Below are 252,402 nucleotides of genomic sequence, written 5' to 3' on the forward strand. Positions count from 1 at the left end.
TGTGTTTGGGGGTCGGGGGGGACGGAATCTCACTCTGTTGCCCAGGCTCGAGTGCAGTGGCGATGTCTGCTTACTGCAGCCTCTGCCTCCCAGGTTCAAGCAATTCTTCTGCCTCAGCCTCCCGAGTAGCTGGGACCACAGGCACATGTCACCATGCCCAGCTAATTTTTGTATTTTTAGTAGAGACGGGGTTTCACCATATTGCCAGGCTGGTCTCGAACTCCTGACCTCGTGACCCGCCCTCCTCAACCTCCCAAAGTGCTGATATTACAGGCATGAGCCACCATGCCTCGCTGACGATGGGTTTTTCTAAAAATCCAATCATGTCGTCTGCAGATAGAGACAATCTGACTTCCTCTCTTCCTATTTGAATACCATTTATTTCTTTCTCTTGCCCGATTGTCCTGCAGAACTTCCAATACTATGTTGAATAAGAGTGGTGAGACAGAGCATACTTTTCTTGTGCCAGTTTTCAAAGGGAATGCTTCCAGCTTTTGCCCATTCAGTGTCATATTGGCTGTGTGTTTGTCATAAATAGGTCCTATTATTTTGAGATACGTTTTGTCAATACTTAGGTATTGAGTGTTTTTAGCATTTATTGAGTATACTAATAGGTCCTATTATTTTGAGATACGTTTTATCAATACTTAGGTATTGAGTGTTTTTACGTTTATTGATTTACATATGTTGAACCAGCCTTACATTCCAGAGATTAAGCTGACTTGATCATGGTGGATAAGCTTTTTGATGTGCTACTGGATTCGGTTTGCCAGTATTTTATTGAGGATTTTCACATTGATGTTCATCAGGGATATTGGCCTGAAATTTTCTTTTTATGTTGTGTCTCTGCCAGGTTTTGGTATCTGGATGATGCTGGCCTCATAAAATGAGTTAGGGAGGAGTCCCTTTTTTTCTATTGTTTGGAATATTTTCAGAAGGAATGGTACCAGCTCCTCTTTGTACCTCTGGTAGAATTCGGCTGTGAATCTGTCTAGTCCTGGGCTTTTTTTGGTTGGTAGGCTATTAATTACTGCCTCAATCTCATAACATGTTATTGGTCTATTCAGGGATTCGACTTCTTCCTGATTTAGTCTTGGGAGGGTGTATATGTCCAGGAATTTATCCATTTCTTCTAGATTTTCCAGTTTGTTTGCGTAGAGACGTTTATAGTATTCTCTGATGGTACTTCGTATTTCTGTGGGGTCGGCGGTGATATCCCCTTTATCATTTTTTATTGTGTCTATTTGATTCTTCTCTCTTTTCTTCTTTATTAGTCTGGCTAGTGGGCTATTTATTTTGTTAATCTTTTCAAAAAACAGCTCCTGGATTCATGGATTTTTTTTGAAGGGTTTTTTCTGTCTCTATCTCCTTCAGTTCTGCTCTGATCTTAGTTATTTCTTGTCTTCTGCTAGCTTTTGAATTTGTTTGCTTTTGTTTCTCTAGTTCTTTTAATTGTGATGTTAGGGTGTTGATTTTAGATCTTTCCTGCTTTCTCCTGTGGGCATTTAGTGCTGTATGTTTCCCTCTAAACACTGCTTTAGCTGTGTCCCAGAAATTCTGGTATGCTGTGTCTTTGTTCTCATTGGTTTCAAATAACTTATTTCTGCCTTAACTTTTTTATTTACCCAGTAGTCATTCAGAAGCAGGTTGTTCAGTTTCCACGTACTTGTGCAGTTTTGAGTGAGTTTCTTAATCCCAAGTTCTATTTTGATTGCACTGTGGTCTGAGAGACAGTTTGTTATTATTTCTGTTCTTTTGCATTTGCTGAGGAGTGCTTTACTTCCAATTATGTGGTCAATTTTAGAATAAGTGCTATGTGGTGCTGAGAAGAATGTACATTCTGTTAATTTGGGGTGGGGAGTTCTGTGGATGTCTATGAGGTCCACTTGGTCCAGAGCTGAATGCAATTCCTGAATATCTTTGTTAATTTTCTGTCTTGTTGCTCTGTCTAATATTGACAGTGGGGTGTTAAAGTCTCCCACTATTATTATGTGCACGTCTAAGTCTCTTTGTAGGTCTCTAAGAACTTGCTTTATGAATCTGGGTACTTCTGTATTGGATATATATTTAGGATAGTTAGCGCTTCTTGTTGCATTGATCCCTTTATCATTTTGTAATGCCCTTGTCTTTTTTGATCTTTGTTGGTTTAAAGTCTGTTTTATCAGAGACTAGGATTGCAACCCCTGCCTTTGTTTTCTTTCCGTTTGTTTGGTAAATATTCCTCCATCCCTTTATTTTGAGCCTAAGTGTGTCTTTGCATGTGAGATGGGTCTCCCAAACACAGCACACCAATGGATCTTGACTCTATCTAATTTGCCAGTCTGTGTCTTTTAATTGGGGCATTTCACTCATTTACATTTAAGGTTAATATTATTATGTGTTAATTTGATCCTGTCATATGATGCTAGCTGATTTTTTTGCCCGTTTGTTGATGCAGTTTCTTCATAGTGTCAATGATCTTTACATTTTGGTATGTTTTTGCAGTGGCTGGTACTGGTTTTTCCTTTCCATATTTAGTGCTTCCTTCAGGAGCTCTTGTAAGGCAGGCCTGGTGGTGACAAAATCCCTCAGTATTTGCTTGTCTGTAAAGGATTTTATTTCTCCTTCACTTATGAAACTTAGTTTGGTTGGATATGAAATGCTGGGTTGAACATTCTTTTCTTTAAGAATGTTGAATATTGGACTCCATTCTCTTCTGGCATGTAGGGGTTCTGCTGAGAGATCCACTGTTAGTCTGATGGGCTTCCCTTTGTAGGTAATCCAACCTTTCTCTCTGACTGCCCTTAACATTTTTTCCTTCATTTCAACCTCGGTGAATTTGACGATTATGTGTCTTGGGGTTACTCTTCCTGAGGAATATCTTTGTGGTGTTCTCTGTATTTCCTGAATCTGAACATTGACCTGCTTTACTAGGTTGGGGAAGTTCTCCCAGATAATATCCTGAAGAGGGTTTTCCAACTTGGTTCCATTCTCCCCGTCACTTTCAGGTACACCAGTCAAACGTAGATTTGGTCTTTTCACATAGTCCCATGTTTCTTGGTGTCTCTGTTCATTCCTTTTCATTCTTTTTTTCTCTAATTTTGCCTTCATGCTTTATGTCATTAAGTTGATATTCAGTCTTTGATATCCTTTCTTCCACTGGATTGACTCAGCTATCAATACTGGTGTATGCTTTACAAAGTTCTCATGCTGTGTTTTTCTGCTCCATCAGGTCATTTATGTACTTCTCCAAACTGGCTATTCTCGTTAGCAGTTCCTGTAACCCTTTATCGAGGTTCTTAGCTTCCTTGCATTGGGTTAGAACATGCTCCTTTAGCTCTGAGGAGTTTGTTATTACCCACCTTCTGAAGCCTACTTCCGTCAATTCATCAAACTCATTCTCCATCCAGTTTTGGTCCCTTGCTGGCGAGGAGTTGTGATCCTTTGGAGGAGAAGAGGCATTCTGGTTTTTGGAATTTTCAGTCTTTTGTGCCAGTTTTTCCTCATCTTCGTGGATTTATCTACCTTTGGTCTTTGAGGTGACCTTCAAATGGGGTTTTTGTGTGGGCATCCTTTTTGTTGATGTTGATGCTATTGCATTCTTTTTGTTAGTTTTCCTTCTAACAGTCGGTCCCCTCTTTTGCAGGCCTGCTGGAGTTTGCTGAAGGTTCACTCCAGACCCTATTTTCCTGGGTATCACCAGTGGAGGCTGCAGAACAGCAAAGATTGCTTTGCCTGCTCCTTCCTTTGGAGGCTTCATCCCAGAGGGGCACCCGCCAGATACCAGCTGGAGCTCTCCTGTATGAGGTGTCTGTTGACCCCTCCTGGGAGGTTTCTCCCTGTCGGGAGGCACAGGGGTCAGGGACCCACTAGAGGAGGCAGTCTGTCCCTTAGCAGAGTTCAAGTGCTGTGCTGGGAGATCCACTGCTCTCTTCAGAGCCAGCAGGCAGGGACATTTAAATCTGCTGAAGCTGCGCCCACAGTTGTCCTTTCCCCCAGGTGCTCTGTCCCAGGGAAATGGGAATTTCATCTATAAGCCCCTGACTGGGGCTGCTGCCTTTCTTTCAGAGATGCCCTGTCCAGAGAGGAGGAATCTAGAGAGGCAGTCTGGCTACAGCCACTTTGCCACACTGTAGTGGCTTCGTCACCCAGTTTGAACTTCCTGGCAGCTTTGTTTATACTGTGAGGGGAAAACCGCCTACTCAAGCCTCATTAATGGTGGATATCCCTTCCCTCACCAAGCTCAAGCATCCCAGGTCAACTTCAGACTGCTGTGCTGGCAGCAAGAATTTCAAGCTAGTGGATCTTAGCTTGTAGGGCTCCATGAGGGTGGGATCCACTGAGCTAGACTACTTGGCTTCCCGGCTTCAGCCCCCTTTCAGGTGAATGAACAGTTCTGTCTCGCTGGCATTCCAGGTGCCACTGGGGTAAGAAAAAGAACTCCTGCAGCTAGCTCAGTGTCTGCCCAAACAGCCGTCCACTTTTGTGCTTGAAACTCAGGACCCTGGTGGTGTAGGCACCCAAGGGAATCTCCTGGTCTGTGGGTTGTGAAGACCATGGGAAAAGCATAGTTTCTGGGCTGGAGTGCACCATTTCTCATGAAACAGTCCCTCATGGCTTCCCTTGACTAGGGGAGGGAGTTCCCCAACCCCTTGCACTTCCCAGGTGAGGCAATGCCCCACCCAGCTTCTGCTCGCCCTCCATGGGCTGCATCCACTGTCTAACCAGTCCCAGTGAGATGAACCAGGTACCTGGCTGTTAGAAGGAAGTGCACAAATCACCTGCCTTTCTGCATTGGTCTTGCTGGGAGCTGCAGACCAGAATTGTTCCTATTCAGTCATCTTCCCAGCCCCCCTCCTATTATATAATTTTTATGCCTTTTCATCCTCACAGCTTAGTTCTCACTTATAAATGAGAGCATACAATATTTGCTTTTCCATTCCTGAGCTAACTTCACTTAAAACAATGGCCTCCAACTCCATCCAAGTAACAGCAAAGGCCATTATTTTGTTTTGTTTTATGGCTGAGTAGTATTCTATCATGTGTATATACCACATTTTCTTTATCGACTTGTTGGATGATGGGCATTTAGGCTGGTTTCATATTTTTGCAGTTGTGACTCATGCAGCTATAGTCATGCATGTGCATGTGTCCTTTTCATATAATGATTTCTTTTCCTTTGGGTAGATACCCAGTAGTGGGATTGCTGGATCAAATGGTAGTTCTATTTTTAGTTCTTTTTTTTTCCAAACAGAGTCTTGCTCTGTCGCCCAGACTGGAGTGCTGTGGCATGATCTCAGCTCACTGCAAGCTCTGCCTCCCGGGTTCATGCCATTCTCCTGCCTCAGTCTCCCGAGTAGCTGGGACTACAGGCACCCGCCACCTCGCCCGGCTAATTTTTTGTTTTTGTATTTTTATTAGAGATGGGGTTTCACTGTGTTAGCCAGGATGGTCTCGATCTCCTGACCTTGTGATCCACCTGCCTCAGCCTCCCAAGGTACGGAGATTACAGAAGTGAGCCACTGCGCCCAGTCCTACTTTTTGCTCCTTTTTTTTTTTTTCTTTTTGAGACAGAGTCTTGCTCTGTCTCCCAGGCTGGAGTGCAGCGGCACAATCTCGGCTCACTGCAAGCTCCACTTCCTGGGTTCACACCATTCTCCTGCCTCAGCCTCCCAAGTAGCTGGGACTACAGATGCACACCACCACACTTGGCTAATTTTTTATATTTTTAGTAGAGATGGTGTTTCACCATGGAGCCAGGATGGTCTCAGTCTCCTGACCTCGTGATCTGCCCGCCTTGGCCTCCCAAAGTGCTGGGATTACAGTCGTGAGCCACCACACCCGGCCAACTTTTAGTTCTTTAAGGAATCTCCACACTGTTTTCTGTAGTGGTTGTACGAGTTTACATTCCCACCAGCAGTGTAAAAGTGTTCCCTTTTCACCACATTCATGCCAATATTTATTTAGTTTTTAGTTATGGCCATTCTTGCAGGAGTGAGGTGTTATCTCATTGTGGTTTTCATTTGCATTTCTCTGATAATTCGTGATGTTGAGCATTTTTTCACGTTTGTTGGCTGTTTGTACATCTTCTGAGATATTGTCTATTCATGTCCTTTGCCCTCTTTTTGATAGGATTGCTTTATTCTTGCTGATTTGTTTCAGTTTCTTGTAGATTCTGGATATTAGTCCTTTGGCAGAAGTGTAACTTGCAAAGATTTTTTCCCACTCTGTGAGTTGTCTGTTTACTCTGCTGATTATTATCATTATTATTTTGCCGAGCAGAAACTTTTTAGTTTAATTAGGTCCCAGCTATTTATCTTTGTTTTTGTTGCACTTGCTTTTGGGTTCTTGGTCATAAATTCTTTGCCTAAGCCAATGTCTAGAAGAGTTTTTCCAATGTTATCTTCCAGAATTTTTATGATTTCAGGTCTTAGATTTAAGTCTTTGATCATTTTGAGTTAATTTTTGTATAAGGTGAGAGATGAGGGTCCCATTTCATTCTTCTACATGTGGTTTGCCAATTATCCCAGCACCATTTATTGTCCTTTCCCCATTTTATGTTTTTGTCTGTTTTGTCGAAGATCAGTTGGCTATAAGTATTTGACTTTATTTCTGGGTTCTCTATTCTGTTCCATTGGTCTACCTGCCCATTTGTATACCAGTACCACATTGTTTTGGTAACTATAGCCTTGTAATATAGTTTGAAGCTGGGTAATGTGCTGCCTCCAGATTTGTTCTTTTTGGTTACTGTTGCTTTGGCTATGTGAGCACTTTTTGGTTCCATATGAATTTTAGGATTGTTTTTTCTAGTTCCATGAAGAATGATGATGGTACTTTGATAGAAATTGCATTGAATCTCTAGATTGCTTTTGGCAGTATGGTCATTTTTACAATATTGATTCTAACCATATATGAACATGGGATGTGTTTCCATTTGTTTGTGTCATCTATGATTTCTTTCAGCAGTGTTTTGTAGTTTTCTTTGCAGAGATCTTTCATGTCCTTGGTTAGGTCTCTTCCTATTTTATTTTTTTGCAGCTGTTGTAAAGGTGATTGGGTTCTTAATTTGATTCTCAGCTTAGTCATTCTTGGTATATAGCAGTGCTACTGATATGTGTACACTGATTTTGTATCCTGAAACTTAATTCATTTATTAGATCTAGGACCTTTTTGGATGAGTCATTAGGGTTTGTTTGTTTGTTTGTTTGTTTTTTGACAGAGTCTCACTCTGTTGTCAGATTAGAGTGCAGTGGGATGATCTCGGCTCACTGTAACCTCTGCCTGCTGGGTTCCCGTGATTCTCTTGCCTCAGCCTTCCAAGTAACTGGGACTATAGATGTGTGCCACCATGCCCAGCTAATTTTTGTATTTTTAGTAGAGATGGAGTTTCACCATGTTGGCCAGGATGGTCTCAATCTCTTGACCTCATGATCCGCCCACCTTGACCTCCCAAAGTGCTGGGATTACAGGTGTGAGCCACTGCACCTGGCCATGCTGTCTTTTCATAGTCAATCCTTCCTTTCACCTTTAACCCCTGTCAACCACTCTCCAGGAAAAAGTTTTGCCTTTTCAAGAGTGTCATGTAACTGGTATTCAAGAATATGTAGCTTTTTTGGTATACCGTCATTCAGTATAATGAAATTGAGATCCATTTATATTGTTTGTGCACTGTTAGTTCATTATTTTTCATTGTTGCATAGTATTCTATTGTATGGACAAAGCACAGTTTGTTTATCCATTCATCAACTGAAGGTCATCTGGACTATTTCCAGTGTGAGGCAATTATGAATAAAGTTGCTGTAAACATTTACATACAAGTTTTTGCATGAATGTACACTTTCATTTCTCCAGAGTAGTTACATAGGCATGGGATTCCTAAGTCATATGGTAAGTATATGTCTATCTTTATTGGGTATCTCCCAAATTTTTTTCCAAAGAGGCTGTGCCATGCTCCATTCTCACCAGCAATAAATGAGATTTCCAAGTGCTTTGCATCCTCACTATTACTTGGAATTTTCAGGTTTCTTTTTACATTATTTAAGCTGTTCAATATAGGTGTATATTGGTATCTAATTATAATTTCAATTTGCATTTTGCTAAGGATTAATGATATTGAGCATCTTGTTATATGATTATCTGACATCCATATATCTTCTCTGGGGAAATGTCTGTTTAGATCCTTTGCTTATTTTTCTTTAATTGAGCTGTTTGTTTTCTTTTTTTTTTTTTTTTTTTTTTTGAGACGGAGTCTGGCTCTGTCCCCCAGGCTGGAGTGCAGTGGCCGGATCTCAGCTCACTGCAAGCTCCGCCTCCCAGGTTTACGCTATTCTCCTGCCTCAGCCTCCCGAGTAGCTGGGACTACAGGCGCCCGCCACCTCGCCCGGCTAGTTTTTTGTATTTTTTTTTTTAGTAGAGACGGGGTTTCACCGTGTTAGCCAGGATGGTCTCGATCTCCTGACCTCGTGATCCACCCGTCTCGGCCTCCCAAAGTGCTGGGATTACAGGCTTGAGCCACCGCGCCCGGCCTGTTTTCATATTATTGAAAATTTTTAATGTTTTCTGAATACAAGGCCTTTATCAGATACATGATTTACAAATTTTTTTTCTAGTCTATGGCTTGTCCTTTCATTCTTGTCTTTTGGAGAACAAATAATTTTAGTTTTGATGAAGTTCAACTTATTAGTTTTTTGTTTGTTTGTGTACTTCTGTGAATCATGCTTCTGGTGTCTAAGAACTCTGCTTAACTCATATTCACAAAAATTCTCCTATAAGCTCATGTCTATAATCCCAGAACTTTGAGAGGCTGAGGCGGGAGGATCACTTGAGCCCAGGGGTTTGAGACCAGCCTGGGCAACATGTGAGACCTTGTCTCTCTAAAAAAAAAAAAACATTAAAAATGAGCTGAGCATGATGGTGTGCACCTGTGGTCCCGCCTACTTGGGAGGCTCAGGTGGGAGGATTGCTTGAGCCGGGAGGCCAAGGCTTCAGTGAGCCGTGACTGCACCATTGCACCAGCCTGGGTGACAGAGCAAGTCTCTGTCTCAAAAAAAAATTAAGTTATGCTATGTTTTATTCTGGACACTTTAGAGTTTTTTGTTTCATATTTAACTGTATGATGCATTTCTAACTAATTTTTGTATAAAGTGTAAGGTATGAGTTGAGGTGTATTTTTTAGGGAAACGGCATGAACAGGTGATTGTTTCAGCATTATTTGTTGAACACACTGTGTCTTCTTGACTTTTGCCAAAAATCTGTCACCCACATGAAATAGATATGAAAGTCTATTTGCTGTCATTATGGCCAGATTTACATGATTTGTATTATGTAAAAACTTCAGGTTTGTTATATGAATCATTATATGGTCTGTCTTAGTGAATATTCTATGAACACTTAAAAGAATTCCAAGTCTTCTCTATCTTTGTCAATTTTCTGCCCACTTGTTCTACTGATCACTAAGAGGCTGTATTTCTTGGTGGTGGTGTTTAAGTAGTTGCTGTGGGGGTTACAATATGCATACCTTTCACAGTCTACTTAGAGCTAATATTTTGCCACCTCACATAAAATATAGAGGCCTTTCAACCACAATGGCCCCTTTTTCTCTCCCCTCTTTATGTTATAGTTGTTGTTTGTACTGCATTGAATACCCCAACAGACAATATTCTAATTTTTGTTTTCAACTATCACATGTATTTTAAAGAACTTAAGAAAAAGTAGTCTATTTTGTTTACCAAATATTGCCATTTTTGTGTTCTTGAAATTCCCAGGCTCTCCCAGGTGTCATTTCCCTGCTGTTTGCAGAACTTAGAACTACAGCATGTCTTTTAGACTCTACATTTAGAGTACATCTGATGGTGACAAACTGTTAGTTTTCCTTCACCTAAGAATGCCATTATGTTGTCTGCATTTATAAAGAATATTTTCCTTTGCTGGTTGTAGAATTCAGGTTTGGCCATTCTTTTCTCTGTGTCCTTCAATTATGTTGCTTCACTGTCTTCTTACTTTTTATGGTTTTCTGGTAACAAACCAACAGTCATTTGAATCATCATTTTGAGGGTTTTTTCTTCATATGCTTATTCTTAATAATTGTACTGAGTTTGTTGATTTTATTACTATTTCTAAGAACCAAATTTCGCCTTGTTGATCTATTCATGTTTTCCTCCTTTCTTATACATTTTAAACTGACTATTTTTTCTTATTCCAGAATTTTTCCCTTGATGGTTTAGAAGATGTACACCTTATTTCTGACAACATCATGGAAAATGAGGACATTTGGTTGTTTTTCTTCCCCAGATCTACAATTGACTCATTGTGTCATATCAAGGAAATCTTGTAATCTCTCTAAGCCTGAATTCCTCAAATGGGACTAAAACCAGTTTCTATCCCTAATATCAGAAGGCTTTGTGAAGGTAATTAAGAAGCCAAACATGCTTTGTAAAGTGTAAAGTGAGAGACAGTTTCATACTATCATCATCATTATGGTGACTATAGTTATTAGTGGGACACTATTTGAACCAGGACTTGTTTTTAAGGATATTAAGAAGCATTAAAGGAGGCTGGGTGCAGTGGCTCATGTGTGTAATTCCAGCACTTTGGGAGACTGAGGCAGGCAGATCACTTGAGGTCAGGAGTTCAAGAGCAGCTTGGCCAACATGGCAAAACCCTGTCTCTACTAAATATACAAAAATTAGCTGGGGGTGGTGGTGCACTCCTGTAATCCCAGCTACTCAGGAGGCTGAGGCACGAGAATCACTTGAACATGGGAGGCAGAGGTTGCAGTGAGCCCAGACTGTGTCACTACACTCCAGCCTGGGCCACAGAGCAAGACTCCATCTCAAAAAAGAAAAAGAAGGAGAGGGGGAGGTTGAAGGGGAAAAAAATAATCAGCTGTTCAAGTAAATTCAGGAAAGGCAGATCAGGGTTAAACAAAGTTTCTTTACCTCAGTAATTCTCAGAATTTTTTAATATTCCAAAGCACATTTAAGTTTTTCATTAGAGAATATAATATATAGCTTGTTTCCAAACTTACTTGTCAATGCAACATTTTTTAATCCAAAACATCTCGAAGGATTAGGAATGAGAAATGATAAATTGGGGACTTCTATCTAAGCTAGACAAATTAAAGTCATAAGACATGGTAGACTTTTACACCAAAACTGGAAAAGAAAAGAATTTGCCAGGTCTAGATGCAAGCCGGTTGCTGGCAATGTTTTCCAGCTTTAAAGCAATATAATTCATTATTATTCAACAGAGACTAGGATGACAATGACTCCACAGGTAAGTCGCTCCTCTTGCAATAAGTATTATAGTGCTTTTGAAGTCTGCTTTTACCCTCCCCAGCACAAAATTCAAATTATGTTTTTCATGTTTTTTGTCATCACAGTATCTACCAGAATACCGGGGCAAGCATCCAAAATGTGACTCACTGATGGTGTTCTGCAATGCGTGCGTCTGTGTGTCCACTGCGACAGGCACCAGTACATGTATCTGCAAATACACTCTGACTTGTGAATGATAACTTAAAGTTTGTTGACTAAAAATGACATTTCTTGCTATGAAGGAGTTCTTACCTACACTGTGATTTTAGACTATCTCATTCTGCTCACTAAAAACTGGTGGAATAAAACAGAAAGAGCTGCCTTCTTTATGAGTTAGTGGAACCACAGAATACTATATTCCAGTACTTTCATTATAGAAATGAGTACACTGAAGCCCAGGATGATGGAGTAAGTTAAGATCACAAGGGTTCTTTGTGTTACCACAAAGGTGACCACCCAGGAAAGCAGATAACTGTGTCCTGCTTTGCCTGGAGAGACTCTCCCAAGTTGCCCCAGTCTGTCCAACTTTAAATTTGACTCTGAACTCCTCGCTGACTTGGATTCTAGGATTTCATTGGGAAGGTTACATCCTAGACACCAGCTAATTCTTTCTTCCTACCGCCAAAAGAGAAGCGTCTTAAGAGGCAGCAAAACAATTCAGCAATCTTTAGAAAAAACTGAAGCCAGCTCATCCCTTCAGGTCTTAAACACCACTTGGAACCAAAGCCCGCACCAGCCCAAGGGCACCCCATCCAACCTCACATCCATCCTTGTCACCCAGTGTCACTTATCCTTCTCACAGATTCTCATCTCCATACTACCCAGGAATTTCTTCACCTTATCTTCTTCCCATCAAACATATCCCATTCATTTGGAAAACATTTACCAAACCTCTATTCTGTGCCAAGCACCCGGTTGGAAGCTGGAGATACCAAGATAGCATCTCTTCACTCAGGGAACTAACGGTCTGGTGAGAGAGAATATAAAAAGATCATTCCTTTAAAGGGTGTTAAGTGGAGTACTAAAGGTGGAGAAGATTAAGACTAAGCTTTTCCCTCAAACCCAGACCAGTAGAGTTAAGATGTTGAACATTGAGCCCTCAGCATTCCTCTCACCTGTTTCCTCCTTGCCATCCCTTCATGCATCACCTACCTTTTCCCCTGCATCCTTTTTCATCTTTGCCAACCTAACATTCACTCTTCTAGCAAAACTATTTTCTTTAAAAAAAAAAAAAAAAGTGAAATCGGCTGGGTGCAGCGGTTCATGCCTGTAACCCCAGCACTTTAGGAGGCTGAAGTGGGTAGATCACTTGAGGTCAGGAATTTGAGATCAGCCTAGTGAAACCCCGTCTCTACTAAAAATACAAAATTAGCCAGGCATGGTAGCGCATGCCTGTAATCCCAGCTACTTGGGAGGCTGAGGCAGGAGAATCGCCTAAACCCGTGAGGCAGTGGTTGCAGTGGGCTGAGATCATGCCACTGCACTATAGCCTGGGCAACAAGGGCGAAACTCCATGAAAAGAAAGGAAAGAGACAGAGAGAGAGAGAGAGAGAGAGAGAGAGAAAGAAAGAAAGACAAAGGAAAGAAAGAAAAAAAGAAAGAGAAAGAAAAGGAAAGAAAAGAAAGGAAAGAAAGAAGGAGAAAGAAAGAAAAAAGAAAGAAAGAAAGAAAGAAAGAAAGAAAGAAAGAAAGAAAGAAAGAAAGAAAGAAAGAAAGAAAGAAAGAAAGAAAAGAAAAGAAAAGAAAAGAAAGAAAAGAAAAGAAAAGAAAAAAGAAAAGAAAAGGAAAGGAAAGAAAGAAAGGCAGGCAGAAAGAAAGAAAGAAAGAAAGAAAGAAAGAAAGAAAGAAAGAAAGAAAGAAAGAAAGAAAGAAAGAAAAGAGAGAGAGAGAAAGAGAGAAAGAGAGAAAGAGAGAAAGAAAAGGAAAGAAAGAAATCAGCCTGTCTGGAACATAGCAGACAGAGAATAAATTTTTTTTTAATAAATAATGTCACTCCTGTGCTTAACACCATTCAGTAAATTCCTAACTCATACAGAGATGCTTGCAATATTTTTCCACTGATTTATCACTAATGAGGAGGGAAATGAAAACAAATACACCCCTGAAGGTATTACTCTGTAAAATGTCCAAATCTAAGATGTGCATGCAGCTCAATAACACTTTATATTTGCAAAAACACATGTGCTCACCTCCCAGATCAAATATAAGACATTTTCATCAGCCTAGAAGGCTTTCTCATGCCCCTTCTCATGTCAGTCCTCCTGCTCAGAGATAACCACTACTCCATCTTTAATCACTACACATAAGTGTCACCTTTCTTGATCTTCATACATTCAATGGAATCATACAGTAAATACTGCTATTGACTTGAGTATTACTATTTTGTATCCAGGTAGCTTTGCTGGAGCATCTCAGATGAAAATGCCCACCCACAACTCCAAGATACCAGTGGCCACTTTCAGGGATCCATATTCCATATTGATTTCTTTGTTTTTACCAAAACCTATTTCCTACAGATATCAATTAGAAGGTGTCAGAAAAACAATTTTCACTAAAGGAAAGGAAAAACAGATAATATATATCATGAAAAATATCATCCTCATTAATACCTATGACTTTATATTTGTATGAACATTAATTATGTTTGCTGATCGACTAATCAGATAATGTCACCTTCATTCAAGAAAATAAATTTTTAATAGTGGGACATTAGAGCCAAAGAAAAACTTGTAATGAAGACATTTAAACAAGAGGAAAATCTCAAGAAGGAATGGAAGCAAAAGTAGCATTAATTGAGGGGTTATTATGGTCTAGTCATGAATTTGAAGATGAATACGCCACACTGTAGCTCTAAATTGGTATTATCTTTCTGGAAAACTATTTTCCAATGTGTATCAAAAGGCTTATATAAAAGTGCTTTGTTTTGTTTTGAGACGGAGTTTCACTCTCATTGCCCAGGCTGCAGTGCAATGGCGTGACCTTAGCTCACCGCAACCCCTACCTCCCAGGTTCAAACAATTCTCCTGCCTCAGCCTCCTGAGTAGCTGGGATTACAGGCATGCACCACCATGCCCAGCTAATTTTGTATTTTTAGTAAAGATGGGGTTTCTCTATGTTGGTCAGGCTGGTCTCGAACTCCCGACCTCAGGTGACCCGCCTGCCTCAGCCTCCCAAAGTGCTGGGATTACAGGAGTGAGCCACTGCACCCGGCCAACTTATAGAAAAGGTTTATGTTTTTGTTCTGATAATTTCGTTTCTATGAACTTACCCTAAAGAAAATTTGAAACACAAATAAAATTATAATGAAAGATCCCCAAACATGAGGGGATAATTAAGTAAATTATAGTAACTGTATATGGTTGAATATTACAGGAGCTTTAAAAATATGTTCTTGGCTGGGTGCGGTCACAGGAGAATCGCTTTAACCTGGGAGGTGGAGGTTGTGGTGAGCTGAGATCGCACCATTGCACTCCAGCCTGGGCAACAAGAGCGAAACTCTGTCTCAAAAAAGAAAAGAAAGAAATATTTAATGACAAAATAAGTACTCAAAATATGAAGTTAAGTTTTAAAAAGAACAGGCTACAAAGCTATAGCTATGGGGTGATATAAATTATGTATGTATGTACGTATATTTGAGTATAGCTACTAACATATGTATTAATACACACACATACACACACACACACTCATTTACATTTCTCCACCCTTCAACTAAAAGTGAGTATTTGAGAACACCCTTTGTCAATAATGCATCTATTTCTTCATCGCTGCAGCTTGCTAGGCAACAGATAATGTTAATTTAGACTTTTCGCTATTAATAACCATTATTTTGCAAATCTTTGATTCAATATTAATGAGAACATAGGGGGGAAGTATTCATACTCTGCTGGTGGGTGGAAAAATTTCTTTTTTTTTTGAGATGGGGTTTTGCTCTTGTTGCCCAGGCTGGAGGGCAGTGGTGCAATCTCTGCTCACTGCAACCTCTGCCTTCCGGTTTCAAGTGATTCTCCTGCCTCAGCCCCCGGAGTAGCTGGGATTACAGGCGCCGGCCACCACGCCGGCTAATTTTTTTGTATTTTTAGTGGAGAGGGGGTTTCACCGTGTTAGCCAGGCTGGTCTTGAACTCCTGAGCTCGTGATCTGCCTGCCTCAGCCTCCCAAAGTGCTGGGATTACAGGCGTGAGCCACCGTGCCCGGCTAGTGAATGGCAACATTTCTATAGCTACTTTCAGGGGCAATTTGATAGGCCTTGGGACAAGCAATCCCAATTTTCAGGATCTGTCTTAGAGAAACAATTTGCATATGTGCCCACGTCCATATACACACATTACAGCATTGTTCGTCATTTGTAAAAAAAAGAATGTCTGTGCTCATCAACCAGGAAGTGGATAATATGATGTATTCATACCAGAAAATATTATATAGCAATAAAAAATAATGAAAGTTTGAAAGACTGACATAGGAAGATTTTAAACATATTTTTGAATGAAATATAAGGGGGGAATAATATGTAGAGTATTATATTATTTTTCCAAAAGTGAAAGAGAAAGTATTATTACACATAACCCTATGTTATAAGTGTTATGATGAAAATGCACAGAAGAAAAAGTGCCCTTGAATAAACTTTAGGAAATGATTTTTTTTTTTTTTAAAAAAGATACCCAACATATTGATAATGTGGTTACGTTTGGAGGAGACACTGAGTTTGACGGGAACATGGTCAAACGGGATTTTTGACGGGAACATGGTCAAACGGGATTTTAACATTCTTAATACTTTCATTTTTTTCAAAAATAATGTATATTAATTTGGAACTATATATTAATTTGGAAATAAACTTTTTTAAAAATTCAAATTGCTTTCTGAATGCACTAAGTTCTGCTTTAAAGACTATATGGTATTTTTTAAAAAATCAAGACCAAGTACTTCACATAATAAATAGATAGTATGCCCACAAGGCTGTCTATTTCTGAATTACCTAAATTTACAGTTAGTTTAACTACTGACCAACTTAGCCTTATTATGTTAATTTCATGAGTAAGGAAATTAAGTTTCAAACAGATCAGAGTGTTCAAGTGAAAAAATATTTGCATTTACTCAGTCAATTTTTACTGTTTAAACCGTTTGGAATCTAGTGGATCAGAGTGTTGCTTTCCGTTGCAACAGACTTCATCACATCAGAAATCGTACTCGTTTTCATCCTTTTAAGGAAGTTCAGACCCAGGAAAATTTCCATAGTACCTTAATGAAGAAGATAGGTAGGTCATAAATAACTGAAATACTATACCCAATCTTACAATTTCTTCCCTTCATTTTAATAAGTATTAACTATCGTTAACTATCATATGCTTTTCCCTCATAAATATGGTCTTTTGCAGTGAAAGTATTATTAATAATTCATAGGCTGGGCATGGTGGCTCACACCTGTAATCCTAGCACTTTGGGAGGCCACAGTGGGCAGATCACAAGGTCAGGAGATCAAGACCATCCTGGCCAACATGGTGAAACCCCGTCTCTATTAGAAATACAAAAATTAGCTGGGTGTTGTGGCACCCTCCTGTAATCCCAGCTACTCGGGAGGCTGAGGCAGGAGAATCGCTTGAACCTGGGAGGCCAAAGTTGCAGTGAGCCGCAATCACGCCATTGCACTCCAGTCTGGCAATAGAGGGAGACTCCGTCTCAAAAATAATAATAATAATAATAATTCATAAAGAAGCATGAATGAATACTTGTATTTTCCTTTTGGCCAATAGTTAAAGGGATTTCTAACAGGATATTATTCTAGAAACACCATCTATTTCACTTCATATTTTTGTATGAAATCATTATAATTCTGAGGAAAAAGTGAAGAGAGAAGGTGATATTTGGTAATAAGATAAAATGTTCTGGAACTAGAAGTTTTACGGCTTTCTTTTTTTTTTTTTTTTTTTTAACAGTCTCGCTGTGTCCCCCAGGCTGGAGTGCAGTGGCCTGATCTCGGCTCACTGCAACCTTCGCATCCTGGGTTCAAGCGATTCTTGTGCCTCAGCCTCCCAAGTAGCTGAGATTACAGGCACCCACCACCACACCTGGCTAATTTTTGTATTTTTAGTAGAGACAGGGCTTCACCATGTTGGGCAGGCTGGTCTTGAACTCCTGACCTCAGGCGATCCACCCACCTTGGCCTCCCAAAGGGTTGAGATTACAGGCGTGAGCCACCGTGCCCAGTCATATGGTGAATTTTTTATAAAGACAGGTACCTTATTTTTCCTCCTTCACAAAATAAACTTATTTATATTGTTTTAATGAAATTAATAAAAGTTAACCAGTCCTTTCCCTTTTTAAAATAGCTGACATAAATGCATAACTTTATTGCTTCCCCAGAAAAGATTTAACAGTGGGACGTGTCTTTCCTTTCATCTCCTTTTTGCCTTGGAAATCAGAATGAGAAGGATTGTCTTTGCTGGTGTTATCTTATTCTGCCTCTTAGGTGGTAAGTCGTTAGGAAAGCATAAGTTAAAAGAAAAGAAAATGATTAAGAAATTGTAGAAATGCCATATGACTAAGTAGAGAGTGACCTTAAATAAGGGAATCTGAAAAGTACTGCAGTAGAAGCCACCTTCTCTTGCTCTTTCCTCTAAACGTACTCTTGGTAACCACCTTCTGACTCTAACAGACTCGGCCTGCTAACCTCTGGGTTCAATCTCTGGGCGCTTATAACATGGCCTGAGTAAGCACTCGATTAATAATAAGAGCTCACATTTATTGAGCACTTATATATTCAGGTTCTGTTCTAAACATTTCATTAGTATTATTAATAATTCATTTAATTCTCATGCTCTTTAAGTTAGGTGCTGTTATTTCTCATTTTATAGGTGAGGAAATTGAGCTGAGAGGTGGTGGACCACATACTGCTATTAATATCACTAAGCTAGAACTAACCAAACTGGTCCAGAAGCCCTTATAAGCAGGGCAAAGTAAGTGAATTAATCATAACAAAAGAAGCGTAGATAGGGGCCTGCTAGCACTTTCCCTTTTATAAGTGCTCTTTTCCACCAATTCTCACATTCCTCCATATAGAAAGGAACCACATAAGGAAATAACAGGGAGTTTTCAAATTCCTTTTAGAGACTTCTTAAGGCCATTGAAATTAGGTAGATGTTCATAATGGTAACATCTCCAGACATGTGCAAGCGCCATCATGGGAATTTTCCCTCCATGAGGTGGTGAGATGGTAATGAACACAGATGCTGTACGTGGCGCCCAGAAGTTAACAGAGCAGTCTCTTAGAGTGAGAGGGTGGCAGAGGAAGGAGGAAGATAGGGTGGCTTCTACACCAGCGCTTTACAAATTTAACGTGCATACAAGTCACCTGGGATCTTGTTAAAATGAGTCTGATGCAGTAGGTCCGAGGTGAGGCCTGAGATTCTGCATTTCCAACAAGCTCTCAAGTGATGCTGATGCTGTTGTCTGGAGACCACACCAGTAGGAAGAATCTACAGGGCATCCCAGAAATAAATGCAATTCAAATATGACTTATGATGGTTCCACACTTACAGTTTTTCAACTTTATGATGGTGCAAAAGTGATATGCAGTCAATAGAAATCATACTTCAAGTGCCTATACAATCATTCCGCTTTTCACTTTCAGTACAGTATTCAATAAATTACATGAGATATTCAACACTTTATTATAAAATAGGATTTTTATGCAGTGATTTTGCCCAAGTGTGTACTAATTTAAGTGGCATGTTTAAGGTGGGCTGTGACATTTGGCAGGTTAGGTGTATTAAATGCATTTTTGACAAGATATTTTCAAGGCCAGGCATGGTGGCTCACGCCTGTAATCCCAGCACTTTGGGAGGCCAAGGCAGGTGGATCACGAGGTCAGGAGATCAAGACTATTCTGGCTAACACAATGAAACCCCATATCTACTAAAAATACAAAAAATTTTAAAAAGCCAGGCATTGTGGCAGGCGCCTGTAGTCCCAGCTACTCAGGAGGCTGAGGCAGGAGAATGGTGTGAACCCGGCAGGCGGAGCTTGCAGTGAACCAAGATCACATCAATGCACTCCAGCCTGAGCGACAGTGTGAGACTCCGTCTCAAAAAAAAAAAAAAAAGATATTTTCAAGTGTATCTGGATATAACTCCATCATAAGGGGAAGAGCATGTGTATTGAGACTTGGAGACTTGATATCAAATACTGGGGTCACCAACTCACATTCATAAATTTTCTGGCCACCTAATATAAATGAGGGAAGCCAGCTAGCTAAAGAGGAAAGGCTCTTCTAAGGAAGGGCAGCTGCAGATGTTTGCTGCCACAGAGAAAGCAGAGCCCAAGATTGCCAAATCTCCTGATTCTTCAGGAGAAGCCAGAAACTCAGATTCTTAGGTGAACTCTCCCGATTTTTAAATGTTGACAACTAACACAATTTTTGAAAACTCTATGCAAGTTAAACACACCACATCTGGAACAAAAGACCACCAGTCTCTGGCCTCTGCTTCCCACACTACTGTCATTACTAAATACAGTGCACAATAGAGTTCTGATTACCCCTTGCAGAGAGGGCAGCAAGAAATTCAAATTGTACAGCTTAGGTCTCTGCTGCATTTGAAGTCCTCTTACTGTTCTCCTATAAAGAATGTGGAAGGAAGCATATGTATAGATGAAAAATCATAAGAAAACATCTTGTGTCTTGGGCGTCATGAGAAAATAATTCAGGGGTTGCATTAATTTTGCTGGACACAAGAAAGAGGTATGGGCAAAAGAAGAAAATTCAGCATAAAGAGAAATTTTGTTGTTGGTACTTACCTGGTTTGCAGGACTGCCCATGAAGTAAGGGGTGGTTATTTTAAAGGATCACATCATCATGATTTATATGTTTAAATATATGTATATATGAATTATAGGCCGGGTGCAGTGGCTCATGTCTGTAATCTCAACACTTTGGGAGGGCCAAGGGGAGTGGATCACCTGAGGTCAGGAGTTCAAGACCAGCCTGGCCAACACGGTGAAACCCCATCTCTACTAAAAAATACAAAAATTAGCCAGGAATGGTGGCATGTGCCTGTAATCCTAGCTACTCAGGAGGTTGAGACAGGAGAATCTCTTGAACCCATGAGGCAGAGGTTTCAGAGAGCAGAAATTGCGCCACTGTAGTCCAGCCTGGGCAACAGAGTGAGGCTCCATCTCCTCCCCACCACCCCCCCCAATATATATATACACACACATACACATATATATGAATTATAGTATGCATTTAAATAATTATGTATATAATCTTTCTCAGCTAATAAAGTAATAAAGAGAATAGCACACTTCAGAATTAAACACTTAAGGAAATAATTCATTTTACATTTAACCTGAAGCATTAAACTTAGTTGCCAAATTAGAATATATTATGTAGTAGATATGTTAATAAAATCAACAGTAAATGTTCAAACCAAAAGAGACTGGAAGAAAGAAAATGGGATCCAGGAACACATTTGTAAGTAAGCAGAAAACCGAACAATGACAGTAAAAAGGCCTAGAAGTTAAGGCATCATCTTCAGCCATAGTGAAGCATGTCAGGGTCAAGGTTTCAGGAAGGAGAAGGCTATGGTTGTTGGGTATTGAATCAGAAAGAGAGACAGTCTGAGAGGAAGGGAGAGAAACTGCAACAGATCTCACCCAGGAAAACAGTCCAGGGGCCTTGGGCAAGAAGGACACTGATCCGATATCACATGAGCTCTCCGCCTCAGGGGACCTCTTGCACCAAAGGTCTGAGTAACCTGATGAGTATCTAAGGGCAAGTTGTGAGATTGAGTGATCATACATTCAGGAGGAAAACTTACTCCCAGATGACCTGAAGAAACAGCAAGCCTAGTATTCCAGGCAGGCAATTGATCCTGATCTAAGAGCCAAGACGTCCAGTATGAAGAGGGTGACCAGAAAGTTTGGGATATGCAAAAGGTAGGGAGCTCCAAGGAGGTAGTGTGCTTGCTGAGAACAGGGACTTAGATTCCAACAGACTATTTTTCACTCTCTCTCCCACTTACCCAAGCCTCAGTTTTCTTTTATGTGAAATGCAGACATCTGGCCGGGCGCGGTGGCTCAAGCCTGTAATCCCAGCACTTTGGGAGGCCGAGACGGGCGGATCACGAGGTCAGGAGATCGAGACCATCCTGGCTAACACGGTGAAACCCCGTCTCTACCAAAAAAAAAAAAAAAATACAAAAAACTAGCCCGGCGAGGTGGCGGGTGCCTGTAGTCCCAGCTACTCCGGAGGCTGAGGCAGGAGAATGGCATAAACCTGGGAGGTGGAGCTTGCAGTGAGCTGAGATCCGGCCACTGCACTCCAGCCCGGGCGACAGAGCAAGACTCCGTCTCAAAAAAAAAAAAAAAAAAAAAAAAAAAGAAATGCAGACATCTGTAATACCTACCTGAAATGTATACTTTGGGAAATAATTGGGTTTATGAATGTAAATGGCTTAGTAGAGTCCTTGTTATGTATAAGCTCCATTCTTTAAAAATATTTGTTGATTGGCCAGGCGCAGTGGCTCACGCCTGTAATCCCAGAACTTTGGGAGGCCGAGGCGGGTGGATCAGATCTGAGGTCGGGAGTTCAAGACCAGCCTGACCAACATGGAGAAACCCCATCTCTACTAAAAATACAAAATTAGCTGGGCATGGTGGTGCATGCCTGTAATCTTAGCCACTGCGGAGGCTGAGGCAGGAGAATTGTTTGAACCCGGGAGGCAGAGGTTGCGGTGAGTCAAGATCATGCCATTACACTCCAGCCTGGGCAACAAGAGCAAAACTCTGTTTCAAAAAAAAAAAAAATGTTGATTGATCATTGATTTTGAATGGAAAGTCTGTCATGCTTAGTGGCAGAACCAATGTGAAATTTCCCAAGTGTCTTTAGATGAGGTTGAGCCTGGGGAAAATCATCAACAAAGGTTAATTAGCCTCATTGGCCAGACTGTTTTCTATTAAAAATGTTCTCCTGTATCTCCCAACATGGCAGAGGGAGATATAAAACACATAGCAGAAAACATCTGGTAAATCCTTCTTTGGGGCCATCAGTGAACAGGAGTGACATGGCAGTGGTCATTATATAGTGGAAGATGGAAACTGTGAGCACTCAGAGAAATTCTGGCTCAATTTCAAAAGAGTCTTTTAACAGTCTGAGCTGTTTTTAATGATGATCAGTTCTCTATCACTGGCCAAAGCTCCCTGCTTCTGAAAGAAAGATCCCTAAGGCCAGGCGCAGTGGCTCACGCCTGTAATCCTAACACTTTGGGAGGCTGAGGTGGGTGGATTGCCTGAGCTCAGGAGTTCGAGACCAGCCTGGGCAGCACAGTGAAACCCCATTTCTACTAAAATACAAAAAATTAGCTGGGCATGGTGGCAGGCGCCTGTAGTCCCAGCTACTTGGGAGGCTGAGGCAGGAGAATTGCTTGAACCGGAGAGGCAGAGGTTGCAGTGAGACGAATGAGATCGCACCACTGCACTCCAGCCTGGGCAAAAGAGAGAGACTCTGTCTCTAAAAAGAAGAAAGATCCCTGAATTGGAAGAATCATAGATTCACAAGCATTGGTCTAGATGTTGAGAGCTAAATCATAGCCCCTCAGCTATTTCTGCATATCTAAAATACAAATTATCAAGCGCCACCTTTCATAGATTCTAATTCAGGTTTTTGGGGGCTCTGGGAATCTGTGTGTTTATTTAATCTGCTTAAATAAATCTGATGCACAGTAGAATTTGGAAAACAATCTTCTAGATAATGTCTTCCAACCTTACCAATATTGACCAGTTCAAGAATCTCTGGGCTGTTTCTGCATAAACAAAATGAATAACATTTTCGAGCCACTGAGTTGAGTATGGAAGATAACCAATATGTGAACATTAATGAAGCGATAAATATTCATGAAGAACCGACTATATATAATGTGCTACCTTAGGCACTGAAATTAAGCCTTAACAGTGAATATGTAGCTGTAATTAAGTTTTCTGGTAAAATAAATTTGGTGTGATTTAATTAAGCACTGAGGAACTGAATGAATTTTAACCAGCTGAGTTGTTTAGACCACGTGGGCTCCTGTCTGATTACCACAGTTCAAGGTGCTTCCAATTCATAAATATAGCCTATGCTTCGAAATTTCCCTCATTAAATTCTCAAAATAAAAAATAATTTTAGCCTGGTGTGGTGGTGTTATGCCCAGACCGTTTATTCCCCGAAGAAGACCACCAGAGTCCAGAGTCAAAGCCAAGCGGCAAGGATCTTTAAGGCAAGTTCGAACTTGGTCCCTCCGTTCTACAACATACAAGAGGGCCCTGAATGATGCATGTGCCCGCTTTTTATAGCCCGATGCATACAGGATATGTAAGGTTACAGAGGTACAAAGGAATTCTTTTGGTTGCAGCATCACAACTGGTAATTGGTGAATATTTTAAGTTATACAATTAACAGTTTTCTATTTGTTCCCGCACATTTAGTAAAACTACAAACGGTTGTGACCTTATCAGGGGCTCTCTAGGTGGTGTTTCTGAGATGTGTGGGGGGGGGGGGATGTGTTTGTGTTGGGCTCAGGAAGTTGGGACAAAATAGAGGAATGTGTTTGACCTGGGCCTAGGACTAAGATATGTGGCAGACACCGGTAATCAGAACAGAACAGAGCAGGACAGAGACTTTCACAACGTTTGTCCTTACAATGTCTGGAGTCTATAGATAACCTAATCGGTTAGGTCCGGGGTCGATCTTTAACTAGGCTCAGGGCGCCGCCCGGGCTGTCAGGGCGCCTCCCAGGCTGTTTGCCTGTGGACTTCATTTCTGCCTTTTAGTTTTTTCATTTGATCTCTTTCATTCCTCCCTTTCTCAGGTACATCTGGAGCCAATCTTGGGTCTTATAAGTCTGATTCAGTTTCAGCGTTTACAGGTTGGTATTGGGCTCTGAGGACCATGAGCTGTATGGTGTCAAACCTTTCCCTGACAAACCGCAAAATTCTGTTAATCACACAAGGTCCTACGGTAAACAGAAATAGTAGACTTAGTAGGGGTCCAAGGAAGGGGGCTAACAGAGAAAACATATAGGAATTCCACCATTGATTTGCAGCTGAGGCAAACTGCTGTTTTCTCATTTCTATGCTTAACTTACGTAACTGTTGGACCTGGTTCTCTACAAGCCCTGATTCATTTACGTAGAAGCAACAGTCTTCTTTCAGAAACATACATGTACCACCTTTTTTAGCAGTGAGTAGGTCTAGGGCCCTCCAGTTCTGCAAGGTCACCTGAGCTAGGGATGTGAGCTGTCGCTGAAGGGAGGCAAGGGACTCAGCTGACTCCTCCATAGCCACGGCAAATTGTTGGTACAATTTGTTGCTTTCTATGAGGGTGTGACCTAGGGCTCCCCCTGCCAGTCCGGCCGCAATGAGGGATGATGTGAGGGAGATTCCCGCAATGAGGGGGAGAAATATGGCTTGTATAGGTCTCGGTCTAGGGGCTAAGTGAATAGCAGCACTAGTCCAGTTACCGGTGTACCCCAGGAACTCGCCAGCAGTTAGTAGAGCCAACCGGGGAACTAATGTGACAGGAAGGCACAGTAGGTTGGTAACAGAGGGACCAGGTAGATTCTTAGATAATGTTCCATTACACCAAAAGAATATGCCCGGCGGGGCTCGTAGGGTGGTTCTAGGGGGTGTTACAGTGATGTTGCAGAGGCTGGAGTTAGTGCCCGAAAAACAGTAGGGAAACTTTTCCTGACTGGGGTTTAGGTACAGTGGCACATTAAGAATGGGGGCGTTCGTGAGATTCTGAAAGTCCCTAGTTTGGGTGGAGGATTCCCACAGCAGAGGGACAGCGGTTAGTGGTGGATGCCCTAGGGTGGCACACAGAAAGCAGCCAGACAAGCCGTGGAGTCCTGTAAGGTTAGCAAGTTCTAATCCTTCTTGTAATAATTCTAACCAGGAGAAAGGGCGTAATTCTTGTGTTAGTCTGTCTTCCTGTCGCTGGATATCCCCATGGACCAGGGGCCTTACTTGAACTAGGCCACGCCACAGATAGAGGTGACTGCTAGGCCACGTGGAGGAGGAGGAATAGTATACAGCCCCATGTTGAGGTGTGGTCCAGCGGGAGTTCCAGGGGTCCTTAACTAGCCAAGTGTAGATGCCGCCTCTACCCTGCTGGTAGAAGTTCCACCCGGATTGCTCATTCCACCCTCTGACTGAGTGCATTTTACAGTAACTGTAGGGGCAGCCTGCGTTTTGGTGCCACCAATAGTGTTTACAATTGTACTCAGTCAGATCAAACTCAAAGCATATTATTGGTACCACTGGTTTGGCTATCTGAAAACCAGTAAAATTCAGCAAAATTGGGGCACTGCACCCTGAGGAGGGGCAGTCAGCACTGGCCAATAATTTCCCAGGCTTATGAGGTTGCCCAGGGTGGGTTCGATTTTCATAAAGCCAGAACCTCCAGACAAAGGGATTAGAAACTGGTTTTGTGTTTGCCCCAGCGGCCACTGGGGTGACTAACATTACGGTTAGACTACCTAGCTGCATGTTTGCAGTGAGCTATGCTGCCGGTGCAGGGTGAGTTTTAAGGGGTTGTTCTTAGCTTTGTCCACAGTCCACATGGTCGGTGCTTCAGTCGCTGCCGTGATGGGTCCGAGAAGGTCGGAGGCTGGGTCCACCAGTTTGACGTGGGTGTAGTGGATCCACGACGCAATGCCTTCTACCTTCAGGGCGGTGGGTGTGGTTAGGAGTACTTGGAGTGGTCCCTTCCACCTGGGCTCCAAGGTCTCTTGCCGGTGTCGCTTAACCAGGACCCAGTCTCCCGGCTGGTACGGATGGGGTGTCGGTGGAGGACCGGTCTCATATAGTTCCTTCAGCTTGGGCCAGATTTCCTGATGAATTTTCTGCAAGGCGTGTAGGGAAAACAAGAGTTCAGAGACATTTTCTGTTTCAGATTTTAGCAGATCATCTTTTAGGCTGGGAACCAGGGGTGGGGGGTCTGCCATACATGATTTCATAAGGGGTAAGGCCCAGTCTGTAAGGGGTATTGCGGGCCCGGAACAGAGCGTAAGGGAGAAGGACCACCCAATTAGCGCCAGTCTCCATAGTCAATTTGGTTAAGGTCTCCTTTAAGGTCCGATTCATCCTCTCTACCTGTCCTGAACTCTGGGGCCTGTAAGCGCAATGTAATTTCCAATTAGCCCCAAGAATGGAAGCCAAATCCTGACTTACCTTAGCAACGAAGGCCGGCCCATTATCTGACCCTATCTGGATGGGAAAGCCATACCTGGGGAGGATGTCTTCCAGAATTTACTTTGCTACAACCTGAGCGGTTTCTCTTTTGGTTGGAAATGCTTCAGTTCACCCTGAAAAGGTATCTACAAAGACAAGTAAGTACCGATACCCGTATTTTCCTGGCTTTACCTCAGTGAAATCTACTTCCCAGTAGATACCGGGCCTGGTTCCCCTGAGCCTTGTTCCTGCAGCAGCCTGGGATTGGGGATAGGCGTTGCTAAGCTGGCAGACTTTGCAACTCGTCACGATGCTGCTGGCCGTCTCCGCTATGCGTCTGATCTTGAGTTTGGAGCGTCTGATCAGGTCTATCATCCGCCGGGCACCCAGATGGGTGGTTCGGTGGATGTGTTCTAACACTTGCTGTCCTAATTTTTCTGGTAGGATAATTTGGTCATTAGTATCAGTCCACCACCCATTCTGGATCTGTTTCAGGGGAAGTTTGTCGATCCACTGGAGATCTTGTTCTGAATAATCAGGGTGATATGGCAGGTCCCGGGGGCCCGGATCAGGGAGCTGGAGTGCAAGGAGTTGACTGGGAGCCTTTGCCACACTCCTTGCAGTTTGGTCTGCCAGAAAGTTGCCTTGAGCAATTGGAGTGGTTGGCTTCTGGTGCCCTGGGCAATGTACAATAGCCAATTTTTCTGGTTTCCATAGGGCTGTTAGCAGGGCTAGGATCTCTTGCTTATTTTTTATCTCTTTTCCTTCAGCCGTTAGCAACCCTCGCTTCCTGTAAATGGCCCCATGTATGTGTGCTGTAGCGAAAGCGTATTGGCTGTCTCTGTATACTGTCAGTTTCCTCCCTGCCCCTAAGGTAAGAGCTTGGGTGACCGCTATCAGTTCGGCCCTCTGGGCCGATGTCCCCGGGGGCAGGGGTTCCGCCCAGATTACCTCAGTCTCTGAAGTCACTGCCGCTCCAGCATACCTCTGGCCTTGGTGTATGAAGCTGCTCCCATCGGTGAACCAAACGAGGTCAGCGTCAGGAAGTGGGCGGTCCTGCAGGTCCTCTCGAACCCCGTGCACCTGGGCTAATATCTCGGTGCAATTATGGAGCGGGGCGTCCAGGTCTGGGTTGGGCAGTAGCGTGGCAGGGTTTAAGGTTGTTGGGGCAGGAAAGTTATTCTGAGGGGATTTAATAGTAGTCCTTGGTAGTGGGTGAGCCGGGCATTGCTTATCCATCGGTTAGGCGGCTGTTTGAGTACACCTTCGATGGCATGTGGGGTAACGACCCGTAATTCTTGTCCCAAGACAAGTTTATCAGCATCTTGTACCATCAGGGCCGTGGCTGCGATCATTCAGAGGCAAGGGGGCCTCCCGGCAGCCACTGGGTCTAATTTCTTTGACAGGTATGCAACTGGCCTCCGCCAGGGGCCTAAGTTCTGAGTCAGTACCGCCTTGGCAACACCCTTACTCTCATCCACGTATAAGTGGAAGGGCTTAGTGACGTCAGGTAGTCCCAGCGCAGGCGCAGAGAGTAGGGCGGTTTTAATCTGTTGGAAAGCCGACTCAGCTTCTTCTGTCCAATTAAATGGCTGCTGTCCCCGTGTTGCCTGATATAAGGGTTTAGCCAGCTCTGCGAACCCAGGTATCCACAGTCTACAAAATCCCGCCGACCCCAGGAATTCCCTTACTTGTTGGGTGGATTGTGGCCTGGGGATCTGCAGAACAGTCTGCTTCTGGGCGTCTGTTAACCAGCGCTGCCCTCCTTTTAGCAGGTACTCCAGATATGTTACTTCTGGTTTACAGATTTGAGCTTTCTTTGCCGAGGCCCAGTAGCCTAGACTCCCTAGAGCTTGTAAGAGACCCTTGGTCCCTTGGAGGCAAGCTTCTCGGGTCTCGGCAGCAATCAGGAGGTCATCAACATACTGTAGTAAGGTTATTTCAGGGTGTTTGTGTCGGTACTCACCCAGGTCTTCATGAAGGGCCTCATCGAACAGGGTAGGAGAGTTTTTGAATCCCTGCGGCAGTCTGGTCCATGTCAGTTGGCCGCTTATGCCCCTTTCAGGGTCAGTCCACTCGAAGGCGAAAAGCTTTTGGCTCTGAGGGGCTAAAGGCAAACTGAAGAAGGCATCCTTCAAATCTAAAACAGTGTACCATTGGTGTTTAGGGTTTAGAGTACTCAGGAGGGTATACGGGTTAGGCACAGTTGGATATATGTCCATAACCCTCTTATTGACTTCTCTTAAGTCTTGCACAGGTCTATACTCCCTGCTATTAGGTTTCCGTACCGGCGACAAGGGAGTATTCCAGGGTGAGTGACAGGGCCGAAGGACCCCTTGGTCGAGGAGCCGACGGATGTGGGGCATAATTCCTTCTTTGGCCTCTAGGGGCATCGGGTATTGACGTACCCGAACGGGGTCTGTCCCAGGCTTGAGTTCGACAAACAAGGCAGGACGGTGTTTTGCTAGTCCTAAGCCTCCCGTTTCTGCCCAGGCTCCTGGATATTGTTGAAGCCAGGTTGCTATGTCCTGGTCAGGGGCCGCTTGCTCCTGGTGGAGCCAGTACTCATCTTCTAAGGTTGTGGTCAGGATGGGCACAGGCTGATTTTGGGAATCGGTCACGATGGGCCCCTCAGGGAGGAAATGGATCTGTGCTCCCATTTTAGTTAGCAGGTCTCTCCCTAGTAGGGGACAGGGGCTTTCAGGGATAACCAGGAAAGAGTGGGTTACATTCTTGGCTCCGAGATTTACTGTTCTTTGTGTCATCCAGGGGTACTTCTTAATTCCTGTGGTCCCTTGTACCCACGAGGACTTGGAGGATAATTTTCCATCAGTTCCAACTAGGACTGAGTGCTGTGCTCCCGTATCAACCAAGAACTGAACTGGGGATCCCTCCACTTGTAAAGTTACCCTGGGTTCGGGGAGGGGGACCGAACCCCGTCTTCCCTAGTCCTCGTTTTGAGTGACTAGTAGGGGTGTAGACCTAGGGGGTCCCCGTCCTTGTTGTTTCTTTTTGTGGCAGTCTCTTGCCCAGTGGCCAGCTTTTTTACAGTAGGCACATTGGTCTTTGTTCAGGTTGTTATATCTGGGGGACCGCTTAGGTTGGGTGTTCTCTGGCTGTAGATGCTCTTTTTGTACAACCACTGCCAGGACCTTGGTCATTTTTTCCTCTGGAGTATCTCTATTATTGTAAACCTGCTGGGCTATCTGAAGAAGGTCCTGAAGCTGTTTTCCCTCTAAGTCTTCTAATTTCTGGAGCTTCTTTTTAATATCTGGGGCTGCCTGATTTACAAAAGACATCACAACAGCTGCCTGACTTCCTGGGGCCTCTGGGTCTATGGGGGTATACTGCCTAAAAGCCTCCATTAATCTTTCTAAGTAGCTAGCCGGGCTTTCTGTCTTTCCCTGCAGAACAGAGTATACTTTAGCCAAATTGGTGGGCTTGCGAGCAGCTGCCCGGAGACCTGCCATTAGAGTCTGGCGATAAAGGTGTAGCCGTCCCTTACCTTCTGCCGTATTGTAATCCCATGCCGGTCTGGTCAGAGGAAAAGTCGCATTTATGAGGTCGGGGTTGGCAGTCGGTTGACCGTCGTCCCCCGGAACCAGCTTTCTAGCTTCTACCTGTATTCTTTCTTGCTCCTCCGTTGTGAACAGATTTGGAGGAGCTGCTGACAATCATCCCAAGTGGGCTGGTGCGTGAACATGACACTATCCAGTAAGGCCATTAAATCTTTGGGGTTGTCTGCAAACCGAGCACTCTGAGTCTTCCAATTATATAGATCACTGGTGGAGAATGGCCAGTACTGGAGCCTAGGACTTCCCGTGTCATCTGGGGGTCCTATTTCCTGAAGGGGTAACGCCACTGTGGAGTCAGGCGGCTGGGGGGGGTAACCCACAAAGTACGCCCTCGCGTCCGCCCTGCCGGCCCTCCAGAGTTACTTTCACTTTCAGCGGGTTCGGGCGCGCCGGCTGCTTCCCGTTCGCCTGCTCCCTCCTGCGGTTCCACCTGGGGGGCTGGGACCTGGGGGCCGGAGGGGTATGGAGGGTGTTCTGTGGACAGAAGGTCCTCGCTGTCAGGTAGAACAGGATGGGGGGCAGTCGGTTGCTTGGATTTTAGCGGCCGAGCAACCAGTGCCTTACAGGGTTCAGAGGCTAATTGGAAAGGGGACAGCCAAGGGGGTGGGTACTCAGCTAAGTCCTGCCATACGAGGATATATGGGATATGATCCGGGTGACCGCACGCCCAGGCTGGAAAACCTTGGACTTTACTCTAGTGATGACAGGAAGACAGAATGTCCCTTCGGGTGGCCATCCTACATTAAGGGCGGGCCATTAGGAGCGGCACAGAGTAATTAGCTTTCCCTTCCTAATGGCCATACCGAGATCATGGCCCCTTGCCCTAACATCCTGAAAATTATTTATAAGGAGAGATAGGGGTGTGCTCTGGATATTACCCATTCTGTAATGGTCTGTAGTCCTTTCCTGCAAAAGAATATGGGTTAAAATTCCCGCCAAGGAAAACTGGAGTATCAATAATATCTAGTCGCAAGCGCGCTCCGGAAGCCCGGGTCAGAATCAGTTCAAACAATTCAGATAGGGATCTAAATCAGACGAGAGCCAGGGGACGTTTCCCACCGGTCTCCGCTGGCTGTCCTATAGCGCGTCCGTCAGGACTTATGCCAGCTTTCAGCTTCAGTTACAGACCTCGCGAGTCACAGATTCAGAAAGGAGTCAGACGGGCTAACAGCCTCAGATTCAGAGCGGACTCAGAGAGCCGCGGATTCAGACAGGCTAACAGCCTCAGATTCAGAGCGGACTCAGAGAGCCGCGGATTCAGACAGGCTAACAGCCTCAGATTCAGAGCGGACTCAGAGAGCCGCGGATTCAGACAGGCTAACAGCCTCAGATTCAGAGCGGACTCAGAGAGCCGCGGATTCAGACAGGCTAACAGCCTCAGATTCAGAGTGTACTCAGAGAGCTGCAGATTCAGACAGGCTAACAGCCTCAGATTCAGAACGGACTCAGAGAGCCGCAAATTCAGAACGGACACAGACAGACAAACAGAGACGAGCCTCAGATTCAGAACAGACACAGACAGACAAACAGAGACGAGCCTCAGATTCAGAACGGACACAGACAGACAAACAGAGACAAGCCGCAGATTCAGAACGGACACAGACAGACAAACAGAGACGAGCCTCAGATTCAGAACGGACACAGACAGACAAACAGAGACGAGCCTCAGATTCAGAACGGACACAGACAGACAAACAGAGATGAGCCTCAGATTCAGAACGGACACAGACAGACAAACAGAGACGAGCCTCAGATTCAGAACGGACACAGACAGACAAACAGAGACGAGCCTCAGATTCAGAACGGACACAGACAGACAAACAGAGACGAGCCGCAGATTCAGAACGGACACAGACAGACAAACAGAGACGAGCTGCAGACTCAGAGAGCTGCAGATTCAGAACGGACACAGACAGACAAACAGAGACGAGCCGGCTCACCTATTAGCAGATCGATCCTAGTAGATCCGTTGACCGGGGGTCTGGTGGGCTTGAGGGAATCCCGGACGAGCCCCCAGATGTTATGCCCAGACCGTTTATTCCCTGAAGAAGACCACCAGAGTCCAGAGTCAAAGCCAAGCGGCAAGGATCTTTAAGGCAAGTTCGAACTTGGTCCCTCCGTTCTACAACATACAAGAGGGCCCTGAATGATGCATGTGCCCGCTTTTTATAGCCCGATGCATACAGGATATGTAAGGTTACAGAGGTACAAAGGAATTCTTTTGGTTGCAGCATCACAACTGGTAATTGGTTAATATTTTAAGTTATACAATTAACAGTTTTCTATTTGTTCCCGCACATTTAGTAAAACTACAAACGGTTGTGACCTTATCAGGGGCTCTCTAGGTGGTGTTTCTGAGATGTGTGTGGGGGGGATGTGTTTGTGTTGGGCTCAGGAAGTTGGGACAAAATAGAGGAATGTGTTTGACCTGGGCCCAGGGCTAAGATATGTGGCAGACACCGGTAATCAGAACAGAACAGAGCAGGACAGAGACTTTCACAACGTTTGTCCTTACAATGTGTGGAGTCTATAGATAACCTAATCGGTTAGGTCCGGGGTCGATCTTTAACTAGGCTCAGGGCGCCGCCCGGGCTGTCAGGGCGCCGCCCGGGCTGTTTGCCTGTGGACTTCATTTCTGCCTTTTAGTTTTTTCATTTGATCTCTTTCAGTGGCTCACATCTGTAATCCCAGCACTTTGGGAGTCCGAGGTGGGTAGGTTTGAGACCAGCCTGACCAATATGGTGAAACCCCGTCTCTACTGAAAATACAAAAAATTAGCCGGGCGTGGTGGCATGCGCCTGTAATCCCAGCTACTTGGGAGGTTGAGGCAGGAGAATCGCTTGAACCCGGGAGGTGGAGGTTGCAGTGAGCTGAGATCACGCCGTTTCTCTCTAGCCTGGGCAACAAGAGTGAAATTCCATCTCAAAATAATAATAATAACAATAATAATAATAATTTACGTAAGGTTTTAGAATTTTTAAAGTATTGCTTACTTCCTGGGCACAATGGCCTACACCTGTAATCCCAGCACTTTGGAAGGCCGAAGCAGAGGGACCAGCCTGGGCAACATAGCGAAACCCCGTCTCCCCACTAAACATACAAAAAGCTGGACATGGTGGGTGTGTGCCTGTAGTCCCAGTTACCTGAGAGGCTGAAGTGGGAGGATCACTCACTTGAGCCCGGGAAGCGGAGGTTGCAGTGAGCCGAGATTGTGCCACTGCACTCCAGCTTGGGTAACAGGAGTACAACCCTGTCTCAAAAAAAAAAAAAAAAAAAAAAAAAAAAAATATATATATATATATATACACACACACACACACACATATATACACACACACACACATATATATATAAAGTCAAAAATCATTACTTTATTGTTTTGATCTCTCTTCCTTCCTCTTTTTCTCTCTCATATCTATCACTACTTTCTCCTTATTTTTCTGCCCCTGTACTTGGAGGTGTTGGAGGTTTGATTTGCAGAGCATGCAATCTTGCAGTCCCCTTCCATGGATGTCTTTTAGACTTGGGAACCTGCCAGACAAAACCTGCTCAGTACTGTAAAAAAGTGGTCTACATTAAAGGTAAGTTTTGATACTTTAAAATTTTTAATTAAAATAAGTACAGGAAAACGCTTATCACAACAAACTTTCATATGCCAGATGCTACACTAAGGGCTTTACCAGGGCTACATACACCAACAAAACAATGAAAAGAGCTGGATGGATCTTGTCACTATCCCCATTTTAAAGATGAGAAATCTGACACACGAACGATTAAGTAATTTGCACGGTTACACAGCTAATGAGTCTTATAGACAAGATTCAAATGTAAGTACTTTGACTCTAGAGCACACATTCCTAATAATCTACATACTGTCTCATTCACACCACTCACGTCCTCACAAAAAAGTAAAACACAATTTTCAGAGCCCTTTTAAACTTTGGTCCTGTGCACCAGTTGCATGCCCATGAAGCTGGCCTTCTCCAAAACATAAAAATCCAAATAATGAAACATCAGAAGAAAATACTGGGAAAAATTTTAAGTTTGAAAGAAAGGAGGTTAGCTAGGTATGGTAGTGCATACCTGTAACAGTCCCAGCTACTGGGGAGGCTAGGTGGGAGGATCACCTGAGCCCAGGACTTTGAGGCCACAGTGAGCTGTGATCACGCCACAGAACTCTAGCCTGAACAATGGAGTGAGACCATGTCTTGAAAAAAAAAAAAAAGAGAGAGAGAGAGAGAGAAAAGAAAGAAAGAAAGAGAGAGAGAGAGCGAGAAAGGAAGGAAGGGAGGGAGGGAGGCTCTTTAACATCCAAAATCCAGACCCGGCACAGTGACTCATGCCTATAATCCTAGCACTTTAGAAGGCAGAGGTGGGTGGACTGCTTGACCTCAGGAGTTCAAGACCAACCTGGGCAACATGGAGAAGCCTTGTCTCTACAAAAAAAAATACAAAAATTAGTCGGGCATGGTGGCTCGCACCTGTATTCCTGGTTACTCAGTATGGAGGCTGAGGCAGGAAACTTGCTTGAGCCCAGGAGGCAGAGGTTGCAGTGAGCCAAGATTGAACCACTGCACTCCAGCCTGGGTGAAAGAATAAGACACTGTCAAAAAAAGAAAAAAAAAATCCTAAACCCCAAAGTTGTAAAGGAAATAATGAATACATTTGAATATATGAATATTTTAACATTTATAAAATGTGTGATAATTCCAAAATGTAAAAGATAAGGAATGAACTGGGTGAAAATATAACAGATAACAGGGAAAAGATATTAATATTTATCCAGAATAAAAAACTTCAAAAACAATTTTAAAAAGCCCAACAATCAAGAGTAAATACCTTATTAAAGGAAGTATGAAGGCAATTCTCAGAAGAATAAATATAAGTAACCTACAAATATAAAAGCCTGCTCAACCTTGTTAGTAAAAATCAAGGAAATGCAAATTATGAAAACAATATAATATTTTTAACCCATCAGATTGGTAAAAAATATGAAAGTTTTATTATATCAGGAGTTAGTGACAGTATGGGGAAATGGGAATGCTCATGCATTTTCAATGACAGCTTAGATTGGTTCAGCATCTTTTTAGACAATTTGTGAATTTCCATTAAAATTTTAAATAAACACAGCCTTCGACAAAGCAATTCTATTTCTTGGTATCTACTGCAGAAAAATATTTACATTTAACACATGTATCAAAGTTATCATTGCAGCATTACGTTTAATAGTAAAGTAATATAAATGACCTAAATGGGCTAGATGCGGTGGCTCATGCCTGTAATCCCAGCACTTTGTGAGGCCGAGGCGAGCAGATCACCTAAAGTGGGGAGTTCGAGACCAGTCTGACCAACATGGAGAAATCCCATCTCTACTAAAAATACAAAATTAGCCAGGTGTGGTGGCTGTAATCCCAGCTATCCGGGGAGCTTAGGCAGGAGAATCGCTTGAACCTGGGAGGCAGAGGTTGCGGTGAGCCAAGATGGTGCCATTGCACTCCAGCCTGGGCAAAAAAAGTGAACGCCATCTGAAAAAAAAAAAAAAGAAAGAAAGAAATGACCTAAATGTTCATCTATAGGGAACTATTCATTAAACTGTGTTATATGCAGGCCATTGAGTGCTATGCAACACTCAGAATGAATTAGATCCCTTTGTTAATGTTAATGCAGGATCTCTAAAACATATTGAGTGGGAAAAAATTCAGTTGCCAATAAGTACGGTCAGTATACCACTGATCAATAAAAATCCACAAAACAATTTTTCTGTGGAATTGGAAGGAAAAAACAAAAATTAGAGGCGATCAAAGTTAGTTTGGAGAGAGGATAAGAATCATGGGGTCACATTGCAAGGTGTTTTGGTATTAAGAGGCTTACTTGAGTTCTGTTCAGTCTTTCTAGTCTAGGTCCCCTCTCTAAGGTCAGTTCTCCTGTCTGCTAGTCACAACCTGTTCTTCAATGGGAAAGATATCCAGACCCCCTGGGCCCATGAGATGTTGGCTCTTCTCTTCCTGAATGTGGCCAGAGTCTTCCAGCCAGACGGACACCAGAATTAGGATTAAAATATTCTATGTATAAGAAAGAGCCTGGAAGCTTATTCAACAAAATATTAACAATAGTTCTTGATAGGTCGAAGGCCTGGAATGACTACAATGTTGGGAAGAGCAGTTTCCTAATTTGGAAATTTTGCCACTTACATTGATGCAAAACAAACAACTGAACTTCATGCTTTTGATAGTTTTATCAATAGGGTTTCTCAACTTTTGCACTATTGACATTTTGGGCAGATGAATTCTTTGCAACGGTACTGTAGGATGTACAGCAGCATCGTAGCTTCTACCCACTAGATGCCAAGAGCACCTGCAACCCCACCCTGCTGCCCCTACCAGTTCTGATGATAACAATGTCTCTGGGTATTACCTGATGTCCTGGGAAAGGGAGAGCAAAATCATCCCCAGTTGAGAAACCACTGTTGTGTCCAAGTTTCCAATCATGACATTTTGCTTTGGGGAATTGCTCCTTTTGTCCTCCTACCTACAACTGAAGCTGGGGTGGTAGACTTACAGGATGTTACTGTCACTTATTTTGTACTTGTGTGCATTTTTTGTATTTTCTACAGTGAGCATGCATTACTTCTTTAATCGGGGAAGGAATTAAGTGAGGTTATACATACGCCTCCATTTCTGAGAGGCACTTAACACATCTAAAGGATGCTTCTGTACATTCAGCCCTTTGAAAAACTCACGACCTGGGTAAAACTGAGGGATGATTATCAGGAAGCTTCAAAACAGCTAGCACTCCAGAAATTCTACATAGTCAATGGCAATTGTGTGGCTTTTATAATCTGAGTTTGAAAGCTTTTTTGTTTTACGGTTTCAAAGCTTGTGTATGCAACGTACCCAACTACAATAGTCTAAGTGTGAGCTCTTAAAGGTAAAATAATGAAATGAACCATTCTTAATGGTGGACATGCTAGATTCGTATCTTGATAAAACTAAAGTTTTTGCCTAGTATTCTTTTTAACCTATTAGTTATCTGCAGCATCTGAGGTCACATAGGTTGCACCTCCCAAGAAATTTCCTTACCTCTTTTCTCTCCGTCAGGTGGCATTGAATGGTATTCAGTTAAAGGCTGCACAAAGAACATAACAGAGTGCTTCGAGAGAACTAACAAACTGCATGAACTTGTATCTACTCACTGCTGCCATCGTCCTTTGTGTAATTTCTGAGTCAGTGGCCCATATCTAAAATGCTTGGCAGATCAATCAGTCTCGAAGCCTGACCTGGCTATCACAAAATGATGGCTACTGTCAATTAGCCCACTTCAGAAACCTCAGACCCTTGTAGGTGGAAGGAGTTTTGGTCTGAAATTGACTTTGGTTTTCAGTATCCCCACCACCTCCAACTCATCTGAGAAATATCCCTTTCAACACCATTTCTCTCCTCTCCTCCTTCTGCTTAATTTACCTTCCTACCAAGGCTACAAAGAAGCGAAAATGTTAGTGATTCTCCAAGTCAAACTATGCGCACGTCACCTCTAACTACTTTTATTTCCTCAAATAAAATCCTACAAAATATGGTTACAAATGTTTCACAACAAGGCAAGTGACCTGAGAATATTCCTTTGGTTTCCAAAGCAAACTGCCTTGCTCCTTTGGGGTGGTTTACGGTATAGAAGAAACTGATTTAACATATACTATAGGAAAAAGAAAAAAAATAAGCCATCAATCAGCAAACCGGGCCTGTGGGGAAAGGATGAACCCAAACAGGAAAAGGCTGAGGCAGGTGGTAGGGCTGGCCCTTATTTCTTCCATCTCCCTCAGAGTTTATCCAAATTTTTTTTTTTTTTTTTTTTTTTTTTTGAGACGGAGTCTCGCTCTATCGCCCAGGCTGGAGTGCAGTGGCTGGATCTCGGCTCACCGCAAGCTCCGCCTCCCAGGCTCCCGCCGTTCTCCAGCCTCAGCCTCCAGAGTAGCTGGGACTACAGGCGCCGCCACCTCGCCCGGCTAGTGTTTTTGTATTTTTTTTAGTAGAGACGGGGTTTCACCGGGTTAGTCAGGATGGTCTCGATCTCCTGACCTCGTGATCCAGCCGTCTCAGCCTCCCAAAGTGCTGGGATTACAGGCTTGAGCCACCGCGCCCGGCCGAGTTTATCCAAATTTTGAATTTTCCACACCTTAACCATGCCTAAATGCTTTGGCTTGTTCAATTTGGCAGATGAAGCAGTTCAAGGTCAGCAAAGCAGTAAGTTCCCAACCACAGGGAATTTAAAAGGAGTAGGGACGTGCTTTGAACCACATTTCACATTTTGCGATCATTACATCTTCTATTACAATGCCCTACTTTGGCAGCAGGAAGAGTACTGCATTTTAAAATTTGATTTAAAACTGTCTTTCTCTGTATTTTCAGAAGTTTGAAAATTCAAAAAATAAATAATAAACGTCAATAAAATCTTGTCTGTCTTTTTCTCGGGACTTAGGACCACATTCACATAGTGAGCCCTCAACAAATGCTTCTCTGTAAACTTGGAACAAAAACAAGCGTTTTGTTTTAAGTCCAAGAAAGCTAGATTTTTTTCCCTTCAGGCCTGTTTCAACTATATTCCTTAGACCATATCTCTGAAACTAAGAGGAAAAAAGTCTCCATCCTGAGACTGAAATCCTGTTCCCCTTATTCTGTCATATTTTGCCATAGCCACATTGATGAAGAGTGGATACCTTAGATCAGTGAATTTCATGAAAATTTAACTTTTTTTCTCTTGGGTTTTTTATTTCATCTTATTTTATTTTTTGAGATTGGGTCTTGCTCTGTCACCCAAGCTGGAGTGTAATGGTGCGATCACAGCTCACTGCAGCCTCAAGCTCTCAAGGCTCAAGTGATCCTCCCACCTCAGCCTCCCGAGTAGCTGGGACTACAGGTGTGCACAACCATGCCCCCACTAATTTTTGTATTTTTTGTAGAGATAGGGTTTCATCATGTTGTTCAGGCTGGTCTTAAACTCCTGGTCTCAAGCAATCCACCCACCTCGGCCTCCCAAAGTGCTGGGGTCACAGGCATGAGCTACCGTGCAGGCTTTAGTTATTTTTTTTTTTTTTAATGTTACCTTATTTACTCAATATCACGGTGGTGGGGAATGACAAGATCACATACTCCATCACGAACTCCAGAGTGCTTCCCAAGCCTAATTCACAATCCAGGTGATGTGATGAGAGGAGAACTAGGGAGCAGGTGCTACCCTTTTGGGTCACTAAGTATTATAGCTGCTAACCTCGGCAAGTCCCGCCAGCCTCTCAGCACCTCATTGTTGGATCACACCATCTCTTACATTTCCTCAAATTCTAACATTTTATGACTCAACATCAAGTAAGACCTTTTTCTTGTTTTCTTATATTAAAAATAAGACTTAATGCTGAACACAGCCCCTGAGATAGGTCCTCATTAAATGACCATTGTGCACCTGTTACCAAAACACCATGTTTGGTCCGGGTCCTGCTGCTGGCCACACAGAAAGCCAATCACTGAGACGAGTATTGCCAAGGAAGAAGGCTTTACCAGGGTGCTTCAGCTGAGGAGATGGGAGCTCAGTCTCAAACCCATCTCCCTGACCCACTAAAACGAAAGGTTTACATAGCAGGGAAGAAATGTAACGATGTGTAAGAAAACAGGAACTAGGGAGGGGCAAATAAGCAGTCATGATGAATGAAGGGTCTGGCATCTCATTGTCAGGACCCTGGTGATGTGGTGAGTTTCAGTTCTTTGATACCCTTTTTCAGAGGTCTGAAGGTCCTTTCCTGAGGAAGGAACTCAGATAAAACAAATGTTTCAAACTTTAAGACCAGAAGGGTCGCCCGGGCATGGGGGCTTATGCCTGTAATCCCAGCACTTTGGGAGGCTGAGGCAGGCGGATCACGAGGTCAGGAGAGCGAGACCTTCCTGGCTAACACAGTGAAACCCTGTCTCTACTAAAAACACAAAAAAATTAGCCAGGCGTGGTGGCGTGCACCTGTGGTCCCAGCTACTCGGGAGGCTGAGGCAGGAGAATGGCCTGAACCCAGGAGGTGGAGCTTGCAGTGAGCCGAGATTGCGCCACTGCATTCCAGCCTCCGCGACAGAGTGAGACTCCATCTCAAATAAATAAATAAATAATAAATAAAAACCAGAAGGGTCAATTTTTGTGTTTATCAAAAAGAACAGTCCATGGGACTATTGAGTCAGTTTCACACCCAGCTCTGTATAATCTATGAAAAACAGAGGAGAAATGCCAGCCACCAGAGCAGTGACAATCACAGAAGCAGTTTACCCGCCTGCCAGTTTGACCCAGCAGTCACCATGGAAACAAAAATAACTGACAACTTTGGTATGGTGGACTGAATGATGGTCCCCCAAAGGTGTCCACATTCTAGTCCCCGGAGCCTGACAAAAGGAAGTTTGTGGATGTACTTAAGGATTTGAGATTAGGTAATTATCCTGGCTTATTTGGGTAGGCCCAACATAATCACAAGGATGGAAGAGAGCCCAAGAAAGAGGAGATGTGTTTATGGAGGCAGCGGTCACAGATTTGAAGGTGCTATGCTGCTGACTTTGAAGAGGCGGTGGGGGGATCACAGCCGAGGAATTTGGGCAGCCTCTAGAAGCTGGAAAAGGCAAGGAAGCGCAGTTTCCTGAGAGTTTCCAGTGGGAATGCAGCCCTGCTGACACATTTCAGATTTCTGACCTCCAGCACCGTAAGCTAATGACTTTGCTTTCTTTAGACATGGTCATTTGTTACTGCAGCCTCGGGAAATGGCTTGGTCATGCAGTGGGTGGTGTGGCATTTCTCCTCCCGCAAAGTGAACACAGGCCATACTGGCTTTCTGTGGGATCTAATTTCATGAGAGGCACCTTGGTGTCATATAGTCTTCCTTTCATTCTCACAAACTCTCAGTCATGATTTCCCTCGAAACACACAGATGGCCTACAGACGTGCGCTCACATCTTTCCAGCTGACACCTCCCACTCAAGCCCCTATCCATTCAAGATTTATTTAGCTAACAAGTTTATTTTTTTCAAGTCCTTCACACCCAAAGACAACGTGATATGAGATTAGCCTGAATGTGATCTATTTATAAGACATCAGCCCGAAGGGCCTGTGGATCCAGGAACCTCCCTTGATCCTCTGAATACTAGGTTGGCTTCCTTGTTGATTACATTTTTCCTGCAACTGAAATAGAAATGTCAGTGGTTAATGCCTCCTAATTCATTTAAATGTCTCTGCAGTCAATACATTAGGGGCATCTGGAGGATGTGGCAGGGAAGAGACTGAAATGATTCTATTAGCAAAGGAGAGATGTAACATTTGCCTGCGAGCACTCAGTTACGTCTTCTGAAGTTCCAAGCAGCACACTTTTTACAACTGAGATGGCCATTACCGGCTATCCCACTGTACTAATAAGGAATCTGAAGCTTCCAGAGCTGACAGGTGACCGAGAGCAACTTGCAGTCATCCTCACTCCTCCACAAATGCCAGCCTTTGAGAGAACCACATGGGGGGCCAAGAAGCTGAGTGTCTGGGATGCTGCTACTCTGACTCTTCAGTGTATGTTTCAGGCCTCTGAGAAATGAGACACAGGGGCTTTGAAAGGATGCACAGGAGGCCAGGCGCAGTGGTTCACGACTGTAATCCCAGCACTTTGGGAGGCCAAGGCGGGTGGATCACCTGAGGTCAGGAGTTCTAGACCAGCCTGACCAACATGGTGAAACCCCATCTCCATTAAAAATACAAAAATTAGCCACGTGTGGTGGCACATGCCTGTGATTCCAGCTACTTGAGAGGCTGAGGCAGAAGAATTGCTTGAATCTAGGAGGTGGAGGTTGCAGTGAGCTGAGATTATGCCACTGCACTCCAGCCTGGGCAACAGGAGTGAAACTCTATCTCAAAAATAAAAAATAAAGGAAGTACAAGAGCTAAGAAATAGAAGAAAGCAGGGTTAGCAGCAGAACGTATCCGAGTAACATGGCACCAAACTATGTTCCCAGCAGCAAATCTGTACGGGTCTGCAGCAACCTCAGTTCTTGCCTCCTCAGAAGAACTTGCCTCCTCAGAAGAATTCGACGGGTTCATAAGGCAGAAGGAGAGATCAAAACAAGTTTTAGAGCAGGAGTGAAAGCTTATGAAAAGGTTTTAGGGCAGGCTGGGTGCATCAGCTCACGCCTGTAATCCCAGCACTCTGAGAGGCAGAGGTGGGTGGATGACTTGAGGCCAGGAGTTCAAGACCAGCCTGGCCAACATGGCAAAACTCTGTCTCTATTAAAAATTAAAAAGTTAGCTGGGTGCAGTGGCATACACCTGTAGTCCCAGCTACTTGGGAGTTTGAGGCATGAGAATTGCTTGAGCCTGGGAGGCAGAGGTTGCAATGAGCTCAGATCATACCACTGCACTCCAGCCTGGGCAACAGAGTGAGACTCTGTCTCAAAAAAAAAAAAAAAAAAGAGAGAGAGAGAAAAAAAGTTTTAGGGTAGGAATGAAAAGAAGTAAAGTACACTTGGAAAAGGGCCAAGAAGGCAACTTGAGAGATTAAATGCACGGTTTGACCTTTAACTTGGGGTTTTATATGTTGGCATACTTCCGGGGTCTTGCATTACTTCTCCCGTTATTCTTCCCTCGGGGTGAGCTGTGTGCATGCGCAGTGGTCAGGGGTCTGCTACACTTGCAAGGGGCCACATGCACAGTACTGGAGTTTGCACATGCGCACTTGAGGCCTTCGTCCCTTACCAGTCAAATGCTCCTAGAGGAAGATCACATGCCAGTTAAACTTCACCATTTTGCCTCTTAGTGCACATGCCAGAGCCCACTCACCCAACTCCTGAGATCTCATCAGGAAGCTAATCACCAGTTTCAGGTTTTACCAGTTTCAGGTTTTTCTATCTACTGGAGGAATGCCGTTCCCTGGTGCCAGGTGCAACCAATTAGTACTTTAGCGCAACAGTTAACAACCACCTGATCATCACCTGATGGTCACCTGGCATTCCTGGTAGGAGGTGGGGGAGCCCTCTCCTGCCCTGCTCATGTCTGCCTGACTACCTACTGTAATAATAGGATGGTTGATGATTGACCCCAGAGCTCCACAAACGATTCTGTGTCTAAGTGAGGACTCTGGACAGAAAGAAATATTCAGTTAGATAATCATGGCAAAAAGTCTGAAAAGCTGAAGGTTGCAAGCTAAGTAAACAGAGAGCCATCTTTTCTTGATTTTCTGCAGTGAAGGACTTCATATGCTAATATCTTTATGGCTAAAAGTGCTAGCTGATGTATGATGACGGCAACATAGTAAAACAGCCCCATCTTTGAGGAGATGTGGGGCCATCCCAGGACGGACTGTTTAAAGTCCTCCCCTCTGTCTCTGCCAGCGGCTGCTCCATGGGCTGCAAATCCTAGAAGTGGAGGCATTGGCGGTGGCTGTACCTGTTGATGGACACATATTATCTCGCACATTTCACTGACCCATGCAGATCAGCGCCTGTAAGTCATGCTGTGTCTTCCTTTGGCTGAACCTCAAATCCTAATTCTCCAATTACCAGAACAAATACAAAAAGGCAGGTCTAGGCCGGGCAAGGCAGCTCACACCTGTAATCCCAACACTTTGGGAGGTTGAGGCAGGCAGATCAGGAGGTCACGAGTTTGTGACCAGCCTGGCCAATAAGATGAAACCCCGTCTCTCTTTAAAATACAAAAATTAGTCAGTGTGGTGGCGAGCCCCTATAGTCCCAGCTACTTGGGAGGCTGAGGCAGAAGAATCACTTGAACCTAGGAGGCGGAGGTGGCAGTGAGCCAAGATCACACCACTGCACTCCCGCCTGGGTGACAGGTGAGACTCTATCTCAAAAAAAAAAAAAAAAAAAAAAAAGGCAGGTCTATCTCCTGTCCTACATGTAACTTCCTGGTGTGAGTGTATTTTCCACCTTCCTTCCCCCCACACACTGAATGAAGTTAATAGATCAGCCACCAGAAAGAACAGTGTACAATGGAGTGTCCAGCTGTAACCAGCAATTTCAGTGCCAGGGCAAGCATAAAACATGGCCATCAAATTGACTTTGTGATTCGTGTCTCAGCTTGCATATGGGTGCTATTGATAATCCTTTCCATCTGGTAACTTCCTATTTTAACTAGTTATTCTCAAGTACTAGCTGTTAAAATTTAGTGATACTGTATGTTTGTGCTATTGAATTAGTTGCATGATCATTTTAAAAACTGGCCACACTGAGACCATCCTGGCCGACATGGTGAAACCCCATCTCTACTAAAATACAAAAATTAGCTGGTATGGTAGCGTGCACCTGAAATCCTAGCAACTGGGGGGGCTGAGGCAGGAGAATTGCTTGAGCCTGGGAGGTGGAGGTTGCAGTGAGCTGAGATTGTGCCTCTGTACTCCAGCCCGGGCGACAGAGCTAGACTCTGTCTCAAAAAAAAGAAAAGAAAAGAAAAAAAGAAAAAGAAAAAAAACTGGCACACTGTAAATTTCGGAGCTCCAGTTACAGCTCTGATTATGGAGAGAGAAGAGAGAGAAAGAAGTAGGCAATGATGGGAAAAATTTGAAGCACATAGGAGTCATTCATTCAATGAATATTTATTGAGCAGTTCTTACATGTCAGGTACTATGGAGGTGAGGAGGATACAATAGTGAACAATTTAGATGTTCACGAAGTAAGCTTCTGGTGTGGGGAGCAAGACCACAAAAGGTGGCGTTTTGTAATATGATAAAATAAATCTGTGCCATGAATAAGTACGGGGAGTCCATGGGGCTCAAAAGAGAGAATAGGAAGAAAAGACTAAAAGGACTAAGAAGCTGGTAAAACTATTTAAAAGGGGGGTGGCTCACACCTGTAATCCCAACACTTTGGGAGGCCGAGGCAGGTGGAACACTTGAGGTCAGGAGTTCAATACCAGCCTGACCAAATGGTAAAACTTCGTCTCTACTAAAAATACAAAACTTAGCTAAGCATGGTGGTGCATGCCTGTAATCCCAACTACTCAAGAGGTTGAGGCAGGAGAATCGCTTGAACCCGGAAGGTGGGGGTTGCAGTGAGCTGAGCTGGTGCCACTGCACTCCAGCCTGGGCAACAAAAGTGAAACTCCATCTCAAAAAAAAAAAAAAAAAAAAAAAAGAGAGGTACCTATCCCCATGTTGTCATAAAAGGCTCTCAAGGAGGTAGCTAAGCCAATATCTGAAAGAAATTAACCAGAAGAGTTGGGAGGTTGCAGGGAAAAGGTTTTCTGATGTGTCAACTTGACTAGGCCACAATATCCAGGTATCTGGTCAAACATTATTCTAGATGTCTCTGTGAAGATATTTTTTAGATGAGATTAACATTTAAATGAGTAGACTTTGAGTAAAGCCAATTACCCACCATAACGTGGGAGACCTCATTCAGTTGAAAGCCTTAAGAGAAAAATGACTGACCTCCCTGAGGAAGAAGAAATTCTGCCAGCTGACTGCCTTCAGACTCAAACTGAAGTGCTTATATGCATCTCCAACCCGCCTGCCTACCCTGCAGACTTTGGACTTCCCATCCTCCACAATCATGTGAGCCAAGTCCTTAGAATAAATATCTCTCCCTCTCTCTATATATGCACATACGTCTATTGGTCCTATCTCCCTGGAGAACCCTGATTAATACAGCTTCTAAATAGAGAGGTCCACGTACGCCAGGGCCTTTGAGGTACTAGAGAATCGTGGCACGTCTGGTGACCAGATGGAGAGACCAAAACCATGCTGAGCTGAAAAAGAAAATTCATATTGCCTGAGCAAGCTGCGTTTCTGTTGCTTGAGACAGAAGGTCCAACCAAACTAAGACAGAACCTCCCTGAAAGGTTTGAAAAGGGCAGCAGACAAACAGCTCTGTGTTTTCAAAAGATCACATGGGCTTCAGCTTGGAAAATAATTGGAACTGGAGACAAAGGGAGCATTTAGACTTTTGCAGCAAGCCAGGTGAGAAATAATGGCCTGCGCTAGAGAAGTGTCAGTGAGCATCAGAAAGTAAGAAACACTGCTTGCACTTCGTATGTACAAGAACCCTGCTAGGTAGCAGCGAGACAGCAGTGAACATGTCCTTGCTCTCAGAGACCTTACAGTGGAAGAATGAGACAAGAAACCATAAATCGCCTAATTTCAGAAAGCGAATGTTATGGAAATAAAATTAAGTGGGTTAGGGTGACGGTGGGTGTCTGTTTGAGACAGGTGGGCAGAGCAAGGTGTCTCTGAGTAGAAACCTGAAAGGGGTGGGAGGATCAGTCAAGCACCACATGCAAGGTGAGCACAGCAGGCAGCAGGGACCTCAGTGTTCTCTTTGGACATCCTGAGGGTGCAGCACCAATTAGACGCTCATATGAAGATGGCTAATGTGTGACAGGATATGCAAGTTTGAAGCCCAGGGGAGAGATCCGGCTGGAGAGAGAAACATTTGAGAGCCATCAGCAAATTTATGCTTGAAAATGCCTTTAAACTCAATGAGACCACCTAAGGAATGAATGCAGAAGGAAAGAGGGATTAGGACTAAGTCCTGGGGTCCTAAGAAATTAAGGGGTACAACAGAAAAGGATCGTGGTAGCCTCTGCATTGGGGAGGTCCACTGAATACAGGCTGGAGGACATGTTGAAAGATGGTTCCCACAGCATCTGCCACAGCAGCTGAAGTGGTTGGTAAGAAAAGGTGCCTGGAAGTGAGGCCGAGGAACAAAGTCCGGCTGGTTGGATTTTAGTCCCTGTGGAACTGACGCTAGGCATTTGGGCATATGGGTTTGAAGCTCAACAGGGAAATCCCGGCTTGAGATCGATTCAGGCATCTGTAATATAGGTGTAAAAAATGAGGTCAGTATGAAGAGTGAGAAAAAAGAAGAGATCATGGCAGAACTTTTAGAGGGACATACATTAAAGGGAGTGGGTAGAAAATGAGAAAGAAATCTGTGAAGGATCAATTCCAGATGACTGCAAAAAAAAAAAAAAAAAAAAAGAACATATTTTGAGATGCAGCAAATGCAAAGATACTATGCATCAACCCTGAGACTATGTTGAAGAAAGTCTGTGTCATGAGAACAGAGGCATTGGAGCAAAGACAGAAAAAAAGACCAAGGCTAGCAGTTTAATTCCACCGTTTATTAACTGTGTGACCCTGAACACATTACCCAACTTTTTAAACTTTAATTTTCTTACTTGCAAAACATGGTCAACAGTATCTATGTCACTGAGCCTTGCAGAGTATCTGGTATATGACCAGTATTCATCACCTCATTCTCTTCCTTCTTCCTCTTGGCTTTAACGTTTGAATCATGCAAACAGGATAGGACACGAGAAGCAGCAATACTAAAAGTGGGAGTCTCCAGGGAAAATGAGGCTCTTGCAGTTAGAAAAGGCTATATTGGCTGGGCATGACGGTTCGTGCCTGTAATCCCAGCACTTTGGGAGGCCGAGGTGGGAGGATCACGAGGTCAGGAGATCGAGACCATCCTGGCTAACATGGTGAAACCCCGTCTCTACTAAAAATACAAAAAATTAGCTGGGCCTGGTGGCAGGCGCCTGTAGTCCCAGCTACTCGGGAGGCTGAGGCAGGAGAATGGTGTGAACCTGGGAGGCGGAGCTTGCAGTGAGCTGAGATTGCGCCACTGCACTCCAGCCTGGGTGACAGAGCGAGACTCTGTCTCAAGAAAAAAAAAATAAAAAAATAAAGAAGAGGCTATACTGTGTCGGTAGAACTAGTGTGGCCCTTCAAGAAGGGCAGGACTCAGGTCTGTGTCTCGCAAGCATTCAGAGCCATTAGACCAGTCAGTGAAGCTTAATAAAATGCAAGTTTTCAACACCCACCCCCATGTCGTCATGAGTCTGGGCAGAGGGCCAGGTGATTCTGCTAAAAGTAATGCTCAGACCGCACGTGGAAGAGACGCTAATATAGATACATGAAAAAAAGGAAAGAGTGCACCACCAAGAGTGCAGCGTGTTCTTGGGGTGAGATGTAGGAATGTACACGAATTTATGATCTAAGTAGAGGGTTCATGTGAAAAATCACAGGATGTAAATGAGAACAATGAGGCCCAATTAAAAAAACTCTGGAATTGTGGGTAAGAATGAGAAAGCAGTGAGTGTACACACGGGTTTGGTTTTCAAGATCTCCATTTCATTTTATGACTAGGAAGAGTCACAGAAGAAAACGCCATGGAGAAAGAGAGAAGCGGATAGATGTACTGGAAGGAGAATGAAAGACAGACCATGGAAAGGAGCAGAGGAACACCTAGGAAAATGCCTTGCCACCAAAGAGCCATGTGACCTTGGGCAAGGACCAAATGTCACTCCCTTCCCTTCCACCGTCTGCAAAAGACAGACTTGGTTAATATTCCCTGAGATCCTTGCAGGCACCCGCTTCCCATGGTTCTCAATAGTGAGAGTTGGGGAATATAGGGGAAGTTGTCCATGAACTTGAATAGGAAAAAAAAAAAATACTATTCCTTTATTTTCACTCATCTGTAACTGAAATTTAGCTTTCCTTCCATAATGAACAAAAGCAGCAAGTCATAAAAACATGAGAAGTACCTGTGACTTTGTTACCAAAAAAATAGCAATAAGTTTGTTTTATCACAGTTGTGCAGATACCTCCAAATATCATTTAAGCTCACCAACATTTGAAAGCTACAGTAGTTATTATAGACAACACTTTATCTTATTTAACACATTATTTAAGAAGCACATGTATTATAGCTTTTAAAAATATTTTATATTCCTTTGTAATCATATACATACTATTTTATGTATAGGATTATTATTACAGTGGGAGTCTTTAGAATGAAGGTTCAAAAATACAGGGGACATTGTCCATTTTATTGCTTAGGTCCAATACAGCATAGACTATGTAGAAATATGATTGGACAAAAATGGAATGATCTAATGCTGATATACTGAGTAAGGCCTGTCTGTCTAGATTCTTCTTGGCTTCTCTGTGCAGTATTCTTTTCTTCTGGATATGGTGCAGGATCGTCTCTGAAATGGGGGTCTTATGACCAAGAGTCAAACAAGATAAGCCAAATAATTTCTTTACAGCCAGTTTTTATACAGAAAGGCAGAGGGGGAAATTAGAGTAATATTTTTAGGTTTTATGACTAGCTTTAGGGAAAAGGAGTTCTGGTTTCACACAACCCAGGGGTCCCCAACGCCAGGGTTACTGACCGGTACTGGTCCGTGGCCTGTTAGGAACCGGGTCACACAGCAGGAGGTGAGCATGGGTGAGCAGGCATTAGTGCCTGAGCTCTACCTCTTGTCAGATCAGCAGTGGCATTAGATTGTCACAGGAGCCTGACTCTACTGTGAACTGCACATGGGAGGGATCTAGGTTGCGTGTTCCTTGTGAGAATCTGCATAATGCCTGATGGTCTGAGATGGAACAGTTTCATCCTGAAGCCATCCCCACCTCACTCTGTCGGAAAATTGTCTTCCATGAAACTGGTCCCGGTCCCTAGTGCTGAAAAGATTGGGGACCGCTGCTGTAACCCATGTTGGGGAGGAGGGATGCTGGTTTCCGTGGCTGGCCTCAGGAGAGACTGTGACTGAGAGAGAGGAGGGCAGGAGAGTGTCAGAGAAAAACTTCTGCTTCTGAGGTCTCCATTTTGGGGTATTATCTTCTGAGCCCCAACACATGTGATCCTTCCACATGATTTCTAACACGGCAGTTTCAAGGAAGCCTGGCTCCTCGCATGGTAGCTCCGGGTTTTAAAGTGAGGGTCCTGAGAGAGAGGAAGCTGTAACAGAAACAGCACCATCTTTATGACTGAGTCTTGAAAGTCATACATGTCACTTTCACTGTGCTGTTAGCTGAGGCAGTCAGGAAGTCCTGCCCAGGTTCACAGGGAGAGTACCTAGACTCTACCGCTTGTCGGGGAAGTACTAAGCTTCTGCGGAAACATAGGACCCAAAATGTGTTTAGGGCCATTTCTATGAAATACAGTCCACTACAGGGTCATCTACGGGTCAGATGGTCCCAGGCATAACCGAGGTTAACTCCTTCTGGATGCTCAGCCTACCCTGAATTTCACTCACAGCTCATCCTCGTCACCCATTCTCGTTCTCGTCCTGCCTGCAGGCACATCCAGCTGTTCCCCAGCTTATTTATATTGTGTTTTGATCTTGAGCCTTTGAAACGTTCTGCTACAATGATCCAATCTCCATCTCCAGCTCACACTCTCTATTTCTCCTTCTGGTAGAACCAAAGTGGGCCTGTTTGGATCTCACCAGCGCATCCCATATTCTAGCTGTCTGAATTACATTTACCTGAACAACTGGCCCTCCCTGCTGAGAACGCGGCTAACCTCTAGATCTCCGGCCCCAGGCTTCCCCTAAGGCCTTCAGCACGTCCTTTGCCTTCTCGCCGCGATTCTTTGAGTGCCTCTGCCATCTGGTGGTCAACCATGGTAACGGCACTCTAGAGTCCAAGCTCTTTTCCTGGACCTATCAGGCCAAGATGTTCTACTTACTGTCTCTTTAAATCCTGTAATCCCAGCACTTTGGGAGGCTGAGGCGGGAGAATAGCTTGAGCCCAGGAGTTTGACACCAGCCTGGGCAACATAGCGAGATCCCATCTCTACCAAAAAAAGATAATTTAGCTGGGCATGGTGGTGAGCGCCTGTAGTCCTAGCTACTCAATAACAGGGCCTCTGAAGGAGGTTTGCAGTCTGACGGAGGAGGACAAAGTGTAAAATGTAGGATAAAAAATAAGGAGTGAAGATGAGGGAAGATGATCCCTGAGGCCTCGTAAATTCACCTGACCCAGTAGGTTACATAGCTCTTAAGTTCAAAAAACAAGTGGGAATTGTGTTTGCACTGTTGAGGACCACAGCTGGATTCTGTCCTAACCACCCAGCTGACTAGCTTGGCAAGTTACCTAACTTCTCTCATCGACATTGTTGTGATTGTAATATTTACTCATGTAATTGTTCTGAAATTAAATAAAATGCCTTATGGAAGGCCAGACGCGTTGGCTCACGCCTGTAATCCCAACACTTTGGGAGACCAAAGCAGGCGGATCACTTGAGGTCAGGAGTTGGAGACCAGCCTGGCCAACATGGTGAAACCCCGTGACTACTAAAAATAAAATAAGCGGGGCGCGGTGGTTCACGCCTGTAGTCCCAGCACTTTGGGAGGCCGAGGCAGGCGGATCACGAGGTCAGGAGATCGAGATCATCCTGGCTAACACGGTGAAACCCTATCTCTACTAAAAATACAAAAAAAAAAAAAAAATAGCCGGGCGTGGTGGCACATGCCTGTAGTCCCAGCTACTCGTGAGGCTGAGGCAGGAGAATGGCATGAACCTGGGAGGCAGAGCTTGCAGTGAGCCAAGATCGCGCCACTGCGCTCCACACTCCAGCCTGGGCGACAGAGTGAGACTCTGCCTCAAAAAAAAAAAAAATTAAATAGCCAGGCGCGGCTCACGCCTGTAATCCCAGCACTTTGGGAGGCCGAGACGGGCGGATCACGAGGTCAGGAGATCGAGACCATCTGGCTAACACGGTGAAACCCCGTGTCTACTAAAATACAAAAAAAATTAGCCGGGCGTGGTGGGGGCGCCTGTAGTCCCAGCTACTCAGGAGGCTGAGGCAGGAGAATGGCGTGAACCCGGGAGGCGGAGCTTGCAGTGAGCCGAGATCGCGCCACTGCACTCCAGTCCAGCCTGGGCAACAGAGCGAGACTCCGTCTCAAAAAATAAATAAATAAATAATAAATAATAAATAATAAAAACATTAGCCAAGCGTGGTGGTGCATGCTTGTAATCCTGGCTAGTTGGGAGGCTGAGTTGGGAGGATTGCTTGAACCTGGGAGGTGGAGGTTGCAGTGAGCCGAGATTATGCCACTGTACTCCAGCCTGGGCAACAGAGTGAGACTCTATGAGACTATCTAAAAAAAAAAAAAGAAAGAAAAAACCTTATGGGAAACACCTAACCCAGGAACTCGTTTCTCGTGAGGGCTTGCTGTCTGGTTCACAAATGTTGGCTTCTTACTGCGTCCTCACATCTCACATGATAGAAAGGGCTAGCTAGTTCTCTGGGGTCTCTTTTATAAAGGCACCAATCCCCTTCATTACCTAATCACTTCCCAAAGGCCCCACCTTCTCATACCATGACCTTGGAGGTTAGATTTTAACATGTGAATTTTGAGGAGACACAAACACCTAGACTATAGCAATCCACATGTCACCAATCTTCTAATATTGCTAGTTTCACACCCCTGGTCAACAAACCATGCCATCCTCCCCTAGCTGGAATTCTATGCATATCTGTATCTCAGGCCACTTCTTCCATACAAAGTGAACAACCAAGTGTACCGGTTGCAGCTCTGTCCACTGAGAGGATTTCCCCTACACTCTGTCCTTAAGGTCAATACCGAATGAGACTATAATGTGGCAACTGTCCATTTTCTCCTTCCCTTCATATCCTAAGCCAAACCATCTGTGCACCTGATGCAAGAGTTTTCCTCTTCCACCACTGGATCATCCAGAAGCTGTTGTAAGGCCATGTGTGTGAACTGAGGCAAGAGGCATTAGTGCCACCAAAGTGACTTACCCTCTGGAGCTGCTTGGGCCTGATCCTTACGAACCATTTTTCATCATACAACAAATTACGAAAGTTCCTTATGATTCTGTGGTTATGATGATGCCCCATCCATGATGAGCATCTCATTCTCATTGCCACTTGACATCCTATAGTCAGATACTCAGTCTCTACAATGGCACAATAGCCCTCATCGAGCTTCTTTTCCTATAGTGCGTGGTTTTCTGCTTCAGAAGGCACGACTATATCCAGAACACTGTGGATCTCTGCTCTGCCTCTCCTATTGGAGCTTGTCGGACACTGAGCAGCATCCTTTCCACTATGGGTACCTCTAGCACCATTGGGCCTGCTGGGTCATCCAGCACAAGATTCAGGGCAGACTGCAACACAACTCTAACCTGCTAATAAAGTCCTTTCTTGCACGGGTCTCCACTCAAAATTGGCTGTATCTGAAATCCAAAGATGCTCAACAGCCACTAATCCTCTTTGTGGTGGAGGGTACACAATGCTTTTATTTCTTTCTCTCCTTAAAGTGGGTGTCCCAGCATATCTCTAACAATTGGGCCCCTAATAACTTCACCAATATGGCAGCCCCCTGAATCTTTTTCATTTTATCTTGGACCCCATATGTCTAAATAGAGCATCCACAGTCTTCGCTACTTTCTGTTCCCCCAGGTCTAATTAATGTAATATCAATGAGGTAACAGACCATCATGATATGCTGCAAAATGTCAAGATGATCAAAGATCATGAGACGATTTTATTTCAGAAATCAGGATGCTTAATACAACCTTGATCCAATTCAGTGAAGGTGCATCACTATACTTCCCACATTAACGTGAACTCTTTTGATCACCTTTACTGACAGAATCGGGAGGGCGGGGACGTATTCTCCAGGTTAATAACCAAATACCGAGTACCAGACCTGTTACAGTAAAGATGCCACATATAGTGGAACAGCTATAATTGAGGCCATTTGTATAAATCCAAGGTAGTCCACCTTTATTGCTACAGCCGATTTGGTTTTTACAGGGGTCGTGCGATTGAATTGAACAGGGATATGATGGCTCTCCTTTCAACTTTGCAGCTGAAATCCTGTATCCAACAGCCCTGGACAGGGTTCATATAGAAACTTCCCCAGCATGTAGTTGTATCTGGGGGGAGAATTAGAGGACCACATATTGTATATACTTGCTGGAGAGCTGCAGAGTACTCCCTCCAAGGACCCATGGTCCCTTCTAAGACTTTGGGTCTGAGAATTACTCGAATATGAAAATGGGGATAGAGAGAATTTAGAGTGGTAACTAACATCAGTCTTTCTCTCATCATTTTTTTTTTTTTTTTCTGGCTATAATTCAAGCATCACCTACTTGGCTACCCATCTGCCTCACCTCTAAGAACACCAAGCTCTGTGAACCACCATTATAGGCTCTTTCAGGTCAAGGTGCTCTACTTGACACTCCACTCTTACTGTTAATTATGATAATTATGTCTCCATGCATCTGATGCTAAAGCACTGCCACTGGTCTCTGTCATTCTGAAATCTTACTGTTCCCACTGACACCAGAAAAGAGATCAGTTTTGCAATACCACGTAAGATTATCAGCCCCAACCTACAGAGGACAGACACCCCTGAGCTTTCAATGATTCTGGTGCCTCTCACCAGCACATTCCTTCTCTCTTTGATAAAAAGAGTACCCCTGGGCCCGCTTTGAAAACCTAGTTGGCAATAAATAGTCTTATGCAATAAATCCATTCTATCACACCCTCCTCTCTGAGCCTACTAACCCTCTCCTCTGTACATCTCCACCTCCTTTGCTGAAGGTCATCATCATGTTCAAGCTTCAAGGAGCCATCCCAGCAGCACATTGGACCAGCTTCATGTTTCCTTGCTAGAAATTTAATCCTGAATCATGAAAGAGCATTCCAGTATTATTTCGTTCTACCCTAATTGGCTTTATATTTGGCTCTTCCACCCTCCCCCAAGTCAGTACTCTCAACACCATTCCTGCACATGCTCCGCTGGTTTCAGGCAGTACATATTTTGCATGCCAAGTTCTGCAGTTATTTTGGTGAATACCTATTTCTACCATAGCAGATATTAAACCTTCCTTTTTGAGTTATGCTGAGACCTGACCCTAGTTATTGGTCTGGAGGCAATGAGCTGGAGGGTGGGCATGATCTGGAGGGTGTCAGATCTCAAGAACAACCATTATCTTTCATTTTATTTATTTTTAATTTTTTTTTAGACAGGGTCTCCCTGTGTTGCCCAGACTGGAGCACAGTGGTGCAATCATGGCTTACTGCAGCCTCAACCTCCTGGCAAGTGATCCTCCCACCTCAGCCTCCCAAGTAGCTGGGACTAGAAGCATGCACCAGCATGCCCAGCGATTTTTTTTTTTTTTTTTTTTTTTTTTTTTTAGTACAGAGGAGAACTAGCTATGGTGCCCAGGCTGGTCTCAAACTCCTGAGCTCAAGCAATCCTCCTGCCTCAGCCTCCCAAAGTGCTGCGATTGCAAGCTTGAGCCACCTCACCAGCCTTTAACCATCATCTTTTGACACAACCACTTCAGGTGAGGTCTTTCTTGGTCTTTAGGCAAAAGGAGGCTATTCCCTTTCAGTAAGAACTGTTGGTTCTGCCAACAAAGAGGGGTCAAAGGAATATAGCAAAAAGTTCAAGGTTCTCAGACACATTCTTGCAAATTTTTTCAAGCCGGCACCTTAATACAGAAGACGAGTGGGGGCTACGCATTCACTTGTTCTTGCAGCCCGGCCACCTTATTGTTAATTCCTAGGCCTGATCCGTAGCCCAGGCTGTCCCACAGCTGCAAGAAACAAGATTCTCTTTATATGCTTCCAGGGACGCTGTCTGGCTTCTATAGATTCCCTTAAGTTAATAGTTGGCTGACCTGGCCAGGCACGGTGACTCACGCCTGTAATCCCAGCACTTTGGGAGGCCGAGATGGACAGATCACTCGAGGTCAGGAGTTGGAGACCAGCCTGGTCAACATGGTGAAACCCCATCTCTACTAAAAATGCAAAAATTAGCCAGGCATGGTGGCTGGTGCCTGTACTCCCAGATACTCAAGAGGTTGAGGCAAGAGAATCGCTTGAACCTGGGAGGCTGAGGCTGCAGCGAACCGAGGTTGCAGCGAGCCGAGATCACACCACTGCACTCCAGTCTGGGTGACAGAGCAAGAGTCCATCTCAATAGAAAAAAAAAAAAAAAAAAAAAAAAGGAGTGAGTCAGGCCAGTCATGGTGGCTCACACCTGTAATCCCAGCACCTTGGGAGGCCGAGGTAGGCAGATTACTTGAGGTTAGGAGTTTGAGACCAGCCTGACCAATATGGTGAAACCTCGTCTCTACTAAAACTACAAAAATTAGCTGGGCTTGGTGTCATGCACTTGTAATCCCAGCTACAAGTGCTGAGGCTTGAGAATTGCTTGAACTTGGGAGGCAGAAGTTGCAGTGAGCTGAGATTGTACCACCGCACTCCAGCCTGGGTGACAGCGGGAGTCTCTGTCTCAAAGAAAAAAAAAAAAAGTGCATCAGCAAGATCGCTCCTACCTCCTATCTCGATTCCTCTGGCACCTCTTGAAAAGGGTACAAAATGCCTCCTAGAATTGTCCATCTAGGGAGTGGGTGGCCAGAGCATTTGGTTGAGGACTCTCTCTTAGGGCCATTAACTCCCCTCACTTGCTAGCTACATTTGGCAAAGTCACTTTTCAATATTAATTAATAATCTACAGAAATAGTAAAAACTCATGAGTCTTCAGCCCCTTGAACATAAGTCCTTTCTTTAACCCAAAAGACCTACATAATCGTATGCTTATAGATAATATTCATGAAGGTTTTAAGTTTTGTCGTCTTTACTTATGGCCACATGACCTGTTAACTACACGGATTCAGTAAAATAGACCTTTTTAAAGTTTCTCTTCAGTTCTTTTCATAAGACTGAAAAGCCCCAGAAAAACAGCAGTAGAAACGTTGAGTGAATATTTCACAAGATTAAAGATACATAACAATTTCACTAAGATTTCAATAGGTCTTTTATTCTTTAACCTTATTGTCTAAAATGTCAATTATCTTGGCACTAAACTTGAGATTTCAGAATGCTGTTTCTATATGAATTTCATGGTTATTAAATGCTACAGTAAAAATCCAACACGAGCATGCAGTAGTCACTATAAACACTCCCTTCAACACACAATTATAACTGATAATATATTTGGAAGGATTTGACTGTCAGAAAACAGTTATGGGCCAGACATGGTGGCTCACATGTGTAATCCCAGAACTTTGGGAGGCAGAAGTGAGCGGAGTAGTTGAGGTCAGGAGTTTGAGACCAGCCTGGCCAACATGGTGAAACCCCATCTCTCCTAAAAATGCAAAAATTGGCCAGGCATGGTGGTGGGTGCCTGTAATCTCAGCTATTCAGGAGGCTGAGGCAGGGAGGCAGAAGTTGCAGTGAGCCAAGATCACGCCACTGCACTCCAGCCTGGGCAACAGGAACAAGACGGTGTCTCAAATTTAAAAAAAGAAAAGAAAAGGATAAAAGGAAAACAACCATAAGAACGATTTAAGACTAATGAGAAATGTGATGGTATTCATAGAAGAAAGAGGTGAAGCATTTGTATACATACATGATCATGAAATTCTCTCGGTCAGAAACCAAAGTCACTCTATGCCTGCCTTGAGGTCTTTATGAAAGGCAAGAAGGATTAAATGCATCAAATCATTGGGAAAATATGAAAAACACAAGACTAGCTGGCTAACAGGTTTGATGCTATGGGTACAGGACAAGTTCCCCCTGAGGTAAATTCATACCCCTTCCCAGTTCTCTAGTGGTTGCCACTATATCCGTCTCTTCTTTGTGGAGAAAATTGTAGCTTTAGACTTTTGAAACCGCATCTTTGGCCATGACTCTCTGGAAGGATCCTGCCCCTTAAATGCTATAACTCTCCTCTTGGCAAGACTCCAGGGCTGCTTTTTTTTTTTCAATTCAAACATTTTAGTGAATTGATAACAAGAACACCTAAGATGCTGTTGACCTTAGGTTTGGGCATTTCACTTCGGGTTGGTAAAAAGCCTGCTATTTTGTCCAATTTAACAGACAGTGTCTTCTTTTATTTATGTATTTATGTATGTATGTATGTATTTATTTATTTGTTGAGATGGAATTTCGCTCTTGTTGCCCAGACTGGAGTGCAATGGCGCCATCTCGGCTCACGGCAACCTCCACCTCCCGGGTTAAAGCGATTCTCCTGCCTCAGCCTCCCTATAGCTGGGATTGCAGGAATGCGCCACCATACCCAGCTAATTTTTATTTTTAGTATCAACTAAAAACATGGTTTCTCCATGTTGGTCAGGCTAGTCTCGAACTCCCAACCTCAGGTGATCTGCCTGCCTCAGCCTCCCAAGTGGTGGGATTACAGGTGTGAGCCACCACACCCGGCCCAGACAGTATCTTCTTGAAGGCCCTAAGAGGTGGCAGAATGTAAAGCAAAGAGCATGAATTTGACCACTGGGCACATCTGGATTGGATTCCCAGTTCACTGAGCAGCCTTGGGCAGTTTTTTGTTTTTGTTTTTGTTTTGAGACGGAGTCTCGCTCAGTCGCCCAGGCTGGAATGCAGTGGCTCAATCTCCCCTCACTGCAAGCTCTGCCTCTCCGGTTCACACCATTCTCCTGCCTCAGCCTCCTAAGTAGCTGGGACTACAGGCACCCACTACCACGTCTGGCTAATTTTTTGTATTTTTAGTAAAGACGGTGTTTCACTCTGTTAGCCAGGATGGTCTCGATCTCCTGACCTCGTGATCTGCCTGCCTCAGCCTCCCAAAGTGCTGGGATTACAGGCATGTGCCACTGCACCTGGCCTCCTTGGGGAAGATGTTTATACTCTCTGAAGAGTATAAATTCTATTAGCTACCGTATGAGGAGGCTAATGATGGGCACATTGTCTGGCTGGGTCATAAATAATTTGTATAGCACTCCTGTACATGATCCACTCAATAAATAGCAGCCTATTATGTGGTTGAAAGTGTGTGCTCTAGAGTTCTTGCTAACTTACTGGTTGTATAATCTTTGGCAAATGATTAACCTATCTAAATCTCAGTTTCCTTATCTGTAAAGCTGGAATAATGACAATACCTTCCAGCTGTAAGTACATTGACCTCTTTCTATTCATCAAATGTACCAAGCTTATTTCTATCTCAGGAACTTTGTTCTTTGCTCTACCTATAATGCTCTCTTAAAGATGGCTTTGTTTGTTTATTGGTTTGGCTGGTTAGTTGGTTGGTTGGCTGGTTTGTAAAACATTTAGAACAGTGCCTGGCACATAGTAAGCTCTCCATAAGTTTGAGCTATTGCAATGGTTACTATTATCCCTTAACCCCCAAAGCTAGCTGAATTCCTGCTGCATATACAGATCCACTAGGAAATCTATTTCTCCAGGACACACCCACATGCACACTCCAACTCTATCATGCACTTAGAATATTTACAAATAAAATAACACATCCATCTTTCATTCTTACCATGAATCTTACTTTGCTATGGGCTGGTACAGAGGAAAAAAAAATACCTTGGTACTTTGAAGATCCAGCTTTCAGACTCTGCTCAGTCTAGGTGACCCTTGAATCCATCACATAAATGTTCAGGATCTTCTTTTCTTTGTCTCTAAGTACTAATTACCCCACTATTAGTTTAGAGGATCAAATAAGTAATATAATTTTTATAAATTATATAAATTTTATAAATATTGGGTCACTCACCTGTTCAATGGCTCTCCTTTATCCTTGGAATAAAATCTCAGCTCCTTATCATGGCCTTGGCCTGAGGGACCTCACCCACCTATTCCTTCCCACTCCCTCCACTGTAAGCACATTGGCATCTTTCTATTCCTTAAACTCACAGAGTTTACTCACAGCCCAGGAATTTCCTCTTGCATTTTCTTCTAACTGTAATAGTCTTCCTCTGGATGGTTTCAAAATTGTCTGGTTGGTTGGTTGGATGGGTGGATGGCTGTTTGGGTGGGTGAATGGTTTGTTGGTTGGCTGGTTGGTTGGGCAGGTGGGTGAGTGGTTGGTTGGTTGGGTGGGTGGGTGGGTGGTTGGCTGATTGGTTGGTTGAGTGGGTGGTTAGCTGGTTCGGTAGGTGGTTGGATGGTTGGCTGGTTGGCTCGATGGGTGGGTGGATGAGTGGGTAGCTGGTTGGTTGGTTGGGTGGGTGGGTGAATGTGTGGGTGGTTGATTGGCTTGTTGGGTGGGTGGGTGGGTCGGTGAGTGTTTGGCTGGGTGGGCAAGTGATTGGCTGGTTGGTTGATCGGTTGGTTGGCTGGGTGGGTGGGTGGTTGGTTTGCCTTGTGTACTCAGGTATCTGGTCAAATACCCATCCTCAGAGAAGCTTCCCTTGCCTGCCTGGTTAAGTGGTGTCATCCTCAGTTGCTTCCATCACATAGTCCTCTTCTATTTTCCTCACTGTACTTATCAACATCTGAAATTATTTTGTTTACTTATTTTTTTAAAACAATTCACTCTGAGGGCAGGGACCATGTCTGTCTGCTGGTTTACTGCTCTTTTCCCAGTGTCCAGACAGTGCCTGGCCTATGGGCCTCACTAAATATTTGCGCTTCAGTGTACTTTTTTGGTAATAAATGTGTTTACATAAGGAGGCAGGTATCCTGAAGGATGTATTACAGGGACTGGCTGTGGCCAAGAGAGGAGAGCAGCTCTGCAAGTTACAGAGGCCTTCCTTTAAGGGATGCCTGGAAGGAAGCATCACTTTAGATAAAAATGTTACCAGAAAGGAGTCCCCATCCAGACCCCAAAAGAGGGTTCTTGGACGTCACTCAAGAAAGAACTTGGGGTGAGATCATAGAGTGAAGTGTAAGCAACTTTATTAAGAAAGTAAAGGAATAAAAGAATGCCTACTCCATAGGCAGAGCAGAGACATGGGCTACTCAACTGAGTATACTTGTAGTTCTTTCTTGATTATATGCTAAACAAGGGGTAGATTGTTCATGAGTTTGCCGGGAAAGGGGCAATCAGTTCCCAGAACTAAGGGCTACTCCACCTTTTAGACCACATAGGGTCACTTTTTGACATTGCCGTGGCTTTCGTAAACTGTCATGGTGCTGGTGGGAGTGTCGTTTAGCATGCTAATGCATTATAATTAGTGTATAATGAGCAGTGAGAATGACCAGAAGTCGCTTTCGTTGCCATCTTGATTTTAGTGGGTTTTGGTCGGTTTCTTTACTGCATCCTGTTTTATCAGCAGGGTCTTTGTGACCTGTATCTTATGATACCAGTCCTGCTCACTTCCTATCCCATCCTGGACTAAGAATGTCTGACCTCCTGGGAATTCAGCCCAGTCCGTCTCAGCCTTATTTTATCCAGCCCCTATTCAAGATGGAGTCACTCTGGTTTGAACACCTCTGACAAATCAGGTGAATGGCTGGGTATGGAAAAGTTCTCTCATGAAGAGAAGAGCTGTGAACCTCAAAACGAGGAAGAGAGCTCCTCATAGCACCCATAAAGAGACAGCAATTACTGGAGAGAGAAACCAGACCCAGGGGAAACCACGTGGAAGACATCAAGTATAGATTCAAAGAAGGAACAAAAAGGTATTGCAAATTGGATTTGACATTGTTAACACTGTTAACCTACCAGGGGATTTGCTGTGGGAAGGGTCTGCCCTGCCCCTGCAGGAAAAGGGTTTGTCTGCTTTTTATCACTTGACTTTTAATCAACTTTATTATTATTGTTAAATTTTCTACAGATAAGGCAGCTTCTATTGCCTGTATCTAGGGATCACCCCTCTTCCCCATTCCATTTTCTTAGACCACTCAATTGGAAACAAAATATTCCCTGGCATGTTTTTATCAACAGATTCACTCTCACCCGGACCTCACTCCTGATTCTTGATATGTCCATAAAGCCCCTGGGTATTGGATCCTGCCACTGTAAGAAGTGCCATTAGTGAGACCGTGGCTTGGTTCTTACAAAATTACTCTGAAAAGGCAACAATATAGGGAGCTGTTTGGTATGTAGAACCCTTTGAGAAGCAAGTCCTTCCCAGAATGTGTTACTCACTTTATTGACTTTTTGGGGAATGGTGTTGATGGTGTTATTTAATGATGACACTCGCTTTCACCCCCAAAGTCATCTACAAACTTGATTCATTTTCAGATACTGCAGTAGTGGCACAGATGAAAATATTTAAAGGGGTAAGAGAATCTGCTTTCAACTCGATCCTGCTTCCTAGATATGGTAATTGACTCACCTGTTTTGGGCCACTCACACCTGTGTTTGGTTCCTTCTTTTATGGAAGCTGTGTCCAGAAAGCACAGCTTGATCCAGGATCAATTCCACTCAATGGTTTCTGCATATTGGCTCCTCTGTTGCTCTTCCTAGCCTCCGGACTTTTGCACTTCCTCTTCCTTCCTTTTGTCTGAGACAGGCTCTTCCCAAATCTTTAAATGACTGCTCCTTCTCATCATCCAGGGCTTGCCTCAAATGTTATCTCCTAAACAGATTATCTCACTGGAAAGTAAATTCTCTGAGAGGAGAGACTTTGCCTATTCATCCGCTCTATCATCCTGCTCCTAGAACAATGCCTGACCTATAGTAGCTGCTCAATAAATATTAATTTATTCATTGACTGGCATATGAGTTCAGGTTTCTTGCTTGTCTGTTTAGATTGCATTTCTGTTTTGTCAAGATCTCTAATATCCATACACTTTATCAATAGTCTATTTAGCTTCAAGTTAAGAGCATTGACTTTGGCGTCTACCTGACCTACATTTTATTTTTTATTTATTTATTTATTTTGGAAATAGAGTCTCACTGTGTCACCCAGGTTGGAGTGCAATGGTGCGATCTCAGCTCACTGCAACCTCCACTCCCAGGTTGAAGTGATTCTCCTGCCTCAGCCTCCTGAGTAGCTGGGATTACAGTCACACACCACCATGCCCAGCTAATTTTTGTGTTTTTAGTAGATATGAGATTTCACCATATTGGCCGGGATGGTCTCAATCTCCTGACCTTGTGATCTGCCAGGCTTGGCCTCCCAAAGTGCTGGTATTACAGGCGTGAGCCACCATGCCTGGCCTAGACCTACATTGTAATATTGGCTTTTTCCAGGTATGGTGGCATGACTATACTCCCAGCTGTTTGGGAGGCTGAGGAGGGAGGATTGCTTGATCCTAAGAGTTCAAGACCAGCCTGGGCAACCTAGTGAAACCTTGTCTTTGACATTTTAGCTATATAACCTTGGGCAGGCTGGGCGCGGTGGCTTACACCTATAATCCCAGCACTTTGGGAGGCCGAGGTGAGTGGATCATGAGGTCAGGAGATCGAGACCATCCTGGCTAACACGGTGAAACTCCGTCCCTACTAAAAAAAAAAAAAAAAAAAAAAATACATGCCGGGCGCGGTGCCTCAAGCCTGTAATCCCAGCACTTTGGGAGGCCGAGACAGGTGGATCATGAGGTCAGGAGATCGAGACCATCCTGGCTAACATGGTGAAACCCCGTCTCTACTAAAAATACAAAAACTAGCCAGCCGGGCGAGGTGGCGGGCGCCTGTAGTCCCAGCTACTCGGGAGGCTGAGGCAAGAGAATGGCATAAACCCGGGAGGCGGAGCTTGCAGTGAGCTGAGATCTGGCCACTGCACTCCAGTCCGGGTGACAGAGCGAGACTCCACCTCAAAAAAAAAAAAAAAAATTAGCTGGCTGCGGTGGTGGGCACCTGTAGTCCCAGCTACTCGGGAGGCTGAGGCAGGAGAATGGAGTGAACCTGGGAGGTGGAGCTTGCAGTGAGCCAAGATCGTGCCACTGCACTCCAGCGTGGGTGACAGAGCAAGACTCTGTCTCAAAAATAAAATAAAATAAATAAATAAATAACCTTGGGCAAATTATGTAACCCCTCTGTGCCTCCATTTCCTTATTCTAAATTTTTACAAATAACAATACCTTCTCCATAAACTGATTTAAGAATTAAATAAAATACAATATGTAAAAAGCTTAGCGCAAGGTTTGGCACTAAGATCTCAACCAATACAACTGATTGATGTTATAGATAAATGTCATTATTATTTGTGCCACTTTTTATCATGTGTGCACTTTGCCCTAGAAACAGTGTGACTTAATGAATTTGCCAGCTGATGACTCTGTTCGACCAAGTGCTCATTCTGTACAGTTCACTCCCATGTGTTTATTAAGCAGCCACTATGAGTAAATCTTAAAGGATGGGTGGGATTTTGAGAGGCTAGAGGACATGTAAGGACATCTTACACTGAAAGGAACTGCACAAAGGAAGACAGAGTTAGAAAGTTCCAAGAACAGCAAATAGTTCAACATAGCTAGACCACGCGTAATATTCACCCACTTACTCTTTTTTTTTTTTTTTTTTTTTTTTTTTTTTTTTTAGGTGGAGTCTCGCTCTGTCACCCAGGCTGGAGTGCAGTGGCGCGATCTTGGCTCACCGCAAGCTCCGCCTCCCATGTTCACACCATTCTCCTGCCTCAGCCTCCCGAGTAGCTGGGACCACAGGTGCCCGCCACCATGCCTGGCTAATTTTTCGGATTTTCAGTAGAGATGGGGTTTCAGGTGTTAGCCAGGATGGTCTTGATCTCCTGACCTCGTGATCCATCCACCTCAGCCTCCCAAGATGCTGGGATTACAGGCGTGAGCCACCACGCCCGGCCCACTTACTCATTTTTAAAACATTTTCCAACTAGCTATGCTTAACAGGCACTGTGCTAAATGCTGGGATAAGCAGGAATAGAATGTGGTGCCTGCCCTTAAGGAGCTTGGTTTAGAGGAGAGACACAGTTGTCAACACTGTGTGGGCTGCCGCTGTTGCATGAGCTATGCTACATGAACACAAAAGCAAGCAAGCAGCATTTTTCCATGTAGGGAGGAAGAGAGAGACAGCTGAGAATGAGGGTTGGACCCATTGCAGAGGCCTTAAAGACTAGGCTGAGATGACTGTTTAATGAAGAACCAGTAAAATGGTTTTGAATAGGAGAATGAGATGAACACCTGAACTGGAAAAAGTAAACAGTAAGTATTTATTTTAGAACACACCCATATTCAACCATGCTGAGAGCCTGGACTATGATAAAGAAAACAAGGCCAGGTACGGTGGCTCAAGCCTATAATCCCAGCAATTTGAGAGGCTGAGCTGGGTGGATCATTTGAGATCACGAGTTCAAGACCAGCCTGGTCAACATGGTGAAACCCCATCTCTACTAAAAATACAAAAATTTGCTGGGAGGCTGAGGCAGGAGAATCGCTTGAACTCGGGAGGTGTAGGTTGCTGTGAGCCAAGATCACACCACCGCACTCTAGCCTGGTGACACAGCGAGGCCCTGTCTCAAAAAAAAAAAAAAAAAGAAAAGAAAAAAAGAAAGAAAACCCCAGCGATATCCTTTAATTAAATCAAGTCAGGATCTCCAAAGTTGACCACCATAGAAGTCTCTTTGCATGAGAAGGGACAACTGGACTTGGAAACCTGGACTCTTGCTCCTTTCTCTGGATGCGGCTGCTTTTCCATGGTTGCTGTGAACATGTGGCCTCCAGAGGGCGCTGTCCCCTGCAGCTTTTCAGATCAAGCTGTGGTTTTTAACCCTGAGCAGCGTCGGAACTCCCTGGATGGCTTTCATCATAGGGTCCCACACCAGAGTTCCTGCTCAGTAGATGTGGGTGACACATAGGAACCTGCATTACTCCCGAGTCCCCAGGGACATGCCGCTGCTGGCCCTGAGACCACATTGTAAGAACCCTGCTCCCAAGGATCTAAGGCCCTTCTTTATGTCTTCAGAAACCGGGCCAGAACTTTAAAAGGAAAACTTACTGAAAACAAATATATATATATTTGGAAAAACACACAGACAACAGAGCTAGACCCAATCATATAATATTGCTTATTCTTTTTGCCTCTGAGCTCTGAGAATCGCCTGAGCTCTGTTTTTCTGATTGAGAATTGGCCTCTCTTCCCCAGTTCCCTGCTTCAGGGCAGATGAATACCCCTCATGAATAGCATAAGAGGTTTTATCCACTGGCCTTCACAGGAACAAAGTCAGTGAGAGCATTACACAGAATACAACACAAGAACTGTGTAATGGGAATGAGGAACAAACATATAACATAGCAGAAAGCTTTTATTTCCCTAACAGTTGATATAGTTTGGTTGCTGGCCCCACCCTCATCTCACGTTGAAATGTAATCTCCGGTGTTGGAGGCGGGACCTGGTGGGAGGTGACTGGATCACGGGGGGGGTGGATTTCTCAGAAAAGTTTAGCACCATCCTCTTGGTGCCATCCTCATCATAGTGATTTCTCACAAGATCTGGCTGTTTAAAAATGAGGCATCTCTCTCTCGCGCTCGCTCCTGTTCTCACCAGGCAATGTGCCTGCTCCCACTTTGCCTTCTGCCATGATTGGAAGCTTCTAGAGGCCTCCCCAGAAGCAGATGCCACTATGCTTCCTGTACAGCCTGCAGACCATGAGTCAGTTATACCTCTTTTCTTATAAATTACCCAGTTTCTTTATAGCAGTGCAAGAAGGGCCGAATACAACAATGTTTCATTTATTTTGTAGCACTCACCAATTCCTAGAGCAGAGTTTGTACCTGATGAGTGCCTAATAAATGTCTAAAGTGAATTGAATTATAAGATGCAACCTTTCTTCATGCATAGAAACATGACCTACTTTATTGATGTTACTCATTTGTTCCCATCTACCTATATTTATCTGATGAACTTTGAATCATTTATTTTAACATTACTACAGCTTCCCAGATAGCACACCCATTCATTCTTTCTTATTTATTTTCTTTTCTTTTTTTTTCTTTTTTTTTTGAGATGAAGTTTCGCTCTTGTCCCCCAGGCTGGGGTGCAATGGCACAATCTCGGCTCACTGCAACATCCACCTCTCAGGTTCAAGTGATTCTCCTGCCTCCGCCTCCCGAGTGCTGGGATTACAGGCATGCGCCACTACACCCGTCTAATTTTTGTATTTTTAGTAGAGATGGGGTTTCAACATGTTGGCCATGCTGGTCTTGAACTCCTGATCCCAAGTAATCCACCCACCTTGGCCTCCCAAAGTTTGCAAACAGCTACTAAATTTTAATTTTTTTCTAATGTCTTTGTTTTTGTTTCTCTTACCTGGCCTAGGAACGAGGAAATATTTTCAATGGTTTTATTCTTGGATGAGAATCCCAAGGCCACATTCTATTAGACTCAGCCTCTGAATGGTCTTTTAAACACAAACATGGCTGCATGAAGTTCATGTCACAAATCTGATGTCATGAAAGAGAAATTTAGTTCATTAGTCACCTGGGGTGGATAAGACAGGTAGACACTGCATAATAATCCATGAGTGACTGAGGCTAAAAGTAATCCTCTTCAGAACTAGGTCAAGCAGTTTATCTAGGGTTTGGATGGTGAGTCAGCCTGGAGAGGCTTGGACTTCTAGGATGAGGAACTTGTGAAGGGTGTGTGTGTATTTGTGTTTGTGTAGCTTGGTTAAAAGTGATTCATCTTTCTGGAAGAGCCTCTGTCTCTATCTCTCTTTGTCTTTTTCTCGTTTTTCTCTCATGCTCTCTTCATCTCATTCTCACACATTTGCTCTTGTTCTCACACTTTCTAGAACAACTCATTCTCTCTCTCAGGCCTGCTTTGACTCCTGTTCTTCCTGGCACCCCTTCTTAAGAACTAGTGCAAGGCTTTAAAGAAATACCTGAAACTGGATAATTTATAAAGAGAAGAGGTTTAATTGACTCATGGTTCCACAGGCTGTGCAGGAAGCATAGCTGGGGAGGCCTCAGGAAACTTACAATCATGGCAGAAGGTGAAGGGGAAGCAGGCACATCTTCACATGGCTAAAGTAGGAGGAAGAGAGAGCACCACTGCACTCCAGCCTGGGCAAGAACGAGACTCTGTCTCAAAAAAAAAGAAAAAGAAAAAAACATCAAAAAAATTAAAATTAAAGACTAAAATAAAAAATAAAAATAAACAAATACAAATGTCATTGGATCCCTGTAATACTTTAGTGAGAAAATGGGTTTCATTTTATGTATAAAGAAACTGAAGTTAAGATGAGGTAGATGATACACCTATAATCACACAACAGGAACCTGTAACTAGATAGAGCCCAGTCCTTCTAACTTACAGCCTAGTATGCTTACAAGTACATATGGACAAACTGTTGACCTTCATAAAACTTAAGACATATAATCATACTATCCAAAATCCCCCCAGAAGGTTACATCTAAATTTATATTCACCTATAGAAAACAGTCTTATTGTTGAAAAAAAAAAAAAAGAGTGCTTGGATTTTCTCCCTACAAAGACGATAACATGTGAAGGTGAAAGAAAGATGACACTCAATAACTAAACGTTTAGTTCAAAAACAATTAGCCAAAGCAAGTACTTTTTATACTATAACTTCTCAATCTTTCTTTATAGGATGTTTTATTGGCTTTGAATCAAGAAGAGTTAGACATTTGTGGAAATCTATGAGTAGAAAAAATAGAGGTGGGTGTGCACGCACCCACACACCCTCAGAGGAAAACCAGTATAATGCAAGAAACAGAATAAAATATACATCTTATTTTATTCTGTTTTATTTTATTCTGTTCTCTTTTATTCAGTTATTTTGTAAGTAACTCTCACTACTTTTAGCAAGACACAAGATATTCCACCCATAAAAAGTAAACAGGATGCTATAAAAAAAAAGAAGACATTGAGAAAAATGAAAAGTTCTTTTTTTTTTTTTTTTTGAGACGGAGTCTCGCTCTATCGCCCAGGCTGGAGTGCAGTGGCCAGATCTCAGCTCACTGCAAGCTCCGCCTCCCGGGTTTACGCCATTCTCCTGCCTCAGCCTCCCGAGTAGCTGGGACTACAGGCGCCCGCCACCTCGCCCGGCTAGTTTTTTGTATTTTTTAGTAGAGACGGGGTTTCACGGTGTTAGCCAGGATGGTCTCGATCTCCTGACCTCGTGATCCACCCGTCTCGGCCTCCCAAAGTGCTGGGATTACAGGCTTGAGCCACCGCGCCCGGCCAAAATGAAAAGTTCTTAAAAACACAAAGTATGACTAACAAAATTTAAAATTCAATAGAAGAGTTGGACAATGAAAATTGAGTAAGCCTTCCAGAAGGTAAAACTATAAAAGACAAAGAGATAAAAATAAAAGGACAAGAGACTTAGAGGAGAAATCAAAGCAATTCTGGAAAAAGTAAACAGATAAGTTAAAAGGAATCAAATCATCAAAGAACTAATACCCCCCAACAAAAAGCAATCCAGAAAACAAGAATGTAAGTCTCCACTTGGAAGGAGGTCACCAACGGTCCAATTTAAACAAATGAAAATACATTTTAGAGAAACAAAGTAAATAAAAGATTCTGAAGTCGCTTTCAGAAAGGAAAAACAGGTCACACACAAAGGGTGGGAGAATCAAAAGGACATTTAATGCTCAACAGCAACACTGAGAGGTGTTAGGACGATTACTTCAAAATATTGAAGGAACCATGCCTGCCAAATCTTTATCAAGTTATAAATCAAGTGTGAAGATTAAATAAGGACATTTATAGACATGCACGGGCTCTAAAAATTTACCTCATGTGCCCTTAAGAAACCACTGAAGAATATGCTTCAACAAAATAAAGGAATTATAACAAACAACAACAACAACAACAATAACAACAAAACAAAAAAAAAAAAAAAAAAAAAAAAAAAAAACAGAAAAAACCCAAGGCAGCAGGAGATACAGAAAACAGAACCTACACTGGGCAGCAGCGAAGGGAAATCTCAGAATTGAGCAATGCGCTCCAGGCCGACTCAGTCCTGGAATGGAGCAAGAGGATGGAACACAATGATTAATCTAGAACGATATACTCAGTAAAACTCTTCTCTTTTTCAGAGAAACAAAGACTAAAATTTTTTGTCATCAAAATAACCTCTCTAAACAAACATTGAAAGACAGTCCTGAAGATGGAAAATAATCATAAAAGATAGGAGATTGAGTGAGGGTGGTGAGGAGTGAGCTCACACACTGGTGTTAAATAAGTGCAAACATATAGAGACTGGCTGTATATATCAGTAATAAGTCTGACTTTAGGGAAAAAAAAGAGAAGAAGATAGAGCTAAAACCCTGACAATAATAATGTGCAAGACGGCCGGGCGCAGTGGCTCACACCTGTAATCCCAGCAATTTGGGAGGCCAAGGCGGGTGGATCACCTGAGGTCTGGAGTTCGAGACTAGCTGACCAACATGGTGAAAACCCATCTCTACTAAAAGTACAAAAAATTAGCCGGGCGTGGTGGCACACTTCTGTAATCCCAGCTACTTGGGAGGCTGAGGTAGGAGAGTCACTGGAACCCGCGAGGCGGAGGTTGCAGTGAGCTGAGATCGTGCCACTGCACTCTAGCCTGGGCAACAAGAGTGAAACTCTGTCTCAAAATAAATAAACAAATAAATAAAGTGCAAGACAAATGGAGATATTCCAAGGTCCTTGAATTTAGGTGGAAGAGAGTAGAGATATTGAATAACTTAGATAAGTATTAAGTACACATATAAGCTTTTTTTTTTTTTTTTTTTGAGACAGAGTCTTGTTCTGTCACCCAGGCTGGAGTGCAGTGGCGCGATCTCGGCTCACTGCAAGCTCCGCTTCCCGGGTTCATACCATTCTCCTGCCTCGGCCTCCCAAGCTGCTGCGACTACAGGCACCACCACGCCCGGCTAATTTTTTTGTGTTTTTAGTACAGACGGGGTTTCACCGTGTTAGCCAGGCTGGTCTCCATCTCCTGACCTTGTGATCTGCCCGCCTCGGCCCCCCAAAGTGCTGGTATCACAGGCGTGAGCTACCGCACCCAGCCACATATTAAGCTTTTAAGGGTTAAAAGGAAATAACTGAACCTTCATGCTGTATTTGAAATAAGAACTGTACTGAAGAGTAACCAAAGAACCCTAGCCAAAAGGAAAGCTATTCCTTATCGAAGAATTCCAGCTAATGCATGCAGAAGAAATAAAGAATTAGAAAGTCCCCAGTTTGTTCCCTCCTAATGAAGAAAAATGAGTGCAGCAAGGATTACCAAAAGATGCTAAACCCATTATAGGTGAAAAGTTGATGAACATTTCATGTTTACAAAGTAACAAAGTAAGGCCAGGTGCGGTGGCTCACGCTTGTAATCCCAACACTTTGGAAGGCTGAGGTGGGTGGATCACCTGAGGTCGGGAGTTCAAAACTAGTCTGGCTAACATGGTGAGTCCTCATCTCTACTAAAAATACAAAAAATTAGCTGGGCATGGTGGTGTGCGCTTGTAATCCCAGCTACTTGGGAGGCTGAGGCAGGAGAATGGCTTGAAACTGGGAGGCAGAGGTTGCAGTGAGCCAAGATCACACCATTGCACTCCAGCCTGGGTGACAAGAGCAAAACTCCATCTCAAAAAAAAATACAGCGAGTTTGGCATTGAGTCTGGAACTTTGTACACCAACACCCACATGGCCGCTGATAGGAATGACCTGTGGAGCTTTACAAAAATACTGATTCCTGGGTTCCAGGTCGAAAGACTCCTGACCTCAGGTGATCCGCCCACTTCAACCTCCCAAAGTGCTGGGATTACAGGCATGAGCCACCATGCCTGGCCCAGAAACTTCTACTTCTAACTAAAAATAAGTGAATAAATTGGATTCTCTTTTTTTTTTTTTTTTTTTTTTTTTTTGAGATGGAGTCTCACTCTGTCGCCAGGCTGGGATGCAGTGGTGCAATCTCATCTCACTGCAACCTCCACCTCATGGGTTCAAGCGATTCTCCTGCCTCAGCCTCCCGAGTAGCTGGGACGGCTAATATTTTGTATTTTTAGTAGAGATGGGGTTTCACCATGTCAGCCAGGATGATCTTGATCTCCTAACTTTGTGATCTACCCGCCTCAGCTTCCCAAAGTGCTGGGATTACAGGCGTGTGCCACCGCACCCAGCCCTCTCTCTTTTTTTAAGGCAGGAAAGCATGATCAATTCACTTAACTCTATTTCAAAGATAATGAAAAGTAAATCAACATCATAGCATAGAAAACAGCTCTGGTGAGATGAGACAACAATAGGCTTAAGCTCCTATGAGTTCTCTTTGACATGTTTAATGAGACACCCTGGGTTAGGGATCCATTTCTCCCAGTGACTTGAGGTTAATGGTTCTCTGCCATGTACACCATTATTACTTTACTATATATTTGCCACAGTTCCTGCTATTCAGTTTCCAAAAGCATCATGGTATGTCTTTGAGACTTCATCCATTCTTTCCATTTCACATTTACTGAGGGCCCATTATATGCCAGACACTATGCCAGGCACTCAGGGTGCAGTGGGGGCCTGAACAAACTCACTTCCTGCCCTTGTGGAGCCTATAGCCTAGTTCATAAGAAGGTCAGTGAGATCCTTAAGAAAATTACATGTTTTTACAAATTTTATAAAAAGAAAAAAACAGGATGGCAAATTGTAGAGTTTCTGGGAAAGGACACTTCAGATAAAGTGGTCAGGGATGATTGCCAAGACAAGCTCAGTCAGTGAGACCCTAACCCAGCGGCGCTAGAGGAATTAAAGACACACACACAGAAATATAGAGGTGTGAAGTGGGAAATCAGGGGTGTCACAGCCTTCAGAGATGAGAGCCCGGAACAGAGATTTACCCATGTATTTACTAACAGCAAACCAGTAATTAGCATTGTTTCTATAGATATTAAATTAACTAAAAGTATCCCTTATGGGAAACAAAGGGTTGGGAGGAACTAAAGGGATAGGTTGGGCTAGGTAACTGCAGCAGGAGCATGTCCTTAAGGCACAGATCCTGTATGCTATTGTTTGTGGCTTAAGAATGCCTTTAAGCAGTTTTCCGCCCTGGGTGGGCCAGGTGTTCCTTGCCCTCCTTCCGGTAAACCCACAACCTTCCAGCATGGGCGTTTAGAAAACCAGAATCCTCCCTGCCTCAAATTTTGGGGCAACAAGAACTGGTGCATGAATCCTGACTGGAAGATTTTGGGAGTGAGTCTTGTTGGAGGGGGTAAGCATAAAACACGACAGTGGAGCACCCCATGCTTCTCCAGACAGAGGCTCACAAATTTGAATTATTTTCACACACCCTTGAAAGAAAGTTAATCATCTTCTCCTTAATACATTTTAATTTAAGTATAACATAGAAAAGTGCACAAATCGTAAGAGTATGTCTTCATGGATTATCACAAAATAAACATCCTATATAACAACTACTCTAGATCAAGAACATAAGCATTATCCCAGAAGCACCTGCCATGTCCTTCCTATTTCTCCAAAGATCATCACTATCCCCATTTCTTCTTTTTCCTTTTTTTTTTTTTTTTTTTTTTGAGGCAGAGTCTTGCTCTGTCACCCACACTGGAGTGCAGTGGCGTGATCTACGCTCACTGCAACCTCCGCCTCCCAGGTTCAAGCGATTCTCCTGCCTCAATCTCCCGAGTAGCTGGGACTACAGGTGCCAGCCACCACGCCCGGCTAATTTTTGTATATTTAGTAGAAACGTGGTTTTGCCGTTTTGGTCAGGCTGGTCTCAAACTCTTGATCCACCCCCCTTGGCCTCCCAAAGTGCTGGGATTACAGGTGTGAGCCACCACATCTGGCCTTATCCCCACTTCTTTTTTTTTTTTTTTTTTTTTGAGACAGAGTCTTGCTCAGTCGCCCAGTCTGGAGTGCAGTGGCGGATCTCGGCTCACTGCAAGCTCCACCTCCCGGGTTCCCGCCATTCTCCTGCCTCAGCCTCCCAAGTAGCTGGGACTACAGGCGCCCGCCACCTCACCCGGCTAATTTTTTGCATTTTTTAGTAGAGACGGGGTTTCACTGTGTTAGCCAGGATGGTCTCGATCTCCTGACCTCGTGATCCGCCCGCCTCGGCGTCCCAAAGTGCTGGGATTACAGGCGTGAGCCACTGCGCCCGGCCTTATCCCCACTTCTGATAACAGATTAGTTGTGCCTGTTTGTGAAGAGTTTGTAAATATAATTATTCAGCAGATAAGTTTGTATCTGCTTTCTTTCATTCAACATGTTCCTTCAGATTCATCCATGTTTTCAAATAGCAGTAGTATACACATTTTCATTGCTATATAATATTCTACTGTATGAATTGTGAAAGGAAAATAAATCTCAGGACCCCCAAATTACTAAGCCAAAGGAAAAGTCAAGCTGGGATCTATGTGAGGCAAACCTGACTCCAATTTTATTACTAAATAAGATAGCTACAAAGATAAAAAGCTACATACTTCCCTCACAATTTTCCCACATGGAAATTCCTTGTGGACAAAGGGCAGACAGAACTCAGTCATCCCTCTGAGGTTCACCTAAGACAAACGCATATCTGATTGCTTCCTCTGCCCTATTGTTTATGTTAAAATGCAGATTCACTGAGCCAGATTAAGTTGTGTATTTGACATGGAAGGGGGCAGGGAAGTGCTGGGAGGAGAAGGGCAGGTCCCTGGTGATGGCTCCACCCCCAGGCCTGTGCCCATGGACCTAGACGAGGACAGGCACCCCTGCCTCTGTGACCAAATGTTGCATTTCCCAAGACTGCCCTGGTCTGCCACGCCCCCATCCTGCACGTATGAAAACCCCCGAGACCCTAGCGGGCATGCACACAAACAGCTGGATGTCGAAAGGAACACACCGGTGTAAAAGCACATGGACAGATGCTGGCAAGCCGGCAGGCCATCGACCTGTGGAATGATGCAGAGTTTGGCCGGAGTGGTCAGAGCAGAGCCGGGGCTGCTGAGTGGCCTGACTCCAGGGGAAAACCACCTTCCCACTCTATCACCTTCCGGCTCTCCCATCTGCTGAGAGCTACTTCCACTCAATAAAACCTTGCACTCACTCTCCAAGCCCATATGTGATCCAATTCTTCCAGTACATCAAGGAAAGAAACCCTCAGATGCAGAAAGCCCTCTGCCCTTGCGATAAGGCAGGGGGTCTAATTGAACTGACTAACACAACCCACCTACAGACAGCTAAACTAAAAGAACACCCTGTAACACGCCCTCTGGGGCCTCAGGAGCTATAAACATTCACTCCTAGACACTGCTGTGGGGTTGGAGCCCCACAACCTGCCTTTCTGCCTGCTCCCCTTAGGGGTTTGAACAGTCATGCACCGAAGAAGCAAGCCACACTCCCATCGCATGCCCTGTGAGGGGGATAAGGGAAATTTTCCCATTTCATGTTCAATGGAAAGCTGATCAAGGACTCAAAAGAATGCAATGTTTTGTCTCTTATCTACTTATGACCTGGAAGCTCTGGCTTCAGGTTGTCCCACCTTACCAAATTGAACCAATGTACATTACACATATTGACTGATGTCTCATGTCTCCCTAAAATGTATAAAAGCAAGCTGTACCCCAACCACCTTGGGCACATGTCATCAGAACCTTGAGGCAGTGTCATGGGTGTGTCCTTAACCTTGGCAAAATAAACTTTCTAAATTGATTGTGACCTGTGTCAGATATCCTTTGGTTTACAGAATATATCACATTTATGATTTTTTAAATTTTGACAGACATTTGGATTGTTTCCAGTTTGGAGATGTTGTGAATGGTTGTGGTATAAACATTCTTGTACTGTCTTTTCTTTTGGTGTATATTTCTGTGTCTATTTCATACTCAGGAGTAGAATTCTACATATATGCAGAATGTGGTGTTCAGCTTTAGAAGACACTGCCATACATATCTGCAAAGTGGATACAAATAGTTTATACTCCTATCGGCAATGGATGAGAGTTCTACCTGCTATACATTCACATCAGTTCTTCTCCTTCTCCTCCTTCTTCTTCTGCTTTTGAGACAGAGTCTTGCTGTTGCCCAGACTGGAGTGCAGTGGTGCGGTCTCAGCTCACTGCAATCTCTACCTCCCGGGTTCAAGCAATTCTCATGCCTCACCCTCCCGAGTAGCTGAGATTACAGGTGCCTGCCACCATGTGTAGTTAATTTTTGGATTTTTAGGAGAGTTGGGATTTCACCATGTTGGCCAGGCAGCTCTGAAACTCCTAACCTCAAGGGATCTGCCTGCCTCAGCTTCCCAAAGTGCTGGGATTACAGGCATGGGCCACCAGGCCCAGCCGCACCAATACTTTATATTGATGTCTGTTTAATTTTAGCTATACCAGTGGACTGTCATTGTAGTTTTAATCATAAATTTCCCTGAAGATTAATGAGCATCTTTTCATATATTATTGATATTTCAACATTCTCTTTTGTGGATTGACTGTTCAAGTCTTTTGCCCATTTTTATGTTGGTGAGCTATCTTTATTAAGCTTTTTATGTGTTCCTTTTTATATTCAGATATAGGCATTGCAAATATCTTGTGACTTGCCTTTTACTCTCTTAGTGATGTCTTAGGATTAACAGAATTTTTAAATTTATTTTAGTCCAATTTATCAAACTTTTCCTTAATATTAGTGATTTTTGTGTCCTACTTAATAAATCTTTGCCCCCATTCACATACCTCTCTCAATAACTTTTAGGAAAAGCAGGCCAAAAACCAGTAAGAATAAAGAGTATTTGAGCAACACTATTAACAAACTTGAGCTAGTTGAGATCTTTAACATAAGAAAATGTATCCATCTCAGCCAATAAATAACCAGTGTTATGTTTAATGAGAAAACACTAGAAACACTCCTGCTATACTCAGGAAAAAGACAAATATGCTCATTATCATTATTTGTATTAAACATAGTATCAGAGATATTATCCAACAGATTTGGTGAAAAAAACACATAAAAGAAAGAAAAAGACATAGTATTTGCTAGGTGCAAATGGATATGGTTCTATGCTAGAAAATACAAAGCAATCAACTGAAAAATACTGTAAATAAAAATTAAATTATGCAAGGTGATATAGTATGAAGTAATATACAAAATAAATAGCTTTCACTTAACCAACAATCAGACACGATGGAAGAAAACTCCTCAATTTTAATAGGAAAAAAAGAAAACCTAGGAATAAACCTAATAAGTAATAATACCAGGTCTGTAGGAAGATAATATCTTAAAACATTACTGAAGGGCATAAAGGAAGACTTGAGCAAATGAAAGACATACAGCGTTCTTAAATTGGAAGATAACATCAAAAGTGTTAATTTTCTCCCAAGGGAATTTATAAATTTAATGTCCTCCTTGTCCAACGAAGAGGGTTGTTTTTTTCTGGGCAGGGGCTGGAGGGTGAGGACTAGATAAATCCTTCAGTGTATGCTTACAAAATGATAGAAAAGCTTTTTAAAAAGAAGAGCAGGCCGGGCTCAATGGCTTATGCCTGTAATACCAGCTCTTTGGGAGGCCGAGGCAGGTAGATCACCTGAGGTCAGGAGCTCCAGACGAGCCTGGCCAACATGGCGAAACCCTATCTCTACCAAAAATACAAAAAATTAGTTGGGTGTGGTGGCTGGTGCCCGTAGTCCCAGATACTCGGGAGGCTGAGGCAGGAGAATTGTTTGAAACTGAGAGGCAGAGGTTGCAGAGAGCCAAGATCACACCACTGCACTCCAGCCTGGGTAACAGAGTGAGACTCTGTCTAAAAAAAAAAAAAAAAAGGAAGAGCAGTAAGCAGGGACTAACTGTAAGAGATATTGAAGCATACTAAAAAGCTTCAGTAATTAAAACAGTATAACAGATAGACCTGCAGAAGAGATTAGAAAGTTTATAAATAGATATAAATATATGTAAATTTTTATGGCAGCAAGTGATGCATCTCAAATCCGGGAGCAGAGTAATGATTATTCAATAAACAGTGTTAGAATAACTAGTTAATGTCTGGAGAAAAATTAAGTTGGAACCATTTCTTACATCTTACTCCAAGAAAATATCAAGTGGATCAATGATTTAAATGTAAAATATGAAGGCATACAACTTCTAAAAAGAAAACCTATAGAAATTCAGAAATTCTTTTATAACTTTAAAGTGAAGACCTTACTAGTTATGTTTCATAGCCATTAAAAATGGCTAATTGCTGAAATAAACAAGAAAAGAAATAACAAAAACCAAAAAAATAGCTAACTGCTAAATTCCAATACATAAATACAAACAAAGGAAAGCTTCTTCATGAGGTGGAGTGGGAGACATTGTAAGCCAAGTCAAAAAAAATCAGTGACCCTCTGGAAAAATCTTGGCAATGAATATCACAAAAGAACAGTTTATCTCCCCCAATATTTAAAGGGCTCCTAGAAATTGTGGATGGAAAAAGTCAGACTTTGTAAAATATTCAGGGAGATTTATTCTGAGCCAAATATGGGTGACCAATGGCTCGTGACTCAGCCTTCAGGAGCTCCTGAGTGCATGTACCTCAGGTGGTTGGTGTACAACTTGCTTTTAGGCATTTTAGGGAGACATGAGACACCAATCAATACATGGATGATGTACATTGGCTCAGCCCGAAAAGGCAGGACAGCCGGAACAGGGGCTTCCAAGTTATAGGCACATTCAAACATTTTCTGATTGGCAATTGTTTTTAAGGGTTTATTTTCAACAGAAAGGAATGTCTGGGTCATAAGGGGTTGTGAAGGCCAGGGTTTTATCATGTAAATGAAGCATCCAGGTGGCAGGTTTTACAGGGAATAGATTATAAATATTTCTTTCTTTTTCTTTTTTGTGAGACAGGGTCTTTCTCCATTGCCAAGGCTGGAGTGTAGTGGCGTGGTCACAGCTTACTGAAGTCTCAACCCCCTAGGACTCAAGCGATCCTCCCACCTCAGCCTCCCAAGTAGCTGACCTAACAGGCACGTGCCACCATGACTGGCTAATTTTTGTGTTTTTTGTAGAGCCGGGATCTCACCATGTTGCCCAGGCTGATCTGGAACTCCTGAGCAATCTGCCTACCTCTACCTCCCAGAGTGCTGAGATTACAGGTGTGAGCCACTGCACCCAGCCTTGTAAATGTTTCTTATCAGATTTAAAGAATTTGTTCTATCAGTAATTCCTAAAGGAATTATACCCAAAAGGGTCTAATCAGGCATGTCTGGCTCCCCCTTCTTATCATGGCCTGAACTAGTTTTTTGGATTAACTTTGGAATGCCCTTGGCTGAGAGAAGGGGTGCATTCAGATGGCTGGTGGGCCTTAGAATTTTATTTTTTGTTTACAAAATCAGAAATAGAAATACCAACAAACCTGTAGAAAAATGGGCAAATATGAAGACTGTTCACAGAAAAGGAAGTAGAAATAACTGCAAATTTATGAAGAGTTGCTTAGCCTTACTCATTATAAAATAATTGCAATTAAAACTAAACTAAGATACTATTTTCCCTTGTATTAGATTGGCAAAAATGCAAAACAGTAATAATAAATTCTGCTGACAAAGCTATGGGAAGACAGGCACTTTTCACACATTGTTGGTAGGAGTTTAAATAAATACGACCCCAGTGGAGGGCCACTTGTCCCTATCAAAATTATGAATGCAAATCCCTTTAACTCGGCAATCCCATTTCTGAGAATTTGTTGTGCATCCACAAGTGTATACTCTTAAAATGACATGTGTATACAAGACTATTCATTGTATTAACGTGACAGCAAAAGATTGGACACAACATCAATAATGGACGAGGATCTTGTTCTGTTTCCCAGACTGGAGTGCAGTGGCATGATTAGGGCTTACTGCAGCCTTGATCTCTTGGGCTCAATTGATCCTCCTGCCTCAGCCTCCTGAGTAACAGACTACAGGCATGCACCACTATGCCCAGCTAATTTTTGTGGGTTTTTTTGTATAGATGGGGTTTCTCCATGTTGCCCAGGCTAGTCTCAAACTCCTGAGCTCAAAGGATCCACTCACCTTGGCCTCCCAAAATGCTGGGATTACACGTATCTGCCACTGTGACTGGCCAAATGGGGAATTATTCTTGAAGCAATTTGAAAATGTCAGGCCGGGCACGGTGGCTCACGCCTGTAATCTCAGCACTTTGGAAGGCTGAGGCGGGCAGATCACGAGGTTGGGAGTTCGAGACCAGCTTGGCCAACATGGTGAAACTGGTCTCTACTAAAAATACAAAAATTAGCCAGGCGTGGTGGCACGTGGCACGTGCCTGTAGTTCCAGCTACTTGGGAGGCTGAGGCAGAAGAACTACGTGAACCCAGGAGGCGGAGGTAGCAGTGAGCCGAGATCGCGCCACTGTACTCCAGCCTGGGTGACAGAGTGAGACTCCATCTCAAAAAAAAAAAAAAAAAAAAAAAAAAAAAAAAAAAAAAAAAAAAAAGAAGGAAGGAAGGGAGGGAGGGAGGGAGGGAGGGAGGGAGGGAGGGAGGCAGGGAGGGAAAGAAAGAAAGAGAAAGAAAGTCTGAGACATAGTGAGTGGGGTAAAAAAGCATGTTGCAGGAAAGCGTGTGAAATATCGTACTTTGTGTACATCAGAAGGAAAAGAATAATAATCTATTGCCTATGTAAGCAATTTTTAAAAATATTTTAGAAGGATGTTGTGCTGGATATTCTTTTTTTTGAGACGGAGTCTCGCTGTGTCGCCCAGGCTGGAGCGCAGTGGAGCGATCTTGGCTCACTGCAAGCTCCGCCTCCCGGGTTCACGCCATTCTCCTGCCTCAACCTCCAAGTAGCTGGGACTACAGGCGCCCGCCACCACGCCCAGCTAAATTTTGTGTTTTTAGTAGAGATGGGGTTTCACCGTGTTAGCCAGGATGGTCTCGCTGACCTCGTGATCCGCCCACCTCGGCCTCCCATAGCGTTGGGATTACAGGCGTGAGCCACCGTGCCCGGCCTGTGCTGGATATTCTTAATGTTTTTTCCTTTAGCTCAAACCTTCAACTTTCCGTTTCCCTCTTCCCCAGCAGGCTGAGTGCTATGCTTCAGGGATGCCCTCTCAGCCTGGGCTGGATTGGGAAGATGGGAGGTAAAGTAGGTGGCCGAACACGGGAAAGTGTGATCAGTGGTATTCATTTGGCAAGTTTTACCTCGATAGGTCAGCTGCAAGCTGGCAGTGACTGTTTTTCTGTTTTGCTTCATTTTGTTTGAGACAGAGTCTCACTCTGTCGCCCAGGCTGGAGTGCAGTGCTGCAATCTCGGTCACTACAACCTCCACCTCCCACGATCAAGAGGTAAGTGAGTACCTGGGACTACAGGTGTGCACCACCATGCCTGGCTAATTTTTGTATTTTTAGTAGACATAGAGTTTCATCATGTTGGCCAGGCTGATCTCAAACTTCTGACCTCAGGTGATCTGCCCTCCTGGGGCTCCCAAAGTCCTGGGATTACAGGTGTGAGCCACAGCCTGCAGTAGCTTTTTCTCTACTTACAGCCATAGCTACTGCTGGGTAACACTCTCCTAAAACTGTCTAGTTCTAACAACTGCTCCCTCCTCTTTCCCCTTGAGCCTTAGCAACCATACATTTTCCCCACAGCCCTGCTTTTGCTAGCCCTTATATGCTTAATCATCTTTGTTGCTTTTCCTTAACTATACACAAAACGTTATAAATAGTCACTCTATTAACATTTTTCTCAGCTGCCCCATTTGAGTTTGCCATCTCTTTCCTGCTGGGTCTTTGACTGATTCAGCTGTTGAGCTGATGGAATGCAGAAAAAAAAGGAGATTTTTTTCATTGTGTATTGCTTTACACTTTTTCGTTTCTGAATCCTGTGAATCTATTGCATACTCTAAAATTTTAACAACATGTTTTTATTAACTTTTCTTCCCTTTTTTGTTGAGACAGACTCTTGCTCTGTCACCCAGGCTGGAGTGCAGTAGCGCAATCTTGGCTCACTGCAACCTCCACCTCCTGGGTTCAAGTGATTCTCCTGCCTCAGCCTCCCAAGTAGCTGGGATTACAGGTGTGTGCCACCATGCCCGGCTAATTTTTTGTATTTTTAGTGGAGACAGTGTTTCACCATGTTGGCCAGGCTGGTCTCGAACTCCTGACTTGGTGATCTGCCCACCTTGGCCTCCCAAAGTGCTGGGATTATAGGCGTGAGCCACCGCACCCAACCCTTATAAACTTTTCACTTTGAAAATAATCAGATTCATGGGGAATTGCAAAAAATGGTAGAGACAAGTCCCCTGTAGCCTTCAGTCTTCCTCAGTGGTTACATCTTATGTAACTTTAGCACAAGATCCAAATCAGAAAGAAAGAAAGAAAAAGTATGATGTGTGTGCATCATATGTATGCAAGAAAATGTATGATGTGTGCACATATAGTCCTATGCCACTTTATGATATGTGTAGATTCATGTAAATCCACTGAAGTTAGTATACAAAACTATCCCATCACCACAAAGACCTCCCTTGTGCTATTCCTTTACAGTCACACCCACCCCCTCACCCTCACCATCCTTAACTCCTGGCAATCCCTAATTTGTTTTCCATATCTATGATTTTGTCATTTCAAGAATGTTATATCAATGGCATTATATAGTATGTGGCCTTTTGAGATTGGCTTTTTCCCACATAACACAATGCCCTTGAGATCCATGTTGTTGCAGTATCAACAGTCTGTTCCTTTTTATTACTGAGTAATATTCCATAGCATCAATGTACAACAATTGGTTTAACCATTCACATATCAAGAGTCATTTGAAGGCTGAGTGTGGTGGCTCACACTTCTAATCCCAATACTTTGGGAGGCTGAGGTGGAAGGATCTCTAGAGCTCAAGAGTGTGAGACCAACCAGCCTGGACAACATAGTGAGACCATGTCTCTACAACAACAACAACAAAAACCCGGCATGCTGGCACATGCCTGTAGTCCCAGCTACTTGGAAGGCTGAGGTGAGAGGATTGCTTGACCCCGAGAGGTTGAGGCTGCAGTGAGCTGTGATTGTGCCACTATACTGCAGCCTGGGCAACACAGTGAGATCCTCTCTCTCAAAAAAAAAAAAAAAAAAAGGCATTTGGGTTGTTTGCAGTTTAGGGCTATTAGAAATAAAACTTCTATGAACGTTCCTGTGCAGATTTTTGTGTGGACATGAATTTTTATTTCTCTGGGGTAAATGCCCAGAAGTATGACTATAGGTCATATGTTAAGGGTGTGTTTCGTTCTTTAAGAAACTGTCAAAGTATTTTCCAGAGAGGCTGCATCATTTGATATTGCCACCAGAAATGTATGAAAAATTAAGTCGTCACCATTTGGTATTGTCACTATTTTCTATTTTAGCTGTTATAATAGATGTGTAGTGATATCTCATTGTGGTTTTCATTTGCAGTTTCCTACTGGGTAATGATGTAGAACATCTTTTCATGTGTTTATTTGCCAGTTATATATCCTCTTGGCTCACTGAAGTTCAAGCGATTCTCCTGCCTTACCCCATCCCGAGTAGCTGGGATTACAGGTGCCCGCCATCACACCTGGCTAATTTCTGTATTCTTAGTAGAGACGGGGTTTCACCATGTTGGCCAAGCTGGTCTCGAACTACTGACCTCAGGTGATCTGCCTGCCTCAGCCTCCCAAAGTGCTGGGATTACAGGCATGAGCCACCGCGCCCGGCCCACAATTGTATTTTACAACTGCATAGTTATAAAGATGGATCTGATCCAGATTGTATTCATTTTATATATTGATTATTATTACTGCACTCATTTTTTCTTCTTTTGAGATAAATTAGAATTTAAACATTTTTATGGGCTCCTGAAAGTATCCTGGGTCCTAGACACTGAACCTACTCTGCCTAATGGATAAGTCACCCCTGTTCCTCCACCAGTCTCACTATTCACTGAGATCTACAGTCTGTGGAACAAAGTCCTAACTTTCTATCCTGAAAAACAGAAAATTCATTGCCTTTGAAACCTGACTGCCACTTGCCTTATAAGTCTTACTGACTCTCCTTTCCAAAAGGATGCTTTTCCTCTGTTGGGCTGGCCTGACTCCTGTTTCTTCAACACAGTTGTTCCTGCTACTCTTATTAGAGTTGCTTCTCTCCTTTTGGAATCTCCTTTCCCAAATTCTTACATCTGTCATATGGGGCCTAGTTCAATTTCTGGCGAGAGAGAGACGCGCACATGCACACACAGAGAGAGACAGAACCATGCAGGCAGAACACATGAAGTAGATTTAAATAAGGCTAAATCCCCACTTGGTCTTGAACTAGTTACTTTTCCTCTCTGAACTAAAGTTTTCTCATTTTTAAATTTCTCATTTCTGTTTCATTTATCTTGAGGAAATGACTAGGAGTAGAATGACTGGGCCATATGGTAGATGAATGTTTAAGTTTTCAAAGTGTTTTCCAAAGTGGTTGTCCTATTTTACATCCCCATGAGCAACGTATGAACATTTAGTAACTACTCATTGCTGCCAACGCTTGACATGGTCAGTCTTTTTAGTTTTAGCCATGCTAGGATATTTAATATATGTATGTGTACATATATGTATTAATATATTGCAAGGTTCATGGGTCAGTTACTTTGAACACAAAATACATTTCTCCTAGAAACATTGCCCTGCAACTGACACACCAACCAAAGGCAAGTGGTTACCCACAGCTGAATTAGTGCTTATATTAATTGATATTTTAACAGATTTTAAAATAGAATTTCTAAGCCTGAGACTCCTAAGCCCCAAGCTGCAACTTTAGGACTTCTGAATCTAAGTACCACAGCCCCTGAGCTATTATGATTCCCTCTAAGCCCTGGTCTGGTTGATAGAGGAAAAGATAAGGAGAGAAAGCTAGGCTTATTAATTACTTTTTTTTTTTTTGAGATGGGGTCTCACTCTGTCACCCAGGCTGGAGTGTAGTGACTCCATCACTGCTCACTGCAAACTCTGCCTCTCAGGCTCAAGCAATTCTCCCACCTCAGTCTCCTGAGTAGCTGGGTACACCACCACACCTGGCTAGTTTTTTACATTTTTAATTTTTTAAAATTTTTTGTAGAGAGGGGTCTCACTATATTGCCCAGACCAGTCTGGAACTCCTGGGCTCAGGTGATCCACCTGCCTCACTCTCCCAAAATGCTGGAATTACAGGCATGAGCCACTGCACCCAGCCCTTATTTGCTTTTAAAAAATTAATGACTTTCATGTTTTACACAAATGTCCACATAATGTATCTATAAGGAATCTAATAAGCAGATGGCCCACTCAAATTGGGTAATTTGAAAATTTTAAGTAAATACACAATTTAGAAGGTCAGACTAGGGTACAGGGAACTCATAAGAGATAGGACAATACCCCAAGCCTAGTCCTGCCTAGGCCTAAAGGAGAGAGGGAGAGAGTGGTTTCTAGTGATTACTAGAAGCCAGAAACTTAGACAATTGTGTGGAGAGGGCCTTCAGTTGAGGGGCACTACCAGCCTGCAGCAACCTTTAATGCAGGGAAACAAGGGAATAAATCCTCCAACCTCTCCTTCCTCCAGTTCCCTGTGGATGCTTCCCAAAGACCAAACCCTTAGGAAATCAGAAATCATAGAAGGCGGTTTGCTGTGGCCCCTCAATGTCAACTTCCTTGGGAATAGCACAGGGGGAGAAGGGGACAGTGTATCTGCAAGGCCAAAAGGAAGCTTTCAGTACAATCTCTCCTCTTTTCCCTTAAGCATCCACTCCTGTCCTCCAAGTGAAAAATTCATGTCCCCAACACAAGACATATGCAAAGGCTCACCAGTAATTGTATCATCTTCTGGCGATGTCAATTCAGTCTCTCTTTTTTTTTTTTTCAAGATAGAGTCTCACTCCTGTTGCCCAGGCTAGAGTACAGTGATGCGAACATAGCTCACTGCAGCCTTGATCTCCCAGACTCAAGTGATCTTCCTACCTCCGCCTCCTGAGTAGCTGGGACCACAGATGCATGCCACCATACCCGGCTAATTTTTTGGTATTTTTTCATAGAGACAGGGTTTCACCATGTTGCTCAGACTGGTCTTAAACTCCTGGGCTCAAGTGATCCACCTGCCTCAGCCTCCCAAAGTGCTGGGATCACAGGCATGAGCCACCGTGCCCAGTCTCTGCTTTCCTCTACCCCTGTTTCGTGTTTTCTGTCAAAACTCAGCTGGTTGGGATTCTTTATCTTGTGGGGTAGCTCTAACGTTGATACCTGGTGAGTCTGAGATCTTAGTGGTCTTGTTTTGTTGGATGGCCCTGTTTTCTACTGAGTAAGACTATTAGGTAAGCGAGGACTAAAGAGATGCCCCTGTGAATCCTCTGCATTCCAGCTGTGGTTCTCTTTTCCCTTATTGTGAAGTAACAACCTAATTTCTTCTGGTATCAGGATCAGTCACCGTGGCCAATAGGATAGCTCTCTTCTCTGCCTGTTTGCTCAGAGGCATGAGAAGCCTAAAATGGTCAGGGCTACCAAGTAATTGGAATCATTACCATATTTCCTGGTGGAGGAACTTCTACAAGTTCTAGCACCTTCAAATCCTTTGAACTCAGGATAGTGGGGAAAGGAAGCAAAATCTTAAAAGGACTGTTCGGTACAGCTGCGAGAGGGTACTCCCACATTCACCTCTTGTTTACTATACATTCTGGCTCCGGGGAAGAGGGCCTTTTATGTTCACTGATGATTTAAAGCATATACTGCAACTGCAACCCAGGCCGGGCACAGTGGCTCACACCTGTAATCCCAGCACTTCGGGAGGCCAAGGTGGGTGGATCACCTGAGGTCAGGAGATTCAGATTCAGATTCATCCTGGCTAACCCAGCGAAAACCCGTCTCTACTAAAAATACAAAAAACTAGCTGGGCTTGGTGGCACACGCCTGTAGTCCCAGCTACTCGGGAGGCTGAGACAGGAGAATCGCTTAAACCCGAGAGGCAGAGGTTGCAGTGAGCCAAGATTGCACCACTGCACTCCAACCTGGGTGACAGAGCGAGACTCCGTCTAAAAGGAAAAGCAAAACAAAACACAGTAACCCAAACTTACAGAGTTGGTTCCATTGATTGAATCTACAGTAGTCTAGACATTCTACCCTTTATCAAGCCAGGTTATTCTAGGTAATGGGGCACATGTCAGATCAATGAATTCCATGAGTGCAAACCGATTTCTTTACTTTCCTTGCTACAACATGAGTCCCTTGATTACAGACAGTGTTGTGTAAGATATGGTGGCTACAAATCAGGAATTCTCTAAGTCCAAAGACAGTGATTCTGGCAGAAGTGCTGGAAGCAAGGAAGAGAAATCAGTATTCAGAGTATGTGTCGGATCTTGTGGGGGACAAACCACTGTTCCCTCCATGATGAAAGAATCCCAGTGTAATCGGTGTATCGCCCGATGGCTGGCTGGTGACCCTGGGAATGGTATCGTATCCGAGGCTCAGGTTTGGTCTTTCCTGTGGGCAGGTGAGGCACTCAGCAGTGATGGCAACAACATGAGGGGAAGTCTATATCGCTGAGTTCATGGCTGGCTCTATCCCTGCCACTGTGGCCACTTTGTGCATAGGCTCATTGGGAAAGCACTGGAGTGGCTGGAGAAAGAGATTACCCGACATTCACAGGACAGGTTATTTTGTCCACCATCTGTTCTGAAACATCCCTTCTCATGCTTTTCTCCCAAGCCTTCACAACACCAATTTTCCTCAGTGTTTTCCCCAAGTCCCTAACAATCTGGTAAATCTACTTCCTACTGTTTATAAATCATTTGAGATCTGAGCCATCTCTTCTTTCACACAAAGTGGACAATCAGAAGTACCAAAGTTCTGCCCATTGGGAGGATTTCTGTTTGCTGTGGTTTTCACAGCCATCCCTGAATGAATCTGTGCTACAGAAGCCAGCATACCTGGAAGACCTATCAGTAAACTAGACCCATTTTCCTCCATCAAGGGGTCACAGAAATCTTCCCCTGGGGCCATGTGTATGAGGTGAGGAGGGCAGTGAAGCAGAGGACCAGGCAATGCAGGAGGCCAGGCCATTTGCTTGTGCAGTTTGCTTCACTCATGTAGGTTCAGGAGCCAAGTACACTGCACAAGCAGGTTGATTGCATGTATCCCGTTTCCATGGGAAATGTAATAAAAGAAAAACTTCGGCCGGGCGCGGTGGCTCAAGCCTGTAATCCCAGCACTTTGGGAGGCCGAGACGGGCGGATCACGAGGTCAGGAGATCGAGACCATCCTGGCTAACACGGTGAAACCCCGTCTCTACTAAATGCAAAAAACTAGCTGGGCGAGGTGGCGGGCGCCTGTAGTCCCAGCTACTCCGGAGGCTGAGGCAGGAGAATGGCGTAAACCCGGGAGGCGGAGCTTGCAGTGAGCTGAGATCCGGCCACTGCACTCCAGCCCGGGCGACAGAGCAAGACTCCGTCTCAAAAAAAAAAAAAAAAAAAAAAGAAAAACTTCAGCCAAATTCAATTTAAAGAAGTTTTATTGAGCAATGAACAACTGGCGAATCGGGCAACCCCCAGAATCACAGCAGATTCACAGAGACTCCAGCGCAGCCACGTGGTGGAAGAAGATTTATAGACAAACAAAGGGAAATGACGTACAGAAATCAGCAGTGAGGGACAGAAACAGCTGGATTGGTTACAGGTTGGCGTTTGCCTTATTTGAACACAATTTGAACACTTAGCAGTCTATGAGTGGTTGAAGTATGGCTGCTGGGATTGGCCAAGACTCAGTTATTATTACAGGCACATACTCTTAAGTTAGGTTTTCAGTTTTGTCTGACTATTAAGCTAGGTTACAGTTCATCCACAAGGACTCAAATATAGAAGTACGGAGTCCTTCTCAGGCCATATTTAGTTTGCTTTAACAAATGGAATGCTGCTGCACATATAAACAGTTTTATGGTTCAGAGGATATTGCCATGCATGGTGGGTAGTCTGGGTCACACAAATATAGGGCAGCCCATGATAAGGCTTTCAGGCTCTACCAGGGTGCAGGAACAAGCCAGAGCCACCTTCCAGTGGTAATAATCACCAGCAGGTCATGAGTTTCCTATTGAGGATTGCCAGAGGCTCTATAAGACACCTCTGTTGGTCAAAGGTATTTTGAGTATCATTGAGTCTGTGGGGTCAGAAGGCTCAAGTGACAGGACAGCTGGCACCACAGCCTGGATCTGCCTCAGAACCCTTTCATGCTCTGTATCCCACTCCAAACTGTCAGCTTCGCAGCTTCCTAGGTGATGGGTTCAAGCAGTAGGCACAAATGTGGCTTGTTGCTTCCGAAATCTAAAGAAGCCCCACAAATGTTGTGCCGCTTTGTGGTGATCAGTGCAAAGCAGGGCAAGTTACTTCTCACTCTTAGAAAGTGAGAGATGTACCCCAGGCTATTGCACCCCTCAAAACATTAGACATACAGCAGGTTCCTGAATGTTCATGGACTCTATCTCCTATCCTCTGGCATGAATGTGACTTACTAAGACATCTAGGGTACTCGCTACTTCCTGTTCCCCAGTTTCAGTTAGCGTTATGTCATCATTGTAAAAGATGACAGTGACACGATGTAGAGTATCAAGTTGATTACAGGCCCTTTGGACTGTTTTATAACAGAGACCAGGAGAGTTCATGTGGGCTGGAGGCAACTAAGTAAAGGTATAATGTTGCCCTGCCTTGAAAATGTGAACTTCTTCTGATTTTTGTTAATTATGAGAATGGGGGGAAAGGAATATGCCAGGTCAATGACTGCAAATGGACACTAGGGCCGTATTGATTTGTTCCAGTAAAGATACCGCATCCAGATCATTGTTATGTTTGCCGTCACCATCTGTTAAAGTTTGCAGTGATATCCAATCATTTTCCATAACCTGTCTGACTCTTACACTGACCGAACAGGTAAGTTGAATGAGCATGTGATAGGGATCAAAGCAGTGCATCTTTAAGAGTTCGATGGTGGCACCAACCTCTGCCATTCCCCTAAGGATAGGCAATTGCTTTCAGCTTACTATCGTGAAGGAGGGTGGTGATGTGGTTCTAGGGTCTTGACTTGGCCCTTTCTACCATAGTAACTTTCACTCCATAAATCAGGTAACAAATATGGGCATCCGCCTATGACTAAGCATATCTAGCCCCACTGTATATTTTAAGGCTGGGAAATAACCACAATGTGGATCCAAGGTCCTACTGGACCAATGGTAGGATGAACCTGGGTCCAGACCCCAACAGTTTTCTGAATGGTGGACCCCACTGGCATTTTTCAGGTCTCCTAGGATAAATGTCAGTTCAGAGCAAGTATCTAGTAACTCCTGAGAGGGTGTGTTATTTCTCTTTGCTCTATGTATAGTTTCTTAAGTAAATGGCAGTAGGTTCTTCCAGGGAAGAGGAGATGGATCATTCATGATAAACAACTATGCCTCTACTATAACATCCGTCCTCAAAGGATCCAACCTTTTTCTCTGTGGATGGGCTTTGGCTTAGATCTGGGACCTAAGAGGCCAGGATTTCTCATTAGATAGATCTGAGGTTTTCCCAGTATAGCCCCAATTTTTTCACCTGTATATATCAAGAAGAACTTCAGTAGTGACCACATATTTCATTTCAAGAGATCCTATGATCATTTAGTTATTGCCACAGATGCCTGTGGGCCAAAAATCTCTAATTACCTCTGTCTCTGTGGCTTACTGTAGCCAGCATACTCAACTGTCTTTGACAGTTAAACGCTGCCATTTGGCTTCAAGCCTCTGGGATCCCATATTTCCACGAAATCAGAAAAACCAGTCCTTTTGCAATTTTCCCCAAGGTTATCTCTGGCCTCTCAAGGACAGTCATCACCTTTTCAAGCAGGTTGGTATCTTCCCACTGATGCACTTCCTGCTGCTTTGGTGACAAGCAGGTGAGAGAGTGGCTGATTAGTTGTTTGTAATAGAGAAGCACTGCTCTTTGGTATGCCAGGGAAGTTCCAGCATTTTGACCTAATTAACGATAGGCCATAAGCAGGTCATGAAACTGACTCAAACAAGAGTGTGCATCAGAATCCCCTGGACAGCTTGTCAAAACACAGATTCCCGCGCCCTACCCTGTAAGTCTCTGATTCGGGAGATCTTGGCTGGGTTCTGAGAATTTGCATTTCTGAGTTCCCAGATGATGCCAACACTTGTTTGGGAACACAGTTTGGAAGCCTCTGTTTGATATTTCAATCTCATTATATCAGAGGCCTAGAGAAGTTTTTCTCAATCTTTAATATGCACACAAGTCACCTGGGAGGCTTGTAAAATACAGAGTTTTGCTTCAGTAGGTCTGGGGTGGATTCTGAGATTCCAGGATTCTATTCATCTCCCAGGTGATGCCGCTGCTGCTGATCCACAGACCACACTGAGTATCGAGGCTCGAGGCCATGAGTTCAAGCTCAATTAGCCAAGCTAGCAGACCATTAATGTTCACTCCTGAGTGGCCTATGCAGTACATTAAATTCCAACCCATCTCTGTGGGTGCGGCTCAGTAAAGCCATATATTTTATTTCCTGTGTCTAACATCCTTAGGATTCACTACCCCATAAGGGCTCCCCAGGCTCCTGACAATACAGTTTGGTACAATCCTGATCTAAACTTCTTTCTGGGTACAGGCTATCACTACTCACTTCAGGACTTGTAATTCCTTTCAGTAAAGGCCTAGTAGTAAAGAGGGGCAGGTGTTGGGTGGAGGGAGGTCCTGAGGGGCACTGGCTCAGCTTGTGTGACAACTGCCCCAGGTGCAGGTATTGGAAGAATTCTGATGTAGGTAAGAACTGCTTCTCTCAAACAGTGGAGGCAGAGCTCCCTCCCATAGCTAGGGAAGTCCAAGGGAGTCAGGAGTTTCAAAATTCTGTTTTACCCACATTGATCCAACCCGTTTTAAGCTCCACTCCTCTACCAGTGCCCTCACCTTGGCAGAAAAGGCCTAGTGAAGTTGTTGTGCAACCCAATTAAATGTTGTTACAATGCTCAGCATTAGGATCTGGACGTGGCCCACAGCGTCATCTGCTCTGTGAGAATAGGAGACACTTCATCCTTCAAAAGCTGCCACCCAGGTTTTCTGATTATCCACTTACAATCTCAACTGCAAACTCGCAGTTTCATTTTTCCTTTATTCTTCACATACTTTCTTGCACTGTCCAAAGAAGCCAGGTGGTCCCATGGTCTATGTAATCATTACTAATCACCATAATGTCAGTGCCACAGTACTTGATCTCCCAATGCCTTGTCCTCTTCCTGCTCTTCATTTCATGCCCACACAGTGATAATGTGAATAACCGTGATGCTGCCCTATGGCAGGGGTTATCTGTGTCGCATTTACTACTGGCGAGGAAGTAAACGGGCTATCCAAACCAAGATTCCCAATCTGAGTCTTTCTCCTGGGGCACCTGTAGTAGCAATTTCTGTGTCAGTCAAGATCCCAGAAAGAGGCTGGGTGCGGTGGCTCACACCTATAATCCCAGCACTCTGGGAGGCCGAGATGGGTGGATCACAAGGTCAGGAGTTCAAGACCAGCCTGGCTAAGATGGTGAAACCCCGTCTCTACTAAAAATACAAAAATTAGCCAGGCATGGTGGCAGGTGCCTGTAATCCCAGCTACTTGGGAGGCTGAGGTAGGAGAATTGCTTGAACCAGGGAGTCAGAGGTTGCAGTGAGCTGAGATCACGCCACTGCACTCCAGCCTGGTGACACAGCGAGACTCCATCTCAAAAAAAAAAAAAAAAAAAAAGAAAGAAAGAAGAAAAAGAAAAAAAAAAATTCCAGAAAGAAATAGATGACATACTCCAATCGGATAGCTTAAAGAGAGTTTAATAAAGGCACTATTTACAAGGATATGAGTAGGGCATAGGGAATTCACTAAGCGTGGTATAATTACCCCGGGGCTAGTAATAGCATGGCACCATTACCACCCAGCATTAATGTTAAAATAGAGATCATAAGATTGATAGAACAGACTCTTTGTGGCAATAAAATACCAAATTACAAACAGGATCTAGGCTATGCCAGGCAAGAGTTAAGTCATGCACTCCTACACTTAAAGGATCAACTGTGCTCTCACTGCCACAAGGGTTTTCTTTTTCTCTAGCAGCTAAACAAATGCTAGTCTTGAGATAAGCAATTGTAAAAAAAAGTTGCAGCTCACGCAACCCTGACTAACTGAACCCCTGTTGCACCAGCCACAACTATAGCCTTGATTGGACAAGAGACTGGTTTCAATAACTTTCCCCTGGTAAGAACACCGATTATGGACTGGTTCCGGCTGGTTTACAGAGGTTGTGCATTTGTGTGCATTCATGTCCTGAAAAGACCTGATGTACAGGACCTAATTTTTAAATGTTATGTATGTATAGGGCCTAACATTTAAATGTTAAGTCTCTACCCTAAAGTGAACATGGGTTGTACATAACCTACGTGTTTGTTCAATATGCATGCGTCAGGACTACTTTCATGAATATTTATAATCGTCCTGTAGCCTGTTGAACATGTATGTTTAGCCAACCCATTCATCATAAAGCTCTTACCCCAATTCCTCCTCCTTCGAAGTGCCTATCTCTGGTCTTGCCTGGAGGCTGTGCTTCCCAGCCTGCAGGATGCCACCTTGAAAGCTATAACTCCTTATAAGAAATAAAGTCTCCTCACCTTTCCAAACTTGTAGATTTGAGATTTTTTTTAAAGTTAACAGGTGGCATGTGCCTGTAGTCTCAGCTACTCGTGGAGGCTGAGGTGGGAGGATCCCTTGAGCCCACAAATTAGGAGTTTGAGTCCAGCCTGGGCAACATAGCAAAACCCCATCTCTTAAAAAAGTTTTTTAATCTCAAAACAACAACAAAAACTGCCCTATATGTTCTACCCAACTCCAACAGAATGACATCAAAGTAACTGGAACATAATGGCACAGAGTACAGCATTTCAAAAGACAGTATCAGGTAAAACTGACAGCATTTAATACAGTCCGAATTGAACAAAGATTTCTGCTCTCTTTGAATGATTTCATAGGTAGACATCGGCCAGTCCAGCCTGTGCTTTTGATGAACAGTGCTTAAGATGTGCTCCCTTAAGTGAGGTCATCCAGCCTGTGGCTTTAAAGTGATAGCTGAGTGATGGATGGTAATTTCCCATCTATTATGATAAGACTCCCTTTCCAAAGGATTTTTCTGCATTCTGCTAAGTGGCTCTGGTTTTCATTTCCCTAACACATTTTTCTTCCCTGAATGCCTTTCTAATATGCCTTGTTTAAATAGTCAGTGGCTTATTGCAATTTGCAGGGACTTGTTTCTGCCTGCTACAGAATGATTTTTTTTTAAAATGTCACCTTGATTTGTTAGGACGCATTTGACCTCCTGTCACTGACAGGAGAAGGGGTGAGGTCTTTTTCTGCAGATAGTAAAGAGCAGGCAGTTTTATTTCTTAGATCCTATTACAAGATTTGAGGAGTAAGGAAGAGATAGCAGATGGTTTTAAAGAGATTCAATCACCCACGGGTATTGCTGCAGAATGTGGGTCCTGCCAGCATGCAAATATTCAAAACAAACTAAACGTTTAAATAAATAGAGACCATGCCATTACCTTCTCAATTTGGGATCATAGACATTGATACATACATTTTAACTTAATATCAACATGAAATCAAAGTGCTATGTTCATCTTTTAGTGACCACAGATGGTACAAATACCAAGGTAGATGGCATATATACCAAGCGATAGTGGGCTGGGGTACTGGTCACTCTACCTGAGGATTACATTTTATTTTTTTGTAAATCTTTATTACTAACGAGTAACACATATACAGTAAAGTGTGCAAATTTAAGAGTATAGCTCAGTGTATATATATATGTGCAGTGTGTGTATATGTAAATAACTATTATCAGATCAAGAAGTAGAACATTTGTAGCACTCTGGAAGGCTCCCTTGTGCTCTCTTCTAAGTATCACCACCCTACCCTCAAGGGTAATCACTGTCCTGACCTCAATCACCATAGACTAGTTTTACCTGTGTTTGATTTTCACTTAAAGGAATGATACAATATTATTTCTTTTGTGTACACTTCTTTTTGGTTCATTATGTTGTGAGATTCAGCCATGTTATAATGTGCATCACTTGTTTATTTCTTTTTATTGCTAAAGAGTATTTTATTGTAAATATATATCACAATTCTTTATTCTTTCTGTCATTTGTGGGCATTTAATTTATTTGAGTAAGTGTAACAGGCTGCAAATGAATATTTAGCAAATTGCACTCAGATTAAAAGAACAAAATAATCTCTTATCAGAAGTTAAGAAATACATTTTCCTCCTCCTCATCCACATCCAAAGACAGTTTTGAAAATGCCTTTTCTTCTCTATTATAGCAACACCTAGTGGCTTGAGAAGGCCAGGTCTAGAGGTATGCATTTACAACTGGGAAACACTGACTTTTAGTTTTGAAGAGCTCAGATAGCACCTAGACGTCCGCTATAACCACGTAACAATGGACCCCACCTGAAACCCTTTAAGTCAGAATCTTTGGCGGAAGAGGCCAGGATTGGTAGGTAATAAAAGTTGCCCAGATGATTTTAATGTGTAGCCAAGGCTAAGAACTACCTATCTAGACCAGTGGTTTGCAAACTTTTATCAAATAATCAGAATCGCGTTTCAAACACAGATTGCTGGGCCCCACCCACAGAGTATGTTTCAGTAGATCTAGGGCAGAGCCCAAGAATTTGCATTTCTAACAAGTTTCCCAGGTAATGCTGATGCTGTTAGTCCAGAAACCACATGATAAGAACCACCAATCTAGACTAAGTCTGTTATTTAACGCAAGAAAAAAACTGCAGGCCAGACAGTTGAAGCAATTTGCTAGAGTCATGGAGTTAGATAGTGACAAAGTTATAATTAGAACATAGGCTTCACAATTACTTTCCTCTCATCAGATATACGCAGGCTTGGATACTGCTGAATGTTATGCCATTTGAAGTTATGTAAAAAGATCACTCACCCACAACAAAAATGTAAAACAAATAGATGTTTGGAGAGGTGGGTGAGGTAACTTTTCCATAAATGTATTTGCAAAAACATAAGCATCCTGAGAAAGTGGAAGCAGAGCACATACATTAGGACCAGCACTTGATAAGGACAAGAGGGATGGGAAACAGGCTGTGGAGTTCCTTTCGGCAGCCTGAATGTTAATCCCTGCTTAGGAAAGGGTGCATCTGTTTTCATCATGCCTCTCTCTCCTCCTCTCCTCCAGTGACCTCCTAAAGGCAGAGCTGCTGCAACCTGCCTGGCCCATGTGGTGGCAAGTCACCCAGTCAGGAGACACTCTGGCCAGTAGTTTATCTCTTTCTTCCACGTCCCTCCCATAACACAAGATGTACTGTGTTGCTGTATTTTCCCATGACTCCTAAATCTCACTCACACTTGCCCCTTACAATAAGATTTTCCCAAATATGGCTGGCTTGTCCCCAGCAGTTGTGGCTCACATCTGCCATTTAGACAGCCCTGTGCCTGAGTCTGTAGCGCAACAGCTGTGTGGCTGGGTGTGAGCCTGTCCTCCTAGCTATGCTAGGCATGCTGTAATGACACAATAAACTGGCAGCTTGGACCTTTGCCTGCTGAGCCATTTTAGCCTGCCTTAGTGGCTCTCTGAACTGTATCAGGGTGTCACATGGCAGGAGAGCTTTGCCCGGGGAGCTGGGTAATCTGTATTTTAAATACATGTTACAGGTGATTCTAAAGTACACTTCTGGGAAGTGTGGACATTTTCAGCTCAGGATTTAGGAAGGAACTGATTTATTCTACCAATGGGAAAAGAAAAGAGAGAAAGGAAACTGCATCAACTGGAGATTGCAGGTGCAGGGCATTGTTATGCAAGATATTTAAAAATTGTTTTCTGCAGGAAAAAAACTGATGAAGATTAATTTTTGAATAAGGACATATGCAAAGACTTAAGGACTGTCTGCTATGGAATAAAAGGCAGCCAGTCTAGTGGTGGACAAGAGCAACTTGAGGAGGGAAAACCCCAAACAGAACAAAACAAAGAGGGTCTAGAATATACTAAAACAACCTCTGCAACTACAGTCCTTACATCAACATTTTCTTAGGAAAAATCAGACTAATACCAGAATTCACATTTCGGCTTTGATGGTTTGCTGTATAAACAGTTTTCATCATTAAAGGAAGGTCTAGTTATTATTTGGTTTCTTTCACGAAGTCCCTGATTGAATTGCCTCCTCCTTCCAGCATGTTTATTTATTTACATACACAGAGAGACACAAGTACAGATATACATATATCCTATTACCGGCATCTCACGTTCACTTAAAGATGATGAAAGCCATTTCAATCACAATCTCAGGGGATGCCACTTCCCTTACCTCCCCTGTCACGTTGGACATACCCACAATAGACCCAATACAGAAGAAAACAAAAATTCTTAAAAGTTCATACTGACTTACCTATTGAGGCAATGTACCAGACTACATGCTCTTTACATGCCTTCCAATTCTAAAAATCTATAAGCAATCACAACTGCACACACAACGGGTGCTCTATAGTTTTTGTAAATGATGTAGTACGTGTCCAGACGTGGCAGCAGACAGTCTTTCAGGCTTCAGGAGTCCAAACCTCTGTCAATACCAGGATTGTTATCCACACTGTTAGTTTCTTAATGTGAAGGATATCTTAAAATTGATGTATAACACATTACAGACTGCAAGAAAATATTTCCAAATTATAACTGATAAAGGACTTGTATCTAAAATATATATAAAAGACTCATAACTCAATAGTAAGAAAACAACCCAATTTTTAAAATGGGTGACACATCTGAACAGACATTTCACCAATGAAGATATAGGATTGGCTGATAAACACATGAAAAGATGTTCAGTCGCCCGGGCATGGTGGCTCACGCCTGTAAGCCCAGCACTGTGGGAGGCTGAGGCGGACGGATCACGAGGTCAGTAGATGGAGACCATCCTGGCCAACATGGTGAAAACCCGTTTCTATGAAAAATACAAAAATTAGCTGGGCATGGTGGTGTGTGTCTGTAATCCCAGCTACTTGGGAGGCTGAGGCAGGAGAATCACTTGAACCTGGGAGGCAGAGGTTGCATCGAGCTGAAACGGCATCACTGCACTCCAGCCTGGGCGACAGAGCAAGACTCCATCTCAAAAAAAAAAAAAAAAAAAATTCTCAGTCAACATTATGAGTCATTAGAAATATATAAATTAGGCCAGGCGTGATGGCTCACACCTGTAATTCCAGCACTTCAGTAGGTTGAGGTGGGCGGATCACGAGGAGTTTGACACTGGCCTAGCCAACATAGTGAACTCCCGTCTCTACTAAAAATACAAAGATTAGCTGGGCATGGTGGTGTGTGCCTGTAATCCCAGCTACTCGAGAAGCTGAGGCAGGAGAATTACTTGACCCAGGGAGGCAGAGGTTATGGTGAGCCAAGATCCTGCCACTGCACTCCAGCCTGGGCAACAGAGTGAGACTCCATCTCAAAAAAAAAAAAAAAAAAAGAAAGAAAAGAAAAGAAATATACAAATTAAAACCACAGTGAGACTTCACACACACTAGAATGACAATAATGAAAATGCACTGACAATTACAAGTGTTGGTGAGGATCTGGAGCCGCCTCAGTGTGGAGTCCTCACAAAGCTCCAGGACTGTAAAAGGGTGCAGACATTACCATAAGTTTGGTAGTTCCTTAAAAACTAAATATGAATTTACCACACAATCCAGCAATCTAATCTCCCTGTTAGGTATATATCTCCAAGAAAAATGAAAACATATGTCCACACAAAGACTTTGCATGCAAATATTCACAACAGTATCATTCATAATAGCCCAAAGTGGAAACAATCCAAATTTGAAGGGGTAAACAAAATTAATATGTCCATACAATGGAATACTATTCAGAAAAAAAAAAAGATGAACTATCGGTACATGTTTTAACATGGCTCTGCTTTAGAAATGTCACGTAAGGTGAATGGAGCTAGACTCAAAGACTACATTTTTATGATGTCATTTATATGAAAGGTTCATAAGAGGCAATTTTATGGACACACAAAGATTAAGTTGCTTGGGGCTGGGGAGTGGGAATGGGGAGTGGCTACAAATGAGCATGAGGGATCATTTTGGGATGATGGAAATGTTCTAAAACTGGATTGTGATGATAAATGCACAATGCTTGTATATTTACCAAACCATTAAATTATACACTTAAAGTTGGTGAGTCTCATGCATGTAAATTATGCCTCAATAAAGCATTTTAAAAATATAGAGACAATTATCACTATGAAAAAAGCTTTCATACAATTTAACTGACTTTACAGCACAATGAAAGCTGGTATTTTTATCAGTAATTCCCAACCATTTCCAGGCCAAGAATCCCTTTTTAACAGCAAAAAAATCACAGCCCCACGATAGTTAAATTGAACCTTAAGCATAAATTGAAGAAATACATAATTTCAGGAATACCGTGATAATTTTAATTGAATTTGGACTTAACTAATCACATCTACTACATACAAAATAGTATATAAATAGCAAGATATAGTAATCCGTCTACCAACAATGTTAAGTGCAGATACAGATTCACCAGCTCCTCCATACAGGTGGGGTCTCACTTAAGGGACAGTGATCCCTGAGTTGAAACTCCTTCTAAAGTTTCCATCTCCTTAATGCAGCAGTGAACCAAGAAAAGCAAAATTGCTGCTTTAAGTTCAATTCCATAATGTTTTTACTCATCTCTGCAATTAGTTTACAGCTGGGAAGAACATGATTTATTTTTCGGACTAGAAGCATGTCCCCTGTGTGGGCAAAATTTACTTGACAAGTGGATCATAGAAAAAGAGGATGCTGTATGACTGGAAAAATATACAAAGGTCGACTGGTTAGATGCTGGTCCAAACATACTATGGAGCTGTTTTGTGGATTCCTGATTTGTCTCTAATCTATCCCTTAGGGCCCATTTCAGTTGTACCTGCTTGTGTAACCACACAGCTACAATGTAAACTTTGTATCAAATGTTAATGACCCTGCAGAGACAGCCTGGCTCCTCACCGTGGCTTGCTTGCTCTGCGATTTTCAATTTCTGTAGATGTCCTCTCACATTTTCGGACAGTAGTATAGCATCATCAAGCATTTCCAGCATTACCAGTTGAGGATTTCCCATACATAAATCAATTAATAGAATCTGAAATGTACTATTTCCATGGCCAAGAAAGGGATTCCAAAATTGTTTCCAAATTATTTATGAAACACTTGTTTGTTTCAGTAAGTCTTGTTTTTGTCACTGTCCACTGGCAGCCACTCACACTGCACCTGCCTCGTGTCAGCTGGCAGCCACAAGTGTTGCAGAGACGAGAAACATAGGAGAAACTTATTTTTAAACAGTGTGTAACTGTTCAGTTACATTTCTAAATAGTAAGCTCAGAATGTTTTTGGGTGAAGTATATAATATACTATTCTCCCTGTGTTTCCAGATTACTCATTAGATGTTTTTCCAGAGTCACAATTGGACCTATTGCCTTAAATTTAGAGTACTTTGCCAGAAAACATATTGAGTGCAGTATACTGTTTGGAAGTGTAAATAACATAGTTTTAAAAATCATTTTATTTTATGTTTCCTGACTTTGCGGACATGTTGTAATATCCTCTGCTAAGGGATGTCAGTTTTGTCCTGTTCTAGACCATCTTTTCTAACCTCAGCTGGTCACAGCAATTTCCCCAGAGCCAATTCATTTCCTGTTTCAGTTATTTAGGTCATTGTTCCCATGTTATGATTTTTCTTCATAATGACAAAAGAAATAAATAACTCTTACAGAGTAAAGAAAAAATATAGGCCAGGTGCAATGGCTCACACCTGTAATCCCAGCACTTTGGAAGGCAGAGGTGGGCGGATCACTTGCAGTCAGAAGTTCGAGACCAGCCTGGCCAACATGGTGAAACCTCATCTCTACTAAAAATACAAAAATTAGCTGGGCATGGTGGCGCACGCCTGTGATCCTAGCTACTCTGAAGGCTGAGTCAGAAGAATTGCTTGAACCCGGGAGGTGGAGGTTACAGTGAGCTGAGATTATGCCACTGCACTCCAGCCTGGGTGACAGAGTGAGACTCCATCTCAAAAAAAAAAAAAAAAAAAAGAAAAAGAAAAAGAAAAAATTCGTCACAAATAAATTTGTAACTATATTAAACAATTACGTAAAAATAAAAAGTGGAATATACAAGATGATACTGAATTATGCTAAAAATTTATTTGTAATTTAAAATGCAAATTTAGAATTTAAATAAAAGTTCAGTGTAATGGAATATGTTTTTCTAATTCACTTTCCATTTTTAGTGCAATTTTGTAATTTTAAAATATCAATTTTTTGATCACTTGTTTTACTCCAGTTCCTTGTTGGTGTCTGTGATATCAATTACAGTTAGCAATGGTTATAGTTTTGACAAAGAAACAATGGACAGCTTATAAAGTTGTTACTGTCAATATTTTTTCTAAAGCTTGCTACTGCACTCACACGTTTATGGGTGGTATTATTTAAGGGTCTATAACTCAACAAGTATTAAACACTGTGAATAGCAAGCCTGACTTTCCTGTATAAATGTTTTCATTGGAGGGGTTTGCTTCTGCTCTTTCAGTGTAATAGGAATTCTATCTCCAGGTTTTTTTCTTTTACTTCCATCCAAGAGTTTCAAGTTTACCTGATTCCTACACCCACAAAACCCCCTAGGATGATTTGAAAGGAATGTCTCAACCAAAAAGTATCAAGAAATGTTTATAAACATCATGAAGAGAGTACCTACTCTGTTTTCTACATATTTAATACTCACAATAACTTTACACTGTAGAAATTACAGCCCTCATTTTTCAAAGAAAGGCATACACAACATAACTTAATGAAGGTAAAGAAATGAGCCCGGGGTCACAGCGGTGAGATTCAGATCATTCTGCCTCAGAATGGTTTTATCTACTACTCTTGCTAAAGTCAAGATTTATGTTGTTTCATTTTAAGGCATGGATTTTACAACAATACATTACTAATTTATTTTTAAAAGTGTTATTACTTTTTAATTGAGGTAAAACTGACATACAACTAAATAAACCATTTTTTTTTTCCTTGAGACGGAGTCTCGCTCTGTCGCCAGGCTGGAGTGCCGTGGGGCAATCTTGGCTCCCTGCAACCTCCGCCTCCTGGGTTCAAGCAATTCTCTTGCCTCAGCCTCCTGAGTAGCTGGGACTACAGGCATGTGCCACCATGCCCAGCTAATTTTTATATTTTTAATAGAGACACGGTTTCGTCATGTTGGCCAGGAAGGTCTAGATCTCTTGACCTCATGATCTGCCCGCCTTGGCCTCCCAAAGTGCTGGGATTACAGGCCTGAGCCACCACGCCCAGCCAAAATAAACAAATTTTAAGTGCTGAATTTTATATTTCTGTACCTGTGTAGCCACTACCTGGATCAAGACACAGATTATTCCAGCATTCCAGAAGTTTCTCCTTATATGCATTCCCAGTCAATATCACTTCCCCAAAGATAACCACTATTCTGATGTCTATCACCGTAAGTTCCTTAAAACAATTTCTGAACTTTGCATAAAGGGGCCCATAAAGTATTTTTAAAAATGTTAGTTACAACTTATGTTGAATTCAAAGACATTTGATTTACTTTAAAAATGAAAAACAGTGACCGGGCGCGGTGGCTCATGCCTGTCATCTCAGAACTTTGGGAGGCTGAGGCAGGCAGATCACCTAAGGTCAGGAGTTTGAGGCCAGCCTGGCCAACGTTGCAAAACTCTGTCTCTACTAAAAAACACAAAAATTAGCTGGGCATGGTGGCAGGTGCCTGTAATCCCAGCTGCTTGGGAGGCTGAGGCCGGAGAATCTCTTGAACCTGGGAGGCAGAGATTTCAGTGAGCCGAGATCACATCACTGCACTCCAGCCTGGGTGACAGAGTGAGACTCCGTCTCAAAAAATATAAAAGTTCATTTAAAATAGTTAAATGATTTACATATAAATGTTTAACATTAAAATTTAATCCATATACTTCAAATTAACATTGCTAGAGGTTACAGAACTGTCTAAACCAAGTTTCGATGAAATATTGTACCACTTAGTCAACTTCTGAGCACTTAGATCCTATTTGTGTTTTTACAACCAATATATTTTTAAACCCTCCTTATTAATACCAATTAACTACCAACTATAAACAACATTCTATGATAACGCAAAGAACGCATTTCCTTTGTAAGGAAGCTATTTTTAGATTATGAACTTTTCTTAATTTTTAAGGTTATATAGAAATAAAAGATGCAACTGCATATGTAATTGTGGTTTAATTCCTTGAAAAGACTACTTCCTTAAGAAGTCTTATGTATGAGATTTGGGAAGGTATGATTTTTTTTCAGTAGGTATAATGATTGACAAAATTGTGGGACTCACTAGCATAGATGAGGAAGTAGTTCCAACATACCCCCATATGCCATCAGTGTAGCCAGTAAAAATTGTGGAAAATGGTCCTGTAACATTCAGTACTGGTGACAAATCTGAATAATACGAGAGAAAAAAATTCTATGCCACAATTACAGGGTAATCATTCAATACAGGACTAATGTTACGAGGAAAGGAGAAGACCTAGGAAGAGGAGTAAAAGGAAGGGACAAAGATGTGTTAAAAGTTAATATTGTTGTAAATTTCACTTAAGAAAAAAGCTTAGGATCATGGAATATTTATAACTTTGCATAAATGTGACATCTACCAGTTTCAATTTTACATTATAAAAGTATAATATGTATAAGATGTATCTTATATAAGATTTAGGTCTTACATCTATAATCTTGTATACATGGTGTATCAATTCTTCTTTTGCAGAATGTAATCAAACATTCTGCATAAGCCTTGATAAGCCTTCATTACTAATGAATCATTTTTTGATACACTGATCTTTCTCTTTTTGCCATAGCATGTAAGTGCTATAAGATAGGATTAAAAAACTTGCTGAGGTATCAGCTGGGAATGCATTTGGCTGAAAGTAACAGAATTTCTAAGTAGCAACAGCTTATGCATTAAATGCCTAATTAGACATGTAATTAACATTTTTTTTTACAACAAAAGAAACTTTATTTAAAAACTTTTTTTTTTTTTTAACAGACACGGGTGCTTGAAAAAGCTCTAGACATGTAATTATCTTACAAGAATTCCAGAGGTGGGTGAGTCCAGGGCTTGTCAGTTCAGCAGCTTCACAATGTCAGGGCTCTGGATCACTGTCTCTGCAGCTCATTTGGTGTTCCTATGATGGTTGCAAGCTCTACACATCATGTTTCCTCACAATCATAATTCAGGTAGAAACAGCCTGTTAGATAAGTGCTTTCTTCTTGTCAGTGAGGTAAGTCTTTCCCAGATGGCCTCAGCAGATTCCCCTCATATGCTGGCTACTCCTAGTTGCAAGAGAGGCTGTGAAAGAGAAAATGTGACAACGGGGGTACTATCTTCTAGTACGTAGAGAAGTAAATAGGCATGGGAATGGCTTTTTGCCATGTGTAGCTAATTGTATTTGTTACAGCTGATGATCAGAATCACCTGAGGAGTTGGAAAAAAAAATCCTGGGCTATATTCCAGACTAAATGAACCACAATATCCCAGGAATAAGAATTTTCTTAAAAGCTCCTCATATAAGTTTTATGATAAGAGCTTTGGAACTTCTATAATAAAGCACTGTAATATTTGAGAATATGTGAACGCAGTCTTCATATCCTCCTGCCAGATATCAGGGTGCAGCAAATCAATGCATTACATTAAAGTGATTCATTTCATTAGAAAAAAACAAAGCCTTCATCTTATTTCTGTATGTCGAGTTATGATACAAACAGCTTTCGGACTAGAAGGGTTGATTCCTAAAAACATATGCAAAGGAACAAAATATAATAAAGTCTGCTTAAAAAACAAAATCTTTCTTAGCACTAAGGAATGAAATGCAGCCATTAATATATGTCACTAGGTGATGCTCTTTGTTAAATTTTTTTCCTGGTGAAGTCATCTGAGGAATTGGCATTCATTCACATGGGAAAGAATTTATAGTAATTCCAATAAGACTTTAATTGACTCCTTAATCAGAAAAGTTAAATAGTCCAGAAAATAAGTTTATATGCAAAAAAGGAAAGCCACACTAATTTACGGGCAGAAAAATTTTTCTTTTTTTTAAGACAGAGTTTCACTCTTGTTCCCCAGCCTGGAGTGCAATGGCGCCATCTCGGCTCACCACAACCTCCGCCTCGTGGGTTCAAGTGATTCTCCTGCCTCAGCCTCTGGACTAGCTGGGATTACAGGGATGTGCCAGCACGCCCGGCTAATTTTGTATTTTTAGTAGAGACGGGGGGTTTTCCATGTTGGTCAGGCTGGTCTTGAACTCCTGACCTCAGGTGATCCGCCCACCTTGGCCTCCAAAAGTGCTGAGACTACAAGCGTGAGCCAACGCGCCCAGCGGGACAGAATATTTCTTTCAGTTGGGCTATATGTTTAGAATACTGAGACTTTCAAATTGTGAAGGCAGTATTTCTATCCATTTTTGTCTCCACTTTCTTTTTTTTTTGTGACAGAGTCTTGCTCTTGTCACCCAGGCTGGAGTGCAATGATCAGATCTCAGCTCACTGCAACCTTTGCTTATTGGGTTCAAGCGATTCTCCTGCCTCAGCCTCCCGAGTAGCTGGGATTGCAGGCACCCGCTGCCACGCCTGACTAGTTTTTGTACTTTTAGTAGACATGGGGTTTCACCATGTTGGGCAGGTTGGTCTCAAACTCCTGACCTCAGATGATCTGCCTGCATTGGCCTCCCAAAGTGCTGGGATTACAGGTGTGAGCCAACTCACCCAGCCTCCACTTTCTTTAATGTCTTGGTAAGATTTTATATTTTTGTTGACAAGAGTTCTTCAATAATTTTTGATCTATTCCCAGGTAATATTTTCTGATGTCACTGAAACGTTATCTATGTCTGCACTTTATGCTGAAATATTTTTAAGCAAATTAGTATTACATCCTTAAGTATTTCAGTATGGTTTTCTAAAATAACATTCCACTTAAATTATTCCCTAATATCATCTATTGTCAAATGTGAAATAGCCAATAAACACAAAGAGGGGCTCAAGCTTATTTGTAATTAGAAATACAAATTATTAAGACAAAGAGATACTATTGCACACAAAAAATTCTGATACCAAGTGTTAGAAAGGATGCAGAGCACTGAAATTCTAATCCATTACTACAAACAAGGGGATAAAATCTCTCTGGAGAAGTTTTGTTTTACATAGTAAAAATGAAGATGCATAGACCCGATTCCCTCTACCACTGCTAGACATATATTTAACAGAAATGCACAGGTCTACCAAGAGACACATATAACAATGTTCATGCTAGTATGTTGTAACAGGAAAATTTTGAGATAACTCAAATGTCTCTCAACATGAGAAAAAACAAACTATGGGACAGATGCGGAGGCTCATGCCTGTAATCCCAGCACTTTGGGAGGCCAAGGCAGGTGGATCACTTGAGGCCAGGAGTTCAAGACCACCTGGCCAACATGGTGAAACCTTGTGCAAAATTAGCCAGGCGTGGTGGTGCAGGCCTGCAGTCCCTGCTACTAGGGAGGCTAGGGCAGGAGAATCTCTTGAACCTGGGAGGTGGAGGCTGCAGTGAGCCGAGATCACGCCACTGCACTCTACCTGGGACACAGAGTGAGATTCCGTCTCAAAAAGAAGAAAAAAAAAGTAAAATAAAAAATAAAATATATGGACTGGTGTGGTGGCTCATGCCTGTAATCCCAGCACTTTGGGAGGCCAAGGCAGGTGGATCACCTGAGGTCAGGAGTTCGAGACCAGCCTGGCCAACATAGTGAAACTCTGTCTCTGCTAGAATACAAAAATCAGCTGGGCGTGGTGGTGGGCACCTGTAATTTCAGCTACGTGGGAGGCTGAGGCAGGAGAATCACTTGAACCCAGGAGGCGGAGGTGGCAGTGAGCCAAAATCACCCCATTGCACTTCAGCCTGTGCGACAAGAGCAAAACTCTTGTCTCAAAAAAAAAACTTAATTAAATAAATAAAATTTAAAAAAAATAAAAAATATATAATAAAAAATTAAAAGACAGAAAACAGTTAAAAAAAAAAAAAAAAAAAAAACAGACCAAGCTAATTTATATTGTTTAGGAGTACAAAGATGGATAGTAAAAAAATTAAGACAATAATGATCAAAATTCAGAAGAATAGTACCAACTTTGGGAAGAAAGATGAACCTTTGCTGAGGGAGAGGCTTGCTGGGGTATCCTGATGCTGGCAGTTTCCTCACCTAGGTGTGTAAATGCATGAGCTTTCCTCTATAATTATTATAAAAAATGCATAAATTTATTATAAAGTATATAAATTATATGCACTTTTTCTGTATGTACATTTCACAAGAGAAAAAACGTCCAAATGTAATGAGATATATAAAAATACAAAGAAGAGGGCCACGTGCGGTGGCTCATGCCTGTAATCCCAGCACTTTGGGAGGCCGAGGCGGGCGCATCACAAGGTCAGGAGATCGAGACCATCCTGGCTAACATGGTGAAACCCCGTCTCTACTAAAAATATAAAAAATTAGCCAGGCGTGGTGGCGGGCACTTGTAGTCCCAGCTACTCGGGAGACTGAGGCAGGAGAATGGCGTGAGCCCGGGAGGCAGAGCTTGCAGTGAGCTGAGATTGTGCCACTGCACTCCAGCCTGGGCAACAGTGAGACTCCATCTCAAAAAAAAAAAAAAAAAAAAATTACAAAGAAGAGTTGCTATACGCTTGTTAAACATTATTTTGAAAAAACTGCTTTTGCTTTATAACACTTAAACATAAGTGACGGCTTTTGCTATGAATCAATTATTTGAGATCATTTATCAAAAGGCACTTACTGAGGACCAATTTTTGAGGCAATATAATGTCATCTTATTTTTACATGAGCTAGTTCTTACACAACCATCAATTCTGAATCTTGTTTAGTTTGGTATTAAGTAATATACACAATTTACATTGTTCATGTATGAAATTTGTCTATTTTTCCATAGCTTCTTCTGATTTCCTCATTAGGATTTCACAGTATCTTTTGGAAAATACTCAAAGCCAAAAGGTGGTCAGAATTTCACATTCTTAAATTTATTTATTTTTTTTTTTTGAGACAGAGTCTCGCTCTGTCACCCAGGCTGGAGTGTAGCCCGTCTTGGCCTCCCAAAGTGCTGGGATTACAGGCGTGAGCCACTGTGCCCAGCCGACTTTTAATACAGTGATATTAATTCATTTGAAGGTCTCCTCCTGTGTCTTCTAAATCAATATCAAAATCTAAATCATCATCACTTTCTTCATTTCTTCTGCAGCTTCTTCTATGGTTGGAACTTAGATTATTTTCAATATGTTCTATTTTTTCTGTTTCTTTATTCAACCTAAAGATGAAAGAAAAAGTTTCTATTTATTTCCCAGGCTTTCATTATTTAACCATGTAGATTGAAAAGACTTTTACCACTACATTTCTTGATTAACAAGAACCTAATGAAGTAAGTATAAAGAAAAAGATCCAACCAGGAGTGGTGGCTCATGCCTGTAATCCCAGCACTTTGGGAGGCCGAGGCAGGAGGATCACCTGAGGTCAGGGGGTCGAAACCAGCCTGGCCAACGTGGCGAAACCCCATCTCTACTAAAAATACAAAATTAGCTGGGCGTGGTGGTACAAGCCTGTAATCCCAAGTACTTGGGAGGCTGAGGCAGGAAAATCGCTTGAACTTGGGAGGCGGAGGTTGCAGTGAGCCGAGATCGTGCCATTGCACTCCAGCCTGGACAACAGCAGCGAAACTCTGTCTCAAAAAAAAAAAATCCTTGAACACTAACTCGAAATCCAACCAATTATAACACTATTGTCACTAAAGTAGGCTCAAAAAAATTAGTACATGATGTCTATTAAAAGAAAAGTTAAATAATGCGTAATTCTTTTTATAATAAATATGAATTTCACAAATAAATATTGTTTTCTTAAAAATATAAAGTTTCACTTTTATTGTAATGATAGAAAAATAATTTTAGAAGTCTATATAAGTTTGACCATGCAACTTAAGTCTAAGAGTTATGGACCATCTCTTAAAAGAAATTCATGTATCAATCACTAAGAGTAAACTTCAAACATAAAAGGAAACACTCACGGAATAACAATGTCTTCTTTCTTTCCACATTTTGCACAAACTTCAAGTTCACAGGCACATGGTCTACACATTATGTGATAAGAATCCTTCACTGTCTTTTGTAAACATTTAACACTAAAATAAAAAATAAAATGTTAATTTATTTGTATTTATTTCAGACTTATTTGGTAAAATAAGAGGATGTGTCTAAATGTATAGTTAAAAAGTCTAACAAGACTGGGTGTGGTGGCTCATGCCTGTAATCCCGGCACTTTGGGAGGCCGAGGCAGGCAGATCATGAGGTCAGGAGTTTGAGACCAACCTGGCCAACATGGCGAAACCCCGTCTCTACTAAAAATACAAAAAATTAGCTGGGCATGGTGGCTCATGCCTATAATCCCAGCTACTCGGGAGGCTGAGGCAGGAGAATTGCTTGAACCCTGCACGTGGAGGTTGAAGGAGTCGAGTTCACGCCACTGCACTCCAACCTGGGTGACAGAGTGAGACACTGTTTCAGAAAAAAACAAAAAACAAAAAACAAAAAACAACAGCCTAACAATCAAAACTCCTAGATTTCAACTTCAGGTGTTTATCTTATGTTACTCTAAATTAATTATATCGCATCTCTAGATAACAGTTTACAGCTGCAGAATAAAACCGCTGGATTTTTTTTTAAGTGTCATTAAAAATGTGTTAAAACAAGATCAATATACAAAACTCAACTGTACTTCTATATACTACCAATAAACAATCTACAAAAGAATAAAGGAATAAATTCAATAAAAGAAGTGCAAGACCAATACACTGAAAATTACAAAACATCACTGAAAGAAACTAAAGACCTAACTATATGAAAAGACATCCCATATTTTATATGAAAAGACTTAATGTTGTAGGCCAGGAGCAGTGCTCAGGCCTGTAATCCCACCAGTTTGGGAGGCCGAGGTGGGCGGATCACCTGAGATCAGGAGTTCGAGACCAGCCTGGCCAACATGATGAAACCCCATCTCTACTAAAAATACAAAACTTAGCTGAGTGTGGTGGCGTGCCTGGGAGATGGGCCACTGCACTTCAGCCTGGGCAACAGAGTGAGACTCCATCTCAAAAAAAAAAGAGACTTAACATTGAGAATATTGAGAAGATAGCAATACTCCCCAAACTGATCTATAGATTTAGCGAACTCACTATTAAAATTCCAGCTGGCTCTTTTGCAGAAATTGACAAGCTAATCCTAACGTTCGTACAGAAATTCTAGGGACCCAGAATAGCCAAAACAATCTTGAAAAGGAACAATAAAATGGGAAGATTCACATGTATTGATTTCAAAACACACTACAAACCTACAGTAACCCAGACTGTGCAGTACTGACATAAGAATAGATGTATATAGGTCATCAGAATAGAATTGGGAGTCTAAAGGCAAAATAGTGGAAATATATTATGGATTTATAGAATATGTAAAAGTAAAATGGAGGACAACAATAACACGAAATTGCCAGGGAGGAACTGGAAGTATATTATTATAAGGATTCTGAGGTACTTATTCTGTATGAACAGTATCAACCAAAATGACAACTTTAGAACACTCTACACAACAAGAGCAACGCATTGTCTTCAAGTATACATGGAACATTCTCTAAGACAGACCATATTCTGGGTCATAAAACCAACCTCAACATATTTTAAAAAAGAAAAAACTGGCTGGGTGCAGTGGCTCACGCCAATAATCCCAGCACTGTGGGAGGCCGAGGCGGGTGGATCACCTGAGGTCAGGAGTTCGAGACTAGCCTGGCCAACATGGTGAAACCCTGTCTCTACTAATAATACAAAAAAATTAGCTGGTCATGGTGGTGCATGCCTGTAATCTCAGCTACTTGAGAGGCTGAGGCAGGAGAATCACTTGAACCCAGGAGACAGAGGTTGCTGTGAGCTGAGATGGTGCCATTGCACTCCAGCCTGGGCGACAAGAGTGAAACTCTGTATCAAAAAAAAAAAAACAGAAAAAACCCTGAAAAGTATACAAAGTATATATCATCTTGCCACAGTTAAATTAACGAAAAATCAATAACAGAAGATATCTAGAAAATGCTCAAATATTTAGAAAATAAACAAAACACTTCTAAATACCCACAGATCAAAGAGGAATTCACACACACAAAAAGAAAATATTTTGATTGACTGACAATGAAAATACAACATCAAAATTTACAAAATGGAGATGAAGACGCCCTTGGGAAATTTATTTGAATACATGGGATTACAAATTATATTAAACAAAAAAGTTATGTAAACTTTTACCTTTAGAAAATAGAATAGTAAATTAAACTCAAAGCAAAAAAAGGGGTGCTATAATAAGAACAGAAATCAATGATACTGACAACAGAAAAATAAAACCAATGCAGCCAAAAGCAAGCTCTTTGAAAAGAGCAATATAATTCATAAACACATACACTGATCAGGATAGAAAGAGAGAACATAAATTACTAACATCAGGAATAAAAGATGGTACAGCACTATAGATCTAACAGACATTGAAAGAATAATAATAAGAGGCTGGGTGCAGAGGCTCATGCTGGTACTCCCAGCACTTTGGGAGGCTGAGGCAGGTGGATCACTTGAAGCCAGGAGATTGAGACCAGCCCAGCCAACATAGTGAAACCACATCTCTACTAAAAATACAAAAAATTAGCTGGGCATGGTGGTGTAATCCCAGCTACTTGAGAGGCTGAGATAGGAGAATCACTTGAATCTGGGAGGCAGAGGTTGCAGTGAGCCAAGATTTCACCACTGCACTCCATCCAGCCTGGGTGTTAAATACAGTGAGTTCTAAGTCTCTCTTCAAAGAATCAATATGTCAATATGTTCAGTTCTTTGTTCTCCATGTTAAAGTTTAACTTCCTCGTTCTCTTCGTCTTCTTGCCCCTAGTTTCAGTAAACGATCTTCCCACCAGTTCTAATCAGTAGTTCACATCTGTTCCCCTAGTCACCTGCTCTGACCCGAGTCACCTTTAGTCACTTGTTCCATAACCATCTTTCCTACTGAAACTGCTCACCCCGCCACTCTGGCTCATACCCCTGCTCTCTTTAAAATAGCCAGTCGGAATTAGCTTAGACTGTGTGGTCCAACCCTAGCCAATAGGGGAATGACACAGTAGTAGAGGCTACCTGCGTCAGGGATGAGAACCCCTTCCCCTCCTTTGTTCAGGTGTGCTCTTGCCACTGCTCCATCCATGAAACGCACGCTTTTGTAGAAGTAAAATTGCCTTGCTGAGAAAATTTATGTCTGAGTGCTATTTCTTTTGTGGCACTGAAAACTTATTTCTAACAAATGACAAAGCAAGACTCTGTCTCAAAAAACAAAGAATAATGAGAAAATTTTAGTATTAACTCTATGCATATAGACCCAACAACTCTGTAGAAATAGCCAAATTTTTGCAAAGAAAGAATATCAAAATTCACTGAAGAAGAAATAGATAAATACTCCTCTATTTATTAAAGAAAAATTTAATCATAACTCTAAAAATACTCTATTTTTTTGGGAAAACTCCAGGCCCAAATGACTTTACTGGTAAATTCTATCAAATATTTAAGAAATAATACTGATCATACACAAATCCTTAAAACAAATAGGAATAAATATTTTTCAACTCATTTGATAAGGCTCTAATATCAAGACGAAAAAAAGCAAACAAGAAAACGACAGATGAGTATTTCTAATGAACAAAGATGTAAAAATCCATGACAAAATGTTAGCAAATCAAATCCAGCAATACATAAAAATCTTGCCGCACACTTGCTCACTCTCTCGCATGCTCATTCTCTTGCATGCTCTCTCTCTCTCTCTCTCTCTCTCTCTCTCTCTCTCTCTATATATATATATATATGCACCAAGTGGATTTATCCTGGGAATACAAGGCTGATTCAATATATTCAAAGGCAATAAATATAATTCACTAAAGCAATGTTCTAAGAAAAACCATAAGATGATGTTAATAGATGTGAAGAAAGCGCCACAAAAATTTAACATCTGTTTATAATAACAACTCTTAGTAAACTATAAACTGAAGGAAACATTCTCAACCTAAAAACAGATAACTACAAAGAACTTACAGCTAATTTCATACTTAATGATGAAAGACTGAATACCGTCCCCATAAGATCAGAAACTGGGCAAGAATATCTGCTCTCACCACTCCTTTTCAGCATCATATTGGAGGTCCTAGGCAGTGCAATAGCAGCCAAAAGAAAAAAAAAAAGAAAAAAAAGAAAGGTCATAGAGATGGGAAAGAAGAAATAAGTGTCTTTATTTAGAAGAAAAAATTATTGTCTATATAGAAAACACCAATGAATCTATTTTTTAAAAGGTACTGGACATAAACAGTGAGTTTAATAAAATCACAATATATAGGGTCAGTAAACAAACATAAACTGTATTTTTATGTTTCTAGCAATCACTAATTACTTTTTATAAGAAAAAGCAAAGAAATTATAACAGCCAAAAGAGTTATGAAAATGGCCGGGCGCGGTGGCTCAAGCCTGTAATCCCAGCACTTTGGGAGGCCCAGACGGGCGGATCACGAGGTCAGGAGATCGAGACCATCCTGGCTAATACGGTGAAACCCCGTCTCTACTAAAAAAAAAAAAAAATACAAAAAACTAGCCGGGCGAGGTGGCGGGCGCCTGTAGTCCCAGCTACTCGGAGGCTGAGGCAGGAGAATGGCATAAACCCGGGAGGCGGAGCTTGCAGTGAGCTGAGAACCAGCCACTGCACTCCAGCCCGGGCGACAGAGCAAGACTCCGTCTCAAAAAAAAAAAAAAAAAAAAAGAGTTATGAAAATGAAAAATGAGGTTGCAGAATTCTCACTACGTGATTTCAAAACTTATCACAAGGTAGTGATCAAGGTAGTATAGTACTGGTGAAAGGACAGACACACAGATCAATGGAATAAAGACCAGAAATAGACCCACATACATATATGACCAACTGATTTTCAAGATAGTAGAAAGGTAACTGAATAGAGAAAAGACAGTCTTTTCAACAAACAATGTTGGAAAAACTGACTATCCCTAAAATTAACAAGAAATAGAACATAAATTCATATATAAAATCAAGAATTATACAGCTTCTAGAAGAAAACATAGGAAGAACTATTTGTGACCCTCAGCTAGGCAAAGATATCTTATCTACAACAACAAAACAATGATCTAGAAAGAATGATTTGTTAGATGGACACTCATCAGAATAAAAAATGTCTCCTCTTCAAAACACACTCTTAATAGAATGAAAAAAACAAGCCAGAGGTTGGCACAACTTATTAAGTATTTTGAAACATCTTAAAAAACATTTATAAATTCTCCAGTCACTACTGGGTATTTTCTCTTGTAAGATTCATGGTGAAAAAAAACAAAATATTTCACCCCAAAATATGCTTCTTTGGTACATTTTGGGATGGCTATTTAGAGGGCCTGCAAACACAAACAGCCAGCAAAGCTGTCTTTTGTGAGGATGATTTGCATCTGCAGAGGAAATAAAGTGAAGTAAACAACAGATATAAACAGGCTTCCTCTGAAGCCCGCCCTTGTCTGGATCTAGGAAAGATCAACTCAGCTCTAAAACTTTACAGGTCTGACAGAAACATTTACCAGAGGCCCTGTGAGGCTACTACCTCTGAAGTTTCATCTGCATAACAAGGCTGCCTTGCCCAGGTTTCTCCTCTCCCCCACTCATAACTGTCTTTCCACAATATCCTGCTTTGCCAAAATCTGAGCCCCCCACTCTTTCTGTAATCTCAAGATAAAACAAAAGTGTTAACCACCTTGCCTTTGAGTTTTTTTTAATACTCATGACTCCTGTGCACATGTATGCACACAATAAAATTTGTATGCCCTTTTCCCTTGTTAATTTATGTATTATGTTTGTTTTATAGATTTAAATTACCAAACTTTCAGGGGAAAAATTCAAACCTCCCTGCAATGGTAAGGATACATTTTAAATTCGCCTAAATATAAATTTTTCCAAATTTCCCTGAAAAATGGCTATATTGCATTTTATGAGTTCATTGCTAAGAAAACTTCAGAAATGTCAAAATAATGATAGTTTTGCCTTCTTTTCGTTTCTTTGTGCAATACACATGTTAAAAGAAAAACTTCAGGCGAATTACATTTAAAGGAGTTTAATTGAGCAATATATGATTCACGAATCAGGCAGCCCCCAGAATCACAGCAGATTCAGAGAGACTCCAGGCATGCCTCATGGTCAGAACAAATTTATAGAAAAAAAAGTAAAGTGCAGTACAGAAATAGGAAGGGAGGTACAGAAACAGCTGGGATTGGTTACAGGTTAGCATTTGCCTTATTTGAACACAGTTTGAACATTCAGCAGTGTATGAATAGTTGAAGTATGGCTGCTGGGATTGGCCAAGACTCAGCTATTGTTACAGGCGTCTACTCCTAAGTTAGGCTTTCAATCTTGTCTACCTATTAAATTAGGTTGCAGTTAATCCACAATGACTCAAATATAGAAATAGGCAGTCCTTATCAGGCTATCTTTAGTTCACTTTAACAAACACAATTCCCAGAAACAATCACTCAAACAAATCACTCAAACAAATCTGACCATAAATATACCACAACTAATCATTTTAGTGGAAACTATGGTCAAATAAAAACACAGGTCACCACTGTTTACATGTTTCCTAATAAAGGAGACAATACACTTCTTAAAAATATTACTATTGGGTGGGCACAGTGGTTCATGCCTGTAATCCCAGCACCTTGGGAGGACCAGGCAGAAGAATTGCTTGAGCCCAGGAATTAGAGAACAGCCTTGGCAACATAGACAGACCCCATCTATACAAAAAACAAAAATTAGCCAGGCGTGGGCGTGCACACCACCTACGAGAGTGTAGGAGTTCCAGCTACTCAGAGGCTGAGGTGGGAGGTTCACTTTAGCACTGGCAATACAACAGTAGGAAAAGGACACCAGTTTGGGAAACTGGAGACCTTGATTCTAGCCCACCCTTGACATGTCCTTGTCATGCTGAGAGACAGGACTAGCTGGATTTCCTAGGCCAACTAAGAATCTCTAAGCCTAGCTGGGATGGGGCTTGCAACTTAGCTCACAGCCAACCAATCAGGTAGGAAAGGGAGGTCACTAAAATGCTAATTAGGCAAAAACAGGAGGTAAAGAAATAGCCAATCATCTATCGCCTGAGAGCACACTGGGAGGGACAATGATCAGGATATAAACCCAGGCATTCGAGCTGGCAACCGCTACCCTCTTTGGGTCCCCTCCCTTTGTATGGGAGCTCTGTTTTCACTCTATTAAATCTTGCAACTGCACTCTCTTCTGGTCTGTGTTTCTTATGGCTTGAGCTGAGCTTTTGCTCGTTGTCCACCACTGCTGTTTGCCGCTGTCGCAGACCCGCCACTGACTTCCATCCCTCCGGATCCGGCAGAGCATCCGCTGTGCTCCTGATCCAGCGAGGCGCCCAGTGCCACTCCCGATTGGGCTAAAGGCTTGCCATTGTTCCTGCACGGCTAAGTGCCTGGGTTCCTCCTAATCGAGCTCAACACTAGTCACCGGGTTCCATGGTTCTTTTCCATGACCCACAGCTTCTAAAAGAGCTGTAACACTCACTGCATGGCCCAAGATTCCATTCCTTGGAATCCGTGAGGCCAAGAACCCCAGGTCAGAGAACACAAGACTTGCCACCATCTTGGAAGTGGCCCGCCACCATCGTGGGAGCTCTGGGAGCAAGGATCCCCCCATAACAATGTAATTGCTGAAAGTCACTTTAACTTCTCTGAGTCTCATTTTTTATAATGGGTACTAAAAGTCCTGGCAGCTTAGCATGAACAAAACAGTAGCATCAAATTATACTAGTAATTACTGTATCATCCCTTCCACAATCCCAGTTAAAAAACAAAAAACCCTTAAGATTTTTTTAAGACACTGTTGTCATAGTAACACAACTTTTTTTTTTTTTTAGATGGAGTTTCACTTTTGTCCCCCATGCTGGAGTGCAATGGCGAGATCTCGGCTCACTGCAACCTCCACTTCCCGGGTTCAAGCGATTCTCGTGCCTCAGCCTCCTGAGCAGCTGGGATTATAGCCATGCACCACTACACCCAGTTAATTTTTGTATTTGTAATAGAGACAGGGTTTCACCACGTTGGCCAGGCTGGTCTCGAACTCCTGACCTCAAGTGATCCGCCTGCCTTGGCCTCCCAAAGTGCTAGGATTACAAGCGTGAGCCACTGCGCCCGGCCAGTAACACAACTTTTTATATTGTATGATTAAACATATCAACATCTGGAAAATCTGTTTGAAGGAAGTAAAATTTATCCTCTACCTTCTTAGGGTTTCCCTTTGGGAGTGACATAAAATAGATTATTACTTGCTAGAAATAAAAGACTTTACATGATTACAACTCTTCTGGCACTGCCTTCATTTCCTGGTTATTACGCTTTAACCTTTAACATAATTCAGTTGCTGCTGTACTCTCATGTATGTGATGACGAGGTACTTTCGTAAACAGTGAGGCACAGTACTCCACCCTTGGTGTACAAAACAGAAACACAACATTGCTGAAGTTACGTAAAGTCTTATTTTCCTGCAATGGCTCTAAGTAATCTGTACTCAACATAGCAAGATCATAAAACTTTACTATGGGATTACATGATATGCTACTTAGAGAATGCTTTTAAGGAAACATTATCCCCAAATTTTAAGTACCTCGAGTATAAGAAGTTATTACACAATTCACTTCCTTGTGTCCCTAGATTACAAGTTTGAAAGTAAATGAAGAGGTATACAAAGTATACTACCTTGTCAATGCAGTAGACAAGTAGATTACAATACTTCTTAATTTTACTTTTTGAGACAGAGTCTCACTCTGTTGCCCAGGCTGGAGTACAGTAGTACAATCACAGCTCATTGAAGCCTCAACTTCCCAGCCTTAAGCAATCCTCACACCTCGGCCTCCAGAATAGCTGGAACTATAGGAGCAGTCACCACGTCCAGCTATTTTTTTCTATTTTTTGTAGTGACAGGGTCTCACTATGCTGCCGAAGTTGGTCTAGCACTTTTGGGCTCAAGGCATCCTCTAGCCTTGGCCTCCCAAAGTACTGGGTTTACAGCCAATAATTCATAACGGGTACAAAATATTTACCTCTGACCAAGTGTAGTTTAGGAAAAATAAAAAATAAAAATTATGCAATACTTTAGGGCAGCCAATTTTAAATCAAAGCATGAACTGGAGTCTTCGTGAACTGGAGAGGCATTGATGGAAGTAATAAACGCTCTCTACTGCTTTCACCTTTAAAGACAGTAAGACCATGGTTGTGGGCAACAATAAAGCCACAGTTTACAGTTATTTTATACTATAATGTGATACAAAGAACTATCAATGACTAAAACTCCACTCTAGGACATTTTAATACTCTTGGAATGTGGTGACACAAATTTTTTTTTTTTTTGGAGGCGGAGTCTCACTTTGTTGCCCAGGCTGGAGTGCAGTGACACAATCTCAGCTCACCATAACCTCCGCCTCCCAGGTTCAAGCGATTCTCCTGCCTCAGCCTCCTGAGTAGCTGGGACTACAGGCACATGCCACCATGCCCAGCTAATTTTTGTATTTTTACTAGAGATGGGGTTTCACTATGTTGACCAGACTGGTCTCGAGCTTCTGACCTCGTGATCTGCCCGCCTCAGCCTCCCAAAGTGCTGGGATTACAGGCGTGAGCCACTGCACATGGCCGTGGTGACACAATTTTCAAATCACTAATTAACCTTCAGAGCCTCAGTGTATTATAAGAAATGCTGGAGGCCAGGCGTGGTGACTCACACCAGTAATCCCAGCACTTTGGGAGGCCGAGGCAGGCGGATCACCTGAGGTCAGGAGTTTGAGACCAGCCTGACCAACATGGAGAAATACCATCTCTACTGAAAATACACAAATAGCCGGGCGTGGTGGTACATGCCTGTAATCTCAGCTACTTGGGAGGCTGAGGCAGGAGAATCACTGGATCCTGGGAGGCAGAAGTTGTGGTGAGGCAAGATTGCGCCACCGCACTCCAGCTTGGGCAACAAAAGAAAAATTCCGTCTGAAAAAATAAATAAATAAAAAATGCTGAAACTGAAAAACAGCCGATGTGTATTGCCACACTGGTAAACATGAAGGAACAGATAGATATGTAGAATATGGTCGGGTGTGGTGGCTGGCGCTTGTATCCCAGCACTTTGTGGCAGATCACTTGAGGTCAGGAGTCGAGACCAGCCTGGCCAACATGATGAAACCCCATCTCTACTAAAAACACAAAAATTAGCCAGGCATGGTGGCAGGCGCCTGAAATCCCAGCTACTCGGGAGGCTGAGGCAGAGGTTGCAGTCAGCCAAGATCACGCCACTGCCCTCCAGCCTGGGTAACAGAGAGAGCCTCTGTCTCAAAAAACAAAAACAAACAAAAACGACCTATAAAACGTAACTGTTTACTTTTGTTTGATAAAAGAACAAAAATAATAACCCAGTTTTTAAAAACTAGAAATCCAGACCCTAAGCCAACTTTCCTAGTTTTCTTTCCATTTCATGTATATTCAAAATAGACCAAAACCTCCTTTTGATAGGCAACTTTGATTACTGTTCATGGATCACCGAAAGTTATGCAATGAGAAAAAAAAAAGTAACAAGAGCAAATGAATGAAGAAATGATAATTTATGTGGAACCAAAAAACAGGACATATAAAGACTGCCCAGGATTATTTGTGTTGTCTATGAAAGTCAAAGGGATTCTTGTTGATTTTCCCTCCATTCCCTGGTCCCTCCTCACAGGGTTTCCTATAAACATTATTCATTCCACTCTTCTACCTTTAAGTCTTTTCTAGACCTGTTTCTCTTGGTTTCACTTTATTCTTCTGCAGTCTTACCTTGTGTCCTCTGCATCTCTTTCTCCTTTTACTCACACCTAGCACTTTTTGCAACCTGCCGAGTTATCTGTGGAGTCTCTGTCTCCAAACAGATGGTAAATTCCTGGGTGTCACAGATTCATTTGCTGTCTTCTTTTGACATACAACACAGTGTCTTGTATATTGAGGATGCCATTTAAAATAATTGTAAATTGAACCATTTCCTATCTGTCGTCTTTAACAATTTTGTTTTTGCTCAGAAATTAAGAGCTCTGTTTGGAATAGTATTCCCCAATATAACCATGGCCTCTTCCTAGAGACAATTTTGTTCTTAATACAACTAGTGAATTACAGTAAATTATCTTTCACATCCCGTCCAGCTTCTTGGTTCTTGCAGGTTACAGCAGACCTGGTTACACGAGACAAGGTGTTCTAACAGGTATTATCTTCATTCTATAAAGGAAAACTCTACTTAGTTAGGGAACTGACATTAAAATAAAAGCCGGAAATAAGATTATGAAACTTTAAAAAATCTAGATGCTAGTTTTGAATATACTGTTTACTAGCTGTGTACAGGGTAAGACACCTAAGTTTTCTAAGGCCACCTCCTTATCTGTTCTTGTTACCTCTACAGGGTTGTTACTAGAATCCAACATATGTGAGAGGTTTGAAAATGTTAAATTTGGCCAGGCATGGTGGCTCACACCTGTAATCCTAGCACTTTGGGAGGCCGAGGCAGGCGGATCATCTGAGGTTGGGAGTTTGAGACCAGCTTGACCAACAGGGAGAATCCCTGTCTCTACTAAAAATACAAAATTAGCTGGGCATGGTGGTGCATGCCTGTAATCCCAGCTACTCGGGAGGCTGAGGCAGGAGAATCATTTGAACCTGGGAGGCGGAGGTTGCAGTGAGCCGAGATCACGCCAGTGCACTCCAGCCTGGGCAATAAGAGTGAAACTCTGTCCCAAAAAAGAAAACAAAAAACAAAAAAAGAAGAAGAAAATGTTAAATTTAAAATAAATATCTTATTTGTCTACTCTGAACTCAAATTCTGGGGTTAAAATATACAATATGTATGATGTGGCAGCCATTGGCTTTTGGCCCCTTAAATTTTTGTTAAAAATAATTGACAAGAGGTGGATTGACTAATAGGAGAAAAGGCTATAAATTTACTTAATGTGCATACACAGGAGCCTTCAGAATGAAGATCCAACTTCTCAATAGTTACAGAAACTTATATACCATCTTGAGGTTACAGAAAGAATGGGGGCTTAGATTCTGGTAAAACTGAGCAGGGAAGAGGTTTGGCCATCAAAGGTGGCCTGGTTATGTAGAGGAGCCTCCCTCAGAGAGACTTTTAAAGGTGTCCTGCTCTCAATCTCTCCTGGATCTGGGGAAAGAAAGAGAAAGGGGAGGGGGCATGACTGTATTAATGGAGATTTCATACAGATACAAATTTTCCTCACTTAAGACAGATTTGCAAGGCCACTTCTGTCAGGATGGTAAAGTGGCAGTCATTTCAAAATACGTCAAATAAATATATTTTGAGGGTAAAATATTTTAATTACTGGCCAGGCATGGTGGCTCACGCCTGTGATCTCAGCACTTTGGGAGGCCGAGGCGGGCAGATCACCTGAGGTCAAGAGTTCGAGACCAGCCTGTCCAACATGTAGAAACCTCTTCTCTACTAAAAATACAAAATTAGCCAGGCGTGTTGGCACATGCCTGCAATCCCAGCTACTCAGGAGGCGGAGGCGGGAGAATGGCTTGAACCCGGGAGGCAGAGGGTGCGGTGAGCAGAGATCGTGCCATTGCACTCCAGACTGGGCAACAAGAGTGAAACTCTGTCTCAAAAAATAAAATATATATATATACACACACACACATATATATATATATATATAAATATATACACACACACACATATATACACACATATATATACACACACGTATTTTAATTACCTTCAATGACCTCCTTAGACAGGCCAGCTTGAACTATTTGGAATCTTTTCCTTTCCTTTTACCCTATATCCCCAAACCACACCAGCCTCCTGAACATTCTCTGAAGAATTCCAGCAATAATACTCAAAATTCCCATCAATAGAATATGATTTCTAGTTTTAAGGGATTTCTTAAGTGTTCTGGTTTCAACCTTTTACACTTAAAATTCCACTAGCAAGGATACATCATTCAGACCTTAAATAGTACAAAGACTGCACTTCCAAAATACCAGTAAAGGTTCTATAATACCGAAGCTACTTCTACATCCCAATTCTTACCAATAACTATTTTACTGATCTAAGACATATTCTCTGCAATGCCATTCCTAATCCTTATTTGTGGAAGTGATGCTGTATCATGACTCATAGTGGGAAAAACATACACAACTGCAGGGGTTTTCTCAGCTACTTATAGTAGATATTTACCATGTTTATGAGGAATGGGGAGGAAGGAGAGAGAAAAGACCTGAACTACAAGTATTTACTACTTTTTAATTGTGCTTGGGTTCTGGAAAATGGCATTTGTTTTTTGACTATCTCCATCTTAATAACCTCTGCCATCACAAACTTACCTGATTTTTTAAATGAACTACACATAGGTACACACACATCTAAAGAGAGGAACAGGCTAACAATGAAGGTTTAATCATTTAATATATCTTTCTCCTGTTGTATTTCAGAACTAATTTTCCTTCCTAATTTATTATGTTCTTTGCAGCAGTAAGTAATCAGTTTTTCACTGGGTAATATGATATTTAATAATTACTTATTTCAAAGAAATTGATTGAGATTTCACCTGGAGTTTGTTACAAAATTTAACTCAATGCTTAAAAATACAAATTCTTCTCTTAGCCAATAAATCTTTAAAATGTAATGAATACAACTGATATGAACTTCATCTTCTATTTCCACCTAGTCTGATACCCTAAATTAATAACAAAAATAATGGGTGAAATTTGGGGCAGGATGTGAAGGGGCTTGATAATCTATCAATTGGATAAATAATCACATTGCTAGGTTAGTTTAAGTGGTAAACATAAAACTATAGAAAGTCAGTCTTGGCCGGTGCTGTAGCTCATGACCATAATCCCAGCACTTTGGGAGGCCAAGGTGGGCAAAGGTCAGGAGTTCGAGACCAGCTTGGCCAACATGGTGAAAACCCATCTCTACTTTAAAAAAAAAAAAAGTCAGTCTTCAGGGAATAAACACACAAACACTCAATTTTAACCAAGACCTTTTATATTCTATATTGTTTCTCCTTGTCATATATTCTATCATGAAGGCACTCAACTTTGTTCATTTCTCTTTAGCTATTTCTCTTTAGAAAATATCACCAAGTCAAAGACTTCTCTGGCTATGACCCTAGTCTAGACTAAGAATCCCTTATCTAAAATATTTGGGATGAGAAATGTTCAGACTTTTTTTTTTTCCTCCAGGTTTTGGAATATTTGCTAATGCTAATACTTAAGCATCCCAAATCCAAAAATCTGAAGTCTGAAACGCTCCTATGAGCATATCCTTCGAGCATTATGTTGGCACTCAAAAAGTTTCAGATTTTAGGACATTTTGGATTTGGAATTTGGGAAGTTCAAACTGTATTATAAAATATAAAGTTTTTGTGGGCCAGGTGCAGTGGCTCACACCTGTAATTCCAGTACTTTGGGAGGCCGAGGCGGGCAGATCACCTGAGGTTGGGAGTTTGAGACCTGCCTGACCAACATGGAGAAACTCCGTCTCTACTAAAAATACAAAATTAGCTGGGCATGGTGGTGCATGCCTGTAATCCCACCTAGTCCAGAGGCTGAGGCAGGAGAATCTGGGAGGTGGAGGTTGTGGCGAGCCAAGATCGCTCCATTACACTCCAGCCTGGGCAACAACAGCCAAATTCCGTCTCAAAAAAAAAAAAAAAAAGCTTTTGTGTTCCCCTTCCTATTACCAATTGTGATACCCAATGCTTATTAGCATGTAAACAGTTGTTTTATTAGAAAATTCTACAATAAGGCATATAATGTTCAGATATCCTGAAATAAACATATTCTTTAAAGAAGAAAAAACATGCAAAAATTCTTTCATAGTAATGCATTAAAATAAATCCATTTACTTTTCCTTTTCATTGACTACAAATTTATTTATTTGTAAAATAAATGGATTTGTATCCATTTATTTTTCCTTTTCGTTGACTACAAACATATCAAAATGGAGGCAAGTCAAAGTGTTTAAAACATATGGACTATAAAAATTAGTCATTTAAATCATGGATCTCCATTCAGATGCCACAAATTCAGATTACATGGAGATCAAGGGCTCAGTTTGTACCGATCACTGCATATAGCATACATTATTCCTCAGGTACCTCCTAGTGAGTGGTGTGCTCAGCTTCTAAGCACTGAGAACAAGTACAGCTTGGACGGCTACAGACGGAATCTACTGATAAATTAAATTTGGCCTAAAGCTGCCTGGGTACATATTTTAAGTTTGGCCTAAAGGTTTCTCTCTATATACTGAACTGTAAGATAACTTGATGTGTAAACTGTAACCTACTACTGTAACAGTAACCAAGTCCCAGCCAATCACAGTCAGCCAACTTTTCAAAGTAGGTTCAAATAAGGCAAATGCCAAGCTGTAACCAATCCAGCTGTTTATGTACTTCAGTTTTCTGTAAGGTCACTTTCCTTTTTCTGTCCCAAAACGTTATTGAAGCACGGGGAAGCCCTGAGAGTTGCTCTGAAACTACTCTGGTTCTGGGGGCTGCCTGATTCTTCAATCATTCTTTGCGCAATTAAACTCTGTTAAATCTAATTTGTCTAAAGTTGTTTTTTTTTTTTTTAACATAACCTATCTAAATTGTGATTACAACTAGTTTAAGGAGACTCTGATTTCCTTGAGTGCTTGCTCAATGAACAAATATAAGTAATGAATGCCAATTGATAGACACATACAATAATACAATGCCAAGAACTGAGTGCAAGAAACTATCATGAATTTAACCATAAACTGGCCAATATATCTCTCTGTTCACTAATTTATTTTCATTGAAAAATGAGGACAGTGATACTCTATTAAGCAACATTTTAGGGGTATAGAAATTCTTCCCTTTAAAAATAGAGGCTAAAAACAGGAAAGGGGTTGGTTAATAAAATACTATCTTTAATGTCTTGGTTTGGCTAATTTAGTTACAAGAAAGCTAGGCAGCAAGCACATGGTTAGGAAGGCAGCCTTATTGTGGCATAACTATCAGAGGTGTATGAACCAGAGCAACTCCATCTTGAATAGGAGCTGGGTAAAATGAGGCTGAGACCTACTGGGCTGCATTCCCAGATGGTTATTAAGGCATTCTAAGTCACAGAATAAGATAGGAGATTAGCACAAAGTAGAGGTCATAAAGACCTTGCTGATAAAACAGGTTGCAGTAAAGAAGTTGGCTAAAACCCACCAAAACCAAGATGGCCACTAGAATGTCCTCTGGTTATCCTCACTGCTACACTCCCACCAGCACCATCATAGTTTACAAACGCCATGGCAATGTCGAGAAGCTACCCTACATGGTCTAAAAAGGAGAGACATGAATAATCCACCCCTTGTTTAGCATATCAAAAAATAACCATAAAAATGGGCAACCAGCAGCCCTCAGCGCTGCTCTGTCTATGGAGTAGCCATTCTTTTATTCTTCTACTTTCTTCATAAACTTGCTTTCACTAGATCCAAGAACCCTCTCTTGGGGTCTGGATTGGGACCCCTGTCCTGTAACATAACCTATTTGGCAACATTTCAGCCCCCCCATCTCATTTTCTACCAAACAGCAACACCTTTTTCCTACGGTCTAGAGGACCCATCCCCCTGACCAACCAACCCCCTCAGCCAACTCTCACATTACAGTAGACATGTAAAAGCAGAACTTCTCTGGTGACAAAGCTCTCTCAGCCTCCTGCTACTGGAGTCCCACCCATCACCACTGGAGCCCAGACTCAACTTATGTAAAATATGCTTTTTTTTTCTTTTTTTTTTTTTTGAGCTAGGGTCTTGCTCTGTTACCCAGGCCAGAGTGCAGTGGTGTGATCATAGCTCACTGCAGCCTTGACTGCCCAGGCTCAAGTGATCTTTCAGCCTCAGTGTCCTGCCTCAGCCTCCCCAGCAGCTAGGACTACAGGTGCACGTCAGCATGCCTGGCTAATTTTTAAAATTATTTATAGAGATGAGGTCTCGCTATGTTGCTCAGGCTAGTTTCAAACTCCTAGAATCAAGTGATCTTCCTGCCTTAGCTTCCCAAAGTGCTGGGATTACAGGTGTGAGCAACTGTGCCCGCCTCCCTCCTCCACTTTTTTTAAAATCACTGGTTTAGTCAACTCTGAACCCACAGAGGTATTTGAGTAGAGGTGAGTTGAGATGCAAAAGAGAGAGGAGAATTTACTTATTCAATGCAATGGAGTATGAATACGTAAGGGGTACACTTGGGCCATCAGTGGGAACAAAAGTTGAGAGGCAATAAATCTGGAGGGGTTAAATACCTGGATGTGAGGGCCAGAAGAGTGACTCTGTTCAATTAAAATATTTAATGAAAAGGAAAGTTTTTTAAGGAATAAAGCATCCTCATGACATGAAACTCTCAGGCCAGACATCTCTAGAGTAATGCTGGTTCCAAAGCAGGTTATACTAGCTCTTTCCTCTTTCACTTGAAATATTTTTATGATAAAATCTACTTTCAATGAACATTTATCACACAGCAAGTAAGGTCTGGGCTCCCTTCTCCCCATTTAGGGCAGTTCTGTTTTAGCCTGTTGTATTTATGGGACTCCTGGGTAAGTGTTTTATTAAATAATTTGACAGCTGAAAAGTTTGAAAACCACTGAACTAAGATACAGGATGTTTTAGTGCCTTGGTTTTGTGGGTATCTATCTATTCGGTAGAGAGCAAGGCTTCTCAACCAAGACACTCTTGACATGTTGAGCTGGATATTTCTCTATTGCGGTGGGCTGTCCTGTGAACTGTGGGATGTTTAGCAGCATACCTGGCCTCTTTACACTATGTGTCAGTAGCACCCTTCCTGGGGGACAAACTCCATCCTCAAGCCACCTCCTTATTTGAGAACCACTGAATGTAAAGAATTCACAGGTCCAGTTCCAAACTCAGACCCCAATCTGTTTGAGGACTGTGCTGTTTTATACCAGCTTCTCTTTCCTTTTCTACTGCTATGGCAAGGTTAAACATGGGCTAACGTTATAATGCTGGTGATTTTTTTTTTTTAATAGGTAGAAAAGAAAAGAAGCAGGCTTGAGATTCTCACATAAATGGGGGTATTTGCCTACCACATTTCTAAATTAATAGGAGAAAAGTCTGCTTGGTTACCCGAAATAAAAGTCAAAAAAAGGGTTCTAAGTACCAGCATAGGCATTTCAGGGCCTGAAAGCAAAATCTATTTGTCTTTCCACAGGTGTATGTATTAAAAAATAAAAGCAGGCTGGGCTGGGTGCAGTGGCTCATGCCTGTAATCCCAGTACTTTGGGAGGCCTGAGGTGGGCGGATCACGAGGTCACGAGATCCAGACCATCCTGGCTAACACGGTGAAACCCTGTCTCTACTAAAAACACAAAAAAATTCAGCCAGGTGTGGTGGCAAGCGCTTGTAGTCCCAGCTACTCGGGAGGCTGAAGCAGGAGAAAGGTGTGAACCCAGGAAGCAGAGTTTGCAGCGAGCTGAGATCGTGCCACTGCACTCCAGCCTGGGTGACAGAGCAAGATTCCATCTCAAAAAATAAAAAAATAAAAAATAAAAGCAGGGTGGTCCTCAGCAGGATATGTGACACTCAACAGCAGACAATATCCATAAACAAGATAGGTGACATTTGTAAAAATTAATGAAGCATTAGGTCCAGGTGAAGAGGAGAAAAGGACTTTTTGAATTGAATAATACAATGCTGAGAAATCACTGAGAGAAAAGGAAAACAAGGTTTTGGAATCCAATCAATTTGCATTTGAATCTTACCTCCATCTGCTTTACTTTTGTCTTGGGTAAGAAGTATAATCCTTCTGAGCCCAGAATAAAGAAAAGAAATAATTTCATCTGGCCCTGCACTGCTTGAGGAAATGGACAAAATCTTTTAAACATTTATATTTCTAGTACCTGGAAAAATGTATAAATGTCTATAATGACTTTTAAATATAAAAATATCAAGATTCCTTCCTTAAGATGTATACAAATTATTTATTTTTAGATTTATTTTTTTCATAGGTATTACTGACTAGGATTGTTTTATATTTATAAGATCTCTTGTTTCTCCAATAATTCAGCTCCATATCGAGATTATTTACAGTGTTCATGAGTGACCTGGGATTGACCAGGAACGGTAACGAACAGTTTTCATTTATTTTGGGGGTCTTTTTCAAAAGTAAAAAACAAGGCACTTGAAAAATAAAACTTTATACAAAAAGATTTAGACTTTTCCTGAGCCCTAGTTCTTACATGTATGAATAATCTTAAAGTCTGAACCCTTTTATTCAGGTCTAACAATACTTATGCCATTCTGTGTCAAGGGAGATGTTGACAGCACATTGCAGCCCTCCCCCAGGGAGCAGTAGGTACTGGCCTTAAGAAATGGGTGGGGGGGATCCTGGTACAGATTGTGCTGACTTCTAATCAAGGGTGGCGGCTGGTCTTGGTGCTTTTATCTTTAGGAGCTTATCACTTTATTTCTATAAAGACCTAAAGCTTTGAGTAGTCAGAGATATTTATCTCATTACGTCAAAGGACAGTACCAGTGTCACACTGTTTATATATTGCTGATAAGTGAGATGCGTTTTATCCCCTGTCTTTCATAGCCATCATCCTATCCTCCTCCAGTACATACATAATTTTCAATTCCTCTCTTCCAACTTAAGTTAGGACATCTATTCTTTTCTAAAAAGACTCTGGAGGTGGTCCAGGATTGTATTCAGTAACTGAGGGAAAATTCCATAAAGAACATGTTTATAAAAATACTGCAGCATGTCACCTTACTGAAAAAAGAAAAAGAGAAACATGAAATATTCTGTCAGCTACAAATGCAGTATAATTTTTGTTTCACATGGTTGAAACAGGTAAGTTTGAAGAGTTTAGATGTCAAACTCTTTTTCTTTGATTTAACTTTTGGCATCGGATCCCATGAACAAATGGAAATTTGCTAATTAACGTGTGGTTTTTGGTGATTCACAAGATAAATAAATGGGAGAATAAGTTTTAATTTTCCCAATAGCCAGGATATTATTACTTCTAAAAGAAATGTCACTTACAAAAAGCCCCACCATACCCTATATTTTATGTTGTGCAGAACTTTTCTTTATCTACATCATTTAGTTACATAATTTGTGGCAACAGACACATGAAACAATATTCAACATTTTAACTGATGGAAATACTCAGCATGCCAGAAAAATAAATCTTTATACAAAAGATATATCCAAGGCCAGACGTGGTGGCTCATGCCTGTAACTCCAGCACTTTGGGAAGCTGAGGCGGGAGGATCACGAGGTCAGGAGTTTGAGATCCGCCTGGCCAACATAGTGAAACTGTCTCTACTAAAAATACAAAAATTAGCCGGGCACAGTGGCACGTGCATGCCTGTAGTCCCAGCTACCCTGGAGGCTGAGGCAGGAGAATCGCTTGAACCTAGGAGGCGGAGGCTGCAGTAAGCCGAGACCACACCATTGCATTCCAGCCTGGGCAACAGAGTAAGACTCTGTCTCAAAAAAACAAAAACAAAGACAAAGACAAAAGATATATCCAGGCCGGGTGCGGTGGCTCAAGCCTGTAATCCCAGCACTTTGGGAGGCCAAGACGGGCGGATCATGAGGTCAGGAGATCGAGACCATCCTGGCTAACACGGTGAAACCCCATCTCTACTAAAAAATACAAAAAACTAGCCGGGCGAGGTGGCGGGCACCTGTAGTCCCAGCTACTCGGGAGGCTGAGGCAGGAGAATGGCGTAAACCCAGGAGGCGGAGCTTGCAGTGAGCTGAGATCCGGCCACTGCACTCCAGCCTGGGTGACAGAGTGAGACTCTGTCTCAAAAAAAAAAAAAAAAGATATATCCAGTAAAATTCATATACAAACCCTAACAAATGACAAATTTAATTCATAAGTAATTAGCTTGAACACAACATTAAACATTTTAAAACAAGTAATGCTACCATCAACATCAGCAATGGATTCAAATCCCTTACGATGTTGGCCAAGTCTTAATACACAGAGAAAGTAAAGTGAATGAATATAAGTGAGTTTTACTTTCTATGACACTCTCAATCCTGGATTGGAGTTTGAAAGCTAGAATTTCCAATATGTGTAATGTGCCATGTGTTCAGGACCATCTGGAATATATGCCAGGCAAGTAACGCCCTAAGTAATATGTTCAGACTGATGGGATTCAGAACATACTACCCCAAAATATGGTGCCTTGGCATATTTAGTATTTTGAGCTGAAGAAATGTGACAAATAGCAAATGTAGGAAGGACTCTCTGATCCGCCCCTGAAGTAGGCCATAAGACCCTAATATGAGAGGTGCGCTTCCTATACCTAGAGGAAAGGACCATGCTTATCTTTAAAAATGGAGGAACAGTAAGAGGAATCTGAATGAACAAGCCCTGCTGTTTAGTTTACTACGCTTAGCTCATACCCCTTTGTTTTTGTTCCCTATCACATTTTCCCCATGATTTTCCACTCCTCATCAAACCTAGCATAAAAACACACAGGTTTACCCATTTCTTTGGGTCTTTGTTTTCTTATGAAGGCTTTGGTGTCACAAAAAGCTTACATTAAATAAATCTGTATATTTTTCTCTTGTTAATCTGGTTTTTGTTACAAAGCCAAGGGTGAGAACTTAGACTGGTAGAAGGAAAGGACCTTTTTCCTCCTCTACAAGATCTTGTTTTAATGTTGTGAGAAAAAAACAAAATACTTAAGTTCAGAAGTTCTCCAGCAAACTATAGCATCTGGAAAATTTACAATAACTGATGTGATCTTTTACACACTGACACATTCAAAATGAAGATAAACATATAGGATTTAGCACATATTAAAGGTAAGGGATTTAAATACTAATGATGGATAAGGCAGGAATGTTCATTTCCTTTGTTACACAGCGTTAATCTATTAAAATGCTATGACTACATAAATGTTTATTGCCTACACTTCAAATTCTTTTAGGAAACAACACTATAAAGAGAAAATGGAGATGGATGATGAAATCTTAAAATACCATTATAGGGATAAAAACTTGTTGAAAATATTCAGAAAGCTACAAATCTTGTATGAGGCCTATTAACTAAAACTACATGATTTATTTTGCAATCAACATCTAATTACTCTAGCAGAGAACACAATTAATTCATTCATGGAAGTCTAAAATTGGGTAATGCAAATAGTTGCCAAATTTCCTTACTGCTAATTTGGGCCACTAAGCATAAAACTCATCAGACTTGTTTAAAAGTGTTTTCTTTTGGGAGGAAATGCTAGAGAACAGGAAGAAAAGTCTAAAAGGAGCAAGAAGCTGGTAAAACTATTTAAAAGGGTGGGGTTGCTCACGCCTGTAATCCCAGCACTTTCGGAGGCTGAGGTGGGTGGATCACTTGAGGTCAGGAGTTCGAGACCGGCCTGGCCAGCACGGTGAAATCTTGTCTCTATCAAAAAACAAAAATTAGCCGGGCATGGTGGCACGTACCTGTAGTCCCAGCTACTCAGGAGGCTGAGGTAGGAGAATTGCTTGAACCTGGGAGGCGGAGGTTGCAGTGATCTAAGATTATGTCACTGCACTCCAGCCTAGGTGACAGTGAGACCCTATCTCAAAATAAATAAATAAATAAATAAATAAATAAATAAATAAATAAAAGGGGGGTCAACTATATCTGTAATAAATACTAGACTGCTCCAAAACGGGGTACAGAAAAAAAATCTAAAAAGCTTAAGTTAGTTTATCCTTCCTTGACACTTTTGCCTCTCAGTGTTTAAATATTTTGAAATAAACAAATTATTTTATATCTTGAGTTTTAGATTTGCAAAAGGCTGATGTAATTTTTTAGTAGATATGAACAAAGGTCATATTATATCTATTATTTAGACTGATTTTCTAAATTGTAAGCAAAATTTTTTCCCATAAAGGAAGGAGGAATGCATTCAAAGAAGATGCAACTATTGAATAGTCAGAAAAATACGGCAACAGTGAGCAAACATAGTCCAAATAGCTACTATGCAGATTACCAAATTAAATCTTATAATGTAAAAGGAACAATACTAATTTTTATTTAAGATAATCACTTTGCTCTTTCATGCAGCAATTACTCTCCAATATTGTCCTTACACAGCTGACCTGAAGGATGTCAGGGAGCTGTAGAGGATGTACGGAAGGCTGAATTACACAAGAGTTAAGGCCGGGCGTGGTGGCTCATGCCTATAATCCCAGCACTTTGGGAGGCCTAGGCGGGTGGATCACCTGAGGTCAGGAGTTTGAGGCCAGCCTGGCCAACATGGCGAAATCCCCGCCTCTACTAAAAATACAAAAAAATTAGCCAGGCGTGGTGGCGGGCGCCTGTAATGCCAGCTACTCATGAGGCTGAGGCAGGGGAATCGCTTAAACCCGGGAGGCGGAGGTTGCAGTGAGCTGAAATTACACCAGTGCAGTCCAGCCTGGGTGACAAGAGCAAAACTCCATCTCAAAAAAGAAAAAGAAGAAGAAAAAATAAAGGAGTTAGGGATGGAAGGATCAGAAACAAAATCTACTATCTTTTCATTTAGACCTCTGTCTTTTCATTTAGACCTCTATTCCCAAATAAATAATATTAGAAGTTATCAATCTAGTGATTCACTTATAATATTTAACCTCAGCCATTTCTGTAATCTTCATGAGTTGAATTAAAAGGTCTAAAGGTCTGATCTGTTTTAAGAACTGATAATCTATGGTGCATAGTATTACCTTATCAGTGGGAGACAGAATTGTAGAAAACAAATACTCTCTTCTCAGCCCTAACCCACCTTTCATGAATAAAGTTCTATAAAAATGATGCATATTTATGAAAGAATGGGGCAGGAAATGAATTTACTTTTTAAATCTGTCTGCCTTCACAAACCAAGATTCTGCACACAAGATGAAATTCTACAGGGGAGAATGGAATTTTTTCTGTATTTACTTTAACATTTGGACACAATTTTCAAAATCAGGAAATGAAACAATAAACTATGATACACATACAACGAAGTAAGGTAATGAAGAATCTTAACTCACCATTTTTTAGGTTTTGTTAATGGTTTGTATTTGCTGTATTTTACACGCCACTCAAGAACTTCTTTACAGTGCTGACATACTCCATCATGACGTTTTGCATTAATTTTCTTAAAAACAAACAGAAAGACAAATTGAGAATTTCACATGTGAGCCAGCATTGTAAATCCCACAAGAGTATATGAGATGTTAAGTTTTAAAATATAACTGAACCTTAATCTGCATAACAATTTATGATATGTATTTTTATGTATATTACTCAATTTGTTATTTTTTTTTTTTACAAAGGCAATGGTTCTTTTTTTTTTTTTGAGACAGTCTCACTCTGTCGCCCAGGCTGAAATGCAGTGGCACAATTTTGGCTCACTGCAACCTCCACCTCCCGGGGCTCAAGCGATTCTCCTGCCTCAGCCTCCTGAGTAGCTAGGATTACAGGCACGCGCCACCATGCCCAGCTAATTTTTTTGTATTTTGGTAGAGACAGGCTTTCACCATGTTGCCCAGGGTGGTTTTGAACTCCTGAGCTCAAATGATACACCCGTCTCGGCCTCACAAAGTGCTCGGATTACAGGCATGAGTCACTGGGCCCGGCCCTCATCTAGAAAATTTTTAACTTTCCCATTGATTCTGATGTATACATGTGTCAAAACTCAAACTGCACAGTTAAGATATGTGTATTACATAGTATGTAAGTTATATTTCAATACAAACATAATAATAAAAAAGAAAAGCTTGCTCATATTTGAAGACTATCATTTCAACAATTCAAATCCTCCTGGTGAGTTGGAATTAAACTGAGAAATTGGGCTGTCCTGAATTGACAGTTTGTTGAAGAGAACAGAGACTGAAATTTGAGGAAGGGGTGCCAGGGAGAAGCAGCTGGAAGCAAAAAGGCATTTCATTTTTCAATTTTATCCTTTTGAATTCTCATGTTAAAAAAGTTTTAGAAAAGCTCCCCCTACTAACTTGGTTTCTTCAAACTTAAAAAATAGGTATTCGTATGTGAATATCTGTGGTAGAGAAAGGGCTTTATAAGTTAAAGTTTTTTATTATAATTTTCTTTTCAAAATGTGTTGGGAAAGAAGGATGATAGGAAAAATTTAAATGTGTCATGTATCTTCTCTAATAGTTTTATACTTTTGTAACATACTCATTTGATTCAGGACACAGACTATATATTTTCACTGAGTACTCAGAATTCTCTAGTTTGCTTTGGCTGTGGAAGCTTGGTCTTTGCCTATTGTTGGAATAATGAACAGAAGACATTTAAAATTTTCTTTGCTTCTTTTGTTTTCTTTTTAAATTTCTCAGGGGGAGAAAGAAATACATCCCAAGTATGCAGAGTCTTTGGGAGGCTATTAGATATTAAGTTAAAAGCACAATGTTTAGATCAGATGATCTGAAAGAAACAATTTTTGAATAGCGCTTGATATGCTTGAAAGTTCTAAACAAGATGATAAAATATTTGATAAAACATTTATTCAATGAGAAAATATTTCAGGAATATTGTGAAAAACCATAAATTAAGCTGTGAATAGATTTCATTTTATTTAATTTTTCTCTTTCTTCAAGGAATCTTCACCATCAGGAAGTGTGAATATATTGTTTAACTTTGTCATGAGAAATACATTCTGTTACTTAAGAATTGTGTATGGGTGCGTTCTTTCCTTCTGGACATAGATGGAGAGTCCCAGGTCCGCATGCTACTATATTCCGTCCTTACTCTGGGCCCCTAACTGTTGCCAGAAGGAAGGGAATCTGTACCTACACACCAAACTCTTCATCCTCTCAACCTTTGTACTTACTAATAGTTATCATGGACAAAGCTAGCTAAGAAACGCAGAATCAAAGTTCACATGCATCATTTGTCTACTCTGTTGTCTAGAACATCTTACTAAGCATTACTTATATTTCCTTAAGTGATTGACTTTGAACGATGACTTCAATATGAATGTGATATTATACTTTCTAATTGGAATATTCTTAGAACACAGAACATTTCATTACCTGCAATTTTATTACATATAACATATTCTGCTTGTTAACTAGGAAGCATTCTTTGGTTCCTTGTTTGTTTCTGTATCCAATTTCTGACCAGTTCATCTTGATTTACAAAGCTGTGCACAGTTTGGAAACTGGTTTCTTTAGGGTGGATCAACAGTAGAACAAAACAAGTCTTTGTGGGAACTTGTCCTGTGAGTGATGTGTGAAGCAGTATAAACAGATATGCTGTGCAGGGTTCACATGACTAACAGGCACTACTATCAAATTAAACTTGATTTTTATGTGTTAAGAAATTAATGAGAGTAAGAAAGAGAAACAATAGTATTTTTCACTTAAAAATAGGCACAGAAGAAAGAAAAGTGTATACCTGTTTTACCATACTTTGCCAAAATAGAAGTGAATTCCAGAGATGAGAGCAAAGAAAGTTAATCCTAGTTTTAGGAATCCTTCTGCCTGGGGGAAAGGAAATGACAATCTTACCTTATTCACCTTTATATTTACAATTAACCCTATTTTGGCAATTACTTTTAGTATATTCCTCATGGTAGAAGATCATAGGTAATTAAGGTTAAAATTGAAGTCTGTCCAAATATAAAATCAAACGTTTTATAAATACAAAAGCTTATAAAGGTCATTTAGTTTGTTCAACAAGGTACTTTCCAGATTTTTGAAGAAAAAACAAATCTTCAGTGGAACAGTCCACTGAACTTAGGAAACAGTGAAAGAAGAAACCCTTACTCATCAAATGAATACTTTTCAAAGTTAGAATAAACTTAAGGAACATCAAAAAGCATGCCTACTTAATATATACATAATGTCTTAAAAACGTGTTAGCCATCATTCCTACAACTTTTTTTTTTTGAGACAGAGTCTTGCTCTGTTGCCCAGACTGGTGTGCAGTGAGGCGATCTCAGCTCACTGCAACCTCCACCTCCTGGGTTCAAGCAATCCTCTTGTCTCAGCCTCCTGAGTAGCTGGGATTACAGGCGTGCACCAGCATGCCAGCTAATTTTTGCATTTTTAGTAGAGATGGGGTTTTGCCCTTTAGCCAGGCTGGTCTCAAACTTCTGGCCTCAACTGATCCGCTTGCCTTGGCCTCCCAAAGTGCTGGGATTATAGGCGTGAGCCACTGCACCTGGCCCATACAACATATATTTTAGAGTAAGCGTTGTTATTGCTGCTTTCAGCATTCTATTTGTTGTCAAACAATACATCTTTAACACAGTAATGCCATACAGAAATTGGGTGAGAAAGGGCCGGGTGCGTTGGCTCACACGTGTAATCCCAGCACTTTGGGAGGCCAAGGCAGGCAGATGACCTGAGGTCGGGAGTTCAAGAGCAACCTGACCAACATGGAGAAACCCTGTCTCTACTAAAAATACAAAATTAGCAGGGGTGGTGGCGCATGCCTGTAATCCCATCTACTTGGGAGGCTGAGGCAGGAGAATCTTGTGAACCTGGGATTTGGAGGTTGCAGTGAACTGAGATCGTGCCATTGCACTGCAGCCTGGGCAATAAGAGTGAAACTCCATCTCAAAAAAAAGAAAAAGAAAAAAAAAAAGAAGCTGGGCGAGAAAGGAATTCAACTCCTAAGAAGGTAGCAGGAGCAAATTGCAAATATTATATCTGTACCAATATGCTGATGCTGAAAAATATTTTATAAAATATAAAGTATCATTTAACAGAAGGAAGATACTATGGTAGGTGAAAAGAAATTTGAATACCATTCAAAAGCAACTAAAATAATTTTCCTTAGGTTTTTTTTGTACATAATTCTTTCGGAATTTCCAAAGGTAAAACAAAGGCCTATTTATTCCTTTTAATTGAAAACAAAAAAACAAAAACATAATTAAAAAAGTGAAATTCTCAAAGAAAAATTCCAATGCCAATTCCAATGCTAAAAATCTATTTCCATAAACTGGCTTTGTTCTTTTCCCTGCAGTATTTTTCCTCTAAAATAAGGTATTTTATGCTACTACTGCTACACTGTTACTCCAGAAATAGAAACTTTTATGTCTTATTTAATCATATTTAAAAGTATGTACTTTGAAATTTGCTAGAAATAGTCCCTTATACTACATTTGGCTAGAGGATAAAAGATCCCTGGATTTGCGGGCAAAAACTCATGTGACTAATAACAATAACGTGAAAATCTGACTTTTAGGCTGTGAGTTCCTTCCTTCCTCCCTCCCTCCCTCCCTCTGTCTCTCTCTCTCTCTCTCTCTCTCTTTCTCTCTTTCTCTCTTTCTTTCTTTCTTTCTTTCTTTCGAGTCAGAGTCTCACTCTGTTGCCCAGGTTAGAGTGCAGTGGCATGATCTTGGCTCACTGCAACCTCTGTCTCCCGGGTTCAAGTGATTCTCCTACCTAAGCCTCCTAAGTAGCTAGGATAACAGGCACACACCAACACGCCCAGCTAATTTTTGTATTTTTAGTAGAAACAGGGTTTCCCCATGTTGGCCAGGCTGGTCTCGAACTTCTGACCTCAAGTGATCTGCCCACCTTCCCACCTTGGCCTCCCAAAGTGCTTGGATTACAGGTGTGAGCCACAGCACCTGGCTTTAGGCTGTGAGTTTCAAATCATAAACTACATTATTTAAATTCCTTTAAATACGGCTAGAACATTGTTGGATATAAAGTATCTTATAAAACACAACCAAAAAATAGATGAGGGAATCAGAATGAGAGAAAAGTAAGGGCAGAAGGGAAATTACAAAGCAGTCAGGAGTGCAGCTGGAAAGTGCACTTGTTAGAGATGGGCCACAAATGAAGTCTGAGCTTTTTAGCACCCAGTAAAACGTAACTCATTGCCTGTAGCATGCCAAAAATCCAGTTTCTCAGAAGCAGCACAACTATTCTTGTTACTGAAATGCAAAGTTTCATCTTTCCCACACCATGTGATACAGTAAGCGATGCTCTCAAAAACGTCCTTACAACACAAAGCATTTCACAGAACTGTTTTCTATCCTGGTTCTCAATGTAGGCCAGTGTTACAATGCCAAAACAGAGTGTAATAAAGTTATTCTTAGGTGGACAATGTAGGTACAGATCCCTGATAGTCATGGGATCTACAGGAATGCACTGCATATCATAAGGCCATCTTCAATAAACACTATTTCTCTCAACTTAGCTCTAAAAGCAATCCCTTTTATTAGGAGAAATGTCAAACTTGCAGAAAACAGTGAAAACAATAATACTAATGCATACCATATACACACTCCCAGAGACAACTATTAACATATTACCTTTTTGCTTTTTGTGTGTATAGGTACAGGTAAAATAACTTATGGACATCAAGACACTTCACTCTTAATTTAATACTCATCATATCCTAGCAATAAAGACTTTCTCGCACTTAACCACAATACTGTTACCACACCTAAGAAAAATGAAAAATAACTCCTTAATGTCACTGAATGTAGTCAGTCTATATTGAAATTTCAACTGCTCCAAAACAGCTTTCAGAGCTGTTTTTTCCTCACCAAATCAGGATCAATCAGTATTCAAGTACTGTTTATCTGTTATCTCTCTTTTCAGCTATTTATGTTTTATCCCCTATTACATGAATATTTTTGAAAGTAACAAGCAAGTCATTTTAGAGAATATCCTACATTCTGGATTTGTCCATTTTCTCATGCTATAATTTAACTCATTGTTTTATTTCCTATAAAGTGGAAGTTAGGGCCGGGCGTGGTGGCTCAAGCCTGTAATCCCAGCACTTTGGGAGGCCGAGACGGGCGGACCACGAGGTCAGGAGATCGAGACCATCCTGGCTAACACGGAGAAACCCCGTCTCTACTAATAAAAAATACAAAAAACTAGCCAGGCGAGGTGGCGGGCGCCTGTAGCCCCAGCTACTCAGGAGGCTGAGGCAGGAGAATGGCGTAAACCCGGGAGGCGGAGCCTGCAGTGAGCTGAGACCCGGCCGCTGCACACCAGCCTGAGCGACAGAGCGAGACTCCGTCTCAAAAATAAATAAATAAATAAATAAATAAATAAATAAATAAATAAATAAATAAAGTGGAAGTTAGGTTTACAGACTTAATTACATCCAGTTTAAATATTTTTTGGATCAGAATAATTCATAGGTGATGCTGCTACTGTTGTGTACTTCGTATTACTCCAAGCCAGGAGGCACATACTGTCTAGTTCTCGCCTTGTCAGCAATGCTGAATTTGATAACTTGCTTAAGGTGGTGACCCAGATCTCTTCCAATTATAACAACTACAATAATCTATGGAGGCCATGTTAATGTACTGTACCACAGTAACACTTTCCCTCATGGTTTTAGCATCCACTCATGATCTTTGCCTGAATCATCCATTTTACTAAGCGATGAAGAATGCTAACTCGAATTCTATTCTTTCTACATTAATTTTTTAAAAAAGATTGTCAGCTTACATCAGTTTTGAGAAGTACATACATACCAAAAAATTCACCCATTTTAAGTACACAGTTCTAATGAATCTGACAACCAAACTTCCAATACTTCCATCACTCCAAAAAGTTATCTAATTCCCCTTGGTTGTCAATCCTTTCTACTACCTCCCAGGTAATAATGATTTCAAATCTGCTCCTGCAGTGTTGCCTTTTCCAGCATGTCATGTAAATGAAATGGTTAAGTATATAGCCATTTGAGGAGCTCATTCCTTTTTACTGGTGAATAGTATTCCATTGTATAAATTACCATAATGTTTATTCAATTCACCAATTAAAGGACAGTTGGAGTTGTTTCTAGTTTGGAGTGCTAATAAATATTTGCATACAAGTTTTTGTGTGGACATATTACTTATCTTAGATTAATTACTTGGAATGATATAGTTGGGTTGTATAATGGAATGCTTAATTTTATGAGAAACTATTAGTTTTTCAATGTTGCTGTACCATTTTGCATTCACACCAGCCATATATGAAAATACAGTTTTTCTACATTATTTCCTGGACTTGAAATTTTATTTTTTACTTTAGTCATTCAAATAGGTATGTAGTGTTATCTCATTATGATTTCAATTTCCATTTCTCTAATAACTAATAATGTTGAACATCTTTTGATGTGTTTACTTGCCATCGCGTGTTGTTTGTTTCTTTAAGAGACAAAAATATCACTCTGTTGCCCAGGCTTGAGTGCAGTGGCATGATCATAGCTCACTGCAACCTCAAATTCCCGGGCTCAAGTGATCCTCCCATTTAAGCCTGCCATGTAGTCAGGATTACAGGCATAAACCACTGTGCCTGGCCCCACCTTGTATTTTCTTTGGTTAAGTGTCTATTCAAATCTTTTGCCTCTTTTTTTTTTTTTTTAAATTGGATCACTCATTTTCTTATTTTTGAGATGTGAGAGTTCTATATATTAACATATTCTGGATTAACAGTCCTTTATCAGATGTATGCTTTGCAAATATATTCTCCCAATCCATGCTTTCATTTCCATTATCTTAATAGTTTTTCCTAAGAGCAGATCTTTTTAATTTCAAAAAAGAACAATTTATCAATTTTTTTCTTTCATGAATCATACCTTTTGACTCTTGAATAAAAAAACTTAATCTGTTTTCTTCTGCAAGTTCAATAATTTTATGTTTTATATTCAGTCTATAATCTATTTTGAGTTAATTTTTGGTGTGCATAGTGCAGAATCCAAGTAGAGATTCTTTTAAAATTATATACAGATGTACAATTGTTCCAGCACCATTGAAATGCCTTTGTACCCTTCTCAAAAATTAAGTATGTGTAGGTCTCCTTCTGGATTCAGATCCTGTCACATTAATCTATGTGTCTAGTCTTTCACCAATACTACCCTGTATTGATTCCTGTAGCTTTATGGTAAGTCTTGAAAACAGTACTTCAATTCTTCCAACTTTTTTTGTTTCCAAAATTGTTGGCTATTCTAATTCCTCTGCTTTTCTATATAAATTTTAGAATCTGTTTGTTGATTTCAACAACAACAAAAAACCCAGCTATGATTTTGATTAGGATTACACTGAAACTGTAAATCAATCTTGGGAAGAACTGACATCTTAACATTCAATTTTTCAGTCCATGAACATTCCATTCCTTATTAGATAAATCCCAGTCATTTGTAATATATTGTTCTTTTTATATATTGATGAGTTCCATATGCTAGTATTTGGTTAATGATTTTGGAATATATATGCATGAGGAATCGTACTCTATAGTAATTTGGAGTTTTTTCCCCAATGTTTTTGGTTTTGGTTTTGTCTGTTTTGGTTCTCAGGTGCTGGAGAATTTATATATCTTAGAAAAACACAAGAGAAGAAAGTCATGCAATAATAAGAAAATCACACATAAGAAAATCATACAATAATATAGTATTGTATATATATTATTTTTTACTAGACTTTATTACTTTTATAGATGAAAAATACCTCTACAGATCAATTTTATAGTTAAAACAATATGAATCTTTACATATATTCAAAATATAGAAATTTTATAAAAATACAGATAAAGAATAAAGACAAGTCCTATCACTCAGATATTCTAAACTTTGCAGCACTTCAAGTATATATTTACATAAGTTCACATTTTGTCCACATGTGCTGTTTTATAACTTATTATTCATTTTACCATAATATATATACTTTCAAAGTATGTCTTTATTGACTGTATTATAGTCTCTCAGAGTAATATTATCATTTACTTAACCTATTATCTATTATTTGACAGTTTAAATGTTTCCAATTTCTGAATATATGTATTTTAAATATATTGGGCTATAAATATCAGAAAACTTCTTATAACCATGTAAATTCTCATCCCATTATATTTATACATAACAAGTTCTGGTCCCATATCAACAACATTGTAAGAAAATAACAGGAATTTTATTAGATGCAAAATCTCGTAGTAAAAAATAAATGTCCCTTTCTTTGGTCAAGTGCATACTACTCCTTTATTAAGCTTCTCTAATAATAGTTTACATGTATGGATAAGAATAAGAGAAAAAAATAGTTCATGTTCTTGTTTTAATTGCCAATGTACCAATACAGAAATCATTACAAAATGATTTTGTTTTGTAAACATTGTTGGTATTATAACAAAGTATACAACAAGTCTCAAATTTGTGCATTATTACTCAACTCAACTGACTTGTGGTTTTAAAAAACGACCAAACTTAGAATGAGTACACATAATTATTTGGATAGTGAGGCAAATGTTTCCTACTACTGTCTGTAAAAACTTGCTTTGCTTTTTTATCCTGGCAGTTAAGATTTTTTAAAAGAGGCCGGGCGCGGTGGCTCAAGCCTGAAATCCCAGCACTTTGGGAGGCCGAGACGGGCGGATCACGAGGTCAGGAGATTGAGACCATCCTGGCTAACATGGTGAAACCCCGTCTCTACTAAAAAGTACAAAAACTAGCCGGGCGAGGTAGCGGGCGCCTGTAGTCCCAGCTACTCCGGGAGGCTGAGGCAGGAGAATGGCGTGAACCCGGGAGGCGGAGCTTGCAGTGAGCTGAGATCCGGCCACTGTACTCCAGCCTGGGGGACAGAGCGGGACTCCGTCTCAAAAAAAGAAAGAAAGAAAAAAAAAGATTTTTTAAAAGAATAGAAGACACTGACAGTTTCCTTTTTGAAAAAGGAATTAAAATTCTTGCTATAATCAACTTACTACATTTCCTATAGACAGAACACTTCTACTATATGAAAACTTTCAAACCTATAATTCCTTTTAAAATGTGATACAAAGTAATAATTTGAATGTGTACTATCCTCAAAAATACCTTATTTGGACAAGTTACTGAGCATTACTATTTTTATGTATTTTATTATTTCACAAAATGAGCTAGTCATACAAATAGCCCAGAAATACTTTTGAAATGAGTTCTGGTAGTAAAATTGGTTTTATTGTCATTTAAGGAAAAATATAAAATCAAAGTTATTACTAGATTACTTCTTTTTCTTCTTTTTAGGAAATTACATTTGTTCCACATAACTAATTAGAGAGTAATCAACATTTATAAGAATTCTTCATAAAAACTTAAGTCCAAGTTGAGCAAATTTATTACCCTAAAAATCCTGATATGCATACATATGTCAATATTTCAGTAACTAATATTTGATTTTTTATCTATAAAAATGTAATTAAAAGATATCTACAGTATAGGTGATACAGATCTGCACTGTGAGCTAAAATAATATTCTCTGAAGTTTAGTCCATCTTGCTCCCATTCACTCTAAAATCATCACAAGTTTTTAAAACACCAATAACAAACTGAGAAGTGAAAGTATATACTAGAAATACTCAAAATGATCCTCTTGTCCAATATACTCACAATTATCTTTTTCTAGTCAAGAAATAATATTTATTTCCCTTCTCCCATTTTGCTTGTTACTGCTAGAATCTTTAACAAATGACATCTACAAAAATGAACAATCACATTTTTATCCAAAGACTGAATATAAAATGAGTTCTAATCATCCCAAACAGAAAACTATTCTTTCAATAAGTGGGTAAAGCTATTGTCAGTTGCAATTATGCAGACAGGGTCTGTGTACAAACTAACCACTGATTTATTTCAGCAACCAAGCAAACTACCTAGATTTTCACTGACAAACCTAATGCATACACAAAGTGGAGCCACACCTACCTACAGGCAGAAACATGCTGTGGCAGTACCTTTTTCTGGCAGTTGAGAAAATCTATTTAAGCAACTTTATTTTCCCATGTATATTTTTTTCACTTACTTTTAAGGAAATTAAAATAGGTTGGCATTGTATTTTAACAAATAAATATTTGCGAAGCATTCTAACAAACACTGCACTGATAAATCTATCACAACTTTGAAAGTTTCAACAGGCCGGGTAAGGTGGCTCAGGGCTATAATCCCAACACTTTGGGAAGCTGAGATGGGAGGATCACTTGAGTCCAGGACTTTGAGACGAGCCTGGGCAACACAGGGAGATCCTGTTTCTACAAAAAAAAAGAAAATTAGCCAGGCAAGGTGGTGCACACCTGTGGTCCCAGCTACTGTGGAAGCTGAGGTGGGAGGACTGCTTGAGCCAGGGAAGTCAAGGCTGCAGTAAACTGTGATCATACCACTGGTGACAGAGTAAGACCCTGTCTCCAAAAAAGAAAAAAAAAAAAAAGCTTGAACAAAGACTCTAGTATGAAGATTTTTAATTTTCTCCATTCCATTCCAATTCAGGAAGATGTGTTATGAACATTAGAAAATATTTTTAAGAAAGGACCTACAGTGCAATGTTTTTAAATTACCTTTGAACTATCTTCATTATTAACTATGAGACGCTCGTAGTAAATAATAACCCAAGAAAAACTCATGCAAATGGAAACAAATAGCTATATTGTTGCAGCAGTAATATGGGAAGCACACCTTTCCTTCCTCAAAATTTTGAATGCCAATGGTTTTATCTAGAAATAATATGTCTTTCCTGAAAAAAAGGCTCTCTCTACAAGTAGAGTAGTACTTTCAATCCCATTTGCTCCTTCTCAAGATCTTTTGCCAATACATCTCCTTCTTTTAGTCATCAACTTTCTCTCTCAACCCTGTTCAGTCCCTTCTTTTCACACTATTTTCTCCAGGTCAACTCAATGCGTAACTATAGCCTCAGCAATGAGCTCAACGAAGACTACATCCAAAACTATGTCCCTAGTGCTAACTCATGTCTCTCTGGAAGTTCTGATGTCTCAGATTGCAGGCAAGATACCCATTTTTCTCCTCACGGAAATCCTTGAGACACCTCAAATTCAAAGACTAAATGGCAGTCACCCAATTAGCAATACAATCTGTTCCTCCTGTGTCCCAAACCTCATCTGTAAAAATCTTTAGATAAAAAAATCTTAGGTCACTTTTTTTACTTCTTCCTCTCCTTTCACCTTTGTATCTCTTTACTTCCTTATATAATCTGTATTACTGAAGTGGCCTCTCACACAGAAGATGGGTTACAGAGTAAAGACAGAGAGAGTGAGACCAAACAGTCAAGAGTTATTTTGTTTCCATGTTTTTCCACTGGTAAATACACAAAGCATAAAATTTACCACCTGAACGATTTTTATGTGTATAGTTCAGTGGTATTAAAAACATTCATATTGTACAACCATCACCACCATCCATGTCTAGAACTCTTTTTCATATTCCAAATCTGAAAGACATAACTCTCATTTTCCCTTCTTCCTAGCCCCTGGCAACGATCATGTCATTTTCTGTCTCTATAATTTTATCACTTTAAGTATCTCATGTAAGTGGAATTATAGAGTATTTGTCTTTTTTGGGGGGAGGGGGTAGGGTCTCGCTGTGTTGCCCTGGCTGATCTCAAACTGCTGGCCTCAAGTGATCCTCTTGTCTCAGTATCCCAAAGTATAGGATTATAGGTGTGAGCCACTGCGCCTGGCTAACATTTGTCTTTTTGTGACTGGCTTATTTCACTTAGCATAATGTCCTTGATGCTACAGAATAAGTCCGAATTTCCTTCCTTTTTAAGGCTAATATTACATTGTATGTATATAACATATTTTGCTTATCTACTCTTCCCTAGATGGATACTTCAGTTGCTTCTAGGTTTTAGTTATTGTAAATAATGCTGCTATGAACATGGATGTACAAATATCTCTAAGACCCTGCTTTCAATTCTTTCGGGCATATACCGAGAAGTGAAATTGCAGGATCATATAATGATTTTGATTTTAAGTCTCTGAGGAGCCACCATGCTGTTATCCAGAGCAGCTGTACCATTTCATATTCCCACGAAGATTAACGAACAAAGGTTCAAATTTTGCCACAGCTTCACAACATGTTACTTTCTGTTTGTTTGTTTTTAAATAATAGTCATCCTAATGAGTATGCAGTGGTAGCTTGTAGTTTTCATCTGTAGTTCCCCAATGATTAGTGACAAGCATGCTTTTGTGTGCTTATTGACCATTTGTATATCTTTGGAGAAATGTCTGCTTAGGTCCTCTGCCCATTTTTGAATTGGGCTGTTTCTTTTGTTGTTGAGTAATAGTTATAGCATTATATATTCTGGCTTTTTTTTTTTTTCCTGAGACAGGGTCTTGCTCTGTTGCCCAGGCTGGAGTGCAATGGCACCATCTTGGCTCACTGCATACTCTGCCTCCCAGGCTCAAGCAATCCTCCTACCTCAGTCTCCTGGGTAGCTGGGACTACAGGCACACGGCACCACACCTGGCTAACTTTTGTATTTTTTAGTAGAGACAGGGTTTTGCCGCATTGCCCAGGTTGGTCTCAAACTCCTGGGCTCAAGTGATCCACCTGCCTCGGCCTCCCAAAGTGCTGGGATTACAGATGTGAGCCATCGTCCTCGACCATATATTCTGGCTATTAATCCCTTATCAGATATATGGTTTGCACACATTTTCTCCCACTCTATGAGTTGTCTTTCTACTTGGTTGGTGTCTTTTGATGGAAAAACGTGTTTAAAATTTCAGCAAAGCCAAATACTGACAGCAGAAAGAGAAAGTGAGACATTTATTGCAAGGTGTCAATCAAAGAGAACAGGGCAGCTCGTGCTTGAATTCCCAGATGGCTTACAGGTAAGGGTTTTTGTTTGTTTGTTTGTTTTGAGACAGTGTTTGTTTTGTTTGAGACAGTGTCATGCTCTGCTGCCCAGGCTGGAGTGCAGTTCAAGTGATTCTCATGCCTCAGCCTCCTGAGCAGCTGGGATTACAGGTGCCCGCCACAACACCCGTCTAATTTTTGTATCTTTAATAGAGACAGGCTTTCATTGTGTTGGCCAGGCCTGTCTCAAACTCCTGACCTCAGGTGATCTGCCCACCTTTGCCCCTCAAAGTGCTGGGATTACAGGCATGAGCCACCGTGCCCAGTCCAGGTAATGGTTTTTAAAGGCGGGTGAAAAGCAAAGTCATAAATCAATACATGGAGACTATACATTGGCTTGACCTAAAAAGGAGGTACATCTTGAAGTGGGAGCACACAGGTCATAGGTGGATTCAAACATTTTCTGGTTGGTGATTGGTTAAGGAAGTGAAACTTTGTCTAAAAATTTGGGATCAGAAAAAAAAAGTCAGCTCTGGCTTATGGGCATGACCTTCTGAAGGTTCCTCAGAAAGAAAATTAGAACAACCAATAGCAGTTAGAGTTTAGTTCTCAGCTCCCCCTTATCTGAGGTCTATGTGCCAGCACATCCATCTAGTGTGAGTCCAAGTTTCTGAAAAGCAACTCAAAGACATATGTTATGATGTTATCGTTAGTTTCTACAGGGGACAAAATATCTCCTGAATATAACTTCCTTGGCTATGTGTTAAGTTACTACTACACGTAACATGGCCCCAAAGCCCAAGAGCAGTCTAGCGATTCAGATATGCCAAAGAGAAGCTGTAGAGTGGTTCCTTTAAGTGAAAAGGTGAAAGTTCTCAACTTAGAAAAAACAAATTTTGTATGAGGTTGCTAAGATCCATGGTAAGAACAAATCTATCTGTAAAATTGTGAAGCAGGAAAAAGCTAGAACATTTACTCCTGTAGATAACAGGAGATTATTGTAAATGATGAGTCACTTCTTTCTTGCTGCCTTCAAAATTCTTTGTCTTTGGTTTTCAACAGTTTGATTATAATGTATCTCAATGTGGGTCTCTAAATTCACCTAACTTGGAGTTCTTTGAGCTTCTTGGATGTTTATATTCACGTTTTTCATCAAGTTTGGGAAGTTTTCAGACATTATTTCTTCAAATATTCTGCCACTTTCTCTCTTCTCCTCCTGGAATCCCCACAATATGTAAGTTGGTCCACTTAACAGTATCCCACAAATTCTTTAGACTCTGTTCACTTTTTTCCAATCTTCTCTTTTATGTTTCTCACACTTGACAGTTTCCATTTTCCTATCTTCAAGTATACGAATACTTTCTTCTGCCTGCTGAAAAGTGCCTTTGAATCCCTCTAGTAAATTTTTCAGTTTAGTTACTCTACTTTCAGCTCCAGAATTTCTTTTTAGGATTTTTCTTTATTGATATTTACATTTTATTCATATATCATTTTCTTGACTCTCTCCACATCTTTCTTTAGTTCTTTGAGTATCTTTTGGACAGCTGTTTCAAAGTCTTTAATAGATCCACCATCAGTTCTTTTTCAGGGGCAGTTTCTGTTGATTTACTTTTTTCCTTTGAATGAGCCATATTTTCCGTTTCTTTTATGCCTTATGATTTTTTTTCTTGAAAACCGAACATTTGAATCAAATAACATAGTAACTCTGGACGTCAGATTCTCTCCTTTCCCCAGGGTTTGCTTTTTTGTTTGTTTTGTTTTTTATTATCGTAGATTATCTCATAAAGATGGAATGATCTAGATTCAATAAATGGTTACACACAAAATGCCTAGTACAGAGCTGAGGCAAAGTCATGACTCTGTAGAAGAGCAACTGTTAAGCCAGTTCTCAATCGGTAGTGTCTATAAGACCCTACTGAAGAGTATATCAAAAATCAGATTTCTAGGCCCTACCTTCTGAGATTGTGGTTTTATAACTCAGGAGTTTCTGCTGTATAGACAACACTTTGACAACCTACGGTTAAGGGATGGGGAGTGCACTAGAGCAAGCAAGGTATGATTAATGCCAAGAAAGAGTTCAGACAGAATGAGCTTCTGTGAAAATAATCTCTTCCTCCCCCGACCACTTCTCAAGGTAAGGTAGACCTACGTGTACAAACTGAGTGTGTGTGCTCCTTGGAAAGCTACTCATGTAGACTGGAGTATCAGATCTGAGCAACAAATACAGGAGAAGGCAATTACTAGAATAGTTCAAGTATGATTTGAGGAGCACATACATCAGAATCACAGATGAGGCTTGTTAAGAATGATCATTCCTGGACTCAACCCTAAGATATATTAAGAATGTCTGGCACCTGGGATTTTGCATTTTAAACAAGCTTTCCAGATGATCCTTAAGCACACCAAAGTCTAAGAACCACTGCTCTAGGCAGCTAAAGCAAACTGACATTTCTAGAGGAATGTGCTCCCTACCTCACCTCTGCTACTGGGAATACTATTAAGGACATAATGTACTTTTCCTGAGAAAGTTATGATTCTTATAGTTTAAACAACACTGGTTAGTGTAGCTGAGAAAAAATAAATCACTGACAAGTGTATAGTACCTTCTGCTTAAAAATCAATTTTTACAATTAATTAAATCATTTCCTTACAACTATCTTGAGGGATCAATAGTACTATTCCTATCTTATATAGGAAGAAACAAATCCAGGCAGGTTTAATAATCTGTCCAAGATCCCACATCTACCAAATATTACAACCAGGGCTCAAGACCATGCCTCTGACTCTAAATTTAATCATTTGCCCCACTATTCCATACTGCCTCTCTTTTGGAAACTAAATCTTAGACTGATTTTTAGTTTCACCATTCAAAGCATTGATTCTTTGGGGTGATTAATTTTGAGCTCCAAACAAGTGACTTAAAGAAAGCTTTGAAACATACAGTGTTTACAGACCAAACATTCTGGAGATTGTTTCAGATATCTGATACATTAGTCTAGCATATGCAGAAACAGTCTCCAGAATAATCTCTGAACTGACAGGAAAAGATATGGTAGAGGCATAAGTCAGGAATCCAGAAGAGCTATCATTTAAGAAGCTTTTCCAAAATCATGTATCAAAAGGCATCACCCCCAGACGTAATTTTTCCCAGATTCTCACTCTGTATGACTAAAGTCCCTTAATTCAGACAGGGGTTGACATGGGTACCACACTGTATAGAAATCATCTGTTTTCTGGATTGACTTCCTCCATGGTCAGAAGAATAAAGTTTATATCAATAGTTTCTGGCCTTTATTCTTATTCCTGAAATTTAAGCCAAATCTAAACACCATGAAGGCTGGGAGACTATTCCTTCTTTCTCACTCTTTCCATTGTCTTACCTCTGCCTTAGTTATAAGTTCAAAGGTCAGACCAAATTTGCTAGTGAATCTAAAATTAGGAACATGCTAAGAAATGTAGGTAATTTCTAGATCAGTGATTCTCAACCTTTGTTTGTGTCTTCTTTTTTTTTTTTTTTGAGACAGAGTCTTGCTCTGTCACCCAGATAGAGTGCAGTGGTGGGATCATGGCTCACTGTAGCCTCAACCTCCCAGGCTCAAGCGATCCTCTCACCTCAGTCTCCCTAGTAGCTGGGACCACAGGCATGTGCCACCATGCCTGGCTTTTTTTTGTTTTTTCTTTTTTTGGTAGAGACAGAGTCTCACTATGTCACTATGTTGCCCAGGCTGGCCTCCAACCCCTGGGGCTCAAACAATCCTCTCGCCTCAGCCTCCCAAAGTGTTGGGATTACAGGTGTGAGCCAACATACCTGGCCTGTTTCTGTCTTTACTGTCCACATGGCCATACCTTCATCATCATATACAGAAAGTGGTATATCATAAATAACAGGAGAGTAATAAGTATTTTGGGGAAAAACAGGGAAGAGAGAACCTGGAACAGTATCTTCCAACAGAGAATATCCACATGAAAATTAAAGGAAATATAGCTATATGCATGAATTTCTATCTTCTCAGATTTTCTAGTATCCTTACCATTTAGCTCCCTGCTTGGTTGTTTATGTTTCTGGTCAATGTTCTTTTGCTTACTCAAGTCTGAGTGATTTTATGTGCATGGAACATGGCTGTACTTTGGTCAGGTGTCTAGACAAAAGCATTCTTAAGGAAAAATTATTTATCTACAAAGTTTATTATAAAATAAGTCTTTTGGTTTTTATTATAAAAATAATAGCAAACTAAATAATTTTTATTCAAAAGACTGCTACCATAAATCTATAAACCACATGTCTAATTCTTTATAAAAGTTCTCCCTGCTATTTTTACAACATTCCTGTGGCTAGGAGTAGGTATAATTATCCTCGTTTTGCAGATGAGAAACCCAAGGCTCAAAGAATTAAGAGATTTGCTTGAGGTCACAAAATTAATCAGAAGCAGCAGAGGCAGAATCCATAAAAAGATCTTTAAATTTAAGGCATGCTATTAAGTTACAAGTGGAACATGTGTTCCTATAGCTTTTCAGATCTTCTAAATATTAAAAGAAAACACATATACTACTTGGCAGAGCACACATTTTTATTGGTATAGTGTTGTGACTTATTCTAACACTGGTATATTAACTGCTTTGTAAATAGGGCCAAACGTGCTGGCTAGGAACATTAGAGTATTATACATTATTTAAAAGTCACAAAATTTCAAAGTTGGAAAAGTTCATTTAGAGAACAACACGTAATTTTTGCTAAGCAATGTTTCAAGAGAGGAAGATATAGTTTTCTATGATGCTGTTCCCAGATTTTCAATATACTGAGATCTAAACAATGAAGATCTAACTAAATGGTGAGCAACATGGGCCAACCTATGTACAATTCGACTGGAATGCAAAAAGCACCACTAAAGCAGCAATTGTGTAGTGTCATGAGGCAACACACATGTTTTTATAAGCACTCATTAAAAGTTAGTCACCATCTGAGATCTTGTCCAACCAGTATGGTATGCCCCAAGTTAGTGATCTTAAAAGAGACAAACCACTGATGGACTATTGTTTAACATATATTAAACAAAAAGGAAGAATGAGATTTATTTCCTAATAGGGATGTATGGAGTTAAGTCTTTCAATCATAATCATTGGTAATGTCCACAAACCAAATGATTTTATCTTTTAAAAAATCTACTTCATAAGTCATTTACTTGGGGCAGGTATAAGAGGACAATGACCATCTTAAAACTAACTAACTTCCTCAAAGACAGTTGCCTTGCTCTGGTCATATTAATATGTCACAAGAATAACCTATTTATGATAATAATGAATTCAGGAGTCAACTCACATCAGGAAGAAACTAGATTGTACCATGATTCATTTGTTTTAATGCTCAGTATTCACATGTGACTTGCCTAACTTCAGTTGAGAGTATTTTCTCACCCTCTTAAATAAAGAAACAGCAGGAAGAGGATTTTGATGACAAGAATATAAAAATCTAAGGGATAAAATTAATAAACATTCTCAATGAAGAAGGCAAATTCCTGTAACAAAATACTACATTTTATTTCTATAGTTTTGCTGTATCTGAGTTTGTCCTATAATTCTTTTCATTTTATTCTCAAATCATCCTTGGGTTAAGGAAAATAAGTAGTACTGTTATTTATTGATATTCTAACTTAAAGAGAGTTGTTATAACTCACCCAAGGTTATATAAAGAGTGACTCAGTAGCCATGTGAACAGTCTACTCCTGGTGCAGCCCTGACTCCAAGTTTAGGACTCCTTCCAACATATTAAACTGTAAAATGTGTCACAGGTTAGAATTAAGCATAGTCTGTATCATGACCAGGAACAATCCAAAAAAATACGAGCTAGTATGTGCTCCGCACTATGCTAAGCATCTCAAAGATTCAGAAGATTCATAATGCATAGTCCCTTCCTCACAGTGCATGCTATAAATCTGAACAGGAAGCAATATATTCTTAGAGTTAAAATGGTGTTTAAAATAAGAAATTAACTAACTGATTTCTCAAAGTGGGCTTTTAGAAAAATCTGCATTGAGCCAGGGCTAACTGACGGCTCCTGCAGATATTCACATAAGCCACTGCTTTTTTTTTTTTTTTTTTTTTTTTTTTTATTTATTGAGACAGGTCCTCACTCTGTTGCCCAGGCTGGAGTACAGTGGCAGAATCTCAATTCACTACAACCTCTGCCTCCTGGGTTCAAGCGAGTGTCCTGCCTCAGCCTCCCAAGTAGCTGTGATCATAGGATCACAGGATCACAACCACCACGCTCTACTAATTTTTGTATTTTTAGTTAGAGTCGGAGTTTCATCATGTTGGCCAGGCTGGTCTCGAACTCCTACCCTCAAGTGATCTGTCCACCTTGGCCGCCCAAAGTGTTGAGATTACAGGTATGAGCCACTGTGCCTGGCCATGAAATGCATGTAACTTGATAAAGGATAGACAATAAAGTAATCCAGGTAACTGTTTTTTACAAAGAGGAGAAATCCCATGTTTTTAATGCTATATTATATAAATAATACTACAGTTCAAATATCACTTTACTAACGAACTAAAAATCTACTTCAAGAACTTATCAGCTATTTTTAATTTTAAGTTTTTTATTATAAGAAGGTCTTAGTAACATTACTAGATTGCTTACTATTGCTTCTTGTACACTGGTTTTATCTCCGAGCTAGACTATTAACACTACGAAGGCCAGAATGATAGGCACTCAGACTTTAAAATTTTGATAGCAATACTGATTTTTCTTGTTTATGGCTTCTCCGCCACCCAAACAAGACAAGCTCGTTAGCTTGCATTTATTTTTAATCCCTAGGTTTGGGTGAAACCTGGAACTATGAGTACATTTTTTTCCTTCTAAAAGACTTACCCCTTCTATTTGTATAATTCTATACAACAGCATTAAATTTCACCACCATATTGTCAATCATTTTTAATGTTAACCCAGTTTTACTAAGTTCTTGGTTCATTAGTTTCTTCTCTTGCATCTTTTCATATTCTGGAGTACATCCCTAAATGTATATATATATATTTTTTTTTGACAAACTTTCAGCCTGGATGATTTTTTGTCCTGATATATGAGTGAGCCATAGCTTAGCTCTGTAAGAAATTCTAAATTCAAAATACTCTGTTACAGTATTTTGTAGAACTTGCCCTACTTTTTATGATAATAGATGAGAAGTCTGATGCCTACTTACAGTTGCTTTATAGCTAACCTCTTTTGTCCCTCTGAAAGCTGGTAGCAATTTCTCTGTACCACTGGAGTTTACCAACCTCACCATGATATGTCTAGGTAACATCTTTTTCCCACAATATTCCTAGAAAGCACTTGATAGAACCCTTCTACTTGAAGGCCTAAGATTTTCCTTAACTTTGGAGTTTTTTTTTTTTTTTTTCTTTTTATCATTTCTTTCTTACCTACCTTGGCTTCTGTATTTCCTTTAGACAGAGTGGCTTTCTTAGCTTGAGCCTCCAAATATCACATTTTATTTCATAATTTTTATCACTTTGACCTTTTTGACTAGGTTTTAGACAAGCCCATTGGCTTGATCTCCCAAATCGCTAATTTAGTCTTTAACCTTGTCCTATTCAGCCATCCTATTAAGATGTTTGCATTTCTGCAACCACAGTGGTAGTTTCTATGCAATGTTATAGGATTCTTGTTTTTTTCTTTTCCAACAGCAGTGTTTGCTGGTTTTTGGACTTTGAAAGCTATTTGAATCATTAAGGATATAATTTAGGATACTTGAGGTTGCAACTGCAATTTTTAAAAGTATTCTTCTGTGACTTAGATTACCTCTCTTAACTGGGCATGGGAGGGTTTCTAGCATGCGCTTCATGGTTTCTATTTGCCTAAAAAGTTTAGTCTGCTTAGCTCGTATTTATAAATGAGGGCCTAAATCTATATTATCCAATATGGTAACCAATATTCACATTTGCAAACTAACATTAAATAAAATTAAATTCCCCAGTTGTGTTGGTTGTATTTCAAGTGCTCAATAGGGACATGTGGTTACTGGCTACCAAAATGCATAGCAATTATCTGGCATATTTCTATCACAGAAAGGTCTGTTGGACAGTACTGCTAGTGATTAAAGAGCTGTAGTTATAGAATGCATTACTAAAGCAGAATTGGGAATCACTATTGCTTTGGAAGTGAATTCAGATATTAATTATACAATCCCTGGCTCTGTTGATAGATGAAAAATTAACAGCTATGGCTCTGCTTTAGTATACACAGGGAGCATTTTGCCTCTAAGCACAAGGGTTTCTTTGTTAAGCTCTAAGACCAACAGGGATAAGGTATACTGCTCTACCTTTCTCTTTCATGGCATTTCCCCACTTTAGAAAGTTGTTCTTCTGACTGTCTTGGCATTATTCTAGAGCTTTACTGAAAAAACCTTAACTTCCACCCATATTATATTGCAAATTCATATACTGTTTAGTTGTATAAATCTAATCCTCTCTACTTTATATCTTTAGTTTCCTTAATTTTTAAAATAAAGGTAGGACTTATTTTACTTTTGTTTCTGTTTAACTGCTCAATGTATATGTTACAAGGTTCGCTACATTCAGATATATAAAAAAACAGCTTGTTCATTTCTTATAATCTGGCCTTTATCAGAAGCCACTGATTGATTAAAACAGTCTCCTTCAGGTATTTGTTCCTTTTCTTCGAATTTTGCCTCCTTATATTTTTTCCCAAGACAGTCTGATTGGACAAGGGAGTCCACTGTCTCCTCCAGCTTCAGAGAAGGGACATGTCTTTGTCCTGCTCTCCTTAATGCTGCTTTCTGCCGAGAGAACCTTTTTCAGTTTTTTGGTATCATCGTTTTTTTTTTTCTTTCTTTCTTTTTCTTTTCACTGAGATTTGGGGAAAAAGAAAACTCCTGCCTTAGCCTCCCAAGTAGCTGGGATTATAGGCGTGTACCAACATGCACAGCTAATTTTGTATTTTTAGTAGCGATGGGGTTTCACCATGTTGATCAGGCTGGTCTTGAACTTCTGACCTCAAGTGATCCACCTGCTCTGGTCTCCCAGAATGCTGGGATTACAGGTCTGAGCCACCGTGTCCAGCCAGGAAAAGGAAAATTTTAAGTATATGTTCAGTCAGCCATTTTGAATTAGAAAAATACCTTAGTTAAATTTGACTTTTCTTACTAGGCAGTGAAAAAAAGACCTTAATAAATGTGTCCCTAGAGACACATTAAAATTAGAATTAACTACCACAGTAAGCCAGGAATTTTTTTTAATATACTAAGGACTAGCTGACATTGAATCATCATATGAGGGTCAAAGAACTATCTGTTCTGTATTGGTGAGTTTAAATTCAAGCAACAGTGTTACATATGTAAAAGTAACCACAATATTATTTTATATCAATAATAGATGACAACTTACCGCACATGACTATTCTAGTTTTACTGAAAACCAGATTTAGCATTATTATGTCATTCAAGTTTATGGGAAACGTGACATCCTATTACTATAATGTCTTATGATAAAGACTAATGATGGTATACTGAACATTCACATATATAAGTATATACCATGATGTCAAATATATTACTCAAATTGATGACTTCAGTGGCATGAGTCATTTAAAAATAAACAAGACAGACACCTGGTGTAAGCTACCTATATAAATATTCTCAGGACAACAAAGCATTTAAAATAATCCCTAGCTTAGCTTGGCATTTCATATCCATGATGCTGAGAATGGCCTACAATATCAGCTGACCTCCAAAACTGGGTCTGATTAGTGTAAAGTTGTAATGGAATGCTACCAGTGATGGACCATCATTTGAAAATTATTACATATACGTAACTCCATCAACTACAAAAAGAAATACTTCTTTATGACATATGACTCTGCAAAAACAAAAGCAAAACAGAATATGCATCACATAAGTTAGTTACAAAAGGACAATTTGAGTTATTAACTTTTTAGAATGTAACTCCAACTCTTCCAACTAAAAATATATCTGAGAAAATATCAAAAAAAAGTCTGCCATAAAGTTCTAAAAATGTCATTCTACCTCATGAATAAGCAGATAAATTGGAAAAGAATTAGGACTAAGGTTGAGAAAATCAACTCCAAAGCTATGGGAAAGTCCAAGTTCACTTGATATTTTTAGAAGCCAAAAAACCCTACAGGGACCAAATTAATCACTGTTAGAAAATCAAATCACACTGATTTCTTTCAGCCCAAAGAAGGATTATCTGAAGTTGCTTTGTGTATTTAAACAGTTAAGAGGATCTTTTGGAATGCTTTTTCACATCCACTAATACTATTTCTGAAAAGAACCTGGTCATCTAGGTACCTGTATCTGTCCCCAAAGGCCATGATTTAAAGGCTAACGTTTGTTCTATCTAGGGAGTGTTTTAATAGAAACTGTAATAACCCATTAGAGATGGAAAGATTGAGGATGCAAGAAAGCATGAACAACTAAGGAAATTTAGACCTTAAATCCTTAGGTAGGCAAGAGAAGATGGGTTCCAGGGTGTTGTAGAGCGACTAGCGTCAGGGATAGACATTCATTTCATCTACTGTGATAGTAAAATAGAATATATGGGTACAGACATTGGTAGTTTGATAGATGTGGTGGCGGTTTAATAAAAAGCTGAATCTAAGTAGGGTTAGGATTTTGTCAGGTGAGTACCACAGTGGGAAAGACGGACTAGGGGTATATGCAAAAAGCAGTTATACTGATGAAACATAGACCCCAAACTAGAAAAGCAGGGAAGGGCCGGGCGCTGTGGCTCGCGCCTGTAATCCCAGCACTTTGGGAGGCCGAGGTGGGCGGATCACATGAGGTCGGGAGTTCAAGACCAGCCTGACCAACATGGAGAAACCCTGTCTCTACTAAAAATATAAAATTAGCCAGGGATGGTGGCACATGCCTGTAATCCCAGCTACTTGGGAGGCTGAGGCAGGAGAATCACTTGAATCCAGGAGGCAGAAGTTGCCTGGCAACAGGGAGAGACTCTGTCTCAAAAAAATAAAAATAAAATAGAAAAGCAGGGAAATCAAAACATGAATGAACAGTGAAAAGTAGAAGGTTAATGGACAGGACTACCCAATGGGGATAATAAATATTACCTGAGGGATATGGAAACCAGATAGATGGTGGTCAGTATTTTTTTTTTTTTTTTTTTGAGATGGAGTCTCACACTGTTGCCCAGGCTGGAGTGCAGTGGCACGATCTCAGCTCACTACAACCTCCACCTCCCGGGTTCAAGCGATTCTCCTACCCCAGCCTCTCGAGTAGCTGGGACTACAGGCACGCACCACCACGTCCAGCTAACCTTTTGTATCTTCAGTAGAGACGGAGTTTCACTATGTTGGCCAGGCTGGTCTCAAACTCCTGACCTCGTGCTCCACCTGCCTCGGCCTCCCAAAGTGCTGGGATTACAGGTGTGAGCCACGACGCCCAGCCCAGTCTTTTAAAAATTTTCTAAGTACAGCAGTTACCAGTGAGGAGCAAATTTGTGGTTTAGGGTACACTTCTGAAGTGGGGAGTCTAAAAGCTGAGATGTCAGATATTAGACAGATTATCCATGTGTATGTAGCAATTACTAAGTATGATGATAGAAACTGTGGAAAGGTAGTAAGCCCAGGTACTAATGAAGAGGTATAACTAGGAGGTTAGTACAGATCTGGAGGGTGTAGTAGTCTGACAGCATTTATTTCAGAGGAGCTACAGTTTTTGAGTAAGGAGAAACAAACAGAGCAAATGGGAGAAAGGGTTCTACATGGGAGAGGAGTGGTAAAGATGTGGAGTGAAAATACATCATCACTTAAGAGGATTACAGGGAAACAGCGTTCCCAGGAACAGTCAGGTAGGGCAAGAAAGTAAAAGACATTTTATATTCAACTCTATGTCTCCATTTCGTGACAACAGACTATAAATTGTAGAAGGTAAAGTGGAAGCATTAGGGGACGGAGCACTGAAAGGCTGGAAGATTGCATCAGGTTAGGGTATGTACAAAACCAAATAGGGAAAAGTAATAATAAATGATCTGGGAATCTAGGACATTAAAACACCAACCAGCCAGGCACAGTGGCTCATGCCTGTAATCCCAGCACTTTGGGAGGCTGAGGCAGGTGGATCACTAGGTCAGGAGTTTGAGACCAGCCTGGCCAAGATGGTGAAACCCTGTCTCTACTAAAAATACCAAAATTAGCCAGGAGTGGTGGCAGGCACCTGTAATCCTAGCTACTCGGGAGGCTCAGGTAGGAGAATCGCTTGAACCTGGAAGGCAGAGGTTGCAGTGAGCCAAGATCGCACCACTGCACTCTAGCCTGGGTGACAGAGCAAGACTCTGTTTCAAAATAATAATAATAATAATAAATTAAAATAAAAAACCAACCAAAACAAATAAATGCCTTTTGTAAGTTTCAAGAGAGTAGCTCAGTATCTTTCCAATAAATTCCCTTTCTGTGTAAGTTAGCAACTAAAGAATCCTAATGCTAATTGCCTTCATGGACAGTGCCTTGCACACATCAGACAAGTCAAAAAAGGAATGTTTATTTACTGCATTTGTAAACCAAAAATAATTTGAGACAGGTCTCAATCAATTTAGAGGTTTATTTGGCCAAGGTTAAAGACCATGGCCCATGATACAGTCTCAGGAAGTCCTGGGAACATGTACCCAAGATGGTTGGGATACAGTTTGGTTTTGTACATTTTAGAAAGACAGAAGTTACAGGCTAACACATAAATCTCTGTATGTAATATATACATTGATTTAGCCTGAAAAGGGAGGACATCTTGTAGGGAAGGGAGATGGGGGAGGCTTCCAGATCATAGGTGGATTCAAAGATTTCCTGACTGGCAATTGGTTGAAAGAGTTCAGCTCTGCCTCAACAGTTGAATACAGCATAAAGAAATGCTTGCCTTTAGGTCAGGTAGGTGTGGAAGTCAACGTTCTTGTCACGTAGATGAAGCCTCCAAGTAGCAGGCTTCAGAGAGAATAGCCAGTGAATGTCTCTTAACAGACCTTAAAAGGTGTCAGCCTCTCCTAAGGGATGGAGATTCTCTACAGAATGCAGATTTCACCCCACAAAACACAGCTTTGCAGGGCTATTTCAAATATGTCAAAAGAAATATATTTTGGGGAAAAATACTTTTATTTCCTTCAGGGTCTGCTATCTGTCATGTGATACTATACTAGAGTCAGGTTGGAAGTTGGTATCTTATTACTACAGAGTCTGTTTTGTTAGTCTTAAGATCTCTATTTTAATGTTACTGCTGGTCAGTTGTATCTAGACTCCACATGGAGAAGGGTATAATGAATCATGTCTTGACCCCTTCCCCTCTTCCCATCATGGCCTGAATTAATTTTCCAAGTTTCTTTGAGGTCCCCTTAGTTGAAAGGGGGGTCCATTAAGTTGGTTGAGGGGCTTAGAATTTTATTGTTGTTTTACTCATTCAATATATTTAAGTGCTATTTGGTCTGGAGTGATAAGAAAAATCTAAGAAAGGAATCTTAGGCATGTCAGCTATTCCTTTATCCCCTCCTCATTTCATTTCTTCCTTTCACAAAAGTCAAGATGTGAAAAACAGCACCAGTCATTGAGGTAGAAGTGAGCTGGCAGCCGGGGTGTTCTGAGGACATACAGGATTCACTGTATACCTGCCTGTGACCTCACAGTGACACTTTTGCAGGTGTGGAGAGTCCTGAGGCTTAAAATAACAAATGCCACACTCTCAACCCCAGGGTTTTGTGTCTAACTATGCCCCTCCCTCCTATAGTATTTCTCTAAAAGGAAAACGGCCCATATGGGGATGAATTCATATTAAATACAACTTTCTTTCAGATGAATGAATTTACCTGAATGAAGAATTCTGAGAATACTGTTTCTAACCGTGAATTTATGTAGAAACAAGTATTGGCAATACAATTATAAAATTTCATAAATAATCCAACGGTAAGTATAGTACTATTCCCTAAAAACAGTTAAGTATAGTACTATTCCCCATAGTAGAGCAAATCAAGACAAGTTAATTTCAGCTGTCATGTATTAGACATAAAATTAAGTACCTAAAATACATAATTAATGCACACAAAAAATTATATTGTATCAGGCTTCAACATTAAGAAACATGCTTTAGGCTGGGCGTGGTGGCTCACGCCTGTAATCCCAACACTTTGGGAGGCCAAGGCAGGCAGATCATGGGGTCAAGAGATTGAGACGGTCCTGGCCAACATGGTAAAATCTCGTCTCTACTAAAACTACAAAAATTAGCTGGGTGTGGTGATGTACACCTGTAATCCCAGCTACTCAGGAGGCTGACGCAGGAGAAGTGCTTGAACCCGGGAGGTGGAGAATGCAGTGAGCCAAGATTGTGCCACTGCACTCCAGCCTGGCAACAGAGTGAGACTCCGTCTCAAAAAAAAAAAAAAAAAAAGAAACATGCTTTATTAGCTTCAAGCAGAAGCAACTTGGTAATCTAAGCATATGGAATATCCCCAACATAGATGAAATTACGTTGTGTGAAAGAGAGAAGAGAAAATAAAAGGTAAACAATAGTATGGATTACAGTTCTTCAAAGCATTGAAAAAGGCACAAAGGAAAAGTAAAGACCTTCACTAGCACTACTAGGTGTAATATTATAAATATCATAATGCCTAGCACACCACAAATTGTCTTGTCACTTAAAAAATATGTTAAATTTAAAACAAATCAACTGAAGAGGGAATACATTGAACATAAACTCACTGAATAGCACTGGGAAACATATCAAAGAATATTTCCCAATTTGGAGAAAGATAAAAGAGGGTGACCTCTATAACACCAGAATGATCTATAGAATGTCAGAGATGGTCAAATCAGATCTATGGTAGATTCTATGTCTGGCCAACTGCTTTGCTCAGTGGCTACCCACTTCATGGCTACCCTTAATTGCTGATACCCATTGGCTGAGAAATAACATTTATTCCCATGACTGGCACTTCACCACTCACACTAAAATTACTCACACCAGGGATCACATGAACCAATCTGGAACTATTCTTTAAAGCTCAACATCTCTGGGCAGGGGGAGACAGGACAAAGACCTTAAGAGCTGATACCAAGCTACCTGGACAAATAGTACAGGAAAGGTTTTTCCCACAGCAAAATTTACTCATTCATTTTACAGTGTCAGGCATCACAACCCATTAAATGAGGATTACAACTTTAACTGAAACTAGAAAAAAATCAGTATCCAGGCTCAGTACCTTATATACAAAAATCTACTTTGTAATGATCATCTTTACTCAACGGCAGCAGTCCCCAACCTTTTTGGCATCAGAAACGGGTTTCGTGGAAGACAATTTTTTCATGGACCAGGGTGGGGGTGGGGGATCAGGGTGGCTTTGGGATGATTCAAGTGCATCACATTTATTGTACACTTTATTTCTATTATTATTACATTGTAATATATAATGAAATAATTATGCAACTCACCATAACGTAGAATCAACGGGAGCCCTAAGCTTGTTTTCCTGCAACTAGATGGTCCCATCTGGGGGTGATGGGAAACAGTGACGGATCATCAGGCATCAGATTCTCATAACGAGCACACGGCCTAAATCCCTCCCATGTGCAGTTCACAATAGGGTTCACACTCCTATGAGAATCTAATGCCAGAGCTGATCTGACAGGAGGCAGAACTCAGGTGGTAATGTGAGTGATGGGGAGTGGCTGTAAATACAGATGAAGCTTCACTCACTCACCTGCACTTCAACTCCCGCTGTGTGGCCCAGTTCCTAACGGGCCATGGACCGATGTGGGGGTTGGTGACCCCTGCTCCACAGAGAGACAAACTCAAGCGTCATGACTAGAGTTTGCAGATAAAGACTTACAAAAAGGTAAAGATGAAAAGACAATTAGAATTATTGTGACTTGTGGTTAGCTAAGATACTCAATATCTGTTAGAATGTTAACTTGTTTTTGTTTTATTTCTGGAGAATAAAATAGTTGTCTTTTAAAATAGGACTAATATAATTAGTGTTCCTTCAACTTTCCCAAAACAAAAGGCAAGCAAACAAAAACAGAACTTTAAAACATGTAGGTGGTACATCAGTCCTTTGGCTGTAATACCTATTTTTTCCCCCTACTGTGGCCCAGGCTGGAGTGTAGTGGCGTGATCTCAGCTCACTGCAACCTCTGCCTCCGGGGTTCAAATGATTCTGCTGCCTCAGCCTCCCAAATAGCTGGGATTACAGGTGCCCACCATCACGTCCAGTGGCGTAATTTTTGTATTTTTGGTAGAGATGGGGTTTTACCATGTTGGCCAAGCTGATTGCAAACTCCTGACCTCAAGTGATCTGCCTGCTTTGGCCTCCCAAAGTGCTGGGATTACAGTCATGAGCCACTGCACCCAGCCTTCTTGTTTGTTTGTTTTGGCTTATTTTTGACTGAGGTAAAATTTACATCAATGTCATGCACAGGCCTTAAACGTACAATTTAATGAGTTTCAATATATTTACTCTTATAATCTTCACCGCTCTCGCCACTCCAGAAAGTTTTCTTGTGCCTTTCTAGTCTCTATAGATGGAATCACATAATATGCTCTTTTGTATCTGGTTTCTTTCTCTCCACATTAATGTTTCCAAGATTCATCTGCTTTGCTTATATCAGTGGTTCTTTTTTTTAAAATAGCAGAGTAGTATTCCACTGTATGCATCTGCCACAATCTGCTTACATATATTCTGTTGATAGATATTTGGAGGTTTTCCCCATTTTTGACAACTGTGAATAAAGGTGTATGTAAACACAGAATCCTGTTCTGCTGTATAAATGCAATCATAACTAATCTTAAACTTGACAGCTTTCTGCCTAAATCAGGAGCCAAGAAAATGGACTAAATTACTTTTTTTTTTTTTTTTTTTTTTTGAGACGGAGTCTCGCTCTGTCGCCCAGGCTGGAGTGCAGTGGCCGGATCTCAGCTCACTGCAAGCTCCGCCTCCCGGGTTCACGCCATTCTCCTGCCTCAGCCTCCGGAGTAGCTGGGACTACAGGCGCCCGCCACCTCGCCGGGCTAATTTTTTGTATTTTTTTTAGTAGAGACGGGGTTTCACCGTATTAGCCAGGATGGTCTAGATCTCCTGACCTCATGATCCGCCCATCTCGGCCTCCCAAAGTGCTGGGATTACAGGCTTGAGCCACCGCGCCCAGCCAAAATGGACTAAATTACTATCTACTTTCACAGTAAGTCAGCAAAAGGAGCCTCTGCTACAGAGCCCAGGCTGATGAGATGAGATCCACCCCAACCAGCCCACATCTTTGGCATGTGATACTCCACGGGCCACACCTTATGAGAAGAGACTCTCCCTAGAACATTTCAAACAGGCAATGTTTAGGATCGGTGGCAATAAACAGCACTCATTCTGTTCTGACCCTAATCTGGTGTCACACTGCTTCTATTACACCCAAAAATACAGTATGTATATTTTAAAATCACACATACACACGGAGGGCTTTTGATTTACTTGCCCTTTGAATTGTCCTCCCACAGACCCCATCCAACCAATGAAGAGGCATGTGCTAATTACCTAACTCTGGGCGTGTCATTCACCTCTAAGCCCTAATTTCCCAATATGTAAAATGGGATCATTTTGAATCTATCTTAGGGTTACTTTTGATTAATGCCTGTCACTTCTCCCACCAAATCACAAGCTTCAATTCAGACTGTGACTGTATATTTTGCTCAACCCTATACCTCCAATATCTAGCACAATGTTTGGTACTAGATAACAGATGTGGAATAAAGACATGAATACCAGAATTGCACTGCAGGCTTTTTGGCATAGTGCAAAACTGAAAACAACTCAAATGTTTATTAATAGGAAACTACTTACATAAGCTAATCCACATTTGTGCTGTATAATATTACACAGCCATTTTAAAAATGAGCTTAATCTTTCTGTTCTGATACATCCACTTTACTGAATGAGAAGGAAAAACATGTATTTTATTACATACGCACTGTATCATACACAGATGTCTGGAAATGTACACATCAAAATGTTAACAGTGACTACATCTGAACAGGACTAAAACTGGGAACAGACTTTCACTTTTATACAGTACCTTATATATTTCTCTATTGTTTCAGTATTCTTCAACAAGTATGCATTTCTTTTCTAATCAATTTTTTAAGGCTTTGATCAACTGCAGGTCCACATAAATTATTACAGGCTTTATTCTTAGTTCATATTTTTATCCCTATTTCTTAAAAAATATTTTTGTAGCCAGGTACGGTGGCTCACGCCTGTAATCCCAGCACTTTGGGAGGCCAAGGCTGGTGGATTGCTTGAGGTCAGGAGTTCGAGACCAGCCTGGCCAAGATAGTGAAACCCCGTCTCTACTAAAAATACAAAAATTAGCCAGGCATGGTGGTGCGCCCCTGAAATCCCAGCTACTCAGGAGGCTGAGGCAGGAGAATCACTTGAACCTGGGAGGTGGAGGTTGCAGTGATCCGAGATCACGCCACTGCACTCCAGCCTGGGCGAGAGAGTGAGACTATGTCTCAAAATAAACAAATAAATAAAATAATAATAATAATAATAATTTTTGTAATGATCCCTGTAGCAATCCTGAGAGGAAGGTAAGACAAGAGACAGTACTAACCCAGTATCATAGATGAAAAGCTATAGGTAAATTGCCTGACATCACCAAGCAAAACAAATGACAGAACTGGGGCTAAGGAATGGCTCTTTTCTCTTAGTCCAATGCTGTTTTCGTTGGACATTACTGCCTCTCCAGGACAGGAAAGAAGGCTGCCTTGATCCGCTCAACATCTTAGTACTAAATGACTGAAAAGATTTAAACCTATTCCCACTGCTGACACTCCCAATCTCCGTAAGTCATTTGAGGGTACTACTGACCAATGGCCATAGGGACCCTTTTAAATAATCCCAGGGAAGAGGAGGTTACAAATCCTGACGCAAGCCCCTTCACTGTTAGACAATTCCTCATATTGAGCTGAAACCTATTTTTGTTACTTTGACTCCCTGGTCCAAGTTTGGCCATTTGGAATGGCACAAAACTTGAATATACTCTCCTTTTCTTTTTTTTTTTTTTTTTTTTTTTTTTTTTTTTTTTTTTTTTGAGACGGAGTCTCGCTCTGTTGCCCGGGCTGGAGTGCAGTGGCCGGTTCTCAGCTCACTGCAAGCTCCGCCTCCCGGGTTTATGCCATTCTCCTGCCTCAGCCTCCGAGTAGCTGGGACTACAGGCGTCCGCCACCTCGCCCGGCTAGTTTTTTGTGTTTTTTAGTAGAGACGGGGTTTCACCGTGTTAGCCAGGATGGTCTCGATCTCCTGACCTCGTGATCCGCCCGTCTCGGCCTCCCAAAGTGCTGGGATTACAGGCTTGAGCCACCGCGCCCGGCCTACTCTCCTTTTCTAGAGTATATTCAAGTATATGAAGAAAGCTATCATTTGTGTCCTTTTGAGAATGAGTGCTTTACCTATATAAACTTCCAATACAACATCTGTAATTATCCAACTTCTAATTGCACTGAAGTCCTAACAAACTGCTTGGCAGAGAAGGAAAAGGAAAACTATCATGTAGGACCCTTACCAAATCATAAAGTATTTAATACAAGCAGTCAATTGTTACTACAATCCTTTAAGGTAGGGGTGTCCAATCTTTTGGCTTCTCTGGGCCACACTGGAAGAACTGTCTTGGGCCACACATAAAATACACTAACACTAATGACAACTGATGAGCTCTAAAACAAACAAACAAACAAACAAACAAACAAACAAAAAAACAACAAACTCGTAATGTTTTAAGAAAGTTTACGAACTTGTGTTGGGTTGCATTCAAAGCCGCCCTGCGCCATGTGTTGGACAAGCTTGCTTTATGGGGAGTTACAGAGAACGGACATTTTTTATCACTCCTTTGTTAGATGTCACCAAATCAAATAGCTTTGCAGTGTAAAGAATAGGCACGAAGTTGGGGTCAGATGCTTCTGACCAAGTCTTGGCTTTAGACGGCTACTCATAGCAGATGCAAGAATCTGTTATGATTACAGACAATTATTAGCTATTCATTACACAGACGAACAGTCAACCTAATGATTTTTCCTCAGTAAAATATTTTGTGTTGTTTTTGTCAGAACCTTCAATAACAAAGTGGCCTGGTCGTCCTCCTGATTAACAAATGAGACTTTTTCATAACTTAAAAGAGAGAAAGGAATTAAAGATAAAAAGATAAAAATGGTCAATTGCAACTTAGTGACTGAACCTGAGACCCAGGAAAACATTCAGGACGAGAATGACATAGTGATTAGATAACACCAACAAAATGCACAATGAAAAGTACAAGTAGGAGAAGCCTAGGAATAGCTACACTATAGTTAAAACTGCTTTTTACGAAAACAGTCATGAAAAACAATCAAAAGCAAATGTTTGTGCACAGCCTTATAGTAAGAATACAAAAGAGGCAGACATCTATTTGGAATAGTGCAGCTTTTTATTTTTATTCGGGTGTACCTATTGATAATAGGAGCAAACTTGGGAAAGTCTTCTCAAATGTTGCTTCAGGTTTTCATTCTCAAAAACCTCTCAACCCAAGTGGGGGAAAGGAGAGCACTCAATTTAAAATATTCTTTCTTATTCTCCCTTACTGACCTGTGTTGCCCTTCACCAATATTTATAATTGGTATTTATTTATCTCTCTGCTTACTTTTTGCCCATATCACCTAGAAACTATAAGCTCCGTGAAGGCAGAGTCAGCTCTTTCGAACACAGTATACCTATGAACACAGGGCCTTGCACAGGGAAGGTGCTTATTAAATATTTGTAGAATAAGCAAAGAAAGAAAGAGGAAAGGAAAAGAAAGGAGACCACAGGTTACCAAAAACAGATTACTTTGCTTTCCCAATCAATGTTGGGAAATTAATCACTTATTGAACACTTACTATGACCTAGGCCATTTATGCATATCACATAGTTTAGCCTCCCAACAATCCTGACAGCTTTGTCATTTGAGACCAAAGTAAGGCTCAGATAAACTAAATATTATATAACTCACTCAAGCCACACACCTAGTAAATTTGAGCTTCATAACCTATGTGAATATTAGGTTTACCTGAGTGATGCTGGTCCCTAATATGCCCCTGTCGTCAATGATTTTCTCTCCATACAGCCATGGAGACAGGGAGAGAGATTCACAGCAAACAGCAAATTAGTAGTTGTTTTTGTTTTTTGAGACGGAGTCTCGCTCTGTCGCCCAGGAGTACAGTGATGTGATCTCAGCTCACTGCAACCACCGCCTCCAGGGTTCAAGCGATTCTCCTGCCTCAGCCTCCTAAGTAGCTGGGATTACCGGCGCCCGGCAAATTTTTGTATTTTTAGTAGATTCGGGGTTTCGCCATGTTGGCCAGGTTGTTCTCGAACTCCTGATCTCAGGTGATCCGCCCACCACCTCGGCCTCCCAAAGTGCTGAGATTACAGGCGCCCGCCACCACGCCCAGCCAGTTTTTGTATTTTTAGTAGAGACGGGGTTTTGCCATGTTGGCCAGGTTGGTGTCAAACTCCTGACCTCAGGTGATCCACCCGCCTGGGTCTCCCAAAGTGTGGGATTACAGCACTTTAACCCACGACACCCAGCCTGCAAATTAGTACTTATATACAACCCAAGTCCTCTGGCTATCTAGTCTGAATTTTTTCCAGTTTACAGAAGTCCTGCTAAACAGCAAAACAAGTATTTTTACATTAACCAAATATTTTTATCTTCAAAACAATTGTTACAAAACAGAAATTTCCCTCTATACTAGTGAGAACAGCCTAAGACCACTTAATCATTCACATTTCCCCTGTGGGCTTGGGGTTTTTGGAAAAAAAAATCGTAGCTGAATAAACTTGGTGTAAAGTTTGAGAGAGACACTCATGCCACAATCCTCGTTTCCCTCTGCTAATGTGATCCAGATGGGAACGTTGAAAGACGTAACTGCCCCATTTGCACCTTAGATTTGATTAGGGTCCTGTTCACTCTGTGCAATTAGTTAAGTGTGCTGACCATCAAATATTTACCAGGAGACAACATGTCCAGGTCAAAGAAAGGGCGTGAGAATAACATTTTATAAAGAGTTGCGCTGCAGCCAAGACTAACTCTGGGCTGCGGTCCACACTCGCCCCAGTCGACTCCTCTCATTTCCTCTCTCCCCTCTCCAGTGAACCATTCCTTCCTGGAGTCAGAGACGGTGCAACAGGCAGGTTCCTACCTTGGTCTGCACACTCTTATCGAACTTGTCATTTTTGAAGCTAAACGTATTCTGGTGCTTCTGAGGTCTGGAACGAGCCACGTTGCCTTTCTGGGAGCTCATCGCCGAAATCAAAGCCACCCCTCGCCGTGAGCAGGCAAAACGATGAAGGGAAAACCAGCGAACTACTCCCAGGAATTGACGCTTCTGTCAATGACCCGGAAGAAACTAATGCACCCTTTCCGCCCCGGCTCCGGGTCGGCCCACGTGACTCTTCTGGGAGGTCAAAGAGCATAGCTCTGCCCTCCCTGCTGTTAGGCCAGGCCACTCCACGCGGCGCAGCCCGGACCCCCTCCTGCTTCGCGCAGCCTCTTTCTCAAGTCCCGCTTTCTTCGAAATTACCCCATTGGCCCGAATGTGGTAGTCCATCAAGGCAAAGGGGAGGGGAACCTTTGCTCCTATTGGTTCTTCTTTTCCGCAATCCCCGCCTCCTGCCGAGCGAGCTCAGCCTCTCCTGGAGCCCAGAGCGCCTCCGACCCTGCTGGGCGGCCTGTGATTGGTGGCAATGAGGCGAGGCTGGGCTCCGTCTCTCCCCCCGCCCGCTCGCAGGCTGGAGCCGGGGTCAGCTTTGGCACCTTCCTCCAGTCAGTGGCCAACTCCTGGCTCAGTGAGGATTCTGCTCGTTCCCTCGGTTCCCCTCCAGTCTCCCGCCCGCTACCGGAGCAAGCCCCGCGCCTGGCAGGCTGAGGAGGAGCAAAGAAAGCAGAATTAAAGAGAAGGAAGACCTGGCCGGGTCTGGGTGGTGTCTGCGGTGCCAGAAAGGGAGGCGGTGGCGGCGGCGGCGGCTGGGACCACGGCCGCGCGGGACGTGAGGCCCGAGAGCAGCCGACGGCAGCTGCGGCCGCTCCAGCGCCCCGCACCGGGGCCGTTAGTCAGCAGAACGCGAGCTCTTGTGGAGGAGCAGGGCCGGCGCGAGGCGAGACTCGGGAGCGCGAGCGGGGCCCCTCGGGCGCCACCGTCCTTCTTCGTCCCGGAGCCGGGGGCTGCAGCCCTGGTCCCCGCTCGTCTGCCTGGCCCGTCTGCAGGCGGAGAGAGTCCGACGGCGCCCGGAGCGCGGATCTCGCCTTGTGGAGCACAGCGCGTCTGCTGCGGTTCTCTCCCGACCACTTCTGCCCGGCGCTTCGGCCCGGGCCGCTCAGGTGCAGGTGCGTGCGGCCTCGGGGCTTGGGGACGCCGCAGCCCGGCTCGGGGAGGGGGCGCTAGGCCGGGAGCCGCAGCGCGGGAGGGACGAGCCCGGGCCGGCGGGGGGAGGGGAGCGGGAAGCGTCTTTGTTGTTGGCGACCAGGATCCCTCTCAGCGCAGGGGAAAGGCGGGGAAGCCACTCCTGATCGGGTCTGTGATTTTGAGAAGATTCTCTGGTGGTTGCGTGAAGGGGAGCGGTAGGACAGTCCCTGCGGTCCGTGGAGCTGCCGGAGTCAGGGGGCGGGGGAGGGAGGACCGACCGACGCTCTAAGAAGGTCTTTGGTCCTTCTCACAGAAGAGAAGGGTTCCATTTCATTTCCTTTGCTTTTCTCTCAGTGGATGAAAAGATGAGGTCAGGTTCCCATTCCCCTCCCTGGCGCACTGAGAGATTCGCGGGTGCCTAAAAGCTTTCTCCTGAATGTCCTTATAGCTCTGTCAGGCGCGATTTTAGATTGAATCTGCACGGGGCTTGGCGATTTGTGTATTCAGGTGGGGCTGTCGTAGGGTTCTTTTTCTTTAGATGGTTGGACTTTAATCTTACCTGTTTTCGAACTCTTAAGGTAGGCTTATCAGGAATCGTTTTTGAATTGGAAAATTTAAAGGTTTTGTTTGGGATTTCTTTTTAACCCCGAAACAAAGTTATGTCAAATTAGGTTGTACTGTGTGGGGTCTTTCGTAAAGGAAAGAGTGTATTTAACCTGGGGTTTTTGTTTAAAAAAAAAAAGTTCAGATCTTTGATCCTTGGTGAGACTTCTGCCAATGCCAGAAGAGAATTTTCTGTAAATGACGCTTTAAGTCAGGGTGAGGTAGATTTGGTAAGCAAAAGGATGAATAACGGAATACAGAGAGGGTGACCTTTAAATTTCTCTGTTTATGAACTGTGTTCTGGCTTAATACTTTTTGTGATATATGGTGCTTGATCCACAGATGATTCATTGGAATTTTTTTATGCCTCTAATAAATCTTTGTAGATCTTGTGCCAACATATGAAACTATAATACCTCATGAGTCGGAGTAGAAAGTCAGATACATGTTGTAATGTTAATCTGTTTAGATTAACAGGGAAATTTACATTGAAATGAACTTTTTTCCATAGTTTCCCTACATATGTTTATAGCATGAATTTCAGTTGGGTGACATCTAATGATAGCCAGAATTTTGAAAATTCTCATGATTGCTAGTATTCTAATTTGAGACTGCCCAACTTGTTGTAAAGTTTTTATTTGGAGAATAGGGGTCGTGTTACTTAAGGAACAGCAGAGGTAAAAATCTCTGTTGTGCAGTAATTGTCATATCATTTGAAATCCAGGAGGAAATGAATGGCACCTTCACCTATATTTTGACCTCTCTTTTCTCCTACTCTATATTAATAAGGTTAATTGGCAAGGACAGGATTAGATTTTTAGCAGGCTAGGCAGTTTTAATTTTGTCCCTTAGTGTGCAGTACTTCAGTTGATGAGTAGCTTGTTTCCTTGAGTATCTTTGCCCATTTTGAAATGTTTATGAAATGACTGCTGACAAAGAATTTTCTGTTTCCTGGGACAAACAAAATCACCAAAAAACATGATGAAAAAATAATGTTTTTAGTAGCTTAATGAACACAGAAGAATTAAGCAATTAGTGTCTGTTCCAAGTTTCACTGAATTGGTCTACAACTCCAGGCACGCTATCCCACATCTGAGTAAGTTTTCTCCATCTGTAATGTAGGGCTAATAAAATGTGCCACCTGCTCACTTTATAAAAAAGGTCAGTGAGAACCATATAGGCATCAGTTACTCTGGTTATGTGACCGTTGATATACGTTAAATGAGAATACTTTTTAATGCATTGCTCTTATTTTGTTTTGATATTGTGAATTTCAGTCCTTTGATGAACAGTTAGCATAAAGATAGGGAGAATGACTGTCCCTATGCCATTATTTAAGAATTAAAATTTCTTCCATATTAAGATTGGTGTTAAGATTTTTAGAAGCAGTGATGACAAGAAAATAGAGTATATTTTATTGGTTGGTTTATTTGCTGGTAGATTTTACTTCGAATTTTTCCAAAGTTTTGCTCTTAATTCTGAAAATTATTCCTACCCTTCCTACTGTTTAAAATTTCACACATACATTGCCCCATTTGCCTGTCCAGTTGGAGAGAGAAAGTGAGTTTGTGGCTTTTCTTTTTTTTTTTGAGACGGAGTTTTGCTCTTGTTGCCCAGGCTGGAGTGCAATGGCGTGATCTTGGCTCTCTGCAACCTCTGCTTCCTGGATTCAAATGATTCTCCTGCCTTAGCCTCCCGAGTAGCTGGGATTACAGGCACCCGCCACCACACCCGGCTAATTTTTGTATTTTTAGTGGAGACGGGGTTTCACCACGTTGGCCAGTCTGGTCTTGAACTCCTGACCTCAGGTGGTCCACCCGCCTTGGCCTCCCAAAGTGCTGGGTTTACAGGTGTGAGCCACCGCACCTGGCCATTTGTGGAATTTTTACAGATGAAATAAATAAAGCCCAGATAAGTTAATTATTTCAATTGCCTAAAGCTAAGCAATTAGTAAGAAGTAGAATTGAGGCTTAAACCTGGGTCTTCTCTAGTCCTGAATCCTTTGCTTTGGAGCAGTGTTTTCCAAACACCTTTTCATGCCTAAGAGTTTTGTCCTAGTGAAATGAGAACTAACATAGCAATATAAATGTTGGTGCCATACAATATAATGAATATCCATGTACCCATCACCCAGTTAAACAAAACTACCAATTAAAACGAAGTGTCTGGCCGGGCTCGATGGCTCACACCTGTAATCCCAGCATTTTGGGAGGCCGAGGCGGGCAGATCACCTGAGGTCGGGAGTTCGAGACCAGCCTGACCAACATGAAGAAACCCCGTCTCTACTAAAAATACAAAATTAGCCAGGCATGGTGGCGCATGCCTGTAATCCCAGCTACTCGGGAGGCTGAGGCAGGAGAATCGCTAGAACCCAGGAGGCAGAAGTTGTGGTGAGCCAAGATCGCACCATTGCACTCCAGCCTGGGCAACAAGAGCAAAACTCTTTCTGAGGAAAACGAACAAACAAAAACAAAAATAATAAAGTGTCCTTGGTATGCTGTATCTCTCTTAAATGCTATTCCCTTTTCCCCCCACATGTAACCAGTGACCCAAAGTTGACATGCATCCTTCCTATATCCACGTTTGTGCTTAACTACGTACCTTTACCTATGAACATTATATATATAGTTTTATTTTGATTGTCTTAAGACTATTTAAATACAGATATCTTTCTTTAGCTTGCTTTCTTCACACAACTTGGCCAAGATTTATCTATGTTTATTCAGGTTGCTCTAGTTTATTTACTTTTACTGTTAGGTGGTATGTGCTGTGTTATATAACTATGTCAGGTTTCTGTTGATGGTCATTTTTGTTGTTTCCACTTGTTTGCTATTAAACAGTGTTATAAGGAATATTCCTGTGTATGTTAGGTATCTGTTGTGTAAGACTTCTAGGGCAGTGGTCCTTGACCCTAACTATATCCCATGTTCTTAGAAAATATTTTATAGTTCCTTCAATACTATCCTAAAATGAACTTCATAATAATCTATATTCATACTTTAAAGAAAGCAATGGCCTTAATAAAATAAGAAAAATTTGTAATAAAGTAATGTGTGTTTCACTTTGTAAATGCTTGAGCTCAAGACTACATTCAAGATTAGCTACCAAGTGTAATGGTGGACCAGCAACATCTGAATCACTTGGGAGCTTGTTGGAAATGCAGAGTGTCAGACTTTAACCTACTGATGCAAATGCTGTTTTTTTTTTGTTTGTTTGTTTTGTTTTTAAATAATGTAAGAGACAGAATCTCTGGAGTCATACAACTCACTGTAACCTCAAACTCCTGGGCTCAAGGGATCCTCCCACTTCAGCCTCCTGAGTATCTGGGACTACAGGTATGCACCATCACGCCTGGCTAATTTTTACATTTTTTACAGAGGCAGGGTCTTGCTATATTGCACAGGCTGATCTTGAACTCCTGGCCTCAAGTGATCCTCCCTCCTCAGTATCCCAAAGCACTAGGACATTGGGATTACAGACATGAGCCACTGTGCCTGGCCAGATGCTGTATTTTATCAAGATTCCCAGGTGATGTATGTACGCACTGAAATATAAGAAGCGCTGCTAAAAGAAATAGTAGTAATTAGACACTTTGTACCAATGGGTGGTGTCTCCATCAATACAACAGCTACAGATTATGACAGGTATGTTGAGTTAGCCATTCAAGTACCAATGCTGAGACTGTCATTGGTGGAAAATGATTTTCTGAAATGACAAACTATCCTCAGAAAAGTTTAAACAGAAATAAAAGTGCAATCTTACCTCTTTACACAATGGTTGCACTGATAACAAATCTTCATCTTTGTTAAAACTATACAAATAAACTTGGTATTAAATCCTGTTTAGAATTATCTGGCATTAGTGAGTTTTTTTTCCTCTTTCTGTTCCCCTCTATGAATGTCCAACAGAATATTCAAGTCATGAGGCATGGAGCAGCTTTCTTGCTTTCTTTCTTTCTTTTCTTTCTTTCTTTTCTTTCTTTCTTTCTCTTTCCCTTCCTTCCCTCCCTCCCTCCCTCCCTCCCTCCCTCCCTCCCTCCCTCCCTCCTTCCTTCCTTCATTCCTTCCTTCCTTCCTTCCTTCCTTCCTTCCTTCCTTCCTTCCTTTCTTTCGACAGATTCTCACTCTGTCACCCAGGCTGGAGCGTACTGGCATGATCACTGCCCACTGAACCCTCGACCGCCACAAACTCAAACAATCCTCCCACCTCGGCCTCCCGAGTAGCTGGGACTACAGGCATGTGCCACCCCACCCATCTAATTTTTGTATCTTTTTTGTACAGACGAGGGTTTCACCATGTTGGCCAGGCGGGCCTTGAAGTGAGCGCAAGTGATCTGCCTACCATGGCACCGCACCCCGCCCCCTGCCTCCCAAAAGTGCTGGGATTACAGGTGTGAGCCACTGCGCCCAATCTGAGCAGCACTTTCTTTGTGCAAGAAAAGTGCCTCGCATTCCTTGCCTGTGTTTAGTAGTGCCCCTCATTCAATGTAGCAGCCAAAAGCTGTCATTGAGAAAGATTGCCCTGGTTTATAAATCTGGTAGTAGATTGCTAGACCATAGGGTATAAATATCTTCAACTTTATTAGATAACTGTCAGTTTTCTCTACAAAGTACACCTTCCAGTCCATAATGCATGAGAGAGGGTCTTCTTGTTTGCATTCCAGATATTTTAGAAGGTACAAAAATATTAGTAGTAATATTTTATTAATTTTTGCCATTCTGGGGCGTATGAAATGGTACCTCATTGTAGTTTTTATTTGTATCTTTTTAAAATGTATTCTTTGTAATAATATTTGGTAAGCATTAAAAATATCTTCCAGCCTGGTCAACGTGGTGAAACCCCATCTCTACTAAAAATACCAAAAATTAACCGGGTGTAGTGGTGGGCTTCTGTAATCCCAGCTACTCAGGAGGCTGAGACAGGAGAATTGCTTGAACCCGGGAGGCAGAGGTTGCAGTGAGCCAAGGTCGTGCCACCACACTCCATCCTGGGGGACAGAACCAGACTCCATCTCAAAAAAAAAAAAATCTTCTTCCATTCTTTAGCGTGCATTTTCACTTAAATATGTTGTCTTTTAATGACTAGAAGTTTTTTTTAATTTTAATATCAAATGTATTATTCTTTTTAAAGCCTTCTCTATACTGGGGTTATAAAAATTCTTTCAGAGCATCTTTTAAGAGTTTTCACATTTAGATCTTAAATTCATGTTGAGCTGTTTTTATATAATGAGGTGCTCATGGATCTAAATTTACTTAATCAAAATAACTGCCCTTTATTCTGAAATTAGGTAATTTTTTATGTTAAGATGTTCTGATGAAATTACAGTGATAGTAATTGTTTTTAGTTCTTAACATCCCTTTGTTGCAGAATTACAATTTGACATCTCTTCCATTCCAACTTTTCTCTTTTTTACTTTACCTGTTTTTTGAAATCCCTAAGGTTTAGCAATTACTACTTTAGTGTACTCTGATTCTTATGTTTCATCCGTGTCTCACATTTAGCCACTATAGCATCATCAGATGTGAGTAGACACTCTTAAATACTGATCATTGATCCTCATCTGCATCTTCCACTTTTCAGAGTTTGCTTGAAATGTCTTTTCATCACCTTTTATTATGGCTAGGATTTTTAAAATGATACTAATGACCCTTTTTTTTTTAACAGAATAGAATTTCAGACTAAATTTAAATGTTATTTGAATATAAATTTGTCTCAGATATAGGGTCAAACTAAATGTTTTCCTAGTAATTAAAAGTGAGAATGATTAAACAAGTTCTTGCATACAGCTAAAGCTGAAAACAGGAAAGGAAAATTGGGCCAGTGTCCACTGGGTACCAGTCACTATTCTGGGGATGGGAGTAGGGGAATGACATCTATGAGCAAAACAAGCAAAGATCCCTAACTTCCTGGAGCTTATCACCTACCAGAGGGCCACTGATAATATGCACAACAAATAAAATAATATATTAGAAGGTGATAACTGCTTTGGAATAAAAGAAAACATAGAGAGGGGTAAGGTGGACCAAAGGAGTTAGTTGAACCTGTTAAATAGGGTGTTTAGGGTAGGCCTCATTGAGAAGAGGAGAATGAGCAGAGAAATGCAGTCAGTGAGAGTATTAGCAATGCAGATATTAGCAAAATACTGGAAGAGTGGACAGAATATGGTCTCTAAGTGAAACCTGTGTTCCTGGCTCTCCCCACCTTTAAGCTGTGTGAACTTGACATGCTAATTAACCTGATTTCTTGATTTCTTCATGATAACCTGAGAAAAGTATTATTAAGATTAAAAGATATAACAAGTAAAAGTGCCTACTTCCCGCCCCCCACCTTGTTCTCATAGCACTCTGTATTTTCATAGCATTTATTACGGTCTATAATTATCTGTGTCATTATTTGATAAATATTTATCTCACTCATTCTAAAACATTGATGGAAAGAACCAGTCATTGCAGTAAATCTATTTTGTTAACATACAGTCATTTGTAGACAAACCGTAAACCTTTTTTCATGTGAAAATCATCTCATGCAGATTTATTGAGAAAGTGTTTTGTACTTATAGAATGTCTTTATGCTAGAACTTCAGATTGTATTACAGGTATTAGCCCATTAATTACCACATGTCATCTTTGTGATGAAGGTAATGGATGTGTATCATCTTGGAGTTGAAGGAACTGAGGTTGCTAATGGCATAGAGACCTAGGAAATCAGAGAATTTGGATCAAATCTGATTACATTTGATTATATTCCCTCTCTCTCTCTCTCTCTCTCTCTCTCTCTCTCTCTCTCTCTCTCTCTCTTTCTTTCTTTCACTAGTGTTAAAATGGACTCTCTAAAGTATAAAAGCAATAATACATAGATTATTGGAAAACCACTAGCAAACAAGCAATTAATATTTTAGTTATGACCTTACTTTCAGTTTTTTCCCCATGAGAAGCTTCTTATAGTGTCTGAGGTGATGTTCGAATTCTATGCATGTAGCAAACCCATGTATCCCACAAATAGATAAAATATTATCTATCAGTGAAAAAAAAGGATGGCAATAATTAGAGGCCTTTATACTTAAAAATACTGTATATTGATAAATACTTTTTAAAATTATGGCTTATCAGAGTATTTAAGATTTATGTTGAGGATGTAGTCACATTAAAAGGGTAGGATTTAGAAATGCATAGCATATGCCTAATGTAGATCAGAGTGAAGAAAGGGGATTGAAATAACTTCATTTACTTGGTGCAGCCGAGTCTCCACTCCAATCCCAAGAAACTTGAAGTAAAGCAAGTGCCTCCAGGAACAAAAATAAAAGACATTGTCAATCATGTCAAACTTGTTTGGCTTCTGAATTTAGATTTTTTTTTAAGTTTGTTTTGAAAATGAGAATCAATGGAAATAATTCATATAATAAACTTTTCCCAAAAATGTCATTTGCAGATTGTCCTAGATATTTTGTTTCTGATTACTATCCTGCCTAGTGTGCTGATAATTTTTCACTGTAGCTCTGTGGACCCAATCCCTGAAAGTAATGATTATTCTCTGCACATCAGTTATTAGCAAAGAAAATGTCATTTAGTAACTTGTATTGGCAAGCCTACATCTGAAATACTACAAGTTACATTTTGTTCAGAGCTTTTTAACAGACCTCATTGTCGCTTTTATTAATCAAAGAGTTAGGGGCTGATCACGGTCCCTTTACAACTAATTGGTAACAACCTGCTACAGACTTCTTTGTTCCTTCTCCAGTTCTACTGCTTCATTTGACTAGCCTGAAAAAAAAAAAAAAAACTGAAAGGGTGGGGGTGGGGTGGAAGGTAGGGGTAATGAGATAATAGCCAGAAGCAGGACTTTACATATATAAAGGGTGTTCTGATACAAACCACTAGGGTAATGGCTTTCCATTTTTCGTTAGATTCTATAAAAAAATACATTTTGCTTCAGAACCTAATTCATACATATGCACCCAGAAACCAAAATAAGTATCACTAAAGAGATTATCTAAATTAATCAGCATGTGCACGGGTCAAGGGAGACTGTTTTTGCCAGAGGCTTAAAAGCTAGTAAAAGTTGTTTCATTTATTTGAAGGAGGAATGATGAGTTGGGGAAATTTTATCAACAAAGAAGGAACAATATGTGATAAGGCACAGAAGCAAAAAAGAACCTCTCTTAGTGAGGAACAGCATGTTAAATAGAAAATTGAATAAGAAAATGCTCAGAAATAAGGCTAGAGACCAAGGAGGGTGGGGGAATCATGTATCGCATGCCAGAGAATTTAGACTTATTTAAGAGAGCTTGAAAGTCCCGTTGGAACATTTTAAACAGGAAGGTGACATCAACTGGTGGCAATGTAGAGCATGGATTAGAGGGGTATGAAATAGATATTAGTGAGTAATTTTATAACATTCATTGAAAAGTGGTTGAGCTAAAAATGAGGCTAAGAGGTTTGCAGAGAGGTCCATAGGAAGTAGACCTTAATTGAATGAGAGGAATGAAGAGGGGGATGGGGAAATAGTGAAATGCAGATGGAGATATTTCAGAGTCTAGAGTTTAAGGGGAAGACCTGAAACCTTAGAGATTTAGATTTTTAGATCTAGGTAACATTGTAGTATAAAGGGTAGTTAAAGCAGTAGGTTTAGGTGAGATAAAAAGAGGAAGACAAAAGACCAATCTATAAAAATAAATAAATAGGTTAAAAAAGAGTTTGAAGAAACCATCAGAGAAACCAAGATTGAAGGTTAATTTCAAGAAGGAAGGAAAGGACAATGATGTTAAATGCTATAAAGTGATCCTGTATAAGTTGAAGATTGAAAAATACCTGTTATACTTCGAAATTGTTAAGAGGTTGTCAGTGATCCTACAAGTTGATGAGAGATGTTATATTACAATTCATTTTGGGCCTGACAGGGAATATTGGTAAGTGAGAAGTAAAGAGGTTTGATTCTGAAAAAATGATTCAGGTACGGTAAGAAGAATCTAGATACAGATACATGCAAAAAAATTTTAAGCATGTGCGTGAACTCTGATGTGGAAACAGCTTCATGCTTTCAAGAGACTGAAAAATGGTGAGTGAGAGAGGCTGTAACCCTAGTGATGAGGTGGGGATAGTATCAAGATATGGTTGGAGGGGTAAGAAAAAGCCACTTGACACAAGGTGTTTTAAGGACCTGTGGAAAAGTTTGATTTTTTCTTTTTTTTCTTTTTTTTTTTTTTTTTGAGATGGAGTCTCGCTCTGTTGCCCAGACTGGAGTGCAGTGGCACAATCTTGGCTCACTGCAGCCTCAGCCTCATGAATTCAAGCGATTCTACCACATCAGCCTCCCAAGTAATCCTGGGATTATAGGCACACCCCATTATGCCTGGCTAATTTTTATTTTTATTTATTTATTTATTTTTTTTTGAGGCGGAGTCTCGCCTGTCGCCCGGACTGGAGTGCAGTGGCCAGATCTCAGCTCACTGCAAGCTCCGCCTCCCGGGTTTACGCCATTCTCCTGCCTCAGCCTCCCGAGTAGCTGGGACTACAGTTGCCCGCCACCTCGCCAGGCTAGTTTTTGTATTTTTAGTAGAGACGGGGTTTCACCGTGTTAGCCAGGATGGTCTCGATCTCCTGACCTCGTGATCCGCCCGTCTCGGCCTCCCAAAGTGCTGGGATTACAGGCTTGAGCCACCGCGCCCGGCTAATTTTTATATTTTTAGTAGAGACAGGATTTCACCCTTTTGGCCAGGCTGGTCTCGAACTCCTCTCTGCCTCAACCTCCCAAAGTGCTGGGATTACAGGCATGACCTTGATTTTTTTACAAGTAGAGAGAGAAGACATCAAGGAGTTTTTAAGCAGGAAATCACCTTGTAGGCCATCTAGAAAAGAAATTGTAGATTAGGAGAACATATGAATGGAAGAAATTCACATTTACTCAAATATTTTTCTTTGTGTTTACTTGCACATTTTGAGTTGTTCTTTCTGGTGTGTTATTCTATGTAACCCTGCTTTGTCCTTTCATTTCCTCATAGTGAGAGACTAGTACAAAAAGGATAGAAAAGGCAATCTTAATAAATTCAGAGAATTACATTTGTTCTTAATTATAATTAAAGATGACATAAATTGACTTTTCAATTGAACTGTCTTTTTTGGGATTTAGACTTTTTTTTTTTTTTTTGAGACGGAGTCTCGCTGTGTCACCCAGGCTGGAGTGCAATGGCACGGTATCTCCGCTCACTGCAAGCTCCGCCTCCCGGATTCATGCCATTCTCCTGCCTTAGCCTCCCGAGTAGCTGGGACTGCAGGCGCCCACCACCATGCCCGGCTAATTTTTTGTGTGTGTTTTTTTTAGTAGAGAAGGGGTTTTGCCATGGTAGCCAGGATGGTCTCGATCTCCTGACCCCGTGATCCACCCACCTCGGCCTCCCAAATTGCTGGGATTACAGGCCTGAGCCACTGCACCCGGCCTAGACTTTTAAGATATTAAAGTCAATGAAAATTTCCTGCCTATCTGGTACTATTCTGGCTTGTTTTTAGTAAGGCTCCTAAAGAATTTACTCTTCTTTTAGAAATGTCATTTAGAGAATTTTAAAAATATTCTCAGTATTTTTAATGAAATGTAGAATTAAAGATTTTTTGTGTTTTTTTTGTTTGTTTGTTTGTTTTTCCTGTAAGGACAAGGCCGGAAGAGAGCCATATTTAGTTGCATAAAGATGATGTTAACATAGGATATGATATCCCCAAAATAGGCAGTTTACAGAGAAGAGGGAAGATTTAGTATAATTTTGCCAGAGAAGCTCTATGTCTCATAGTGCATTATTTTCACATTAAAATTGAGGCAATAGGGGGCATAGAGCTCTTTTAAATAGAGTTATAGCCAGTACCTTCATTTTCCAACTCTTGGGCTAGTGCTCCTTCCACAATTCCTATATTTCCTACAGATCCAAGTAATGTTGTCAAAGATATATTTAACTCATCTAATAACAGGGTCCATGAGATCCCTGCCTAAAATGGTATGCAAGACCATGTAGTAACCTAATGTGCGACGTTTGTAAGGGTGAGCAAACCACCCGTCTTAAATGCCTGCTTTCTTCCTTATTACGAAGAAGTATTTACACCAGAGATACCCTAGACGTATAGACTACCAAATAAAAACTACAGGCCCAGCCTATGAGATTCATCTCTAAGAATTTGCCTCAATGTTTTACAGACATCTTCATCTTCTGCTTTCCTCCATCCCACTCTTCCCCAGTTGCATTACTTGACATACAACTTTGGAAACGTTGTTCTCTGTCAGCTTTGGCTAAAATACTTTTCAGACCGACCCTAGGACATTTCTTTAAAATAAAAAACGAAAACAGTATTTGCTTGTATTCTTGCTACGCAGCTCTCTCTCTTTTTTTTGTTTTTTGAGAGTCTTGCTCTGTTGCCCAGGTTGGAGTGCAGTGGTGCAATCTTGGCTCACTGCAGCCTCTGTCTTCCCGGTTCAAGCTTTTCTCATGTCTCAGCCTCTTGAGTAGCTGGGATTACAGGCACGCACCACCACACCTGGCTAATTTTTGTATTTTTAGTAGAGATATGGTTTCACCATGTTGGCCAGGCTTGCTCTGAAACTCCTGACCTCAGGTGATCCACCACCTCAGACCCCCACAGTGCTGGGACTACAGGCGTGCACCACCACTCCTCACTAATTTTTTTTTTTTTTTTTTTTTTTTTTTTGGTAGAGACAGAGTTTGCCATGTTGCCCAGGATGGTCTCAATTGCCTGAGCTCAAGTGATCCACCTGCCTCGGCCTCCCAAAGTGCTGAGATTATAGGTGGGAGCCACCACTCCCAGCCAGAGATTTGTTTTTAAATTTCTCACATATCTAAACCCGCCCTTTCCTATATGTATTTTTTTGAGATGGAGTTTCACTTTTGTTGCCCAGGCTGGAGTGCAATGGTGCGATCTCAGCTCACCGCAACCCCCGCCTCCTGGGTTCAAGCGATTCTCCTGACTCAGCCTCCTGAGTAGTTGGGATTACGGGCATGCATCACCATGGCCAGCTAATTTTTGTATTTTTTGTTTTGTTTTTAGTAGAGATGGAGTTTCGCCATGCTGGTCAGACTGGTCTTGAACTCCCGACCTTAGGTAATCCACCCACCTCGGCCTCCCAAAGTGTTGGGATTACAGGAGTGAGCCACCATGCCCGGCCTCCCATTTTTTTTTTTTTTCTTAAGACGGAGTCTCGCTCTGTCACCCAGGCTGGAGTGCAGTGGCCGGATCTCAGCTCACTGCAAGCTCCGCCTCCCGGGTTTACACCATTCTCCTGCCTCAGCCTCCCGAGTAGCTGGGACTACAGGCACCCACCACCTCGCCCGGCTAGTTTTTTGTATTTTTAGTAGAGACGGGTTTTCACCATGTTAGCCAGGATGATCTCGATCTCCTGACCTCATCATCCGCCCGTCTCGGCCTCCCAAAGTGCTGGGATTACAGGCTTGAGGCACTGCGTCCGGCCTGCCTCCCATGTTTTTAATTCCTTTCCACCATACACCCTATGCTTTTGTTCTTTCTCACTTTTCACATTATCCTCCAAGCCTGGAAGGTTTTCCCTCTGTTTTGGGAAGTCATATCTAACTGAAGTTCTAATTCTCTCACAAAGTCATTCCTAATTCTTGATCTCTACTGTCTTCTGATTTCTGAAAGCTTAAAATCTACTCCACATTAAATAGCCCTTAATTTTTTATTGGATGAAAAGACCCTACAGAACATTAATTCCCAATCTGTTAAATATGTTGTTCTTATTCTCTTATATTAGGCATCTAAACTATTCTTTGAAATCTTTATTCCATTTCTTCTTACGCACTACCGAAAAAAATGTATGAAAAGACAAAATTTCCATATTTGAAGAAAGTGGTGAAATGTAAACTTTTTGAGGCTGGAAAAGTTTTAAGCACAAGTAACAAGTGTTTGTTACACATCTAAGAGTAGTGCTATTTCTTCAAACCTTTACTTAACAGATGCATATGATTAAGGGAAACAGCTGCAGCCAGAGGAAAAGGAAGTGGTAGAGATGACAATTTATGCAGCAAGCCAAACTGGGCAAACTGAAGGCCACATTAGTAAGGATTTACTGACATGTTACAACATCTAGGTAAAGAGAGTTAGAGAGTATTGCATTTATATTGAGACTGCGTGAATGTTGTAATTTCCCCATATCACTACTAAAAACGTATTATATACAGTATATGGAAAAGGGATCGATAATTAAATGAGGAATATAAATTCCTTTGGGAAATAAATTCTTTGCAAGATGGCTTCGTTTTATTTTCATTTTTTATATTTTTTGAGACAGGGTCTTCCTCTGTTGCCCAGGCTGGAGTGCAGTGGCATGATCATGGCTCACCATAGTCTCCACTTCTGTGCTCAGGCAATCCTCCCACCTCAGACTCCTGAGTAGCTGGGACCACAGGCGTGTGCCACCACACCCATCTAATTTTTATTTTTTGTACACTATGTTGCCCAAGTTGGTCTTGAACTCCTGGGCTCAAGTGATCCTCCCACCTTGGCCTCCCAAAGTGCTGGGATGAGCCACTGAGCGTGGCCTGCAGAATGACTTTATATCTTAATGTAGAGCAAGGTTACAAGAAATTTAATGATGTGGAGTGGTTGAAACCCTCTAAGCCAACTGTTATTAATTAGTTTTATAGGTTGTTCTTGGAGCTGCCACTTACTTTTCCTGGGTTAGTCTTTAAGTAAAAAGGGGACAGATCGATTTATTAGCCATTAGTTGGTACCTAAAATTCTTTCTAGTTATAAATTCATGTGTCTCCCATGAGGGACCTAAACATTTTCTTATTGTTCTGTACTTCCTTTTGGGCACCTACCACTGAACATCTTAACCCTTATTCTAAGAGGTTTTGCATATAATCAGCCCCAGGGCTGCTAGAAGAGAGAGATGACATTTCCTAAGCAAGTTCAGCTTCTTCAGCTCAGAAAAAAGGATATTTTTTGCAACAACATGAAAACCTATACAGGGGTTTAATCAATTTTCTCTATGTCCATTTATCCCATTTTCCCTTTTAATTCTGTCATTTGTCTTTGAAAAGGTGAGGAGAGGGACACTCCTATGTCTTTAAGAAGATATATATATGTGTGTGTGTGTGTGGGCATGCACGCATTGGTAGAAGATAGAACTGTGTATGTATAGACCCCTGTTTATTTGGTTGACTCTGTAATAACCATCAGAGGACTTTTTAAACAGCATTTCCACTAGGAAAGCTGAAGCCTTATGCTACAAATTTGGCATCTTTTTTATTCACAGGCTGAAATTCTAACCCTCCTCCATCAGAATTTCTTAGTTACCAAGAACTCGAGATATTTTTTAGAAGTTTAATATCTTGACCAAGTTCTCTTGAACCCCCACTGGATAGGTGACAGAACTAGGGATATTTTTTAATGCCCATATGTAAGAACTAGGGATATTTTTTAATGCCCATATGTAGATATATTTTCAGGGCAAGAATAAGAAGTCTGCTACTACATTTGTAGTCTGCAATTTTATGCAATTCTAAAAGGTAAAAAAAGAAATTGAAGTCAGGAGTACAATGCAGAAATTCCTTTCTACAGCTGAGAATGTTAATCATATAAAAGTGAAGTTGGGGACAGAATGAGCATTCACTGAATCAAGATATGAGTAGATTAAGATTCAACTTGGTAGCCGAGCGCCGTGGCTCAAGCCTTTAATCCCAGCACTTTGGGAGGCCGAGACGGGCGGATCACGAGGTCAGGAGATCGAGACCATCCTGGCTAATACGGTGAAACCCCGTCTCTACTAAAAAATACAAAAAACTAGCCGGGCAAGGTGGCGGGTGCCTGTAGTCCCAGCTACTCGGGAGGCGGAGGCAGGAGAATGGCGTGAACCCGGGAGGCGGAGCTTGCAGTGAGCTGAGATCCGGCCACTGCACTCCAGCCCGGGCGACAGAGCGAGACTCTGTCTCAAAAAAAAAAAAAAAAAAAAGATTCAACTTGGTTTATTTTGTAACGGAAATGTCTTACACAGCACTGGAAATATCCATCTTAACCACAGATTAGATAGATGCAAAAAGGAAGGGTTCTTTTAGCTTTCTAAATAGAAATTAAGATATTATGCTGTTCTAGATTGGGTGAGTGGTAAAGCTTGAGAAGCTTAAAATGAAAATGTAATATACCTTAACCTCCAGAATTTTGAGAAAGTAATTTTCAAGTCAGTCTGTTATTAAATGTTTTGGACCTTTTGTCCCAAAATTTTGCATGTAGTTTCAGGAGTTTTCCATGAACCACAGACTCTTAATAGTCCTGTTGCATTCTAAGGTAATTTTTAGGTTTGACCCCAAGCTGTTGGCACATTAAGTGATTTTGCATGGAATGGATTAAATAGTACCTAGCTCCAAACCATCCAAATAAGGGTTTGTCCAAAGTCAGGTCTGAGAGCAATATACAGTATAATGTTATCCTGAGACATTGACATTTTCTGGTAGAAGATATTAATAAGAAAGTTTATTAAGTATTAGAACATTAACAGATTGGTGTTACAGAGGTTGAAGAGCTTGATGCATTCTTCAAATCGCAGACTTTACAAAGTAACATAATGTAGTACTTCAATTTTGGGGGCTTGGCTACATTATACACCCAATATAGAAAAATCTATACTGGGTGATGGCCTCCTTTTTCCATACTGGTATTCTACAGAAGGCAGAAGAATCTTGAGAGTAAGTTGCAAAGACATAATTCAGCCTGAAACACAATTATATACCCTCTTTGGCCAGGACATAGACTTTAGGCAAGTAAGTACTGGTCTAGTCAAATTCCTTAGGAAGTTATAACTTCTTGGCTTCCAGGTCTAAGAACACTTCCTGATGACAAGCTCTGAAATCCATAAATACATTGGTGACATTATAGGGAGAGAGAGGATAGAACTTCCCGTAGTAGACTATCAGGGATTGATGATTTCTAATTAAACAGCCGCAGTAGTCACTAAAAAATACATGCTGCTTCTCAAGATTTCTCCCAGACCTCCTCTAGGGCAGATTTCCTATGTAACATATTTATGCACTTGTCCACTCACTACCACTTGTTAATGATGAGTTTTGATCTCACTGTAATGTGCCCATTGAATGAACACAAGGTCTATAAAACTTCCCAGTGCTCAGGAGTCTTCCATGACCATGGCTTCTAGTTATTCCAAGAGTAGCTATTCTCAGGAAGATGAAAAGTCTAAAATGAAACATAAAAGGGGGATGGACTTGGACCCAGCTAGTTAGAATGGAGGCATTTTAGGTGGCCCATCCTTGTTTATGGCCTGTTACTCTGAAATACAAGCACAATTGTAATTATGCTTCATTTCAGTAAGAATGTACATTGACTTCAGATCCTCTTCAGTTAGAAGCCACACAGGGTCAGTGCATCTGTAGTGGTTCCCAGGCTGGTGACTCATCTCTGCTCTAACCAAGGTATACTAGACAGCCAGTTTACCTGGCTCTCTGTCTAGTGCATTATTCTGTTTTCCCCCAGCCCTATGCAAGTAGAAGCCTGGATTTAATGTAGGGGTGAGGTCTGTGATTTATGTGTCTCAGAGAATGGAGCTGGGGGGTGATTTTAAAAGTCAAGTGAACCACGTAGTCAAGCCCCCAAAATTGAAGGGAAAATCTAGTCAGGAAGCAACAGGACAGAGATGACTCAAGATTTCAGTTGTTCCCAGATTAGTTTCTAGATGCAGTGCCATCAGCATCTTAACACAGTCTCACCTATATTAATTAAGATAGCAAAGTTAATCCAATGATAAATCCCCATGAATTGGTTGTGTAGGTGTTATGCAAACTGATGCCATTTTTGAGAGCAGTTTTGGTGGTCACTTCAGATACTATTTTTTATATATGATGCTTCAATATTAGCATATGTCCAAAGACTCCCTGGAATCTTCACAAATTTTGTGACTACTGTAATACATCAGGTTTTTTCTTTAAAATCACATCTCAGAATCTTAAGAATTAAACAAAAGCTGTGAATTTATCATGTTAGTCCAGGTTTTGCTTACTTCTTTTTTATCATCTAATAGCCAAGGCTACTTCCCTCCTCTTTTCCCAAATACATCTCACATATTCTGAGCAACTGTCCCACCTGCATTTTTTAATCTAATATTGATAAATTTTTTTGCATATGAAATGGGAGGGCCATTGATCCTTATTTTTCATTTTCTACTGGGCTCATTGTACCCTCTTTCCATATTCACATTGTAGCAAAACATTTCATTCCCGCATATTAATCTAACTCAGTAATTAAAAGTATGGAAGCCAGGCACAGCAGCTCTTGCCTGCAATCCCAGCACTTTGAAAAGCTGAAGTGTAAGGATTGCTTGAGGCCAGGAGTTCAAAACCAGCCAGGTCAACATAGCTGAGACCCCATCTTAAAAAATAAAGCATTGACACTGCACTCAAACTGCTGAATATGAAACCTGGCTTTACCATTACCATTTACTAACACTGTGGTCTTGCATAAGTTAAACTTATCTATGTTTCTGTTTCCTCAACTGTAAATGGGGTGGGAGGAGGGAGGAAAAAATAATATCTATCTCATAGGATTGTTTAAGTACTTGGAGCAAGACCTAGTAAGTGCTGCATAAATATGTTTTGATAAATTAACACTAGTCTGGCTTTTCTAACCTAGCAAAGTTTTAAACCTGAAAATTTGGATTTGTCAGTCAATAATAATACTGTTTGATTTGTTTTGACAAAATTCACCTCAGCCAGCAGTGGCTTTTGATTGATTTCTGTGTGACAGCCATTGCTAGGTGTAGGTATACTTGAATTTAAGTACGTGCAATGGGGGAGGGGTGTGTTATATGGTTCAAAACTAATAAGGACAAACATGACCTTATAGTTAGTACATAATTTACAAAGTGGTTCATTTGATTAATTGTACAATCAAAAATATACTTTTTTTTTCTTTGTCACCTAGACTAGTAGTGCCATAGTGTGATCATAGCTTATTGCAGCTTCAAATTTCTGGGCTCAAGTATTCTCCTACCTCAGCCACCCAAGTAGCTGGGATTATAATAGGCGTGAGCCACCACACCTGGCTAAAATGAACATTTTTAAGCCCAAGAAGTCTAGTTCCTTTTGAAATAAGACTTTCTGGGCCCTTTGTATACATTTCCATGCTTTTAAAAGGTAGCTTTTAATAATATGTACAGACTGCAATTTAATTTTTTAGTAATAATGCCCCAAGTACTAAAGATAAAACTTCTAAAAAGTTTGATAGCCAGGTGTCATGGCGGGCACCTGTAATTCCAGCTATTTGGGAGGCTGAGGCAGAGTCTACTTGAACCTGGGAGGCAGAGGTTGCAGTGAGCCCAAATGGTGCCACTGCACTCCAGCCTGGGCAACAGACTGAGACACCATCTTTTAAAAATCTAAAACATTTGAAATTTAATGTATTTATTACCTTAATCTAGTTTTATGTGTATATACAAATTGGTTATAGTATCTATTTTGTTACCAACTGATAAACAAGAAATAAGTCAAACGTCAGTAGATGAAAGGACAAGCAAAATACGCATTATATTGTGAAATATATATTTGATCTTCATTCTTTTGTTGTGTCATACAACTCTCCTACAATCCTTAGAATCTCCAAAATGAAGTATCTTTTTTTTTTTTTTTTTTTTTTTTTGAGATGGAGTCTCGCTCTGTCGCCCAGGCTGGAGTGCAGTGGCACAATATCTCGACTCACTGCAAGCTCCGCCTCCCAGATTCATGCCATTCTCCTGCCTCAGCCTCCCGAGTAGCTGGGACTACAGGTACCCGCCACCATGCCCGGCTAATTTTTTTTGTATTTTCAGTAGAGATGGGGTTTCACTGTGTTAGCCAGGATGGTCTCCATCTCCTGACCTTGTGATCTACCCGCCTCCACCTCCCAAAGTGCTGGCATTAGAGGCGTGAGCCACTGCGCCTGGCCAGTGAAGTATCTTTGTATGCTAATAAGTTGACTGAAAGCCATGCACCTCTAGGTAGCTATTGGATGAGTGTTAGTTACCCAGAAACACCCAGGCAGGATTAGAGGGTTGGGATTTTCACTCCTGCTTGTTAATCTCTGGGGAGAAGCGAGGGTGTGAAGGTTAAGTTGATACCAGTGGCCAGTGATTTAATCAATCATTGCCTACTTAACAATCAAGAAGGACTGAGTTCAGAAAGCTTCCAGATGACTAAGCACGTGGAGGGGGGCATCCCCTTCCTACATGCCTTGCCCTCTACATCTCTTCATCTGTATCCTTTGTAATATCCTTTATAATAAACTGGTAAGTAAATGTGTCTGCCTGAGTTCTGTGAGTCACTCTAACACATTAATCGAACTGGAGTAAGAGGTTGTGGGAACCCCAGTTTATAGCCGGTTAGTCAAAAGCATAGGTAAAACAACCTGGGGCTTTAGATTGGGATTGGAAGTGGGGAGCCTTCAAACTGTGGGATGTGGCACTGTCTCCAGGTAGATAATGTTGGAATTGAACTGGGTGGGAGGACACCCACCTCGTGTCCGCAGCAAAAGTGGTTGCTTGTTTTGGGGGAAATCTCTCATACATCTGGTCACAGAAGTATTCTGTGTTGATTGTTGTGGCGTGAATGCAAAGGACAAAACAGTTTGTTTTATGTACAATGGAATATTATTCAGCCTTGAAAAGGAAGGGAAATTCTAAGACATGCTACAATGAAATAAGCCTGTCACAAAAGGACAAATACTGTATAATTCCACTTGTGTAAGGTACTTAGAATAGCCAAATTCATAGAGACAAAATGGTGGTTGCCAGAGGCTGGCAGGAGAAGAAAATGATATTATTGTCTAGAAGGTACAGAGTTACAGTTGGGGAAGATGAAATGTAAAATCTGGTGATAATTGCACAATAATGTGAATGTATTTAATGCATAGAACTGTACACTTGAAATGGTAACTTTTATCTATATTTTACCATCATTTAAAAAACACAACATTATTTCCCTACAATAACCAAGATACAAAAACCACTCATTTTGGAAAACAGCTGTAGGAAATGACAGCCTCCCTTACTCTCTCACCTCTGTGCTACCCCCACCTTATCACGTGCCTTCCCCCCTCCAAATTGATTTGCTAAATGTGCATTTATGTTTATAAATTTTATGTTAACTAAATTTTGGTAAATATTGTGTACTTGTTTGGGAGCTTTTTTTTCTTTTTTTTCTGAGATGGAGTCTCGCTCTGTTGCCCAGGCTGGAGTTCAGTGGCATGATCTCCACTCACTGCAAGCTCCGCCTCCTGGGTTCACGCCATTCTCCTGCCTCAGCCTCCCAAGTAGCTGGGACTACAGGCACCCACCACCACACACCTGGCTAATTTTTTTGTATTTTCAGTAGAGACGGGGGTTTCACTGTGTTGGCCAGGATGGTCTTGATCTCCTGACCTCATGATTCACCTACCTTGACCTCCCAAAGTGCTGGGATTACAGGCCTGAGCCACCACACCTGGCCAGGAGCTTTGTTTTTAGTAACAGGAAGAGCTTTGAAAACCTGAAGTTTTTCAAATTATAAATTTCTTCATTCTTTTTATATACTGTGGAAGATTGTATCTGAAGCTTATGAGAAAATCTTAGTTACCAAGTTTTAGAACTAGAAGAAACCTTATTATCAGTTTATGCTTTTCACTTTGTAGAAAAGGAAAATGAGGTATAAAGAGATTGACTTCCCTAAAGTCACCAGCTTTTTAATAGTAAAACTAGAACTGAAAGCCGTAGCTCTTTTGATTCTTAATGCTCTTTGGACTACATTGTGCTATCGTACTGTCCAAAGTCTTCTTTGGCATCTCACCAGAAGAATTTACTGGGTAAAATTTTCATTTACATTATTGGATCAAGTAGTTAAAGCTGTACTGTGTTCTCAAATATTTGTAAAGTATCTTCTGGTGCCATTGAAGAGATAAACAGAACATATTTGTTTGCCCTATAGACAGGGTGTGGGTGAGAGAGAGAGAGAGAGAGAGAGACAGACAGAGAGAGAGAGAGAGAGAGAGAGACTGACTCTGACTACTCTATCCCCAAAATCCTCTTTTTCTAGCACAGGAATTCCAAGTTCCAATTCTGCAGTCAGTCCTATTCAGACTATAAGCCTTCTGGGTCAATAGGCTTACACAAATATAAAGGAAACCCAGTTTAGTTCTTTGCTTAGAAATATGAACAGTCAAGAAAGAAGCCTTCCAACAGCATGAAACCCAAGATGAACAAGGATTACCTGAAAAACACAAATGAAGAGAACAAAAAGAAAAACTTTATAGATAAAGTGGGTAGTCCTAGGATTCCTGAAAAGGAATTCCACATGGAACAGAGAAGATGGAGAGGAAATAAATAGAAGAAAAATTATCTGAGCTAAATAAAGTCTCAGGGCTTTAGATCAAATGGATCCATTAACTGTAAAACAAAATGAACAAACAATAACACACATTTGGATAATAGTCTCATGAGATTTCAGAGCTAAGGATATAGGGAAATCTCATAAATATTTTTGCAGGAAGAGATGAGAATCACTTTTTTTAAAAATCAGATTGGTAGACACTTTTATTAATATTGAATGCTAGAAAATGTGGACCAATGATTTAAATTTCGAGGAGAATTTTAAGAAACCACCTATAATTCTAAAGCAGACCTAGTTTGCTGTAAGTGTGGAAGTATACATAAAAGTGTAGTTTACTTCCCCAGACCTTTGGGTGAGGGGGTAGGGGGTAGTGCTTGGGAGAAGCAAAATCAAACAAAAAATCTTACATAAAGGAACTTGAGATTAAGAATCAACAGAAGTATGTGATGAAAAAAAGTACTTAATCTCACCATGTTGGCCAGGCTGGTCTTGAAACTCCTGACCTCAAGTGAGGTAGGCAAACAACTGGGCTGTGAACTAACCCAGAACGTAATTATTTCAAATTAAAACAGAATTCACTGGGGTCTAAACATGTCTTTAAGAACAATATGGATTCTGTTGAGCACATTCTAATAATAAATTGGAATACGTGAAATGTAATAAAAAGGCAAAAACTTCAGAAAATTAAAGCTTCTTCTGAAAGTCCAAATGCGAAGCAAACGAAAATGTGCCTTATTTTTGAACGGTGAGGTGTAATTGAGTGTCAAGAACATAAAACACATTGACATTTGGAATTTAGTGACATAAAATTGCTTTTTATTCTCTGAGTTTTACCATGCCCCTTGGATGGGCAGTAAATGACACTGTAAGTACTTTTTATTATTCAATTAATGAAAATCAACCAATAGATAAAAACTTAATAAACTGCAAATGATGTAAAACTTAATGTGAAACTTAATTGTATACTCCGCAGTAATGCTATATGATTACATAGGGGAGCCAGAAGAAACTTCCTGAAGTTAATAGAATAAGAAATACAGGTTCAGCTAGAATATGTAAAGTTGTAACTGATACAAACTAAAATAAATCAGAATAAACAGAAGGCGGGAATTAGTGTAAATCTTCTTAGTCTTTCCTGTGTGTGTGTGTGTGTGTGTGTGTGTGTGTGTGTGTGTGTGTGTGTGTGACAGAGTCCAGCTCTGTCACCCAGGCTGGAGTGCTGTGGCGCGAACTCGGCTTACTGCAACCTCTGTCTCCCAGGCTCAGGCCATTCTCCTGTCTCAGCCTCCCGAGTAGCTGGGATTGCAGGCATGCACTGTCACTCCTGGCTGGTTTTTTTTTTTTTTTTTTTTTTTTTTTTTTTTTTGGATTTTTAGTAGAGACAGGGTCTCACCATGTTGGCCAGGCTGGTCTTGAAACTCCTGACCTCAAGTGATCCACCCGCCTCTGCCTCCTAAAGTGCTGGGATTATAGGTATGAGCTACCACGCCCAGCCTGCTCAATCTTTTATAATGAGGATACACTATGATAAGAAATAATGGATTTTTAAAAAATGAGTATGGTAGTAAACACTAGAAGAATTAAAAACAAATGACCCGAAGTTGTAATTTCTGAGAACAAGTCTGAGGTTTGGGTTGGAATTAGGGAAGAGACTAAAGAAGTTTTAAGTGGTTTTTTTTTGTTTGTTTGTTTTTGTTTTTTTTTTTTTTTTTTTGTCTTTTTTTGTTTTGTTTTCAGTTTTGTACCTATACGTGGTCAGGAAGTCAGATAATTCTACAAATTCCCAGGGGCATTTACTTATTTTTGAATGATTCTTTTGGTGTTTACCTCCATATCTCTAGATAACAGTATTATATTACTACTTCTTACATGTTGACATCCCACTTACAGAAGAGAGCATAGCTGTCTCCCACCAATATTGCACAAATACGTTTCCAGATCCCCCAACTTCCCTGTGTAATTTGCCATATCAGTATCTTTTAAGATATGTCTTTCAGATTAGTCTGATTCCTCAGAGGAGGTTTTCCCAATGTAAACCTCTGTTCTTATGAGTTGGAGACAGTATCTAGGGAACTGCATTTTTTGAAGTGGACTTCTAACCAATTAGCCTGGCAAGGAGACTTTTAAAAGATAGTTGTAACATGTGGTTTGATTTTCTTTTTTTTTCTTTAGACGGATTCTTGCACTGTCGCCCAGGCTGGAGTGCAGTGGCGCGATCTTGGCTCACTGCAACCCGTACCTCCCAGGTTCAAGTGATTCACCTGCCTCAGCCTCCCGAGTAGCTGGAATTACAGGCGTCCGCCACCACGTCCGGCTACTTTTTTGTATTTTTAGTAGAGACTAAAATTTCACTATGTTGGCCAGGCTGATCTCGAACTCCTGAACTTGTGATCTACCCACCTCAGCCTCCCAAAGTGCTGTGATTACAGGCGTGAGACACTGCACCCGGCTGGTTTGACTTTTTTAAAACCATGTCTTGTAATACTTTCATAATAGCAATGTTATTTCTTAAAATATCAGATCCCTGTTGTAGAACTTGATTAATATTTATTTGAATACAGTAGTAGTATTATCACCATTTACGTTTTTGTCTTTTCACTGTAGCTCTAATATGTTTTACAGCAGTTTCAGTTGCCTAAAAAACAAAAGCTTTGTTGTTGTTTGGTAAAGTTTTTTTAACTTTGTTGAAACACCTTATTTTATTTACTGCTTGGCAAATAAGGGTCGATTGGGTACGTGTTCATATGCTGTGTTGACCTGTAAATGGTTTTGTAATCTTTTTTTATAAACTCTTAGAAATAATCTTTTTTGTAAGTCTTAGAAATTCAAACTGGGGTACCCATAATATGAACCTCTTTTTAAAAAAGATTGTGTTCATTATTTATAATCAATAATCCTTAAATTTTGTGAGATTTATGACTACATTGACTAGATAATATTGGGGTACATAATGGCTGTTCTATGGTATGAAAAATACTGAGTAGGTACTCACCTGAAAAGTTTCTCAGGGATTTACTTTACTTATAAACTAGGGAATAATGTGCATTTGTGGAATGTTTCTGGAACAATGTAATATGTCAGCTTTTCTATGAACTTTGAGGATAAGCATGATTTGGATTCTTAGAATAGAAATGACAGGCTGATGATTAGGGAGAGAAAACGTGTCTGTTCATGTCTAGCTTACACTCAGTAACAGGTAGAGGTGTGACTTTTAAAAGCCCTGAGCTAATTGTACTTTCCAGTCACCAAAAGTTTTATAGGAATATGTGATACTAGCATATGCAAAAACCCACATCCTGTTTTACTGCTCCATCAGGAAGACTTAGTTCACTTGTTAGGGCATTGCTGTGGTGGATCACCAAGATTTTAAGTGTTTAGGATACTGTTTTGGACTATGTTCAGAAATTCATTAGCTAATAGTCACAAATGTTTTTTACACTTTCTCATGGTTTACTTGCAACTTCAGCTTACAAGGAACCTCTCAAGAACATGAATCCTTTTGATGCATCAAACCGTGGATTAAAACATATAGATAGCCTAATTGAGTTGCACTGCTCATTTTTAATAAAATGGCTTTTATGTTAGAATTGGGTTAGAAATAAAGTCTGTGTTGTAAAGATAAAATTTTCCAGAATAGTCTTGTGTAGGCAATCTCATTTAGTTCTATGTGTCTTATCAATGTTCAACAGAAAGATCTATGAGAATTACCTATATGTACTTTGATGGAAAAGTCAGGAAGGAAGGTGCTCTTTAGCATTTGAAGCTAGTATGAATTTAAAGCATGGAACTATTTGTTCTGGATTGCCTGGGTTTCAAAGGTTTTAGTTCAGCACTGCCCAGTAGGGCTTTCTGTAGTGAAAGAAATAACTCATACTATGCTGTGTAACTTGTAACCACAGTGGTTGATGGGACTGAAGAAGTGAATGTTTAATTTTAGGTAATTTAAATTTAAATAATCATATGTAGAGAGTGAGTGCTTAGATAGTGCAGTGTCTAGTAGTATCAAGAAACTGAGGGAAAACAAAAGCAAAAGCACTGCATTAAACTAAATAGGACTTCTGACCCAAATTAGTTTGCTTGGCACAGCTTATAGGCGCTTTACCCTTAATATTCATCTTTTACTATAATGTCATCATAGATATAACGTCTTCATTTCTGAGCCTTACTAGCTTTTTTTACTGGAATAGTAAGTTCACAGCTTACACTAGAACTGACACTATTTTGATGTCTGTGGTTGATGCCTCCTATCTTCACCTCAACTTTCTCTTTTCGTCTAACTCCAGTACTTTCCACCAGTGAGAAAAGACTCTTACTTGCCCATTGCCCAGTACATTTTTTTTCCATTTGAGAAACTCCTCTAAATTTTTCTAAACTCACAATTATTAAGGCATTTGTTCAGTTTACCCCCAAAAAAACCCATACTTCTAAGGGTGTTTTCAAGTGACACATTGGCACTGTTACACTCTATATCTAGAATCTTACTGGTATTTAAAAATTGCAACTTTACCTTGAAAGTATCAGACATGATTCTTTTTCAAAGAAGAGGTTTTGCAAAAGTTTCTTCTTTTAATTCAAAATATTAAAACATTAATATTTTAAAATTTTTTTCTCCGAGTTTATAAACTTCTATTCTCATGTAGCACAGTTCATCCAGTTTGTGTCTTGAAGCAGAGTAGACTTTTTCCCGCAAAGTCACCTGAATTTTGAGCCCTTTGATCGCACAGATGAAATCCCTGTTTCATCCGTGAAACCCTGTCTCTACAAAAAGTACGAATAATTAGTCAGGCATGGTGGCACACACCTGTGGTCCCAGCTGCTCGGGAGGCTGAGATAGAGGATCACTTGAGCCTGGGAGGCAGAGGGTGCAGTGAGCCAAGATCACACCACTGCACTCCAGCCAGGGCAACAGAGTGTGACGAGCTATTGTCCTGCATAAGGCATGCCTAGATAAGATAGAAATGTTTTAAAACATTGTTACAACTAAGTACCCCCTTTCCAAGTTGTAGTTAGTGAGTTAGTGGACTTTTTTTTTTTTCTTTTTTTTTTTTTTTGAGACAAGGTCTCCCTATGTTGCCCAGGCTGGTCTTGAACTCCTGGCCTCAAGAGATCCTCCTGCCTTGGCCTCCCAAAGTGCTCACACTACAGGCATGAGCCACTGTGCCCATCCCAGGAAACTCTGATACTGTGGTTTGGATGCTTCATCTTCTTTCAAGGTGAATATTCAGCTTCTCTGTATGTACTAAACTCTGTAATGTGTATGACTTTCTAAAAACCTTAACACTCAGGGATTCACATGTAGCTATACTTTGAATACTACTGCAGATTACATAGAATGATATTGCACCCCAAGATTTACCCATAAATGGAGTAATTCATCTTGAATTTTAAACTATAGTTCTTAACATGAAATCTAATATATCAAAATTTAAATGGTTTATCATATACAGTGTACTGAGCATAGTTGTCAACATATCACACGAAATGAAGAAAGATATAAGCATTCTTTTAGATGTTTTCTCTAAACCTTTTTTTTTTTTTTTTTTTTTTTTGAGGTGGAGTCTCGCTCTGTCGCCCGGGCTGGAGTGCAGTGGCTGGATCTCAGCTCACTGCAAGCTCCGCCTCCCAGGTTTTACGCCATTCTCCTGCCTCAGCCTCCCGAGTAGCTGGGACTACAGGCGCCCCCACCACGCCCGGCTAGCTTTTTGTATTTTTTAGTAGAGACGGGGTTTCACCGTATTAGCCAGGATGGTCTCGATCTCCTGACCTCGTGATCCGCCCATCTCGGCCTCCCAGAGTGCTGGGATTACAGGCTTGAACCACGGCGCCTGGCCTAAACCTGCTTTTAAAGACTTTTAGTACTAGTTCAGTACAACAAAAATCTTAAACCTTATAATAATTAGTTCTTTGTAGATGGTAGTAATATGAGTTGGTCTGCATTACCAAGAAACTATTACAAGGAGATCAAAGGGAGATTTTTTTCCCCAGTAAATTGTTATTACATCAAAAATTGACAGGAGTCATGTCAGTAATTTCTTATGTTAGAAGAGAGGAAGGAGATACAATAGGTCCTTCTATTTAGGGACTTTTTTTAACATTTGTCTTCCTGTTTTGCTGAGAAAGAATCAGTTATTCATCTTTTTTCTTTGTCATTGAGGAGGAAAACGTTACCAGGAGAAGCAGATTCTTAAATTATTATTTCATACAATTTTAGGAAATTGCTTTTGCTGTAAGTCAAGAAACTGTTGAATACCCTGCCAAAAGGAAAACCTTAATTTTCACAATGGGCCATCTGTTTAACATTGAGATGACCCCCTTTTTTTTTTTTTTTTTTTTTTGAGACAGAGTCTTGTCACCCAGGCTGGAGTGCAGTGGTGCAATCTCAGCTCACTGCAACCTCTGCTTCCTGGGTTCAAGCCATTCCATTCTCCTGCCTCAGCCTCCCGAGTAGCTGGGATGACAGGTGCACGCCACCACGCCCAGCTAATTTTTGTATTAATTATTATTATCTTTTTTAGTAGAGATGTGGTTTCACCATGTTGGCCAGGCTAGTCTTGAACTCCTGACCTCAATTGATCCTCCTGCCTTGGCCTCCCAAAGTGCTGGGATTACAGGCGTGAGCCACCGTTCCCTGCCTGACCTTTCACTTTATGTATTTATTTCAAGAGGGGCAAGAGTCCCACCTCCCTAGAATAGGGTCCTTTTCTGTGTTTCATAACACATTGAATGATTTGAGTAACTTGGAAGGCTTTTTCCACCTGCCCCCACTTAGGTTCATAGATTTTTTTATTTGACTGCTTCTCTTTTGCCCCCATATGAAAAAACTTCCTTTTTGCCCCCATATGATAAACCTAAGTAATAGTAACAAAACATTTTTGCATTCTTTCTTGACATGTAAATTTAGTGAATTTCTTTCTTTTGTAGGAGCTTCTTGGGTGTAGAGAGTTGAATCAGCCTTAATAATTTACTAACTCACTCATTTAAAAAATATTAGAAACCCTACTATATGTCAAGTATTCTGCTTGATACTAGATGTCCAGTTGTAAGCAAGCGGATGTGATTGTTGCCCTCTGGAATTTCTAATCTAGTTCATGGCACATTATCACCATCAATCTATCAGCATAGGCCCTGCTCTTGTTTTACTTAATTCCTATTTTTTTTTTCCTTCAACTCCATCCCCTTCCGTAAGCATATACTCTGACATACATACCCTTAGAAATGTGTTTGTCCTCAAAGATAATGTTTATGTCTGTTTTGCATGTATGTTAATGGTATTATAGATCTGTTAGTACCTTACCTTTCTCACCCAATACCATTATATTTAATCCCTAGTCACCAGTCATTGCTTCTGACTGTGTTAATTTTCCATTATCTGCATCCAACACTTGCTTACTCATTTCCCCAGGTATGGAACCTATATTGCATCTCAGGCCCTGACATAATAATACTTCAGATACACCTTAAGGACCTGTGTAAGTATTTCTTTGTAGCACTTACCCAAGAGAGAGATTCTGGGTCATTGGTAAACACAATGGCTTACCAAGCAGTTTACAGAGATTTCCATTTTCCCCATTCTCACCAGCACTTGATAATACTCAGCTTTCTAATTTTTTCTTTTAATTTTGATATATTATTTCTTGATTTCTCTGATAGTTTGTGAGGTTGAGCCTTTTTTCGTATACTTGTTAGCCTGTGAATTGCCTGTTCCTATCTTTTGCCCATTGTTCTTGAGTTACCCAGTTTTTTCTTGTTTTTGCTGAAGTTCCCTACATTTTAAATATTCTGACAGTTTGGGATGATCATATCATCCAAAACAGGACATTTTTCTTTTTTCCTTCTTTTTTTTTTTTTTTTTTTTTTGAGATGGAGTCTTGTTCTGTCGCCCAAGCTGGAGTGCAATGGCACAGTCTTGGCTCACTGCAACCTCTGCCTCCTAGGCTCAAGTGATTCTCCTGCCTCAGCCTCCCGAGTAGCTGGGATTATAGGCACACGCCACTACGCCCAGCTAATTTCTGTGTTTTTAGTAGAGATGGGGTTTCACCATGTTGGCCAGGCTGGTCTTGAACTCCTGACCTCAGGTAATCTACCCGCCTTGGCCTCCCAAAGGGCTAGGATTACAGGTGTGAGCCACCATGCCTGCCCTGACATTTTTCATTTAAGAGAAATCCTTTATTTGAATGAAGTTAAATCTACCAATGTTTGTCTTTTGTGGATTGTGTAAAAATTAGTTTTGCTCTTTAGCTCTGTAGTCTGCCTGGAATTTGCTTTCTGTATTCCATGATGTAGGGATCCAACCACTTTACTCCATGTGGTAAGTTTTCCCAGCACAATCTACTAAAGAATCCATCCTTTCCTACTGCTTTGAGAAACCAACTGTGTCAATCCCTAGTCCCATTCACATAGGGGTTCATTCATAAGCTACGTTACTAGGTCTATTTATTTCTGTACCAGCACCACTCTGTCTTTATTACCATGACTTTGTGCATTGTGTCTTAATATCTGGGATGGAAAATTCCCACCTACCCCACAAATAAATAAATAAATAAATAAATACACCTTTGCTCTTTATAGACATTTTCTGGTAACTTCTTTATTAATATATAATTGACATACCATAACACTCAAATATTTAAGGTATAACTCAGTGTTTTTTGTTTGTTTGTTTGTTTTGAGACAAAGTCTCGCCCTGTCTCCCAGACTGGAGTGCAATGGCACAGTCTTAGCTCATGGCAACCTCTGCCTCCTAGGTTCAAACGATTCTCCTGCCTCAGCCTCTGCGTAGCTTGGATTATAGGCATGCGCCACCACTCCCGGCTAATTTTTGCATTTTTAATAGAGACGGGGTTTCACCATGTTGGTCAGGCTGATCTCGAACTCCTGACCTCATGATCTGCCCACATCAGCCTCCCAAAGTGGTTTACTGGTGTAAACCACCACGCCTGGCAATGTTTTTAATATATATATTCACAGAATTGTGCAACAGTCACCCAAATCAATTTTAGAACATTTTCGTTACCCCAGAAAGAAACCTGTTACCCTTTAGCTATTATTCTCCATCCCTCCTGTTCTCCTCATCCCCAAGCAACCACTAATCTACCCTCTGTCTCCATAGGTTTGCCTATTCGGGACATTTCGTACAAATGGAACCATATAATAAATGGTCTTTTGTGGGCCAGGCATGGTGGCTCCCTGTAATCCCTGCATGTTGGGAGGCTAAGGAGGAGGATGCTCAAGGTCAGGAGTTAGAGATCAGCCTGGACAACCTACTAAGAACCATCTCTACAAAAATTTAAAATATTACCTGGGTGTGGTGATGCATGCCTGTAGTCCTGGCTACTTGCGAGGCTAAGGTGGGAGGATCACTTCAGTGCAGGAGTTTGGGAGATTACAGTGAGCTTTAGTCACACTAGTGCACACCAGCCTGGGCGACAAAAGGAGAGCCTGTTTCTTAGAAAAGAAAAGGGGGAAAAAAAGGTCTTTTATGGCTGGCCCCTTTCACGTAGCAGAATGTTTTGAAAGTTCATATTGTAGCATGCATCGGTATTTTGTTTTTATTGCCAAATGGTATTCCATTTTTACGGCTATATATACTACATTTTGTTTTGTTTTCGTTTTCTTTTTTTTGAAATGGAGTCTCAACTCTTTTGCCCAGGCTGGAGTGCAGTGGCGCGATCTCAGCTCACTGCAACCTCCACCTCCTGAGTTCAAGCAATTCTCCTGCCTCAGCCTCCCAAGTAGCTGTGATTACAGGCATGCACCACCACACCAGCTAATTTTTGTCTTTTTAGTAGAGACAGGGTTTTACCACGTTGGCCAGGCTGGTCTGGAACTCCTGAACTCAGGTGATTCGCCCACGTTGGCCTCCCAAAGTACTGGGATTACAGATGTGAGCCTCTGTGCCCGGCCTACATTTTGTTTATCCATTCATCAGTTGGTGAACATTTGGATTGCTTACATTTTTCAGCTATTGTGAATAATGCTGCACGTGCATGTACAAGTTTTTGTGTGGACATGGGTTTTCCTTTCTCTTGAGAGTAGAATTGCTTTGTCAAATGGCAACTCTGTTTAAGTTTTTGAGGAAATAACAGACTGTTTTCTAATCAGACTGTACCATTTTTCTTCCCATCAGCAGTATATGAGGGTTCCAATTTCTCCACCTGCTAGATAACCCTTTATTATTATGTCTTTTTGATTATAACTATCTTAATGGAGATGAAGCTGTATCTCTTTGTGGTTTTGATTTCCATTTCCTTAATGACTGATGATGTTAAGCATCTTTTCACATGCCCATTGCTGATTTGTGTATCTTTTGGAGAAATGTCTGTAAATCCCTTTGCCTATTTATTAATTGGGTTGTCCTTTTATTGTTTTTTTTTTTTTTTTGAGATGGAGTCTTGCTCCGTTCCTCAGGGTGGAGTACAGTGGCGTGATCTCAGCTCACTACAACCTCTGCCTCCCGTATTCGAGTGATTCTTCTGCCTCACCCTCACGAGTAGCTGGGAATACAGGCATGTGCCACCATGCCCGGCTAATTTTTTGTATTTTTAGTAGAGGCAGGGTTTCACCATGTTAGCAGGGATCTCCTAACCTCGTGATCTGCCCACCTCGACTTTGCAAAGTGCTGGGATTATAGGCTTGAGCTTCCAGTGTTGATATTTGAAAGTCATATGTTCATCTGATCTTGTTCATTTGTAAGTAGTTTGTTGTTTTTTGGTACACTTTGAGGTGTTTCAGTCTTTTTTTTCCCCCCTTTAATTCTGAGAAATTCTTGGATAGTCTTACCTTTATTTTCTCCTTTATTTTTTTCCTGGGACAGATAGTGATATTTCTACTTCTTGTTATCTATTAAATTTTCTTGTTTTCTATCTCTTAATTCCCACAAAAAAAAAAAATTCCATATTTGTAAATTACTCAGGCTGATCTTTTAGCTCACTGATGTGCTTTTCTTTTTTTTTTTTTTTTTTTTTTTCTTTTTTGAGACAGAGTCTTGCTCTGTCGCCCAGGCTGGAGTGCAGTGGCGCAATCTCGGCTCACTGCAAGCTCCGCCTCCCGGGTTCATGGCATTCTCCTGCCTCAGCCTCCTGAGTAGCTGGGACTGCAGGCGCCCGCCACCTCGCCCGGCTAATTTTGTTTTGTATTTTTTAGTAGAGACGGGGTTTCACAGTGTTAGCCAGGATGGCCTCAATCTCCTGACCTTGTGATCCGCCTGCCTCGGCCTCCCAAATTGCTGGGATTACAGGCGTGAGCCACCGCGCCCGGCCACTGATGTGCTTTTCAACTGTTACTGCTCAGGCAATCCACTGTGCCCGGCCCTACATAAGTTTTATAAGAACAAGTTGGACTTGAAATTATCTAAGTTTAACAAGCTATTTCAGTTTTTTTTATGTGTATATATATATATTTTTTTTTTACAGAATAAAATGTTTTTCTTCAGTAACTTGCTCACACTATACTAAAATGTAGATTTGTTTTGTTTATACTTTTTGTGAAAATTTTCAGACTTACAGAAAAAGTATTCAATTAACTTTTGAGAGTAGGTCTGTGTCGCTGCCCTATACCAGGCCTGTTCTTAGGAAAGTGATCATTTGCAAGCTGTTGTCATTAAATAAGCCCCAGTTATCTGACTTTTGGGCAGTGGAAGAGGGAATCATTCTGTCAGCATTAAGGAAGTGAAGCTGTCATTAAACTAGACCCTGGCACTGCAGTTTTTCTGCTTTCTGCTTCTTTCCTTTGGTGTTCATCCCCAGAAGCTTCTTCACAGCATTATATGTGTTCAACCAGCCAGGTTTATTTGAAAAGTTGTTTATTATAGTTTATAAAAGCTTTTCTGCTAGGTGCAGTGGCTCACACCTGTAATTCCAACAGTTTGGGAGGCCAAGGCAGGCAGATTATTTGAGGTCAGGAGTTCGAGACCAGCCTGGCCAGCATCGTGAAACTCCATCTCTACTAAAAATGCAGAAATTAGCTGGGCATGGTGGTGTGTGCCTGTAATCCCAGCTACTGGGGAGGCTGAGGCAGGAGAATCGCTTGAACGTGGGAGGCGGAGGTTGCACTGAGCCAAGATCACGCCACAGCACTCCTGCCTAGGCGATAGAGTGAGACTTCGTCTCAAAAAACAATCAAAAAACAACAATAAAAGTTTTTCTGGCTAAGAGATAAATTATAGGATTATAGTCTAGATATGTACCATTTACTTACTAAGCTTTTAAAAGGCTATTGTGGCTCAGCAGTCAATGGTATATGAGGTCATTGGGGTTGAGAAATAACCATAGACTGATATTAAACAGATAGCATTGATATTATACCTTGTACCTCATCATCTTTCTGCAGGTCATTTCCCCCTCTGGAACAGACCCTTTGAGTCCCTTCCCTTCCATCTTCTTCAACAGGCACTTTATCCTCCTGACCAGGATAGTAAATTTGTAGCCAGAGTAGTCTATAGTAAACATCACTAATTTATCACATATCATTGGGCGGCTAAGCCCTGCATATGCCTTAGAATCATTCTCAGCACAACACTTCAGGAAGCCCTCAATTAAAGGTGGCAGATGACACCTAGTTGTTATTTCTGTCCTATTTCTTATTCTAACCAGAGTAAGCCATTAACTTATTCAGGCGGTATTTTGAAGGCTAAAAAGGAATAAAGGTAGAAAGCAATTAAAGCATTTCCTAATATCCAAGATGTTTTTCTGCCCTTCCCTCACCTTTTGAGTTATTATTCCCTCACCTTTTATGTTATTATACCTGCCCTTGTTTCTCTCTTCCTGTGCTTTTTTCTGCTGCTGCTTATAAACACATTTATTTTGAACTTTATAGGATATATTTGATTTTTAGTGAGTGAAAAGGGCATTTTTTTCCCCGAGATATTCTCAACCATTTAGTCATTCTCTTGAGTTGTTTTCATCCCATTTTTGGTATAATAAAGTACTTTTTTTTTTTTCCTATTCTTATATTTAGATTTCTTTTTTTTTCTTTTTTTTTTTTTGGAGAAAATTGGATGCCACCAAACCTGTAAGGTGTTGGTTTTAAATGCCTTTTCCCTGGAACTAAGCAATGGCCTAATTCTGCTAAAAAGAGACAGGAGTTTGATAAAGGACAAGATGGAAGGAAATACTGATAGAACAAACAAGTATTAATTAATTTTTGTCCGTAAGTTAAAGTGTGACAACGATATGCCCATCACTCATTGTATGATGGACCTTCACTACACCAACATTTGATATTCACAACCAAGTCCTTCAGTGTAGGTATTGGCCTTGTTTACTTATGAAGAAAATGAGAGTCAAAGAGATAGTTTGCCCAAGGATATACAGCTGGTAAACGGTAAGTGGTAGAGTTAGGATTTTACCCCAGCTCCCTAACTTTAAACTTTGTACTCTTTCTCTTCCAAACATTTAGAAAAGTTTACCTTTAGTAGATTTTACCTTTTTTCCACAATAAACTTTATATTATAGCCTTTTTAGTTTGGGCAGTAATTACATACATGCATGCATGCATGCATACTTAACATACACTTTAATGTTCTATAGGTTATTTGGACCACTGGCACTGTGACCAAAGTGATAGTATTCTGAGCATGTTCTGAATCTGTGAGGGCAGTATAGCCCAGTAACATAGTATAGTGACAGCCTGGGGTCAAATCCTGGCTCCAACACTGCCTCATCTTGTGCAAGTTTCCTTTCTCACGCCAACTTACACATTTGTTTTGAGAATTAAAGTAATACACATAGAGCATTTGGCACAATGCCTGACAAATAGTTTCATAAATGCTATTATTATGTATTCACTTTATGCTGAATCCCTAGCTTCTCCATGAGGTTCTGAGAAGTTTTGCTGAGTTACACAGAAACTACAGACTACACTAAAGATATGTCATCCCTTCAGTGTTGTTATTTGTAAAGAAATGGCAAATACTACCTTTATCATTTTTGACATTTTTGTTAAATGAGATAATAATCACTGCTATTTGAAACCTGTCATATAGTGTTTGAGTCTGTCTGCTGGTCAGGAATATTTGCCTCACCCCAGGATTTACAGTACTTCTAGAAAGAAGCCAAAGGCCAGGCGCGGTGGCTCACGCCTGTAATCCCAGCACTTTGGGAGGCCGAGATGGGTGGATCACCTGAGGTCAGGAGTTCAAGACCAGCCTGACCAACATGGAGAAACCCTGTCTCTACTAAAAATACAGAATTCACCAGGTGTGGTGGTACATGCCTGTAATCCCAGCTACTCCAGAGGCTGAGGCAGGAGATTCTCTTGAACCCGGGAGGCGGAGGTTGTGGTGAGCTGAGATTGTGCCATTGCACTCCAGCCTGGGCAACGAGAGCGAAACTCCATCTCAAAAAAAGAAAAGAAGCCAAAAATCTGTTTGGAATCATACCTAAAATAGTAATAGTCATTAACCACCAATAAAATTTACCCATGTCTTTAACTTTTTATTGTATGAGAATGTAGAATCTACATTCAGTTATTAAAATATTTACTATCTCCTTTTCTTTTTCAGAGCATGAATAATCTTTCATTTAGTGAACTATGTTGCCTCTTCTGCTGTCCACCTTGTCCAGGGAAAATTGCTTCAAAATTAGCATTTTTGCCACCTGATCCAACTTACACACTGATGTGTGATGAAAGCGGAAGCCGTTGGACTTTACATCTATCTGAACGAGCAGACTGGCAGTATTCTTCTAGAGAAAAAGATGCTATTGAGTGTTTCATGACTAGAACCAGTAAAGGCAACAGAATTGCCTGTATGTTTGTACGTTGCTCACCCAATGCGAAATACACTTTACTCTTCTCACATGGAAATGCTGTTGATCTTGGTCAAATGAGCAGCTTTTACATAGGACTAGGATCACGGATTAATTGTAATATATTCTCATATGATTATTCTGGATATGGTGCAAGTTCCGGGAAACCCACAGAGAAGAACCTCTATGCAGACATTGAAGCTGCTTGGCTTGCTCTTAGGACAAGGTAAATTGTAGTTGGAAATTATTTTTCATACTCGTGGTGGTTAGCTAAAAATACCTTGTGTAAGAATAGAGTAAAAGCTGTTTTTATTATACATAACTGCTATATAGAGGTTATGTTTACTATTATATTCTTGTAATAATTAATATTTTAGACAGCAATTTTAAATTTCACATAATAGCAAAACAAAGTTTTTAAAGACAGTTTCAGGTTTGTCTACATTAATACATGTGTATATGTATGATTATTATTATTTTTTCAACTTAAATCCTTAGCTGAATGTCCATGGTGCATGCCTGTAGTCGCTGTTACTTAGGAGGCTAAGGCAGGGGAATCACTTGAGGCCAGGAGTTTGAGGCTGCAGTGAGCTATAATCGTGCCACTGCACTCCAGCCTGAGTGACAAGAGTGAGACCTCGTCTCTTAAAAAGTTAAAAAAAAAAATAAATCCAGTGACAAATGTTTCGTTTTGTAAGCTTTCTTATTGGAGTGTGATATAAAAAATGTTTATTCAATGCAATCCCTCCCTCCGATTGCATTGGGGAGTTATACATGATATAAATGATGAATTGATGGGTGCTGACGAGTTGATGGGTGCAGCACACCAACATGGCATAAGTATACATATGTAACAAACCTGCACGTTATGCACATGTACCCTAGAACTTAAAGTATAATAAAAAAAAAATAAAAAAAAAAAAAAAAAAAAAAAAAAAAAAAAAAATGTTTATTCAAAGCTGCAGCCTTTCAAGGCAATGAGAGAAAATACTGACTTAGCTAATTATTCACTTGATCTATCATCAACAGTATGAGGCTGGACTGCTTTCTATTAAAATCCTAAGCCAAGATTTGCATTATTTTATGTGATTACTTCTTGAGAGGTACAACTTAAAGATACCTTATTGGAACTATCTTTCAAGTATTCATTCGTAAAAATGAGATTTTACTTTATATTCTTTATTGCTAAAATTGAGAGAGATGGTATCAAGTTTTAAAAAATTTTTTAGGCTGGGGGCGGTGGCTCACGCCGGTAGTCCCAGCACTTTGGGAAGCCGAGGCAGGTGAATCACAAGGTCAGGAATTTGAGACTAGCCTGGCCAACATGGTGAAACCCCATCTCTACTAAAAATACAAAAATGTCTGGGCGCAGTGGCTCATGCCTGTAATCCCAGCACTTTGGGAGGCTGAGGCAGGTGGATCATAAGGTCAGGAGTTCGAGACTAGCCTGGCCAAGATGGTGAAACGCCGTCTCTACTAAAAATACAAAAATTAGCTGGGCGCAGTGGCAGGTGCCTGTAATCCCAGCTATTCGGGAAGCTGAGGCAGGATAATCGCTTGAACCCGGGAGGCGGAGGTTGCAGTGAGCCGAGATCACACCACTGCACTCGAGCCCAGGTGACAGAGTGAGACTCTGTTTAAAAAAAAAAAAATTTTAATGTTATGATAAATTGTTTAATAAAATTTTCTTACTGTTCAGTTATTCTTTGATTATATAGCAGCATACATTTTGGGGAACTAGAAATTGCATTAATTTTTTCTAGTCGCCAAGATACCTAAACGTTTTTCTTGAAAAATCACAATTTGGTAGACTTCAGTGTATTATTAGTCATATTAGTGTACAATAACACATAACCTTAATATAGGCTGTTCTTTATATTATATGAAAATAAAACATCTGACTTCCAGAATGTTTTTGACTGAACCTATAGGATATAAAGAAAACTTACTCTTTCTAATTTAATGTTTAAATATTAAAGATTTGATTTAGTCAGGAAGAATTTCCTCAATTTTAATAATAATGAAGTAGTTAATAATATTAAAGATATATAAAACATCTTTAAAACTATTTTTCCCTCCAAAGAAATGTAATAAAGTTATGCTCTCATAGCAAAGTTCTACATAAAAGGGATTCTTAAAATCAATTGAAATTATATAAAAACATAAATATGGGGAATAAGGAAAAAAAGATGGCAAGTAGTAGGTAGAGTTGATGGGGGATGGTAAAATTATTGTTTAATTGATAAATTTAAAAACTGCTTTAAATAAAAATCTTTTTAGGTATATTGATATCAGTTCCATCAGGCCTTAAAACAAACAAAACCTGAGTGCCCACTTTTTAGAGCCAGCCAGTTGAATAACGTATAATAACTGTAAGAAAGTATTATAATTAAAACAAAATAACTTTATTGAGTGATAAAGTTCACACTTTTAAAGTTTAACTTCAGTGAAATAATGAAGTTTTAAAGGGTGCTAAGTTAAAACTGATAGCCTTCATTATTAGTGCTTCCCAATAACAAAAAAGGGTCACTTTACTCAAACAAAACATGTTAGTATTGGGTTCAGTGTTCTGTGTCTTTGTGAAAAAATCCCATTTTTTAAGTGGTCAGCTTACTGGGTTTTTTTTAAATCTTGGCATTTATCAATTTGAAGAAAACTTTCAAAAATGATTTTCAGGGCCGGGCGCTGTGGCTCAAGCCTGTAATCCCAGCACTTTGGGAGGCCGAGACGGGCGGATCACGAGGTCAGGAGATCGAGACCATCCTGGCTAACACGGTGAAACCCTGTCTCTACTAAAAATACAAAAAACTAGCCAGGCGAGGTGGCGGGCGCCTGTAGTCCCAGCCACTCGGGTGGCTGAGGCAGGAGAATGGCATGAACCTGGGAGAAGGAGCTTGCAGTGAGCTGAGATCCGGCCACTGCACTCCAGCCTGGGCGACAGAGCAAGACTCCGTCTCAAAAAAAAAAAAAAAAAAAAAAAAAAAGATTTTCAGTCTTAATTTTTTTAACATATTTGATAGCCAGTGTTAATGAGGAATGGGCAGATTTCAGCAATAATCCCACATACTATTTTAGCACTTACATTTTAGAATTTTAGACTTCTGTTTTCTTTCATGTTGAACCCAAAATATAGTTGTAAGAGTTTCATAAGTGTAGGTACTTTAGGAAATGTAACTTCTCTGAGCCTGTGTTTCCTCATCTGTTTAATGAAGAGATTGAATTAAATGATCCCCAAGGTCTTTTCCAGTTCTGGAATTCTGTCATCTAATGAAATGTGTGTGATTAGAAGACATGCCTTTTATTTTATTTGCCCGATTAAAAGTTAGGACTTAAGTAACCAGGAGAGAGAAAATAAATAATGAACTTAAATAATTATTATTTGAATGATGTCCTTTTTGGGAAAATTGGATATCCATAATAACTCTAATTTCTGACCTTCTGATGGACCAAAAGAAACTCAGGGCCTGGCATTCACTGTGCACCTTTCCCACAAAGTCCTTGAGCTCCTCATCTGTGGGCTTCAGAAGTAAAAAACACTGAACCTGGTAGTCAGTATACTTGAGTTCTAATTATAGAGCTGTCACCTACTGGTGACTTTGAAGGTCTGCTCATTAGGCAGCTGGACTCTATATTAAATGGTCTCTAAACTCCTTTCTAGCTCATACTGTTAGGCAGTTGTTACTCTTGTGAGTCCCCTAATGCTTAATTGTCAGCTACCTCTGCAGCTCTATCCTCAAGCATTGTCATTGCTTAGCTGTAGCCCAAATTTCATGATTGTCACCAACAATGCTGATATTCAGCTGACAGCAACAATGCAGCCTCAAGAATTGTGGTTATGCTGCAAATGTTCATTCTCCTAATTTCTTCATTCATTTGAAATAAGTGCAACTGGGTCTGTTGTAAAGAAAAAAGCTTTTCTGAGTTTGCTAATATTTAGAGTCAATTTGGAGTAGACAGAGCCCCACTTTCTGTGTCCTATCCAAATGCTTGTGTAGTCCTGACTTGAAGAAACTATGTGGGGAGACCTGTGTTACTACCTGTATAGTTGAAATAGTATTATGCCCCTGGAAGAGAACACATGGACAGTTTGCCTTACTCTTTCCTGGTGAATATTCAGATTCTCAGAAAGATATTTTACCTTTGCAAAAGATTTCCAAAAGAAGCTGTTGTGTTCTTAGCTGCCAGAGTGACTGCTGTCTGCTTTCTAAGTGGAAAGCTGTATTTAATGTCACTGTAACCTTGAACCCCACATTCATTAGCTCAGGTAGCACTGCACTTGGACTTGCAGTAGTTTACTTTTGGGATGATTATACTGTAGACAAGTAGCAAGCAGTTCCTTGAACATACTAGGTACCCAATAAATATTTATTGAGTCAATGAGTTTTCATCTATTTAAACCTGCAGCCATTTTAAAGGGATTAAAATAGTACCTTGAGATTGTAGCATAAAGTCTATTCATAAATAACTGGACCATGTGGTGTTTGGAATTCTTTTTTATCTTTTCAACCATTAGTCCATTTCTACAACTAAGGAAAGACAAACTTTAAGAAAAATCATAAAATCATAATTTGCCCTTGACTAAAACCATACATATAGTTTATTCATTTCATACCATAACTATATGTAACAGTTCATCAATATGACCAATTTTGGAAATTAAAATGAGCTGCTCTTGATGTGTGGAGAAATAAATAACTTTTGTTACATTGAACAGAAAATAAATATGACCTATTCATTCAACATCAGTTCATTAAAATATTAGTGACATACCCCAAGCTCAGTCAACAGTATGCTAGGTTGAAATACTATAGTGTAATAAATTATTTAATAAATTTATTTCTTAAGATTGAAATCTTTAAAATACCTCAGCAATTATTTTTCCAAAAGATGAAATAGAAACACATGAAATAAACTGATGATACAGACTTTATTGTAATGTTAAAAATAACAGTAATAGCTAAGAAACTTAAGTTTAAAAAATGGATTAGTTGACATTGTCTTATTCTAAAATCAAATCCTTTGGAATGATGGAACATTTCATACCACTCCAACTTTTTTGTTTTTAACGCCTGAACTTTGTAGATACGGCATTCGCCCTGAAAATGTGATTATATATGGCCAAAGTATAGGGACAGTACCGTCTGTGGATCTTGCTGCTCGATATGAGAGTGCTGCTGTTATTCTTCATTCTCCTCTGACCTCAGGAATGCGAGTTGCCTTTCCTGACACCAAGAAGACCTACTGTTTTGATGCATTCCCAAAGTAAGTAGCAGTATTCAAAATAGTTCAATTCCAAGAAACTTAGGAATTTTTTCATCATTTAAAGTATTCATGACATAGTTCACTCAACCGTAAGTTTCTATTTTACATATATTAGCACATATACATTATGAAAAATTAATTTGTAAAGAGGGTATTAGCTGGTGACCAGTCAGAAGGCTGAAATGTTTGAGGAGTAGTAATCCAGATGAAGATTGCTGAGGGCCTTACACCTCAGGTGGTGGCACTAGTATTGGAGACAAGGGAATGAGTTTGAAAGATAAATTTGACAGAACTGAGTGTCAGACTGGATGTAGGATGCTAAAGAGAAAAACTTGAACATGACTACCATGTTTCTGCCCTGAGGTGCTAATGGATGGTGCCATCCAGTGAGACACTTGATGTTAGAGAAAAACAGGTAGAGGTTAAAATGAGTAAATATCTGATTAATGATATCAAATTTACAAAAGTGAATTGAAAAGAGTTGAATCTTAAATTAACTAGATTAGTAAGTATTGCTGCCACAAAACCCACCAACATACTTAGATGTATTTGAAAGAAAAGTAGCTACTTTTCCTTCGTGCTTTTCAAGGCAGGAGGTAGTTCCCACCTACTCTTCATAGTTGGAAAAAATTAATGGACTATTTTTCTCAAAGAAGTAGAAAAGAAATAAGCTGGCAAATTTTAGTTTTCTTTCCTTTCTCTAATTGGCAGCAATACAAAGGATTTTTTTGTGAATGGCCGATGGGCCTAAAGCAAAGTCGTCACATGGTTCTTTATAAAGAATAGCAAAGATTATTTTAAAAACACATTATTTTCATCACTAGCCAGTAATGCATCACTTTAGTAGGGAAAGTATGTGAACACATGATCTTATCACAAGGGCAAGCTATGGGCGTGTTTGGGTTTTTATTTTGTTTTGGGTTTGTTTTTGTTTCAGGTAATGTAGGTATAGGCATTACACTGCCTCTGTCTAGCTGAATAGTAAAAATGATAGGGATGTATCTGAGTATCCCTATATCAGTGTTGTTGCCAACTTATATCTCTGTCTATCTCCCTCTTTCATTTCTGGTGCACCAACAGAGAGCAACACTGAAAATAAACTGTTTGGCCAGGCACAGTGGCTCACGCCTGTAATCCCAGCACTTTCGGAGGCCGTGGTGGTTGGATCACTTGAGGCCAGGAGTTCGAGATCAGCCTGGCCAACATGGTGAAACCCTGTCTCCACCAAAATTACAAAAATTAGCCAGGCATGGTGATGCACGCCTGTAATCCCAGCTACTCAGGAGGCTGAGGCATGAGAATCCCTTGAACCTGGGAGACAGAGATGGCAGTGAACCAAGATGGTGCCACTGCACTTCAACCTGGGTGACAGAGCAAGACCCTGTCTCAAAAAATAAAAATAAACTGTTTGAAAAAGATAATATATTTCTTTTTTTATTCAAGTTTTAATTCCTCTACCGCTGAACATCTTTCTGACAGCAGATAGTAAACCCGAGTATTTATTCTTACCAAATGCAGCCTTAGATTATTTCATTGATGGTTTTTTCCTTGTCAAAATTCCATTTTCATTTTATGTTATTTATAATATCTTTCTTTAAGGATTCTTAAAAAGAATTGTTTGTCTGTGTAGTTTCTGTCTCCTCCAAGTTGCCAAGTGTTTTTTTTTAAAAAAGTTTTTGTTTTGATTCCTGTGTTATTTGAAGTGTTCTCCTCTCATGTCTGGTAACTTTTGGTTGCCTGCTTATATGTAAGTAAAGGAACTGATCAACTTTTTATTCTTACATATAAGCCGGCAATCAAGATTTAGCAGATCAACTAAAGGGCTGCTCTGATATAATCTCCAAAGAAGGCTCTTTCTAAAAGCCCCTCCTGGAGGACAGTGGCCTGACTACCAGCATTCTAGGAGCCACATAGGGAAAATGGGTTCATAGTAGCCAGTATGTAAATGTGTGTGTGTCTGTTGTCTCTATGATACCTCTGTTCTAAACTCTGGGAGTCTGCTAGCCCACAGACATTCCAGTTTTGGGGGCAGGCAGTTTCCGGGTATATGAACAGGCAAAAGGAACTGGGAAGGGGAGGCTAACTTTCTTACATAGACTTTGAAAAAATCCTGTATATTTCAATCACCCCCTTCATCACCATGGTAATTCCTTAGCTTTCTGGGGTATTCTGTGGTATAAATTGGTTTCGTTCATCACTTTATGGTCTATCTGCCTAAAATTGTGTTTTTTTCTCTCCTTTTGATAAATTATTTCACACATTAATCTTTCCAGCTCCAACATTTTATTATATTTTAGTACATTCTCTTTGTCTTTGTATCTTTATCCTCAAACAAGAACAAAAACATAAAACATTTTGCTATCATTTTAGTGGGAGACTAGGAGAAAGAATATAGTGAGTGCAGAAAGTGAAATTAGCACATACTTGAAATGGTTCTAAAAGTTTTCTCCTCTTCTGGACACTTAAGTTTCTCTGTGCCAAAAGTCAACATTGTAGAAAGGTACAGTAGAGTGACCAGAGCATTGAGTGATTCCAGCAAAACCATCAAAACAAGTGCATGAAAATAACTTCCTCAGATAATCTTAAGGTAGGGAGTATGTAAAAGGCAATTTTTGAATCTTACTGGAAATTCAAAAGACATTCTTAGCTTCCGAACTGATTCATACAATTCTCATATTTGAATTACCTGTCTGATACAGCACAAAAATATTTATGTTCCTTTACATAGTTAATTTATTGCATTTTTTTCTCCTTCCTTTTTCCCTGCAGCATTGACAAAATCTCTAAGATAACCTCTCCAGTATTAATAATTCATGGGACTGAAGATGAAGTCATTGACTTTTCACATGGCCTCGCGTTGTTTGAACGTTGCCAAAGACCTGTGGAGCCTCTCTGGGTTGAAGGAGCAGGTCACAATGATGTGGAACTGTATGGACAGTATCTTGAAAGGTTGAAACAGTTTGTGTCACAGGAACTGGTAAATTTGTAAAATATTCTGTAAATTTGCTACTGGGTTTTCCTTTCTTGCTGAACTGCACTCTTTGGTAAATAACATAAAACCTGAAGGTTTTGTTTGCAAATCATGTCAGTTGCCTTCATAAATGTACAGGTAATGATTTGTTAACAGACTTAATGAAGGTTTTAATTACCAGAACTAAGAACTGGAAATAACAGTACCATGCAGTCAGGCTGTGTAATTTATATTTTTTCTGTGAATTTTTTTTTAACATCAAGATGAGTACTGTATGAGATTTTAATTCTATAAAATCAAATGCTGTAAAAGTATTGCCAAATGCTTTTGCATACTAGAAACAAATTTATAAATATTTTTAAAACATCTCAATGTACTAAATCTTATCCTGGAATACAACTGTAATATTCTTTTGAAGAAAGCTATGTATCTAAAGCAGTTTAAGTACTCGTAATAGAATGAACTGTAAAAGAGATTTAAAACCATGCAAGTTCACTAGAATTAACCTAAACCCTGTTGTACAGGGATAGAGGTTTAAAGTTATTTTATTGTAAAATACATTGAATTTTCTCTATACTCTGATTACATACATTTATCCTTTAAAAAAGATGTAAATCTTAATTTTTATGCCATCTGTTAATTTACCAATGAGTTACCTTGTAAATGAGAAGTCATGATAGCACTGAATTTTAACTAGTTTTGACTTCTAAGTTTGGTACTGTGAGGCAACTACTTAAAATTTTCATGCTGGTTATTTAAAAGGCATTTAGAGATTTCAAGAATGATTTTGTATGCGATGTTTTAAATTTTGATTGATCTCATAGTCTCATAGAATTGCAGTAGTCTTCATTGTATGAAATCCTGAAAGTCCATGAGTTGATCTTAAAGACCACAGACTGGCTATCTGATCCCTTTTCACTGGCTTTTTTTTTTTTTTCATTTTTTGAGATGGAGTCGTGCTCTGTTGCTGAGGCTGGAGTGCAGTGGTGCAATCTTGGCTCACTGCAACCTCTGCCTCCCAGGTTCAAGCAATTCTCCTGCCTCAGCTTCCCGAGTAGCTGGGATTACAGATGCCCGCCACCATGCCTGGCTAATTTTTGTATTTTTAGTAGAGTCAGCGTTTTGCCATGTTGATCAGGCTGGTCTCGAACTCCTGACCTCATGATCTGCCCTCCTCGGCCTCCCAAAGTGTTGGAATTACAGGCATGAGCCACCACGCCTGGCCCACTTTGGCTATTTTTTAAAATAGGACCTGTTGTTCTGGATTACTATCTGAGAATTTCATGGGTTCACTCCTGGGTATAGGAGATAAGAATACATTTAATTCATAACTTTTATATTAACCAATATAGTAAAACAATAAAGCTCACACATACAAAAACTAAGTTGCCTTTCCTTGAATGAACCCTGCCTGAATAAAACAATGAAAGAAAAATAAAAATAAAAAATTAATGGTATGTAGTCTAATTTGTAAATGAATGAATATGGAAATAATACACACTGTGGATATATTTTAAGGCCTTATGTAGTTTTAATTGTTCTGCTTGTTCCGTGATTATGTCTAAGACTATAGTATACGATTCTCTTCAAAGTATATCAAGTATTGTGAATGCTTTGGTTCAGATGTGTCAAATTAACAGTAAAACAACAAATATACCACTGACCTGTGCTTATTTGCCTTTTTCCATGCTCCCCACTCCCACACTAGAAAGCGTGAAAAAAAAAATTACCCTTCGTTTTTATAGGACATAGTTTGAAAACTTTTAAAATTATATCATCACTTCTTTTGGAGAGGTCTTTCTTTCTCAAGATTGTCTTGTAACCTATACAGTTTCTTCTTTGTACAGCATACAACCCAGGGCTTAGTTAAATGTTTTCTTTGATTACCTGGGGAAATCTAAATATTGATTCTATTTATTCAGTGTTCATTCATTCAACGATAGTTATTGAATGTATAAATCATGCAAAACCCTGTGCTAGGTAAAGACAGACTGTGTCCTCATAGATTTCATGGTATAGCTAAGGAGACAGGCACCTCATTGCACAAATATTACTATTTTAATAAGGACTGACGGAGATTTGTAAGGTATTGTAACAGGTAAAAGGTACTTTTGGGAGGGGAACATGGGGAGCAGGACAAGGAAGAGTCCCCCAGAGAAGTGGTATTTCAGCTAAGTTTTGAAGGATAACTAAGAATTGGGTAGACCTGGGTGACCCAGGAGAAGCATTCCTGGCTGAGGGGGATGAATAATATATGGAAGCCTAGAGGAAGGAAGGTGCAGTTAAATATGAGGACTGGGCTGGGCTCGGTAGCTCACACCTGTAATCCCAGCACTTTGGGAGACTGAGGCAGGTGGATCATGAGGTCAGGAGATTGAGACCATTCTGGCTAACACAGTGAAACCCCGTCTCTACTAAAAACATAAAAAATTAGCTGGGCGTGGTGGCATGCGCCTATAGTCCCAGCTACTTGGGAGGCTGAGGCAAGAGAATCACTTGAACCCTGGAGGTGGAGGTTGCAGTGAGCCAAGATCGCACCACTGCACTCTAGCCTGGGCGACAGAGCGAGACTCCGTCTCAAAAAAAAAAAAAAAAAAGGCCTAGGAATGAGGCTGCTAATTAGGAACACAATTACAGATGGCATCGTGAACCCTACCTAGTCTTTATCCTAGAAACAAACAGGAAGCCATTGATAGAAAAGGAAACAGCACTTGTCAAGAGTATAAATGAAAAAATCTGGAGATTTTTGCTTGCTGGAAATAACATATAAGTCAGTTTTGTAGAAACTGATCTAATTTTAGAGTGGTGAAAAATACATCATGGGAAAATGATACACAAAGTGCTGTTCAAACCACGTTTGCATTACTAATGTTATTCCAGGATGCAGTGAAAGGATATTTACAAATTAGAGCAAATCCTGAGGTATTTGCCAAGTTGGAAAAGGTACCATAAACTGAAACTCCCAAACCAACTGAAAGATGTGACTAAGGCGTAATAGCTGCCTTCAAATATTTGAGAGACATGTACAATGTATTCTCTCTGGCTCTCAGAGCAGAACTGGGTGAAAATTACAAAATACCAGATTCGAACTCAGTATGAGAAATAACTTTATGGCTATTTGTCCATAAAGGAAAGGAATTGCTTCCTAAGCATTAATGAGTGTCTTATCACTAGAGACAGAGCAGAAGCTGAATGACATCTGTTATAGGTGTCACAGAAGAAATTCCAGATTTAAATGAAAAGTTGTACTAGATGTGTTGTGTGTAAGGTTGTTTGAGACTTTGTATTCCATTTTGATTTCTCCTACTTACTCCTCAGAGCTTACCTTATGGTTTTGAGAAGACAGTATGATGTAGAACAATTAAATTGGCAGTCAGATCTGGGCCCCTTGTCAGCTAACAGTGATTAGATCTGCAACATTGGGCAAGTTACTTCTGGACCTCAGTTTTCTCACTAGAAATAAAAAAATGGAACTAATTGAATAATAATATCGCTTACATTTCTAATGTAATTTAAAAATTTCAGCCCTACTCACACGTAATGACTCATATCAGTTTTTAGCCTTAACTAGAGTGGTGCCAGTTAGCTTGTTTTGATATTTGGCTTTTGTGCATACTAACATAGTATAATTTGGATAATAACACAAATCCTTGGTACATAGCTCCTGCCATATCCTCCAGGTACAAAAAAGAATGGTAGATAAGAACTTTCATGAACTAGTTTATCATCTTCACACTTTTCCAGGTTTCTTTACACAAATTTACCAGTTCTATATCCTACATGAATATATATCATAGATTTTTTTTCTTTGTGATTTCTATAAATATATAGGTAGTGTTCATTTTAAGTGAGCTTTGTAAGTGAAAATGAATTTTAAGTAGGGCGAGGTAGCTCAAGCCTGTAATCCCAGCTGCTTAAAGAGGTTGAGGTGGGAGAACCACTTGAGTCCAAGACTAGAAGGCTGCAGTGAACTGATAGTGCCACTGCACTCCAACTTGACCAATGGAATGAGACCCTGTCTCTGCAAAAATAATTATAAAATGAATTTTAGAAATTGTAGACTGAGCAATTGTCATGTAAATAGTGGTATTCTTGCATTTAGACATATATGACAAAACTTTAAGAGTGATTTTTCATAAAGTTACGGAAAGCCACATAAATTCATAGATTATAAAAACTTCAGAGATGATATAGCCTAATCCCTTTATTTTACAGGTGCAGAAACATAAAGAAGGGAAGTGATTTTCTCAAGGTCTACAATTGTCAACGACGGTACTATGTATTCCATTATCTTCTCTTTACCAAACTTATCTGGATTAATATACCAATGAGCCTTTCAAATTATGTGGCGTAAACTTATTTGCTCTCCAATGTTAGTCACAATTTTTTTTAATGGGTAGAGTCCTCCTTGTCAACTAGTTATTCATTGAATAGTAAATTGGTAGATTGTGCCAATTAATTCTCATGTTAATGATTATTTAAAGAATTTAATACTAATTCATTTTACTAGGCATAGTTACAGTTATTTAGTTATGTTGGAACCTAGTGAGGATGGTAGCCACAGACACATGAATAAACAAGTATTTACTTCAGGAGCTGATTTACTACAAATTGTAACACACAGAGTAAGCAACTACATTGAAGAAAGTATCAATATAGTTATTACGAATTAACTTTTATCTTGTTGCTTTGTTTTAAAATAGGCTATTTATTCAAACATGATAGCATGACGCATTCCAATAATGTGCACCCCAAACGTCCAGTAACCAAAGAAAACAGTTTATGCTTACGATACTTGGAACTAGGCTTTCAGTTTTAACTTGCAGAATGGAAAAGACATTTGTCTATCGTATCTCTAAATGGGTTATGCCTCTGACTGAATAGTTGAATGAGTAATGCTAAGGAAGGAAACACACCTCTGCTGGAAATGACCCACTTGACATTAGAGTTGTGTGTTTTTCTTTCTTTCTTTTTTCTAGGGAAAGTACAAAGGTCTTTGCAAATGTCAGTGAACTGAAAGTTGTTAAACTGGCTTTTTCATATGAAGCCAGATGGACATGAAACTATTTTACTCCCTCTATTTCCTTGTGTAGGCCATGTACTAAATTTGCATAGTATGACACTTTTAGAAAAAAGTTTTAATAGTGTGTTTTTAAAAATGACATTGTTGTATTAGAAAAATGGGGAAATGCTATTTTTAGATAATTTTTGTTTATCTCCTAATAAAATGCAAGTTTCAGCCACTGTACTACTTGATTAATTCAAAATTTGGACTTCTTTTTCCTCTAAAACAACTACTTAAGGCAGTGTATTGAATTAAAGTAGATTCAGTCTTCTAGTTTTTTTTTGTTTTGTTTTTTGTTTTTGTTTTGTTTTTTTTTGAGACGGAGTCTCGCTCTGTTGCCCCAGGCTGGAGCGCAGTGGCCGGATCTCAGCTCACTGCAAGCTCCGCCTCCCGGGTTTACGCCATTCTCCTGCCTCAGCCTCCCAAGTAGCTGGGACTACAGGGGCCCACCACCTCGCCCGGCTAGTTTTTTGTATTTTTTTAGTAGAGACGGGGTTTCACCGTGTTAGCCAGGATGGTCTCGATCTCCTGACCTCGTGATCCACCCGTCTCGGCCTCCCAAAGTGCTGGGATTACAGGCTTGAGCCACCGCGCCCGGCCAGTCTTCTAGTTTTTGAAGAAGAAAAGAAGTAGAGAGGGTAGCAGGTAGGTTTACAAATATAGGTACACTATGTATTGTGAATTTATAGGCTATAAATCAAAACTTATAATTAGCATTCTCATGTTATGAATCTTAGATGAAATTTGTGTTTCTATTTGAACACCTAATAACTTTGGTAAAGTCAGAGGCCATCTATATCACTTCACCAAAGTGAGAATTTGCTACTTTTTGAGCTCTTTTAAGTCTAGAAGTCTGGGCTCCAAGCCTTCAAGGCCCATCCCTGGGAAATAGAATGGACAGAAGGGAAGGAGACAAAAGAAAAAATAGTTTATATATCCCTAAATATATCTGGTGCTGTCAAAAATGATAATTAAACTTGCTAAAGTATTCAGTGTAATCCTAAATGAAAAAGAGTATAAATGATTACACCTCTGTAAAATAAAATGTGAGTGTCTATGGAATAAAAGCCAAAGGAAATAAATACAATGAAACAAATGATTGTGTTGCGGCAATAGGATTATGGGTGAGTTTTTTTCCTTGACCTACTTAAAAAGGTGTCTTTTATGTTGGTGTGTTATTTTTTATGATAAAAAAGAAGGGGGGAACCTACTTCTTCACTGTCTCCTGGTTTTCACTGTCAGACACTGGCTTCTGGACTTCCAAAATCATAAGACCCCAGAACAGATAGATGAGAAGTAATTCTCAAATGTGTTTTCAGCCTGGCTACCAGAGCAGCAAATGAAAGTAGCTGGAGGAGGAGAGGATTCCTTTATTTGGGTGAACGATACTGAATTTTGTGTTTTGTTTTGGCAGAGAGTGTAATGAATAGGATAATAATATCTGAAATCCTCACTGAGTGCCAGGTCTAAAGTACTTTTTAGGCAATGCCTACATAATATATTAACGTTAAAAACTCTACAATGCATTGTTATAGTTGCTACTTTACCATCTGTAGTCATTTCCTTAGCCCATTACAGCTTTATTTTTACTCACTTCCTATGTGCTATTGGCAAAAATATAGAGGGAGTAAAATACATTACATTTTTATATGTTATAGGCCCAACAATCCATTATATACATATTATTTGGAATTGCTTTTTAAAATCAATTAAGGAGGAAAAATATGCATTTATCATTACATAATTATCAGTGTTGTTTCTTCCTGTAGATTCGTATTTCTGTAGGGTCACTTGATTTCAGCCTGAAGAACTTCATTTAGTATAAAATGAGTCTGTAAACAAATTCTCTCAGTTTTGCTTATCTGGGAAAGGATTTATTTCATCTTCGTTTTTGAAAGATAGCTTTAGTCTATATAAGATTCTTGGTTGCCTACTTTTTTCTTTGAGCATATGGAATATGTTTTCCCATTGCCTTCTGGCTTCCATGGTTTCTGATGAGAAGTAAGGTGTTAATCTTAAATCTTATTGAAATACCTTTGTAAGTGATGCATTGTTTTTCTCTTGCTGATTAAAACTTCTCCTTGTCTTTGACTTTCAGCATTTATACTATAAAGTATCTGTTTGTGGGCATCTTTGCTTTTTTTTTTCCAGAGCATTCATTAAGCTTCTTGGATGTACAAGTTACTGCTTTCTAATAAAATTGGAAACTTTTCTGCCATTATTTCTCCAAATATTTTTTTTTCTCTCCTGGTACTCAGCACAAGGGCTATAGGATTACAGCTGCTCTTATGTTAATGGACCTCGGGCCGCTTTGCTTTTTTAGATTCTCACATTTGTTCTCTGCTTTCCTCTGTTGTTCTTTCATACTGTCAGCTGTTGCTACTTGCTACTGTGAGTTTTTTTCTTTTGTTCCAACTTGCTTTTTGTGTATTTCCACTCAGATGATCTAGGAAACTAGATAATTAAACTTACTACATTATGTCTAAATTAAGAGCAAAATAGCTCCGCTGAAATCTCTGAAAGGCAATGCTGTGAGCAATAGCCAGATAGTCATGACTAAAGTTGCCCCTACCCTGAATAAGAAGTAGTTATGCCAGGTGCGGTGGCTCACACCTGTAATCCTAGCACTTTGGGAGGCTGAGGCAGGCGGATTACTTGAGGTCAGGAGTTTGAGACCAGCCTGGCTAACATGGTGAAACCCCATCTCTACTAAAAATACAAAAACTAATCAGGTGTGGTGGCGTGCCTCTGTAATCCCAGCTGTTTGGGAGGCTGAGGTATGAGAATCGCTTGAACCCAGGAGGTGGAGATTGCAGTGAGGCAAGATTGCATCACTGCACTCCAGCTAGGGTGACAGAGCAAGACTCCATTTCAAAAAAATAAATAAATAAATGAATAAGTAGTAGTTACTAGCTGCCCAGTTGATTTAGTTCTGTCCAGTGGGTAAGGATACTAGGGCTGCTTGCTAGGAGTCTGCTCTTCTTGTGAATGTTACTGCTATTATCTTTTATATTTCTTTTTAAGAAGTCATGAATTTTCAAGAACCAGAGCAATATATCATCCCCAAGTTTTGCCAGTGTTGAGTCAATGGTTTCTAAATGACTCATCAGCAATGTGAAAAACTGAGGGGTAATATATGAAGTGGTAGAATGCATCAGTCAGCCTTGAGCTTAGTGTAGTTTGATAACCATTATTGACTGAGATGATGAATATGGAAGCATTCCCTTTGAAAACAAAGACAAAAAGTTGAGCAGTTGCAAACATTGGGGAAATACAGAGTAGAACTTAGAGTGACTTTGAAAATGAAGGAATGGGTTAACCAACAGAAACAGAATAGGAGGAAACATGCAATAGTTTAGATCTAATAAATCCTTCCAAACAAATACATAATTAGAAGAAAGGCAATGTAGATACAAATGTCACCCAAACACCCAGTTAAGGAACATTTCAAGTCATGAGATACTCTGAGCATAACATTAGAAAAATAAATAAGTAAATAAAGATTTTGGGTTAACTGTTAATTTGAATATGAATAAATAGTGTGGAACAGTTGTTTGAAATGCTGGAAACAGGCTATATTGGTGGGAGTATGACTAGGGTGTCTTTAGCACTATTTAAGCCCTTATTTTGGTCATATTTGGACTTAGCACTCTTGTGCCTTAGAGAAGCCAGGGTCTGCCCGAGAGAAAAAAGGCAAATAATAATAATGATTAAAAGAATATAAAAGAATGTAAGGCAAGCCTAACAACAGCTGTTTGCACTAGTCATTTGGATCTCTCCCAGTGTTTCCCCTTGAAGCCTCACTCCAGTACTTGGAGTGAGACGTGAGAGATATTACTGTGTACTGTCCCTTTTAATCCTCCCAGTTCTAGGTAGTTCTCTCAACAAAGTGCCATGCAGAGTGTTGTGAAGGAAGAAGATCCCCAGAAACAAAGGCCCTTTGCATTATAGATCTGCCTTCCAAGAAGCTATCTGCTGTCTTATCTGTTAGATTGGGCATCTCTGAAGGGCAGAGAGTATGTCTTTCATTTTTATCTTTGCACCCTTCCCTTCCTTGGTAACTGAAAGCTTCCCGACAATTGAATTAATATGAAGAAAGAACATGTTCCAAAAAAATAAGACTTTTCCTTTTTGTTGCCTTATTTGAAAGCTTTAAGTCAATAGGATAGCCTCATAATTCAAAGCTGTGACTTTATGTTTTTCTCAAATATCTTTATTATATTAGAGAGAAACTAGTAAAATTAATAGTACAAGGGGAATATTAAGGGTAGCTTTTGAAATGTTAGACATTAATCCCTGAGTCACAGTTTCATCACCAGTTAAAGGTAGATAATTATCCTTTCTGTTGACCTTAGAAGTTTACTATGAAGATTAAATAATCGTAAGTGGGAATACTTAGTGCCCTAAAGAAATTTTTTTTAAAAATAAGGAATTGTTTATCTTATAGCTGGATCTACACCTAGCAATGAAGTGTCAGGCTATGAATTACTTTTTTTTATTTCCTCTCTTTTTTAGAGACAGGGTCTTGCTATGTTGCCCAGCCTGGAATTGAACTCAAGTGATCTTCCTGCTGCCTTAGCCTCCCAAGTAGCTGGGACTTGTAGATAATTTTTTAGGAGTTTTTATTTTTGATAATGTGCCAATTTACAAGTGAATTAGCAGTGAACACTTGTCTGTGGAACTCTGATTAAAGTTGGCCCATTTCTTTCTTTGGCCTGTAGTACCTTAAAGTGATGGTTCTCCAGGAAGCTGGCACAGCTGGTGAACCACAGCAAATGAGAGCAAGTGCACCTTTTGTCCTGTCCAATATCACTTCATTCTCATGACACTTTGGGTCCAAATGTATTCTATTGTCTCCAAACATGCTGCCTTTGTGTTTTCATTTTGATGTTTAAACTAGGAAGGATGAAGGCAAGACAAACAACAATGGAACAGCTGAAAGGAAAATCCCATGGTTTCAGCAAAGATTTCATCTGTAGTGGCAAATCCTTGGTGATCAGTTTTCCTTAAAAAAAAAAAAAAAAAAATCCTGATTGCATTTTTCAATCACAATGCTCCTCCACTTACGTCAGAATTAATTATTCAAATTTAGTTTGTTAGAGGTTTGCTGTTTAACTTTAGGTGAAACCCCGTCTCTACTAAAAATACAAAAAGTTAGCTGGGCATAGTGGCACGCACCTGTAGTCCCAGCTACTCAGGAGGCTGAGGTACAAGAATTGCTTGAACCTGGGAGGCGGAGGTTGCAGTGAGCCAAGATTGGGCCACTGCATTCCAGCCTTGGCATCAGCGTGCGACTCCATCTCAAAAAAAAATAAGAAACTTAATAAATTACTAGCACATGGCTGGGCACAGTGGCTCACGCCTGTAGTCCCAGCTCTTTGGGAGGTTGAGATGGGCAGGTTACCTGAGGTCGGGAGTTCAAGACCAGCCTGACCAACATGGAGAAACTCCATCTCTACCAAAAATACAAAATTAGCCGGGCCTAGTGGTGCATGCCTGTAATCCCAGCTACTTGGGAGGCTGAGGCAGGAGAATCACTTGAACCTGGGAGGCGGAGGTTGCAGTAAGCTGAGATCGTGCCACTGCACTCCAGCCTGGGCAACAAGAGCAAAACTCCATCTCAAAAAAAATAATAAAAATAAATAACTAGCGCATTAATAAGATTTAATGTCTTTTTAAGAAGATTTTTAAATGTAAAACTTTTAATTTCTTTTTTTTTTTTTAAGACGGACTTTCACTCTTGTTACCCAGGCTGGAGTGCAATGGCACGATCTCGGCTCACCGCAATCTCTGCCTTCTGGGTTCAAGTGATTCTCCTGCCTCAGCCTCCCAAGTAGCTGGGGCTACAGGCCTGTGCCACCATGCCCGGCTAATTTTTGTATTTTTAGTAGAGATGGGGTTTCACCATGCTGGCCAGGCTGATCTCAAACTCCTGACCTCGTGAGCTACCACGACCAGCCTTTAATTTCTTAATATTTTATTTATCTTTATGATAACACAGAAATATGATGTACAGAAAACTCTATACATTGACTAAATTCTTATAATCTGTCATTCGTTTTCTCATTCAAATGTAGTGGCAGTAGAGTCACTCCTTTGCATTAACCAGGAATCAATGGATTTAGATAGGAGGGTTTTTTAAAACAATCCAATCCATTTGGGATAATCCCTTTAAAGTGGTTGTCCAGAGTTGCCATTCATTTAGCTGCCCTGAAAAACAAGCTAATAAACAGAAAATCTCCTACTTATGACTTTCCTGGAGCTTTTCCATTACTTTTCAGTGGTGGCTGCGTTGAAGTAAGTTCATCTCACCAGACCTTGGAGAAGGGGAAGGAAAAACACTTTGATTTAAACTACTTTATGAAGAAAATATTTCTTCTACTGTATAATGTAATGTAAAATGTTTATAAGTGAACAACTGAATAGCAATTGACTTATTGATTTGAATTGATTTGACTTAATCCATACATTGTTTATGTTTTCTGATTCCAGCAGTTAATTAGTCTTTTTTAAAAATTAGGTTATATGACAAATGGGATCTAATTAAACTAAAGAGCTTCTGCACAGCAAAAGAAACTACCATCAGAGTGAACAGGCAACCTACAGAATGGGAGAAAATTTTTGCAATCTACTCATCTGACAAAGGGCTAATATCCAGAATCTACAAAGAACTCAAACAAATTTACAAGAAAAAAGCAAACAACCCCATCAAAAAGTGGGCAAAGGATATGAACAGACATTTCTCAAAAGAAGACATTCATACAGCCAACAGACACATGAAAAAATGCTCATCATCACTGGCCATCAGAGAAATGCAAATCAAAACCACAATGAGATACCATCTCACACCAGTTAGAATGGCAATCATTAAAAAGTCAGGAAACAACAGGTGCTGGAGAGGATGTGGAGAAATAGGAACACTTTTACACTGTTGGTGGGATTGTAAACTAGTTCAACCATTATGGAAAACAGTATGGCGATTCCTCAAGGATCTAGAACTAGATGTACCAAATGACCCAGCCATCCCACTACTGGGTATATACCCAAAGGATTATAAATCATGCTGCTATAAAGACACATGCACACATATGTTTATTGCGGCACTATTCACAATAGCAAAGACTTGGAATCAACCCAAATGTCCATCAGTGACAGACTGGATTAAGAAAATGTGGCACATATACACCATGGAATATTATGCAGCCATAAAAAAGGATGAGTTTGCATCCTTTGTAGGGACATGGATGCAGCTGGAAACCATCACTCTCAGCAAACTATCGCAAGAAGAGAAAACCAAACACCGCATGTTCTCACTCATAGGTGGGAACTGAACAATGAGATCACTTGGACTCGGGAAGGGGAACATCACACATCGGGGCCTATCATGGGGAGGGCGGAGGGGGGAGGGATTGCATTGGGAGTTATACCTGATATAAATGATGAATTGATGGGTGCTGACGAGTTGATGGGTGCAGCACACCAACATGGCACAAGTATACATATGTAACAAACCTGCACGTTACGCACATGTACCCTAGAACTTAAAGTATAATAAAAAAAAAAATTAGGTTATAAAGTGCTATGCTAACTTGCATAGTTCTGAAAAAGAGTTTTAGATTGGGGTTTTTAAATGCGCTTCATCAGGCCAGGTGCAGTGGCTCATACCTGTAATTACAGCACTTTGGGAGGCCGAGGCGGGTGGATCACGAGGTCAGGAGTTTGATATCAGCCTGACCAGCATGGGGAAACCCCGTCTCTACTAAAAATACAAAAATTAGCCGGGTGTGATGACACACACCTGTAGTCCCAGCTACTCAGGAGGCTGAGGCATGAGAATCACTTGAACCTGAGAGGCGGAGGTTGCAATGAGCCAAGATTGCGCCACTGCACTCCAGCCTGGGCGACAGAACAAGACTCTGTCTCAGAAAAAAAAAAAAAAAAGAAATGGTCTTCATCACCCACGGCTCCTGTTTCTCTACTCCGTTGCCTGATCCACCAAAGAAAAGGTCAGAAAATTCTCAAAATAAGACTGTAATTTAGAATAATTAATTTGGTGTAAGAAAACAAGAACTTTTAAATTTATGATAATCCTCATGGAAGAGATACAATTTGTACTTTCTAGAGAGCATTCAATGCAAGTGACCAATTTATTTTTATCCCTGATTTTTCCATATTCATGATGCTGCTTATATCAAAGGATTTTTAATAATCCTATAACGTATGTGAAAGGGCTCTTAAAATTGTAAAGCTATATTCTATTCCAATTATTTATTATTAGAGAAAAATGAACATGATGTCTGTGTATAAGCTGTTCCATTGAAACTTCCATGAAAATGCTTTGGTGCCTCACTCATATTCCCTAATCTGTACCACTTCAGTGCACATGGGCCCAATTGCCAACTGCCAGCACTTGTATTTCTTCCCTGAGGGCTTTCTCTCACTACCTGAGCCAGTTTTGCTGTCCAGTCTGCTGGAAGTATTGGCAGAATTATACTCACTGAGAGCAGCCTTTAACCAAAGACTGTCTGGAGTTTAGGCACACCCCAGCTGCCTTGCCTTCCAGGTGGGATAACTGAGCTTTGTGCCCTACACAGGCTCCCAGAGTTCCCCCAGAGAGATTACAAAGATTATGCTTCAGTCACTTAGAATCTTAGCTAATTTCAGACTTTATTGGTTGCCTTTTCCCCCCTTGACATTTCCCTATTCTCCTGGATCTTCTTCACCTTTTAAAATAAGCTGTAGACCTCTTTAAAAAAACTATAATGAGACACCTTATTTTATTTTGCTTTGCTTTATTCTGCTTTGCAGATACTGCTTTTGCTTTTTACAAATTGAAGGTTTGTGGCAACCCTGCATCAAGCAGGTCTATTGGTGTCATTTTTTCCAACAGCATGTGCTCACTTTGTGTCTCTGTGTCACATTTTGGTAATTCTCACAATATGTCCAACTTTCTGTGATTACTATATCTGTTATGGTGATCTGTAATCAGTGATCTTTCGTGTTATTATGGTAATTGTAGGAGGGTGCCATGAACCACGCTTATATAAGATGACTAAGATGGCAAACTTCATAGATAAATGTGTGTGTCCTGACTGCTCCACCAACCAACCATTCCCTCATCTCTCTCCCTCTCCTCAGGCCTCCCTATTTTCTGAATCATAACAATATTGAAATTAGGCCAATTAATAACTGCGATGACCAGGTGCTGTGGCTCACACCTGTAATCCCATCACTTTGGGAGGCTGAGGTGGGCAAATCACATGAGCTTGGGAGTTTGAGACCAGCCTGGGCGATGTGGCAAAGCCCTGTCTCTACCCAAAACCCAAAGATCAGCCAGGTGTGGTGGCACACACCTGTAGTCCCAGCTCCTTGGGAGGCTGAGGTGAGAGGATCACTTAAGCCTGGGAGGCAGAGGTTGGCAACAACCAACCTGGGCGACAGAGCAAGATCTTGTCTTCAGCCTGGGCAACAGAGCAAGACCCTGTCCAAAAAAAAAATATATATATTATATATATATATATTTTTTAACATATATATATGTAAAAACCCCTGCAATGGTCTCTAACTGTTCAAGTGAAAGGACGAGCCATTAGTCTCTCATGTTAAATCAAAAACTGGATATCATTAAGCTTAGTGAGGAAGGTATGTGTAAGGCTAAGATAGGTCAAAAGCTAGGCTTGTACCTAACAGTTAACAAATTAAGAATGGAAGGCAAAAGTTCTTGAAGATAATTGAAAGTGATACTCCAACAAATACATGGATAAGAAAGTGAAACAACTGTATTGGTCACAGGAAGAAAGTTTCAGTGATCTGGAAAGATCAAACCAGCCACAACATTCCCTTAGGCCAAAGCCTAATCCAGGTTAGAGACCCTATTTCTACCAAAGATAGAAAAAATTAGCCGGGTGCAGTGGCTCATGCCTGTAATCCCAGCACTTTGGGAGGCCGAGGTGGTCGGATCACCTGAGGTCAGGAGTTCAAGATCAGCCTGGCCAATGTGGTGAAACCCTGTCTCTGCCAAAAATATAAAAATTAGCTGGGCATGGTGGTGCACGCCTATAATCCCAGCTACTTGGGAGGCTGAGGCAGGAGACTCATTTGAACCTAAAGGTGGAGGTTGCAGTGAGCCAACATCGCGCCACTGCCTCCAGCCTGGGCAGCAGAGTGAAACACTGTCTCAAAAAAAGAAAAAGAAAGAAAGAAAAAGAAGAAATTAGTTGAAGATGATGGCGTGTGCCCATAGTCCCAGCTACTCAGGAGGCTAAGGCCAGAGGATGACGTGAGTCCAGGATTTCAAGGCTGCAGTGAGCTATGGTTATACAACTGTACTCCAGCCTGGGTGACAGAACATGATGCTGTCTCGGAAAAAAAAATAAAAAAGCTAATGTAGCTTGTTACTTTCAGTTGAGGCCAATGTTCATTTACCATTCTGGAAGTCTTAGGGCACTTCAGAACTATGTAAATCTACTCTGCCTATGTTCTATCAATGGAACAACAAAGCCTGGATAATAGCACATCTGTTTACAGCTTGGTAACTGGATATTTTAAGTCCATTTTTTGAGACCTGCTGCTCAGAAAAAAGGATTTCTTTCAAAATATTACTGCACATTATCAATGCACCCTAAGAGCTCTGGTAGAGATGTACAAGGAGATTAGTGTTTTTATAGTGGCTAACACAACATCCATGCTGCAGTCCATGGATCAAGGAATAATTTTGACTTTCAGGTCTTATTAAGAGATACATTTTATAAGGCTATAGCTGCCATAGATAGTAAATCTTCTGATGAATCTGGGCAAAGTAAATTGAAAACTTTCTGGAAAAGAGTCACTATTCTGGATGCCATTAAGAACATTTGTGGGCTAGACACGGTGGCTCACGCCTATAATCCCAACATGTGAGAGGCCGAGGTGGGTGGATCACCTGAGGTCAGGAGTTCAAGACCAGCCTGGCCAACACGGCAAAACCCCGTCTCTACTAAAGATACAAAAATTAGTCAGGTATGGTGGCAGGCACCTGTAACCCCAGCTACTGGGGAGGCTGAGGCAGGAGAATCGCTTGAACCTGGGAGGCAGAGGTTACAGTGAGCCGAGATCGTGCACTGCACTCCAGGCTGGCCAACAGAGTGAGACTCTGTCTCAAAAAAAAACATTTGTGATTCTTGGGAGGAGGTCAAAATAGCAACATCAGCAGGAGTTTGGAAGAAGTTGATTTCAACCCTCATGGATGACTTTGAGGGGTTTAAGACTTCAGTGGAGGCAATAACTACTGATGTAGTGGAAATAGCAGGAGAATTAGAAGTAGAGCCTGACAATGTGACTGAATTGCTGCAACCTCATGATAAAACTTGAACAGGGCCAGGTGAAGTGGCCCTGTAATCCTGGTAATCATGCCTGTAATCTCAGCCCTTTAGGAGGCTGAGGCAGGAGGATCACTTGTGCTCAGGAGTTTGAGACATGCCTAGGCAACATAGTGAGACCTCGTCTCTACTAAAATAATTTTTTTAAATTAGTTGGGTATGATAGTATGTGCTTGCAGTCCCAGCCACTTGGAAGGCTGAGGCAGGAGGATTGCTTGAGCCCAGGAGATGAAGGCTGCAGTGAGTCATGATCGTGCTACTGCACTCTAGCCTAGGCAACAGAGCAAGACCTTGTCTCAAAAAAAAAAAAAAAAAAAAAAAAAAAAATCTTGAACAGTTTAGGTGTTGCTTCTTATGGATGAGCAAAGAAAGTGGTTTCTTGAGATGGAATCTCCTCCTGTTGAGGATGCTGTGAACATTATTGAGATGACACAACGAAGGATTTAAATATAACATAACCTTCGTTAATAAAGCAGCAACAGGGTTTGAGAGCATTTACTCTCATTTTGAAAGAAGTTCTATGGATAAAATGCTATGAGACAGCATCTTATGCTACAGAGAAATCTTTCCTGAATGGAAGAGTCAATTGATGCAACAAACCTCACTATTACTTTAAGAAATTGTCACAGCCGTTCCAACCTTCAGCAACCACCATCCTGGTTAGCAGCCATCAACACTGATACAAGACCCTCCACCAACAAAAAGATGACAACTTGCTGAAGGTTTGGATGATTGGTAGCCTTTTTTAGCAAGAAGACTTTTTTTTTCTTTTGCAATAAGATATTTTAAAATGAAGGTATGTACACTGCTTTTTTAGGTGTAGTGGTATTGCATACTTAATATAATACAATGTGATATAAACATAACTTTTTTTGTTTGTTCATTTGTTTTAATGTGCTTTCTATACACACATATCTCTTAACATATCTCTTAAGTTTCCTGAGCCCTATATCCATCCAGATTGCTGTCCTAATCCCTTCTGATAGAAAAATTCTAGAGGTACTTCAGGGTAGACTGCATGCTGTGAAGACAAAAATATATTTATTTTTTAAACTTACTTTAAGTTCTGGGATACATGTGCAGAATGTGCAGGTTTGTTACATAGGTACACATGTGCCACGGTGGTTTGCTGCACTATCAACCTGTCATCTAGGTTTTAAGCCCCACATGCATTAGGTATTTGTCCTAATGTTCTCCCTCCCCTTGCGCCCCACTCCCTGACAGGCCCCAGTGTGTGATATTCTCCTTCCTGTGTCCATATGTTCTCATTGTTCACCTCCCACTTATGAGTGAGAACATGTGGTGTTAGGTTTTCTGTTCCTGTGTTAGTTTGCTGAGAATGATGGCTTTAAGATTCATTCATGTCCTGCAAAGGACATGAACTCATCCTTTTTAATGGCTGCATAGTATTCCATGGTGTATATGTGCCACATTTTCTTTATCCAGTCTATCACTGATGGACATTTGGGTTGGTTCCAAGTCTTTGCTATCATAAGTAGTGCTGCAGTAAACATACGTGTGCATGTGTCTTTATAGTAGAATGATTTATAATCCTTTGGGTATATACCCACTATTGGGATTGCTGGGTCAAATGGTATTTCTGGTTCTAGATCCTTGAGTAATTGCCACACTGTCTTCCACAATGATTGAACTAGTTTATACTCCCACCAACAGTGTAAAAGAGTTCCTGTTTCTCCACAGCCTTGACAGCATCTGTTGTTTCCTGACTTTTTTAATAACCACCATTCTAACTGGTGTGAAATGGTATGTCACTGTTTTTTTGATTTGCATTTCTGTAATGACCAGTGATGATGAGCTTTTTTTCATATGTTTGTTGGCTGCATAAATGTCTTCTTTTGAGCAATGTCTGGTCATATCCTTTGCCCATTTTTTGATGGTTTTTTTTTTTCTTATAAATTTGTTTAAGTTCCTTGTTTCTGGATATTAGTCCTTCATCAGATGGATAGATTGCAAAAATTTTCTTCCATTCTATAGGTTGCCTGTTCACTCTAATGATAGTTTCTTTTGCTGTGCAGAAGCTTCTTTAGTTTAATTAGATCCCATTGTCAATTTTGGCTTTTGTTGCAATTGCTTTTGGTATAGTATAAACATAACTTTTATATGTACTGGAAAATGAAAAAAATTGTGTGACTTGCTTTATTGCAATGCTCTGAGACTGAACCTGCAATATCTCTAAGGTATGTCTGCATTTGTATTCAAATCCTTGTCTCAGGGTCTACTTCTTTTTTTTTTTTTTTTTTTTTTTTGAGATGGACTCTAGCTCTGTAGCCCAGGCTGGAGTGCAGTGGCGCGATCTCGGCTCACTGCAAGCTCCGCCTCCTGGGTTTACGCCATTCTCCTGCCTCAGCCTCCCGAGTAGCTGGGACTACAGGCGCCCGCCATCTCGCCCGGCTAGTTTTTTGTATTTTTTAGTAGAGACGGGGTTTCACCGTGTAGACCAGGATGGTCTCGATCTCCTGACCTCGTGATCCACCCGTCTCCGTCTCCCAAAGTGCTGGGATTACAGGCTTGAGCCACCGCGCCCGGCCTGGGTCTACTTCTTGAGGGAGGGTCCCTAGAAAGATTCTGCCATTGTTTAAAACCTATTTGTGACTCCCAAAGTCACCAAGTCATGGAATATTTAGATCTACATGGAAGGGACCTTAGAAAAGCAGTATAATGGAAAAGGGAGGCTTTTGAACATTAAATATCTGCATTCAAATTCTGGCTATACCATTTACAGCATGACTTTATACCATCCACTCAAAACTTAAATGTCCTCATCTATAAGTGGTTGCAATATTAATATTTGCTCTGCCTGCATTACTGGGTCTTTTTAAAGATCATACGTGTGAAAGAATTTAGGCAGATATTCACACAAAGATTATTATTGTTATTATTAATTGAAGAAAGTTGCAAGACACCAGTTGCAATTGGAATAAGTGAAGAGATAAGGCATTCTAGGTCTGAGATAGGTGGTTGTTTATGAGAACCACGCTGATCAGTTAGATTTAAAACCAAAGATTTGTTTGCAGAATGGGAAAAAGTAATGTATAACGCTTTCTCAGCCCAGTCTGAAGAGTGGCGTTCTACGTGATAGACCATGGAAACCATTATATCCTATAAAGGAGGTACAGAGAAGTAGAAAAGATATATTAGCAGAATTGCACTAAAAATTGCATAGAAGACAGAGGAAAACCCTGGAAAGCAATGTAATTTCTTGGCGTCTCTTCTTTATTCTTACCACTGTTTCACATCTCCATACATGACTCTATGGGTTGACAGTGGTTAAGCATGAAGACCTCGTAGTTGAAGTCAATCTGCATGAACCCCAGGAAAGCTAGACAAAATGGATCCAATGCCCTCACTGCACAATCTGGAATTTCCAATGCCCTCCCCCAGGTTTCTGTGAATTCCTGGGTAACTATGCTCTCTAGTGACCACCTCTGGCTTGGAACTCCTGTTTCTACAGAATTAATTCATTTATGAATTGTCTTTCTTTTCCTGCAACAATGTCCCTGTTTAGTATCTTTTTTTCTGAAACAGGATCTTGCTCTGTGCCCAGGCTAGAGTGCAATGGCACTGTCTTAGCTCATTGCAGCCTAGGCTCAAATAATCCTCCTTCCTCAACCTCCCAAGTAGCTGGGACTACATGCATGTGCCACTGCACCTGGCTAATGTTTTAATTTCTTGTAGAGACAGAGTCTCGCTATGTTGCCCAGGCTGGTCTCAAAGTCTTAGCTTTAAATGATCCTCCCACCTTGGCCTCTCCCAAAGTGCTGGAATTATAGCCATGAGCCACTGCACCTGGCTTTGTATCTTATTGACCTACGAATAGAACATAGCCTTTTTTCTTGACTTAAACACACACGTGCACACACATGTTCCCATGAGGTGTTTGTACACATATAAGATTTTACTGATGGCTTGCAATGACACAAAGGATTTTATTGGGACACAAAAAAATGTAACTCTGAATATTAGATACCCCTGATTGTAAAAAGTCAGTTGGTCATTTCCTGCCATGATTTTTGCCTGTCTCCTTTATTCTTGAATTGCGCTCTCAAATTTCTGATTCTACGAAGGTGAAAATGTGAACACTTTTTTTTACTCCTTTTCCCTTGTGGGATCATGCCTCATGGTCCCACTTGGTACCCCAAAGCAGTGCCTCATGGTATTTTTCTAAAAACATATTTTCCTGAAAAATGGCAGACATGGAGGTGCACCCCTTGGATGTCCCTTGAAGGGCACTTGCTTCAGGAGCAGAGCTGACTGACAGCTTCCAGCTGCCAAACTTCTGTTTCTGCTGTGACTCTCACATTGAGATTGTGCTTCCCCTGGGATGCTCCCCGCCAGTAACTACACATAGTGAGGCTTCTAGAGGGAGCCATTCTTTTTTTTTTTTTTTTTTTTTTTTTGAAACAGAGTCTCGCTCTGTCGCCCAGGCTGGAGTGCAGTGGCGCGATCTCAGCTCACTGCAAGCTCCGCCTCCCGGGTTCACGCCATTCTCCTGCCTCAGCCTCCCGAGTAGCTGGGACTACAGGCGCCCGCCACCTCGCCCGGCTAGTTTTTTTGTATTCTTTAGTAGAGATGGGGTTTCACCGTGTTAGCCAGTATGGTCTCGATCTCCTGACCTCGTGATCTGCCCGTCTCGGCCTCCCAAAGTGCTGGGATTACAGGCGTAAGCCACAGTGCCCGGCCGAGGGAGCCATTCTTGGCTGACAGGGAGCTTCTCTACAGAAGTCCCAGGGGGAATTTGCCAGGGACTCCCCATTGACCTGGTCAGAATTCCTCAGAACTGTGTTGCAGTCGGAGGCCCATCCTACAAATTCAGCTCTGCTCTCCTTTCAGAGACATCATAACTTCGTCACAATCTGAAGGCTTTTCTTCCCTACTCTGCCCTCTCTGTTTACTTTTTACACCTTACCCTCTCCCAGTAAATCTCTTGTACATACTATTTCATCTAGCTTCATGGAGAGAGATTTACTGGGGAGAGGGCAAGATGTAGAACATTTCCTAAGAACCATGCCAGTTTCTAAAATCATTTTTCCCTACCCTGCCACAGAGGTATATCACAGAATCTCTTTGCTTATCATATTGGGAAGTATTAATTATTTGTATACAATGGGTATACATTTCTCCGTGACAATGAGATTTTGGTCTGAAGCCCAGTTGCTAAAGTCAAATACATTCATCCATTGGTATCCCTGGGGACTGGTTTCAGGAGCCCCTCAGATACCAAACCCAGATGCTCAAGTCCCTTATATAAAATAGGGTAGTATTGCACATAACCTGTGCATATCCTCCTGTATGCTTTAAATCATGTCTAAATTACTTACAATACGTATTACAATGCCTATATATTCATTCATGTGTCCTTCATTCATTCGATTCAACATGGTACTTGGTCTGCAACATGTTCAAATATTACTTTTTCTAACTCTGGAATTTTTTCTGAGTATTGTCTATCCATATGAATCTATACAGATTGTCTATCTATGAATTGTCTGTCTATGAATCCATAGATGCCTAACTCATGAATATGTAGGACCAAATGTAACAGTCTTTAGAACTCACTCCTCTTTCCTCCTTAAAGAAAACAGGAAAGTCTTAGTCCTCAGTCTATGGTTACTCAGAAATCACTTCTCAGTCCACTCAAAGGCTCGTGGTTGTACTAGTGGCTCTATTCTGCTGGTGCCCCGTTATGAGGAACTTCGCTGAGCCCTGAAGGCCAAGGCACTTAGTACCTGGTGTCAGTAACTTCCCTGCAGTTTTCCCCATAAACAACCCATAAATTCAGTCCTCTTAAACTTATAAGCCCACGACTTTTCTCCTAGATTTCAGAAATATTTTCATCCTCTAAAATGGGATTACCAAATGAGACCCTATTGCCGGGTGTGGTGGCTCATGCCTGTAATCCCAGCATTTTGGGAGACTGAGGCGGGCAGATCACTTGAGGTCAGGAGTTTGAGACCAGCCTGGCGAACATGGTGAAACCTTGTCTCTACTAAAAATACAAAAATTAGCCAGGTATGCTGGTGTGCGCCCGAAATCCCAGCTACTTGGGAGGCTGAGGCCTGAGAATTGCTTGAACAAGGGAGGCAAAGATTGCATTGAGCCAAGATCACACCATGCCACTCCAGCCTGAGCGATAGGGAGAATCTTCCCAAAAACAAAACAAACAACCACCAAAAAACCCCAAACAACAATGACAACAAAAACCCAAAGTAAGATCCCATCTCTAAAAAAACCATATATATATAAAATTAGCTAGGCATGGTGGTGTACACCCATAGTTACAGCTACAGGAGGCTGAGCTGGGAGGACCACTTGGGCCCAGGAGGTCAAAGCTGCAGTGAGCCATTATCACACCACTGTACTCCGGCCTGGGCAACAGAGTGAGATCCTATCTCTAAATAAATTTAAAAATATAGGCCGGGTGCGGTGGCTCACGCCTGTAATCCCAGCACTTTGGGAGGCTGAGGTGGGCGGATCACAAGGTCAGGAGATCGAGACCACGGTGAAACCCTGTCTCTACTAAAAATACAAAAAATTAGCTGGGCGCAGTAGTAGGCGCCTGTAGTCCCAGCTACTCAGGAGGCTGAGGCAGGAGAATGGCGTGAACCCGGGAGGCGAAGCTCGCAGTGAGCCGAGATCGTGCCACTGTACTCCAGCCTGGGGGACACAGCGAGACTCCGTCTCAAAAAAAAAAAAAAAAAAAAAAAAAATATATATATATATATATATATATATAAAATAAAACGGGAATATTTCCCTCTTCTACCTTTGAAGCCACCTTTGAAGTAGTCCTTCACTATTTCCACTTTTAATCTCCATAATGAATCACTTGAAAATAAAGATCTACATAGTGCTCAGGGATAAAACCATCAATGAGTCAAAGACTTGGTTACCCTTCTGGGACAAGAGTGGTGGTAACTCTCAAGTCTAAAGCTGAGAAAAACAAAACAGGTAATTTTACGGTAAGTTACTGTTCTCTGTCAAAAAACCACTAAGTCAATCCACTACACACATTTTCTTTATTGTATTTCCTTGATGGTGGAGATTTGAACAAAGCAAATTTGTTGGTATCATACTTTTAAGCACCAGGTAGTGGACAGCAGAGATCATTATATCCAAAAGAGACCTTGGGATTAAGTAATTCATGTTCCCAACTTGACAGCTGAAAAGACAATCCAGGGTGGGAATGGTCAGGTTTTGGTCCAAGACCACACAATATTAAGGCAAAAACTTAGCTTAAGTCAAAGGTATAAGAACGTAAGTAGAGAAGACAAGGATATATATAGAATTAGTTTCATTACTTGTTCTCTGGGTAAATGTGGACTTGTTATTTATGTAATCTGAGTTTTTTTTCTATGTTTAGACTTTGCATTCTATTATGCATCTTGTAGACTTGTTTGGAAAATAAACTATAATGAAAAAGGTGACAGTGGTGTGCTGGTAAATATATATATACCTATTTTTGGCAACAGAGTCTCCCTCTGTCATGCAGGCTGGAGTGCAGTGGTATGATCTTGGATCACTGCAACCTCCGCCTCCCTGGTTCAAGTGATTCTCCTGCCTCAACCTCCCAAGTAGCTGGGATTACAGGTGTGTGCCACCACGCCCGGCTAATTTTTGTATTTTTAGTAGAGATGGGGTTTCACTGTTTTGGCCAGGCTGGTCTCGAACTTCTGACCTCAGGTGATCTGCACGCCTTGGCCTCCCAAAGTGCTGGGATTACAGGTGTGAGTCACTGCGCCTGGCTGGTAAATATTTAATAATAGACTCTTGAGGTTGAAGGAAAAGCCCTAATTTGTAGTATTTGGTTATTTCTATAGTGCAAATATTCATCCAGTGGCCAGTTCCAAGCTACCAGTGGTTTAGCAACCAGCTGGTGAAATTCCTGATCACTGCCTCTCATAATCCTGTATGAGCCAGCACGGGCCAGCTTCAGCACACCACTGAATGTGTAACACTTGACATATAGCAGATACTCAATAAATAATAGTTGCCTTCTCATCCTCACCAGGCCTGAGTTCTTTCCACCACGCTATGTAACTATTGTTTGATGAACACTATTTGAATTTCTCAAGATATGAGAGTCATAATTGTACTTACTCATACAAATAAAATGAACTCTGTCTCCCATATGAAGATGCCTGCATTTCACAGATTTTCAAGGTATATTTGTGATGCACTTTCCTTTTTTTTTTTTTTTTCCGAGACCGAGTCTTGCTCTGTCACCCAGGTTGGAGTGCAGTGGCACAATCTCAGCTCACTGCAACCTCCGCCTCTCGGGTTCAAGCAATTCTCCTGCCTCAGTCTCCCAGATAGCTGGGATTACAGGTGTGCACCATCACGCCCAGATAATTTTTGTATTTTTAGTAGAGACAGGGTTTCACCATGTTGACCAGGCTGGTCTTGAAATCCTGACCTCAGGTGATCCACCTTCCATGGCCTCCCAAAGTGCTGGGATTACAGGGGTGAGCCACAGTGCCCCAGCCAGGGATGCACTTTCTAACAATGTTGGATCTGTGACCTGCACATAATTCACCAGGCATAAATTGTGGCTTCCCAGAGAGGTTGACATTCTTCAGAGCAGCTGAAACTAAGGTACATTTAAAGCCTGATGAGACCATAAAGCAGAAGAGAAATGGTGATTTCAAATAAGAATATTGAATTAAAGGCAGATGCTCTGAATTATAATTTAGTTCTTTCTCAAACAGGTAATTCTATGTAGTGTACCCCAGGATGAGTGGAAGTGACGCATTTATTTATTATTTCCTTCAATGATTCCTGAACAATTCCAGCTATCCTATTTGTTTACTTGCTTTCTTTAAATTTAAAGATGTACTACGGACTTCAATTTCTAGGCAAGAAGGAATGACTGGTACAGAATTACCCTCCCACTATAAACAACTAGAAGACTGTAAAACATACATGAAACAACTGTTTTCAGACATTGGAATCACAGTATGTTCGACATTTTGATTCCTGAGAGAAGTGATACAATTAAAATGAGCCCTACAATTGAACTGGCTTTCAGTCTTGAGGTGGGGTTGTGAGACATAATATAGGAACATCTAGTTAAATTTCACATATACAACACATTTCAGATTATAATGAATAATTTTTAATATGAGTATGTACACAATACAATGTTGTATTCTTTTTTTTTTTTTTTTTTTTTTTTTTTTTGAGGCGGAGTCTTGCTCTGTCGCCCAGGCTGGAGTGCAGTGGCCGGATCTCAGCTCACTGCAAGCTCCGCCTCCCGGGTTCCCGCCATTCTCCTGCCTCAGCCTCCCAAGTAGCTGGGACTACAGGCGCCCGCCTCGTCACCCGGCTAGTTTTTTGTATTTTTAGTAGAGACGGGGTTTCACTGTGTTCGCCAGGATGGTCTCGATCTCCTGACCTTGTGATCCGCCCGTCTCGGCCTCCCAAAGTGCTGGGATTACAGGCTTGAGCCACCGCGCCCGGCAATGTTGTATTCTTATTTGTTAAATTCGGCAATGCTACCTGGAGGCAATTTTTGGACTGTGACACAGGGAGAGAAAAGTCAAATGGACTATCATTTCATTAGGATGAAGAGATAGAAATTCTAGTTTGGTGAGGCTGAGGCAGGTAACATTTCCAGTGCAGAAAACTGTAGGGGAGCAAACTACGCAGGGAAAGAACTCAGAAAACCTCACAAGGACCTCCTTGATTTCTTGGCTGCATACTGCCACTCTGTATGCATAGGGTGAAACTCCACAAGGCCAGCATGTAAAGGAAGAGTTCACACAGGGCTTGGGGACATTTGAATTCTGTCCACCCAGGGCAGAAAGACTTTTCTGAATATTTATGGCCATCAGAGGGGATCTGAGAGAGTTTATACCTTAATAGTACAGCTATATTGGTCCTAGGATAAAGGCAACACTAAACTCAATATAATAAAACTTACGAGGCTTCAAAAGAAGCAAGGTGATCTGAAAGTAGCAACTGCCTGCCAAAACTAATTTCAACATTTTAAAAGAGGACAACAAAATCTCAACACTAAACAGTGTCACATACATAATGTCTAGCACCCAATGAAAAATTAGCGGACATACAAAAAAACAGCAAATTGCAACCCATATCCAGGAGAAAAATCATAGGAACAGAACTAAAAATGACAGAAATGATGAAATTAGCTAGCAAGGGATAGAAAACAGTTATAAACATGTTCAAGAATTTAAGGGAAAACAAATAACTTGAGAAGACAATCTAAACTGTAAAGACATAAATTGGGCAAGCAATTTACCTTCCACTTCAATATACCTTACCACTTCATTTAAGTATGATATTGTGTACCATGAGCACATACACTCTAACAGCACGTGAAGGCAGGAAAAAATGGTCTGATACATCATTTGCCGTGGAATATCTATAGACAAAGTGAGGTAACCCAGAAAATATTGAATTTCTCCAAAAGAGTTCAATCTAAGCATTCTCAAGAAAACAGTCAACTCTCTAGTATAAATCATTCAAGAAAATGCAGATCTGGCCGGGCGCGGTGGCTCATGCCTGTAATCCCAGCACTTTGGGAGGCCGAGACGGGCGGATCACGAGGTCAGGAGATCGAGACCATCCTGGCTAATACGGTGAAACCCTGTCTCTACTTAAAAATACAAAAAACTAGCCGGGTGACGAGGCGGGCGCCTGTAGTCCCAGCTACTCGGGAGGCTGAGGCAGGAGAATGGCGTGAACCCAGGAGGCGGAGCTTGCAGTTAGCTGAGATCCGGCCACTGCACACTCCAGCCTGGGTGGCAGAGCAAGACTCCGTCTCAAAAAAAAAAAAAAAAAAAAAAAAAGAAAATGCAGATCTGGGTTGGGCGCGGTGGCTCATGCCTGTAATTCCAGCACTTTGGGAGGTCGAGGTGGGCGGATCACCTGAGGTCAGGAGTTCAAGACCAGCCTAGCCGACATGGTGAAACCCTGTCTCTACTAAAAATACAAAATTAGCTGGGCATGGCAGCACATGCCTGTAATACCAGCTACTCGGGAGGCTGTGGCAGGAAGAATTGCTTGAACCCGGGAGGTGGTGCCTGCAGTGGGCTGAGATCAAGCCACTGCACTCCAGGCTGGGCAAGAGAGTGAGACTCCGTCTCAAAAAAAAAAAAAAAAAAAAAAAATTAAAAAATTAAAAAGAAAATGCAGATCTGAAAAAAATTTTTTGGCCCTAAGCCACTCCATTCTAGGGACTGTAGAACTTTGCTTACATTATGATATCACAGGATACGGGGAGGAATGGGATTTATGCAAAAATGTTGCAGATAAACCTTGTTTTTTTTTTTATTTTTTTAGAGACAGGGTCTTGCTATGTTGCTCAGGCTGGTCTTGAACTCCTGAGCTCAATTGATCCTCCCACCTTGGCCTCCTAAAGTGCTGGGATTACAGATGTGAGCCACTGCACCCAGCCTCTGCAGTTAGGCTCTTAAATATTTTCACCTTGATGTCATGTGCAACCATAATGATCTATTTTGTATTTGAATTAGTCTGCTATTCTATTGCCTGTTAAGAAAGGATTGGTGCTTTTTAAATTGTTTTTTGTCTTTTTTGCCTTTTTTTTTTTTTTTTTTTTTAGGGACAAGGTTTTGGTATGTTGTCCAGGTTGGTCTTAGACTCCCGGCTTCACGTGATTCTCCCATCTCAGCCTCCCAAGTAGCTGGGATTACAGGTGTGAGCCACCATGCCTGGCTGATGCTTTTTGATAAGAATAAAAAAGGAAACACTTTTGCTGCTGAAGGAACTTAATTTGTATTAGGAAGCTTTTGCTTATGTTTTATACTAGTCGCTATAGCTGTTTTCTCTGCTTTCCACATATGCAGAAACATGTGTTTCATCGTTAACCTCTCACTTTTACCCCCATCTCTCCCATTCTTCCTCTTCTTCCCTCTCCTTGTGAATCCCATTCAAACTTTTCCCTAATAAGTCAACAGTAGATAATTTTACCAAGCTGTTATATCATTCTAACTTGGAAAATAAAAATAAACAGCAATCGCTACATAACTCATGCTTACTATTGCATGTTGAGAAGTGAAATCTATCAAGAAATAACTGACTGGGATTCATCAAGAAGTTAAAGAGTGTCCAACTTGCTGTAACACAGCTGTGTTGGACAGGGTGGGGCTAGTCAGATTCTATTTATTTAAATTAACTGACTGAATTTGGAGTGCCCCAGAAAACATATTGTAAGAAGCATGTAGGTACATTGCCAAGATAATACATTTTTTTTTCTATTGCCAGACTTCAATTTGGTGGATGAATAAAGTAAGAGAGTATGCAAGGACATTCCCTTTTCACTATCATGTCAATGTGACATTGAATTACATCATATTTTTAATTCAAACACAACTGAGCATGCCTAAGGCATAGCATTGTTAAACACAACTCCAGAGAACAAAGAGATTCTGAAGAAGATGCCAAAAAAGTAAAATCAAATTCAAGTCAAACTGCTTGCCACAACCTTATCAGATTCAAGTCACACTGTCTTCGAAGGGACTAAAGACTTTCCCAGATTTTCTCTTGTGAACAAGATAAAAAACTAACTGAACCCATGCTGAAAGTGTTTTGCACATACCCTGAGAATTATAGACTATTCTCAGATTCTTGTAATCAAATGGGGTGTGGGAGTGGGGCAGGGAGGAAAACACCAGGAAAATACTAAGTGGCAAAACTTATTTGGATAAGGGAAGAGTGTTGAGACAAAAGGAAAAAAGAAGAATAAAAATAGACATAGAAAGGATGCTGTTCTGATTTTTTTTTGTTCTTGGGGGAAGGGAAGTTAATAGATTGATATATTTTTGCTCAGTCAATTTCCAGATCAGCCTTTTTGACTGGCTAGGGAAAGAAGGGCAAGAGAAATGTATACCTTCCCAGAAGGTCTTACATGCTGTATACAAAGCCTTACTTGGAGTAACTGTTCACCAGGTTTTTAATTGAAAGTGTATGGGAGTATTCTGGGTATAAAGTAAGGATCACACAGTGAGAGGTTGATTTTCGTGACTTGGGAGGAAAAACATAACAGTTAAAGACTCGGAAACACCTCATCAATTTTCTCGTTACTGAGAAGATTAGAGTAAAACTGGTAACAGACTCAATGTGCCCAGAAATACAACAAATGGCATATCCATATTCCCCCCAAATTTTCAGTCTCCTCAAGAGCAGGGACCATTCTCGTGCCTGGTGCATATGTTAAAATGAGGGAAAATAATCAAGAAGAGCAATCTTTGAAGCTATTAAATATTGAATAAGACATAACTTTGAACCGGGCATGGTGGCTCACACCTGTAATCCCAGCACTTTGGGAGACTGAGGTGGACGAATCACGAGGTCAGGAGTTCAAGACCAGCCTGGCCAAAATGGTGAAACCCTGTCTCTACTAAAAATATAAAAAATTAGTTGGGCATAGTGGCTGGAGCCTGTAATCTCAGCTACTCGGGAGGCTGAGGCAGGAGAATCACTTGAACCCGGGAGGCAGAGGTTGCAGTGAGCCAAGATAGCACCACCGCACTCCAGCCCAGGCGACCAAGTGAGACTCTGTCTCAAAAAAAGAAGAAGAAGAAAAAAAAAAACATAACTTTGGGATAAAAAATACTTATTCTGGCCGGGTGTGGTGGCTCATGCCTGTAATCCCAGCACTTTGGGAGGCCAAGGCAGGTGGATCACGAGGTCAGGAGATCGAGACCATTCTGGCTAACACAGTGAAACCCCACCTCTACTACAAATACAAAAAAGAAAAAAGAAAAAGAAAAAAAATTAGTCAGGCGTGGTGGCGGGCGCCTGTAGTCCCAGCTACTCGGGAGGCTGAGGCAGGAGAATGGCGTGAACCCGGGAGGTGGATCTTGCAGTGAGCTGAGATCGCGCCACTGCACTGCAGCCTGGGCAACAGAATGAGACTCTGTCTCAAAAAACAAACAAACAAACAACAACAACAACAAAAATGTATTCTGGAACACTGCATGTTCTCATTTATACTCTATGTCACTTAACAAAAGATTTTAGTTTGATTGACATAAAGTCAGTTGATATTTTCCCCTATACATTGGCAGCTAAGACCTCAAAATGAGATGAAGTTTCTATGCTTTATGAGATACCTAAGTGGAAAGAATATCAGATTTTTGTGTCAGTTGTGTGACTGCTTCAGCTGGGAAGGACCCAGCACAAACCTTAATTTTTCTGAATCTCTTTGTTCTTCTCTATAAAGAGGTTAATGTCTTCTTGCTGGGTTCTTATAAGAACTAAAGGAGATAATGTTTGAATAAACAGTCTTATAAACAATAATCATTTTTTCCCTGTCTTTCTTTTTTCTTTTTCTCTCTTTTTTTTTTTTTTTTTTTTTGAGACAGAGTCTCGCTCTGTCACCCAGGGTGGAGTAGTGCGACGTAAGACACGTGACAGAAGTAAGGTAACGATGTCTTTACGCTTGATCGTAGCTCTTGGTATGTCTGTGTGGGTCCCATTGGTGAATGATACCCTTTAAAAAATTATCATTTATTATATTGCAAATCTATTTTAGTTCCATCTCCTCTTTTTTCCTATTAGCCCTGCATCACGCCCCTCCTGATACCCTTTTGTGTAATGCCTTTGCGGCTTTTGTTCCAACCTTTCTGGACTGAACTTCCAGTTGTCCAACCTTTCTGGACTGAACCAAGGTACGTCTTGCACATATTGATTGATGTCTCATGTCTTCCTAAAATGTATAAAAGCAGGCTGTACCCTGACCACCTTAGGTACATGTCATCAGGACCTTCTGAGGTTGTGTCTCAGGCATGTCCTTAACCTTGGCAAAATAAACTTTCTAAATTATTGAGACCTGTCTCAGATACTTCCTGTTCACAATTCTTCAGTATTTAATTTCATTTGTGGTGATTGTAAATGGGATTCCTTTTTAAATTTCTTTTCCATATTGTTCACTGTTGGCATATAGAAATGCTACTGATTTTTGTAAGTGATCTTATATCTTGCAATATTACTAAATTTATCAGTTACAATAGTTTTTGGTGCAGTCTTCGGGTTTTTTGAAATATAAAATCATGTCATCTGCCAATAAGGATAATTTGACTTCTTCCTTTCCAATTTGAATGCTCTTTATTTCTTTCTCTTGTCTGATTGCTCTAGCTAGGGCTTCCAGTACTATGTTGAATAATGGTGGTGAAAATGGGCATACTTGTCGGGTTCCAGATCTTAGAGGAAAGGCCTTCAGGTTTTCCCTTTTCACTATGATATTAGCTGTGGATCTGTCATCAGTTATATATGGCTTTTACTATATTGAGGCATTTTCCTTCTATACCTTGTTTTTTAGGGTTTTATCTTGAAGAGATGTTGAATTTAATCAAATGCTTTTTTTGCATCAACTGAAATGTCATATGGTTTTTGTCCTTCATTCTGTTGATGTGATGTATCACATTGATTCATTTGCATATGTTGAAACTTCTTTGCATCCCAAGGATAAATCCCACTTGGTCATGATGAATGATGTTTTTAATGTGTTGTTAAATTTGGGTTGCTAGCATTTTGTTATGGATTTCTGCGTCAATATTCATCAGAGCTATTGGCCTATAGTTTTTTTTTCTTTTCCTTTTTTTTTTTTAAATGTGTCTTAGTCTGGTTTTGGTATCAAGGTAACACTGGCCTTGGAAAATGAGTTTAGAAGTATTCCCTCTTCCTCTATTTTTCAGAATAGTTTGAGTAGTATTGGTAATAGTTCTTTAAATGTTTGGTATAATTCAGCAGTGAAGCCATCAGGACCTGCACTTTTCCTTACTGGGAGCTTTTTAATACCCCACGTGGTCTTTACTGACACCTCAAGCAGAAGTTGGGGAGTGTTCCCATCACTTAAGGTCGGGAGAAAAGTCCCAGCTCCCCACTTGGTCTTCTCTAACACCATGAACAGGGAGGAGAAGGGAGTTGTTTTGTTGTAACGGTGCAAGGACATAAGTCTAGGCTCCCTCTTGGCTTTTGGTGCAGGTTGCGAATGGGTCACATTTTTTTCTATGGTATTTGGCTGGGGTAGTTGTTTTAAAAAACAACCTTTTAAATTTCATGTATGAGAGAAATCACATATGTGAAATTTAAAAAGTTGTTAAATCCTGAATTTAACAACTTTTTTAATTTACTGAATTAGATTACTTTTTAAATTTACTGAATATGCAGTATTCGACATACTGATTTTATTTCCTTTGGGTATATCACCCAGTAGTAAGATTGCTAATTAGATGGTAATTCTATTTTTAATTTTTTGAAGATCTCCATATTGTTTTTCATAGGGGCTGTACTAATTTTCCTCTCTTTTGTTTATTGATTTATTTTTGTCTGAGACAGAGTCTCACTCTGTCACCCAGGTTGGAGTGCAGTAGTGTGATCTTGGCTCACTGCAGCCTCTGCCTCCTGGGTTCAAGCGATTATCCTGCCTCAGCCTCCCAACTGGCTGGGACTATAGGCCTGTGTCACCATGCCTGGCTAATTTTTGTACACTAATTTTCATTTCTACCAGCAGTGTGTAAGGGCTGCCTTTTTTCCACATCCTTGCCAACACTTGTTGTCTTCTGGTTTTTTGATAGTAGCCATTCTAACTGGAGTAAAGTCACATCTCATTGTAGTTTTTATTTGTATTTCCCTGATGATTAGTGATGTTGAACATTTATTTCATATATTAGTTGGTCATCTGCATGGGCTTTTTTTTTTGAGAAATAAATATCTATTCAGGTCTTTTGCCCATTTTTAAATTGGGTTATTTGGTTTTTGTTTTTTTTTGTTTTGTTTTGAGTTGTTTGGGTATCATATATTTTGGGTATTAACTCCTTCTCAGGTGTCTAGTTTGCAAATATATTCTTCCATTCTGTTGGTTGTCTCTTTGCTCTGTTGATTGCTTATGCTGCCCCTTTTCTTGTCCTGTAGTTAGAGAGCAGACTGTTATTAGGCCTTTTTTGACTGCACCTGTTAGCATTTTCTAATTGCCTGTTTCTCTAGCACCCAGTTTGGGCTATATGAAGCAAGAAGAAATTCCATGATCCCTAGCCAAGCTCATCTTCTCTCTCCCTTTTAGAAACTTCTTGTACTTGTTTTATATACAATATCCAGGGCCTCTAGCTGTACTTAGCAGGAGAAATAAGATGTGTGTGTCCTCCATTCTGTGCTGAAACCAGAAAGTCAGAATTCGATTCATTCCTGTGGTTCTGCTTTCACTGCCATGGCATTATAATGGTTCTAGGAGGAAAAATTGACATTGAAACCCATATACTTTTTAATGCTAACACTCACCACTCCTAAGTTCCAGTCCATCTAGGTGTGTGTAAAGAGTTTTAAAGCCGCACCCGACACGATACAGCCAGCTTTTCTCTTCCTGTGTCACTGCAACAGGTGGCAAATGAGGCCATTCTGGTGCCAAAAATCTAAGTTTTCCAGATGTTGAGTTGTTTGCTTCTGGCTAGGGAAGTGTGCCCTCACCAGCTGTGCTTTTTTTGGGAAATATATACACCAAGACAGATCTCAACTCTCCATCATGAAGGCACCACTTGCTTTCATGGTATTTTAGAACTGAACTGAAACTATCTCTTGCAAATAACATTCTGTGTTGGGGTAAGAGAAGGAACCACTTACTTTTACATATTACTTTTCTTCTTTTTTTTTTTCTTTGAGACAGTGTCTGGTTCTGTTGCCCAGGCTGGAGTGCAGTGGCATGATCTCGGCTTACTGCAACTTCTGGCTCCCAGGTTCAAGTGATTCTCCCACCCCAGCCTCGCTAGTAGCTGGGACTACAGGCGTGTGCCCCCACACCCGGATAATTTTTGTATTTTTAGTAGAGATGGGTTTTCACCATGTTGGCCAGGCTGGGTCTTGAACTTCTGACCTCAAATGATCCACCTGCCATGGCCTCCCAAAGTGCTGGGATTACAGGCATGAGCCACCGCACCTAGCCTACAAATTTCAAATACTTTCTAACAACTAATGCAAGCACTTCAAGCCTTTACATCTTTTCTGCTGGCACACATTTCCAGTAGCAACTGGGGCTGCTGTTGAGGGAAGCACAGTTTGTGCATTGCAGAAAGGCACCCAGCCAGTGGAACAAAAGGGAGCAAAGACCCAGTTCAAGCTCTACGAGCCAAATCATGTACCCACAGGGCTGCATCACCCAGAGGGGGTGCCTTTTTCAAATTTGCACAAAGGCTCTCTATAAGCAATCAGCTGGGCCCTGAATCTAACAATAGCAGTATTGCAACATCTCAAAAGAAACACTCTCTTGTATTCTATAAACTCATTATCCTTGAATATTCAATTGATACTCATGCATAATTTATATCATCACTTCAAAATAATTTATTTTCAGATTTTCAGGCCTATGAAGATGAGCTGCAAATCATCTGAGGACAAACACATTGTAAATTTTGACTAGGATCAAACTGGCTTTTTAAAAAGATTTTCCATTCTCTCCCTGGGAGGACACCATTCTACCAGTGAGTATTGTTAATTTTCAGGTGCTGGGTAGATAACACAGGTTCCCTGATATGCACAATTCGCTGCCCCATAGCTGTGAACATGCCCCCTTTTTCACCCACTGATCTGTTACATGTCAGTATGTCCTTCCAAGGCAGTTAAAAATTCTTGCCATGTGGGAGTATCTGTATCACTGAGTAAATCTTGATACCGAAGCTTCAAACAGGTAACTAAATAGTTGTGAGAAGAGGTCTCTTTCTTGTCTACTTAGCCAGCTAGTGGCCACTTAATGGCAATGTTCCTTCGATCAAAGTAACTTATAAAATACATCATTGGCCCTACTCTTAGTATAAACAAAGTGTTGACTTACGTGTGACAAAGACTCTCTCCTTTGGCCAAAACTTTAGTCAGTCTCTTCTGAGTTCTCTGTTTGACTAGGCCCAGTCTTGGGCTTCCCTCTCTGTCCTTGTAGAATCCAATCTGAACAAGAATTATTCTAAATCGGTTTATCAAAAATGTCCCATCCTTAGTGTGTCTGACCACCCTCAATATCTCGCCGTTCTGACCTGCCTTCAGCAATAATCCTATCCGGTCGGTTTAGCCACGCACTCTTATGTTTGATGCTTTCTCTTAGTAATTTTCCACCTGCTGACTGCCACCCTACTCCTTGGTTGTAAATCTCCACTGGTCCTTGTTGGAGTTGAGTCTAATCTCTCTCCCCTGCTGCAACGCCTCATTTCAATGGTCCCTTTAGCTATCACCATGGCCCCCTCTTGAATTTAGTCTGCCTTCCCATCTTAACAAGTACTTTGGTAATTTTTTTTCTTTAACGGGTGTAAAACAGTTGGCTCATTTCAAAATAAATAATAATAGAGCATCAAGGCATACCACAGTCTCTTAGTAGATAACAATGACCCTTTATTTCATGGCTTCTCCAAAATATTAAACTCAAAACTGAAAATGCTGATGACAAGCTGGTCACAGTGCCAAAAGCACCGAACTAGAGTTGAGAAGTCCTGGGCCTCATCCCCCTCTGCCATGATCATTTGCTCAATTCAGCATAACTCTCAACATCTCTGCATCCCAGGGTCTATGTCTGCTAGATAAGGAGATTTACCTGACTCTAAAACACTCTCATTTTATTTTACTTTTTTAGAGATGAGGTCTTGCTATGTTGCCCAGGCTGGATGCAAACTCCTGGACTCAAGGGATCCTCCCATCTCAGCCTCCTGAATAGCAGGGACTTAAAACACTCTAATTTTTATTCTTCCCAAACAAGTGCAAGTACAGCTTGAGTGAATCCTTTAAGTTGCATTTTTTTCCCTTTCAAACATTTACTTTCATTTGACCAACACACTTAAAACTTTTTCCGCTTCATGTAGAAATTGTTTTCCCATCTACTAATCTCTTCTTTCTCAAATATAATCATTTGTAATAGTGTAGACAGCAATTCTATAAATAGCCATACCCCTTTTGCAATATGTTATATGCCAAAAAAAAAAGAGACCACTTTGAAAATCTACTTTAAAGAAAAAAAAAATCAATTTACTTCCTATAAATTTTATTTTAGTAGTTAGGTGTGAGCAGAATACATGTTTTATTATCTTACTATTAATAATGTACAACATTGTATAAGGAATGGTGTTATGAAAAGTGGATTAAATCATAAAATTTAGCTAATACGGCTCTCTAAAATGCTTGCCATAAGCCCTAAATTTCCACCTTGCCATGTGAACAAACTTCCACTATCAAAATGTTTAGTTTCGAAGTGGTGTCTAGTTTGGAAATATTCATCCAACGTGAAGGAGTAAAACAAAACAAATCCCATTAAAAGACCAGGTTCTGGTCCTCCTTCTGCCATATGCCATGAGATCCTGACTGAGACATTTACCGTCCCTAGACCTTTGTTTCCACACCTGAAAAATGAAGATTAGTAAATGCTAATTTAGATGCTCTATTAGTTAAATGTTTCCAATCTTATAACTCTATGTCAAATAGTTCTTAGACTATTCCTCAGAAATCTCAAATATTCAGAACTAATAACTCCTAATATGCAGATTAAGAAACTGGGACTCAAATAAACTAAGTAATTTGTTCAAGGTCACAAAGCTAATCTGTGGACTGCCTGATTCTTTATCCAGATCTGCCTGATTCCAAAGCTCATCCTTTCAGCTCTACCTTCAGTGAAATTCTCCCCTTTCAGGATGTCAAGAGAAGAAACCCTTCTTATTATTAAAGGCACAAGTATGGCTTTTATAACCTTAGCATAAAATCTGTACCCTAAAGAAGAGCCCCCTTGGAAAAAGTACAGGACTGTCTGAAAGTTGCCTCCTATACCTTGTCCCTACAATTAACTAAGACAGTGGTTCTCAAAATGTAGTTCCTGGACCGGAAGCATCAGTAATACCTAGAAATTTGTTAGGAATGCAGATTCTCAGACTACCCATTGCATACTGGATCAGAAACCCTGGAGATGGAGCCCCGCTATCTGTGTTTTAACAAGTCCTCCAAGTGATTCTGATGTGTGATACAGTTTGAGAAGCACTGAGCTAAGTTAAGTGGCCTTGAGCAATGCATGCAACAACTCCCAGCTCCAGTTGCCAGCTCCAAAATCCTATGGTACTTCTATGACCTAACATCTGAATTATTAATAGGAGAATAGCTGGGCACAGTGGCTCACACCTGTAATCCCAGCACTTTGGGAGGCCAAGGTGGGCGGATCACGAGGTCAGGAGTTCCAGACCAGCCTGGCCAACATAGTGAAACCCCATCTCTACTAATAATACAAAAATTAGCTGGGTGTGGTGGCGTACACCTGTAGTCCCAGCTACTCGCGAGGCTGAGGCAAGAGAATCGCTTGAAACAGGGAGGTGGAGATTGCAGTGAGTCGAGATCGTGCCACTGCACTCCGGCCTGGATGACAGAGCAAGACTCCTTCTGGAAAAAATAAATAA

The 252,402-nt window shown here is 40.8% G+C and overlaps 3 protein-coding genes across 14 annotated transcripts; 2 read left to right on the top strand and 1 right to left on the bottom strand.

The window, feature by feature from the left end:
- Positions 1 to 11,241: 11,241 nt before the first annotated feature.
- Positions 11,242 to 37,294, top strand: C16H9orf57 (chromosome 16 C9orf57 homolog). Its single transcript, XM_010375852.2, has 5 exons — positions 11,242 to 11,253; positions 11,360 to 11,459; positions 16,429 to 16,551; positions 33,531 to 33,653; positions 37,170 to 37,294. The coding sequence occupies exons 1-5, from the start codon at positions 11,242 to 11,244 to the stop codon at positions 37,292 to 37,294; spliced, it is 483 nt and encodes a 160-aa protein (XP_010374154.2).
- Positions 37,295 to 94,519: 57,225 nt separating this feature from the next.
- C16H9orf85 (chromosome 16 C9orf85 homolog) lies at positions 94,520 to 168,982 on the bottom strand. Of its 6 annotated transcripts, XR_004053998.1 has the most exons (5): positions 168,439 to 168,982; positions 132,733 to 132,839; positions 108,605 to 108,718; positions 98,975 to 99,078; positions 94,520 to 97,896 (listed from the first exon to the last, which is right to left on the bottom strand). XR_004053998.1 is itself a non-coding variant. In XM_030919780.1 (4 exons), exons 1-4 carry the CDS (start codon positions 168,538 to 168,540, stop codon positions 103,841 to 103,843), a joined length of 339 nt encoding a protein of 112 aa, XP_030775640.1. In that variant the 5' UTR covers positions 168,541 to 168,982; the 3' UTR covers positions 103,521 to 103,840. The 6 variants fall into 6 exon arrangements, 5 of the variants coding, with proteins under 5 accessions (XP_030775643.1, XP_030775641.1, XP_030775640.1 ...); XM_030919780.1 differs by lacking the exons at positions 94,520 to 97,896; positions 98,975 to 99,078 and adding an exon at positions 103,521 to 103,856; XM_010375846.2 differs by lacking the exons at positions 94,520 to 97,896; positions 98,975 to 99,078 and adding an exon at positions 107,194 to 107,854.
- Positions 168,983 to 169,499: 517 nt separating this feature from the next.
- Positions 169,500 to 219,989, top strand: ABHD17B (abhydrolase domain containing 17B). 7 transcript variants are annotated; one of them, XM_030919775.1, is made up of 7 exons: positions 169,507 to 169,622; positions 173,483 to 173,579; positions 198,999 to 199,065; positions 206,097 to 206,566; positions 211,423 to 211,602; positions 214,372 to 214,579; positions 218,789 to 219,989. In XM_030919775.1, exons 4-7 carry the CDS (start codon positions 206,100 to 206,102, stop codon positions 218,813 to 218,815), a joined length of 882 nt encoding a protein of 293 aa, XP_030775635.1. In that variant the 5' UTR covers positions 169,507 to 169,622; positions 173,483 to 173,579; positions 198,999 to 199,065; positions 206,097 to 206,099; the 3' UTR covers positions 218,816 to 219,989. The 7 variants fall into 7 exon arrangements, with proteins under 7 accessions (XP_010374149.2, XP_030775638.1, XP_030775635.1 ...); XM_030919777.1 differs by having other exon boundaries at positions 169,510 to 169,622; positions 173,489 to 173,579; XM_030919778.1 differs by lacking the exon at positions 173,483 to 173,579 and having other exon boundaries at positions 169,503 to 169,622.
- Positions 219,990 to 252,402: the final 32,413 nt, after the last annotated feature.

Source organism: Rhinopithecus roxellana, chromosome 16 (genome assembly GCF_007565055.1).
Source record: "Rhinopithecus roxellana isolate Shanxi Qingling chromosome 16, ASM756505v1, whole genome shotgun sequence".
Lineage (NCBI taxonomy): Eukaryota > Metazoa > Chordata > Mammalia > Primates > Cercopithecidae > Rhinopithecus > Rhinopithecus roxellana.

Bases quoted from the DNA above. Each gene is read 5' to 3' on its own strand.
- C16H9orf57 (XM_010375852.2), top strand. The intron at 11,460-16,428 runs GTATCTGCAAAT...TTTGGAATCTAG, and splicing joins TGCGACAGGCACCAGTACAT to TGGATCAGAGTGTTGCTTTC. The intron at 16,552-33,530 runs GTAGGTCATAAA...CTGTACTTGGAG, and splicing joins TACCTTAATGAAGAAGATAG to GTGTTGGAGGTTTGATTTGC.
- C16H9orf85 (XM_010375846.2), bottom strand. From the start codon at position 168,540: ATGAGCTCCCAGAAAGGCAACGTGGCTCGTTCCAGACCTCAGAAGCAC. The intron at 132,840-168,438 runs GTAGGAACCTGC...TTTGTTTTTAAG, and splicing joins ATAAGAGTGTGCAGACCAAG to AAAATTAATGCAAAACGTCA. The intron at 108,719-132,732 runs GTGAGTTAAGAT...TTTTTATTTTAG, and splicing joins TTAACAAAACCTAAAAAATG to TGTTAAATGTTTACAAAAGA.
- ABHD17B (XM_010375847.2), top strand. From the start codon at position 206,100: ATGAATAATCTTTCATTTAGTGAACTATGTTGCCTCTTCTGCTGTCCA. The intron at 206,567-211,422 runs GTAAATTGTAGT...TGAACTTTGTAG, and splicing joins TGGCTTGCTCTTAGGACAAG to ATACGGCATTCGCCCTGAAA. The intron at 211,603-214,371 runs GTAAGTAGCAGT...TTTTCCCTGCAG, and splicing joins TGTTTTGATGCATTCCCAAA to CATTGACAAAATCTCTAAGA.